General features: G+C 36.7%; 6 protein-coding genes across 11 annotated transcripts; 5 read left to right on the top strand and 1 right to left on the bottom strand.

Annotated features, from left to right (window-relative positions):
- Positions 1 to 8,580: 8,580 nt before the first annotated feature.
- Positions 8,581 to 9,684, top strand: Taf10 (TBP-associated factor 10). The gene is made up of 3 exons (XM_073966380.1): positions 8,581 to 8,797; positions 9,253 to 9,435; positions 9,493 to 9,684. Exons 1-3 carry the CDS (start codon positions 8,678 to 8,680, stop codon positions 9,598 to 9,600), a joined length of 411 nt encoding a protein of 136 aa, XP_073822481.1. The 5' UTR covers positions 8,581 to 8,677; the 3' UTR covers positions 9,601 to 9,684.
- A 2,272-nt stretch (positions 9,685 to 11,956) lies between these two features.
- LOC141395438 (uncharacterized) lies at positions 11,957 to 18,737 on the top strand. The gene is made up of 3 exons (XM_073971295.1): positions 11,957 to 11,975; positions 12,089 to 14,512; positions 14,592 to 18,737. The coding sequence occupies exons 2-3, from the start codon at positions 12,383 to 12,385 to the stop codon at positions 14,622 to 14,624; spliced, it is 2,163 nt and encodes a 720-aa protein (XP_073827396.1). The 5' UTR covers positions 11,957 to 11,975; positions 12,089 to 12,382; the 3' UTR covers positions 14,625 to 18,737.
- Positions 18,738 to 40,388: 21,651 nt separating this feature from the next.
- On the top strand, positions 40,389 to 124,251 carry LOC141395435 (protein peste-like). Of its 2 annotated transcripts, none has more exons than XM_073971289.1 (8): positions 40,389 to 40,598; positions 40,923 to 41,199; positions 107,348 to 107,542; positions 118,193 to 118,498; positions 118,566 to 118,784; positions 118,848 to 119,151; positions 122,874 to 123,150; positions 123,226 to 124,251. In XM_073971289.1, the coding sequence occupies exons 3-8, from the start codon at positions 107,399 to 107,401 to the stop codon at positions 123,602 to 123,604; spliced, it is 1,629 nt and encodes a 542-aa protein (XP_073827390.1). In that variant the 5' UTR covers positions 40,389 to 40,598; positions 40,923 to 41,199; positions 107,348 to 107,398; the 3' UTR covers positions 123,605 to 124,251. The 2 variants fall into 2 exon arrangements, with proteins under 2 accessions (XP_073827390.1, XP_073827389.1); XM_073971288.1 differs by having other exon boundaries at positions 40,510 to 40,598; positions 40,884 to 41,199.
- Positions 124,252 to 143,442: 19,191 nt separating this feature from the next.
- Positions 143,443 to 151,448, top strand: LOC141395436 (uncharacterized). Of its 3 annotated transcripts, none has more exons than XM_073971290.1 (4): positions 143,443 to 143,697; positions 143,783 to 143,831; positions 143,892 to 145,120; positions 151,143 to 151,448. In XM_073971290.1, exons 2-4 carry the CDS (start codon positions 143,816 to 143,818, stop codon positions 151,245 to 151,247), a joined length of 1,350 nt encoding a protein of 449 aa, XP_073827391.1. In that variant the 5' UTR covers positions 143,443 to 143,697; positions 143,783 to 143,815; the 3' UTR covers positions 151,248 to 151,448. The 3 variants fall into 3 exon arrangements, with proteins under 3 accessions (XP_073827391.1, XP_073827393.1, XP_073827392.1); XM_073971292.1 differs by having other exon boundaries at positions 143,459 to 143,697; positions 143,786 to 143,831; XM_073971291.1 differs by having other exon boundaries at positions 143,459 to 143,697; positions 143,763 to 143,831.
- On the bottom strand, positions 151,449 to 183,642 carry LOC141395437 (uncharacterized). Of its 2 annotated transcripts, XM_073971293.1 has the most exons (3): positions 183,556 to 183,642; positions 152,016 to 152,262; positions 151,449 to 151,948 (listed from the first exon to the last, which is right to left on the bottom strand). In XM_073971293.1, the coding sequence occupies exons 2-3, from the start codon at positions 152,086 to 152,088 to the stop codon at positions 151,449 to 151,451; spliced, it is 573 nt and encodes a 190-aa protein (XP_073827394.1). In that variant the 5' UTR covers positions 152,089 to 152,262; positions 183,556 to 183,642. The 2 variants fall into 2 exon arrangements, with proteins under 2 accessions (XP_073827394.1, XP_073827395.1); XM_073971294.1 differs by lacking the exon at positions 183,556 to 183,642 and having other exon boundaries at positions 152,016 to 152,272.
- Positions 183,643 to 184,489: 847 nt separating this feature from the next.
- Positions 184,490 to 271,460, top strand: LOC141395433 (protein peste-like). 2 transcript variants are annotated; one of them, XM_073971286.1, is made up of 6 exons: positions 184,490 to 185,058; positions 256,411 to 256,673; positions 256,763 to 257,068; positions 261,922 to 262,146; positions 262,211 to 262,791; positions 270,548 to 271,460. In XM_073971286.1, the coding sequence occupies exons 2-6, from the start codon at positions 256,527 to 256,529 to the stop codon at positions 271,038 to 271,040; spliced, it is 1,752 nt and encodes a 583-aa protein (XP_073827387.1). In that variant the 5' UTR covers positions 184,490 to 185,058; positions 256,411 to 256,526; the 3' UTR covers positions 271,041 to 271,460. The 2 variants fall into 2 exon arrangements, with proteins under 2 accessions (XP_073827387.1, XP_073827386.1); XM_073971285.1 differs by having other exon boundaries at positions 184,493 to 185,050.
- Positions 271,461 to 280,958: the final 9,498 nt, after the last annotated feature.

The following is a 280,958-nucleotide window of genomic DNA, read 5'->3' as shown; positions in this document are numbered from 1 at the left end:
TTATTTATTGATTTTCGTCCTTTACAGAATGGAAGTACCGACAACTTCAAAATTGGATTTATGCCTCATCAAAACTACTCTGAAAATGATTCATCTTTGATGGAAGACGGTTAGCAAAATCTCCACCAACCTTGTCGAACAATTCCAACTTCAAGAATGTTTTTGTATTGGATGGCGACATCAAAACCAAACCCATAGACATCACTACAAAATCTACCTAGAAGGGTATTTTAAACGCTAAATATTCAAATCCAAAATGCATTACTATAGTTGCTATTGACTTTTAGATGTTGTCCATAGGATTGAATTCAGAAACACCGGTATCCATCACGGAGGGGCCGGTATGTTTAATGTACGAAGACATTAAACCAATTGACTTTACAATAATATTGTAAGTCATAATAATTTGTGATCCTTTTGGCATTATTCAAATGCAATGGAATGACCCATATGCATAATATGACTTTTTCTTCAAAAAGAATATTCAATGTCATACGCATATGTTCATTGACCTATTTATTTTCTATTTCATTGCTTCACAACTCTCTTCATAATAAGCCAATAACAACAAACATTAAAATTCTCCTAGTTATGATCCACATAACTAACGGACCTTCCAATTGTTGTTATTGGTGTTTCTCTTCGTCGTTCCTTATTTATCTGAATAAACAACAACAACATAAACTACTCTGCTAGTGACAAACGAAATAGCGCACGACAAGCAGTGTTAGTTGTTGTTAATATTCCTCAAATAACTTGGAATGTAATCTTCACTGCAGTGAAGATTTAGTTACCTGACAAACATCGAAACGATCAACACATCATTGACCACAGAAGCAACAAGAACGAAAGCAGTAACAGAAAGAAGAGACCTCATAAACAAGTGAAACATAATTAGAACAAGACTTTAAGAAAACAAGAATTAGAAACAAAACCAACGAAAAATAAATTAAATCAAATGAAATTTAAATAAAACAAATTACACATTGAACTAAAATCGATAACTTGAAGTAAATACAATAAATAAAAAGTTTTTCATACAAAAAACAAAACTATAAAATCTTTCATTAAATAAAAGGAATAAAAAGGGTAAAAATTGATAACACTAAAACTAACATCGACTAAAACTACACCCCGCCCCTAAACAGTGTCCACGTACTTTTTTAATGGTAATGTTGGAAAAAAGAGCGAATTGTCAAAAATTGCTTCCCCATAAAAATTCCTAAAAAAAAATACTGGAACGGAAAAATGGCGGAAATTGCAAAAACTCCAGTAAAAATGTCAAAATCAACGTATCAGCTATCGTATTTAGATGATAATGAACATGATGCTAGTTTCTACTATGCCAAAATTGTATGGTAGAAAACAGGAGAATAGGGTGTTATTCGGCGCTTTTTTTGGTTTAAAGAGTAGTGCAAGTCTTGCTAGATTTCTTAGTACGGTAACGCATTTTTAGCACTAAACGGGAAAACTGCTGCAAGTATAATATTTTGCAAGTTCTGAACACAACTTTTATCTATCAAAATTTATTATTATGATGTCTCAACGATAAAATCATATTTTATATTTTCATTTGTTAGTGCTATACACAATTAATACGATATATAGATAATTTTACGATAATTTTCGAAATAAAGTTGTAAAGTTCTATATTGTCGTATATTTTTGATGACTAATTCAATTTACAACAACTTGTTTTGAAAATTCATGTTCGATCAGCTGCGCCTATGCATCTACCTCGATTAGTGTGATATGTTTGAAATCAACAAAAAAAATAAGTGTAAACACCGGGGTGTATTTCAGGATTTCGTGAAATCCAGTGGATTTTAGAGCGCAAGTGTAAACTTGGCATTAAATCGCAATATTTTGATATACAACACTGCTTTTTGCTCCTAAAAATGCAACTATTGCAGTCTGTACCAATATTGGCAACTATGTTCTTGTGTCGTTTATTTAATAGGGTTATGACATTTAGACCTTTTTTCTCAAAAATGATTTCCTGTAGCGAGAGTGAATGAACTTTTTGCTAAGTTTACATTTACGAAATCCACTCGATTTCAACTGTCAATTCCATAGCTCAAACGTCAAATGAAATCTCATCTGGATTCTACTGTTTTCTGTCATACAATTTTGGCATAGTAGACACTAGCAACATGTTCATTATTATCTACATACGATAGCTTATACCTTGATTTTGGCATTTCTGCTGTAGTTTTTGCGATTGCCGTCATTTTTTTCGTTCCCGTATTTTTTAAGAAATTTGTATGGGGAAGCAATTTTTGACAATTCGCTCTTTTTTCTGACATTACCATTAAAAAAGTACGAGAACACAATGAAAAATAGCATTGTAATAAAGTAATTTAATATTTTTTTTCACATTGTTTACAAATTTTGATACTAAATGTTTTTTGTTGCAGCAATTGACCATCTACCTTGTTTATTGTGATACGTGAAAAGTTTTGCAACTTTTGGTACTTTTTTAGGCAAAAACAGGGTTGTATATCATGTGTACTGTGATTTCGATGTTGATTTTGCTGAAATCACGAAATGAGATGATTTCATTTTTGTATGCGAAATCATGATAAATTTTGCATGATTCCGCACGAAATCACGAAACGCATTCGAAATCACGAAAAGAAGCCGAATGTAAACCAAACATTACAAATTTGCTCCAAAAATTTTTTCCTGTTGCACGAATAAGTGACATTTTAGCTGTGTTCCTTTACTTACCTGAGGTTACCATTTTAACCTGCAATGTGTTCCTTAACCAAGAAAAGTGGCAAAACTGGAAGTAATTGTTAAGAGAGTGAGAGTGGAGAGAGAGCGAAAATGGCTTTCTCTTCTACCACAGGTTACCAGCAAAATTTCTGCAGGTAAAAAATGGCAGAACTGATTTTTCGACTTTTGTTTGACGATTATTTCACAAGGAAAAAGAAAATGGGCGAAAAACAGAAGGAAAAGTCGAACGCTGACAAAACTAAATTAAAAACTGTGAAATAAAAGACGAAAATTGTTTTTTATGTTTCTTTTTGACATTGCTGCCAGATCTACAATTTTTCCGTTCCTTTACTTTTCTGCATGGTAGAACAAGAAAAGGTAGCAGCAATACCCAGCTGACTGAACTGGGTTGTAGTGTTAGTGTCAAATTCCATTCGACATTTTATGTATTTATTTCTATGTTCGATGTATATTAGGGATATATATTTTTGAAGAACAAATTTATTCATCAGAAAAAAAAACTATTTCCCATAAAGACGGCTTCATATCATTGACATGTAACCTCCTCCAGGTCCGAACGACATGCCGCACACTAAAACATCGCTTATAGAGGCGGTACAATATTTGTTAATATGTGTGGTATTTTGTTAAACTTGAAAAGAATAAAGCCCTAATAAACATGTGCTTTTTTGTTTTCAAAGGCAAATGATTGAAACATCTTCTCTTTTTTCAATGAATTACCAGCGACCCGAAACATTTTTGCAAGTATTCTACTTTCTTCGAGAAATTATGCATTTAGTGGAATGATATGGAAACATTCAAATTGAAAATCTAACGAGTTTTCATTCATGTTTTCCAAAATATTCAATCAAATGTGAAAAAATATTAGTTTTTTAAATTCCAATAATTTATAGACATTTCCTTGTTTTGTTTACATTTACGTTGACACTAAGGTTTACAAACAAAAACAAATTCCTTTGTGGTTGTTGTTCGAGTTGTATTTGTTGTAGTATTAACTTTACCTTGTATTTGTTCTACCATGACTTTTCTGGTAAAAATGTTCATGAGAGAGCAATTTTGACACTTTTCTCTTTTACCACCCTTACCATTAAAAAAGTAAAAGAACAAAGCTTTTGCCTATTAATGACTAAAATAATTTTTATTCCATTTAAATATTGAAAAAGGTCCCGCACAAGGCACTTTCAATTTATTTGATATATGGAATAAAGCTATTGGCCTGTTCCCGTACTTTATAAAGTGGAAAAAGTCGTAAAAGTCATGGTTTAATAAGAAAGGTTAGCCAAAGCTTTATGTCAATTTAAATTTTTTCATTCGAGTATGCCTAAAACTTCAAAACAATATAAACAAACTGTGTATGTGTGTGTGGTGTTTGAATAATATGCCAAACAATTTTAAAAACAATCGAATTCAATGATTTTTAAAATTGTTTTTAGACCATTTGTATGGAAGAAATTCGTGAGATTTGCATTGAAAAATCAGTTTATCATATTCACAACTCGATTATGTGGAGAAAACTTAACTCTTCATTCATTTTTCGCGTTTTTTATTAAAGGCTCAAAAAATGCAGTGTAAACAAACCCAATTGTTGTTTTTATTTTGAAGTTTTAAGAATTCAAGAAAAACAAGGGTTCTATAGATTTTTTTCATTTAAATCTACCTCTTTACTTATACCATGGTAAAAGTTGTAAAAGTCGTAAACGATTTCCATATAGATGTTGTGTACGGGAATGCAAAATGCGTAAAAGTGGTAAAAATTGTAAAAACTTTTTAGTTCTGGAAAAGAGCTTATATATGATATAAAATGATATATATGTAATAATATGAAAATAAAATTGGTGAGAAACAAAAGCTTATGTGGCTTTAACGATTGTTTTGAGTTATTTATGTGCTTAAAGTGACTCAAAAATTCTTCCAAAAAGCTCATCTGTAAAAACTTTAAAAGCTTTTTGTGCGTGAGTTTTTTTTCTATCGAATTACCTAGTAATTAAGATTTTATATAATCTTATGCAAAACCTCATCAAATATGACACAGGGATGTGAGGTTGCAAAAGGGCATAACCCTATTATTTACATTTTTCAAATAACTGTAAACACAAACACACAAAAACAAACAGAAGCGGAAAAATAGAAAAAATATTAAATAAAATGGATGTAGCTTTAATTTTATATACGTAAATTGTAAACAACATATTTAATAGCAATTTGTCAGATTATTTTTTGCAGTATTCCATTCCATTTTTAATTTTCAAGCAATTCTTTTTGCAAATTCGCGTATGTATACGTAAACAAAGATCAGCTGACTGGCATCTTATATCATTTTAGACTAGTCTAAAGAACTAGGATTTTAAAGTTGGATTTAGAAATCGAGTCGATTTAAAATGACTAGTCTAAACGGGCTATTAATTTGTGTTTATATAATAAAGTTCTTTGTGTTCTTGTTTTACACAAATAATAAATGCATTTTATTTATTTTGGGATATTTCGCAATGGCTTCCATTTTAATTGCATCTTTGGACTGATTAAACGGGTATGTTCTGAGACACACTTCACGTCTCACTTCACACCACAAGCGGTTTGTTCACCCCATTTACTCCTATTTTTTGCGAATTTCTGTGGGCTAAGATCCGTTAGGGTTTTGAAAAAGAAGAGAAATATTCGAAAAAATAGGAGTAAATGGAGTGAACAAAATGCTTGAGGCGTGAAGTGAGAGCTGAAGTGTGTCTCAGAACATACCCGAATAATGCAATCCGAAGAGTGCCTTTAAATTCAATCCAAAACACTACATCAAAAGCTGTGATTTGGATCGAAAACGGAGTACATCCTAGCTGCGCGCTCTCTGGTAAAATTCATAAGTGAATTCATAGGACGGCAAATGTACTGTACACTTGTAGTGATTCAACTGCATCCGCGGATCTTCCGCAAACTTTATGCTTGGTTTACATTTACGAAATCCACTCGATTTCAACTGTCAAATCCATTGGTTAAACGTCAAAGGAAATCTAAACTAGTATTCTCTGCCATCCCCAAAAGTAATCAAATTTAACTACATCCCACTTTAAAACTTGTTGTTTTTAAATTTGAAAAAAACAAATATGAGATTAAGCTTGACTACATACAAATAGTAAGTCAAATGAAATCCAGATGAGATTTCATTTGACGTTTGAGCCATGGTACAATAAAGGAGAGGTAGGCCAGGTATGAAAATCACTGAGAAATGCCACCCTGCAGCCATGGCTTAAAACGTCAAATGGCATGCTACAATAATAATGGTAGATGTACCTGCATAGCTATCCCGTATTAAAAAAACATATGGAACTTAAAGATTCACTTTTTATATGTTAAAAGTGCCATATAGTGTAAAAAATGTCTTTAGCTAGGCTCCAGAATATTCTTGTTGGAAAAGTGCTCCAAAAATAGCAAAAGTTCTTCACAAACTTATGACAGTGAAAAAATGTAATTCACTTATTTTCTACTTGGCAAGTTTGGCTAATCTGACATCGTGATTGCTGGTATCCGATTGCAGATAAATGTCAACGGAATTTTTACAAAAATTGTAATTTTTACATTCCCGTACATTTGGAACAAATTTAAATTAATATCAATATTTGATAAATTGTTCATTCGTAAGTTTTGCTAAAAAAATCAACAATTTTATTTTGCCACGCGAATACATATTTGTTGTCCTTGTTTTCAATTTTAAGATATAGTGTTACAGCAGAAGTTTTTTGTTGGAACAATTCAGCGATACATCTACCTTTATGATTGCATAATGTCAAAAACAATACAAAATGAGAAAGAAAAAAATTTTAATCAGCTGTTAGCTGTGGCCTACCTTTACTTTATTCTACCATGGTTTGAGCTATGGAATTGACAGTTGAAATCGAGTGGATTTCGTAAATGTAAAAAATTCCTTTGTGTATACGTCAAATGAAAACTAATCTGAAATCGATTGGATTTAATTTGACGTTTGAGCAATGGAATTGACAGTTGAAATCGAGTGGATTTCGTAAATGTAAACATAGTATTAGCATTGGTCGATTGAATTTAAAGGCACTCTTCAGATTGTGTTTTTAATCAATCTAAATATGCAGTAAAAATGCAAGCTATTGCGAAATATCCCAGATTAAATAAAATGCATTTATTATTTGTGTAAAACAAGAATACAAAGAACTTTATTATATAAACACAAATTAAAAAAAGTTTTCATTAAATTCAATCACAATTTAGTGTACTTCCTCCATTCTCCATTTAATCCAAGCACAATTGATTTTGCTTCGTCATCCTAAAGGTTTTTTATGTTACCTTTCCATCACTAGTTCAGCTTTCGACACTCCATTAAAAATTTCTGTCTTGTAAATTACAGCAAAAATGTTCGCAAATTTAATTGTATTTTTTATTTGTTTCTCGTTTCTCTTTTGAAGAAATGATATCGGCAGGCAAAGACGTATAGCAATTAAGACCCGAACAAATGCATTTTCCAAAAACATGTGATAATAGTTCCACATTTTGGTTACAGATGGCTACACAACACACTGGAATTGATAACAGCAATGTCAATCGTTTTTTATTCCCATTTCTCGCGGCAGAAAACATTAACGTCGTGTTTTGTGGCTGAAATTTATTTCTTTTCTTTTTTTATTGTTCATTCAATGAAAAAATCAAAAGCGAATGCCGTCAAACTTGAGTTTTAATGTTTTTCTTGTCAATATTCCAATGAATAACAGTTTTCGTTTAACAGAATGTTGCTATGACGTCGTAGCAACAGAGGTTAACTCCACCTACAGTTAATTTTTCACAATTGACTTTTCCTATCTTATAATATTGACATCTTTGCGGCAGGGGTGGGTAGGGATCAACCAACTGTTTTTGTTTTGTAGAGATTTCTAAAGCAACTGCTTATAAGAGCTTCGTTCCACAACTAAAAAGTTTTTACACATTTAACACATCTTGAACATTTTCCCCCGAAATGCGTTCCCGTACACCAAAAAAGTTGCAAAATGTTCACTTCTCCTTGTACAAATATGGCGCTGAATGGCTCCCTCTTTAGAAACTTTTTACACGACAAATTTGAGCGAGCAAAAATGTGCAACATGTTTGCCGTGTGTGTTGGACTCATTTTCAGCAGATTGCTCTTTTGACACTTTTATCATTAAAAAAGTACTGGAACGAAGCTAAAATGTATCCAACAGAGTTATTTTTCATAACTCTGTGTGGACTGCCTCTAAAGGCCTGCGTACATAAGCTGCCTTGCCTGCTTACCTTGCTTACTTCTGTGGCCTGTTCCCGTACTTTAAAAAGTGGTAAAAGTCGTAAAAGTTGTAAAAGTCGTAAACGATTTTCATATAAATTTTGTGTACGGGAACGCAAAATGTGTAAAAGTGGTAAAAATTGTAAAAACTTTTTAGTTCTGGAACAGAACTCTGATAAAAGAATAAAAAAGAAAAGGGCAACCCAGTTCGAAATTTTCTCGGCCTTCTTTATTCTTTTATTTTTATTATGTCAAAAATGAAGCAGGAAAGCAAGGCAATCAGGCAGAGAAGCTTATGTACGCAGGCCTTAAGGGTGTAGTGAAATCATAACTCCACATGAACAACTTCCAAATTTTTTTGGTGGGAATATTTGTGTTCAGGACAACGAGACCTACCTGTGGTAAAAGTTTAAAAAAAACGTCGGGTGCGCGCTTGTATTCCCGTATTGTTCCATATAATTTGTGTAATTCTTTGTATTCTTCGTATAATATGAAATGGACGTATCTGCAAAGTGTCATACGTTATCATTAAAGACTGAACTTTGTTTTAGTGAAGAAATACAACTCTACTCAATTGTTTTTTGTTTGGTGTCACCATTTCTCAGTGAATGCGGAATAAATAAACAGAACGAGGCATATACAAAAGATTAATTGGAAAATTTATAGAAAAATTGCAAAAATTGTGAAAAAATGGTAGTTAGCAATGAAGAAGAAGTCGAAACCACCGAATATGTTATTGACGATGTAGAACCAGCTCCAGGTGAAGCATTGGGGGAGTTGTTGATGCATTTGGAAGATTACACACCAACAGTAAGTGGACAGAAGATGTTTGGATCCAAGCTGTTGGATCGCTCAGCTTAAAGCATCCCTCGGGGGATCTATTCGACATGTTTACCGTCGATAACCCTTAAAGCCCTGTTTACAGTGATATATATTTATTGTTGTGGAAATCCATATATCGTTGGCATGTCAAGAGATCAACTGGACATAAGCCAACAGACTTTTACGACCAGCAAGCACTTGAATTCTGCAACTGACAGAAATCGGTAAAATTAAAACGCAAATTTATGAATGAAAAATATTAATAAAAGTTGACAACACTATTGCTATCGGTAGGACTTGGCGACAACTTTATTTTGGTTCCTAACTTACCGAAATTATAAGCATTTTAATTTTACCGACTTTTGTCGATAAGTCAAAAAATGAGTTACAGAATTCCATTACAGGTGTAATTCATTCTAACTGTTCTCTGTATATCTTTACAGGTACCCGATGCTGTAGCTGAACAATATTTGCACATGGCCGGATTTGAAGCCGTCGATCCACGAATTGTTCGCATAATATCAGTTACTGCACAGAAATTTATTTCCGACATTGCAAATGATGCTTTGCAACACTGCAAAACACGCAGCAATAGCCAACATTCTGGTAGCCATGGATCGAATAAGGTATTTTGTTATTGTTTATTGTTAAAAAATAATTAACATTTTATATTCAATTTTTAGGACAAGAAATCGAATAAAGATCGCAAATACACATTGGCTATTGAAGACTTGACACCAGCATTAGCTGATCATGGCATTACTATGCGTAAACCACAATATTTTGTTTAATTTAACAGAAATTATGAGATTTTATTTTTTAAATTTATATTAAGTTATTAAGAAGAGACAAGTAAAAAAACTTTCATTCATCTACTTATTATAGTGTGATTTACTTCAAAGAAAGGGTGCTTCTATAGACCCTTTCTGAAAGAAAGGGTGCTTTTATAGACCCTTTCTGAAAGAAAGGGTGCTTTTATAGACCCTTTCTGAAAGAAAGGGTGCTTTTATAGACCCTTTCTGAAAGAAAGGGTGCTTTTATAGACCCTTTCTGAAAGAAAGGGTGCTTTTATAGACCCTTTTTGAAAGAAAGGGTGCTTTTATAGACCCTTTCTGATAGAAAGGGTGCTTTTATAGACCCTTTCTGAAAGAAAGGGTGCTTTTATAGACCCTTTCTGAAAGAAAGGGTGCTTTTATAGACCCTTTCTGAAAGAAAGGGTGCTTTTATAGACCCTTTCTGAAAGAAAGGGTGCTTTTATAGACCCTTTCTGAAAGAAAGGGTGCTTTTATAGACCATTTCTGAAAGAAAGGGTGCTTTTATAGACCCTTTCTGAAAGAAAGGGTGCTTTTATAGACCCTTTCTGAAAGAAAGGGTGCTTTTATAGACCCTTTCTGAAAGAAAGGGTGCTTTTATAGACCCTTTCTGAAAGAAAGGGTGCTTTTATAGACCCTTTCTGAAAGAAAGGGTGCTTTTATAGACCCTTTCTGAAAGAAAGGGTGCTTTTATAGACCCTTTCTGAAAGAAAGGGTGCTTTTATAGACCCTTTCTGAAAGAAAGGGTGCTTTTATAGACCCTTTCTGAAAGAAAGGGTGCTTTTATAGACCCTTTCTGAAAGAAAGGGTGCTTTTATAGACCCTTTCTGAAAGAAAGGGTGCTTTTATAGACCCTTTCTGAAAGAAAGGGTGCTTTTATAGACCCTTTCTGAAAGAAAGGGTGCTTTTATAGACCCTTTCTGAAAGAAAGGGTGCTTTTATAGACCCTTTCTGAAAGAAAGGGTGCTTTTATAGACCCTTTCTGAAAGAAAGGGTGCATTTATAGACCCTTTCTGAAAGAAAGGTTGCTTTTATAGACCCTTTCTGAAAGAAAGGGTGCTTTTATAGACCTTTTCTGAAAGAAAGGGTGCTTTTATAGACCCTTTCTGAAAGAAAGGGTGCTTTTATAGACCCTTTCTGAAAGAAAGGGTGCTTTTATAGACCCTTTCTGAAAGAAAGGGTGCTTTTATAGACCCTTTCTGAAAGAAAGGGTGCTTTTATAGACCCTTTCTGAAAGAAAGGGTGCTTTTATAGACCCTTTCTGAAAGAAAGGGTGCTTTTATAGACCCTTTCTGAAAGAAAGCGTGCTTTTATAGACCCTTTCTTTCAGAAAGGGTGCTTTTATAGACCCTTTCTTTCAGAAAGGGTGCTTTTATAGACCCTTTCTTTCAGAAAGGGTGCTTTTATAGACCCTTTCTTTCAGAAAGGGTGCTTTTATAGACCCTTTCTTTCAGAAAGGGTGCTTTTATAGACCCTTTCTTTCAGAAAGGGTGCTTTTATAGACCCTTTCTTTCAGAAAGGGTGCTTTTATAGACCCTTTCTTTCAGAAAGGGTGCTTTTATAGACCCTTCCTGAAAGAAAGGGTGCTTTTATAGACCCTTTCTCAAAGAAAGGGTGCTTTTATAGACCCTTTCTGAAAGAAAGGGTGCTTTTATAGACCCTTTCTGAAAGAAAGGGTGCTTTTATAGACCCTTTCTGAAAGAAAGGGTGCTTTTATAGACCCTTTCTGAAAGAAAGGGTGCTTTTATAGACCCTTTCTCAAAGAAAGGGTGCTTTTATAGACCCTTTCTCAAAGAAAGGGTGCTTTTATAGACCCTTTCTGAAAGAAAGGGTGCTTTTATAGACCCTTTCTGAAAGAAAGGGTGCTTTTATAGACCCTTTCTGAAAGAAAGGGTGCTTTTATAGACCCTTTCTGAAAGAAAGGGTGCTTTTATAGACCCTTTCTGAAAGAAAGGGTGCTTTTATAGACCCTTTCTGAAAGAAAGGGTGCTTTTATAGACCCTTTCTGAAAGAAAGGGTGCTTTTATAGACCCTTTCTGAAAGAAAGGGTGTGTTATGAACTTAGAAGACCTTTTCCGTTAATTTGAAATTTAAATTTATTAACGTTCGCTTTTATGATTTTTATAAAATTTATGTTTTTTTGTATAACGTACAATTTGTTTTGTATGATCTATTTTATTAAGATCGATTTTATTTTAATAGTGTAAACGTTCTATAATATGTTTGTTATCGTTTTTAAAAGATGTGTTCAGTAATATCTTTGTAATAGATAAACGATATATTATCGTTTGGTATTTCTCACAATGGCTCCTTTAAGTCATTCCAGGAGAAACCGCCAAGAGAGAAAGAATTAAGTAAGATCAACCTTTGTACCTTATTTGATTACGCAATCATTTCATTTAATTTACTTTGTAATTTCATTTAATTTATTTAATTTACATTGTCATTTCAATTTCATTTATTTTAGATAATAAAACATCATCAAATACAATCAAACCGACAAACCAAATAACATGAAACAAACAGATGTACAAACTAACGTACAATCGAAATAAACAGACTTTGTAAAAGAACGAAAGGCCAAAGAGTTTGGTTTCATTTCAATCGAGGTCAAAGTTTGTGTTTTATTATAATCCTTCTGCCAAAAACAATAAGTTGGCCATTTGCCATAGTGGAAACTTATTCGAAAACGTTACAGCCGTAACATTATTTTTATTATTTAATTAATATTTGTATTAATTAATTCTCCTGGAACAAGTGTATGCTACGTCGTAGCCAACGACTGCAAAAGAAGATGTCTCAAGGTAATGAGAACACAAAAATGTCGCTGTCTGCGGAAGTCACTGCGTCAGCATCATCGTCTGAGAGTGAACTCGAAAAAACAATAGTGGAGCAACAACAAAATACCGCAGGCGAAAACGTAGAAAGCCTGAAAGAAGAAATTCGTGCTTTAAAATCATCATTGCAGATGTACATAAATGCCGCCAATACAACGACAAGTGTTGCTGTATCACAACCGCCAACTTTTCATCACAATGTAGTAGCTGCGCCGTCTACTACAATGTATTATAGTGTTGCGTCGATGCCCAGCAGAAGTATGGATATGCCGTATACGCCGACGGCACAAAAGTTAAGTATCGACCATCAGCATATGTTTAGTCAAAACATAAACTCTGCTCAATACATAACCCCTCTTTTTCCACAGCCGCTTGTACAACAACAAACATACTGTCCACCATCGTATGCACCAACACAACAACAATTGCATTACGTGCCGTTTTCCACACCACAGAGTGCTTCATATAATTTGCCGCCGTCACTTTTATCACAAGCGCCAATGGTATCTTACCCGTCATACGCCACGCATTTATTTAGTGGTGTACCTAATTCGATGTCAAACGATCAACCATCACAGAGATTGACAGTATCGCCGTCAACAATAATAAATACATCAACACAGCCGAATGTGGTGCTGCAATCACAACAACACATTTTCAATGAAAAAACAAATAATTATGTGCCGCTGTCACAACAATCACAGCAACAGAATACAACGATGCCGTCAACATACTCACAGCCACAAACGTCGACTTTCGCTGCAACTCAAAATGCCGGTAATGTCAACAATTGTTTATTGGAAGTGCCGCAACAAATTATGCAGACAAGTGTGCAAAATTCTATCCGAAAATTACACGACCTACCGGAATTTAATGGACAACCTGAACAGTGGCCCATGTTTGCCGTTTCATATAAAGAAACAACACGTATGTACAATTATACAAAGCTGGAAAATTTAACGCGGTTGCAAAAATCCCTAAAAGGAGAAGCCAAGGCCAAAGTGGAGGCTTATTTAATTCACCCTGAATGTGTTGATCAGGTGATGTCAACGTTGGAATTTCATTTTGGACGCCCGCAGATAATGATTCGATCCCAAATAGCCAAGGTACGATCATTTCCCACAATTTCTGGAAAGAAAATGTCGGAAATAATAAATTATAGTACGATGGTGTCGAATCTTACCGTTTTTTTGGAAAATGCAGGGGCAACGCCGCATTTGTGTAATTTAACGTTGCTTGAAGAATTGGTCAACAAGCTGCCTCTATCTAAACGCGAAGAATGGGCAAGATTTTCTTTGAATAATTTGGGGCAATACCCAACAATACGCCAGTTTAGTACATGGCTGCAAGAGGTTGCCACATACGTTTCTTTTGCCACGGAAGCTGATTCCACTAAAGCCGATTTTATGCAGAATAAAAATGCAAAAGTGAAACAGTCTTTTGCCATAACAACGGATGTCAACAGGAAGAATTTGTGCGTTGTTTGTGGAGAAAAACATTTAATCTATTATTGCAGCAAATTTAAGAATTTTTCAACAGCTGACAGGTGGAAAGTGGTAAAAGAAAAACGATTGTGTTTTACATGTTTGAAAGCTGATCACATTTCCCAAAAATGTAATAATCGCCAGCAGTGTTCAGTGGGTGGTTGCCAAAAATACCACAACCGTTTATTGCATGAAGCTGGCAAAAACAACAACAATATAAATGGAAATAGTGATATGGGTAATGGTGAAAAGCGAGCATCAGTGGGTGACAGTGAGAATACATCATCTGTAACAACAATAGTGGATGAATATACAAACAAGAAAACGCTATTTAAATACTTACCTGTGAGATTGAGAGGACCTAAAGGCTACATAAACATAATTGCATTTATTGACGATGGGTCAAAAATTTCTTTGCTGGAAGAAAAGGTTGCCAAGCAGATTGGATTGAGTGGACCTTATAGTAATTTGTCACTAGGCTGGATTGGTGGCAAAAAATCAAGTGAAATGTCTATGCGAATTGATGTGGAAATCGCGAGTAAGAATGGAGAGTATTTGCAGATGAGAAATGTTAGAACTACTAACCATTTAAAATAACCAAAACAATCTCTAAATATTGCCGATTTTAAAAAACGTTTTTCTATTTTAGAAAATATTATTATTGATGATTATTTTGATGTGACCCCTAAGCTGTTAATTGGATTACCCCACATAAGATTGGTTCGACCACAAAACGTAATGGATCTCGATGAAAACTTTTCTGTGCACCAAACACTTTTGGGCAACATTGTATTTGGCTCCAATGAAGAATCAGCTGATAATATGGTTTGTGTGATTGACGTCAGCGACTATAATGATATTCAGAAGCAAGTAGCTGAATATTTTTCAATTGAAGGTTTTGGTATGAAACCTGTTTTGCCCGTCGAGTCTGATGAAGACAAAAGAGCAGAAGCTATCCTTAAAAATACAACTGTGAAAATTGGTAACCAATATGAAACCGGTCTTTTATGGAGGAAAGACGATTATGCATTTAAGGATACGTATTCTGTGGCGCTCAGACGACTTCAAGGCATTGAAACAAAAATGAAAAAAGATGAATCACTAGCTAAATGGTATAATGAGAAAATTGATGAATATGTCTCGAAGGGATACGCCAGAAAATTGAATGCAGATGAAGCCTCTATTGTGAATGAACGCACCTGGTACCTGCCACATTTTGTAGTGACGAATGTAAACAAAAATAGTAAGCGCAGATTGGTTTTTGATGCTGCAGCAAACATCGATGGAGAGTCTTTCAACTCGAGACTAATGAAAGGTCCCTGTAAATATCAACCGAAGCCACTTCTTTCTATTTTGTTTAAATTTCGTCAAGGTAAAATTGGTATATGTGGAGATATACGTGAAATGTTCCATAGAGTTAAAATTCGAGATCAAGACCAAACAGCACAAAGGTTTTTATGGCGAGGAGGTGACAGTACGAGGGCACCGGATATTTATATTATGAGTGCAATGATTTTTGGATCAGCCTGTTCACCCTGTAGTGCACAATATGTCAAAAATTTGAACGCTGAAAATTATTTTGATTCTGAAGCAAGAGCATATAAGGCCATTGTGGACTGTCATTATGTCGATGATTTTGTTGACAGTTTTGACACAATGGCTGAAGCGTTATCTGTCACCAGAAGTGTTATTCGAATACATAAAGAAGCAAATTTTGAACTTCGAGGCTTTATATCAAATTCAGTGGATGTTTTGCACTCGCTTGAACCGGATGAAGATGAAGATAAAATGGAATTTAAAAATTTTTGTGTTGGCGAAAGTATGGGTGAGAAGGTTTTAGGACTGTTCTGGTTACCTAAAACTGATTCCTTTTATTTTAATTTAAAATTTTCAAAGCTTTCTTCTGCAGTTCGAGACGGTGAACGAATTCCAACGAAAAGCGAGGTGCTGAGTGTGACCATGTCCATTTTTGATCCATTTGGGATTATAGCCAACATTGTAATTCGATCAAAACTCATCTTACAAGAATTATGGAGATTTAATATAGATTGGAATGCGCCAATTCCAACTGAAATATATCGCAGATGGTATGAGTGGTTCACTGAGTTGCAGAATGTTAAGTATATTGAAATTCCAAGGTGTTATGCTGCAAATTTCACAAGTCCAGACACAAAAATTGATCTCCATGTATTCGTCGATGCTAGTGAAGTTGCTTTTTCTGCTGTTTGTTATTGGCGGATCACAGGTGGAGACCAGGTGGAAATTAAATTTGTAGCCGGAAAGGTAAAATGTGCACCATTAAGGCCCCTGTCAATACCCAGGCTTGAACTCCAGTCTGCTGTTTTGGGAGTGCGATTGAAGGAAGCCATAGTAGCCAGTCATGATATAAAGCCCAATAAAATAACATTCTGGTCAGACTCGAAGACTGTTGTCAGATGGATCCAATCTGACTGCAGAATTTATAAACAATTTGTTTCACATCGTGTTGCAGAAATTTTAGAATATTCAAAAGTGGAAGAATGGAGATGGATTCCAGGGTCACAAAATCCAGCTGACGATGCGACGAGACCGTGTCAATTTTCCGGTAAGGTATCGAGATGGTTAAAGGGACCAGATTTTTTAAAAATGGATCCAGTTAATTGGCCACTTCTTCCAGAGGATATTAAACAATTTGAAAAAGATCCTGAAATACGAACAAAATTCATAGCAACTACTACGGTGAGTGATTGTCTGTTTCCATATGATGAGAAAACCAAATATTACAGCTTGCTGCGCAAAACAGCTTGGTTATACAGAGCAATTAATAATTTTAAAAGGAGTATTTCTTTTGAAGGCGGAACTTCTTTAAACTTGAAGCCGTATTTAATTCCTCAGGAGATTAAAAATGCTGAAATATACTGGTGTAAACGGGCACAAGAAGAAGAATTTAAAAATGAAATCCTAGCTTTAAAAATGGGTCGTCGTATTTCCAAAAAGAGCCCAATATTTGAATTAAATCCGTGTTTAGGCGATGATGGTTTAATAAGAATTTCCGGACGCATTAATAATGCAACATGCGTTGGACCTTCCACTAGAAAGCCAATAATCATGCCAAAAAATAATTTGATCACAAAATTGATTGTCAAACAGTACCACGAAGATTTTCTTCACCAAAATCAGGAATCCATTTGTGCAGCTATTCGGACCAAATTTTGGATGCCTTCGTTAAGACAACTGGTAAGAAGTTCAAAGAAAAATTGTCAAATTTGTAAAAATCGTAGCGCTGTTCCAAGGCCTCCGTTAATGGGTCAACTTCCCGAAGATCGTGTTATACCATTTGTGAGAGCATTCTCGTATACCGGAGTTGATTTTATTGGCCCATATACAGTTTCATTGGGCAGACGTATTGAAAAGAGATGGGGCGCACTATTCACTTGCCTAACTACGAGAGCAATTCATCTCGAGCTTGCGAAAGATTTATCAACAGATGCTGTAATTCTTTGCCTAAGAAATTTCATAAATAGAAGAGGAGTTCCTGTGCGTATTAGGAGCGACAGAGGTACCAACTTTATTGGAGCGAGTAAGGAAAACTTCGTTTTTGATTCTTGTAAAATTGGCGACGAATGTACACGTCGTGGCATAGAGTGGGTATTTAATAATCCAGCGGACCCCTCAGCTGGCGGAGCATGGGAGCGGATGGTGCGTGCTGTAAAAAACGTTTTGGCTTTCACCCTGAAAGAAAAATCTCCTCAAGTGGAGACGTTAAATAGTTTACTCATCGAAGCAGAAAATTTAGTAAATTCTCGTCCATTGACGCATTTACCAATTGAGAGCGAAGACAGTGAGCCTCTTACCCCAAACCATTTTTTGGTGGGTGGTCCTAATTTTATTCAAACACCAACAGTAAATGAAAACATCTGTCTACGAAAGCAGTGGCACATATTACAACAAATGAAGCAAACGTTTTGGAAACGGTGGATACAGGAATATCTTCCAGATCTAGTAAGGCGGACAAAGTGGTTTCATCCTGTACCACCAATTAAAGTTGGAGATGTTGTTGTTGTATGTGATAGTAATGTGGCCCGTGGTGAATGGAAGCGAGGTGTGGTGGTGGAAGTATGTACAGCGGCTGATGGTCAAGTTCGTTCGGCAGTGGTGAAAACATCGGCAGGCAAGTTACGTCGTCCAGCATCAAAGTTAGCAGTCCTGGATGTTGGTGGTGAATCTCCCGATCGATTCACGGGCGGCGGGATGTTATGAACTTAGAAGACTTTTTCCGTTAATTTGAAATTTAAATTTATTAACGTTCGCTTTTATGATTTTTATAAAATTTATGTTTTTTTGTATAACGTACAATTTGTTTTGTATGATCTATTTTATTAAGATCGATTTTATTTTAATAGTGTAAACGTTCTATAATATGTTTGTTATCGTTTTTAAAAGATGTGTTCAGTAATATCTTTGTAATAGATAAACGATATATTATCGTTTGGTATTTCTCACAATGGCTCCTTTAAGTCATTCCAGGAGAAACCGCCAAGAGAGAAAGAATTAAGTAAGATCAACCTTTGTACCTTATTTGATTACGCAATCATTTCATTTAATTTACTTTGTAATTTCATTTAATTTATTTAATTTACATTGTCATTTCAATTTCATTTATTTTAGATAATAAAGCATCATCAAATACAATCAAACCGACAAACCAAATAACATGAAACAAACAGATGTACAAACTAACGTACAATCGAAATAAACAGACTTTGTAAAAGAACGAAAGGCCAAAGAGTTTGGTTTCATTTCAATCGAGGGCAAAGTTTGTGTTTTATTATAATTCTTCTGCCAAAAACAATAAGTTGGCCATTTGCCATAGTGGAAACTTATTCGAAAACGTTACAGCCGTAACAGGGTGCTTTTATAGACCCTTTCTGAAAGAAAGGGTGCTTTTATAGACCCTTTCTGAAAGAAAGGGTGCTTTTATAGACCCTTTCTGAAAGAAAGGGTGCTTTTATAGACCCTTTCTGAAAGAAAGGGTGCTTTTATAGACCCTTTCTGAAAGAAAGGGTGCTTTTATAGACCCTTTCTGAAAGAAAGGGTGCTTTTATAGACCCTTTCTGAAAGAAAGGGTGCTTTTATAGACCCTTTCTGAAAGAAAGGGTGTTTTTATAGACCCTTTCTGAAAGAAAGGGTGCTTTTATAGACCCTTTCTGAAAGAAAGGGTGCTTTTATAGACCCTTTCTGAAAGAAAGGGTGCTTTTATAGACCCTTTCTGAAAGAAAGGGTGCTTTTATAGACCCTTTCTGAAAGAAAGGGTGCTTTTATAGACCCTTTCTGAAAGAAAGGGTGCTTTTATAGACCCTTTCTGAAAGAAAGGGTGCTTTTATAGACCCTTTCTGAAAGAAAGGGTGCTTCTACAGGACAAGTCATTATGACTAACGGTTGCTGATTATAATCTTTGTTTGACAGCAATAAATTAAATTGGTTACACGTTTCTTTTGTTTATAGAAAGCACAAAGCTTTCTTGTTTTGCTTGGCTGTCTATTACCAATATCTCTGATAACCCACTTGCCACTTATGACCAATTTTGATTAACTTTCAAATACTTCTTTTTTATTAAATTATGTGACTTTACCTAATCTTTTCTTTCTATTTGAACTATTATTATTTGTTCACATTTGGATGTTAAGGTGGTGGTGTGAAAAATGCCTCCACCATTCTGTTGATTATTTTTTAACTAATCGCACAATTTTTTACTCGGAATGCACTTGGACTTATGCACATCGTGCCGTTACTGATGGCACTTTAGATGTGTGTTTTAAATTTGTGGATGGAAATTAGTTTAGATTGAAAAAGAAAATATGTACTGTCTTTTTATTTGTTGTTGTTCTCGGATTATAGAAAAAGAGATCTTTGTGTAAATTGAATTCATTTATCCACAAGTGAATCTAATGGATTTGGTCTATTTTTGATATACACCAAAGAAAGCGTCATTTACGAAAATGAACACAATCTAAACGACAGTTATACAATGAAATACACGTTAGCCGGGGAAGAAAAATAAAGAAACAAATAGAAATATTTTTGTTAATGTTTAGGTTCTCAAATAGCTTGTCGTGAGTCTAAAAATAAAATTGTATTATTTATTTTCTTTTAAAATATACTTACAGTGACTATCGAAAATATTCGGTTTTCAATTTTAGAAACCCCTGCACAATAACCAAATATGTCCATATTTAGATTAGGCAATTTTCCTTGCGGCAATTGTCAGTTTGATGGAGAGAGAGGTGAGGCATATGGTAACCCTTTGCCCCTCAACACCCTCTCTCACCGACAAACTGACAATTCGTCGGTGTCATGCTTAAGTGTTCCATACGCCATTTGCCTGTTTCGAGATAAACCCAAGTTAATGTTTAAGGCCACACAGGACAAAAATGGTGCAATAATCCAATACTTTAAGAGCTCAGGGTGTCTATTCTGTAACTTTTTAACAACTTTACTCATTGTTTATTTTACAACAATTTCATTTGTTTGTTTTGTAGTTGTTACAAAAACAAAAGAAATTTTAACAACTTTTGAATCGATAAAAGTTACAGAATTCCTATACAGTTCTACTTAAATAAACTCATAGAATATATCAGTAGTTTATTTTAGTCAGATATCTATCATAGTCTAGAAGTTATGGTCCATTTTTATAATTGCAAAAAGTTGCTGAATTGTTCCATGGAATCTTTTTTTCATGTTTTTGGCAGTTTGTGTCACATGGAACACGTTTTGTCACATTTCAACCAAACCCTTTTTATCAATCGTGTTCCACCTCCCTTATATGAAGTGCCACTGTTGATTTGAAAAATCGGGACTTTAAATGAAACATTTATTTTTCTCATATAAATACAATATGGACCATTATTAGAGGTTTCCTTAACATTTATTTAAGGGATTGCCTACACTTATCACTATTTTTTAGTGGTAAAATCGGAAAAAACGGATTGATATTTTGCATTTCTAAGGTAACATAAAACATTTAACGCGTTTTTCTTATAATACAATTTTTTTAGTCGGTGTCCACACTAGCTTCAAGTCGAATGAACGTTTTTGCGTATATTTTTGTGGACTTACATCAAAATTTTGTATTTAAAGAAGGGATTTTTTGTTTAAACGATTGATAAAATTTCGTTTTCATATAACAATGCAATATTCAAAAATATTTGGATTTAGAAACTATCATTCTTCTGTTTTTATACCACGTCCTTTAAAACAGTTTGTTCCATACGCCACATTATTCCGTAACTTCGCAAAAATTGTCAATTTTTTGTTCCAAACGCCATCATTTTTGGTGCGGAACAATTCGTTTTTGTCTCATTTTGTTCCATACGCCGAACGACATGGATATGGAACTAAAAAGTTCAAGGTTGTTTTGTTCCATACGTCAGGCTTTATGGATATGGAACAAAACGACAAGATTTTTTTGGTCACAAAGCGGATATGGAACATACTAGCATATGAATATCTCAGAAACTATAAGAGATAGAGAAAAACCGACCAGAAAATCTGAAAGAGCATGGTTCAAAACCTTGTAAGGTACTTTTATCTCAAAATGTCAAAAATGGCGTATGGAACACTTAAGCATGACACCGACGAATTGCCGCAAGGAAAATTGTCTAATCTAAGTCCCAATTTACATTGGGCGAGTTTACTTGCGGCAATTGTCATTTTGTAGGAGAGAGAGGTGAGGCATATGGTAACCCTTTGCCTCTCAGCACCCGCTCTCACCAACAAACTGACAATTGCCGCAAGTAAACTCGCCTAATGTAAGTTGGGACTTAGGCAAATTACTTAAAAAAATGTTGTTCCCGTGGAAATTAAAATTAAATTCCTTTACTTACCTGAGGTTACCATTTTTACCATTTGTTACCATTTTTAACCTGCAAAGCGTTCCTTAACCCCAAAATGGAATGTCTTTAGGGTCTTTTCAGAATTTTGTGGCCCTTTTTGGACATTTGAACTTGCCGATAAAAATGTGGATTAGGATTTAATATCAAAAGTGTTGCGATGGATGTACTTAAAGGAATGCACCGACATATTCCATTATGGAAGTGGATCTTATTTTTTCGATAGATATCGCGCCCGCTAGTCATTTCAGTGGGTCAGCGTAACATAATATCTAGAAAATCTGAAAGAGCATGGTTCAAAACCTTGTAAGGTACTTTTATCTCAAAATGTCAAAAATGGCGTATGGAACACTTAAGCATGACACCGACGAATTGCCGCAAGGAAAATTGTCTAATCTAAGTCCCAATTTACATTGGGCGAGTTTACTTGCGGCAATTGTCATTTTGTAGGAGAGAGAGGTGAGGCATATGGTAACCCTTTGCCTCTCAGCACCCGCTCTCACCAACAAACTGACAATTGCCGCAAGTAAACTCGCCTAATGTAAGTTGGGACTTAGGCAAATTACTTAAAAAAATGTTGTTCCCGTGGAAATTAAAATTAAATTCCTTTACTTACCTGAGGTTACCATTTTTACCATTTGTTACCATTTTTAACCTGCAAAGCGTTCCTTAACCCCAAAATGGAATGTCTTTAGGGTCTTTTCAGAATTTTGTGGCCCTTTTTGGACATTTGAACTTGCCGATAAAAATGTGGATTAGGATTTAATATCAAAAGTGTTGCGATGGATGTACTTAAAGGAATGCACCGACATATTCCATTATGGAAGTGGATCTTATTTTTTCGATAGATATCGCGCCCGCTAGTCATTTCAGTGGGTCAGCGTAACATAATATCGCTGTAAACAGGTCCACAACGAACCGCATCGGTATACATTTCCAAAGGAAACTGATTTTGATAGATCTTCATTTTCAGTAGAACCCGCAGTGACGAATTCATATGAAGCGTTCATATGTAACTCAGAGTTCGAAGATTGTTCCCTCAACGCAACTAACTTACAAATGAGCCACTTCACAACGCCGCTAACATCCGCTACACAAAATAAATGTATGATGAACGTTACGAAACCGATTCAAACGCGATAACGGTTCGTCAATTACGAAACTTTAAGGAAGAGCGAGTAAATGCGCGCCTACAAACAAAAGGTGTTAAAGCTACCAGTTTACCAAGACTATGCTATGCGACATAGGACACAGAGGACGCGAACTCAAATAAGCCTCTATTCGAAACTGTTTCTTAAACTTTTAACACCAACTCCAGAGTCCACCCATATGTGGAGCACCAGCTGGAATGAAAAGCCCTGAGCTGGGAATGTAGAGGAGACACAATTACTACTATCACGAATGAAATCACGAGAAGCACCCACAAAATTCGTACCATTGTCCGAAAATATCGATTTGGGACAACCACGACGTCCTTTGCTGAGTGACGAAACTTTTGCAGCACCTATTCTAACCCAGTCGAAAAGCATGAGAAGTGACAACGAACCGGGCGCATTTCAATTTTAGTCCCACGTGGAGCGAGATCACGAATAGACCAATCTGACTTGTCTAGACTGAATCATGTCGGCCCATGTCACCAAAAGGGAATCGACTCGCCACGAATCTAGTCCAAGAGAAGAAGTTTTCTCAGCCACGACAACACATTTGTAGAATCCTTTCAACAACGAAATTCCAAGTCGATTTCCTTAACTATGATTTCCAAAAGTTCAGACGCAAAACTGCGCCACAATGCTCTAGCCGGAAGGAGTGAAACTGACTTAAAGGAAGCGATAATACGATAACAAATGCACAAACACATGTGGAGACTCAATTCTTTTAAGAATCTACGAATTTTAGCGACTCTGAATAAGCAGTGGGCAAAAGGTATCGTCCCAACCAATTTGATCAATTTTGAGTTCTCGACGAGGGAATAGGTCCAGTGACTAGCCATCCAAACACACAATTTTGAGCCATTAAAGATCCCGATAGAATTGAACTTCAACCCTGTAACCAAAATTTTGGATACAAGTCTGCACCCAACAACAGATCCAGATAAATCAAAGAAATTAGCATCTGCCAGACGAATACTTGGCATTTGATCTCTTAAGTCAGAGGAAACAGTAAACGACGGTAAGTTTCCAGAAATTGAAGGCAATACCAAAGCAAGAGATTCTAATAACACCGAAGTATCAAAAGGGCTTCCAATTTTGATGGGACAAACTTTTCGTGAATTTGCCGAAATTGCACAATTCACACCCAAAATAACCGCAATCGTTGGACATATCGGGAGTTTCAACCTATTCTGCAAACGCTCTTTTAGAAAAGAGGATTCAGAGGCGAGGTCTATTAAAGTCCTAGCTGGATAGGAAATGCCACCATGCATTATGTTAACTATCGCTGTTCCCAACAGAACCGTCTTATTTTGTGAGGTATGAAAGACCTGACGAGCTACAGTTGCCGAGGATGTGGATGGACAAGTAGGATCGACGGGTGGAGTTTTGGAAGGAGTAGTGGTGTTCCGACTATTTGGAGAAGAATCGCTACGGTGCAATAATGTGTGATGACTTCGGTTACATTTCGAACACCGACGAAGACTACTGCATGTTTTTACTTCACGCCCCTTACGCAAACAATTCACACACAATCTACGATGTTTCACAGTGGAAAACCTAGCCGAGACAGACATATTTTTAAATGAAGAACATTCAAAAAGCAACTGGAACTGCTGGGGAAAATAATGCAATCATTTTTCTGCGAGGGTTTTGGAGAACGATAATTCGTATTAGTCATGTACGAGAGAAATTTTTTCGCGTTAGACTTTTTAGCCTGATCAGTACCCCTCATATCGTGAGGGGTATTATTTTAGGGAGGCTTTGTAGACAAGTAAAGACCAATTTTCCGTACTAACGTCGTAAATGGACATTGCAGACAAACAACCAAAAGTTTGTATTATTTTAGGGAGGCTTTGTAGACAAGTAAAGACCAATTTTCCGTACTAACGTCGTAAATGGACATTGCAGACAAACAACCATCAATACCACTCGGGATTTGTTTGAGGCCCGAACACGTCTCGGTTTCAAGTACCGGAAGCGAAAATAAAACTTTGAAATGACTATGAATCAACAAACGCGGATTATCATAAGTCGATTTCAAAGCATTCCAAGCTAGACTGAAGCTGAATCTAGACTGAAGCGGTGAGTCAAAGGGAATTTATAAACAATTTCACGAGCGGAATTTAGCGGATCAATAGCAAAACTCGAGCTATCCCTAGGATGTGCAATACCTGATTTTACAAATAACTTTTGTACATACTTTCGGCAGTAGCAGTAGAATTGAGGTGCCTGAAGGGTGAAATTAATCTTTAGTTGGCAGAGATAAGGAAGACAATAGCGTAAGGAGAATACATACGTGGAAAGTGAATACCTTCTAAGAGAATTATTGGACAAGTTGGATAACCAGATGTGGAGACTCGAGGACATCTATACCAAGCTTGTATTTAAATGAGGAGCGGATTATTTTTTGAAGGAAGAGTGGGATCGGGCGGACGATATTCATGTCCTAGAGCAGTGAAAAATTAGGAAGAAGTTGTATGAAATGAAGAATAAAGTATACGATCGGCCTAAATTTGATTTTTCAATTAAATCGAAGGAAAATACAACGAAATCGTTTAGTTACGGAAACAGCAGGAAACAAAGATACTCCTGGTCACCAGCAGCTGAAACATCAACAAAGAGCAATAATCAATCTAAAGAAAAATACAGGAGTCGTCAACAAAGAAAATACGAAAAATTTTATCAGAGAGCGAGAAGCCCCAGAACACCAGCATCACATTCGAAGAAAGATATTTGATACGCTTAATATCAGCAACAACAATGAACAAGAATATGCATTTCCATCATCACCAGCTGTAACATCTTCCATTACGAAGCCTAGAAAAAAATCAGAGAAACCAGAATTTCCTCGAAAAACAAATACAAAAGAAAGAATCTACTGCCGAAAACGAAATTAAACCGAGATTACAGGTGAGCGGATCATATTCTGTTGAAAAGTTGAAACAACCCACTGAGATGAACAAGAAGTCAGCGCACAATGACAGCCACGGAAGACGAGCGCGGAAGAAGAAGTCGCCAAGAATTTCGGTAAAATTAAGTCGGATGATGAAGGTGAAAAAATAACCAACATAGATTCCTTGGAGAAATGGTTGCGGCGTTTTACAGGTGCGATCACGTAAAGGCAGATTCGATGTATTGTAATCAGTCTACCTTAATTTATTAAGCCGGCCGCGAGAATGTACAGAATGTACATTGTGATTCCATATTTCGTGAACACATCAAATAGAAGATAGCATTTAAGATCCCTCGTGCAGCGGTAGCTGCTATCACCAGTGTTGTGTGTGCATTACGATCGGTCGCACTTAAGGTTTTATGACTCTTTTTATGACACACAGGATGTTAGAAAATTCTTCATTGATCAACGAGTTGTTTGGTTTGGTCAATGAAGAGTTTAGAGATAAGAATTATTGATTGCCTAGGTAAAGAAATATTTTGTAAAGTAGCAAGTTGTAAATATTTTGAATAAATCAGTGCCTTACAACCACTCAACTAAAGCAGACCGACTGCTTCATCCTATTTATTCATATAGAGACTAGCTGCGGCAGTCTGTTGGATGCACCGAACATCCCATCGAATTTAATATTGTACACTGATATTGGTGATCTAGAAGCCTGACTACCCACATTTCGAACAGTGTGATTAGACGAATTCTTGTTATTTAAACCGGGATCGTTTTTCTGGGCTTCCCTTGGAGTGGCAGACGAACCCTGCTCATCCTTAGAAATATCGGAGGGATCCTGGTTTAACGAAACCACTGAACAGCTGTAAGATCTCAAGGACGATTTTCGAGACCGCCGAAATTTATTCAAATATTTATTTATTATGGCCTGGCATTCCATAAAAAGTTCATAAACTACCGCGTATTTACCATCGACAACACCAATGTCTTCCGCAGTTGTATCCTCAGCCGATTTCAAATACTCAAGGCAACTATCAAACGAACATTCCACATTGGACCAATTTTCAAACAACTCGGTACTTTTAACTTCTAATACCCATAATTTCTACGCGTAGTTATGTATGAGTTCATAGATATGCCCCGTGTAAACAATATTTCATAATTTCAATCCATAGGTAACGTTACCGGGTCCAAAACGGCTGTGTTACTTACACCAAGGATTTTGCCTGGTTAATCGTTGCCAATGTGTTAAAAATTGTAAAGCACTTATATGTGGCAATGTTTTTACGAAATCATGAATGAAAATCACCAATGTTACCATATGTTTTCAAAATTTACACGCCTCGGTAAATGGCACGTAGAAATTACCAAACGCGTAGATAAAGATTACTAATAGGTAGCTACATACCCGGTTACCTAGAGCTAGAAATTACGGGCATAAGATAAAGAAATCTAAGTCACACAAAATTTTATCAAATTATCCGAAACTCGGGTAAAATCATTGAGAGGAGTGAAAGGCATCTTGCAAAGATTTTCTTTAAAACCACAAGAAAACTTCAAAAATTACTAAAACAATTCAAAACCCAAAAAAGCAGAAAATCGCCGAAAAGATATGATAATAAACGAAAACAAACTTTTTCACTTTAATCATTTCGAAAATTGTTAGAAAATTAAAGACTGTAGAGTGCACGATATACGAAAATGTCCAAAAATGTATTTATTTTTATATACACACACTGCAATTTAATATGCAAACAATATTCTCTTTTGTACCCAACGTGTAAACAAGCCCCAATCGACTGATCCGATATGTGTAGCGTACTCGCAAACAAAAGAGTAACGAAAAAAATATATTTTCAATAGGCTAGCGACGGCTGCCTGTACCAATGGTAAGTACAGTGAGTGTCAAAAATATTCGGTTTTCAATTTTACCAATAATAACACCTCAATATTTTAGATGCACATACCCAATAATAAAATACTTAGAAAAATGTTGGTCCGGTGGCAATTAAAAAATGTATATAAAATGGATCCATGGCAACCCTATAAGCGAAAATAACAAAGTAAAGTTTGTTAACCCTGTTTTCTATGCGTCAAAAATATTCTAGGGCAAGGCATACATAATGCTTGGTTTACATTTACGAAATCCACTCGATTTCAACTGTCAATTCCTTTGCGTATACGTCAAATGAAAACTCATCTGAAATCCATTGGATTTCATTTGACGTTTAAGCAATGGAATTGACAGCTGAAATAGAGTGGATTTCTTAAATGTACACTTACTATAAGCTGCTTTATTGAGGTTATTGGTAAAATTGAAATCCGAATATTTTTGACACTCACTGTATATTTATCTTATTGTGTATTATTGAACAGGGAATACTGCGAATATTAAAGGAATAGTTTTGTGTATTTTTCGGTGGTTTTTTTCCTTTTGTTAGTCACAACAAGACAGCGGTAACTCGATGGAAATATTTAAGTGATTAATTTCAGATAAATAAATGATTTATTTACGTTAATAAAATTATTAAAATTTAACACGATTGTTTATTTAAATTCTATTAATAATTACACCACCATTCACTAATGAAAAATACACAGTTTTTGACTAAAATTTTTACACTTTTTTAGCAATAATTTTTGCAACCAAAATTATTTTTTATTTGTTTTCACTGTTCAATAATGACACCGTAAAAATAAGAACCGACAAAAAGGAATACGCGACGTGTTGTAAAGCGGCCGTATGTATTGTTCTTGTAAATAAAACGAAAATAATTTTTGGACGATGTGTTTGTTTACACAATTTGTTGTTAATTTTTGCACAACGCGAGCTCACAAATGATAAAACACCTGTTGATTGTTTATATTTTGATGAGATGAGATGTTAATGAGGATGGTTGAGATGATTATGATGTTTTTGATGCTGCGAGGACAAGCAAAAGAAAACAACTCCAAAGGCTCGTACCGGCTCGGAGGACCAAAATGTAAAGGCACCGAAATTGCGTTTCGAAAAATAGAGAAATAAAAACACCAACGTTTTATTTTTCAAATAATAAAGAGCAGAAGTTTTATTGAGTAAAGTAATAATTATAATTAAAGTAAATATAGTAAATCGAAAACGATGTGTCCAAAATAATAAAAGGTCGCATAGGCGCAAAAACAACACTCGTTAGAAAACTCAGATCACTGTTGTAACAAAAAAGGAGTAGACCGTTTTGTAACGAGTATGCAAATTGAAAACAATGAATGTAAGGCGAAAAGCGAGCATTGCCAAACAATGCAAATTTATACCAACTATTAATTCTTACTTAACCCATTGGTTGTTTTGCGCTGAAATTTGATACACGTCGTCACATTATATCTCTATGTATAATGCTATGTTTACATTTACGAAATCCCCTCGATTTCATCTGTCAAATCCATAGGTTAAACGTCAAATGAAATCCAATGGATTTCAGTTGAGATTTCAATTGACGTTTGAGCTATGGAATTGACAGATGAAATCGAGTGGATTTCGTAAATGTAAACTTAGCATAAAACAGTAATTCTACATACATATTTTGATCTAAAACATAATTAAGATATATTTCTATAAATACAAACACACTTTGCTATAAAATTAGTTACTATAATAGAAAAACTTTCATTTCCTACTTCTTTCTCAGAGTACAACAAAGAGGAGGATGTCATTTGGCAACTTAAGTTGCCAATGGGCACTAATATAATCAAATAAATTACACTTTTATACATCAAATACATTCAAAAGATGTTACTAATTATGAAAAATATCAAATGTGATTGGGAAATTCTAAGGAGACAGTGCAATTGACTCCATTGTTCTATGGAACTGCAACTATCATGAATGTGTTTAATCAAATAATGTGTTTAATTGAAAAAAAAAAAAATTTTGAAATAAAACTATGTAATTGAAAATAGGCATTTATCCAGTGTTTTTTTCAACAATTGTTGGGCACAATTTTGTATGTTCAAAATTCTCTCATCCCATCGTTGATCGGTACAAAAAGTGGAGAGCGACTGAGTTTGCAAACTAATGTTATTTGGTAAAATTTGTTCAATTCTTAATACATTTCCAACCACAAGTTAAAGATTTCAGTATAAAATCCCAACAAAAGTGTTTTTGTAAACTCCCTTCAGTTAAGATTTTTTGTAAACTCCCTTCAGTTTTACAAGGAAGTTTTAGTTTTTGGAAAACACATGTTTGAGAGCGTTCATGATACCTACTTGTTCTCCATCGGGATTTTTTTTGTGATAGGAAAGAGGGAAATAGAGAGAACTTCCGCACGGAATTTTCATTCATGATTGGGCGTGAAAAAGGAAGATTCCCAGGCGATCATTTCAGAAACTATAGCTCTGTTCCTTTACGTGCAAGAATTCTTAAGTTTTACAACTTTTTACTCGAAAAGCGTTCCTTTACTTTAGACACCATACAATTCATATGGGAGCAGTTTACAACTTTTGCCGGTTTTACCAGTTTCAAAAGTAAAGGAACAGACCATTTATTGGTAACTAGTCGATGCATTTGCACAATTCCTCAATATTGCATCTTCTACTAAAAATTATTAGTGATGATTTTGTAGTCGTTTTACGTTGTCGGTTTCCTCGCAAAAGAAGTATTCGGAATATTGGTTTTCCAAAAGTTCATAAAGTCATATTAACCCCCCTCTTTTAACCGTTTTGAACGAATAGTAAAATTTTGTTAATCAATTTAGTCGCATCTTAGAAACTGTAGAGTAGGGGTGAGCACACCTATGTGCTAGCACACAGGCAAATTGTGAAAACGTACTCTTAGTTTTTTGTGAACCATAAACAATTAAATGTTAATGCAATTTTTTATTTATATTTTTTAATAATTTGCATTGTGGACGACTTTAGACAACATTAATGTTTAAAAAATGTTGAAATAAGTAATGAAACATCAAGAAAAATTAAATATTAATTCTCCCTTAAATTTGCCTCTCTCGATTTTGCTCAGCTTTGCTTTAGAGCATTGATTTTTAAACGAAGAATAACTAGTTTTTTGAGAAGAATGAAGCACCTACCTCATTCATTTCGGAGGTTTAACTATTACGAATTTTGACGGACGATCACAATAGGTCTGTTCGATAACTTCGCAAGTAAAAAGTATTTGCAAGTTCTTGCAACTCCTTGCAAGTACCTATCATTTCTCTTTTACTGAGCAAGTTTGTTATCGAACAGCATTTTGAAAAAGTTTGTACAAATTTGTAAAAACTTTTGAGTTATCGTACAGACCTAATTTCTTTACCAAAACAGGGGGAACTTTTACAATTTTTCCCACTTTTACCATATTACAAAGTAATGGGAGCATGCTTTAATAAGAAAGGTTAGCTAAAGCTTTGTGTCAATTCAATTTTGTTCTTTCAACTGTTCCTAAAACGTCAAAACAATATACACAATCTGTGTATGTGTGTGTGCTGTTTGAATAATATGCCAAACCATTTTAAAAACTATCGAATTCAATGATTTTTAAATTTGATTTTAGAACAATTGTATGGATGAAATTTGTCTGCTTTGCATTGAAACAATTATTTTATCAGATCCACAACTCGATTATGTGGAAAAACCTTGACACTTCATTCATTCATTTTTCGCGTTTTTTATAAAATGCTCAAAAATGATATTGTAAACAAACCCACTTGTTGCTTTCGTGTTTACTAATTTTGACGTTTTAGAAATTCAGGAAAAACAAGGGTTCTATAGATTGGTTTTCATTTAAATCTACCTCTTTACTTATACCATGAGTAGATCATTTTTATTAGTTTTTTCAACGCAGATCTAACATTTATCATGGTATTTTCAAGATCCTCCCCAATATAACGGATGTTACGCCCCAATATGGTTGGGGCTCCGACCTCCCTCTCCGAACTTCGGAACAACCTCCTCTGGACCTCCGACCACCCTCCTCCGAACTTCGGAACAACCTCCTCTGGACCTCCGACCACCCTCCTCCGAACTTCGGAAGAACCTCCTCTGGACCTACGACCACCCTCTCCGATCTTCGGAACATCCTCCTCTGGACCTCCGACGACCCTCTCCTAACTTCGGTACAACCTCCTCTGGACCTCCGAGCTTCGTAACAACCTCATCTGGACCTCCGACCACCCTCTCCGAACTTCGGAACAACCTCCTCTGGACCTCCGACCACCCTCCTCCGAACTTCAGAACAACCTCCTCTGGACCTCCGAACAACTTGCTATTTCCATATTCTGTCCACAGGAACATCAAAACCTGTTCGCTACTAAACCAAGAGTACTCGCGAGTACTCTTGGTTTAAAAAAAGTGTGCGAGTGAAAATACTCGAAATAAAGTACGAGTTTGCTCGAAGAGTAAAATCGAGTGAAAACAAGTAAAAAAGTGTCAGTCGGCTTTTCTGACAGAGATATACCCTCAGCCAATGTGAAGTGAGACTTTCATCTACGGGCAGATCGAATGTTTTTAGGGCGGTGATGCTCAAAATATTTTTAACGTATATGGGTGATCTTGGCTGATTTAGGGTCGCTTCAAAATTGTGTGGCCCTTTTTGAACATTTGAACTTGACGACAAAAATGTGGATTAGGAATTAACTGCACTTAGACACAAATGTTGAACTTTTGTTAGGGAGGACCGATATGGGCCATTTTAGAAGTTAAACTAAATTTTAAAAAAATATTAGGAGAACCAAAGTTTCTACCAAATTGGTTGACCAATTCAAGTGATATCGCCCTAGCATTTTAGTGACATTTTATTAGGGGAGAAGTACCGGAAGTTGTGGTCCGGTATTGCCCCATGAAACTAAGTATGGATAAAATATGACGAAGACCAAATGTTGGACCAAATCGGTTGAACAGTTAGAGAGTTATCGTGGCATAGGGGTTTTTACAACTTTCAGGCTGTTTTCCCAAGAAATATGGACTTGCCCCTGAAATAACTTTTACCGTCGTAATGGAGGTAGCGAATGCAAATCGCTTCAACAAAAATCAATGTGATTCTAGAGCAGGTCTTAAAGTGAACTTATCCGAAATTTTGCGTGGGAGGTACCAGAAGGAGTAGACAAATATAGTCCATATTTGAACCTGATCTATGTCTGGTAGATATAATAGGATGTGCAGAGTATGGATTACATCGGTCACTCCCTTCAAGAGTTATCGTGCGCACAATTTTTCCGAACATATTTGAACTTTTGTGAGGGAGGTACCTGAATGAGTGGACCGATATGGTTTATCTTCGAAGTTAGACTATGTTTGGACAAAATATTAGGAAGGCCAAATTTTGGACAGAATTGGCAGATCCGTTCGAGATTTATCTTGCGCTCCAACCACTACACACGGTGTCATAGGGTTTTGTTTGCACCTTTCAGGCTATTTGCTCAGGAAGTATGGACTTACCCCTGATGAAACTTGTACCGTTGTATGACGGACAGTGAATACAAGTTGTTACAACAAAATCAAAGCGATTCGAGAGCAGGTCCTAAACTAAACTTTTCCGAAAATTTGTGTGGGAGGTACCCGAAGGAGTAGACCGATTGAGTTCATATTGGAACCTCATTTAAGCCTTGTAGAAATTTCACGATGTACAAAGTATGGGCCAAATTGCTTACTCCCTTCAAGAGTAATCGTGCGCACAAATATTCCGAACATTTTCAAACTTTTGTGGGGGAGGTACCGGAAGGAGTGGACCGATATAACCCATCTTCGAACTTAACACCGAACATCTGAACAACCTCCTCTTGACCTCCAACCTATTGTGAATCTCCGAACAACTTGCTCTTTCCATATTCAGTCCGCTGGAACATCAAAACCTGTTCGCTACTACACACGCGACAACACACAAATGCCAAAAAAATATTTTTTTCACTCGATTTTACTCTTCGAGTAAACTCGTACTCTATTTCCAGCATTTTCACTCCCACTCGTTTTTTCTTCCAAAACACGTACTCTTCAAGCACTCGTACTGGCAAACACTTTTCACTCACGAGTAAAAACGAGCAAGTCTGAAATATGCTTCGCGAGTGACGAGTAAAAATAGAGTATACTCGATTTATTTTTTCTACTCGCGGGAGTACTCCCGCTCGAATTTCACTCACGAGTAGAATTTGAGCGAGTATTTCGGGTGCCTTCGTGGTGCAATGGTATGCACACCCGCCTTGCACGCTAAAGGTCGTGGGTTCGATTCCCAGGCCAGGCAACATCAAATTTTCAACGGTGGCAAAATACCCCTCAGTGATGTTGGCAACATTTCCTGAGTATTTCAGCCTTGTTAAACTTCTCTAGAAGTGGTGTCTTAAGACACGCAATTCGGACTCGGCAATAAAGAGTAGGTCCCATATCATTGAGCTAATATTAATCGGGGTGCACTCATTGATATAAGAGAAATCTCCCTTGTCCCATCTGGGATGTTTGTGGAACAATTATTATTATAAATTATTTCGGAGCTCTGGATGCTTTTCATAATTAGTAACATCTTCTGAATGTCTTTGATGTACAAAAGTGTAATTACACACTGCACCATAATACCATAATATGGAGGGTATAATTAAATTTGTCATTCCGTTTGTAACACATCGAAATATTCAACGGAGACCCTCTAAAGTATATATGGTAATATTCAAAAATGTTTTACAATCGTTGAAGTTGAGGTTCACCATTTAATAAGTCGCGAACTGTCAATATATTTTATACAATATGAATATATTTATATTAATTGAAGTGTTTTAGCCGGGGGCGCATAAAATGAACCATAACATATAATTTATGTGGAAGCTGTGTTGGTGGTAATATTAAACAAGTAAGAAAAGCGATAAGTTCGGTCGGGCCGAACTTTTTATACCCTCCACCAAAAAATTTCAGCCATTTCGGTGGATTAATGTGGCCACAACCTTCAAAATACCGAAATTCGGATGGTGCCGTTCTATGGGGGCTATATGATGGCGTAGACCTATACCTACAAATTTCTGGGGGAAAGTTTTATACGCCTAAAGAAGACTAAATACCAAATTTCAGCCATCTCGGTGTGATAATGAGGCTAAAACGTTCAAAATATCGAAAATCGGGGCTATATCAACACGTGGACCTATATAAACATTTTATGGTAGAAATGTTTCTTAGCCTCTGGAAACACAAAATACAAAGTTACAACCGATTCTTTGGTCAAATGGGTCTAATACATTCAAAATATATTAAAATGACGCGTACTTTATAAGGGGTCTTATGTTGGGACTATACCAAAACGTGGACCTATATAACCCAACTTTGATAGGAATGTTTTCTGGCCTCTGAAGACACAAAATACCAAATTACAACCAATTCTGTGGTCAAATGGGTTTAATACATTCAAAATATATTAAAATGACGCGTACTTTATATGGGGCCTTATATGGGGGCTATACCAAAACGTGGACCTATATAACCCAACTTTGGTAGGAATATTTTTTGGCCTCTGGAGACACAAAGTACCAAATTACAACCAATTCGGTGGTAAAATGGGCCAAATATCTTAAAAATTCCTTAAAACGACGACGCGTCACGCGTCATTTTGTATGGGGGCTATACGAAAGCGTGGACCTACATAGCCCGCTTTTAATACCAAAAGTCCTACGTAAATATAACATATTTTCCCAAAATTTCATCAACCTACGTCAATCCGTTCGGACGCTAGACTGATTTCCACAGACGGACAGACGGACAGACAGACAGACGGACAGACGGACGGACATGGCTATATCGATGTAGAATTGCACGCTGATCAAGAATATATATACTTTGTGGGGTCTACAATGATTATTTCGAGTAGTTACAAACGTAGTGAGAAACTTAATATACCCCCATCCTATGGTGGAGGGTATAAAAATGAGTAAAAATGTGTTGAAGTTTACAAGTTTTTTTGTGTTCTTTCTTGATTTCTGGTCAAACCACGGAAAATTCCGACCTGAGCTCAAAGAAAGAATTGAAGAATACCCCTTGGGCAACATGGTTCTAATGTATGACTTTTCGATATATACACTGCATCCCCCTAAAATCGATGCTGACATTTTGAAGTTTTGAAATCTGGGTTTTTTGAATTTTTCTTATAATTAGAGGGCGCAACCAGATAATTACCCAAACTGTTTATTGGATTGTAGAACTCGTGATTCCACGTCGTTTGATGTACAGTTAGGCAAGAAATGTATTGCAAAAACCAAAATTGTAGAAAATTTCATATTAATTGTTAGTTTATGGCAACAAATTATGTAAAAACTATACGGTTTTTTTGCAAATCTCTTGCTATAGGTCCTTACAACAATATTCCATCAAAAAATGCAAAGGTTATTTGCGATTTATAAAAAATACGCTCAAAAATAAGAATTAACTACTACTTGGGGGTGACAATAAAAGTATTGCAAAAATTACCAAATCGATGGTTTCTTCGAGAATTACGAAAGGTGTGTTCCTTAATGAGTTGTCTATCCACTTTGGACAGTCATTGGAGCATTAATGAGCTTAGTTAAACCAAAAATTAAGGCTCGGTATGTTCCACTCTAAGGATACTGGTTCCCCGATTTTTAGTAAATCTTGATCCTACGTTGGAGGATGTTTTTGGATTTTTTTGTTAAATTGGACCCAAACATTTTATGAGGGTTGATATCAGGATGTTGACCCGATGTATTTAAGAGTTCTGTGTTGTTATATTACATCAGCAATTTACACAAATAAGATTAACATGTCATTATCTCGTCTTTTGAATTGTGGTAGTTGACTTTGTTTGAGCTTTTGGGATCGATTTTTCTGACTTTCAGACTAATGACTATTAAATATTTCTTAATGATGTCAGTGGGGATGTCTTCCCAATCATTATTATATCCGTGAACCCAATTTCGCATACTATTTTCCATGGTAAAGAATATAGTACCAAAATATTCGTTATTCCAGCTTCTCCAGTAGCGGTTTAATTTCCATATTTGATGGGTTTTATTGGATTTGGCGCAATTTTTTGGATTTATATGATAGCAGAGGATAATATCTTTCCACTTAGTAAAAATTAAATCATATCAATACCATTGAGAGACGAAATGGTGCTCTGTCGTAGGTCGTTCCAAAATACTACACTGGTGTCAGTTTTTTCCATATACTTTCCAGAGGTATTTCGAAGTTCTCAAAGCCAAAATCGGACTGTTTTGCATTGTTCCATTTTCCTACAATACATATTGAGTCAAATATTCATTCTTTGCCTACTTGCCTGTGGCCTTTTCGTCATTGTTTATTGTTAATATGGTCCCATGCGTTTTTTACCTGTCTGAAGACCCTCCATGACGTCATTTTTTATCACTGAACTTTATTACATTCAATACTGTTAGTGTATTATTAGCCGCAAAAGTCATAAAAATACATAATGACCGCAAAAATTTGCAAAAATTTTATAGTTTTATAGTACTGATTTTCCCGTTGCAATACTTTTATTGTCACCCCCAAGTAGTAGTTAATTATTATTTTTGACCGTATTTGTTATAAATCGCAAATAACCTTTGCATATGTTGACGGAATATTGTTGGAAGGACCTATAGCAAGAGATTTGCACAAAAAACCGTATAGTTTTTACATAATTTGTTGCCATAAACGAACAATTAATATGAAATTTTCTACAATTTTGGTTTTTGCAATACATTTCTTGCCTAACTGTATATCTCATGAGTGTGCTTCATACAGCTTCCTAGTAATAGGAGTCCAAAGTCGAAATTTTGGTGCGTAAATTTTCTTAAAAAACCTATTTTTTGGCTTCAAAATTTACAACTGTGACTCAGGTACCCTTGAACCCCGCGTGATTTTAGTTTTTTTACGCGCCGGATCTAATGAACCCTTCCGCTTTCAAATCCATCCACTATAACGGCGGATATAGATACCTTGAAAGTAGGAAATTCTGCAAAATTATATTTTGATGATTCCGCGCATTGAACCGCGATTTTCTTTGGTTATTTTTACATAAATGGAATCCTTTATACGCGATTATATTATTTTCCAAAACCGTGTGGCATAAACTACCGAGATTCTGGAGTAATATTCATATTTCGTATAAAATAGAATTTGGTAGCACATCCGCGGTTCTTGACGTATTTGTTTAAAATTTGTTATAATGACGTATTTTTTATAGGCGGTCACTGAAATCGGATGCGCCTTATAATCGTATGTACATCGCGCAATTTTTACCCACATAAAGGTTTTTTGAACAGTAAGATGCAGCTGACGGCACACTTTGGCCGCTGGATGAAAAGTGGAAAAATCGCTACATATTGATAGAGATGCACTCGCTGTATCTGAAAAGCGCATGCGCCTTAACTGATTTTAATGAATTCGCGAATTATACGTTTTTTAACTTTTATGTTTTTTCTTTGGTTGTAATTTCAATATTACTTTCTATTTCATAATCCTATTTTTTATCAAAGTAAGCAAATACACCTTCGGGTTTGTCATCGCATTTTTCCTGAAGAAGTTTCAGCGAAGTCCGTCAGTCCTTGCACCGAAATTTAGCGAAATAGTAGAATAACTCCCAAAAATGTTTTTTCTATTTTTCGTATTAAACAAAAAAATATATTTTTGAAATAATATTCCAACAATAAGTTTTCGTCTTTTGTTATTGCTGTAATATGTCAGTTATAAATCCTATCGTTAAAATTTTGGTCTCATATTTTTCTACGCGTTGTCTAGAATCTGTACTTATTTTTAATTTATTTTTTTTCGAGATTTATTTGTACTCTAAATTAGAATAAATTAAATTTACTCCAAGATTTTTTCAGTATTTCTTGATTTTCCGCGAAAATAGAAATACATTTAGTAAATATTTAGGCATCTACGGATAGATATTAAATGCTGTTAACGCTTTATATATACATTTTCTTATTACAGCAAAAATTGAATTTTTAAATATTTGTTCTTTATAACGGAATAAAACCGCCCATAACTTTGGAGCGCAGCATCCAATTTTGTGAACGCGAACAGATTTAAGACCGCGATTTTTTTCTTAATCTATGTTCCAAAAATTGCGGATGTGCTCGCAAAATTTTTTTTAACATTTCCTCCAATGGAATTGCAAAAGAAATTTGAAATTTACCATATATTCTTGATCAGGGTAAAATTCTAAGACGACATAACCATGTCCGTTAGATAGAGCTTTGTAATTTGGTATAGAAGTTTATATTACTCGTAGGATGTTTGGTATTACAAATGGGCTATATCGGTCCACGTTTTGATATAGTCCCCATAGAACGGTACCACCCGATTTTCGGTATTTTGAAGGTTTTAGGCTCATTATCACACGGAAATGGCTGAAATTTGGTACTTAGTCTTCGTTGGGGGGTGCCAAACTTACCCCCAGAACTTTGTCGGTATAGGTCAAAGCCTTCATATAGCCCCCATAGAACGGTACCTCCCGATTTCCGGTATTTTGAAGGTTGTGGTCTCAATATTCCACCGAAATGGCTGAAATTTGGTACTTGGTCTTCATTTGGGGTATAAAACTTTTCATATGAAATTTGTTGGTATAGGTACCTCCCGATTTTCGGTATTTTGAAGTTTGCGACCTCAATATTCCTCCGAAATTGCTAAAATTTGGTACTTAGTCTTCGCTGGGGGTGCAAAACTTTCCCCCAAAACTTTGCCCGTACACAAAAAAGTTGTAAAATGTTCACTTCTCTTTAAACAAAAAAGGGCGCTGAATGACGCTCACTCTAGATGCCGGCGTCTGATTGGCTGGTACGCCGACTTTGACATTTGTTCCAGATTTTTTGACGTTTTTTCACTTTTGCGTTCCCGAACTTTTTGAAAAAACTTTTGTGCGAACACAATTTTTTACGGTTCTCTCTTTTACGAGTTGTACTATTAAAAAGTACGGGAACGAAGCTTGTATGTATATATTTAACAATTATTATTTGTTATCTAAATTTACCAGAATATTGCTAATTTTATTAATTTTAATTTAAGACACTAATCTAAAAATGTAAAAAAGAATCAAATAATTTTTATTAATTTACTCTTAGCAATCACAGTTTTAATGAAGGAAAGTGAAGTGGATACTTTCGACTGTGACTCACTGTATGTACAATGTACATATTTTTATGACGTTTAATGTAAGTGATATGATAATTAATCAATTAATACATGTCAAACATCTTGTTAATTTCTTCCCTTACCATTAAAGTGTCACATATTTAACAACAAAGTACTCGCACACATTCCCATATACACGCATAGATTATCACTCACTCTCCCTTTGTTGGAAGGGAGATGATAATTTGCGTGTTTAGTCATTTCAATTTGTTTGATATTGTTGGATTTTATTCTGCTCATTATCTCACCAATTAAAGGAAGAATGGCGAAAGAGACATTCATTTTCATTCAAAGCATCACATTGGATGACACCAAAAAATATATTCCAACTGCTTTTGTGCGCTAAAATTCTGAGAGTGAGTTGAGTGAGAGTGGTTTTGTTATTATTCTGTTGTCACTTGTTGCTGGCTGGCAAACAACAAATGGGGGATTGCATTTGTGTTTTGGGAATTGTAGCCGGTCGTCAAGTGGTTCGTGTTGTTCCATTAAATTTTGTTCATTCGTTTACATTTTTTCTTGATTCGATTCAACAACAATAATATTCAGTCAGCCAGAGCCAGCCAGTCGTCATTATCAAAACGTTTGGCAAAGGTCGTTCGTTCGCGGTGGTTCTTCCAAGTGTTCTGTTAGTTCTAATCTGGCATAAGGTGAGTGCTGGTCGTTGGGTAGTCGGCATTGTCGTCTTAAAACAAAAATTAGTTCGCGTTTAGCAGACGATTACAAAAGATTATTAAATACTTATTAAACTAAAACCGAGAAAACAATAACAAAGCGGGGATAATAAAACAACATAACGGTCATTTGGAACGAACGTGTCGTACGATAAATGGTATAAAGCTTATTTATTCTCGTCTCGGTTGCAAAAGCTCGGGTGGATGGTTGTTTTAATGAAACTAATGTATGAATAAAATAATAACACATAATTATTATAGCAACAACTATAACGGCAATAAATGTTTATTCAAAAACAGCACCATATGCAGATGACAGCAGCACCAACAACAAAAGAAACGTAGTACCAACAAATGCGTAGTTCATGTGGATTCCAATAAGGATAATAAAACGCAAATAGAAAAATCCAAACGTCGTGGTGTGTGTAGTGGCAAATTTTGAATGAAATTACCGAAAACTAAAGTGTGAAGAATTTGATTGTGAGTGCAGTTTATGATAAAAGTGCTTGTTGGAAAGAAAACATCTGTGATAGTTTTTGTTATTGCAGCAGCTGCAGCATTGTGATTTTAATATCAGGTAATAATAAAACCAGAAGAAAATTGTTTAAAATTTAATTTACACTGTCATTTTAAACAAGTATTAGGGGCAAATTGGTAATTTATTTGATAGATAGATATTCAATGAAAATGACAAAAAACTGACGCATTTTTATTAAAAAAAATTTGCGGAAATAATCCTTCATAATAAGTTCAACATAAACATTTCGCCACTTTCATACTACTTCAATATTATTTTGTTCTGTTCACAAAAAAAAAAAAAAAACATTTTCCCACCGTTTCTCAAAAGATTTGGCGATATGTTAGAATGGATAAAGTTTGGGGAATTCCAATTCATAAATTTGTATAACGCTTTTATCGGTATGTTGTTTTTCTGATTACGACGACAAATTTGGACCAAAACAGGTTAAAGTTGTCTTCATTGCTTTCATTGGCAGCCTCATATGGACCAATTAAGGTATGTAATAGGGCAAATACCGCCTTGGACCCCAAACACACAATTTCAAAAGTAAAGCACAGAGGAGACTGTTGTGGTATGGCGTTGTATGAGTGCTTCCGGTGTAGGAAATCGTGTCTTTATCGAAGGAATTAAGGATATGATGCATTATTTAAACATTCTGAAAGGATAATTTGAAATTTAGGGGCTGATAAAATGGGATTTCACAAATCACATATTTTTCCAAAATGGATGCTATGTAACTGTCCAAAAGTGATTCAAACACCTCCCCGATCCCCGGATTTGAATCATATAGATAATTTATGGAGTATTTTGGAGACATATATAAAAAATCGTAACATCTAAAGTATAGGAATCCTGAAATATGCCTTGCAAGAAGAATAGGGAAAAATTCCGATATCTTGCCCCGAAAACTTAGTTAAGGCTAAAAGCTGTAAAGGATAACAAAGGATGTCATACCAAGTGCTAAACTCCTACGAAATCCTTTTGGTTTCATGAAACTTTTAGAGTGCATACTTTTCACTGTGAGGCAGAAATCGATGATGTTTAACCATTTATATTTTTTTATCTAAATTTACCTGATTTTCGTTTGTTTTATTTTATTATATTTAAGTTAAGACACTAGTGTAAAAATATAAAAAGGAATGAAATCGCCATCATTAACCAATTCTTAGCAATCGCAGTTTTAATGAAAGAACCTGAAGTGGATACTTTTGACTGAGATTCACTGTATATTATATTTAGTTTTTGTCGACTTCGCACGAGCTTTTGACACCTTGTCAAGAGACACGCTATGGAATATCCTCGCTCTAAATGATATTCTCGATAAAATTGTCCAACTCATTCGGCTGCTCTACAGAAACTCTAGTAGCTGCATACGTTTTTATGGTGAAGAAAGTCCACCTTTTTCTGAAACGGCCGGTGCATACTTTCGCCAACTTTATTCCATATACCTAATGCTCGACTATGTGATACAAACAACAGATATAGAACCTCCTTGTGACATTAGGTGGAATCATTGACTGACGATATTTGCCTGATGACACACCGTTTCGTGGATAGTCAAGAAATGCTTAACAAAGCTGGTAACAGACGCAGCAAGCATACGTCTCCAGGTAAACATCAAGACAAAAAAATTATGAGGATTGACACAAATGTAACGACTCCTCTGACCGTAAACAGAACTGCTTTGAAAACGTCGAAAGCTTCTGCTCTCTCGAGAGCATAATATCAGCGAACGGCACATCTGAAAAAGATATATTGGCTCGCATCAACAAAATTTCCTAGTAGCCTTCCAAGCGCTCCACAAAATATGACAATCCAATAACATAAGCCGTAACTCTAAACGTAGGGGATGGAAGATACCAAGGAAAGGTCCTGACCGGTTTTAACATGCCAAAGCCCAGGATTTATCTTGGTCCCTCTTTCATCTCAAGTGGACACTAACCTCCCCGTGGTGTCACCTGGGGAACTGCCTTTAACACCCGTTAAAGGTAGTGAGCTAGCATGTGCCGCGCGTACACCCATAAGAACATTAAAAACTTGGGTTTGGGCGTCCCCTAGAAAAAACAGCCTACTAAAGTTGACGACCCCCGCAAACGTTTTAAGGACCATGATCTGCGAATCTGTACCTGGAATGTTATCACTCTTTATAGAGAAGGTGCAGTCTTCGCATTGGCGGACGTACTTGAAAAGTACAAGGCCGATATTACTGTTATACAGGAAATACGATGGATTGGGAAAGGCGTCACAACAACACCTAAAGGTGACGCACTGTATTATAGCTGCCATGACGTAAAGCATGAGTTTGGTTGCGGATTCGAATAAAAGCTAAATTCTTCAACATCAGCTTTATTTGCGCTCATGGTCCCACTGAAGAAAAGGACGTACAGACCAAAGATATATTTTACGAGCGCTTAGAAGAAATATATGACCGTTGCCCTGCCCATGACATTAAAATCATTCTAGGCGATTTTAATGCCAAAATTGGAATGGAGAATATCTTTGGCCCAACAGTCGGGAAATTCAGTCTCCGCCGTGAAACAATGGTATGAGGCTGATAGACTTTGCAGCTGCAAAAAACATGGTAGCTAGCAGTACCAGATTTAATCATCTCGATATTCATAAGGACACCTGACTGTCTCCAGATCAGAAAACAAGAAATCAAATTGATCATGTTGTGATACATGGAAGACATTCATCGAGCGTGTTGGATGTACGATCGTTCCGAGGCGCAAACATTCATTCGGACCACTACCTTGTTGCAGCAAAGAACGAACAGACACAACACGAAAGTTAGACATCGGTAAGCTGCAATCACAACAGATAGCCACAGTATATTCCACTCAACTAGCCCAATTGCTTAATCAAAGCACTCCTGATCCCGATAACATATCAGCGCAATGGTAAAGCATTGCCCACTCCATGCAAACAACCGCAAAATCCATACTTGGATACCAGAGACTTCCACCAAGGAATCCATGGTATGATCAGGAGTGTCGTGCTGCCACCGAAGAGAAAAATGCAGCATATAGGGCTACTTTACAATCCGTAGCAACACGTAGCGCACGTGAGAGATACAGGGAGAAAAGGAGAGAGGAGAAACGTCTTTTCCGCAGGAAAAAGAGAAATATGGAAAAGCGGGAGTGTGAACAAATCGAGATGTACAGCAGCCAGAAGGAAGTCCGAAAATTCTACCAAAGAGTCAAGCATCAAACTGATGGCTTTGGTACAGGCACATCCTCCTGTAGAGACCAGCAAGGTAATTTGGTAACTGATGCAGATAGTTTGCTCAGGATATGGAAAGAACATTTTTGTTGTATCCAATAGTAGCGAAGACGACGAAGATACCACAGTCCCAATCCCAGAAGATGGTATTGAATGTATACCGCCCAGCCAAGATGAGGTAAAGACAGTAATAAATCGGCTGAAGAATAATAAGGCAGCAGGAGCCGATGGCTTACCCGCCGAGCTGTTCAAAACCGTAGGTGATAAGGTGCATCAGCTAGCTAGCACCATCTGGCAGAAAGAACGCGTACCCGACGATTGGAACCTGAGCATCCTGTGCCCCGTCCACATGAAAGGAGATAAGACTGTATGCTCCAACTATAGGGGCATAAGTCTTCTCCCTATTGCCTATAAGATAGTGTCAGGGATATTGTGCGAACGACTAAAGCCAATGGTCAACGAAATAATTGGACCATACCAATGTGGCTTTAGACCTGGCAAGTCCACCATTAACCAGATATTTACCCTGCGGCGAATCCTGGAGAAGACCCAAGAGATGCAAATCGACACCTACCACCTTTTTGTCGATTACACTGTGACACAAAATGGAACTCAAAGTCTGGGGGGTGGAAAATTTCTTTTGGAGATGAAAGCCCTTGATGAGTATACTATGAACCCAAAAGGAAATTTTCGCTATAGGTCAAGTTTCTGAGATATCGCGCGATGAAGTTTTTGATTTTTTCCCTATAATACTTGGAAAAATAGCTCCATATCTCTGTTTGGCGTTGTTGTAGCTTCGTTTTGAGGTGACATGTCTTCAGTCAAATCGATTGGCGAATCTTTTTGTAGAACATTTCATTCTTCTAACTCAATGCCTTTCATGTCCTTTTCGTCCTTTATTTCTTGAACCGTAGTGAAAGTACCATAAGATGAGATTTTTCAGCATCCAAGTATTCAACAAACTTGTTGCTCAGAAGATTTCAGGTGCGGTTCTCTTTGACAACTAATCGATTTTGTCCCGTTTTCATTGCCATTTTTGACATTTATTCGGACTTGGTTCAGAATTAAACTATGTTTTGTTTTTCTGTATATTCGTTATTGGTTATGTATAGGTATTTAGACATAACAATCGATTATTGCTGATGTAGACATCTGGGGGTCTTCTGAAATTTTTACCACAAATAGCTCTTGAAATGACGAACACGTTAATAACAAATTTTCTTGGAGGATAGATCCGGTTATCTCAATTTTTGAACCGGATATTCCAACATTAAACCCGATTTTTGAACCGGTTTTAAGCAACCGATTAAACTTATATGTATACCATTAAAAAGCTTATAGAGTTGTCAATCAGATTAAATTAATTCGCTTATGAAAACTTTGTTAGTTGCAGTTCTACAACAAAAAAACCGTTTTCTTAAACCGTTTTTAAGGAAAAATATCAGTACGCGGAAATATGGAGATCAAAGGCTGGGGGGCGAGCAATTCATTTTGGCGATGAAAGTCGATGAAGATAATATTACGAACCCGGGAGGACAGTTTTGCCATAGGTCAAACTTCTGAGTTATGGCGTAATCAAATTTCGTTAGGGTTTTTGTCATGTAGGTATGTATAGTTTGCCAAGAAAGAATTCATTTCGCTATAACTCAGAAGTTTGACCTATGGCAAAACTGTCCTCCCGGGTTCGTAATATTATCTTCATCGACTTTCATCGCCAAAATGAATTGCTCGCCCCCCAGCCTTTGATCTCCATATTTCCGCGTACTGATATTTTTCCTTAAAAACGGTTTAAGAAAACGGTTTTTTTGTTGTAGAACTGCAACTAACAAAGTTTTCATAAGCGAATTAATTTAATCTGATTGACAACTCTATAAGCTTTTTAATGGTATACATATAAGTTTAATCGGTTGCTTAAAACCGGTTCAAAAATCGGGTTTAATGTTGGAATATCCGGTTCAAAAACTGAGATAACCGGATCTATCCTCCAAGAAAATTTGTTATTAACGTGTTCGTCATTTCAAGAGCTATTTGTGGTAAAAATTTCAGAAGCCCCCCAGATGTCTACATCAGCAATAATCGATTGTTATGTCTAAATACCTATACATAACCAATAACGAATATACAGAAAAACAAAACATAGTTTAATTCTGAACCAAGTCCGAATAAATGTCAAAAATGGCAATGAAAACGGGACAAAATCGATTAGTTGTCAAAGAGAACCGCACCTGAAATCTTCTGAGCAACAAGTTTGTAGAATACTTGGATGCTGAAAAATCTCATCTTGTGGTACTTTCACTACGGTTCAAGAAATAAAGGACGAAAAGGACATGAAAGGCATTGAGTTAGAAGAATGAAATGTTCTACAAAAAGATTCGCCAATCGATTTGACTGAAGACATGTCACCTCAAAACGAAGCTACAACAACGCCAAACAAAGATATGGAGCTATTTTCCCAAGTATTATAGGGAAAAAATCAAAAACTTCATCGCGCGATATCTCAGAAACTTGACCTATGGCGAAAATTTCCTTTTGGGTTCTTAGTATATTTATCAAGGGCTTTCATCTCCAAATGAAATTTTCCACCCCCCAAAAATGCTGCTGCACAGTGTTATAAAGCAGCCTTCGACAGCCCGCTGCGTTCAAAGGTATTCCAAGCCATGTCTGAATTTGGTATACCCGCAAAGCTCATCCGACTTTGTAAAATGTCTTTAACTGACACGAGGTCCTCAGTTAAAATAGGAAAGAACCTCTCTGAAGAGTTTGGTAAAAGGTTATACGAGAGGCAAACGTCAAAAGAAGTGGCACAATCTACACCAATAGTCACATGTTACTTGCTTATGCTGATGATATAGACATCAGTAAAAGAAGTAACTGATACCTTTATGAAGCTCGAAGGAGAATCTGCTAAAGTGGGTCTGGCGGTAAACGGTGAGAAGACCAAGTTGATGGTGTCGACGCGCAATGCGTCCATTGAGCTCGGACCGACTGTGGATGTTGGTTCCTATAATATTGAGGTAGTAAAAGACTTCGTCTACCTCGGCACCTCCGTAAACACAACAAACGACATCAGTTGTGAAATAAAAAGAAGATTTGTATTGGCCAACAGATGCTACTTTGGTTTAAGTAAGCACTTTAAAAACAAAGCCACATCTCGTCAAACAAAAATAACGCTCTACAAAACACAGAGACTACCCGTGCTGATGTATGGCTCCGAAGCCTGGGTACTTGCGTTAGCAGGCATGGCAGTGCTCGGTGTGTTTGAGAGAGAAATTCTTCGAAAGATCTACGGACCAATCTGCGTTGACGGTGAATATCGACTTCGAATGAACCACGAGCTGTATCTGCTATACAACGACATCAATATTGTTAAACGTATCGAGATGCAGCGATTGCGTTGGCTAAGCCATATCATAAGAATGAGCGATGATGAACCCCCTAAAAAGGCGTATAAATACGGATCTCTTGGCGGTGCACGCAGAATTGGCAGGCCAAGGAATAGATGGCGCAAACAAGTGGATGATGAGATGAAAAGGCGCGGTATTCCAGAGTGCGAAGCAACAAATAGAGAGAAATGGAGATCTTTTCTTAGTTCGGCCTATGGAACAAATGTTCTGTAATGGGCCAGCTAAGTAAGTAAGTAAGTAACTCTAAACTCCGAATTTTCGACAGCAGTGTGAAGTCGGTACTACTTTATGGCTCCACTACGTGGGTCTTCACACAATCCAATATTAAAAAATCTGCAAACATTCATAAATCGATGACTTAAAAGAATACTCCGCATACATTCGTATTCATGTTTGGCAGTTCTTATCATAGTCATTCGTGATCGTCGTTGGCCTTGAGGATACCAGTGTAATGCTGATTTTGTCACGTCATCGCCAGGCCTTCAGAGAATATGTTATTTCTCAATTTGCATGTTGTTGTTGAGTTCAAGCACTTCGTTTCAAGACATTGTATTGGACCAATATATGCGAAGTGCTTGAACTCGCCAACAACATGCCAATTGAGAAAGAACATATTCTCCGAAGGCCTGACGATGACGTGACAAAATCAGCATTACAACGGATATCAACTGACAAACACTGTTCTATCACACGGCTTGCTCTGATTGAGTCCTAGAATTATATGTGTGGAGATGGCGTGCAGAGCTGTTGTCCTGGTGTGCTGCTGATGATTGGCAACTGGATAGCTATTTCTGAAGCGCTGGGGAGGACTAAAGTCTCATGGGTTTTTGTTACGGGCGACAAAAGCGAAATCGATCTGTACGATTCACCTTTGCTGGCATCCTTTCCTGGCTTCGATAGCGTTACCGCCGTGTCCAGCGTACCTGATGACATTTGCAACATCAATCATTGTAAATTGTGGTGGTTCATCCTCTGCAGAATGAGATCTAATGCGACGTAGTACTCTTCTCTTCGCCCTGTTACTCCAGGGGTGCTAGACAAACTGTCGATTGAAATAACTTGAGGTGCGCAAGTTATTTCAATCGACAATAACTTCGCCAAATGTGACTGAGGTCCTATCTTGCTTCTTTCCAGGGTTTGGAAGTGACACAAACGTTGTCTTCAAATAATTTAAACACTTGTTCCGCTTATGCTCACAGGTTGGTGTTAACTTCCAGTGTCTGCTCCCTGACTCTAGGGTCACTGGGGTTGGTACGGCGAAGCTTAGCATTTGCTAATCACGTCGCCTCTGCTGGAAAGTGTGACCTCACTTTGGGAATTCGACCAGCAGGTATATGGCGCGTGGCTGCAGCAGTAATGATGTCTCCCAACGTCCTTTCTGCTACCCGAACATCAGAAGGGTTGGGCACATCTCTGAAGCTGTGATTAGTGAACTCGCTGAAACTCGGCCAATTAGCTTTCCTATGATTTATGAAAGTGCGGCTTTCAGAGGTGATGGAATCAGGCGGTCTGCTGAAGGAGAAAATTATGGGAAGATGGTCTGATCCAAGAGAAACAACGGGTTGCCAGGTGTCGTCATCATCATCAGACCAGCTGACACGATGGTTATGTTTGGCGAACTGTGACACTCACCCCAATTTCTGTGTAGGGGCATCCTCATTGACCGTGCGAAACGTAGAGCTATCTGTTCAGCCAGCACTAACCCCTCTGGTTCCGAGGACTGAAGACCACAACCTATGATAAGCATTAAAGTCCCCCCAAGACCAGACGGTTATGACCTTTCAAACGCGGTCTAATGTTGGGCCTATAACTTGGAGTACAGCTTTTTATCGGAGGGATGTATACGTTCAGCAGCTCCAACTCGGCAGTTCCTCAGCTGACGGCCACTTCCATACATTCCATATACGGGTCATTAGAGCCAGGCTCTAGTGAGATAGGTTTGTATTGTATAGACTGATGCAATGTGAAGGTTAACCTCCACCTTCACTTCTGGTGCGATTGTTCCTCAGTACGTTGTAATCATCACAACGCTGTAAGCTGCAGTTGTTGTTGTGATTGGTTTCCTGCACCGCCGCGGCCGTGACATTCTTCCGACTCATGAAATTCACTATTTCCTCGATCTTATCTCGGAGTCCATAGCAAAAAGGATGCACTTTCCGGGATTGAGACAACAACGAAGTTTGAGTGTGGTGGATGCGAATGTGACAAACTGAGTTCTGTGTTTTCCTCGGTTCAGAGACTGACCTTAAGAATTCGGAGCAGACATTTCGGGATATGCTGCTCCCAACACGGGTGGTGTGTGGGGGATTGAATGCTCATTGAAGATTGCCTTGGTGACCAAAGTTTCTTGTTGTTGGCCATCATAAAATATAATTATCTGCCAAATAGACCAAGATATCTACCAGCCTCTTTCGAATGTTCGGAGCCACGAATAGTGAGGTAGTTAGGAAGCGAGGGTTAATATCCACGAAGGGTTTTAGCTTATGGGTCGAGGACGGAAAAGATGACGAGGGTTACAAAGCCTAAGTATTAATGTGATCCACCATATTTAGGTGCTAACTTTCCTGCAAAATTTTTCACGAATTTTGAAAGCGATGTTGTTTAAAACCAAATTTCCCATGCTTGACTTCGAGGGTCATCTTTGCAGATTATAATACCTTCCTGGATCTTCTGCCAATCTACCTAAATAATGTCTAACCAACATGAACCAGCTCTTGCAGTTCTTTAGCCCTTTTCTCCGTGCCCCTTTTTGGAGACATCCCAATGTAGGCAATCAACATTTACAATTGATAAGTGCCTCGTGTGAGGAACTAAACGTTTGTTATCTTCTTGTTTTACTATTTCGAAATAATAAATCGTGTCCCGGAAGGCAAACCTTTTAATGATGAGCAAACACTCATTTTTCAAGTGCATATTTATACAGGTAGTATATAAAAAAGTTTGTAAATATTTAAACAAAATATTATAAGTTAGTTCTTAGTAAATATAACAAATATATTACTTCCGAATTTTATGAATTAACTGTATTCTGCTTTCTAATGATAAATTGCTTAAAATAATAAATGTTTAAATATTTTTTTGTATCTATGTATTTGATTTTGTTATTTATATCTTTGACTTGAAAATTTGTCTATACACTTAAAACAACAAAATATATATATTTTTTTTAAAAATAAACATTATTTTATAATTAATTGTATTTAAAAATTAAATTAATTGCATTATGTATTTGCTTAGATGAAAAAAATATTCAATTACAATATACTTTTATTAGGCACTTTATTTTTTACAATTCTGATTGCGTTTGAATATTTTAAGATGAACCTGATTTGGGCAAACTTGAATTTATTTCCCAGGCGATTCTTCTCACCTTACATTAACTTCACGACGAATTAAATCGCACATTGACTAGTGTCGACAAAAGCTGGGTACACATTTGGTCTGTTCCAGTACTGCAAGAATCTACTAATTTTTACTTTTTTTTTTCGATAACATAAAGGAAAAAATGTTATCGTAGTAAAAAATAGTAGCTTCTTGCAGGTTCTGGAACAGAGCAATTGTCAGTTTTGAATGTCGATATTTCGTAATTATCGATAACTGTCAAACCGTCCAGCAACCACAAAACATTCTTCAGTTGCATGATGAATGACAAAAATGAACGGCCACACTAGCAAGCAACAACAAAGCTGTCATTCAAAACTGACAATGTGTACCCAGCTAAATCCACGCATTGGATGCGGTAACACAGGGTTCGAAAAAGTCAAGGGAGACTTCTTGACCAAGTACAACAATGGTGAGCAAAATAGGAAAAGAGAATATTTAAGGGAGAATTATTATTTATTCTTTCTTGTTATGTCTTACATATTTCAACATTTTTAAGCATTAATGTTGTCTAAAATCATGCTACAAATGAATTATTAAAGAACAAAAAATACTTAAACGCACAAAAGTTGTAGAATTAATTAAATTAAGAGTATTTTACAGCATCCACCAGTGGATGGCCGTGTACACGGCTGAAGTACAATCAAAAATATACACAATAGCTCTGTTCCAGAACTAAAAAGTTTTTACAATTTTTACTACTTTTACACATTTTGCGTTCCCGTACACAAAATTTATATGAAAATCGTTTACGACTTTTACAATTTTTACGACTTTTACCACTTTTTAAAGTACGGGAACAGGACAATTGTTTTATAAATTCCAGTGTATAGCTTTGTTCCATGCTAATCGCTATACTACCTTACAAAGTTCAGATGCTATCAATAGCTTTTTGCAACAGCCATAGCTCAGACTTCAAAAGACCAGAGCGCATTCAAACAGACTCTGTTATATCTGCTGTTATTATCATATTTCCTACAGAGAATCAGGTTATTTGCCATCTCTCTAAATAAGTGTTTTTGGTATTCGATTTTCAATATTTTCTTTTGCCATTTTTTGTGTTTCTCCATGATTTGTATTTCATTCAAAATTTAATAATTTTAACACGGTCATTGACCTCAGCTTAAGTTTCAACGGTTACAGTTTTATAAGTCACCTGCACATTCCTATTCTCTACTAAATATTAGTTTTTTTTTGCAAACTGACTTGTGGTGAAAGTAAAATTATGTATATTTATGCATTTCTTTGTTATATTTCAAAATAGAGTTCATCATAAACGATTGGCACAGATATTTAATATGTCATATTTGATATATCAAATTTTTGTTTACGATTTAAATGCAACATAAAATGAATTCGAAGTTTAGTTTGACTAATAAAGGAACCACGTAGGGGATGGAAGATACCAAGGAACGGTCCTGACCGGTTTTAACATGGCAAAGCCCAGGATTTATCTTGGTCCCTCTTTCATCCCAAGTGGACACTGACCTCCCCGTGGTGTCACCTGGGGAACTGCCTTTAACACCCGTTAAAGGTAGTGAGCTAACATGTGCCGCGCGTTCACCCATAAGAACGTTAAAAACTTGGGTTTGGGCGTCGGGTTAGTAACCCTCCCCTAGAAAAAACAGCCTACTATGAAAAAACGAAAGAAAAGAAAAACAAACCCCTCTAAAGTTGACGAACCCCGCAAACGTTTTAAGGACCATGATCTGCGAATCTGCACCTGGAATGTTCGCACTCTTTATAGAGAAGGTGCAGTCTTCGCATTGGCAGACGTACTTGAAAAGTACAAGACCGATATTACTGCCATACAGGAAATACGATGGATTGGGAAAGGCGTCACAACAACACCTAAAGGTGACGCACTGTATTATAGCTGCCATGACGTAAAGCATGAGTTTGGTTGTGGATTCGTAGTTAGTCGGAGACTAAAACATCTTGTATCCAGCTTCACTCCAGTGAATGAAAGACTTGCTGCAATTCGAATAAAAGCTAAATTCTTCAACATCAGCTTTATTTGCGCTCATGCTCCCACTGAAGAAAAGGACGAACAGACCAAAGATATATTTTACGAGTGCTTAGAAGAAACATATGACCGTTGCCCTGCCCATGACATTAAAATCATTCTAGGCGATTTTAATGCCAAAATTGGAAAGGAGAATATCTTTGGCCCAACAGTCGGGAAATTCAGTCTCCACAGTGAAACATCTGACAATGGTATGAGACTGATAGACTTTGCAGCTGCAAAAAACATGGTAGTTAGCAGTACCAGATTTAATCATCTCGATATTCATAAGGGCACCTGGCTGTCTCCAGATCAGAAAACAAGAAACCAAATTGATCATGTTGTGATAGATGGAAGACATTCATCGAGCGTGTTGGATGTACGATCGTTCCGAGGCGCAAACATTGATTCGGACCACTACCTTGTTGCAGCAAAGGTACGCACCCGCTTAAACGTAGCAAACAAAGTACGAGCAGACACAACACGAAAGTTAGACATCGGTAAGCTGCAATCACAACAGATAGCCACAGCATATTCCACTCAACTAGCCCAATTGCTTAATCAAAGCCCTCCTCATCCCGATAACATATCAGCGCAATGGCAAAGCATTGCCCACTCCATGCAAACAGCCGCAAAATCCATACTTGGATACCAGAGACCTCCACCAAGGAATCCATGGTATGATGAGGAGTGTCGTGCTGCCACCGAAGAGAAAAATGCGGCATATAAGGCTACTTTACAATCCGTAGCAACGCGTAGCGCACGAGAGAGATACAGGGAGAAAAGGAGAGAGGAGAAACGTCTTTTCCGCAGGAAAAAGAGAGAGATGGAAAAGCGGGAGTGTGAAAAAATCGAGATGTACAGGAGCCAGAATGAAGTCCGAAAATTCTACCAAAGAGTCAAGCATCAAACTGATGGCTTTGGTACAGGCACATCCTCCTGTAGAGACCAGCAAGGTAATTTGGTAACTGATACAGATAGTATACTCAGGATATGGAAAGAACATTTTTCAAATCTGTTGGTATCCAATAGCAGCGAAGAAGACGAAGATACCACAGTCCCAATCCCAGAAGATGGTATTGAATGTATACTGCCCAGCCAAGATGAGGTAAAGACAGCAATAAATCGGCTGAAGAATAATAAGGCAGCAGGGGCCGATGGCTTACCAGCCGAGCTGTTCAAAACCGGAGGCGACACGCTGATAAGGTGTATTTATCAGCTAGTTAGCACCATCTGGCAGGAAGAACGAGTACCCGACGATTGGAACCTGAGTATCCTGTGCCCCGTCCACAAGAAGGGAGATAAGACTGTATGCTCTAACTATAGGGGCATAAGTCTACTCCCTATTGCCTACAAGATCGTGTCAGGGATATTGTGCGAACGACTAAAGCCAATGGTCAACGAGATTATTGGACCATACCAATGCGGCTTTAGACCTGGCAAGTCCACCATTGACCAGATATTTACCCTGCGGCAAATCCTGGAGAAGACCCAAGAGATGCAGATCGACACCTACCACCTTTTTGTCGATTATAAAGCAGCCTTCGACAGTCCGCTGCGCTCAAAGGTATTCCAAGCCATGTCTGAATTTGGTATTCCCGCAAAGCTCATCCGGCTTTGTAAAATGACTTTAACTGACACGAGGTCCTCAGTTAAAATAGGAAAGAACCTCTCCGAAGAGTTTGGTACCAAAAGAGGTTTCAGACAAGGAGACAGCCTTTCGTGTGACCTCTTCAACATCCTGCTAGAAAAGGTTATACGAGAGGCAAACGTCAAAAGAAGTGGCACAATCTACACCAATAGTCACATGTTACTTGCTTATGCTGATGATATAGACATCATGGGTCGATCAGTAAAAGAAGTAACTGATACCTTTATAAAGGTCGAAGGAGAATCTGCTAAAGTGGGTCTGGCGGTAAACGGTGAGAAGACCAAGTTGATGGTGTCGACGCGCAATGCGTCCATTGAGCTCGGACCGACTGTGGAAGTTGGTTCCTATAATATTGAGGTAGTAAAAGACTTCGTCTACCTCGGCACCTCCGTCAACACAACAAACGACATCAGTTGTGAAATAAAAAGAAGAATTGTATTGGCCAACAGATGCTACTTTGGATTAAGTAAGCAGTTTAAAAACAAAGCCACATCTCGTCAAACAAAAATAACGCTCTACAAAACACTGATACTACCCGTGCTGATGTATGGCTCCGAAGCCTGGGTACTTGCGCAAGCAGACATGGCAGTGCTTGGTGTGTTTGAGAGAAAAATTCTTCGAAAGATCTACGGACCAATCTGCGTTGACGGTGAATATCGACGTCGCATGAACCACGAGCTGTATCTGCTATACAACGACATGAATATTGTTAAACGTATCGAGATGCAGCGATTGCGTTGGCTAGGCCATATCATAAGAATGAGCGATGATGAACCCGCTAAAAAGGCGTATGAATACATGCCACATGGCGGTGCACGCAGAATTGGCAGGCCAAGGAATAGATGGCGCAAACAAGTGGATGTTGAGATGAAAAGGCGCGGTATTCCAGAGAGCAAAGCAACAAATAGAGAGGAATGGAGATCTCTTCTTAGTTCGGCCTATAGAACAAATGTTCTGTAATGGGCCAGCTAAGTAAGTAAGTAAGTAATAAAGGAACCAAGGGAGATATGTAATGCGGTTTACACTGTGTAACAAATTTCTTCTCACGGTCTGGGGTGTGGAAAATTCCAAGTGGAGATTATAGTTTTCGGTTAGTAGATACCAAATGTGTTTTGGGTTCTCACACTAAACTTTTTATTTATCTATATACATATACAATTAACTAAAGGAAATGGGTCACCAACATTTTATTTATTTCAAGATATATTTCGAGTCAATGGTACAGAAAATGGGTCTTGTCGGTCTATGGCGCCCATATATGTAGATACATATGTATACCTCGATTTCCAGTATTTTTACGTTTTACCCATATTTTCATAGGTAGAATGAGAAAAAAACTCATCACTGTAGAAAACAAATTGCATTTGAGAAATGAAAAGTCCGATGACAGAGAAGCCACTTCTACTAGTAAAGGAACAAAGCTTATATGTACCTGTTATGTTTTTTCTCCGTGCGGAGTTACAATACAACGCAAAACAAACGGCCCTCAGTCTCCGTCAATCAGAGGGTGCTAAGAATCCCCGGAGGTAAAACTAAACAAAAACTTGTAATTGGAACTTGGAATTTGAGAAGTCTATACGAAAGTGGAAAACTTCATAACACAATAAGCGAGATGAACCGACTCCAAATTGATATCTTAGGTGTCAGCGAAACATGGTGGACGGAATGTGGTGATTTCAGATCAGAAAATATGACGGTCTATCACTCAGGAAACCAGGAGGGTGCTCACAGAAGAGGAATGAAAACCAAATTGTGAGAAACCAAAAAGACTTCATAATAATAAATAAAAGGTATTTCTCCAGTGTTACAAAATGTTCGACCTACCCAGGAGCAGATGTGCCATCGGATCACAACTTACTCGTCGTAAATATACGAATTCAGCTCGCATCAAATCGGACAAAACAGCCTCAAAATAATATAAATATTGAAAAACTTAAAGGCTCGGCAATTAAACATGAGCTGCAAAACAATATAAATGGAGAACTACAACAGTTGAATATGAAGAAAATATGCACGCATTGTGGAACTAGGTGAAAGATGTTATAAACCCGACTGCAAAGAACACTCTGGGAAAGAAAACATCATCAAGAACAGAAGAATGTATTACCGACGAGATTCGAGAACTATGGAATGAGCGAAGCAAGTACAGAAAGAGATACGATCTGCGACCCGAACAGCCAAAAATGCGAATTTGAATGCCAAATGCCAGGAAATTGAATTTCAACAAAGTATACACGATGATTTTAACCTCCACAAGAAGCTAAAGGAAGCCCCCAGAGTATATGGAAAGAAAATAACCAATCCAGTTCTAATTAACAATAACAATGAAGCTGTCTTTGACTTGGAGGGAAGAAATCAGATATGGGAGGAATATATTACCAATCTTTTTACTGATAGCGAACAATCGTCTTATGAGGATGTTTCGGAAATTCGAAGAAGAGGGACGCCTATAACGCAGAGCGAAGTAGAACGCGCTATAAAATCATTGAAAGACAAAAAGGCTACAGGACCGGACGAAATCCCATCAGAATTACTGAAACGTATTGATTTCAACAATATACACCTTCTAGTCAACCTTTTTAACTGCGAATACAACACTGTAAACTATCCAGAAGAATGGCTAAAATCAACCTTCATCGCAATACTCAAGAAAAATAATGCAAAACAATGCAGTGACTTCAGACTCATTAGCTTAATGAGTCATGCCTTGAAGATATTTCTAAAGATTATTCATAGTAGAATATACAAAATATGTGAAGCACACATGGGGAATATCCAGTTTGGGTTTAAAGAAGGAATGGGTACAAGAGAGGCATTATAGGGATGCCCAGAAAGATGTATTCATGAGTTTTATTGACTACGAAAAAGCATTCGATACCGTCAAACACGATAAATTAATGGAAATATTACATGATATAGGAATGCAAGACAATGAACTTATGTGCATAAAAAGTCTCTATTGGAATCAGTCGGCAAGAATTGAAATAAGTGGAGAACCAACAAAAGAAATTGGCATCTCAAGGGGTGTTAGACAGGGTTGTCTTCAATCTCCCTTATTATTCAATGTATATTCACAGAAAATAGTCCAAGAAACGTTAGAAGAAGAAAACGTCGGAATAAAAATTCATGGGAAAATAGTCAATAACATAAGGTATGCGGACGATACCACGTTAATGGCTGGAAGCATATCCGGTCTCCAGAAACTTGTAGAGAAACTTGCACGTGTAAGTGAGAAATATGGCCTTAAAATCAACATGAAGAAGACGAAATATATGGCCATAAGCAGAAAAAACCCCCATGCAGATGTGACCTTAAAAGTAAAAGGTACAGAAATAGAAAGAGTGCGATCTTTTAAATATCTAGGGATACTAATAAACGACCAATGGGATCCCTCGAAAGAGATTAAAAGTCGTATAGAGATGGCGCGAGATGATTTTTGTAAATACAACAAACTTATGAAAAGCCATGACATAAACGTAACAACGAAAGTACGTTTTATAAAATGCTATGTTTGTTCGGTGCTGCTATATGGAACAGAAGTTTGGACGCTCAAATCCTCTGATGAAACAAAATTGGAAGCCTTCGAAGTGTGGATTTACCGGCGAGTACTGAAAATACCATGGACTGCGAAAATTTCTAATGACGAAGTACTAAGAAGGATGAATGTAAGCCGGCAGTTAATAACAATAAAAAGGCGCAAAATAGCATATCTTGGGCACGTATTAAGGAACAACAAATACAACATTTTACAAGCAATTTAAAAAGGAAAATTGATGGAAGGCGTGCTAGAGGAAGAAAAGAAACATCCTGGCTCAAAAACATCATGGACTGGACAGGTTATATCGATGAAACTGATCTGCTGAATGCTGCAAGTCACAGCATAATAACATAAATATAATGCGATAAATATTAAAAAAGAAAATGAATTGTACGATCACTTATATCCGTATAACGGATGAGTAAATAAAGAAGATGTTTTTTTCCAATGGCTGACTAAACCTGCGTTTACACATCACAGGACAGTAGAGTCAAAAACCAAAAAATTGCCTGTGTGACGTAGACGTCCAGACAACTGCAAAAAAAGTTGTTAAATTATGAATGAAAATCGTTGATTTCTTTTTGTTTTCCCTTCAAATATTTTGTTTTTGTTCATTTTTTTTCAACACATTTTAATTAATCACACATTTTTATAAAAAATTTGTTAACCCTACTGTCTATGAAAAAATCATGGACAGCTGGAAGACAGCCGACTAATGTATGTATGTTTTAGTAAATCAGAGTTGTATTCGAAGACAAACTGGTGTAAACGCCTAGTAATCGGAATTACCTGAAAATTTATGAAAAATCGTAATGTATTGAAGTTTCTATCTTGTAAAATGGCCAATATTTCTTACAATTAGATTTCTATTTTAAGGTTTCCGGATTTTTTGAAATCTTACTAAAAATATTATCTAATAGATTCGAGGCATGGAAGATCAATAAAATGTACACAGCTGACTGAACTGGGTTGTAACGTTAGTCTCAAATTCCATACGACATTTTACGACATGGATCCATGGCAACCCTATAAGCGAGAATAACAAAGAAAACGTTGTTAACCCTGTCAAAAATATTCGGTTTTTGTAACTTTTATTAAATATTTTGCCAAAAAACAGGTCATTATCGAACTTTTTCTGAAATATTAGTATACATTTTAATAACTGCGAACAGAATCTTTGTTCCTGTGTGCAAAAATATTATATTTTACAGCAAACTATTAAAATTTAGCGCTAAGGAAAAACGCTACCTCATAAAAGAGAAAACGGCAGAAATAAAAGGAAATGTTGCTTATTTTTGAATATTTAGTCGAATATAGTTGAAATAATGTGTAAAAGTCACGAAAATATAGAAATAATCGATTTCGTGAAGCACATAAGCCAGCCAAAGTCAAGAACTGGGTGGGAAGGTAGAGGAGTCTCCTGAAAAATTACGGCTAAACCGGCCTTAATTTTCTTGAAATTGGTCATTGAGACCTAAATGACTTTCAGAAGATAGAAAATATCCACTTACATTACAAAAATCGTCAGGTAAAGCCTTTCATGGCCTTGTAACATTTTTCTGCTGTTTTTATAATGAAATATGACCAGTTTTCTCTTTTCTGGGATAGCGTTTTTCCTTAGCGCTTAATTTTAATAATTTGCTATAAAATATAATATTTTTGCACACAGGAACAAAGATTCTGTTCGCAATTATTAAAATGTATACTAATATTGCAGAAAAGGTTCGATAAGGATCTGTTTTTTGGCAAAATATTTAACAAAAGTTACAAAAACCGAATATTTTTGACGCATAGAAAATAGGGTTGCCATGGATCCAAGTTACATACACTTTTTAATTGCCACAGGACCAACATTTTTTTAAGTATTTGGTTTTTTGGATACTGGTTATGGGCTTCTAAAATACTGAGGTGCTATTATTGGTGAAATTGAAAGCCGAATATTTTTGACACTCACTGTATAGATGGCCTTGAATTACCTTGTAATACAATCCTTGGGCATTATTTGAATCAGAAATGTACAATTATACGAAACGTTTCGCGCCTATAGTAACGGTAATGATCATAATACGAAAACGACGTTGTTCACAGTACAAATTTCATGCTTTTTTGGTAGTGCTTATATTTTATTGCTTTAGAAGATTTGGGAACAAGTTTGTAACAAAATATGTCACATCTGATTCAATTACTGCCCAAGAATTGTATCAGACCATAGTACAAGCCAATCTATATGTAATTTGCACTGTGTGCATATTTGTAGGGTGTATGTAAACTTTTCTGTGTCACTGTATACCTTTACTTTCATTAATATGAAGTACATGACGCACCTTTATTTTATAATAAATCATGAATATTTAACATTAATTTAAAAACAATTACTTAATTACGATTATGAAAAATGAAAGAATTTTTATAATACTAAAACTTCAAATTTTTATAAATAAACATTAAAAACACACAAAACAGCTTTATTTTCATTTAATTTTTGGTATTTTAACGAATAATGTCGCTTCCTCCCTGCTGCAAGTTTTCTAAGCGGTACCTGCATGAGTACCGCAATGGACACTCAAAGTGCCACGCTTCCGACACTCCAACTGAATCGCATAAGAAACATACAGCAGCGACGGAAGCGGCAAAACATCTTGAGCCGCATAAGTAGAACATTTCCTTTAGTCATTTTTATCTTTTCGAATAAAAATGCGGCTGCCGCAGCAGACACCACAATCGCTTCTAAGTGACTCTTGCGACAAGCAGGCGATAGAAAATGTTCGCATATTTGTTGTAGTATTTACTTTACCTTATATTTGTTCTACGATGGATTCGAGGATTTGGACGAAGTTTTGGATTTTGTCGACCATACGAGTATCTATATTAATATTCCATAATATTATCCGGTGTTTTGTGTTTTGAGGTAAATTATATTATCGTTTTTTAATCTGCTTATAGAAACTCTATCATTTTGTCATCCGTAAATAGGTTATTCATTCCAATAAATAGTTTTTAATTGTCATATATAATAATTTGGATCATTGGATAAAAATTCTGATCAATTCGTGACACAGAAGAACCACCAAACCATTTCGAATATATTCTCTCGTTACTTATGGCCTGTTCCCGTACTTTATAAAGTGGTAAAAGTCGTAAAAGTTGTAAAAGTCGTAAACGATTTTCATATAAATTTTGTGTACGGGAACGCAAAATGTGTAAAAGTGGTAAAAATTGTAAAAACTTTTTAGTTCTGGAACAGAGCTTTAGTTTTCAAACCGGTAATGTGATTAATTTCTAATAGCCCGCTCTTATTTAAATTAATTACCTCATTTAATTGAGTAGACACCAGCATTTACACAACTATGCTAGAGAAACAATTTAAAATAAGAAACGCCCTCTCATAAATAAATACTAAAGCCTCAGTCCGGTCTATTTGCCTTGTAATACATACGTACATACGTGTACATACTTTAGGTGTACAAGCGACAAAATTGACGTGCAAAGCAAGAAAAGCGTGTTTGAATAAATAATGCTAAGCGAAAGTCAAAGGTTAATGTTTCAATATCGAAATCACCTCTCTACCATTTGGAAAATTGTAATAACATATCGAACAAAGCTACAGACCAAATTGGTCTGTTCCAGAACTGCAAGAATCTACTAATTTTTACTATTTTCTTCGATAACATAAAGGGAAAATGGTTATCGTAGTAAAAATTAGTAGATTCTTGTAGGTTCTGGAACAGAGCAATTATCGAGGAATTGCCAGTGCAAAATAACGAGCATGGTCCAATAATCTAGAAGCATGATACAATAAGAAGGTAGCAGCAACTGCCGTTTTTGTAACATAAGCTGTCAAAATTTGACATAAATTCAATGAAATTGACACATTATAAGTCTGTCTGGTTACTTTCCCAGCAAGAATTGTCCAGCAAGAACTTTCTCAGAGAGTAAGGGGTTTTTATTCTCTTTTGCTAGAAAATTGTAAAAAGTAAACAGACACTTTCCCAGCAAAAACCAGCAAGCAATCATCTGACTTGCCAAAACAGAACAATTTGTCCGCCAACAAAGGAAGCAAACACGTTGTATTTTATTAAAAATAAAAAATAAAATGAAACAAAAAAGTATTTTTCCACTTTACAAATTTGTTCTCCATAAAACAATACAATTAGACTATGCTATTTCCACAATAAAATTGTTTTTAATGTTCACAAACATAAATCAACAAAAAACTAAAAACAGCTGATTGATTGTTTTCAGGAAGAAGAAGAGCTTGCAAGTGCTTGCTAGAAGAAATTTGTCCAGAAAGAATTTGCAAGCTCTCAGTGAAAGAACTGTCAAAATGTCTCTCTCGAATCGCTCTCTTTTGCTGGTTTTTTGTGTTAACAGACGACTTCCAGCAAAAATTGGTACAAGTTGTTACAAATTTTAGGGTAACCAGACACAGCTTATGTTACCATCAGCTGGGCTGATAATGCTACCTTCTTATTGTATCATGTCTAGAAGGTAGGTCAGGGGCTCAATTCTGTTTCTATGAAAATGTGAAATGAAAGCTTTTATAAAGGAGAAAACTGTCAAATGAAAAAAATTATAAAGGAAATATTTTTCATTTCAAATTTTCATAGAACAAGAATCCAGCCCCAGGTTCGAAGAAATTGTGAAAAACAAGGACTGAGTGTTTTCGTTTATTATGTCAGAATTACCATAACTGAATATGCAACAGGTTGTACTACTGTTTATTTGATATTTTGGATCATTAACTAAAAACGCGAAAAATTAATGGGAGACCAAGTTTTCTTTACACTCACCTTCTGTATATGTTCAAAAGTTCGTTTCAACACAATGTTGATGAATTTCAGTTCAATAAATGTTGTAACAACATTTCGACTGAATTTTAATATGTATAAAATATTTTGTCATATTCTTCAAAACAATACACATACATCAAGGCAAATTTATATAAGGTAAATGCATGAATTACAACAACTAACAAATTTACAAAAGCAACATTGTTGTTATTGAAAATTTAAAGTAAAAAAAAAAAATATTGAAAAATGGGGTCGTTCTAAATATTTTCTCAGGATAAAACATAAATACACTTTGAAAATCCTCTAAAATACAAAAAATTTTAATCAAATTTCAGCAAATTGCGAAGTTTCAAATTTCATGAGTAGACCCCATTACATTTTGAAAACCCAATTTACAAAAAAGTAAAAATACAGCTGATTGTCACCTTTACCTTATATAAATGTGGCTTGCACATACATATGTATACAATTTGTGTATACTGATTTGAAAGAATAAGCAAACCAATAGAAAAAATTGTAATCAGCTGTTTGCTATGCCCTACCTTGTAATGATTGTACCATGATAATTAGTATGTGAGGTCTGTGTCAGTGACCTGCAACCGGTGCCAATTTTATGAATTGCGGTAGACACAAGAAAAAGCGATACTAGTACGCACCATCACTCTCTTTTTGCGTTAGAATGTAATCAATATTCTGTTGAAAGTCAAGCACAAACATTGCTGATTCATATTTAACGCATTGTATGTAAAGACTATACTGCTTCGTACAAATGACTACCTCTTGCTTGAATTGTTCGTGTTGACTTCGTTTCGAGTATACTTTATGCATAAGAATAGCGAAAAGAAAAACAATCGAAAACACATAAAAAATCTAGACACATCAAATGAATCACAGTTATGTCCGCCTATGTACGTTGTCGTAACACCAAAACAAACGCACTCTCTGTTTAGCTAACACAGCCTTTGTATAACACAACAACACACCTCTGTCATAAATTCCCCATATTTGTAGACAGCTATGTTTAGTCAACTGTGTTGTTTTTGTTTTCAGTTCTCTCATACTTTATGCCTTGTAGGATTACTACTTTCTCGTCATGTGGTGTTTGTTTGTACATTAACGATCACAGATTAGTAGTTCGTAGATCACACACATTTATGAGTGAATCAAACCGATTGTTTGAGATAAGAAATGCATTCTTGTGGTAGTCATTGGCGTATGCTGATTTTTGGTAAAATTAATGATTTGTTTACGAAATGATGCGATACACTACATAGTTGCGTTGATTCAACGCAGGCCTCTGGTCTGTGTACAGTAATACGGAGATGAAAGAAGACAAGTTATTTCGAGTTCATATTGCTCGACAATGTATAACTGACCAAATATATAATGAGTCAAATATATAATGAGTCCTTAGAGATAATTCATAGGCATTTGAAGATATACCACTCCTGTTATTTTTTTAACCAAAGTGGGCGAGTATGTTTTACCTAATGTAATTATCTGCTAAATCCAGTTAAATCTGAATTATATTTGTATCTTGCTCATTATTCAACTTGTATTAAGAAAATACAATTATATTCGATATTAATGCAACACAATCCAATTAATGAATTGTAAATCTTTAGAATAATAATGAATTTAAAACGAATATATTTTATTCAAGCTCGTTAAATTCATAATTCATTTACAAATCAATTTACTCAATATGAGATAAGAGTAAAATCATTTTTGTCTGAAAATGTGATGATATATAAGGGAGAAAGCTCCGTCATCTTTAAGTGCTCCCATTGCAACACCTTTAAGGTTTTTTTTTTTTGAATTTTTATTTATTGTTTCATCAAATAATATGCCTGTCGGGGTACTCGATAATTTGTACTAATTATTACAAATGTTTCGAATTTTGACAGTTAGTAAATACAAATTTTGTTTTAAATATTTATAGCTCTGTTCCTTTACGTGCAAGAATCTTCAAGTTTTACCACTTTTTACTCGAAAAGCGTTCCTTTACTTCTGACGCCATACAATTCATATGAGAGCAGTTCACAACTTTTGCTACTTTTGCCGGTTTTACCATTTTTAAAAGTAAAGGAACAGACCATATGTTTGTATAATTTAAAATGATAACAAATATCGATTCATTATATATACGAGGGGCATTTGCTGGCTTAGGAAAGTTTGACAGTTTTTAGCCTAAAGCATAGTACACACGGTCCAACAAAACTGACAGTCATGGAGGTCTGTTTAGTTAATATCAAAGTCTAGCTGAATAATTACTTTCCTAATCACTAAATTATACCTTAAATGTTGTATTTCAATCATTTTTAGCTAACAAAAAAAATTTTTTATTTGCCAGAAAATTGCCGTAAAAGTACGTTGACTGTCAGTTTTGTTGGACCGTGTGTACTATGCTTAAAGGTAAGGTCACATTAGGCAAATATTTGCTCCAGCGAGGGACATGAAGTCGAGGGGGTTTTACATGGTTCTCGCCTTGACGGCTCTAACCATGGTGCACCATTGCACCCGGGGTCGCGATACAATGCGTCGGCCAGCGCCCCTTTGGAATTACCCAGAGTACTCTTAGAGAGTGGTAGCTCTCCACAGAGTCCCCAAGTCTATTCCGCAGGTACCAATTCGAAGATCCGCAATTATGGGCTTCACTTCCCTCTTGGTAAGGGGTTGAGGACTATCTTACACCTCTGCTGCTCTATGGGTCGCAGCACCCGGTTGATAATGCAACTCCACATCGAGCCGAAGCTCTACCCGCGATTTGGGTCCAAACCACAACCACCGCGTTGCAACCACTTGCTCTCAGTAAGCGCACACTACCGGTCGCTGGAGCAAATATTTGCCTAATGTGACCTTACCTTAAGCGTATTCAGGACAGTTTGATATACGATCATGTCTTGTGTCTTGGAATCGCCAACGAGAAGCTATTGGGCCATGAATACGGGAGACAGTGAGTTCAGTTGTAAATCTACTCGCGAACTAAGAACTTTAGTTAGTAAAGAAGTAAATCGTGAATTAATTAAAGTGAATAAGTGAAGTAGAGTAAATAAAGCATTGTAGAAACGTAATCTAAAACGAACCCTGTTTTATTTGGTACAAATCGTATTGGGGGAATAAAACCACGTCAGCACGGAGATTAGTTAAACCTGATTCCGTAACAATATAGTCGGCCCCGCCAGACTATAATCCTTTCATTACTGATAAGTAATCAGAATGGTAGATTAATTGGTTGCCTATCGCTCTCAGTAGTTTTGTCATCGATTCCGAGAGATAGAATGCTGTTACTGCACTTATTTTGACATAATCTTAATTAGTGGCCTTTGTAGGCAATTTGGCTAGGAATTTCTAGTTTTTGCACTTATTTTCCAAAGAAAGACTATGAAAAATCATTTGCGGTTGTGTCTGGTGTAACGTTCAAACAATTTAATGATATATGGAAAGTTGTATATTAGCCAGGCTTGCTTCACACTAGACTAGTATCAAAAGTGGTTGCCCACATGGAGGCAAAAATCAGATCATAGAACAACTGAAGGTTATTAGTCTTTAGTCGTATTCTTTTCCGAGCACACGGGTAGTGGTGTAGGCGGTCCCGTGCCTACTATAGCCTTTGCTATCTTGTTGCCACTTCTGTTGCTGACCTTGTTGCCACTTCTATTGTTGCGGCAGCTTTTGTACTATTAGGTTTTATGATTGGTTTTTTTTAGGTGTGGCATCGTTGTCATTCAGATTTACGAATTTAAGAAAAGCTTTATAAGGGATGTTATATTTTTCACTTGCTTGCAATGCGTGCATATCGGTCGTATAATACTCTCGTGCAGCTTTTAATAACTGCTCGTCAGTGAATTTTCGTCCGTATACCATTACAAAAGGATGAGTTTCGAAGTCTATTGCTGTGGCAGCTGCTGACGTTGTTGCCACTTCTGTTGCTGCGGCAGCTGCTGACGTTGCTGCCACTTCTGTTGCTGCGGCAGCTGCTGACATTGTTGCCACTTCTGAATATTCTTCTCTATCCATCTCTGTTTCATCATCAGGATTTTAATACTATTCATGAATTCTTCGAACTCCATATTTGAATTGACTAAGAAACAAAAAAAAAAAAAAAAAAACAAATCAAAAACTTGTTGTAAAAAAAAAATGGTCACTCGATGTTAATGGATTTCTGGTAAAAAAGTGGGGGCAAATGGATGTTAATAGGGGATAAAGTCATTTGCAAAAATGGAGGGTAAATCGATGTTAAACACTCGATGTTTCATTAGCAAAAATGGTGGGAAAAACAGCTCTATTCAACGAATTAGACGTTCTTTTTCTTCAGTGTGACCTAGCTCATTGGACTTTTTGTTAAATCCATAATAGCAAGGCTGTATATACTTGTCAAATACTATTTTTAAATTTAAACCAATTAATTATCAAGGTATGTTTAAATTAGAATATAGGGCCTGTTTCTCTAAGACGAAACGAATTCAGCAGTTTGTTCGAACTACCAAACTCTTGTTTTTTTATTGTAAACAAACATGAATTATATACAGTGAATCACAGTCAAAAGTATCCACTTCAGTTTCTTTCATTAAAACTGCGATTGCTAAGAATTGGTTAATGATAGCGATTTCATTCCTTATTATATTTTTACATTAGCGTCTTAACTTAAACATAATAAAATAAAATTAACGAAATTCAAGTAAATTTAGATAAAAAAAATAAAAATGGTTAAACAACATCGATTCCTCCTCACAGTGAAAAGTATGCACTCTAAAAGTTTCATGAAACAAAAAGGATTTTTTAGCGTTTCAACCCTTGGTATGACATCCTTTGTTATCCTTTACAGTTTTTAGCCTTTTTGGCAAAGATTTAAATAAGTTTTCGGGGCAAGATATCGGAATATTTTATACAGTCGTAACACCCAAAGACATTCGCTAAAACTATAAAATGTATAAAGTTTGCTGCTAATTCCATAAATTTTACGGTAAATAACATACATATTTCCTTGTGGTGTATGTTTGGTTTTTGTAAAATTTAATTGGTCCATATGACCAAAACAGGCTGCCAATGAAAGCAATGAAGACAACGTTAACCTGTTTTGGTCATATGGACCAATTAAGGTATGTCATAGGGCAAATACCGCCTTGGACCCCAAACACACAATTTCAAAAGTAAAGCACAGAGGAGACTCTGTTGTGGTATGGCGTTGTATGAGTGCTTCCGGTGTAGGAAATCGTGTCTTCATCGAAGGAATTAAGGATAAGATGTATTATTTAAACATTCTGAAAGGATAATTTGAAATTTAGGTGCTGATAAAATAGGATTTGGGACAACATTCCAATTTTATCAATATATGTATGAGCCCGAGCACAAATCACATATTTTTCCAAAATGGATGCTATGTAACTGTCCAAAAGTGATTCAAATACCTCCACGATCCCCGGATTTGAATCCTATAGATAATTTATGGAGTATTTTGGAGACAAATATAAAAAATTGTAACATCTAAAGTATAGGAACCCTGAAATATGCCTTGCAAGAAGAATGGGGAAAAAATTTCGATATCTTGCCCCGAAAACTTATGGGCCGATTCCGTACAGCGTGGCGAGTCGTGTCGCGTTGCCAAATGCAATTTTTCGATTCCGTATGGCAATATCGCCTGACGTCGTCAAATTTTGTCGCCGAAATGTTAATTTTCCGGCGACAACAAATTAGCTGTCGCCGTACATTTTTACTAACGAATAAAAATAAAATAAAAAAAAATAAAAATAACTTGTTATCGACGATTATTTTCTATCGCTGTACGTAGTGCATTTTTTAAATTTTGTCACAGAGACGATAGACGACGCGACATGACTCGCCTCGCTGTACGGAATCGGCCCATTAGTTAAATCTTTGCCAAAAAGGCTAAAAGCTGTAAAGGATAACAAAGGATGTAAAGGATAACAAAGACCAAGGACTGAAACCCTAAAAAATCCTATTTGTTTCATGAAACTTTTAGAGTGCATGCTTTTCACTGTGAGGTAGAAATCGATGTTGTTTAACCATTTTTATTTTTTTTATCTGAATTTACCAGAATTTCGTTAATTTTATTTTATTATATTTAAGTTAAGACACTAATGTAAAAATATAAAAAGGAATGAAATCGCTATCATTAACCAATTCTTAGCAATCGCAGTTTTAATGAAAGAAACTGAAGTGGATACTTTTGACTGTGATTCACTGTATGTATGTATGTTTTTTGTACCCTTTCATGTTTGTTTTGATAGTTGTGACGTCATTGCTGTCTTTTGATTCTCTTATGTTTGTCGCCCGTAAGTGTTTTGTTGTTGTTGTTCACTGTTTGTTGCACACTTGGTTTCCACATGTTGCCAGATTTTCTAGAGGAATCGGCAACGATAAGCTATTGGGCTATAAATAGGGCGGAATGTTGGTACGGTGAGTTCAGTTGTAAATCTACTTGCGAACTAAGAACACGCAGAAACGCAATCTAAAACGAACCCTGTTTTATTTAGCACAAATCGTATCGGGGAATAAAACAACGCCTGAACGCAGATCAGTTAAACCTACATAATTCTGTAACAATATAGTCGGCCCCGCCAGACTATAATCCTTTCACTACTGATAAGTAATCAGAATGGTAGATTAATTGGTTGCCTATCGCTCTCAGTAGTTTTGTCATTGATTCCGACAGATAGGATGCTGTTCCTGCCCTTACTTTGGCATAGTGCCAGGCTTGCTTCACACTAGACTAGTATCAAAAGTGGTTGCCCAGATGGAGGCAAAAATCAGATCATAGAACAACTAAAGGTTATTAGTCTTTAGTCATATTCTTTTCCGAGCACACGGGTAGTGGTGTAGGCGGTCCCGTGCCTACTATAGCCTTTGCTATCTTGTTGCTGACCTTGTTGCCACTTCTGTTGCTGCGGCAGCTTTTGTACTTTTAGGTTTTGTGATTGGTTTCTTTAGGTGTGGCATCGCTGTCATTCAGATTTACGAATTTACGAGATTTACGAATTTAAGAAAAGCTTTATAAGGGATGTTATATTTTTCGCTTGCTGGCAATGCGTGCATATCGGTCGTATAATACTCTTGTGCAGCTTCTAATAACTGCTCGTCAGTGAATTTTCGTCCGTATACCATTACAAAAGGACGAGTTTCGAAGTCTATAGCTGCGGCAGCTGCTGACGTTGTTGCCACTTCTGTTGCTGCGGCAGCTGCTGACATTGTTGCCACTTGTGAATATTCTTCTCTGTCCATCTCTGTTTCATCATCAGAGATATTCATAAATTCACCATCAGAGATATTCATGAATTCTTCGAAGTCCATATTTATATTGCCCAAAAAAAAAAAAACAAATCAAAAAAAATGGTCACACGATGTTAATGGATTTCTGGTAAAACAGTGGAGGCAAATAGATGTTAATGGAGGACAAAGTCCTTTGTCCCTCGTCAGGGACAAATGGATTCCCATGTTGCAGCAAGCATAAGGATATGAATCTGGATATAATTTTCGATACAAATATGTATGTTCTCAACACTTTGAACCTACATCTATATCCCCTCAGCATTATCTTCGTGATTGGGCTTTTCCAATATTGCCACCAAGAGAGGACATGGAAACCTCTGCATCTACTTCAGCAGTCGCAAGGATGCTTAATGCTGATGACAATTACGTGGAAACCAGTGGTTCACTGGCTGAGTATAATATGGAAGAGGATGACAATGACAATTCAGCCAATGCTTTACTGGCTGAGTGAGTATAATGTGGAAAGTGATGATAATGAGTATCAACGAAATGGCAAACGAAACGATCAACAAGTTTGGTCGGATATCATAGCGGGAAAATATAAGTACCTTACTGTCACGAAGGATATACTAAGGAGAACAAGATCTGGAGTTATTTGCTTTTATCATTGCTTTTGAATAGAAAACCAAAGCAGCCCTTAAGGAAATTTTCGAAGGCAAATCACCAAATGAAAGGATATGCGTTCTTTCATTCGATGCTATCCAAGTCAGCAATAATAGTCTTGGTGTGTATGTTTTCCTTTTGTCTGGCTTACTAAGTGACTGGAATGTCTTGACAGGCATTGCGGCACCAAAAAAACCAACGTGTTTGATTTAAAGCGTTGCGTTGGCTTTCAATTATATACACATCAGCAAGAGATATTAATGTTACGATAGCATTTACTGTATGCGATGCAGCTCCGACTCACCTTATGTTGTTGGAACCATTAAAGCAACAACAATTTTATATAGAAGCTTGCCCAGGATACAACTTGCTTGGGGCATTTATATTGCGCACGTAATATGCAACATGGTCTACACTTTTATAAGTAAAGGCATTTCATATCGGGAAAACAAAATAGATGTTAAGTTCGTTTCTAAAATTGTTAAGGTTAAGAATGTTATGAGACTGAACAAGACATATGCATTCGAAACTTTGTACATGGACGAATATTTTAACGTTTTCAATGATAGTGTTGTGGAAAATAACAATATGAAACAATGATAATGTTTTGCCAGAAAAAAGCTTCGGATTTCGATTTTTTTAAATTCCAATTCGAATTAAAACTAATTAAAAAAGCATGGTTGACCTATTTTGTTTTTAATATCAAAACAATGAATTAGAGAAAATTATGATATGTATGTATGAATGTCACAAATTCTACTATGAAATTTTTGTAAATCGTTATTACTTTTCCAGAATGATTAACCATTTTATGTTAGTAATTAAAGTGTTACCGGAAATATAAACAAAACACAATGTGGTATCGGTAGAATATCCAAAAAATCCAAAAATAGAAATAAAAGAATCAGAAAAAAAATAAAACAATAGGTGTCATTTTTTCACATAAAAGTAAGTGCAAGTTTCTTTTTTTGTTGGTCCTATAAATCATTATTTCGACAACGGAAAAAAAGTAAACAAAGCTTATCAATAGATTATTGGCAAAGCGAACGGCCGATTATACGTTGTTCGAACAGCTAATAAATGTTATCTTGATATAAGGCAATAAAACTGGGGCATAAGGCCATTGTGAGGGGCCTTTTGTCACCGAAAAAAAGAAATTAATCTTAAGGTCAAGAAGAAAAAATATAAAAAAAAAAAACAAAATAAGCTTTAGGCATAGAGCTTATGCCAATAATTGCAATACTGTTATCAAGCTGTGATACAGGTTTTTTAAGTCGTGTTTATTGTCTTATATGTATGTTTAATTAGAATAAAATTGAGTAAAAGGAATTTAAAAAAATATTACAGGGTCTTTTAAGAATCCGCCTAAAGAAGTGACGAAACTTAGGGACAAAAGACTTCAAATTTGTCAGAATCAATAATAACACTTTGACTTTTCCATGTTGAAATCCAAAAATAGTAAACAAATTTATGTTAGTCATACAAGTTCGCAAGAACACAGTCGGTTTTATCAAATGAATCTTTCGACCGGTGGGTACAAGTGCCAGTCGCTTGCTTATACACAACATTGCGGCAATTATCAATTGTGTACTTACTTTCCGTTAATTTTACATTATTCTATGGCATTTTTTTCGCTGCCGACCGATAAGAAGAACAACGATTTCCAACAACAACTACATGAACCCTCTCTATCAGTAGCGCTGTTTCATCGACAATCAATTTTATTTGCGATTATTTTAAAATGATTCAAAGTTAATTCAGTTAATTATGCCTTTCAACTGTTATTGATTGTGTAGTCGTCGGTCATAAACATAAGTTCCCATAATTTCCACGTGCATTAATTTTTTTCCATATTTCATAATTGATGTGAATGCAACTTATAACTTTTCCTACATTCTATTATTACGAAAGTCAATAATCTACATTTCGAAATAAATTATTTTTTGTTTGATGTTGTCGATATGTTAATGCAAAATACAAAGTAATTAACGTAAAATATAGCTCCCCCAAGAATAACAGGCGTGGTGTGGGTTTGTTTTATACTACCGGTCTACCGGAATGTGTCTGCTTCGATGGGATGTAACCACAAATCTACTGGAGTTAGTTGAGTAGGCAGGCAGTTGAAAAGGTGCAGTGTGACGTGCGGGCCTGTGGCGCATGCTGGACAGATGTTTTGCACGGTGTCATCGATCCTTTGTAACGTGACAATATGGTCGCGTACATGACACAACAACCCATAATACCGACTACTAACTAATACACTGAACAGCGCTTCGAAAACTCTCCACCACACACTAGCGGTATTCACTAATGGTGGTAAAGTGGCTTGTAGATCTTGTACATCTTGTTAATATTGTAGATCTACATCTGTTTACAATACCACAACAACAAAATACATGAAGGATTAATTTACCACAGGATTGTTAATTTACCTAAAAGTATTGTAAACATTTCACTGTACTTTACAAGGGTGTAGAGAACAGCTGATTGTTTTGCCGCCACTTTGTGGTGAGTTTTATTTTATGTTGGAGTTTTGTTTTGTGGTACAAAAATGGGGGAAAATAAAAAGAATACATCAATGGAGACCAAGAAAAAAAAAAAACAAATTATTAAGAAAAAAAGTGTAATAAAACTGAAACTAAAAGATAGACTGACGACGATGTTAAGATGTTTTGATTTGTTTACAATATTCACAAAAAAGTCGTTCACACTTCGTTGTAAAAATCTTAGTACTTATACAAGAATTGTACATCTACCACCATGAGTGAATACCGCTACTATTTTTACCTGGCACTAGTGGTATAGCAGGCCACACAATGGTAAATTTCACTACAGTGCATTTTTGCAAACATCGTTGTCAGTGCTTAGGGCGAATAATTCGCATTCGCTTCATACTTGGGATCCCTCAAGTATTGCAGAATTAGATGCTGAGGGCGAGTTGGCTACTGCAGGGAGTTAGATACACGAGTTGGGACTAAAGACTGTTCTAAATCCGCCAAGGTATGTACACCTCGGTGCTACAGAGTTGGAGATACTTTTTGAGAGCTACCCATTCAGTTGTGGTGTCTAATATATTCGGCACTGGACCTTCGGGTATACAGTTTTAAAGGACCTTCGGGTCAGGTGTTCCACTTGGCACTGGACCTTCGGGTATACAGTTTTACAGGACCTTCGGGTCAGCTGTTCCACACGGCACTGGACCTTCGGTTTTACAGGGCCTTCGGGTCAGCTGGTCCACTCGGCACTGGACCTTTAGGTCAGCTGTTTAATTCGGCACTGGACCTTCGGGATTACAGATCTACAGGGCCTAAAGGTGTGAACAGAATGAAATACGCCGTTTTTTCACGCTCAGTTTCATGTCAAAGATTAAAGGCCAAGTACTACCTAATTCAAATGCTGCCTAATTCATTTGAATTAAGTAGTACTTGGCCTTTAGTCTTTTACATGAAACTGAGCGTGATAAAGCGGCGTATTTCATTGTGTTTCTACCTTTAGGGTCAGCTGTTCCACTCTGCACTGGACTTTCGGGTTTACAGTTCTACAAGGCTTTCGGGTTAGTTGTTTAACTCGGCACTCGACATTCGGGTTTGCAGTTCTACAGGGCTCTCAGGTCAATTGTTTCACTGTTTGGGTAATAGTAGTACATGGTAGAAACTAGACCGTAGCCTTAGACTAACACCCGAGCGAAGAATACATCGTGCGGAGCACCACAGCCGAACGCCGAATCCATAGTTTTCCCGAAAATCAACACTTTGACAGCAAAGCCATCAGCTCCCCGAGCATCAGCAGTCGAACGCCGAATCCACCGTGTTCCCGAACCTTGTCACCCGGACGCCGGATCTACCTGTTTCCCGATTATCCGTCATCTCGATTATCTGCGAACCGTCGTCATTATAGCAGGTTCACGATCATCGAAGATCCCTCCTGACATTCATTGGTGGGTGGGAGGCCTTATACACCATTGTGTTGCTCTACTGGAAGAATCTTTGTCTCCTAATGTAGATGGTCCACTGAAGACGTGAGGAGTTTTCAGGGCATCATTCTGACAGGTTTGAATATTTTTCCATCGCGCTGCACTTATATTCGTGGACCGGACTGGTGCCGCATAGCTTATCACAGACCAAGCTATCGCATTATATGTTGCCAAAAAGGTTTCTTTTTCTGCACCCAAGTGCTTTTGGCTAAGCAAGTGAGGACCTTGTTCTTACTTTTCAATTTGTCGCAGATAGCTGTGGCATTCGCGGCACGACTTGAACGTAGTGTCGAATGTGACCCAAGGCATTTAGGGGCAGTTTGCTGTGGCATCCGCAGACGACATGAGCATGCTGTCGAGTTTGACCTCTAGAATTTTGGAGTTGTTTGTGGTCACGTTCTGCTACCATCGGCCGTCCATGTGGTAAGATGGTAAGATCCGTCAAATATGAGTTCAGCCTTTCACAAATGACCTCAGGGAAGGTACCTGACACCAAGATCGTATACATTACGATCACAATGCCGTCTGGAATACAGGAGGTAGAGATTAAACAGTTCCGAAGATATCATCCCACCTATGGGAACTTTCTGTTTCACTCTACGGTGCTTGGACTTCTTGTTCCTGAATTCCACGTACGACTGGCTTCCACACATATAATTGTAGAGGTTAAACAGTTCCGGAGATATCATCCCACCTTGGGGAACTTTCTGTTTCACTCTACGGTGTTTGGACTACTTGTTCCTGAATTCCACGTACGACTGGCTTCCACACATATAATTGATTATGCTCGATGCTTGATGTGCTCAAACAGCGTGGTGTGTTTGACAGTATCAAAGGTCCTTGATACGTCAAGAGCCACAATTACTATTCTATCACACGGTTTGGTCTGGATGAGCCTTCGACTAATATGTGTGGAGATGGCGTGCTGATGATCGGCAAACGGATAGTTATTTCTGACGCTAGGGAGGACTAAATCCTCAAGGGTCTGTGCTACGGCGCCAAAAGTGAAATCGGTCTGTACGATTCACCTTTGCTGTCATCTATGTCTGAGTTCAGTAGTGGGAACCCCCTGCCCATTTTCCAGACTTCGGGAACGATGCGGTTGGCTAGAGACAGGTGGAAAACTTTGGTGACATATTCAACTTCCTGTTTATTCAGCTGTTTCAGCAATACAATGGAGATTCCATTAGGGTCCAACGCTTTGGATGACAGCGTTCATCACCCATGACAATCACAACATCATCCATTGTAAATTGTGTTGGTTCATCCTCGACATAAAGAGATCTAATCCGACGTAGTAATCTGCTCTTCACCCTGTCACTCCCAAACGTCGCCAAACGTGACTGAGGTTCTATCATACTTCTTTCCAGGGTTTGAGAGTGTCATAACCGTTGCCCACAATTCACTTACTCCGGCTCCAATGTTGCAACTCCTCAGATGATTTAATCACTTGTTCCGATCAACCTGTTAACTTCCAGTGTCAGTTCCTTGGCTCTGGGGTCACTGTGGTTGGTAAGACGAAGTTCATCATGCTCATTTAAATCTTCTCGTCTCTGCTTGGACGTTTGGGATCACTTAGGGTATTCGACCAGCAGGTATATGGCGAGCGGTTACAGCATAGATGATGTCTTGGAACGTTCTTTCTGCTACCTGAACATCAGAAGGGATGGTGAGATCTCTGAAGCGGTGATTGGTGAACTCTCTGAAACCCTGCCAATTAACTGTCCCATGATTGATGAAAAGGGAGATGGTCAGATCCAAGAGAAACGACGGGTTGTCAAGTGATGGCATTTGTCAGACCAGGTGACACGATGGTTATGTCTGGCGAACTGTGACACTCTTCGCTAATTCTAGTAGGGGCGTCCTCTGTTCTGTCAGCTTTATACCCCTCTGGTCGTTTTCGAGGACCAAATGCCACTACACGAAAGTTAGACATCGGTAAGCTGCAATCGCAACAGATAGCCACAGCATATTCCACTCAACTGGCCCAATTGCTTATTCAAAGCGCTCCTCGATAACACATGAGCACAATGGCTAAGTATTGCCCATTCCATGCTAACAGCCTCAAAATCCATACTTGGATATCAGAGACCTCTAGCGAGGAATCCATGGGATGACCAGGAGTGTCGTGCTGGTACCGAAGAGCAAAATGCGGCATATAGGGCTACTCAGTAGCAACTCGTAGCGCAAGAGAGAGGTATCGGGAGAAATGGAGAGAGGAGAAACGTCTTTTCCACAGGAAAAAGAAAGAAATGGAAAAGCTAGAGTGTAAACAAATCGAGATGTACAGGAGCCAGAAAGAAGTCCGAAAGTTCTACCAAAGAGTACAACATCAAACTGTTGGCTTTGGTACAGGTACATCCTCCTGTAGAGACCAGCAAGTTAATTTGGTAACTGATATAAATAGTGTGCTCAGGGTATGGAATGAGCATTTTTCAAAAATGTTGGTGTCCAATAGTAGCGAAGACGACGAAGATACCACATATCCAATCCTAGAAGATGGTATTGAATGTATACCGCCCAGCCAAGATGAGGTAAAGTCAGCAATAGAAGCAGCAGAAGCCGATGGCTTACCAGCCGAGCTGTTCAAAACCGGATGCGAAACGCTGATAAGGTGTAAGCATCAGCACAGTTGGCAGGAAGAACGTGTACCCGACAATTGAAACCTGTGTATCCTGTTTCCCGTCCACAAGAAAGGAGACAAGACTGTATGCTCTAACTATAGAGGCATAAATCTTCTCCCTATTGCCTGTAAGATAGTGTCAGGGATATTATGCGAACGACTATGGTCAATAAAATAATTGGACCATACCAATGCGGCTTTGGACCTGGCAAGTCCATCATTGACCAGATGTTTACCCTGCGGCAAATCCTGGAGAAGACCCAAAAGGTATTCCAAGCCATGTCTGAATTTGGTATCCCCGCAAAGTTCATTCGGCTTTGTAAGATGACTTTAACTGATACTAGGTCCTCAGTTAAAATAGGAAATTACCTCTCCGAACAATTTAGTACCAAAAGAGATTTCAGACAAGGAGACAGCCTTTCGTGTGACCTGTTCAACATCCTGCTGGAAAAGCTTATACGAGATGCAAATGTCAAAAGAAATGAGACAATTTACACCAATAGCCACATGTTACTTGCTTATGCTGATGACATTGACATCATGGGACGATCAGTAAAGGAAGTAACTGATACCTTTAAGAAGGTCGAAGGAGAATCAGCAAAAATGGTTCTGGCAGTAAACGGCGAAAAGACAAAGTTGATAGTGTCGACGCGCAATGCGTCCATAGAGCTAGGACCAACAGTGGAAGTTGGTTCCTATAATTTTGAGGTAGTAAAAGACTTCGTCTGCCTTGGCACCGCCATAAACACAACAAACAACATCAGTTTATTTTAACTTTTGACACAACAGAAATAATTGCTTCATATTTGAAATTAGTCATAAACTCAAAATGATTGCATCAAATGTAACTTCTATGTAGTCGGGAACGAGCGTCATTCAATTACATAACCCACCGGTAGTTAGCATTTTGTGCATGCTTTGTATGTTTTGTATTTATTTTTTATTTTCGAATTTGCTTTAGTTGTGTTTTAACCGATAAGAAATCTGAATTGTTAACAATAAATCGTGACTACTATCAGTAGTTCAATCTTCAATTAATTCACACAATTTTTTTAGTCGATAACATATTTTTTCCAACTTAATTCTAATGCAATTATTTTAATTATTGCCCCATGTTATTGTATTGGAAAAAAAATTCCCATTTCTGGCATATGCATAATTTTTTTCACTGATTTCGTAGATGTAATTATTTATTCAAGTAATTTATTCAGTGCGTTATTAAAGGCAAGACGTGTTAATAAATAAAATATTTATGGTGTATTTATACTTTTCATATCTTCCATATATGTAGGTGTCTTAGAATATGGGTAAATAATTCAAGTCGTCTAGTTTAGACTCCATATTTAATTAAAGCAATCCCGCAAATGTTTGGATAACAACCAAAAAAAAAAAAGAATCTGTGGGCTTTGCCGACAGTTGAATACCCTCAGTCTATGGCTTTACAAAAGGCCCCTAATTTTAAAATTGAATAGAATTTTCGTAGGAGGCAAAAATAATTTTTTGAAGTTTCCGATGTAGTTTTTTATATTTTAAATTTTATATTTTATACATTATATAAAATATATTTTATTTCTAAAATATAAAATATAAAAGTGCTAAATAACTTAATTTGATTTACAATAAGCATTTAAAATACGACAAGCAACGTTTGGTTTCTATAGATTAAAATTATTAGGTTTGTACAATAACCCAAAATTCGTAAAAATTTTTACTGAATGCTGTTCGATAACAAAATTGTTCAGTAAAAGAGAGCGAGTTTGGAGAGATTATTGGAGAGTTGTGTGACTGAGAAATTGCAAATTTTTGCTGGGAAATTTGTCCCGTAAAAATTTGTAAGTTTGGTCAGCTGACTTTTAATCAATGCAATTTTAATTTGTATGTTTTTGTTTCATTTTGTTTAAAATATCAAAAAAAAAAAAATAAACAAAAACAATTTTCATACATTTGCGGAAACAGTTGACTTTCTTGCAAGTTCTTACAAAATGTTGTTCGATAACTTTCTGCAATTTTTCTTGCTTGAGAGAGTAAAATCCACAGAGAGAAGTTGCTGGAACTTGCTGAGTAATTATTGCTGGGAAAGTTATCGTACAGCCCTTTTGTTATTTTTTCAACGACACTCAATTTAAAAAGACAACAGTTTTTTACACGGAAGATGGTCGGCTATCGGTCTTAATTTATAATTAGACAGCGGAGTTCTATGCAAATTCATATGTATATGGTTAGGATGGTCGTAGAGAAAATCTGATTAGAAAGAAACTGGCATTTTGCATATCGTGCATATTTTGACATATTTTTACATACATATTTGCATATAATGAGCATATGCAAAACCATATGCAAAGATTTCTGGGCTGAATATCCCACCGAAATGGCTGAAATTTGGTATTAAGTCTTCGTTGGGGGTATGAATGACTTTACACCAGAAATTTGTCCACAAGGTCCACGTCTTCATATAGCCCCCATAGAACGGTACTTCCCAATTTCCGATATGTTGAAGGTTGTGGCTTCAACATCACACTGAAATTGCTGACATTTTGTGTTAAGACTTCGTTGGGGGTACAAAACTTTCCACCTGAAAATTTATCGGTATAGGTCCACGTCTTCATATAGCCCCCATAGAACGATTTTCGTTATTTTGAAGTTTGTGGCCTAAGTATCCCTCCGAAATGGCTGAAATTGGGTATTAAGTCTTCCATGGGGGTATAAAGCTTTCCACCTGAAATTTGTCGGTAAAGGTCCGCTTCTTCATATAGCCCCAATAGAACGGTACCTCCAGATTTCCGGTATTTTGAAGGTTGTGGCATAAATTTTGCATATGCACATATTAGTTTTTGCATATGCAAAGTTTATGCATTTTGCATATATTATATGTATGTTTCTATTGCAATTTAATCAGAAGCCAAAAATATGCCCAGTCACAAAATTTTACCTGGACCAAAAATAAGGGTTGCATAAAATTTCGCTGTCTATTTACATATAATAAGTCTGTCTGGTTACCCTAAAATTAAATGTACCAATTGTTGCTGAAAGTCGTCTGTTAACATAAAAGTCCAGCAAAAGATAGCGATTCGAGAGAGACATTTTGACAGTTCTTTTACTGAGAGTTTGCAAATTCTTGCTGGACAAATGTCTTCTAGCAACCACTTGCAACTCTTCTTCTTCCTGAAAACAATCAATCATCTGTTTTTAATTATGTGAAAATTAAAAACAATTTTATTGTAAAAATAGCAATTCTAATTGTATTGTACTGTTTTTTTTTTTTTTTTTTTTTTTTTTTTTTTTTTTTGGAGAATAAATTTGCAATGTGGAAATATTCCTTTTTTGTGCCATTTTGTTTTTTGTTTTTGGTTCCTTTAATGGCAGACAAATTGTTCTGTTTTGGCAAGTCAGCTGATTGCTTGCGGGTTTTTTCTGGGAAGGTGCCTGTTTACCTTTTACATTTTTCTTGCAAAAGAGAATTGGTCTGTTCCTTTATTTTTGAAAATGGTAAAAAGCCGGCAAAAGTAGTAACAGTTGTAAACTGCTCCCATATTAACCCAGATAAGGCCACTGGTCGTTTAAACGCCACAAAAAATGGTTGCAAAAATTGACGTAAAACTCTGGTTTTTTTCGAATATTTTTGTGGGGTTTTTTGCATTTTGTTATAGTATTGTCTGTTATCTGATAACGCTTTATTTGACCTGCGCATTTTCACGCAATTGGCCAAAAACCCAAGCTATTCAAAAAAATCGACTTTTTTGTAATTTTCGACTTTTGATGAAAAATTTAAATATGCGATAAAAATTTAATCAAAAATGTTAGAATCATATAAAGTCAGGGATTTGTTAGGAATATAGTAAGAGTATTTTCTCAATCAAAAACCAAGGGATTGGCATGTAAGGATACACCTATATTACCCTCCAAAGTTTTTGGAACTTTCAAAAGAAGGCCCGATTGCAGGAAAACTATACGTTTTAGAGAAAAAAGTTATTTTTTAAAAAATGCTTAAAAAATCTCAGAAATATAAATTTCATAAAAAATTTTAAGTTTTCTCGCAAAAAAAATTCTCGGCGCTAAACGGGTTAATTGAATGGTGTCAGAAGTCAAGGAACACTTTTCGAGTAAAAAGTGGCAAAACTTGAAGATTCTTGCACGCAAAGGAACAGAACTAATAAAAGCTCCTTACTCTCCGGTAAAGTTCTTGCTGGGAATGTAACCAGACATATCTAATATTAGCGACGCGTTTTTCCCACTTTATATTTGCATGCGCAACGATGATTTTTAACTACCGCGAGTCTGTCTGGCGCTGTCATTCTGTTATTACAGACAGTAATTAAACAAATATTATTGAATGAAATTTTTTGTATTTTATTAATCTTGCAAAACTTAGTTTATATTCAAGATATTTTTGTATTTATTTTTTTAAGAACAATAGTAATTTTATTATATCCTCAGCATTTATGCTAACGAGGGTGCATACACTTTCATACGGGCAAAATGTGCCTCATCGAAATAATGGTTTGGACGAAATCCGTTTCTGACAATTTGGAGTCGATTTAGCACTGTCCGTCCGTCTGTCTGGCTGGCTGGTGCGCACGATAACTCTCGAACGGATCAACCGATTCGAACTAAATTTTCCAATTCGCAATATTTTGCCCAAACTTAGTTTAAGTTCGAAGATGGGCCATATCGGTCCACTTCTCCGGTCCCTCCCCCACAAAAGTTCTAAAATGTTCGGAAAATTTGTGCGCATGATAACTCTTGAAGGGAGGAACTTTGCAAATCGTGAAATGTCTATCAGACTTAGATGAGGTTTCAATATGGACTCAATAGGTCCACTCCTTCGGGTACCTCCCACACAAAATTTCGGAAAAGTTCAGTTTAGGACCTGCTCTCGAATCGCTTTGATTTTTGTTGTAACAACTTGTATTCACTGCCCCCCATACGACGATACAAGTTTCATCAGCGGCAAGTCCACACTTCCTGAGAAAAAAGGCTGAAAGGTGCAAAACCCCCTATGACACGGTGTGTAGTGGTTAGAGTGCAAGATAACTCTCAACCGATTTGGTCCAAAATTTGGCCTTCGTAATAGTTTGTCCAAACATAGTTTAAGTTTGAAGATAAGCCATATCGGTCCACTCCACTATAGGTAATTTGCCCTGTTTTTGAGGCAAAAAGTCGATTTTGCAACTTTTAATAATAATAATTTTTTAGTTGGCATTGAAAAAAGAACATGTCAAAATTTATTAATATGAATGACATTTTTCAAAATAGCGTCATTATCGCGGTTTAAATTGCAGTCAAAGTGAGAATTTCGAAGAAGAACTAAAAAAATATATATTATAAGGCATATTTCAATGTATTTAAAACCACGGAAAAATAAACCAAATATAAATATATGTAAAATGGAATAGATTGGCAATTGCGAGAGGAATTTATTTAATATATAATATAGCTTAAACATTTTGGGTAGCGACCAAAAAACACAAAAAGTCAGAAATAAATATTTTATTTTTCTTAAACTCACTTCATATAGACTTATACTAAATTGGCCGTGTTTGGCCGTGATTTTGCCACTTAGAACACATTACTGAAAGTCTTCTGCATTGGTATTACTAGGTTTCAAAACCCGATTTTGCCCGTTTTTTGATATTTATGAGATTTTATTAGGTTACTTCTCAATAAAAAGTCTTAAAATTTCCACAATTTGGTTTGAGGAAATAAATAATAAATGTAAAAAATATTGTTGTTTACAATTTCATTGCAAGTAAAATATGTAATGGCGACAAATTGTTCGGTATATCCGTGGTTTTCTATAAACGGTGCGGCAGTAGTAAACTTTATTTTATCTCTCTATTACATATTAATCATTGATACGGTTTAACGGAGTACTAAACTCGTCTTTATTAACGTATGTTCAAAAAATACACAAAACTGTAGTAACAATTCGTTGGAAAATCTACTCGCGGGACAAAATTTGTGTTACTTACTACCGTGATCGTTTTCATCAGTTTGTTGTGTGTAAGAAAACTAATGAAAATGGCATTGGAAAAAATAGCTTTGTTCGTTATATACGTAGTTGCTTATAACCGTTGTTCTTTATATCCGAATTTATCTGTAAAAATCTTTGTTTTATCTCACTTTTACACATAAATAATTTAAAAAGTTACAAAATCCTTTAATTCCGCTGTTATTAATTTTTGTCTCAAAAACAGGGTAAATTACCTATAGTGCACTCCTTCAGGTACCTCCCCCACAAAAGTTCAAAAATGTTCGGAAAATTGTTCGCACGATAACTCTTGAAGGGAGTGACCGATTTGGTCCATACTTTACACATCCTAATATATCTACCAAATATATGTAGATCACGTTTGAATATGGACTATATTTGTCCACTTCTCCTTCGGGTACCTCCCACACAATATTTCGGATATGTTTACTTTAAGACCTGCTCTCGAATCACTTTGATTTTTGTTAAAGCAACTTGCATTCGCTGCCTCAATTACGACAGTAAAAGATTTTCTGGGGCAACTCCATACTTCTTGAGAAAACAGCCCGAAATATGTAAAAAACCCCTATGTATGGTACCATAGGGGTTTTTTACATAGTAGTGGCTGGAGAGCACAATAACTCTCGAACTGATCAACCGATTTGGTCAAAAATTTTCCTTCGTCATATTTTGTCCAGTTTGAAGATGGGCAATACCGGTCCACAACTACCGGTATTTCCCCCCAATATTTAAAAATTTCATTAAAATAGTATGCACGATATCTCTTGAACGGGGCAACCAATTTGTTCCAAACTTTGTTCTCCTTAGAGTACCTCCCCCACAAAAGTTCAACATTTGTGTCTAAGTGCAGTTTAGGGTCAGTTTGAAGATCCCTTGGAAATGTATACCGATATTGTTCGTTGTGGTCCTTTTTACAGCGATATTATGTTTTCCGTGGACAAGTCCATGCATCCTGGCATACTGGTCCAAAAGTTATACGATGACCCACTGAAATGACTAGTGGGCGAGATATGTATGTATCGAAATGATGCCCAAAATAAGATCCACTTTCTTAATGGACCAAAATACCATTCCTTCAAGTACCTCCTCCGCAACACTTTTGATCTTTAATCCTAAACGAAAAAATTTCAAATGTCCAAGAAGGACCACAAAAATATAGGAAAGTTTCAATTCACATAGTCTGAGGGTATTTCTCTGTCGGCAATGCCGACTGATACTTTTTTACTTGTTATATTTTATATTTATATTTTATATTTTATATTTATTTTTATAATTTATATTTTATATTTTACGTTTTTTAATTTATATTTTACATTTTATTTTTTATATTTTACATTTTATATTTTAAGTTTTATATTTTATATTTTACTAGCTGAACCTGGCGACCTTCGCTACCCCGAATAAGGTTAAATACATTTTGATACATATATTTGTAGGCCAATTTTCGTCACACATTCCAACTTTCATTAAAATCGGGTATATATAGCGTGTTTAGTGCATCAAATGAAATCGGCGGAAAATATATATATGGGAGCTATATAATATAATATAATTTGGCATATTTATTTCTAGACCAAATTCCTTCACACATCCAAAATTTGGAGACATTATCTGTTACCATTCTATAGATATTTGCATAAAAAATCTAAATTTTTTGAAGGTACATCCGTTTCTGATGCTACGGATCAACGCAGAATTTCAGAAATTTTAATAGCCTACGTTACTTTCAGGTCATGTAGTGATATACTCTGCAATTTTCAGGAAGATCGGTTTAGCGGTTTTTGAGTTCATAAGCTTCAAACAAACGTACAAAATTTTTCTACTTTATATATCGTAGATATTTTATATTTTAAATTTTATATTTTAAATTTTATAATTTATATTTTATTTTTTATATTTTATATTTAAACGTACTAAATGGTACAAAATTTGGTACAATTTGGATTTGGGTGATCGGATACATTTGGAATCCTGAAACTCGAAATTAAATAAATTTAATATTATCGAATTGTCCGGATTACAGAGTGGTTACTATTTTGTAAGTTAAATAATTAATAATGGACGTTTACTAGATAATAACCTGACATCTAAGGAAAATTAATTCAAATTAAGCATATACCACGGGTTGCGACTTTTCAGTCTGGGAGCAGCTTTACTGGCTACGAAATTTACTTCTTAATTTTACTCCTCCAGGGTAATTTGGGTGACATTTCTTGTGTATTTTTGCAGTCTAAAACTTCTTTACATTTGGGGTATATTTATTTATAGTTTTTTCAAGGATATAAACTTTGTAGCCCATGGATGCATAATTACGTGAATACAATAATTAGTAGTAACCGCTGATTTTGTATATTAAAGACTGAAAATAACTGGAGTCACACGACTTTTTTTAATAATTTATTGAAATTTCTATACAAGTAATGCAATTCTCTAACTCATTTTTTGCGTTACCGACAAAAATCGGTAAAAAATAGTCGTTAAGTTTTTCCTATAGCAAGAGTACTATCAACTCTTATTTAATTTTTTTCATTCATAATTTTTTGCGTTTTAATTTTACCAATTTCTGTCGGTAACTCATTTAAAAAAATCTAAATCTAAAAACTAATCTATTAATCCCAAAGCTTTAAATATTTCAAACAATTCTGGTATAATATTATTGGAATACATTACATGCTTCCAAGGGCGAAGTAGCGGGTACTTTGCTAGTATTATATATTTTATATTTTAAGTTTTATATATCATATTTTATGTTATGTATTTTGTATTTTATACATTATATTTTATATTTGTGTATGGTATCCTATGATCGACGTCGTTGGATTTTTGGCTTTCGTTCAGGATTCCAAAAATTCATTCAAATTCCCGTATTTTTACATATTACGTTTAAGGATTTAAAAAGGGTTATTTACTTTAAATCACGTCAAATTGATAAAAATCAAATGGTTTAATATTCATTAAATGTCAATCGGACAGGCTGGGGCCACTTGAGATAATGTTTAATTATAAAAAAAATATATTTTTATTTTCTATGAAAAAGTGCCAAATAATTTAATTTAATTTTCAGCACATTAATAAATAAAACAAACCAATCACAATCTAACACAAATTACATATTAAATTTTTAAAATCAAAAATTTCTACACAAAAAGTGATTTGTAATAATTTAATAGAGGGACTGTACCTTTACTTCTTAATTTATATTTTTACTAGCAAAGTGCCCGCTACTTCGTATGCGGAAAGGGTATAAAAACAAATAACAATATGAAAATGGCGAATTTTAATCAATATTTATTTTAGTACTGTTCGTTCCTTTTTAGTTCGATTTTCAAAAAGATCAGCCTTATCTCACCTTTACACATTAACAGCGAGGCAAACGTTGCAATACTCACTCTAACTCCAAAACATACAGATTCCAGCACAGTCCCTACACCCAAGAATTTGAGTACACTTATAGCACGTTTTTCGACGACATGTCTCAATCCTACACTAACTTGAATACAAAATAAAAACAGTAATCGTAATTCTAAATCTCAAGATTCCAGGTGTATCCGTTCATCCAACTCCATACTGTATCATTTCGTACTCTTCGTACCCATAAGTAAGGTTTTCGAAAACTACCTCAATTCTTCACTTAAACAGTAATCTTAATTCCACATTTCAGGATTTCAGCTCTATCCGTTCATACAAATCTAAATTGTACCAAATTTAGTACCATTTAGTACTTTTCGTACCCATAAGTACAAATTTTCAAAACTATCTCAGTGCTATGTTCACACAATAAATTTAATTCCAAATTTCAGGATTCCAGATATATCCGATCACTCAAATCCAAATTTGGTACCATTTAGTACTATTCGTATCCAAAGTACGAATTTCTAATCCTACCTCTATCAACACTCCAACATCAATTTTAATTCCCAATTTCACGATTCCAAATCTATCAATGAAATCCAAATTGTGCCATATTTAGTACCATTTAGTACTTATCCTACCCATAACTAAAAATTTCCACAACTTTATCAATGCTACACTCCAACAGTACTCCTTATTTCAAATCTCGGGATTTCAGCTATATCCGTTCACTAAAATCCAAATTGTACCAAATTTTGTACCTTCGTATCATTCGTACCGGTCCTACACGCCAACAGTAATCTTAATTCCAAATTTCAGGATTACAGCTGCATCCAATCACAGCAATCCAAATTGTACCAAATTTGGTACCATTTAGTAATTTTCGTTTCCAACGTACGAATTTCCAAACCTACACTCTAACAGTAATCGTAATTCCGAATTTCAAGATTCCAAATGTATCCGATCACACAAATGAAAATTTTACCAAATTTGGTACCATTTAGTACTTTTCGTACCCATATTTAAACATTTCAAAAACTTCATCAATTCTACACACCAACAGTAATCCTTATTCCGAATCTCGACATTCCAGCTATATCCGTTCACCCAAATCGAAATTGTACCAGCTTTGGTATCATTTAGTACTTTTCGTACTCATAAGTACAAATTTTCAAAACTACCTCAGTACTAAGTTCAAACAATAAGCTTAATTCCGAATTTCATGATTCCAGATACATCCGATAACTCAAATCCAAATTTGGTACCATTTAGTACTTTTCTTATCAAAGTACGAATTTCCAAACCTACCTCTATCAACACTTCAACATCAATTTAAATTTCGAATCTCATGATTCCAAATGTATCCTATCACTGATATCCAAATTGTACCAAATTTAGTACCATTTAGTACTTTTTGTTCCCATATGTCCGAATTTCCAAACCTACATCTATCCAACACTCCAACAGTAATCTTAATTTCCAATTTCAGGATTCCAAATGTATCCGATCACCCAAATCCAAATTGTACCAAATTTGGTACCATATAGTACTTTTCGTAGCCATAAGTACAAATTTTCACAAGTATCCCAATCCCACACTCGAATAGTAATCATAATTTCAAATTTCACTATTCCTGCTCTATCCGATCATTTAAATTCATATTGTACCAAATTTGGTACCATTTAGTACTTTTCGTACCCAAAAGTACGAATTTCCAAAATACCTCTATCCTACACTCCGACAGTAATCCTAATTCTAAATTTCAGGATTCCAGGTCCATCCGTTCCCCCAAATCCAAATTGTACCTTATTTGGTACTATTTAGTACCTTCCGTACCCATATGTACGAATTTCGAAAACTACCTCCATATCTCAAACCTACACTCCAACAGTAATAGTAATTCCAAATTTCAGATTTCCAACTTTATCGGTTCGCCCAAATTCACATTTTACCAAATTTAGTACTATTTAGTACTATTCGTACACATGAGTACACATTTTCAAAACCACCTCCTAATATCAACTTATCTTCTAAACCTTGATTTGCATTCCAAATTTCAAGATTTTAGCTCTGTCCGTTCACGTTATACCAAATGGTACTAAATTTAGTAACTTTTAGTACTTTTCGTACACTTATAGTTCGAATTTCCAAAAATCCTTTGGTACACCTTTCTAACACTCCATCAGTGAACCTCATTCCAAATTTCAGAATTCTAGCTCTTCGCGTTTGCCTAATACTAAGGGTACCATATTTAGTACCTTTTAGTACTTTTCGTACTGTTCTACTTCGAATTTCCAAAAACCGAGCCTTATCTGACCTATTCGGACCATGAGTGACCCTCACACAAAATTTCAAGATTCTAGCTCCAGCCGTTTAGCCTGGGCGTTGATTATCAGTCAGTCAGTCAGTCAGTGAGTCAGTGAGTCATCATTACTGAACTCTTTTATAAGTATAGATTTCCATATGCAACAGATTGTGTTTGTTAATTGTCATGTCGCCCTAACGACAGTCTCATTCAATTGTTACAGACATTAATTAAACAAATAATGCTGAATCAATTTTATTCTTTATGAACAGTGTTTTTGAAAAAAATCTGAAAGTTCTGAATAGCAAGTAAGCTACGAAACCAGAAAGTGATCATCTACCAGGAAACTTTGGGCCTAATTCTCTTATGACCTGTTTTTATGACGATTTGAAATCAAACGACATTAACAAAAGTAATGAGTAAATAATGAAGATGAATATCCAAATTATTTTTGTAGATAATTTGTCTTAGAATAACAGGATTTTAAGTCGTAATAAAGGCAACTCTAAACAAATAATAACAAGATATACACCCCACTGTAATAATTTAATTTTCTATAATTGCTATTGTTCTTAAAAAAATAAAAAAGATCTTGAACATAAATTAAGGTTTGTAAGATTAACAAAAAATTCATTCAACAATATTTGTTTAATTACTGTCTGTAAAAAATAGAATGACAATGCCCCAGACAGATTCGTGGTAGTTAAAAAATCGTCATTCCGCATGCAAATAAAAATGTAGGCAAAACGTGTCGCTAATATTATAAATTATGACAAATCACCTTCCGTGTAAAAAACTGTTGTCTTTTTAAATTGAGTGGCATTGAAAAAATAACAATAATTTAAATATATAGAAACAAAAATTGATAGTTGTATTTTAAATTATTATTGTATGTTTTAACTATTTAAAAAAGGTAAAACCCCAATAAACCAAACATAAAAATACAACAAATTAAAAAAAAATTGGAAATATTTTTTCTAATTTTTTTTTTTCAAAAAATTTAAAATTTTTCCAAAATTGAAAATATGCCCCTTGGGTTTTCATAAAACTCTTATAACTCTTAGGCCATGTTTATATTATAGCCCTTTGGCAGGGTTAACCTTCTTTATAAGGATTTATTTATATTTCAAATGGAATTGACATTTGAAACCCAGTGGGTTTGTTCAATCCGGTTATATATAAAGGTACTATTATTAAGACTCATATATTAAAAAAAAAATCCGTTTGTTTTTAAAAGCTATAATTTATTTGGAAAACGGTATGAAAAAACACACATTTTTACCCATGTAATTTCAAAAAAAAAAAAAAAATAAATAAATAAAAAAAGTGTTAAACGGAAGGAACGGTATCGGTCCAAAAGTATATATGAGCAAAAAGGGGACACTTTCGGGCGTCATTCTGTGAAAACGGAACTTTGTTCCAAGCTGTTCCCTAAATGTTCTAGTCCACTAAACTTGGAATTTCACAAAAATTTAGTACCTGAGGAAAAATAGCTCACTACGTGTAAACCCTACGGCAATTTATTAAAACAACTCTAATGCCTTGTTCAGACTGACGGTGTTTCGCTCTCTATTCGTTGTTCGACCCCAAATTACGATGTAATTACTTCATTTCCCACACAAAATATTGAGAACGAACAAAGATTTGTGTACATTGTTCAATTTAAATTACTCTCAGAACGACGATAAAATATTTCCCATCTCTAACAAATGAGAGAATTTATCGAAATAAATTAATTATGACAGGAAAAATACAAAATTTAAAAATTTATTAAAAACCCAAACATTTTTAGAAAAACTGCAAAATGTGAATGAAAAGTAAACGGTTTAACGACTAGTATACATTCAACTCATAGCAAATTTTCTCTTCTCTTTTACTACAGCTGCATTTCTTCTCCATCGTTTTAAATTCGCGTACAAATTTAGAAACAAAAATCAAATGCCTGCCAGATAGTCTGTATACCAGAAGTTACTTTGGCAGGTCTCTCTCTCTCGATAATTTTGAAAATAGAAAAATTAAAAAATGTGCTGAAAATACCAAAATTGTGAGAAAAAATAAAAAAAGATGAATGAAAATAATATCATTTAATATTAAATAGATATCTGAAAGAAGGACAAATATTTTTTCAGTTTATATCAATTAATTTTACTCGTCTTTTGGCTGAAACTTTCTTTAAATTCAGTAAATAAAAAATACGAAAATATGAATCATTTTGCTATGAATTATGTACCATGTCGTATGAACGGGTTAATTCGTGTACGTAATTATGAGAACGAACAACGTGATTCAAATGCTGGTATGAACATGACATAAAGGCCTGCGTACATAAGCTGCTCTGCCTGATTGCCTTGCTTTGCTGCTTCAATAAAAAAATAAAAGAACAAAGAAGGCCGACCCAATTTCCAACTGATGGCAACCCAGTTCGAAATTTCGTCTTTATTCTATTATTTTTATTACGTCAGAAATGAAGCAGGTAAGCAAGGCAATCAGGCAAAGCAGCTTATGTACGCAGGCCTTTAAAGGCAACAATCCTACCTAACTAATGCCTTGTTCAGACTGACGGTAATTCGTTCTCTATTCGTTGTTCGACCCCAAATTACGATATAATTACTTCATTTCCCATACAAAATTTTGAGAACGAACAACGATTTGTGTACTTTGTTCAATTTAAATTACTCTCAGAACGACGATAAAATATGTCCCATCTCTAACAAATGAGAGAATTTATCGAAATAAATTAATTATGACAGGAAAAATATAAAATTTAAAATTTATTAAAAACCCAAAATTTTTTAGTAAAACTGCAAAACCTGAATGAAAAGTAAACGGTTTAAGGGCTAATAAACATTCAAATCATAGCAAATTTTCTATTTTCGTTTATTGCAGTTGCATTTCTTGTCCATCGTTTCAAATTCGCGTACAAATGAGAACGAACTACGTGATTCAAATTCTAGTATGAACATGGCATAATAAAGAAACAACAAACACAAACTATCTGTTATAGTTTCTGAGAAATGCCTGTTTCTTTCTCCAGAAATTTGCAAAAAATTACATATTTTTCAAAACTGGGAAATATGTTTCGTCTTTAGGAGCACGCCATGACCACACCTTTCAATATATTGATTTAATTTTTTGCTTTTCTTAGTTTCAATATGTTTACTATGGAATCCCATATAGAAATTAACAATCGTTGACCACAAAAACAAGTAAAAAAGAGTCAGTCGGCTTTGCCGACAGATATATACCCTCAGCCAATGTGAAGTGAAACTTTCATGTATGTATTTAAGGTCTCTTCAGAATTTTGTGGCCCTTTTGCGACATTTGAACTTGCCGACAAAAATGTGGATTAGTAGTTAACTTCAATAAGACACAAATGTTGAACCTTTGTGGGGGAGGTACCTTTAGGGAGGACCGATATGGGCCATTTTAGAAGTTAAATTAAATTTTGACAAAATATTAGGAGATCCAAATTGTAGACCAAATTGATTGCCCCATTCAAATGATATCGTTCTAGAAGTTGTGGACTGGTATTGCCCCATGAAACTAAGTTTGGATATAATATGACGAAGACCAAATGTTGGACCAAATCGGTTGAACAGTTCGAGAGTTATAGGGTTTTTGTAACCTTTCGGGCTGTTTTCCTAAGAAATAATGGAACCTGATCTATATCTGGTAGATATATTAAGATGTGCAAAGTATGGATTACATCGGTCACTCCCCTTAAGAGTTATCTTGCGCACAATTTTTCCGAACATTTTTGAAATTTTGCGGGGGAGGTACCTGAAGGAGTGGACCGATATGGCTTATCTTCGAACTTAAACTATGTTTGGACACAATATTACGGAGGCCGAATCGGCACATCCGTTCGAGAGTTATCTTGCGCTCCATCCACTACACACGGTGTTATAGGGGCTTTTTGCATCTTTCAGGCTATTTTCTCAAGAAGAATGGACTTGCCCCTGATTAAACTTGTACCGCCGTATGGTGGGCAACGAATACAAGTTGTTGCAACAAAAATCAAAGCGATTCGAGAGCAGGTCCTAATCTGAACTTATCTGAAATTTTGTGTGGGAGGTACCCGAAGGAGTGGACCGATTGAGTCCATTTTAGAATTTCATCTAAGTTTAGTAGAAATTTCACGATGTGCAAAGTATGGATCAAATCGGTTACTTCCTTCAAGAGTTATCGTGCGCTCAAATTTTCCGAACATGTTCGAACTTTTGTGGGGGAGGTACAGGAAGGAGTGGATCGATATAGACCATCTTCGAACTTAAACTAAGTTTGGACAAAATATTACGAAAGCCAAATTTTGGACCGAATCGGCAGATCCGTTCGAGAATTATCTTGCACTCCAACCACTAACACGGTGTCATAGGGTTTTTTTGTAACTTTCAGGCCCATTTTCTCAGGAAGTATGGACTTGCCCCTAATGAAACTTACAGCGTCGTATAGAGGACAGCAAATACAACTTGCGTAAACAAAAATCAAAGCGATTCGAGACCAGGTACTAAACTGAACTTTTCCGAAAATTTGTGTGGGAGGTACCCGAAGTAGTGGACCGATTGAGTCCATATTGGAACCTCATCTAAGTTCGGTAGAAATTACACGATGAGCAAAGTATGGACCAAATCGGTTATTCCCTACAAGAGTTATCGTGCGCACAAGTTTTGCGACAATTTTTGAACATTTGTGGGGGAGGTACCTGAAGGAGTGGACCTATATGGGCCATCTTCGAACTTAAATCGAATCTGGACAAAATATTTCGATACCCAAAATTTGAACCGAATCGATTGATCCGTTCGCGAGTTATCGTGCGCACCAGCCAGCCAGACAGACAGACAGACGGACAGACAGACAGACGGACGGACATTGCTAGATCTACTCAAAATTGTCTGAAACGGATATCGTACAAACATACTTGGGGTCTAAAACCATTATTTCGATGAGGCACATTTTTGGTCGTATCAAAGTGTAAATACCCTCTTTAGCCTAAAGGCTGAGGGTATAAAAATGGGGATTTCTGACGCACAATGGTCGCTTGTTTTGTGTATTGTGCCACCGATATTTGCCAATAAACGGTTGAGTTGAGCAGTTATTTTCACCGCTTTTGTAGCAACATGTCATCTTGAAGTCCAACCTTATACCTATGTATATAATTTATACTATGATTCGAATTAAGTATCAGGTCGCCGATATTAAAACCGATCTCGATCGGTACATACTGTCTTGTGAGAAGAAGTATCTCCGTTTTGCGGGTAGATAAGCGGAGACCTGTGTGTCTAGCCACATTTTTATTCTGATCATGACCAACCTTAATTTGCGTTATGCTTCGGTCGTTTGTACACACGTTAGTTTGTATGACGTTACTCATACGTTTTTGAACTAGGACAACTCCAGCTATATTCTCAGCGTATGCCACAAGGAACGTGTTTTTTCGGACATTTCAATCTTCAGTATGTCGTCGTTACTTAAGTTCCATAGATCTGGGCCAATACTCAATACTCCTCCGTCCTTCTGTTATATTCTAAAGCAGTTCTCTGTTGTTTTAATAATCAGCTAGGATGAGTTTAAGATATGATGGTACTTTGAATTTCGATTCCAGTGCTTCTGGGGCGTCTCTCCATCTGAGGCTGTTAAATGCATTTTTAACATCGAGGGTGGCTAGTAATGTCAGTGGTCTGATATGATGATTTTTCTGTTGCCCATTTTGAAAAGCTAGTATGACCTCTCTCAATGCACCAACCGTGTATCTGCCAGGTCTAAACCTCTGCTGTCTGCTTGATAAGACTCCTCTATAATCAATGGCCTTTTCCAACCTCGGTTTTAGGAGTCTTTCAAGCAGGTTGCCTGCTGTATAGAGTATACAGAGCGGTCTATAAGCAGATGAGGATTCCGGGTGGTCTTTGTTCATGAGTACTAGTTCCTGAGTTTTCTACATTTTGGGGAATTTTCCTTGCGTTCTGGACGTTTAGAAGCTATTTCTTTCATCACTTTCCTTGGTATGTCGTCTGGGCCTGATGTCTTCCTGGCCTTTAGTTTTACTGCAGCTGCATTGCGTTCTTCCTTAGTGAAGAGTGGGCATTGCCCCTTCTTGCCGGTTATTGTGTGTGTGGGGAAGAGCGATCTTACTAGGAACGTAGTTTTGACTTCGTCCATTAGTGGTGTCGAATTTTTTGGGTTCAATTTTTCCATAAAAAGTTTATATTCCGTGCCATAAGGGTTAGAGTTGATGTCCTCCCATAGACCTTCCCACATTCGCCATTTGCTATCGAGTATTTATACCCTACACCACTATGTGGGGAGGGTATTATAAGTTGATTTTGGCCCAAAAGTTTGTAACACATCGTAATAATGGTCGTACACCTATACTTATATGTACCAAAATGAATGTCTCGACGATCTGAGTCGATTTGGCTATGTGTGTCCCTCCGTCTGTCCATCTAAACCATGTTGTCACGCTACAGGTCGCAATTTTGATCGTATCATCACCAAATTTTGGGTGTTGATGGGGGTCCGGAGGGGAAGAGGCCTCTTGATTTTGGTGATGGTCGAATAATATTTAGGGTTCGAAATGGGCAAAAAATTTATTCGGAGAAAAAGTATACTTTTTATTAAAAAACGAATACTTCCACTTCTATAAATGGGAATACAAAAAGCAAAACATGGCAAGGAAAGTAGAAAATATCACCTTTACAACGATGTAAACTAGGCTGTCGTAGGTGGTGAAACAACGGATATATTGCAATAGTCGCTAATCCAACCCAACTTTTTATTTTTGCGATTATAATTGTAATGACGAATACCACAGATTTTGCTGGGGACCTTCCAGAACCTGACTATGAAAGTAGAAAAATCCCAACTTTACAATGATGCCAACTAGGTTCGCATAGTTTTTTGTAATCACGTGGTGGGGGTCCCACAGAGGAAGAAGCCTATTAAGTTTGGTGATGTTCGGATAATATTCAAGGGTCGGAATAAGCAAAAAATTATGTGGAGAAAAGTCAGGAAAAGAAGAAAAGATCTCCTTTACATTGGCGTATGTGGTCAAACAACCGAGATATAGCAAAAGTCGGTAATGCATCCAATTTTTCCATGTTTTTGTAATTACGCTACAGGTTGGTATTGTGGTGGTTGTTGGGGTTTTATTATTATTATTACTTACTTAGCTGGCCCGTTACAGAACATTTGTTCCATAGACCGAACTAAGAAAAGATCTCCAATTCTCTCTGTTTAGTGCTTCGCTTTTTGGAATACAACGCCTTGTCATCTCTTCATCCACTTGTTTGCGCAATCTATTCTTTGGTCTGTCAATTCTGCTTGCACCGCCATGTGGCTCGCTTTATACGCCTTTTTAGCGGGTTCGATACGTTTAACTATATTGATGTCGTTGTATACCAGATACAGCTCGTGGTTCATACATCGTCGATATTCACTGTCAACGCAGATCGGTCCTTAGATCTTTCGAAGTACCCAGGCTTCGGAACCATACATCAGCACGGGTAGTATCAGTGTTTTGTACAGCGTTATTTTTGTTTGACGAGTTGTGGCTTCGTTTTTAAAGTGCTTACTTAAGCCAAAGTAGCATCTGTTGGCCAATACAATTCTCCTTTTTATTTCACAACTGATGTCGTTTGTTGTGTTTACGGCGGTCCGATCTCAATGGACGCATTGCGCGTCGACACCATCAAATTGGTCTTCTCACCGTTTACCGCCAGACCCACTTTAGCAGATTCTCCTTCTACCTTCACAAAGGTATCAGTTACTTCTTATACTGATCGCCCATGTCTATATCATCAGCATACGCAAGTAACATGTGGCTATTGGTGTAGATTGTGCCACTTCTTTTGACGTTTGCCTCTCGTATAACGTTTTCCAGCAGGATGTTGAAGAGATCACACGAAAGGCTGTCTCCTTGTCTGAAACCTCTGTTGGCAGAAAACTCTTCGGAGAGGTTCTTTCCTATTTCAATTGAAGATATTGCATCAGTTAAAGTTATCTTACAAAGCCGGATGAGTTTTGCGGGGATACCAAATTCAGACATTGCGTGGAATACCTTTGATCGGAGGGGACTGTCGAATGCTGCTTTATAATCGACAAAAAGGTGAAATGTGTCGATCTGCATCTCTTGGGTCTTCTCTAGGATTTGCCGCAGGGTGAATATCTGGTCAATGGTGGACTTGCCAGGCCTAAAGCCGCATTGGTATGGTCCAATTATTTCGTTGACCATGGGCTTTAGTCGTTCACACAATATCCCTGACACTACCTTGTAGGCGATAGGGAGAAGACTATTGCCCACATAGTTGGTGCATAAAGTCTTATCTCCTTTCTTATGGACGGGACACAGGATTCTCAGGTTCCAATCGTCGGGTACGCGTTCTTCCTGCTAGCTGATGAATACACCTTATCAGCGTGTCGCCTCCGGTTTTGAACAGCTCGGCTGGTAAGCCATCGGCTCCTGCTGCCTTATTATTCTTCAGCCGATTTATTGCTGTCTTTTGCTGTCATCTTGGCTGGGCGGAATACCTTCAATACCATCTTCTGGGATTGGGACTGTGGTATCTTCGTCGTCTTCGCTGCTATTGGATACCAACAGTTTTGAAAAATGCTCTTTCCATATCCTGAGTACACTATCTGTATCAGTTACCAGATTACCTTGCTGGTCTCTACAGGCGGATGTGCGTGTACCAAAGCCTTCAGTTTGATGCTTGACTCTTTGGTAGAATTTTCGGACTTCATTCTGGCTCCTGTACATCTCGATTTTTTCACATTCCCGCTTTTCCATCTCTCTCTTTTTCCTGCGGAAAAGACGTTTCTCCTCTCTCCTTTTCTCCCTGTATCTCTCTCGTGCGCTACGCGTTGCTACGGATTGTAAAGTAGCCGTATATGCCGCATTTTTCTCTTCGGTGGCAGCACGACACTCCTAATCATACCATGGATTCCTTGGTGGAGATATCTGGTATCCAAGTATGGATTTTGCGGCTGTTTGCATGGAGTGGGCAATATGTTGCCATTGTGTTGTTATGTTATCGGGACAAGGAGTGCTCGCATTAAACAATTGGGCTAGTTGAGTGGAATATGCTGTGGCTATCTGTTGTGATTGCAGCTTACCGATGTCTAACTTTCGTGTTGTGTCTGTTCGTACTTTGTTTGCTACGTTTAAGCGGGTGCGTACCTTTGCTGCAACAAGGTAGTGGTCCGAATCAATGTTTGCGCCTCGGAACGATCGTACATCCAACACGCTCGATGAATGTCTTCCATCTATCACAACATGATCAATTTGGTTTCTTGTTTTCTGATCTGGAGACAGCCAGGTGCCCTTATGAATATCGAGATGATTAAATCTGGTACTGCTAACTACCATGTTTTTTGCAGCTGCAAAGTCTATCAGCCTCATACCATTGTCAGATATTTCACTGTGGAGACTGAATTTCCCGACTGTTGGGCCAAATATATTCTCCTTTCCAATTTTGGCATTAAAATCGCCTAGAATGATTTTAATGTCATGGGCAGGGCAACGGTCATATATGGTATTACGATACCATATTTTTATACCCTACACCACACTATCGTAAACGGTCTTAATAACATAATAATCTGCTAAAAAAAAACTCGGCGTAAAACGGTCAAGTCTTAGTTTAGAACACTTGAAGTATTTTTTGATGGTTTTTCCAACTTTGTGACAATTTTACGACCTTTATGACGATTTTCGGCAAAAATCTGTTTGCATATTTTATGCATATGCAAAATAAATACAAAATATGACCCTGTTATTGAATTCAGTTTTCTTTGAAACGAATTTTGGTCCAATCAGAATCTTCGTATCTTTATTATTAAAAAAAAAAATATGCAAAATCCGATGTCTAATTATTATTATCATCATTGATATGCATATCAAACTGTCCATATTCAAGACCTCCATAAAGAACTCGATCATGCCTTGCACCGAATCAGTTTGGTTTTGGTGCACCATTAAAATTTTGATTTTACATTTCAAAGTGTAAGTTTATTTTTTCATTCCCAGCCAGCATTTTTTGAAAATTTTAGTCAAATTCGAGTCTTTTTTGATCCGATTGCACGATTAAAAAGCTGGAATATGAGCTCATTTTCTGATCATAAATGACTCCTTTGTCGGTAGGAAAACATAACCTCAGACGACTCGTCTAAGCAAATCACAAATGAGTCTTCCTCTGCATTAGTTTCGAGTCATTTTTGTCCATTTTCTGATGGTATATAAAGTCTTTTTCGAGTCATATTTCATTCATTTATTGGTGATTTGTTGATTAATGTCTGACTCTTTTTCGAGTCTTTTTTGGGTCATGTTAATAATCGTTTTTGAGTCTTTAGGGAGTCATTTATGAGTCTTTTTTAAACGAAATAAATTAAAAGAATTTTCTCTTTATTCTTTTTTGTTTATTTCCTATGTTTTGTTGTCTTTTCTTCTTTGTTATGTCTTTTAATTATCCTTTATGTTGCATGTGAGTGTACTGCTTCTTCATTTCACTTGGCAAAACCTGAACATGTGTTGTGTTTGTCTATAAACTTAATATTATATGTTACATTTATATCAAAGTTTAGTAGAAAGTGTATATGAGAATTATTTACAAACAAACAAAAATAAAACAAAATAATTGGTTTTTAATCACCTAACTGTTCAAAATATGATCAGAAGATACATAATTATAATCACTTTTCAAACAACTGCATGACCCATTTTTGATTAAGCATTTTTCAATCTTCCAGATGAACAAAATGTGACAATAAATAACAAAAAAAATGTCACATTTTAAACACCTCAATGATTTATTTGTGATTGCTACACATTTGTTGTTGTATTTTAAACTGAACTCTTTTTAATCATTACAGGGAGTCACTTTCGAGTCGCTTTCTGATCATACAAGCGACTTAATCAATTTTTGATCACCGAAAGGACTCTAAAAAGACTCCTTAAAGTGATTTTTGAACAAACAGTCTTCCAAATGCTAGCTGGGTTATTTCAATTCCAAGAAATCTAAATGAGGTTGTGTAAAAATGTTACCTTCAGAGTAATACTATAGTATATTGATATGATTTATACTTATTTGATTTGGTGTCAATAAACTTTTTGTGGCTTCCTTTGTTTTAGTAACGATTTTTTTAATTTATTCCAAAGAGCTAATCACCACAGGAATTTTGAGAAATGAATTTGTGTTACTTCATAATTTTCTGTTAAGTTCAATGAACGGAATATCAAGTAATGGATATCAATTCCTTGTAACACATCCGCAGAGTGGCGATAATTAAAATTGTGGTTAAAATATATGAAGATATTCCTTAAAAACATATTTTTAAACGTTTCAAAGCCCCGTAATAAATGTTGAACTTTTAGATTTTATAGTACCTCACTCCCCTTTCACAATCTAAAAATGTTCATGCAACAAATCTCCCATAAATGAATTCAATATCAATGTTCAAATATCAAATAACATCATACCCTCGATATTACACATTCCCGCCCAAGTGGTTATGTACTATGACACCACCGCGAATATTTTCATATGATTTCTTCTTCTTCCATCTATTATTGAATGTGCCATAATTTCCTTAAATGCTATTTAAAGACAGCAATGAAAATCAGTTGCTTCTTGCTGCTCGGAGTTGAAGAAAATTAAATTCAATGTAGAATTTGTATAATTGAATAAATCAATTGACCCTATGATCTCCTTGTTGTTGTATGCTGATGATTCTGATGGGTCTTTGACATTATTTCTTCTTTATGGGATGGTTGTCATCTTTTGCCTGCGATTGGCAAAAGATACAGAAAAGCGAGAAACGAGAGACAGATATTGGGACAGACAAACCGACAGCAATCATGCAACTCTGACAATCATCACCCAGCTCTAGATGAACACGAAATGAGTATATCATGGAATGATATCTCACTTTTGAAGAAAGATTATGCATGGTCATGCTCACATATGAATGTACTACATCTGTTCCATTGGACACTGGCCACACTTAAATATCACTTTTCGTGATCTTTACCTCCACCCCAAACACGTTGGGGAGCATTAACAGAACACTGATATTAAATGTCTGGTGCTGATGAATTAGGCGCGACAACGACAACACGAAACAATAGATCGCCAACAATCAAATTATATTGTCGGTCAAGCAATAAAAGAGAGACAAGGGAACCCCCCTTCCAATCCAACACATTGTCTATAACAAATATTAATTGTAAAACTAATTATTTTTTTTACTTTTTACTGCTGCTTTATTATGGGGGCTCCTCCATTAATTTGCTCGAAAATCATACGAAGTTAAAAGCTTCCGCCTATAAATTTGTCACACATGCCACCACCACCAAAGCACGCTTGACTGCGATAAAGAGTAGGTGGGTGTACTGGGGAAATGTAACTTCAATTTTTATTTTTTATTAAATTTGGTTAATTAAAATTTTTAATTGCATTATGGCCTAATTTCAAAATCTGTAGACAAAACAAGTGGGGAAGTTTAAGAATTTTTTTTGAAGGACAATCAGACCAAACAATTTGGGATTTTTACAATATTTTTTATTTTTTTTTTAATTTTTTTGAGGGACACCAGAGCAACAAGGTGTTGATTTTTAAGAATATTTTTTGAAGGACCATCAGAAAAAAATTTGAGGATTTTTAAGAATATTTTTTGAGGGACACCAGAGCAACAAAGAGAAGATTTTTAAGAATATTTTTTGAAGGACCATCAGAAAAAATGTTGATGATTTTTAAGATTATTTTTGAGGGACCACCAGACCAAAATAGTGGGGTGTTTTTAGAATATTTTTTGAAGGACAACGAAGCCAAACAAGTGGGGATTTTTAAGAATATTTTGCAGGCCGTAAGACCAAACATATGTGGATTTTTAAGAATATTTTTTGAGGGTCTATCAGACCAAACAATTTCGGATTTTTAAGAATATTTGTTGAGAGACTTTAGGCCAAACAAAAGGGGATTTTTTAAGAATATTTTTTGAAGTATCATCAGACCAACAAGTGGGAATTTTGAAACATTTTTTGAGGGACCATCAGAAAAAAAACGGGGATTTTAAGAATATTTTTAGAGGCACCATCAATCCAACTAAATGAGAATTTTGGAATATTTTTTAAGTGTCAATTAGACCAAACAAGGGGAAATTTTTAAGAACATTTTTTGAGGCACCACCAATAGCAAACTAGTGGTGATTTTTAAGAATATGTTTTAGGAGACCATCAGACCAAGGAAGTGGAAAAACTGCCAAAGTGAATCTAGACATTTTTAAGAATATTTTCTAGAATTTTTCTATCAGTCCAAAGAGGTTCGAATTTTTTAGGAATATTTTTTGAGCATCCATCAGACCAATAAAGTGAGAATTTTTATGAATATTTGTTGAGGGAGCGTCAGCCCAAACAACTGGGGATTTTAAAGAATATTTTCTGAAGGACCATCAGACCAAACAAGTGGGGATTTTTAAGAATATTTTTTGAGGCACCTTCAGGCCAAACAGGCGTGGATTTTTAAGAATATTTTTTGAGGCACCTTCAGGCCAAACAGGCGTGGATTTTTAAGAATATTTTTTGAGGGACCTTCAGGCCAAACAGGCGTGGATTTTTAAGAATATTTTTTGACGGACCTTCAGGCCAAACAGGCGTGGATTTTTAAGAATATTTTTTGACGGACCTTCAGGCCAAACAGGCGTGGATTTTTAAGAATATTTTTTGACGGACCTTCAGGCCAAACAGGCGTGGATTTTTAAGAATATTTTTTGAGGGACCTTCAGGCCAAACAGGCGTGGATTTTTAAGAATATTTTTTGACGGACCTTCAGGCCAAACAGGCGTGGATTTTTAAGAATATTTTTTGAGGGACCTTCAGGCCAAACAAGCGTGGATTTTTAAGAATATTTTTTGAGGGACCTTCAGGCCAAACAGGCGTGGATTTTTAAGAATATTTTTTGACGGACCTTCAGGCCAAACAGGCGTGGATTTTTAAGAATATTTTTTGACGGACCTTCAGGCCAAACAGGCGTGGATTTTTAAGAATATTTTTTGACGGACCTTCAGGCCAAACAGGCGTGGATTTTTAAGAATATTTTTTGACGGACCTTCAGGCCAAACAGGCGTGGATTTTTAAGAATATTTTTTGAGGGACCTTCAGGCCAAACAGGCGTGGATTTTTAAGAATATTTTTTGAGGGACCTTCAGGCCAAACAGGCGCTGATTTTTAATAACATTTTTGAAGGGACCATCGGACCAAACAAGTGGGATTTTTAGGAATATTTTTTGAGGGGCCATCCGACCAACCGAGTGGGGATTTTTAACAATAGTTTTTGAGGGACCATCATACGAAACAACTTGGGATTTCTACAATCCCGCGACGGCCGGTTCTATGCACCGGATTGACTGGGAGGAATCTTCGACAAGGGGTCGTCACCTCAACAATTAAGTGTTTGTGTTCGTGTATTTTTTTTACCATGGGAACGGCAATTTATCCCGGAAAGCCTGCTCCGAGCACTTCTGGTCCGTGCCGGGATAGAAATGAACCCCGGGCCAGTATGGATCTGTTCTGTCGTCGTCTGACTCCTCGTCGTCATCGGAATACGAGACGCCCCCGCAGTCTCCCCACACAACAACAACAACAACAGATGCAGCATCTAACACCACATGTTGTTCTTCAACGTCCCTGCAATTCAATTGCAACGGTCTCCGCAATAAGGTCTGTGAAATTGTGGACTTTATGATTCGGAAAAACATCATGAGCGCCGCGATCCAGAAAACAAAGCTCACCGCCACCTATAGCTTACGTTGTGATGGTTACAACGTTTTGCGGAAGGATCGCACAAGAAGCGGAGGAGGAGGACTTGCCTTCCTAATACACCAGTCTGTGAAATTGTGGACTTTATGATTCGGAAAAACATCATGGGCGCCGCGATCCAGGAAACAAAGCTCACCGCCACCTATAGCTTACGTTGTGATGGTTACAACGTTTTGCGGAAGGATCGCACAAGAAGCGGAGGAGGAGGACTTGCCTTCCTAATACACCAGTCTGTCCAGTACAGACCTATCTCGCTTGAGCTTGGCTCTAGTGACCCATACATGGAGTGTATGGGGGTAGCAGTAAAGTGTGGTACTGCCGAGGTAGAGCTGCTTAATGTGTACATACCGCCGATGAATAGCTGTGCCCGGCGTTATATGCCCAATATTAGTTTGTTTTTAGAGGGCGATAACCGTCTGGTGCTAGGGGACTTCAATGATCATCATGAGCTTTGGCCTGATAAATGACGTATCCTGGCATTCCGTCATTTCCCTTAGTTCGGACCACTTCCCCATCATCGTCTCCGTAAACAGACTACCCGACTTCATAACCTCTGAACGCCGTACTTTCCTGAACCATGGGAAAGCTGATTGGCAAGGTTTCAGAGAATTTACTAATGACCGCTTGCCCACTCCCTCAGATCCTCGGGTAGCTGAGAGAACTTTCCGAGACATCATCACTAAAGCAGCCGCTTGCTACATACCTGCTGGTCGAATACCCGAAATAAGACCAAATTTCCCAGCAGAGGCGACGGGACTAGCATATGATGAGCTACGTCGTACGAACCCCGAAGACCCAAGAGTTATTGAACTTACTCTTGAAGTCAACAGGCTAGCGGAAAAAGTGGCTAGACCATCTGAAGCAATGCAACATTCGTGCAGGAATAAGTAAATTGTGGGCAACGGTTAAATCACTCTCGAGTCCGGAAAAGAAGGATGACAGAACGGCTGTTACTTTCAACGGCGTGACAGTAACTGACCCAAAGAGGTGCGCGTGTTATTTTAACCGGCAGTTCATAGAGCACCCCGAAAGTGATAGGGCGAAGAGAAGTGTGCTACGCCGTATAAGAAGAGCTCTCTCAGCCGAGGAGGTACCACCACAATTTACGATGGGCGATGTTGCAGATGTCATCGGAAACGCTACCGCGACAATTTACGATGAGCGATGTTGCAGATGCCATCCGAAACGCTAAATCACTCAAAGCGTTGGGCCCGCACCGAATATCGATGGTAATGCTTAAGCAGCTGGATGAACCTGGAGCTGAGTATTCTCAACCTATCGTTAGCCACCCATGTTGTACCAGATGCCTGGAAAGTTGGCAGGGTGGTCCCGGTGGTTCACTCCTGTCACCAGTAGCAAAGATCCTAGAGGCGCTACTATTCCCGACGATGAGAAGGTGTTTTCCAGTTGCCCAACATCAACATGGATTTCGAAAAATGCATAGTACTACCAGAAAAGGCCGTGCGACCGAACAGTCATGGTGGCTCTTGACCTATCGAAGGCCTTCGATACCGTCAACCATGCCAAGCTGTTCGAGGATATAGAGAAAACTAATCTCCAGCCATGTTTGAGACGTTGGGTAATCAACTATATGTGTGGACGCCAGTCGTTTGTAGAATTCAGAAACAAGAAGTACAAAACCCGTAAAGTGAAACAGGGAGTACCCCAAGGAGGGGTGATATATCCGGAACTGTTTAACCTCTACCTTTCTGAAAATCCACACCCTCCAGACGGCATAGATATCGTGATGTATGCGGATGATTGTACGATCTTGGCGTCGGGTGCTATCGTCGATGACATATGTGATAGGTTAAATGTCTACATAGCTGACCTAGTGCAGTTCTTCCATCTGAGGAATATGAAAATATCCACCGCTAAATCCACAGCCACACTGTTCACCACATGGACGGCTGAGATGAGGCTCTCACTGAACATATTGGTCGATGGTGCACTGATTCCGACCACGTACTACCCTAAAATACTGGGTGTAACATTCGATAGCATGTTCAAGTCGTCCGCGCATGCCACAGCTATTTGCAATAAGATCAGAATAAGGTTCTCAAGTCGCTGGCCGGCAGCACTTGGGGTGCTGATAAAGAAACCTTTTTGACCACCTACAATGCGAAGATACAGTGTGAATGCCGTACTTGGAGTCCATCCCCCATCCATCGCAGCAGAAGAACGCCAGCTGCCAAGGCAGCAGTTAGGATCCGGACGATGCAGCCGCCTCAATTCGTATTGGGCCAGAATTGACAGCTAACCCCACTCACCTGTCTCCTCATATATTTGAGGGGCCATCAGTCAACACAATTGGGGATTTTTAAGAATATTTTTGTGAGGCCATCAGACCAAAAAAGTGGGGATTTTCAAAAATATTTTTTGAGGGACGATCAGACCAAATAATTTGGGATTTTTAAGAATATTTTTTTATGGATATCAGACCAAACAATTTGGGATTTTTAAGAACATTTTTTGAGGGACCAACAGTCCAAAGAAGTGCATATTTTTTTTAATATTTTTTGAGGGTCCATCGAATCTGTTTGAAATGTCTGTCGGCCATATTTAAATGTATTAAAAAAATATGTCACGCCCAAACCACAAAACCAAAAAAAAAAACTACATCTAAAGCATGACAATTATTTGTTAATTGATTACTTGCTGACAGATGTCAATTATCTAATTTCATAACAAAATTTTATGAGTTACTTATTGACAGCGTATTTAACAATTATTATTAATATGAGCCCGTCGTCGTCGTTGGCTTGAATCAAAAATGTTGCATTCAACGGTACTGTGTTTCGTGGAACTTAACAAAAGTCTACATTGCAGGCAGAGCTTCTCATCTTACATCAGATTCTATTACATTTGTTATTCAACAATTACTGACTGAAAGTAGTTATTCGAAGTTCTAGCAGTAATTATTCACCACATAGCTTAGCTATTGAGTAACAATGATGACGAGACATTTTTTGTTCTCGTTGGGCGCAAATATCAATTCAGATGTTAGAAAACACCCGGTCGATTCTGATGTTGGAGAAAATTGATTGTAGAGAGAAAAATTGATTTTCAACAATTAACGAGGGTGAATAAGATAATCACTTGCCAACCGGGTTTAAATAGTTAGCATAACCGCCTTGTACTGGATATATTTGAATCCCCGAGTTCCAGGCAAGACAGCAATAAATGTTTTCTCTGTATTATGGGCTTATACATACATATTTCTTTAATTTAAAATCTTTTTTTAACATTTTCATTTCTCTTCCTTTACTTTCAGTTATTTTATTTAACGCCATAATCCTGTAGCTCCAAATACAAAAAAAAAACAATGCCACAAAAATCCAAAAATATGAGAACGTATGGATCTGGAAATAGGCTGATATTCTGTAGCAGTTTGGGCTTTCTGCTGGGAATATGTGGTATTTTATGCGGAATGTTTTGGGAACAACTATTCGATTCCATGTTAAATAAGGTGAGTTTTGAAATATAACTGATCCACATTCACAATGTCCACAATACAATAAAAACAAAAGAAATCAAAGACAAGTAAAACCAGGGCCGAATTTTTATACCTTTCACCATAAATTATATTAAAAACAGACTTCAGCCATTTCGGTGGCTCGATAATGTGGCTAAAACTTGAAAAAAAACGTAAAATCGGGCGGTATCGCTCTATTGGAGAACTAGTACTTAATACCAATTTTCAGCTATTTCGGCAGGAAAATAAGGCTAAAACCTCCTACGGAGGTCTTCTATTCTATAGAAGTCTCCTACGGAGGTCTTCTATTCTATTCTATAGAAGTCTCCTACGAAGGTCTTCTATTCTATAGAAGTCTCCTACGGAGGTCTTCTATTCTATAGAAGTCTCCTACGGAGGTCTTCTATTCTATAGAAGTCTCCTACGGAGGTCTACTATTCTATAGAAGTCTCCTACGGAGGTCTTCTATTCTATAGAAGTCTCCTACGGAGGTCTTCTATTCTATAGAAGTCTCCTACGGAGGTCTTCTATTCTATAGAAGCCTCCTACGGAGATCTTCTATCCTGTAGAAGCCTCCTACGGCGGTCTTCTATTCTATAGAAGCCTCCTACGGCGGTCTTCTATTCTATAGAAGCCTCCTACGGCGGTCTTCTATTCTATAGAAGCCTCCTACGGAGGTCTTCTATTCTATAGAAGCCTCCTACGGCGGTCTTCTATTCGATAGAAGTCTCCTACGGAGTTCCTCTATTCTATAGAAGCCTCCTACGGAGGTCTTCTATTCTATAAAAGCTTCCTACGGAGGTCTTCTATTCTATAGAAGCCTCCTACGGAGGTCTTCTATTCTATAGAAGCCTCCTACGGAGGTCTTCTATTCTATAGAAGCCTCCTACGGAGGTCTTCTAATCTATAAAAGCTTCCTACGGAGGTCTTCTAATCTATAAAAGCTTCCTACGGAGGTCTTCTATTCTATAGAAGCCTCCTACGGAGGTCTTCTATTCTATAGAAGCCTCCTACGGGGGTCTCCTATTCTATAGAAACCTCCTATTCTATAGAAACCTCCTACGGAGGTCTTCTATTCTAAAGAAACCTCCTACGGAGGTCTTTTATTCTATAGAAGCCTCTTACGGAGGTCTTCTAGTCTAAAGAAGCCTCCTACGGAGGTTTTCTATTCTATAGAAACCTCCTACGGAGGTCTTCTATTCTATAGAAACCTCCTACGGAGGTCTTCTATTCTATAGAAACCTCCTACGGAGGTCTTCTATTCTATAGAAACCTCCTACGGAGGTCTTCTATTCTATAGAAACCTCCTACGGAGGTCTTCTATTCTATAGAAGCCTCCCACGGAGGTCTTCCATTCTATAGAAGCCTCTGTAGTATGTCACCAACACATTATGTTGCCATACATTTAGATGTTCGATATTTTGTTTTGTTATGCTGATCGAGCGCCACTACGAGTTCATTGCTTTGTTTTTCTTTTTGTTTCGCAGCGCCACAGCGAGTTCATTACTCACTCATATGTAGGACAATGGTTTAGAGTTCCAATTGGAATTCAAGACTATTGTAATGAGTCAGTTGGCCAATGGGATTGAAGAATATCCCAATAGTAGAATCATTGAGTAAAATTCTAAAATATGAATATGAGTGAAAGACTCAAATGTATGACAACATATGTGGGATATTACATATACACATACATATGTAATTGTAACGATATTGAACTCTTTTCCTATTGGTTGGGAGTTGTTCAATATCGAGTATTTTTGTGAATATTAGAAAATAAGAACTCAAATGTTAGATTTAAGAATTGTATATAAATAGCGAAAAGAAAATAAAGAAGGCAGACCTATTCTGAACTTGCACTTTGCTCTATTAGCAAAGTTAGAGCTAACCTCTGAGTTTCCTTTGTATAGTACATGGCGATCCTGCCAAATTAACTTCCAAATTAACTTCCAAGTATTCCTGCGTTCCATCCGCAGATGAAAATAGCTGATCCTGCGTCAAGCCGCAGAGAAGTTCCTTTGAAGACACTGCCATACTGTCCGGGCAGTCCGATCCAAGCCAGGATCGTGGATTAAAGAAGAAGGACCACCACCAACCACCAACCAGATGTCAGGCCCTCAACCTATTACGATAGAAGAATATAAGAGAAGGAGTCAACGGAGGTCTAGAGAGGAGGACCGGCTCACGGAGATTCCTTTGGTCGACACCCCTCGCCGTAGAGGAGGCTATACATGGAGACTTAAGAAGGAGAAGGCCCTTCTTCTACGTGAAATTAATTCAGATCCGCCACCTCCTTGGGACCGGGCGTCGAGGTTATGGTTACGCGTAGACGAGATTGAATTCCTCATAAGGAATTATCTCGAAAATAGGAAGTAAGAAAATTTTTTTTATTATTAAACGCTGCATCAATCTGCAGACGTTAGGGCCAGTAAGCGCTAGCCGCTCGTGGTCAAATTTTTTTTTTTTTTAAATAAAAAAAAGATTATGAAATGAAATAAAACGGTGTTCAAAATTTTGTAAACCATGGGAAGCACCCAGACAAAGATAAGCGAAGTAATTCAAGCAACTGCTAATGCTCCAACAGCAGTAAGTGTGAGCGTAGAGGTATTAATATTAATTTGTGTTATTATAACCATAGTAGCAATAATAAGATATTTAAGGAGATATGTAAAGAAACAAATACGCAAGCAACAAGCCAGGTTGAGTGCGTTGCAGTAGAAACCGAGACTAAAAATTTTAATACCATGATTAATTGAAGAAACATAACATTGTAGTTAAAAATTGTAATACTGTGATTGAATGAAGAAAAATAATATTGTAGTTAAGAATTGTAATAGACCATGGATAAGGTTTTACAGTCTTTAGGTATATTAATATCAAATGCGAGAAAGTCATTGAGCAAACCGTACACAAAGGAAACCATAGGAAAAAAGAAATTAGAGTTAGAAAACTTACAAACAGACTTTAAGAACATACTAGAAAAAGAAGAGCTCGTAGATCCAGTTAAGTTTCGGACGAGGTTTAACGAATTGAAAGCTGAAGCTTTAGGCTTATTATTAGAACACTCAGAATCAGCTCAACAGGTTAGAGATAAAAACACTGCAGAACAAGAAGGCAAGATGGAGACCAGTGATCTGAAGACTATTGTTACTTTAATACCGGTTTTTACAGGTAAAAAAGAAGATTTGGAGGGTTTCGTTGCTAATCTAGAGTTAGTATATGAGACGGTTCCTGAGGAAAAGAGAGAATTCTTCTTTAAATATGTCTTTTGTTCAAGATTAGATAGTCGGGTCCAGAATAGGATTAAACAGAAAGGGATACCTAAAAATATCACTGGGTTATTATCTGCTTTGAAGACAGCCTATAAGCCCGTAAAGTCGTCTAATGCCATTTTGAACGAATTGACTGGTTTAACTCAGAGAAATAACAACTTGCAAGGTTTCGCTAATAAAATAGAAAGTCTTGTTTCTGAGCTTAACGAGATTCAGATTTCTGATTTAGGTGAACAATGTAGAGAAGCAATAATAGCTACTAACAACCTGACAGCATTCAATACATTCTTGAATGGGCTTCAGGATCAACAAATTGTTTCAACTATTGAGGCTAGTCGTGTATCGACATTTGCCGATGCTTTGCGAATTGCAGAAAGATACGTATCTCGTACGAAACAGAAAGACGTGATGTACCATAATGCACAAACTAATAGGGATAATAAAAATGGTAAAAAGAAATATTACAATAACGGTAATAATAACAAACGATATAACAACAATAATGGTAACAATGACAGTAATAATAATAATGGCTACAACCGAAATAAAGGTAATAAAAACAACAAAAATAATAACAGGAATGGACGTAATAACAGCAATAATAATAACAGGAATAATAATGGAAATAGGAAAAACAATAACAACTGGAACAATAATAACCATAATAGTAACAATAACAGAAACAACAATAACTACAATAGTAGGGATTATAATGTTAACCAGGTACAAGATCAGGGAAACTTTCAGGTTCCGGAGACCCCAAGACCTTCGTCTTCGGAGAGCACACAGTAAAAAACAGAAACATTTTCAGTATATCATCTAACCTCAAGAATTATGTAAGATTAAACATAGTAGATGCAGACTATCCACTTACATTTTTAATTGATACGGGTGCAGATATTTCTTTGTGTAAGGAGAAATTTTTGTACCGTTATGAGGAAAATCCAGATGATTATTGCAATTTAACAGGCATTTCGAGGGAAATAATTAAATCTTTTGGGTCAACTAATATTAAAATAGATATAAATGGTATGGTTATTGAGCATAGTGTTCAGCTAGTATCAAATGATATTCCGCTTAGTACAGATGGAATTTTAGGCAGAGATTTTTTATCGAAATTTAAGTGTAACGTTGATTATGATAGGTATATCCTAACATTTAATTTAAATGGTGAAAGCATCACAATTCCTATACATGATAGTTCTTTCAAAATCAATCAGGTAGTTGTACCAAAAAGGAGTGAAATCATTCTACCTTTTACCATCAATTTGGTAGAAGATGCAGTAGTATTAAATCGGGAAATTACGAAAGGTGTGTTTTTGGCTAATTCTATAATTCCGAAAAATGGAAATAAGCATATCAAATTACTGAACGTTACTGACCAAGACATGACGATAGATCATATGAAATTAGAAACAGTTCCTTTAAGCAATTATGATATACTTACGGTTAACCATTCTTACTCACACAGTAGTTATACGGATGAACGTTTTGAGAGGTTAATAAGCAAAATTAATTTAGATGACTTAAGTGAAGGTCATAGGAAAGAAATTGTAGCTATATTAAGGAAATATCAGTCGACATTCCATCTTGAAGATGAGGATTTAACGACAAACAATTTTTATAAGCAGAAAATTAACCTTGAAGACAAAAATCCTGTTTATATAAAGAATTATAGACTACCACAAGCACATAAGGAAGAAATAAATGCTCAAGTACAAGATCTTTTGAAAAGTAGAGTAATTGAACCATCAGTTAGTCCTTATAATGCACCATTGCTTTTAGTTCCAAAGAAAGGACAGACGGATTTGAAGAAATGGAGATTAGTTGTAGATTTTAGGAAACTTAATGATAAGATTGTTAATGACAAGTTTCCATTAACTCGTTTGGACGATATTTTGGATAGATTGGGTAGAGCGAAATATTTTTCGACGTTAGATATGACTAGTTCTTTTCATCAGATTGAACTTGATCCTAAGTCAAGACCACTGACAGCATTTTCGACATCTAATGGGCATTATCAGTATACAAGGTTACCTTTTGGTCTTAAAATATCATCTAATAGTTTTCAACGTATGTTGACAATAGCCTTATCTGGTTTGGAGTCTGAAGCATTTCTTTATGTGGATGACATAATAGTTTTTGGATGTAGTTTCAAACACCACAATGAGAATCTCATTAAGGTACTAGATAGACTGAATAGGTACAATTTGAAACTCAACCCTAATAAATGTTGTTTCTTGAAACCAGAGGTAGTTTATTTAGGTCATTTAATAACTCCTAATGGAATTAAGCCAGATCCTTCAAAATACGATGCAATAACCAAGTATCCAGTTCCAAAAAACGCAGATGACGTTAGAAGATTCGTAGCATTTTGTAATTACTATAGACGATTCATTAAAAATTTTGCCGAAATAACTACATGTTTGAACTCATTATCTAAGAAGAACACTAAATTTGAATGGACGGAACAATGCCAAAAGTCATTTGAGACACTTAAAAATAAGTTAATAACACCACCAATTTTACAGTATCCAGATTTTGATAAACCTTTTATACTAACTACAGATGCTTCTGATTTTGCTCTAGGTGCAATACTATCGCAAGGAGGAATAGGAAATGATAGACCAATATCTTATGCAAGCCGCTCTTTGAATAAACATGAGAAGAATAAGCCAGTCATTGAAAAGGAATTATTGGGTATACATTGGGGAATTCAGTTTTTCCATCCTTATCTTTATGGTAGGAAATTTATAGTGGTTACGGATCATCGTCCACTAGTCTCATTGTTTTCTCATAAGAATCCAAGTTCCAAGTTGACAAGAATTAGATTAGAACTATCAGACTATGATTTTGAAATTGTGTATAAGAAAGGAATTAATAATACTAATGCTGATGCACTTTCACGTATTAAAATAGACTCCAATATATTAAAAACAATGATACCTCAGAATATTGACGAAAAAGTTAAGAAATCGCTGGTGATAACACGAGGAATGAAAAATAAATTGCGCAATAATATGGATAAAGATAATGAGATGACATATCCCGATGAGCCTGATCAACTCAAAGTAGTGGAATGTACATCCATTAAAGATATAAAGCTAGCTAAAAAATTAAAATTTATAATTGATGTGTCGACAAAAGAATTCACTTTTCTTGATAATCATTCTGTGAACGAATTGGCCATAAGATGTAGTGATAATCCTTATTATCTAGATAATATTTTGGAGAAGCTATCATCTGAGTTAAGCAGATTGAGTATTAAGAATATCGCACTTAGTAAAAGTGACGATATATTTGAAATAATAACCCATGGGAAATTTAAAGAAAAAGTAAATAAATACTTAAAAAATTGTGACGTCAGAATTCTTTTATACGAAAATCCTCGAAAAATATTTAATGAAAAAGAAAAATATGAATTGATAAAATTGTATCATGATACACCATGCGGAGGTCATTTTGGAGTAAGAAAAACATTATTAAAACTAAAACAGAAATATATATGGAAGAACATGTGCAAGATGGTAAAGAAATACGTATCTACATGTGATTTGTGCCAAAGAAATAAACAGATTAGACATACCAAAGAACCGTTAATGAAGACAGATACACCATTAAGTAGCTTTGATACAGTAGTAATTGACACGGTAGGACCCTTAAGACCCTCAGATAATTATAGATATATGCTAACTATGCAATGTGAATTAACTAAATACATAATAGCTGTACCAATGGAGACAAAGGAAGCCAAATCAATAGCTAGAAATTTAAATGAACATTTAATATTGAAGTATGGAATATTCAAGACTCTAAAATCCGACAGAGGTACTGAATTTGTAAATGAACTGATGGATGAAATGTGTAAACTCTTAGATATAGAACAAAAGTTCTCTACACCTTACCATCATGAGACAGTAGGTTCAGTTGAAAGAAATCATAGAGTTCTAAACGAATATTTTCTTTCTTTTGTGAATAATGATAATTGGAATGAATGGATACCATATTATGCTTTTGCATACAACATAACACCACATGTTGACACAGGGTATTCACCATTCGAGTTAATTTTTGGAAAATTACCGACAATGCCAGGCGAGAACGTAATGAATAGTGAAAAAGTGTATGATACAGAGAATTATGCTAAAGAATTAAGGCTTAGGTTAAAACTTTCATTAGAAAACGCTAGAAATATAATTGAACAGACTAAAATCAAGAGAAGTTTAAATTCATTAAATAATACGAATAGAATAGATATTAAAATAGGAGATTTAGTTTTAGTTAAAAAGGAGAATAGAAGAAAAAATGAATCACCTTATCATGGTCCATATGAAATAATCAATATTGAAAATTTAAATGTTACAGTAAGAATTAATAATAAAGAAAAAGTATTTCATAAGAATTTGTTAAAGAAATATCACAAGTAATCTTAAACCAAAAAAAAATTGTATTTTATTTTAAGATTCTTACTTTAAGTATGTATGTAAACAAAAAATTATTTTATTTCCGAATACAAAAAAAAAAACAAAATATACTTAGCCCACTTAAGATCATATGTCAAAAGAACAATTTTGTAATTTTAAGTTATTCACAAAGAAACAACTTGACACCAACGAAAAGAATTGTCATAAAATGCATACAATTTGTTTATGCACACAAAAAAAAAAGTTGTATACATTTCTTTTAAGGGTGAGGGTGTAGTATGTCACCAACACATTATGTTGCCATACATTTAGATGTTCGATATTTTGTTTTGTTATGCTGATCGAGCGCCACTACGAGTTCATTGCTTTGTTTTTCTTTTTGTTTCGCAGCGCCACAGCGAGTTCATTACTCACTCATATGTAGGACAATGGTTTAGAGTTCCAATTGGAATTCAAGACTATTGTAATGAGTCAGTTGGCCAATGGGATTGAAGAATATCCCAATAGTAGAATCATTGAGTAAAATTCTAAAATATGAATATGAGTGAAAGACTCAAATGTATGACAACATATGTGGGATATTACATATACACATACATATGTAATTGTAACGATATTGAACTCTTTTCCTATTGGTTGGGAGTTGTTCAATATCGAGTATTTTTGTGAATATTAGAAAATAAGAACTCAAATGTTAGATTTAAGAATTGTATATAAATAGCGAAAAGAAAATAAAGAAGGCAGACCTATTCTGAACTTGCACTTTGCTCTATTAGCAAAGTTAGAGCTAACCTCTGAGTTTCCTTTGTATAGTACACCTCCTACGGAGGTCTTCTATTCTATAGAAGCCTCCTACGGAGGTCTTCTATTCTATAGAAGCCTCCTACGGAGGTCTTCTATTCTATAGAAGCCTCCTACGGAGGTCTTCTATTCTATAGAAGCCTCCTACGGAGGTCTTCTATTCTATAGAAGCCTCCTACGGAGGTCTTCTATTCTATAGAAGCCTCCTACGGAGGTCTTCTATTCTATAGAAGCCTCCTACGGAGGTCTTCTATTCTATAGAAGCCTCCTACGGAGGTCTTCTATTCTATAGAAGCCTCCTACGGAGGTCTTCTATTCTATAGAAGCCTCCTACGGAGGTCTTCTATTCTATAGAAGCCTCCTAAGGAGGTCTTCTATTGTATAGAAGCTTCCTAAGGAGGTCTTCTATTGTATAGAAGCCTCCTACGGAGGTCTTCTATTCTATAGAAGTTTCCTAGGGGAGAGGTCTTCTATTCTATAGAAGCCTCATACTGAGGTCATTTGTTCTATAGACGCTTTCTGCGTAGGTCTTTTATTCTAAAGATGAGGAGGTACTATTCCATAGAAGCCTCCTACGGAGGTCTTCCATTCTATAGAAGCCTCCTACGGAGGTTCTCTATTCTATAAAAGCCTCCTACGAAAGTCTTCTATTCTATAGAATCCTCCTACCGAGGTCTTCTATTCTATAGAAGCATCCTACCGAGGTCTTCTATTCTATAGAAGCATCCTACGGAGGTCTTCTATTCTATAGAAGCCTCCTACGGAGGTTCTCTATTCTATAAAAGCCTCCTACGAAAGTCTTCTATTCTATAGAATCCTCCTACCGAGGTCTTCTATTCTATAGAAGCATCCTACCGAGGTCTTCTATTCTATAGAAGCATCCTACGGAGGTCTTCTATTCTATAGAAGTTTCCTAGGGGAGAGGTCTTCTATTCTATAGAAGCCTCATACTGAGGTCATTTGTTCTATAGACGCTTTCTGCGTAGGTCTTTTATTCTAAAGATGAGGAGGTACTATTCCATAGAAGCCTCCTACGGAGGTCTTCCATTCTATAGAAGCCTCCTACCTAGGTCTTCTATTCTGTAGAACCCTCCTACAGAGGTCTTTCATTCTATAGAAGCCTCCTACGGAGGTCTTCTATTCTATAGAAGCCTCCTACGGAGGTCTTCTATTCTATAGAAGCATCATACCGAGGTCTTCTATTCTATAGAAGCCTCCTACGGAGGTCTTCTATTCTATAGAAGCCTCCTACGGAGGTCTTCTATTCTATAGAAGCCTCCTACGGAGGTCTTCTATTCTATAGAAGCCTCCTACGGAGGTCTTTTATTCTATAGAAGCCTCCTACGCGGAGGTCTTTTATTCTATAGAAGCCTCCTACGGAAGTCTTCTATTATATAGAAGCCTCATACGGGGTCTTCTATTCTTTAGAAGCCTCATACGTAGGTTATTTGTTCTATAGACGCTTTCTGCGTAGGTCTTCTATTCTAAAAATGAGGAGGTACCACCACAATTTACGATGAGTGAAGTTGCAGATGTCCCAACATGGAATCTCAATGGGAATGCTTAAGCAACTGGATGAACCCGAGGCTGAGTATTTAATAAGTGTCCTCAATTGTACCAAAGGTCTATAAACGGGAGTTCTCCAAGGCGCGAAATTATATCCGAAACGTTATTCGCTATTCTACAGTTTTTGCGATAAGATCAGAAGAAGTCGCTGGGCGGTAGTACTTGGGGTGCTGACAAAGAAACCTTGTTGTCCTGTTACAAAGCAATATGCCGGTCTGTGGTAAGCTATGTTGCGCAGGGTGGTATGTAAATGTTAGCTCTACGCATTGGAAAAGTATTCAAACCTGGCAGAATGCAAAAGGGTGTCTCCTAATAACTCCGTTGGACCATGTACATAAGGATGCGAACATTTCAACAACAAGATGTTGTTAATGCAGTCAGTACCTGTCGTGAGCATCCCTGTCACAATCTTGTGGACATTATCTAGAGGAATTACAAACCGAAGCCTCTAGATCAACGAGCCGACTGATCCTTTTTTACTTGTCTCCCTTCATTTTCATCTCGACATTGTGAAGAAGGTCTTTTTTCGAATCCCCTATTATGTTTTAAAACATTAACCTTGTATTTTCATATTATTCCAGGAAATGGTCCTTCGACCGGACTCAGTGATATACAGTCGATGGAAAAACCCGCCGTTAGAATTGAATTTAGATATCTATTTATATAATTGGACAAATCCGGAAGATTTTGGTAACTCTTCAGTTAAGCCAATATTGGAACAATGTGGACCATATCGTTTTAGGGAGAAACCGGATAAAGTCGATATAAATTGGCATCCGGAAAATGCCTCTGTGACATATCGTAGGAAAAGTTTATACTACTTTGATGCTGCTGGCAGCAATGGTAGTTTGGATGATATGATTGTTACGCTAAATGCTGTGGCTTTGGTGAGTAGAAGATAACACACAAACATACATATCTCCAGGTGTTCTAAGGTAGCATTTTTCTTTTCAGGCTGCTGCCGCAAAAACCAAATCTTGGGATATGATGAACACCAGAATGGTGAATATGGGCTTGTCGGTGTATCAACAAGAAGTTGCGGTAACGAAGACAGTCGATGAGCTATTATTTACCGGTTATAGTGATGACATGATGACCACGGCTCGTACCATGACAAATATTTTTGGTAAAAAGGTGGAAGTCCCCTTTGATAGATTCGGTTGGTTTTATACGGTAAGACTGACTTTGAAGAATGCTTTGATTCAGTTGCTAATTTTCTGTTTTTTTTTTTTGCAGCGCAATGGCAGCGCTGAGTTGACAGGTGTTTTCAATGCCTACACCGGTGCCGATGATATCTCTCGTGCCGGTCAAATGCACACATGGAATTATAAAACCCACAGCGGCTTCTTCGAGTCCCATTGTGGTGATATTAATGGTTCTGCTGGTGAATTTTATCCCAAAAATTTAACACCCGACAGTATTGTGGGTCTGTTTACACCCGACATGTGCCGCACGGTGCCTTTGGAATACACGGAAACTGTTGAAATTGAGGGAATTAAAGGTTACAAGTACTCTGGTGGTCCAAGAGCTGTGGATAATGGTAAGGGGATTTGTATTACATTTAATAACAAAGAGAGAGAGGGAGAGGGAGAGGGAGAGGAAGAGATATATGGAGAAAGAAATATGTGTAGCGAAAAAGAGGGGAAGATAGAGGAGCTTTATGAGGTGTTCTATCTGTGGAAGACCTTGAGGATACCTTCTATATTTTACTTTCTGTAGAGGATCTCTATGATTTTAGAAGGTCTTCTTTCTATAGAAAACCTTAGGATGTCTTCTTCCCATAGATGGCCTTTGCTATGTTGTTGTTGTTGTTGTAGCAGCATCTAATGCTGGGTTGGCAGCCGCTGGCCGAAACACTTTTGGTTTCGGGTCAATCCGGTACCTAAGAACCCGCTAGGTCTCCTCTTTTCATGGAAGATCTTAATGAAGACCTTTATCCCTTTCTATAGAATATCTTTTGGAAGTTTTCTTTTCATCGAAGACCTTTAGGAGGCCCTCTTTCCATAGAAAGTCTTTAGGAGGTATTCTTTCCATAGAAGGCCTTTAGGAGGGCTTCTTTTCATAGAATACCTTAAGGCGGTATTCTTTCCATAGAAGACCTTTAGGTGGTCATCTTTCTGTAGAAGACTCTTAGAAGGTGTTCTTTCTGTTGAAGACCCTTAGAGGGTCTACTTTCTGTTGGCGACCCTTAGAGGGTCTTCTTTCCGTAGAAGACCTTAGGAGGCCTTTTTTCTGTAAAAGACCCTTAGGAGGTCTTCTTTCTATAGAAAACCTTAGGATGTCATCTTCCCATAGAAGGCCTTTACTAGGTCTCCTTTTACAAGAAGGACGTCTTCTTTCCATCGAATATCTCATGAAGACCTTTAGGAGGTTCCTTTTCTATAGAAGATCTTTTGGAAGTTTTCTTTCCATTGAAAACCTTTAGGAGGCCCTATTCACATGCCTCTTATGGAGGTCTTCTTTTTATAGAAGGCCTTTAGGTGGTCATCTTTTCCTAGAATACCTTCAGGAGGAATTATTTCCATAGAAGGTCTTTAGTAGGCGTTCCTTCTATAGATGACCCTAGGGAGTTATCCTTTCCAGATGACTTCCTTCCTTAAGGATGTTTTCTTTCCATAGAAGACCTGTACGAGGTCTATTTTCCATCGAAGACTTAAAGAGCTCTTCTTTACATAGAAGACCCTTAGGAGGTGTATTTTCTATAGAAGATATAGAAGACTTTGTGGGGGTTTTCTTTTCATAGAAGACCTTTAGGAAGTCTTCTTTCCCTAGAAGACCTTTACAGGTCTTAAGTTGGTCTTCTTTCCATAGAAGACTTTAAGGAGAAGGTCTTCTTTCCTTAGAAGACCTTAATGAGATCTTCTTTCCCTAGAAGATCTTTAGGAAGCCTTTTATACATGGAAGACTTTATGGAGGTCTTCCTCCCACAGAAGACCTAACAGAGGTCTTCTTTCTGCAGAAGATCTTAAGGAAGTATTTTTTAATGGAAGTCCTTTTGGAGGTCTTCTTCCCACAGAATACCTCTAGGCGGTCTTCTTTCCATAGAAGTCCTTTGGGAGGTCTTCTTTCCATCAAAAACTTTAAAGACGTCTTCTTTACATAGAAACCCCTTAGGAGGTCTTCTTTACATAAACGACTTTAGGGTGGACTTTTTCCATAGAAGACCTTAATGAGGTCTTCCTTCCATAGAAGACCTTAAGGAGTTCTTCTTTCTATAGAAAATCCTAAGGAGGGCTTCTTTCCATAGAAGATCTTTAAAATAATACCTTTTGGAGTTTTACTTTCTATAGAAGTTATTTCCATAGAAGGCCTTAGGGAGGTCTTCTTTCCATAGAAGTCCTCTAGTAGATCTTCTTTCCACCGAAGACCTAAAAGAAGTCCTCTTTCCGTTGAAGACCTTAAGGAGATCTTCTTTCCATAGACATAAATGAACACCTCAACGGGGTCTTCTTTCCATAGAAGACCTTAGGGAGGTCTCATTTCCATAGAAGACCTTAAGGAGGCCTTCTTTCCACTGAAGTCCTTAAGGAGGTATCTTTCCACTGAAGTCCTTAAGGAGGTATCTTTCCATAGTAGACCTTAAAGTGGTCTTCTTTCTTTAGAAGACCTTAAAAAGGTCTTCTTTCCATAGAATATCTTTAGGAAGTCTTTCCCTAGAAGACCTTTAAAGGTCTTAAGTAGGTCTTCTTTCCACAGAAGACCTTACGGAGGTCTTCTTTCTGCAGAGGACCTTCAGGAGGTCATCTTTCTGTAGAAGACCTTCAGGACGTTTTCTTTTCATAGAAGACCTTCAGGAGGTTTTCTTTTCATAGAAGACCTTTAGGAAGACTTCTTTTACTAGAAGACTTTTAAGGGTCTTAAGTATGTCTTCTTTCCATAGAAGACTTTAAGGAGAAGGTCTTCTTTCCATCGAATACCCTTAGGAGGCCTTCTTTCCATAGAAGACCTTCAGGAGGTTTTCTTTTCATAGAAGATCTTTAGGAAGTCTTCTTTCCCTAGAATACCTTAAAAGGTCTTAAGTAGGTCTTCTTTCCATAGAAGACTTTAAGGAGAAGGTCTTCTTTCCTTAGAAGACCTTAAGGAGATCTTCTTTCCCTAGAAGATCTTTAGGAAGCCTTTTATACATGGAAGACTTTATGGAGGTCTTCCTCCCACAGAAGACTTAACAGAGGTCTTCTTTCTGCAGAAGATCTTAAGGAGGTCTTCTTTCTGTAGAAGACCTTTAGGAGGTCTTCTTTCCATAGAAGACCTTAAGGAGGTCTTCTTTCCATAGAATACCTTAAGGAGGTTTTCCTTCCATTGAAGACTTTTAAGAGGTCATCATTCCCTAGAAGATCTTCAGGAGGTCGTCTTTCTACAGAATACCTTAAGAAGGTCGTCTGTCCATAGAATACCTCAAAGAGGTCGTCTCCGTACAGAAGACCTTACGGAGGTCTTCTTTTTGTAGAAGACCTTAAGGAGGTGTTCTTTCCTTAGAAGATCTTTAAAAGAATACTTTTTGGAGTCGTCTTTCCATGGAAGACCTTAAGGAGATTTTCCTTCCATTGAAGACCTTTAAGGTCATCTTTCCCTAGAAGGTCTTCAGGAGGTCCTCTTTCCATAGAAGACCTTAAGGAGGCCATCTTTCCATTGAAGTCCTTAATGAGCTATGTTTCCATAGAAGACCTTACGGAGATCTTCCTTTTGTAGAAGACCTTAAAGAGGTGTTCTTTCCTTAGAAGACCTTTAGGAGGTCTTCTTTCCCTAGAAGGCCTTTAGGAGGTCTTCTTTCCCTAGAAGACCATTAAATGTCTTAAGTAGGTCGTATTTCGTTAGAAGACTTTTAAGATGTCTTCTTTCTTTCGAAAACTAAGGAGGTCTTTTTTCCTTAGAAGACCTTTAAGAGGTCTTCTTTCCCTAGAATGCCTTTAGGGCGTTTTCTTTCCATAGAAGACCTTTTGGAGGTTTTCTTTCCTTAGAAGAACTTTAAAAGAATACCATTTGGAGTATTCTTTCCATGGAAGACCTTAAGGAGGTATTCTTTCCATAGACGACTTTAAGGAAGACCATAGAAGACCATTAATATGTCTGCCTTTTAAAGAAGTCCTTTTAAAGGAGGTCTTTTTTAATGGGGGACCTTTAGGAGGCCTTCTTTCCTTAGAAGTCCTTTAAATTAGCTTTAGGGATCATCTCTCTGAATAAGGGCTTTATTAGGTATTCTGAGTCTGACTACTTGAAGTCATTTGCCGACCATTATATTCATTCATTTCTTTCCATTTCTAGGAACTTTATATCCCGAAAACCTATGCTATTGTGGAGGTGAATGTACACCCTCTGGACTTATGAATGTTTCCGCCTGTCGTTATGGTACTCCTGCATTTATGTCTTTTCCCCACTTCTATCAAGCCGACCCTTATCTTGTTGATCAAGTAGAGGGTTTGGAACCCAACAAAGAGAAACATGAATTCTATATGATTTTGGAACCAAAAACAGGACTAACTTTGGAGGTGGCTGCTCGTTTTCAAGTGAATATGTTGGTGGAACCCATAAGGGGTGTGAGGTAAATATTCAAAGATTTCTTTTTAATTTAATTTTTAAAACATAACCCCCCCCCCCACTTTGATGCTACTTTCAGCTTATATGAAGATGTTCCACGCATATACTTCCCCCTAATATGGTTTGAACAAAAGGTGCGCATTACACCAGAACTGGCTGCAGAATGGAAAGTGATTCCACGAGTGCTGTTGGGTGGTCAAATATTTGCTGGCCTACTATTTGCCATTGGTGTTATTATGCTAGCCTGGTATCCAATGCAACATTTGTGTTTTATGCGTAAGAGTCGGCGTCGTGTTAATTCTACAAATAAAATCCATGGTGTAACAGAGAATGGTGCGGTGGGTGGGGAAATGAAATCATTACAAAATCACAAAGAAAATGTACCTGAACAGTCGCCCTTATTGGAAAAATCCACAAAACCTGTGACAATACGGGAATCGAATGGTAAACTGGAATGAAAGCAAAAGCCAAGTGGACAGCAACTAACTTTGCCAAAGATGCCCTCAAGCTCAGTTGTGTATAACCTCAAATAAATTAAAAAACTATCACTTAGGCTAGCTAGCTATTCAAGGCTACCTTTTTATAAAGTTATATAAAAAAACTAGTACAGAAATAGGGACCCAAAGTGTATGCTAGCTTTCAATGTGATAAACAAGTGCCAATGAATTTTTTATATGCCCGTTTTTTTTTCTACTACAACTATCTACCATCAATCTGCCTTCCATCCTATCTTCCTATTTGTAATGAACTCTTTTGATACAACAACAAAAATATCATAATTTGTTTTTATTTATACATATATATTAAATACTCTATTGCATAATAAGTAAAAAATGAAATTGTTATATAAATATAATGAAAAAAGAACTATTGCCCTTGCTATAGGTTTTTATAGCAACTATATTTTTTAAGTTATATACGATATACACATACACGTATAAAATATTTTATAGGAAATCTTCTTGTGAGATGCATAGTTTTAAGTATCATATTTTGCTAATTTGTTTTCTTTTTATTACATTCCCCCTTTTTTATTTAAGTTTTACAGTATTTTTTATAAATTATAATATTAAACGCAAATAATTTTATATAGATTTGTTGTAAATTTTTAATTGTAGTTTTTTTTAAATAAAATTTTATAAGATGATAAAATCGGACATGAAAATAAAAAACGTCTACAAATTATATATGTACATGTTTAGAAACACAAGAACTTATGGGTCGATTCCGTATTGCGACGCGAGTCGTGTCGCGTTGCCAGTTGCAATTTTTTCCATTACGTATGGCAAAAGTCGCCCGACGACGTCAAATTCTGTCGCCATAAAGTTCATTTTAAGTGAATTTATTTAATATTAAATACGTTTTTTGGGTTTTCAGTACTTACGCTGCAGTTACACATGCCAGTAAATAGGTGCCAATTGGGTACATTTATTATACTCGAAAATGCCGAAGAAGTGTTCGACTGGCATGCAGTTTTCTTGTGTGTTTACACATGCCAGTGCAAGTTCAATTTCAAAATTATTTTAACACGCATTTAACACACAAAATTGCATTATATTTCAGATTTAAAACACAATCCACATCATATTCTATTATTTTTATTTTATTTCGTTTCAAAAAGATTGTTTTCAATCATAAACAAAATGAATCTGGTATTGCCGTCTTTTCAATATTGGATAATCCCAGAGGGGAAATTATTTGTCAACCTATATTTTCAGGAAAAATATCAAAATTATGTCTTCATTCACCACTAATATGTATATTGCAGCTACCGAGATGTATTATTTGTGTTTCATAACCTTTTTGAAAATATGCGTTAAATCTTTGCATTCTTAAAAGAAACAAAAATGTACATGGATTGAAAAATAGTGTAGGCAACTCTTTTTTATTTTCGACATATTTTCGACTGGCAGCCAGTTCAAAATTATACTGGTATGAAAAAATGTAGTGCCAGTGGAGTCGACAATTCAAAAAATGTATAATTGTGATAGTATTGAATTTTTCAAACTGTCACTAGCATGTGTAACGGTTGGGTTATATTCATGGTAGAGCAAATAAAGGGTGTTTTTTTAAGCCCGATAGAACTTGAAATTGTAAAAAATAACACAAAAAATTAAATTGTAATCAATTTTTTTTTTTATTCGAAAGACCAATACCTGACATTGACATTTGAAAATTATTTCGGGCATATGGGCACCGCGGCTGTTGACGAAGTGCATTCTGGACGTCCAATTTTTGGCCACTTTTTCGAGCACTGCTGGCCGTATGTCACGAATAACACGAACAATGCTGGCCTCCAAGGCATCAATTGTTGCTGGTTTATCAGCATAAACCAGTGACTTCACGTAGCCCCACAGGAAATAATCGAGAGGTGTCAAATCGCACGACCTTGGAGGCCAATTGACAGGTCCACTTCTCGAAATGAACTTATCGCCAAATTTTGATTTCAATAAGTCGATGGTTGCGTTCGCCGTATGGCACGTAGCGCCATCCTGTTGAAACCACATCTCCTCCGGATCAATGTCATCCATATTTTCAAACAAAAAATCATTGATCATGGTGCGGTAACGATCTCCATTGACCGTAACGGGAGCTCCGGCCTCATTTTTGCAGAAATAAGGTCCGATGATGCCACCAGCGTAAAAACCGCACCATACGGTGCATTTTTCTGGATGTAATGGAGTCTGTGGGGTCTCTTGTGGATTGGTCTCACTCCATATGCGGCAATTTTGCTTATTAACAAACCCGTTAAGCCAAAAATGCGCCTCATCGCTGAACACAATTTTGCGATAAAACAACGGGTCGAATCGACGACTGATTTTCAAAGTAAATTTGGATAATTTCGTGGCGTTGTTCAAGCGTGAGTCTATTCATGATGATTTGTCAGAGTATACTGAAACAAATAAAAAAAGTTTCATCAAAATTTAATTTTTTGTGTTACTTTTTACAATTTAAAGTTCTATCTAGCTTAAAAAACACCCTTTATAAGGTAAAGTAAATACTACAACAAATACAACTCAACAACAACCACATGGAAATTTGTTTTTGTTTGTAATGTTAGTGTCAACGGAATATGTAAACAAAACAAGGAAATGTCTATAAATTATTGGAATTTAAAAAACTAATAATTTTTCACATTTGATTGAATATTTTGAAAAACATGAATGAAAACTCGTTAGATTTTCAATTTGAATGTTTCCATATCATTCCACTAAATGTATAATTTCTCGCAGAAAGTAGAATACTTGCAAAAATATTTCGGGTCGCTGGTAATTCATTGAAAAAAGAGAAGCTGTTTCAATCGTTTGCTTTTGAAAACAAAAAATCACATGTTTATTAGGGCTTTATTCTTTTCAAGTTTAACAAAATACCACACATATTAATAAATATTGTACCGCCTCTATAAGCGGTGTTTTAGTGTGCGGCATGTCGTTCGGACCTGGAGGAGGTTACATGTCAATGATATGAAGCCGTCTTTATGGGAAATAGTTTTTTTCTGATGAATAAATTTGTTCTTCAAAAATATATATCCCTAATATACATCGAACATAGAAATAAATATTTACATAAAATGTCGTATGGAATTTGACACTACCACTACAACCTAGTTCAGTCAGATGGGTATTGCTGCTACCTTTTCTTGTTCTACCATGGTTGTGTGCGTACACCAGATGAATGGAACAGAGTATGGACTCATTTTTTATCCAAACAAAAGAAACAAATTTCTTAAAATTAGAACATTACAACTACAGGAGGTGGACCATCACAAGAAATATGTGCAGACTTACTGCAAATTAATATGGTATCAAATCCTGCAGGTACGATCTACGGAATTGAAGAGACATGGGATGATAATAACAGTGAAATTGGACAATCCGCTGAGGTAGAAAATGAAAAACCTCAAGATGAAGTAGAAATTGACAACGTACTTGCCAACTAAACGTTCAAACTAAAAACTTTTCTATTCAGATATAAATGGCGAACATCATCCTTTGGTCGCATTAAATGTATGTACGTGTGTTCCGTCAATGCATCCGACAATGCCCGGGATATTTGTTTTTGAATAAAAATAATTTTTATTTTGACGCTTTTCCTCTTCCATTAATTTGGAAACAATCCCAATTGTACACAGTTTTTCCTATATTAACTCCAGAACTTCGCTTAATACCTTTGACAATGTGGGTTGAGCCATCCCGAGGTTAAAGTCATTGCCATTAGATTTTTAAAAGCTTCCTTCTGCGAAAAACCCTTAAAGCAGCACACACTTTAAGTATTTTGATGAATGTTGGAAACCAAACAAACTCACAATACTGATGGCAATTCTAAAGGATTAGATTTATCTCTTAAGTGTCGTCTGATAGATGCTACGTTAACTATATCTTCTTCACTATCATCAAAAAATAGTTCCACTGAGCTTATCATTTTAGAAAACTATAACTTTTGTGTACATTTCTTCGGATATTTTTTTCGGATTTATTGAAATCAAAACAAAAAACGCTCCGCTACATCACCGATAACTTGTTATCGACGATTATTTTCTATCGCTTTACGTAGTGCATTTTTTAAATTTTGTCACAGAGACGATAGACGACGCGACATGACTCGCCTCGCAATACGGAATCGACCCATTAGACACCTTGTTGCCTAGGTAGCATAATTATGGCGCCCAATCTTCATATAATCATATAAAAAGGTAGAGTAAAACTTTGACAGCTCGGAGGTATTTCACTTACAATTGGTTTGTCTTTTTACGTACTGAACTTTACTGAACATTTTTTCTTCAGTAAAGTTTTGACAATTGTATAATTGAAATGTTGCTAAACATTACTGAAGAAACAATGTTCAGTAAAGTTCAGTACGTAAAAGGACAAACCTAATAATAATGTTGTTTTAGTCTTCTGTTTCTAAAAGGCCAAAAAGGTCTGTTAACTATAGAAAACCTTTGGAAGGTTTTCCATCTAAACAAGATGTTTAGGAAGTTTTCGGTCTAAAACTTTGAGATCTCTTCTAAATAAAGATGATCTTTGGGAGGTCTATCTAAAAGGTAAATCTAAAAAGGATGGAAGATTTTTGGGGGTAATTTTTCTATAGAACATCTCAATTAAGTCTTCTATATAAACAATGCGTTTTGTTCTTTCATGTATAGATGACCCTTAGAAGGTCATTCAGATCTTTATGGGGTAATCTATCTATGGAAGACCTTTAGAAGGTAGGTTCTATAGAAGATATTATAGTTCTATCTTTAGACAACCCAGGTTATGATTCGTATAGAGATCACTACTGGGAGGTCGCAAAAAGACTAGTTTTTGGTTTTTTTAACTTGGATTTTCAGGAATTACACCAAACCCTTATCTTTTCACATTTCAGTGTTCTGGGTAAATGAGAGGAGATACAGAAAAATAGATTGGGGCTATTTCAAAGCCTTGACGGTCTTGGAAATCGGCAGCCAGCAATATCTGTTGTCAATTGTTGATGTTCTAATCATACTTACTTACTTAGCTGGCCCATTACAGAACATTTGTTCCATAGGCCGATCTAAGAAAAGATATCGATTCCTCTCTATTTGTTGCTTCGCACTCTGGAATACCGCGCCTTTTCATCTCATCATCCACTTGTTTGCGCCATCTATTCTTTGGCCTGCCAATTCTGCGTGCACCGCCAAGCGGTCCGTATTTATACACCTTTTTAGCGGGTTCATCATCGCTCATTCTTATGATATGGCCTAGCCAACGCAATCGCTGCATCTCGATACGTTTTACAATATTGATGTCGTTGTATAGCAGATACAGCTCGTGGTTCATGCGACGTCGATATTCGCCGTCAACGCAGATTGGTCCGTAGATCTTTCGGAGAATTTTTCTCCCAAACACACCAAGCACTGCCATGTCTGCTTGCGCAAATACCCAGGCTTCGGATCCATACATCATCACGGGTAGTATCAGTGTTCTGTAAAGCGTTATTTTTGTTTGACGATATGTGGCTTTGTTTTTAAACTGCTTACTTAAACCAAAGTAGCATCTGTTGGCCAATACAATTCTTCTTTTTATTTCACAACTGATGTCGTTTGTTGTGTTTACGGAGGTGCCGAGGTAGACGAAGTCTTTTACTACCTCAATATTATAGGAACCAACTTCCACAGTCGGTCCGAGCTCAATGGACGCATTGCGCGTCGACACCATCAACTTGGTCTTCTCACCGTTTACCACCAGACCAACTTTCGCAGATTCTGCTTCGACCTTCCTAAAGGTGTCAGTTACTTTCTTTACTGATCGTCCCATGATGTCTATGTCATCAGCATAGGCAAATAACATGTGGCTATTCGTGTAAATTGTGCCATTTCTTTTGACATTTGCATCTCGTATTACCACACGAAAGGCTGTCTCCATGTCTGAAACCTCTTTTGGTACCAAACTCTTCGGAGAGGTTCTTTCCTATTTTAACTGAGGACCTCGTGTCAGTTAAAGTCATCTTACAAAGCCGGATGAGCTTTGCGGGGATACCAAATTCAGACATTACATGGAATACCTTTGATCGGAGGGGACTGTCGAATGCTGCTTTATAATCGACAAAAGTTGAAATGTGTCGATCTGCATCTCTTGGGTCTTCTCTAGGATTTGCCGCAGGGCAAATATCTGGTCAATGGTGGACTTGCCAGGTCTAAAGCCACATTGGTATGGTCCAATTATTTCGTTGACCATTGGCTTTAGTCGTTCGCACAATATCCCTGACACTATATTATAGGCAATAGTTAGAGCATATGGTCTTATCTCCTTTCTTGTGGACGGGACATAGGATGCTCAGGTTCCAATCGTCGGGTACGCGTTCTTCCTGCCAGATGGTGCTAACTAGCTGATGCATACACCTTATCAGCGCATCGTCTCCGGTTTTAAGCAGCTCGGCTGGTAAGCCATCGGCTCCTGCTGCTTTATTATTCTTCAGCCGGTTGATTGCTGTTTTCATCTTGGCTGGGCGGTATACATTCTATACCATCTTCTGGGATTGGATCTGTGGCATCATCGTCTTCGCTACTATTGGATACCAGCAGATTGGAGAAATGTTCCTTCCATATCCTGAGCACGCTATCTGTTGTTACCAGATTACCTTGCTGGTCTCTACAGGAGGATGTGCCTGTACCAAAGCCATCTGTTTGATGTTTCACTCTTTGGTAGAATTTTCGGACTTCATTCTGGCTCCTGTACATCTCGATTTTTTTCACACTCCCGCTTTTCCATTTCTCTCTTTTTCCTGCGGAAATGACGTTTCTCTTCTCTCCTTTTCTCCCGATATATCTCTCGTGCGCTACGCGTTGCTACTGATTGTAAAGTAGCTCTATATGCCGCATTTTTCTCTTCGATAGCAGCACGACACTCCTAATCATACCATGGAATGCTTGGTGGAGGCCTCTGGTATCCAAGTATGGATTTTGCGGCTGTTTGCATGGAGTGGGCAATGCTTTGCCATTGCGCTGATATGTTATCGGGATGAGGAGTGCTTTGATTAAGCAATTGGGCTAGTTGAGTGGAATATGCTGTGGCTATCTGTTGTGATTGCAGCTTACCGATGTCTAACTTTCGTGTTGTGTCTGTTCGTACTTTGTTTGCTACGTTTAAGCGGGTGCGTACCTTTGCTGCAACAAGGTAGTGGTCCGAATCAATGTTTGCGCCTCGGAACGATCGTACATCCAACACGCTGGATGAATGTCTTCCATCTATCACATCATGATCAATTTCATTACTTGTTCTTTGATCTGGAGACAGCCAGGTGCCCTTATGAATATCGAGATGATTAAATCTGGTACTGCTAACTACCATGTTTTTTACAGCTGCAAAGTCTATCAGCCTCATACCATTGTCAGATGTTTCACTGTGGACACTGAATTCCGCGACTGTTGCGCCAAAGATATTCTCCTTTCCAATTTTGGCATTAAAATCGCCTAGAATGATTTTAATGTCATGGGCAGGGCAACGGTCATATGTTTCTTCTAAGCGCTCGTAAAATATATCTTTGGTCTCTTTGTCCTTTTCTTCAGTGGGAGCATGAGCGCAAATAAAGCTGATGTTGAAGAATATAGCTTTTATTCGAATTGCAGCAAGTCTTTCATTCACTGGGGTGAAGCTGGATACCAGATGTTTTAGTCTCCGACTAACTACGAATCCGCAACCAAACTCATGCTTTACGTCATGGCAGCTATAATACAGTGCGTCACCTTTAGGTGTTATTGTGACGCCTTTCCCAATCCATCGTATTTCCTGTATGGCAGTAATATCGGCCTTGTACTTTTCAAGTACGTCTGCCAATGCGAAGACTGCACCTTCTCTATAAAGAGTGCGAACATTCCAGGCGCAGATTCGCAGATCATGGTCCTTAAAACGTTTGCGGGGTTCGTCAACTTTAGAGGGGTTTGTTTTTCTTTTCTTTCGTTTTTTCATAGTAGGCTGTTTTTTCTAGAGGAGGGTTACTAACCCGACGCCCAAACCCAAGTTTTTAACGTTCTTATGGGTGAACGCGCGGCACATGTTAGCTCACTACCTGTAACGGGTGTTAAAGGCAGTTCCCCAGGTGACACCACGGGGAGGTAAGTGTCCACTTGAGATGAAAGAGGGACCAAGATAAATTCTGGGCTTTGCCATGTTAAAGCCGGTCAGGACCGTTCCTTGGTATCTTCCATCCCTTTGATATCTTCCACTTTGAACCTCCTATTAGCAACTACTTACTCGGTTGTATGGATATTGCGAGTTCTACATGACATGGCGGTCTCAACACTAGACGAGCATGGCAGAAAGGACGTTCCGAGATATCATCACTGCTGAAGCCGCTCGCCATTTACCTGCTGGTTGAATACCGGAAGTAATTTCCCATCGATGGGATTAGCAAATGAGCGTGTTCAGCTTCGTCGTTCCAACCCCAGTGACAGGGAGCTGACAGTGAGCATAAAATCATCTGAAGAGTTGCAACATGTTAGCCGGAATAAGTGAATTGTGGACAACGGTTAAGTCACTCTCGAACCCAGGAATAAAGGAAGATAGGATCTCAGTTACATTTGGCGACGTTACGTTGACTGATCTGAAGAGGTGTGCAAGTTATTTCAATCGACGGTTTGTTGAGCACGTGACAGGCGAAGAGAAAAGCACTACGTCTCATTAGATCTCTTTCTGTCAAGGATGAACCACCACAATTTACAATGGATGATCTTGCGAATGTCATCAGGATCGCTAAATCATCCAAAGCGATTGACTCTGATGGAATCTCCATGGTAATACTGAAACAGCTGGATGTGCCGGGAGTTCGGGAGTATCTCACTAAAGTTCTAAACCTGTCGCTAGCCACCCACATCGTTCCCGAAGTCTGGAAAAAGAACAGGGTGCTCCCACTACTGAAGCCAGGCATGGATGCCAGCAAAATTGGATCGTACAGACCGATTTCGCTTTTCTCGCCCGTAGCAATGACCTACAAACCGATTTCGCTTTTCTCGCCCGTATCAATGACCTCCCCAGCGTCAGAAATAGCTATCCAGTTGCCGATCTTCAGCATTGGTTCCGTAAGCAGCACAGCACGACAACAGCGCTACACGCCATCTCCACATATATTAGTCGAGAACTCAACCATACCAAGCCGTATGATAGAACAGTGATGATGACGCTTGACTTATCAAAAGCCGTTGATATTGCCAAGCACTCCACGCTGTTTGAGGGCATCGAGTAGACAACCCTCCGGCCATGTCTGAAACGTTGGATAATCAATTATATGTTTGGACGCCAGTCGTACGTGGAATTCAGGGACAAGAAACCTGTCAGAATGCCACCCTGAGAACTGCAACAGGGTGCCTCCTTATGTCTTCAGTGGACCATCTACATGAGAAGACAAAGATTCTTCCAGTACAGTACACAACGACATGCTTTCGTTGTAGTATTTGCTCGGGTGTTACCGTGAGAGTCAGCCTAATCACCATATGGTGGATAGGACCCCCACCCAGGCATATTAGTAGGGATGTTCATGATCTAGAAAGAGAGGTCCAACGTTACAAGAGAGAACCCCTAGATCAACAAGTCTATCGCAGATGCCATAAACAACAATCGTGTAAAGGCGATCCTCGGAAAACATTCCCCATCTATTGCAGAGCGTTAGCTGCCACGACAAACCAGAGTAGTTTTGGCTCAACTATGCTCGGGATGGTGCAGCCGTCTAAATTCCTACAGGGCAAGGATCGATGACACCGTGCAAAATATCTGCCAAACCTACTCAACTCAACTCCAGTAGATTGATGGTTACATCCTATGAAAGCAGCCATATGAAGCAGAAAAACGAGCATACAAACATATCAAATACTGTTGCAACAAAAACAACCCCCTTTAAGGCACACGGAACCAGCGATACTAGATAAAAACTTCTAGTAGGGTTCCCTAACCACACTAGCGCCTTCCAGTTGACCCAATTGCGACTGGAGGCTCTAGCGGAACTATCACATACAACACCGTACTAAAGAGGACGATAGGATTTATAAGGTCAGTTAATATCTTTCAGCCTTATAAATCTCCGGGCTCAGATTACATAATACCAGCAGTGTCACAAAATATAAGGGCCCTGCTTTAAGAATTCTCAAGCAGAACTGTGTGACCTAGTTGTGGCTTTCATTCGTAAAAGATGTAAAGGTGACATAAATATGAATGGGAGTATATTCACGAAGCTCGGAAACCAAGTCAAAGAAAGCCAGCACGCTTATATCAAGAATTGTTGTTGTTGTTCCCTCATCGGGAATAACAATCTTGGAGCGATATGAGGGCTTAAGTATATAGTTTCTCTCTTTGTCCAGGCTATGCCATGATTGTTCTCAGATCCCCCATTACACTTCTCTCTTATGGATGATAATTTGAAAACTTTTAAAAACCCCAACCCTAATACACTCTCGATACCGACCACTGCTATGAAAAAGTACAACGAGGCACCTTGTGTGAGAACGACCCAATGGGCGAGGACGACAGCTCATTGACATTGGACGGAGTAAGTGACGCCATCCACCAACAGAGCAGGGTATTGCTCGATCTCCTGGAGGACAGTGATATCCTTCGACTCAGCCAGGAGAGCCCTCCTCCAGGGGACTGGGAGAACTGGGAGGAAGATGAGATGGAAATTACAATTATTCCATTCTTCCAAAGAGGCTCGCCCTAGTGCCCTGGAGAACTCCAACCTCGCGGTTGAGTATACCACTCCCTAAGGGGATGAAGCGTCGGTCGAATCCGACATGCCCTCTTTGTACAGGCAAGATGCCTTGGCGGAAGAGGCCGTGGAGGAGGAAATGACCACCACCCCCATGTCCCCGTCATCCAAGTTAAATAGAGCCAGGCAGAAGAAGGATAGGTACAATTACCGTAGAGCCATCTTCTACTGCCAAAGATTTATTGGCAAATACCCTCACATTGAGAATATCTTCCTTCCAATCTACCAAATTCCGACCCCTGTAAAGGTTGCAGTTGCCAGCCCAGCGGCTGTGACAAAGGCAACCTCTACAGGGAAACTAATAAATCCAATGTTGTCGAACTGCTCGAGTCCTTTGCGGACATCTTTGATGACCGCGGTAGGATCGGCCAGCTCGGCTCCATTGGCCCCAAAGACGACGGAACGTAAGGGAAACACTGGTGTGATACCTCCCGTTTCGAAGTTGGCGCAGGGAAAGTTGCAGCCACAAGCGAGACAGCCGCTAAAGGTACCGCATATATCGACTGTCTCGTCGGTGGCTGCTACCGGACCTGCCGGGGTAAAGAAGGGTGAAGATCGATCAGGGGCGACGATTGTGCAACAGACCACTGTAAAGTCGTCTGCACCTGAGGGACCTCACTCTTCTGGAGTTAAGAGCAGTGCTGACACTGTGAAGAGACATGGGCAGTGGTTGGAAATGGACCATCGACCTCAAAACAGGACGGACATTCGAAGACATCTGCGCAGGAATGCGTTAAGAGGGTTACGTCTTCTGAAGATTCGCATCCTGTTGCTAAGCGGGTGGTGGATCGTCGACCGAGCAACCACATGGACTCGTGCGCACAGGGGACCGGTCAAAAGAAGGCAGAAAGGGCTCAACCGGGGAAGGCCAGCAAAGCCGACCTAGGTCTGATACCCCCACAGCCATCTAGTGAACTCTGGGACGACTGCAGGCTGGCCGCGGTTTCTGCGGATGAGATACCCAGGAGGATTGTAGCCACAACAGGGGTGCCTCCTCCTGAGTTTGATGCGGAGGAGGTGATGAAGATGATAAAGAAGCAGAATAGAGGTCTCTTCATCGAAAGTTGGAGGCTGCTCAACTTCTTTAAAGAAGGAGACGGCATGGTAATGCGATTTACCATTGATAGCGAGAGTGCGGAATATATTAGAGACTGTGAGGGAGTGCTGTTCTTCGGATCTGTTGGACTTCGGTTCCGGATCTCGAAGTCGCAGTAAAGTAGTTCGGCAGCATGGCCTGCGAGTGGTGCAAATTAATCTGCATCACTGTAAGGCCGCGGCTGCCGAACTCCTTCTCTCCCTCACAGACTCTGAAATAGATATCGCTTTGGTCCAGGAACCCTATTTATATAAAAATAGGGTTTCTGGACTAAACTATAAGCATTTCTCCCTATTTTCTACGAATAATGGGGAAAAGGTAAGAACCTGTATTGTAGCTAAGAAAAATCTTATTCAACTCTACAATTACAGTGATGGCGATACGACTGTAGTGAGACTAGACGAAGATACCGGTAGGGCTGTAGTACTAGCCTCGGTCTACATGCGGAGATGACAGGCAATTGCAGATTAGTAAAGCGCTGTGATGCAAATACTCACCATTTCCACTGGGGAGGCAGAGACACCAATGCGAGAGGTCAGCCCATATTCGATTTTATTTTAGCTAATAATCTACGAGTATGTAATAGGGGTAACACTGCCACCTTCCAAAATAGGGTAAGGGAAGAGGTCATAGACTTAACCCTTGCAAATATGGAATATACAACCATAGTGGACTGGAGGGTATCGGAGGAGTGTTCATTTTCAGATCACAGAGCGATACACTTTCAAGTACGTTATGGAGATAAAGCAACTGCATCATAGAAATCCAGGGAGGGAAAACTGGGAAAACTACAACTCCCTTGTTTCCTCGAAGTTGTGCGAATTCTCTGAACCACGTACAACGGGGGAAATCAATGGCCAAGTTGAATACCTTTCGCGTGTCCTCCAGGGCAGCTATGAAAAGTCTTGCCCATTACCTTATCCTGGTAGGAGAACTCAAGTTTGGTGGAGCAAAGAGCTATCCAAACATAGGTAAAACAGCAGGAAAGCATATAATAAAGCTAACAGCACCAAAGCTGATACCGATTGGAATCTATACAGATAAATAATCAGGAAAGCTAAGAGAAATTCGTGAAACAGTTTTAGTGAATCTATAGAGGGGGTTAATGCAGCAGCGAGGTTCCGTAAGGTGATCTCGTAGGACCCAAAACCCTTTGGAAGCATCAAACGGGATAATGGTACCTGGACTAATTCCGCTCTAGAGACTCTAGACCTGTTGACAGGAACACATATCCCTGGAAGTTGGGATGCTAGCTCGAGTACACCTGGCGTGGACACAAGAAGGACCCGCACTACAGGGGAGGTGGCTTTTGTTGACAGATTAGTAAGCTACCACAAAATCTCATGGGCGATAAGTTCTTTTCAGCCATATATGTCTCCTGGACCTGATGGTATCATACCAGCGATGCTTCAGAACGCACCGACTGTCCTGACAACCGTTCTTCAGAAGATTTTTAGGGCTTGTCTACTACTATCGCACATACTGGCGCTGTGGAAAGAGGTAACAGTGACCTACATTCCCAAAGCTGGGAAACCAAGTCACTCGCTACCGAAAGACTACAGGCCGATTAGTCTTTCCTACTTTCTCTTAAAGACTTTGGAAAGGTTGTTAGATTCAGAAATTAGAACTTTCTTCAGCCAAGACCTTATAAGCAACTCACAACATGCATATATTTAAGGGAAATCAACAGAAACAGCGCTACATAGAGTCGTAGGGTATATAGAGAAAAATCTGGATGAATCGAATTTCACCCTGGCTGTCTTTCTGGATATAGAGCGGGCCTTTCACAACATGAAGCTCCATTCATTCTCCTCTAGAATTACCTCTATCCGAATAGACTGGATTGATAGCATGCTTATCAATTATAATATTGGCGAGAGCTCTATTAGGAGATATGTCACTAGAGGCACTTCTCAGGGGGGAGTCCTATCCCACCTACTTTGGCTACTGGTGATAAATGGGATACTCATGGAATTCAACAGACTGGGAACTAAGGTAGTCGCTTATGCGGATGACGTAGTTATCCTGATTAGCGGGAAATGTCTGTCTACGTTGTCTGAACTGATGCAAGGGGCACTTGTCAAACTCTCTAGATGGGCTCATACCAATGGCCTGGGTGTGAATCCGTTAAAAACTGAGTTGGTACTATTCACTAGGAAAAGAAAAACCGTTGAGTTCGTACCCCCAACACTGGATGGTGTGCAACTAAATCTCTCCACTGAGGCGAAGTACCTGTGAGTGATCCTTGACCATCGGCTTAGATGGAAAAGGAACACAGAGGAACGTACCAAGAGACGTCTAATTGCACTCTACTCATGTAAGAACTCCATAGGAAAAAGTTGGGATCTGACAACTCATGTGGTAAACTGGCTGTATAAGACAGTTGTCTGCCCCATTCTGACCTATCGATGTCTTGTTTGGTGGCAGGCCCTGAGCAATAGGTCCAATTTTTCCAGGTTAGTTTCTGTGCAGAGATCTGCTTCAATTCTTATCACTGGAGCAGTAAAGAGCACCCCACAGGCAACACTGAATGCGGTATTGAACATTCAACCCCTTGATATCTCAGATCAATATCTAGCATCCCGTAGTGCCCTGAGGCTCAAGGAGCTCAACCTGTGGCGTTCTTCGGGGTCTGGACATGCTAGCATTTTACAACAGTTAAGCAGTCAGATCGAATTAAGCAACGGGAGGAATGAAACTGACTACATTTCGCCTTCACTGGAATCTGATGTAGCGAATGTAATAATCCCTGACAGGAGTAAATTGGAGCAGGGCAGGCCACTACCCGATAGCCTTCCCATCTTTACTGATGGATGAAGGTACTGGAGCGGGGGTGTACTGCGAAGAGCTAAATATCAAACGCTCGTTTAAGCTTAGTACAAATTGCAGTGTTTTTCAGGCGGAGGTCTGTGCAGTAATGAAAGCCCTAGAATTAGTGGTAGGAATGACGGACAACGCAAGCAGGACAGTCACAGTCTATGTGGATAGTCAGGCTGCTCTTAAGGCGCTAGGGTCTTATACTTAAAAACCATCTTAAAAACATGCCACCTACGCGTCAACCTTTGTTGGGTACCAGGACACTGCAATGTTGAGGGGAATGAGATTGTTGATAAACTAGCAAGGCGAGGCTCTCAGTCTTCGAACCTCATGGTAGAGGACTATGTCAAGCCACCGCTTTGCTTCTTCCTCAGCAAACTCAGCCAGTTCTACGCAGAGAAAACCGTAAGAAATTGGCAGGAAGTACCTGGTTGTAAGGTATCGTAGTTAATCTGGCGGCAATTTCAGGGCGTAGAACGGCATAACTTCTCTCACTGCGTAAGCCAGAAATCAGAGTTGCCACTGTAGCATAAGATCCATGACTTGTAAGTGGGATGAAAACAACATTGATAATTGTAGGTTATGTGAGGATGAAGAGGAAACGGAGACATTCGAGCACCTTCTTTGTCGATGCCCTAGACTGGCATAGACTATTTGGTGTATATGTGATTGACTCTCTTTCTTCTCTACATATTGTAAGAGCCTTAAATGGCTATGGGCGGGTCAGTACAGACTTGAATAATCTAGAAATCTTTTTCTAGACTAACTTTCTCTTTCCTATAAACTACCTAATACTTTCTCTTTTCTTATTTGTTCTCTCCATCCTTCCCTCTTGTTTTTCACTATCTCTCACTCACTCTCCTCTCCTAACTATTCAAACATCTCATCCCTCAATAGCCAACCTAACCTAACCTTCAAGAATTGTTTTACAATAACGAAGATCCCGCAAGTCAAATGCGGAAACGTCTTTCATAGCAACAAGTGCTCGATTCTAAATATAGCTCGATTCATTTTTTAGGATTTTTCCCCTAGAAAAAACAGCCTACTATGAAAAAACGAAAGAAAGGAAAAGCAAACCCCTCTAAAGTTGACGAACCCCGCAAACGTTTTAAGGACCATGATCTGCGAATCTGCACCTGGAATGTTCGCACTCTTTATAGAGAAGGTGCAGTCTTCGCATTGGCAGACGTACTTGAAAGGTACAAGGCCGATATTACTGCCATACAGGAAATACGATGGATTGGGAAAGGCGTCACAACAACACCTAAAGGTGGCGCACTGTATTATAGCTGCCATGACGTAAAGCATGGGTTTGGTTGCGGATTCGTAGTTAGTCGGAGACTAAAACATCTGGTATCCAGCTTCACCCCAGTGAATGAAAGACTTGCTGCTATTCGAATAAAAGCTAAATTCTTCAACATCAGATTAATTTGCGCTCATGCTCCCACTGAAGAAAAGGACGAACAGACCAAAGATATATTTTACGAGCGCTTAGCAGAAACATATGACCGTTGCCCTGCCCATGACATTAAAATCATTATAGGCTATTTTAATGCCAAAATTGGAAAGGAGAATATCTTTGGCCCAACAGTCGGGAAATTCAGTCCCCACAGTGAAACATCTGACAATGGTATGAGGCTGATAGACTTTGCAGCTGCAAAAAACATGGTAGTTAGCAGTACCAGATTTAATCATCTCGGTATTCATAAGGGCACCTGGCTGTCTCCAGATCAGAAAACAAGAAACCAAATTGATCATGTTGTAATAGATGGAAGACATTCATCCAGCGTGTTGGATGTACGATCGTTCCGAGGCGCAAACATTGATTCAGACCACTACCTCGTTGCAGCAAAGGTACGTATCCGTCTAAACGTTGCAAATAAAGCACGAACAGACACAACGCGGAAGTTGGACATCGATAGGCTGCAAACACAACAGATAGCCACAGCATATTCCACTCAACTAGCCCAATTGCTTAATGAGAACACTCCTTGTCCCGATAACATAACAACACAATGGCAAAATATTGCCCAATCCATGCAAACAGCCGCAAAATACATACTTGGATTCCAGAGACCTCCACAAAGGAATTTATGGTATGACCAGGAGTGTCGTGCTACTACCGAAGAGCAAAATGCGGCATATAGAGCTACTTTACAATCAGTAGCAACACGTAGCGCACGAGAGAGATATCGGGAGAAAAGGAGAGAAGAGAAACGTCTTTTCCGCAAGAAAAAGAGAGAAATGGAAAAGCGGGAGTGTGAAAAAATCGTGATGTGCAGGAGCCAAAATGAAGTCCGAAATTCTACCAAAGAGTGAAACATCAAACAGATGGCTTTGGTACAGACACATCCTCCTGTAGAGACCAGCAAGGTAATTTGGTAACTGATACAGATAGTGTGCTCAGGATATGGAAGGAACATTTCTCCAATCTGCTGGTATCCAATAGTAGCGAAGACGATGATACCACAGATCCAATCCCAGAAGATGGTATAGAATGTATACCGCCCGGCCAAGATGAGGTAAAAATAGCAATCAACCGGCTGAAGAATAATAAAGCAGCAGGAGCCGATGGCTTACCAGCCGAGCTGTTTAAAACCGGAGGCGACGCGCTGATAAGGCGTATGCATCAGCTAGTTAGCACCATCTGGCAGGAAGAACGCGTACCCGACGATTGGAACCTGAGCATCCTATGTCCCGTCCACAAGAAAGGAGATAAGACTGTATGCTCCAACTATAGGGGCATAAGTCTTCTCCCTATTGCCTACAAGATCGTGTCAGGGATATTGTGCGATATTTACCCTGCGGCAAATCCTGGAGAAGACCCAAGAGATGCAGATCGACACCTACCACCTTTTTGTCGATTATAAAGCAGCCTTCGACAGCCCACTACGTTCAAAGGTATTCCAGGCCATGTCTGAATTTGGTATCGCCGCAAAGCTCATTCGGCTTAGTAAAATGACTTTAACTGACACGAGATCCTCAGTTAAAATAGGAAAGATCCTCTCCGAAGAATTTTGTACCAAAAGAGGTTTCAGGCAAGGAGACAGCCTCTTGTGTGATCTCTTCAAAATCCTGCTGGAAAAGGTTATTCGAGAGGCAAACGTCAAAAGAAGTGGCACAATCTACACCAATGGCCACATGTTATTTGCTTATGCTGATGATATAGACATCATGGGACGATCAGTAAAGGAAGTAACTGATACCTTTAGGAAGTTCGAAGCAGAATCTGCGAAAGTGGGTCTGGCGGTAAACGGCGAAAAGACCAAATTGAAGGTGTCGACGCGCAAAGCGTCCATAGAGCTCGGACCAACTGTGGAAGTTGGTACCTACAATTTTGAGGTAGTTAAAGACTTCGTCTACCACGGCACTGCCATAAACACAACAAACAACATCAGTTGTGAAATAAGAAGAAGAATTGTATTGGCCAACAGATGCTACTTTGGTTTAAGTAAGCAGTTTAAAAACAAAGCCACATCTCGTCAAACAAAAATAACACTATACAAAACGCTGATACTACTCGTGCTAATGTATGGCTCCGAAGCATGGGTACTTGCGCAAGCAGATAAGGCAGTGTTTGGTGTGTTTGAGTGGAAATTTTTTCGAAAGATCTACGGGCCGATATGCGTTGACGGTGAATATCGACGTCGTATGAACCACGAGCTATATAAGCTATACAAAGACATGAATATAGTTAAACGTATCGAGATGCAACGATTGCGTTGGCTAGGCCATATCATAAGAATGAGCGATGATGAACCCGCTAAAAAGGCGTATGAATACATGCCACATGACGGTGCACGCAGAATCGGCAGGCCTAAGCTTCGATGGAGCATACAAGTGGATGAAGAAATGAAAAGGCGCGGTATTCCAAAAAGTCAAGCGAAAAATAGAGAGGAATGGAGATCTTTCTTAGTTCGGTCTATGGACCAACTAAGTTAGTAAGTAAGTAAGTCAGTGAATTATGTGCATCGACCATAGTGATACCACTTTTAAATACGTTTCACACGGCCTAAATACTCAGGTAATGTAGGACATCACTACAATGAGGTGTGTTTAACAATCCTATAGAAATTTCATTTGATGTTTTCTTAACTGGAATTCGATTTGAGAATTTAGTGTACACTACAGGCATGTTAGCAATTTCAATATGTGATCTTCAATCCATAAATCCTATATCAAATTGTTGCAATAATCGAATGGAATATGATTAACCTGTAGTGTTTAGTTTAGAAAAACAATTAAAAGTTCCAGAATTAGTTTGAGGTTAATCTTGTTGCTTACCTTCATGTTTGATTTCTGTAATATAACATCTCTGATTAAAACGGAAGGTTGAATAGACTTTCCAAGCAACTTGGTTTACCTCGCTACTCTCAACTGCGGCCAAGCTGCGATTTGAATACTATAATTTAAGCTTTCCATCGAGGTTCTGGCCTTCCCCTTCTGACATAGAGTTCCAATTGAAACAGCGATAAGCAATGAATAGCTAAGCCCCGCTGTGTTTATACATTTCATACCAAAGAACTGGAGAATAAGTCCGCGATGTACAACTCTCTTTAGTACGTACCAACCCGGGGGCCACCATTACCTCGATTTTGGATTATTTTGATCCCAATTCATTTTAATAATTAAATTTTATTTTTAAACAACTGCAAAACAGAAATATTCAAAATAAAGCTTTTACCTTATTAACTGCGCGTTGCGCGTGCGTTCAAAAATACAAAAACAAAATACATGTATTTTAAATTGAAAACAACAACAAATACATGTATTTTGTTTTTGTACTTTTGAACGCACACGCAACACGCAGTTAATTAGGTAAAGGCTTTAAAGAAAAACGATTCAAATTTGAAAGATGTTTACCATTCATTTCAAATCAATTTAAAACTACATCGTACTTTTTATTCCTCTTCAATCTGATGAAATTACAAACTTCGCCATGCTCGCCACTTCTTAAAATGTTATGCCATTAAAAGAACTCTGTTAAATTTCCCTGCACAAAAACATTCGAATTTAAAAAGTTCTTTCAAAATTAACGGATTATTACCAGGGTTCTCACATTCCCAAAACAATTCAAGATACACCTTTTGTTTAGGTAGTACTTCTGTTTCACGTTTTCTCCTTTGTGCTTATTTTTCTTCTTTGTTTATGTTTAATTTATTGTGTTTTGTTCTAATATTTTGAATATTTGGGGTGGATACGCGTTTCATTTTGTGATCTGGAAACCAACTAGTAGCGTGTATTTTATCTTTAAAATAAATTTTAATTTCAAATAGTCCTTAAAACGAAGAAAAGGACACACAAATAAAAGTTACCCCCTCAAAAATTACTTTACTACGGTATCAGTCGTCGATTTGGGATTGTTTTGAAGAGAGAGAGAGAGAGAGAGAGAGAGTAGTTATCATCAAAGAGAAAATAATTCAGGTAAATAAAATAATAACGAGCAAAACAATAACAAAATTACGGACAACAAAGGAAGAAATAATTAGAAATCCTCTTTTGAAATTAGAAGACAAACGACGTAAATATTCACCTATAAAAAATGGTGACGTCCAAAGGTAAGTGAGAATCAATTGCGTTTTTAATGTAATGTAAATTAAAGTATCATTCTCATGCAGATATTTGTCAAGTTGGAGCAGGAAAACCTCACATACTGGATTTAAATGATGACTGTCTGGGCATGATAGTGAGACGCCTCAATATAATGCAACAGTATCAAATATCCAAATTACACACACGCTTCAAACAAATTGTTCAGTCCCAATGGCGTTGCAAACTAAATCATGTAGCCATATATCCTGAACTATTGGAGAATATTGATGAGTCGACATTTGTCGGTTTTATGCAAGAAGTTGGACCACATATGCAAAGTTTATTTATGCGCCATTGTGATATCAAATATTTACGTCTACTCAATGACCAGATATTCAATAACACCGAATCCTTTAGTTGGATGGGTGAAGGAGGAGGAGCAGCAGGCGATAGTGCTGGCGAAGAATTGGCCGAGTTTCAAGGAGATCGCCAACAACAACAGTTTTTGGATGAGGATCTTAATCTATTGACCAGAATATTTCCCAAATTAAAAGTACTAAAACTGAGAAGCTGTCAAATAACAGGCAAATATCTATCTCAATTGGCAACGTTAAAACACCTCTCCCTGGATGATTGCCAGTGTCTGGAATCGGATAATTTCCAAGAAGTTTTCCAGGAGCTCAAACTACGTAAATTCGACATAATGGAGGACTGTGATGAAATTAATTGTTGCGATCTAATTGAGCTAAAGAAATGTCCCACTTTGGAACACATTAAAATTGCCGATTATCATTTGTGCTTCGACACGGATATTATTAATGATATTTTGCGTATGCCTCACCTAAAGAAACTTTCAATTTATTCCAAAAATTTCGTCTTTGATGTCTTGGAAAGGATATCAAGGACAAATCTTAAACAAATTGAGGCATTCAAATTTAATGGCCTTTTACACAATTTTGAGCGTTTCTTTCGTGAGCTAAATCACATGAGATTTTTGAAAAAATTATCCTTTTATGAATGTCATGGATTTGATATTGAAGGTATACGCGACCATATGCTGGTGCAGATAAGTAAGCAGTTTGCCGATTTGGAGGAGATCCACTTGTGCTCATGTGATTTGGAAAGTGATCGTGGTGTCTTGAGTTTTGTCCAGAATTGCCGTAAATTGAAGTTAATAAATTTAACAGGTTGTGGCAAAGGAATTGGCGAATCGGTGATATGGCGTTGCATGGAAATGATGAAGAAACAGAAATGGCGAACCCAAACTCTGGAAATGTGGCTCAAGGATACCGTTATTGATAAGTCAATATTGGAGGTAAGTAATGGGATTTTAGTAATGTCGATTTTGTAGTTGTAGAAATTTTCAAGAATTGTTCAAAGCCTCGCTAACTTATGTGTACTAATGTAGTGCCGAGTAGAGCTCCAAGCAGGTCTGTTTACTACATCATCCTTTATTAAGGCCTAACTTTAATTTGACTACTTTCACTTGAGTTGATGGAAAGCTCTAGTGGGGATTTTTAAAAATGTTTTTGAGGGTCCATCAGACTTAAGAAATGGGAATTTTTAGGAACGTTTTGTGAGCGGCCATCAAATGGGGATTTTTAAGTACCATCAGACGGAATATTTGGCCATTTTTAAGAATATTTATTAAGGGACATATGTGGGGATTTGAAGAAAATTGCTTGATGGACATCGACCAAAGCAGGGGGTATTTTAAGGTTTTTTTGTGCCTCCATAGGACCAACTAAGTGGGGATTTTTAAAAATATTTTTTGAGCCTCAATCAGACCAAACAATTGGGGATTTTTAACAATATTATTTGAGGGACCATCAGACCAAAACATTGGGGATTTTAAGAGACCTAGCAAATGAGGATTTTTAAGAGTCTTTTTGAGGGACCAGCTGGCCAAACAACTGGGAATTTTTAAGAATATTTTTGGAGGGACCATCAGACCACACACGAGAGGAAATTAAGAATGTTTTTTAGGGGAGCATCCGACAAAACAAGTGGGGATTTATAAGCATGTTTTTTAAGGGAGCATCAGACAAAACAAATGGGAATTTTTAAGAATATATTTTTAGGGACCATCAGACTAAACATGTGGGCTTTTTTAAGAATATTTGTTGAGAAACCATCAGACCAAACAAGTGAGGATTTTTTAGAAAATTTGTTGAGGGATCATCAGACTAGTCAAGGGGGATTTTTAATAATGTTTTTTCTTGAGCGACCATCAGATTAAACAATCGGGTTTTTAAGACTTTTTTTCAGGGAGCATCAGACCATACCTGTGGGGATTTTTAAGAATCTTTTTTTAGGGACCACCAGATCAAACAAGAGTGGATATTTAAAAAATAGTTTACGGAGGCCATCTATCAAAAATATTGGGGATTTTGAAGAATATTTCAAGGGACCATCAGACAGAAATCATCAGAAATTTTTTGGGAGACATTCCAACAGGTTGGAATTTTTATTAATTTTTTTGAGCCTTCCTCAAACCAAACAACTGGGGTTTTTAAGAATACGGAGGAACCGTCAGACCAAATAGTTGGGGATTTTAAAAATGTTTTTTGAGGGGCCATCAGACTTAACAAGTGATGATTTGTACGAATATTTTTTTGAGGCAAATAACGAGTGGGGATTTTTAAGAATTTTTTAAGCGAGCGAGCGAATATTTTATGGAGGCCATCAAACAAAACTACATATTGGGGATTTTTAAGAATATTTTTAAGGGGCGATTTTTAAAAATATTTTTTGTGGAACCATAAGCGTAGATTTGAAGAAAATCTTTTGATGGGCATTCAACCAAACCAGTGGGGGTTATTAAGATTTTTTTTGGGCCTCCAGAAGACCAAAGTAGTGGGGATTTTTAAAAATATTTTTTGAGCCTCAATCAGACCAAACATTTGGTGAGTTTTAACAATATTGTTTGAGGGAGCATCAGACCAAAAAGTGAAGATTTTTAAGGGGCCATCACACCAAAAATTTGGGGATTTTTAGGAATATTTTTTGAGGGGACCACCACAGCAAACAAGTGGGGATTTTATAGAATAGTTTCTGAGCCTCCAGCAGACCAAATAAGTGGGGAATTTTAAGAATAATTTGTGAGGGACTATCAGACCTAAGAAATGGGAATTTTTAAGAACGTTTTGTGAGGGACCATCAGACCTAGCAAATGGTCTTATAGGCCATCAGACCAAACAAGGGGGGATTTTTAGGAAAATTTTTGAGGTACTATCAGACCAACTAAGTAGGGATTTTTAGGAATGTTTTTTGAGGGTCTATCAGACCAAAGAATTTGTGACTTCTAAGAATATTTTTTGAAGGAACATCAGACTTAACAATTGGGGATTTTTAAGAATATTTTTGTGGGACCATCTAACCATACAAGTGGGGATTTTTAAGAATATTTTTGGGAAACCATTGGACCAAAGAGGTGGGTATTTTTAGGAACATTTTTTGATGGACAATTAGAACAAACATGTGGGGATTTTTAAGAACATTTTTGGCAGGCCATCAGACGAACCATGTGTGAATTTCTAAGAATATTTTTTGAGGGGACTATCAGACCAAGCAAGTGGGGATTTTTAAGAATATCTATGAAGGGATGGATCAGCATACCAAACAAGTGGGAATTTTTAAGAATATCTATGAAAGCATCATCAGACCAAACAAGTGGGCATTAATAAGAATATTTCTGAGGGACTATCAGACCATTAAATGGGGATTTTGAAACATTGTTTGAGCCTCCATCGGAAAAAACATGTGGAGATTTTTTTAAATATTTTTTGAGGGACCAAACAAGTGGTGATTTTTAAGAATATTTTTTCATGGATTATCAAACCAAACAAGTACTTACTTACTTAGTTGGCCCATTACAGAACATTTGTTTCATAGACCGAACTAAGAAAAGATCTCCATTCCTCTCTGTTTTTCGATTGACTTTTTGGAATACCGCGCCTTTTCATTTCATCATTCACTTGTATGCTCCATCGAAGCTTAGGCCTGCCGAATCTACGTGCACTGCCATGTGGCATGTATTCATACGCCTTTTTAGCGGGTTCATCATCGCTCATTCTTATGATATGGCCTAGCCAACGCAATCGTTGCATCTCGATACGTTTAACTATATTCATGCCTTTGTATAGCTCATATAGCTCGTGGTTCATACGACGTCGATATTCACCGTCAACGCAAATCGGCCCGTAGATCTTTCGAAGAATTTTCCTCTCTAACACACCAAACACTGCCTAATCTGCTTGCACAAGTACCCATGCTTCGGAGCCATACATTAGCACGGGTAGTATCAGCGTTTTGTATAGTGTTATTTTTGTTTGACGAGATGTGGCTTTGTTTTTAAACTGCTTACTTAAACCATAGTAGCATCTGTTGGCCAATACAATTCTTCTTCTTATTTCACAACTTATGTTGTTTGTTGTGTTTATGGCTGTGCCGAGGTAGACGAAGGCTTTAACTACTTCAAAATTGCAGGTACCAACTTCCACAGTTGGACCATCAATTTGGTCTTTTCGCCGTTTACCGCCAGACCCACTTTCGCAAATTCTGCTTCCTAAAGGTATCAGTTACTTCCTTTACTGATCGTCCCATGATGTCTATGTCATCAGCATAAGCAAGCAATATGTGGCTATTGGTGTAAATTGTGCCATTTCTTTTGACGTTTGCCTCTCGTATAACCTTTTCCAGCAAAATGTTGAATAGGTCACACGAAAGGCTGTCTCCTTGTCTGAAACCTCTTTTGGTACAAAATTCTTCGGAGAGGTTCTTTCCAATTTTAACTGAGGACCTAGTATCAGTTAAAGTCATCTTACAAAGCCGGATGAGCTTTGCGGGGATACCGAATTCAGACATTGCATGGAATACCTTTGATCGGAGGGGGGGACTGTCGAATGCTGCTTTATAATCGACAAAAAGGTGATATGTGTCGATCTGCATATCTTGGGTCTTCTCTAGGATTTGCCGCAGAGTAAATATCTGGTCAATGGTGGACTTGCCAGGTCTAAAGCCACATTGGTATGGTCCAATTATTTCGTTGACCATTGGCTTTAGTCGTTCGCACAATATCCCTGACACTATCTTATAGGCAATAGGGAGAAGACGTATGTCCCTATAGTTGGAGCATACAGTCTTATCTCCTTTCTTGTGGACGGGACATAGGATGCTCAGGTTCCAATCGTCGGGTACGCGTTCTTCCTGCCAGATGGTGCTAACTAGATGATGCATACACCTTATCAGCGCGTCGCCTCCGGTTTTAAACAGCTCGGCTGATAAGCCATCGGCTCCTGCTGCTTTATTATTCTTCAGCCGGTTGATTGCTGTTTTTACCTCATCTTCGCCGGGCGGTATACATTCTATACCATCTTCTGGGATTGGATCTGTGGTATCATCGTTTTCGCTACTATTGGATACCAGCAGATTGGAGAAATGTTCCTTCCATATCCTAAGCACGCTATCTGCATCTGTTACCAGATTACCTTGCTGGTCTCTACAGGAGGATGTGCCTGTACCAAAGCCATCTGTTTGATGTTTCACCCTTTGGTAGAATTTTCGGACTTCATTCTGGCTCCTGTACATCTCGATTTTTTCACACTCCCGCTTTTCCATTTCTCTCTTTTTCTTGCGGAAAAGACGTTTCTCTTCTCTCCTTTTCTCCCGATATCTCTCCCGTGCGCTACGTGTTCCTACTGATTGTAAAGTAGCTCTATATGCCGCCTTTTTTTTCTTCGGTAGCAGCACGACACTCCTGGTCATACCATGAATTCCTTTGTGGAGGTCTCTGGAATCCAAGTATGGATTTTGCGGCTGTTTGCATGGAGTGGGCAATAGTTTGCCATTGTGTTGTTATGTTATCGGGACGAGGAGTGCTTTGATTAAGCAGTTGGGCCAGTTGAGTGGAATATGCTGTGACTATCTGTTGTGATTGCAGCTTACCGATGTCCAACTTCCGTGTTGTGTCTGTTCGCACTTCGTTTGCAACGCTTAACCGGGTGAGTACCTTTGCTGCAACAAGGTAGTGGTCCGAGTATATGTTTGCATCTCGGAACGATCGTACATCCAACACGCTCGATGAATGTCTTCCATCTATCACAACATGATCAATTTGGTTTCTTGTTTTCTGATCTGGAGACAGCCAGGTGCCCTTATGAATATCGAGATGATTAAATCTGGTACTGCTAACTACCATGTTTTTTGCAGCTGCAAAGTCTATCAGTCTCATACCATTGTCAGATGTTTCACTGTGGAGACTGAATTTCCCGACTGTTGGGCCAAAGATATTCTCCTTTCCAATTTTGGCATTAAAATCGCCTAGAATGATTTTAATGTCATGGGCAGGGCAACGGTCATATGTTTCTTCTAAGCGCTCGTAAAATATATCTTTGGTCTGTTCGTCCTTTTCTTCAGTGGGAGCATGAGCGCAAATAAAGCTGATGTTGAAGAATTTAGCTTTTATTCGAATAGCAGCAAGTCTTTCATTCACTGGAGTGAAGCTGGATACAAGATGTTTTAGTCTCCGACTAACTACGAATCCACAACCAAACTCATGCTTTACGTCATGGCAGCTATAATACAGTGCGTCACCTTTAGGTGTTGTTGTGACGCCTTTCCCAATCCATCGTATTTCCTGTATGGCAGTAATATCGGTCTTGTACTTTTCAAGTACGTCTGCCAATGCGAAGACTGCATCTTCTCTATAAAGAGTGCGAACATTCCAGGTGCAGATTCGCAGATCATGGTCCTTAAAACGTTTGCGGGGTTCGTCAACTTTAGAGGGGTTTGTTTTTCTTTTCTTTCGTTTTTTCATAGTAGGCTGTTTTTTCTAGGGGAGGGTTACTAACCCGACGCCCAAACCCAAGTTTTTAACGTTCTTATGGGTGAACGCGCGGCACATGTTAGCTCACTACCTTTAACGGGTGTTAAAGGCAGTTCCCCAGGTGACACCACGGGGAGGTCAGTGTCCACTTGGGATGAAAGAGGGACCAAGATAAATCCTGGGCTTTGCCATGTTAAAACCGGTCAGGACCGTTCCTTGGTATCTTCCATCCCCTACGTCACCTACGCCAAACAAAGTAGTCTATGAATCACATAAAGTGAAAAATATGTCAAAGCTGAAATCTTCTTATCTACCAGATTATTATCTAACAATTTAGTCCTCGGTAAACCATAAATCCCACATTTGACTGACAAATTATTCGATTTCAAGATTATAGTCAGTCTACGATTTTTCATAGATAATGAATTATAACCTTAATTCCCGTTGAAAGTTTGGAGCAATAAGTTTCATTCTCAACACTAATATGTATTTGCTTTTTTTCCTTTTTTAGGATCCACGTTATATGTACAACAATCGTTTCCTTAATCTGGACTTTAAACAATCTCTACAAGACTCAAATCCACATGGAGTACTGAAATTTACCTTTACAACTTAGTAGATAGTACAACATATATTTATTAAATAAAATAACCACATGTAAATACCAAATAATTAATGCCTACATACATACATTACATACTAAAACAACGCCTAAAGACAATTATCTCCTATAAATTTAATTACTTTACAGAAAAGAAAGAAGAATATAATTTAATAATAAAAAATCTTAATCTATAAATTTTTTCTCAACACTTAATTAAAGAATTTTCAATTCCAAACGTTTTAAATTACCGCCACCAATGGCAAAAATATCGCGACAATAGCGCACATGATAACCTTTCAATTCCAATTCTTGAATGTTGGGAAAACAATTCTGTAGCACTTGTAACGCCTCATGACCATAACGTTCCGACTGATTACGATGCTGTTCGAATGGATCGATACACTTTAGGATGGTGACTTTTGGAAAGCACAAAGTGATTAATTGTTCAAATCGTGACTTCCTTAAGTAATGCAGTGATAAGTTCACCGTATGTTCACTTATGATATGCATGAATTCCATGAACTCTTTATCACTTAAATGGGCAACCTGTTGATCTTCCACCTGGACAGTGTGCAACAAACTCCCCGTAGACCATAAATGTTCAATAATTAGTTCGAGGCGTAAGTGAAGTTTCCACATAATAAACTGTTCTACGGTGTTTAAACGTTTGCATATCAATTCGAGGCAATCATCGTTTAATTGTAGCAGGGAATCTAAATGGAAATTAATTGTTTATAATAAATCTGGTGATTGTTTTTTTGTTTGTGTCATAAAAATAACCTTTTATTTTTGTCGTTGATGGTGCTGCTGTAGTTGTTGTTATGTCCTCATTTAATGTCGTTAAAGATGACATACCGGTCGCCGCGCCTATTGTTTATTTTATGTTGGTCTTGTTAGCTAAATGGTGGTTTGGTTGATAACAGCACCCAGCAGCAAGCTTTCGTTTTGTTTTGTTCCCTGTTTCGCATCCTCCTCTCAATGGAATATGTAGGTATATATGTATGTACAGTGTCCTCATTTGTTCTTGCTTGTGTCAAACGAACGGAAAAAGGTAAAACACAATGAAATTATAATAAATGGCAACTCTTGTTATTTTGCCTGGATGAGTTGGAGATAAACATAACAAATGATTGGAACAAGTCAGATTTTGTGTTTTAATCTTAATCCTTTTTATTCCCCCTGTCTTTAGGCTCAAGAGGGTATATACACTTTGATACGATGAAAATTGTCCTTATCGAAGTAATGGTATGTTTGAAAAAATCCGTTTCACATAATTTGGAGCTGATTTAGCCATGTCCGTCCGATCAACATCAACTCTAAAAACCCGCAAAGTACTAATGGGCTTGAGTCAGTTGATGAACAAAGGGAAATCATCCGACTTAGGTGCAAACGCGAGCAGACGGATCAATGATGGTTCTGCAACAGCGTCCGCTACTTTAAAGGTCGCTAATACTCAGTTGACTAATCGAAAATCACAAACAGTGTTTGTGAAAGAAGATGAGATCATCCGAGGAACAGCCTCATGCCGCGAAGAACTTAACACTGTCACATTCGCTCCGTTCGCCTGCGTCGTATGCCTCTGTGACGAAGAACATTATTGAGAACATCACTAGTGAAGAGACCAAAACTTCTTCAGTCAGTGCATAAGCGTCGAAACCTTGTACGTCTGAGGAGGCGAGCAAGGATAACGCGAAGCACAGCTCTTCGCAGAAACCCTGCTCTTCTAATCCAAAGCATGTTGCCAATACAGCGTGACGAATTGTCCCAACTGATACCTGGCTAGCAGTCGGCGACAAGGCTGAACCCAATGGGCACATCAGCAATTCTCATTGGTTGCTGGCTGAAAGTCATCTAAGGAAAATTCTCGAACGTTGTGGACAGAGTTAGGGCCTGGCAGCCAAAGTCATTCGTTATAAAATAGAGGAATTGCTAGATTTTCTTATTCAGGCAGTAGAGGGCAATGGCTGGCTTTGGGAAGGCAGCAAACTGACAGTTGTACCTGTTGCTAAAATCCCAAGTGGAATGATAACATCCTTCCATGAAGTTGGAAAGAAGATCAGTCTTCAGATGTGAAAGTGGGGAATTATAAACTCCTTTCGGAAGAACGACTTGCTCATCATTAAGTTTTTCACTTGTAAGACTGGAGAAAATTACCTCAGAAGTTGAGGTAAGTGTGCAAAGTGTTGCGTCAATTCTAATTACCGAATCAATCAAAATCACGCCTCAGGCCTGGTCCAGTTTCAGTCTGCGAGGGCGGTTTTTAGATTCGTAGAGTCAGGATCGTGGCGTACTTCATACTTCCGACATGCGAAGGTCGTGAACTTAATTAAAACAAGTAAAAAAATATCAGTCGGCTTTGCCGACATAGATATACCCTTCGCCTATGTGAATTGAAACTTTTATCTACGGACAAATCGAATGTATTTATTGTCTTTTCAGAATTGTGTGGCCCTTTTTGGACATTTTAACCTGCCGACAAAAATGTGGATTCGGATTAAAGTTCAAAAGTGTTGCGAAGGAGACACTTAAAAGAATGGGCTGACATAGACAATTATGGAAGTGGATCTTATTTTGAGAGTCATATCTTTTCGATAGATATCGCGCTCACTAGTCATTTCATAATATGGCTGTAAACAGGACGACAACCAACAGCATCGGCAAACATTTCCAAAGGATCTTCGATCAGACCCAACACACAAATGTTGAACTTTTGTGGGGGAATTAATCTAAGGAGAGAACCGATATGGGCCATTTAGAAGTTAAACTAAATTTGGACAGAATATTTGGAGATCCAAAGTTTGGACCAAATTGTTTGCCCCGCTCAAGATATATCGTGTATAACATTTTAGTGAATTTTTTAAATGTTGGAGGGGAATTCTGGATCTTCGAACTGAAATTATGTTTGGAAAAAATATGACGAAATTTTTTTTTAATGTTGGAGGGAAGTATCGGAAGTTGTGGATCTTCGAACTGAAACAAAGTTTGGAAAAAATACGACGAAGGCAAAATTTTGGATCAAATCGGTTGATCAGTTCGAGGGTTATAGTGCTCTCCAGCCATTATAGAAGAAAGCAGAAATGGACTTTCCCCTGAAAAAAATTCTACCGTCGTAATTGAGGCAGCGAGTGCAAGTTGTTTCAACAGAAATCAAAGTGATTCGAGAGCAGGTCTTAAAGTGCACTTATCCGGAATTTTGTGTGAAAGGTACCCGAAGGGAATGGACAAATATAGTCCATATTTGATGTGTAAAGTATGGACCAAATCGGTAACTCCCTTTAAGAGTTATCGTGCGCAGAATTTTTCCGAAATTTTTTTAACTTTTGTGAGGGAGGTACCTAAAGGAGTGGACCGAAATGACTTATCTTCGAACTTAAACTATGTTTGGACAAAATATTACTAAGGCCAAATTTTGGACCGAATAGGCAGATCCGTTCGAGAGTTATCTTTCGCTCCAACCACCTCCCACGGTGTCATAGGGGGTTTTTTGCACATTTCAGGTCAGGTGATGGTTACAACGTACTTAGGAAGGATCGCAACAGAAGTGGAGGTGGGGGATTAGTTTTCCTATTGTGCCAGTCTATTCAAAATAAGCCTATTTCGCTTGTGCTTCACCCTAATGACACGGAATGTATGTGGGTAGCCATAGGTGAGGAACTGCCGAGGTAGAGTTGCTGATCGTATACATCCCGCCGGTAAGTAGCTGTATTTTAGGTTACAAGCCTAGCATTAAACCGTTTTTGGTAGGTCATCATAACCGTCTGGTCTTGATGGATGTGGAGATGTGGCAGCGCTGGTTGTGAAGATTGATAGCTCTACGTTTTGCTCGGTCAATGCGGACCGAGAAGAGTACGAAGGGCGAAGAGAAGAGTACTACGTCACATTAGATATTTTTCTGCCAATGGTTGATGTTGCGAATGCCATCAGGAACGCTAACTCATACAAAGCGTTGGGTCCTTATGGCATCTCCATGGTTATGCAGAAACAGCTGGATGAGCCGGGAATGGAAAATGGGTAGGGTGGTCCGGCTACTGAAGCCAAGCAGGGATGCCAGCAAAAGTGAATTGTACAGGCCGATTTCGCTTTTGTCACCCGTAGAAAAGACCCTTGAAGCCTTAGTGCTCCCCAACGTCAGAAATAGCTATCCAGTTGCCGATCATCAGCATGGAATCCGTAAGCAGCACATCGACATTGACTTATCAAAAGTCTTTGATACTGTCAGCCATTCCACGATGTTTGAGGACATTGAGCAGACAACCCTCCGGCCACGTCTGAAACGTAGGATAATCAATTATATGTTCAGGAACATGAAGTCCAATCCCCGTAGATTGAAACAGGGTGTTCCCTAAGGTGTGGTGATATCTCCGGAACTGTTTAACCTCTACATCTCATGTATTCAGCCCACAGATGGCATCGAGACCGTAACGTATGCAGATCTTGGCGTCAGAGACCTTCCCTGATGACATCTGTGAGATGTCAACTGCCCCAAAATTCTAGGGGTCACATTCGACGCTACGTTTACGTCGTCCGCGTACATAGGAACAAGGCCCTCTAGTCCCAAGACGGCAGTATTTGGGGTGCAGATAAAGAAACCTAGTTGAACACATATAACACGATAGGTCTGTGGTAAGCTAGCTAGGTAAGCTATGCGGCGACATTATGGTCCCCGTGTTTATATGATGCGCAATGGAAAAAGATTTAAACGTGTCAGAATGCCGCCCTGAGAACTGCGACAGGGTGCCTCCTCATGTCTTCAGTGGACCATCTACATGAGGAGACGCAGATTCTTCCGGTTCAGCAATACAATAGCATGCTCTCGTTGCAGTACTTCCGTTACCGTGAGAGGCATTCCATTCACCATCAGGTGGGTAGACCCGCACATGCAGGCACACCAAGAAGGATCTTCACGTTCTACAGACCGAGGTCCAACCATACATTAGAGAACCCCTAAATCAACAAGCATATTAAGCAGGTTTGAACAGCATTCACACGGACGCAGTTGCTAAAGCCATAACAAAAAAGTTCTCGGAGTACATCCCCCATCTATCGCAGCTGAAGAGAGTCAGTTATCACGACAAACTAGAGTGCTTTTGGCTCAACTACGCTCGGAATATTGCAGTCGCCTAAATTCTTATAGGGCAAAGATCGATCGCACCGTGCAAAACATCTGTCCATCATGCGGCATGGGCCCGCACGACACACTGCGCCCTTTCAACTACCCTGCCAAACCTACTCACCATTTAGAGCAGCCACTTTCCTGGAACTGGAGATAGACCCAGAGCCAGATTGGGCAGAAGAACGAACACACAAACATACAACAATAAACACTGTTACAATAACAACAAAATTCCTCCATAAAACATGTATCTATCTAATAAAGCATTTGCATATAAACCACTGGGTTTCAAATGTCAATTCCATTGCGAATACGTCAAAATAAATATCCATGAAGAAGGTTAAAACGGCAAAAAGTTCTAATTTATAAGATTTTTTCTTGTTGTTTAGGCTTTCACTGAATAAATAAATATATTTATTATATAATATCTATATATATAAAAGAGTAGTGAGGTGAGTGACTGACTGACTGACTGATTGACTGACTGATTCATCAGCGCCCAGACGAAACCGCTGAAGCTAGAAAGTTGAAATTTTGGGTGTAGGTTGCTGTTGGGGTGTAGGGGTGAGATAAGGCTGGGTTTTTGGAAATTCGACCTAGAAGTGTACGAAAAGTACTAAAAGGTACTAAATATGGTACCCTTTGTATTAGGCAAACGGTAAGAGCTAGAATTCTGAAATTTGGAATGAGGGTAACTGATGGAGAGCTAGAAAGATGTACCAAAGGGTTTTTGGGAATTCGAACTATAAGTGTACGAAAAGTACAAAAGCGTACTAAATTTAGTACAATTGAGATTTGGGTGAACAGATAGAGCAGGAATCCTGAAATTTGGAATGAAGGTCACTGATGAAGATTAATGATGAAAGGTTTTTGGAAATTCGAACTATAAGGGTACGAAAAGTACTAAATGGTACTAAATTTAGTACAATTTGGACTTGGGTGAACGGATAGAGCTGGAATCCTGAAATTTGAAATGGAGTTACTAATGGAGAGTAACAAAGAAAGGTTTTTGGAAATTCTACCTATTAGTGTACGAAAAGTACTAAATGGTACTCAATTTAGTACTATTTGGATTTAGGTGAACGGATAGAGCTAGAATCTTGAAATTTGGAATGAGGGTCACTGATGGAGAGAAGCGATGAAAGGTTTTTGGAAATTCGAACTATAAGGGTACGCAAAGTACTAAATGGTACTAAATTTTGTACAATTTGGATTTCGGTGAACGGATTGAGCTGGAATCCTGAAATTTTGAATGAGGGCCACTGATGGAGATTAACAAAAGTACTAAATGGTACTAAATTTAGTACAATTTGGATTTAAGTGAACGGATTGAGCTGGAATCCTGAAATTTTGAATGAGGGTCACTGGTGGAGAGCAACAAAGAAAAGGTTTTGGAAATTCGAACTGTATGTGCACGAAAAGTACTAAATTTAGTACAATTTGGATTTGGGTGAATGGATAGAGGTGGAATCCTTAAATTTGAAATGAGAGTCGCTGATGAAGAATAACGATGAAAGGTTTTTGGAAATTCGAACTAGAAGGGCACGAAAAGTACTAAATAGTACTAAATTTAGTACAATTTGGATTTCGGTAAACGGATAGAGATGGAATCCTGAAATTTGAAATGAGAGTCGATGATGAAGAATAACGTTGAAAGGTTTTTGGAAATTCGAACTATAAGGGTACGAAAAGTACTAAATGGTACCAAATTTAGTACAATTTGGATTTGGGTGAACGGATTGAGCTGGAATCCTAAAATTTGGAATGAGGGTCACTGGTGGAGAGTAACAAAGAAAAGTTTTTGGAAATTCGAACTGTGAGTGCACGAAAAGTACTAAATTTAGTAAAATTTGGATTTGGGTGAACGGATAGAGCTGGAATACTGAAATTTGGAATGAAGGTAAAAATGAAAGGTTTTTGGAAAGTCGACCTATTAGTGTACGAAAAGTACTAAATGGTACTAAATTTAGTACAATTTGGATTAAAGTGAACGGATTGAGCTGGAATCCTGAAATTTGGAATGAAGGGTCACTGATGGAGAGTAACAAAGAAAGGTTTTTGGAAATTCGAACTATAAGCGTACGAAAAGTACTAAATGGTACTAAATTTAGTACAATTTCGATTTGGGTGAACGGATAGGACAGGAATCTTGGAATTTTAAATAAGGGTGACTGATGGAGAGTAACAAAGACAGCTTTTTGGAAATTCGAACTAAAAGTGTACGAAAAGTACTAAATATAGTACAATTTGGATTTGAATTAACGAATAGTGCTGAAATTTGGAATAAGGGTCACTGATAAAGAGTTAGAAAGGTGCACCAAAGGTCGAAAAGTCCTAAATGGTAGTGAGTGAAATTTGGAATTAAGATTACTGTTAGAATTAGAATTGAGATATGGAGGTAACTTTAGAAAATCATACTAATGTGCACGAAGCAGTACTAAATGGTACTAAATTCGATACAATTTGTATTTGCGTGAACAGATTACTGTTGGAGTGCAGGATTGCGGTTACTTTGGAAATTCGTACTTATGAAAAAGTGCTAAATGAAAGTACATAGGCTATAATTTGGATTTAGGTGAACGAAAGAAGTGAGTTATGCAAGTTGTTTTTGGAAAGCCGTGTACGATAAGTGGCAAATGGTACAAAATTTGGTACCTTTTGGTATTTGCTATATGGTACAGAATTTTGTACAATTTGTGATTTTGTAAAGGGGTGGAGTTTTTAAATTTGAAATTCGGTATTAGATTAGGAATTGTTGTTTAGAGTGGAGGTAGGGATGATGTTTTAAAAATTCGCACTTATTTATACAAAAAGTACTAAATAGTAATATAATTGCTTTCAGCGGAACATATAAAGCTGGAAAAGTGAATTGCGGTCGGGATATATGTTGAGTATAAGGAAGTAAGCTTTGAAACCTTTAATTATGTGTACGAAAAGTTTGGTAACATGTTGGTACCAAAACCATTTTGGTATTGTGTAAACGGTTAAAGTGAGAAATACCTACTATAGGTAAACGAAAAGCACTAAATGGTACTAAATTTGGTGTTGGGTGTAGGAACAAAGCTTGGATTATATAATTTGGACAAAAAATACGAAATGGAAAAATATTTGTTATGAAGATCACTCTGAACTTGGAGATAAAGTTCGGAGTTCGGTTGGAAAATGTGCATAAAATCTTCAAAATGCTCTAAGTCTTCAAAATACCTCTTCTAATAAAAGTGGATTGAAGTAGAAATTTTTTAAATAAAGCTTTTATATCCTCTGAGTATTCAAGGTCCAAATGTAAAGAAAATTGGACAGTATAGATTTGTTCTATTTTAAAAAACACTAAGTCATGGGGTACCGTTATATGGGGATATATTTCGAAAATTTTACGAACCTATTCAGGTTCTTGGCGAACCGCTGAAGCTAGAACCTTGAATTGTGAATGTGCGTTATTGTTGTTGTGAAGGGGTGAGAGAAAGTTTAGTGTTTGGAAATTCGTATTGGGAGGGAATGCTGTGTAAGTGAAGGAGTAAAACCGGAAGTCAAGTCTGAAATTTGCTATATGAGTCACGGTTGGTGTATGTCTGTGATATGAGGTCGTAGTTTTGGAAATCCGAAATAAAAAATATGGTAGCTGTGTAGGGGTGCGATACGGCAGATATGTTTTTTTGGAATTAAATCGATTAAATGTTGGTATTTAAAATAGGTTTTAATACAACAGAACAGAGTTCATATATATTTTATGCCCTTTCCGCATACGAAGTAGCGGGTATTTGCTAGTTTATTTATAAATAAATAACACATTATTATTCTGATAAATTGTCAGCAATAAGCAAAAATTCATTCATATCTGCTACAGGAATACAATTTGGAGAACAAAAATTCGAAAAGTCGTCACGTTTGGTTACCATATTACGTAGATGGATGGATGCGTTGACCCCAATAACATTAGTTTTAAATTAAATAACAAAAAATATCCAAAAAAACATTTTTAAAAATAAATTCCATGAAAATGTTTTCAAAGTTGAATCAATTTTTTTTACATTTCAATACTACTTGTTTTAATACACTGACCTTTATATTTAAATGTTGTTATTTTTCAATTTAAGTGTAATTAATTTTATAAAAAAAAACTGGAATTTTGAAAATTTGGATAAAAATAACAGAAACTTCAAATGTCATTCACATTATTTGGTATGAGTTAATAACCTCCCTCGATCAGAATGTTATAATCGAGTTGACATATAAAAATCATGGTGCAATGAACAAGGTGACAAATTAAGACCAGTAGTGGAATTCTGTAACTCATTTTTTGAGTTACCGACCACAATCGGTAACATTAAAACGCAAAATTCCCTGTTCGGAATATTGTCGAATATTCGCCCCAAAAGTATAAAAACGATATATTTTCTTCCGCATTCTTTTCTTGACCACTAGGTAGGTCGGTGAGACTGCATCCAGACTGCTTGGGTTTTATTGTATCCAAAAAATTTGCAAACATTACAGGCAATGAGTCAAATCTGAAGGAGTTGGGCATATAATCGATTACGCGTTTGTTGTCGTTTGATTCAAGCTGACGGTCAACTAAGGTTAAGACCATCGCATGTCCGAAATATGAAGTACGCCAAGATCTTGACTCTAGAAGCCTAAAAGCCGTCCTCGCAACCTGAAACTAGACCAGGCCGGAGGAGGCAATGATTTTGATTGATCCGGTAATCAGAAGTGACGCAGTTAATAATAATTTATTCCCCAGTGCTTGCCACTTCTGACATTTGTGTTACTGCTTCCACAGTTGAAGTGGTGAGAATTTGCGTTGCACTTAAAGATTAAAGGATCCTCGTACGGCATTTAGGTTACTGCTTCCCCAGCTCGACCAAAAGCTCATATGTGGCCATGTCAGGTGGGTCCTCCTTCCATCCGTGCCGTTGTGATGTCACCTCTACTGTAATTAAACAGAAGCAATACATTAAGGTTATTTTTGACAACTATACATGCTCTCACATTATCCCCATTCGAGGTGGAGAACACGGTATATGTCTTGCCGCTTAGTCCGCTCACCTTATTAGTATAAAAACAAGTAGAAAAAGCGTTAAGTTCGGTCGGGCCGAACTTTTTATACCCTCCACCACAAATTTCAGCCATTTCGGTGGATTAATGTGGCCACAACCTTCAAAATACCGAAAATCGGAAGGTACCGTTCTATGGGGGCTATATGATGGCGTGGACCTATACCTACACATTTCTGGGGAAAGTTTTATACCCCAAACGAAGACTTAATATCAAATTTCAGCCATCTCGGTGTGATAATGAGGCCAAAACCTTCAAAATACCGAAAATCGGGAGATATCGTCCTATGGGAGCTATATCAAAACGTGGACCTAAATAAATGTTTCTTAGCCTCCGGAAACACAAAATACACCGATTCTGTTGCCAACCGATTCTGTTGCCAAATGGGACTTATACATTCAAAATATATTAAAATGACGCATACTTTATATGGGGAGTTATATTGGGGGCTATACCAAAACGTGGACCTATATAAACCAACTTTGGTAGGAATGTTTTTTGGCCTCTTGAGACACAAAATACCAAATTACAACCAATTCGGTAGTAAAGTGGGACAAATATGTTAAAAATCCTTAAAACGACGACGCGTCACGCGTCATTTTGTATGTGTGCTATAGGAAAGCGTGGACCTACATAACCCGCTTTCAATACCAAAAGTCCTACGTACATATAATAGATTTTCCCAAAATTTCATCCACCTACGTCAATCCGTTCGGACGCTAGAGTGATTTCCACAGACGGACGGACATGGCTATATCGATGTAGAATTGCACGCTGATCAAGAATATATATAGTTTGTGGGGTCTACAATGATTATTTCGAGTAGTTACAAACGGAATGACAATCTTAATATACCCCCATCCTATGGTGGAGGGTATAATAACGATCCTAGAGTAGGGCTATATCGATTTCTAAGGACGAGAGAGTTTGTAGGATTTCAGCAGCAATGATTAATCCATAGATAGCTAAGCGCATGCTGCTTCCGCCCTAATGGTGTTTCATAACCCGATTCTTCCCAACTCCATAGAAGGATGTTATTTATCATTCCGCTTGTGGTTTTAGTAACAGGCAATGTCCTTAACTGTCTGAATAAGAAGATCTATAAAAGCCGAAATGGGAATGTTATCCAAACTTAGTTTAAGTTCGAAGATGGGCCATATCGGTCTACTCCTTCAGGTACCTCCCCCACAAAAGTTCGACAATGTTCGGAAAATTTGTGCGCACGATAATTCTTGAAGGGAGTAACCGATTTGGTCTATACTTTGCTCATCGTGAAATGTGTACCAGACTTAGATAAGATTTCAATAGGGACTCCTTCGGGTACCTCCCACACAACATTTCGGAAAAGTTCAGTTTAGGGCCTGCTCTCGAATCGTTTTGATTTTTATTGTAGCAACTTGTGTTCACTGCCCCCGATACGACGGTACAAGTTTCATTTGGGGCAATTCCATACTTCCTGAGAAAATAGCCTGAAAGGTGCAAAAAACCCCTATGACACCGTGTGTAGTGGTTGGAGCGTAAAATAACTCTCGAACGGATCTGCCGTTTCGGTCCAAATGTGGCCTTCGTAATTTTTTGTGCAAACTTAGTTTAAGTTCGAAGATAAGCCATATCGGTCCACTCCTTCAGGTACCTCCCCCACAAAAGTTCAAAAATGTTCGGAAAAATTGTGCGTAGGATAACTCTTGGTGGGAGTGACAGATTTGGTCCATACTTTACCCATCCTAATATATCTACCGTGGTGCAATGGTATGCACACCCGCCTTGCACGCTGAAGGTCGTGGGTGCTATTCCTCGGCCAAGCAACATCAAACAATTTTCAACGGTTGCAAAATACCCCTCAGTATTGTTGCCGACATTTCCTGAGTATTTCAGCCATGTAAAACTTCTCTACAAGTGGTGTCTTAAGACACGCCGTTCGGACTCGGCGATAAACTGTAGGTTCCACCCATATCATTGGGCTAATATGAATCGGGGTGCACTCATTGATATGAGAGATGTCCCCATTGTCCCATCTGGGATGTTTGTGGAACAATTATATATATAATATATCTACCAGGTATAGGTCAGGTTCGAATATGGACTATATTTGTGCACTCCGTCGGGTATCTCCCACACACATTTTTGGATAAATTCACTTTAAGACCTGCTCGCGGATCACTTTGATTTTTGTTGAAGCAACTTGCATTCGCTGCCTCAATTACGACAGTAAAAGTTTTTTCAAGGGCAAGTCCATAATTCTTGAGAAAAAAAAACCCGAACGTTGTAAAAAACCCCTATGGCTACTCTAAATATTGTCGAAACTCAGTTTAAAAAAATCCCTATCTACCGATATCCCCGCAAATGTTTGCGCTTTAATCCTATCCATATTGTTTTGAAAACCCCCCTAAATACGTAAGCTTTTTTGAAAAAAAAAAGTATTTCAATCCACACAGGCTGGGGTATATCTCTGTCGGCAATGTCGACTGATACTTTTTTACTTGTTATTCATCAACTGACTCAACCTCACTACCCTTTTGCGGGTTTTTAGAGTTGAGGAGTAAAGGCCTGCGTACATAAGCTGCCTTGCCTGCTTACCTTGCTTACTTCTGATAAAAGAATAAAAAAGAAAAGGGCAACCCAGTTCGAAATTTCCTCGGCCTTCTTTATTCTTTTATTTTTATTATGTCAAAAATGAAGCAGGAAAACAAGGCAATCAGGCAGAGCAGCTTATGTACGCAGGCCTTCAAACCGCCTCGGAAGATTTTGATGTCTTCTTCCTTTTTTTTTACTTCCTCTCAGTCTGTTTTGAAGGATGTCACGGCGTTTGCATTAGAGCTTTTTGCCGGGTTAACCTTCTTTATGTGGATTTATTTGACGTTTGCTTATTAAATCCGGTTAAATGTAAGATGTATATGAACAAGAGGTTCCCTCGGTCGTTACCTCCATAGGGGCCTCGATGGGGGTTCCTCCATTGCAGTGAGAATTTTGTTGATAAGAAGTTCCTCTGTGAGGGCACTTCCTCCCAAACTTCCTCACTAACATAAAGTTAAACCTTATCAGCTAAAATTCCCTTATCAGCTAAAATTCCCTTTCACTGATAGTATTCGAATCTTTATTTGCGTATCGATTGCAGTATTTATTTAGTTACGCTTTCTAATCCATTGCTTTTTTGGCTTTGCGATTTTTGGAGGTCTGTAATATCAGTACATCATCCGTCTTATGCTAAGTTTACATTTACGAAATCCACTCGATTTCAACTGTCAATTCCATAGCTCAAACGTCAAATGAAATCTCATCTGAAATCCATTGGATTTCATTTGACGTTTAACCTATGGATTTGACAGTTGAAATCGAGTGGATTTCGTAAATGTTAACCAAGCATTATTGAGGGGTGATTTTCCCTTACTACATTTCCTTCTCCAATGCTTCAATATCTCAAAATGGTAAAACTAGGAATAAATCATAACGGTCAATCTTCTAGAAAATGTTCACAGCTACGACGTTTTCTTTAGCCCCATTTCGATAGAACTTGCGGTTTCCAAGCAAAATACCGAAAACCTAAAATAAACCTAAAAATTTGAACATTGACCACGATTTATTTAAAAATCCCTACAGCGATTTTTTTTCCTGGTTTTGGGTTTTTCCCATCTGTGAACATTGCTGTTTCAGAATCCTCAAAAACTTTCCAGGTGTAAGCGGTTTTTTATGTGGCGGAAACACATTTGGCGGAAAATTCTTTGCATTTTCTATATTCCGTGACTTAGATCTCGGGAACCGTAGCTCCGTTGTCAATCATATAAACACCGATTTCGTACAAAATTTTCCGAAAACTCTTATTGTTTTCGTAATATGAACAAAAAATCAAAAAAAGACCCAAAATTTGACCTTTGCCCCGAATAACTTTTTTTTGCACACGAAACTAGTTAAGGAAGGCGATACAGTCTGTGCATTGTCCCAATTTGAACTTCTATATCTCAAAAATGGTAAAACCTACGAAAATATCATAAAGGTCAACCTTGTAGAAAATTTTCACCGCTACAATATTTATTCTAATCCCATGTCGAAAGGACTTGCGGTTACCAAGCAAAATCGTGAAAACCTAAAAAATCCTAAAAATGTGAACTTTGACCGCGATTCATTTAAAAAGCGCTTCAAAATCCGCAAAAACTTCCCAGGTGTAAGCTCCTTTCATTTAAAGTTGGTTCAAGAGCACCGTGTACTAAGACGTCGTTCGTGTTGTCAAATTAGTACTGGAACTGTTGGCTCCCCTCGGTGTTAAGGGATGTATTTTAACTTAATGGTCATTACCGAGTAGGTACTAAAAGACGTGCCTCGATGGTTGGATTTTTTGAGATTTCGGTCCATAATGTAAGGAAGAATGGATTTGCCCACGAAAAACATTATTTCGTTGCAAACAGGACCACAAGGAAGATCTTCGACAAAATAGGGTAACAGGCTGTATTGAAAGAAATATTTCCAATGTTTAAGGTGACATGTGACATACTGCAAGTGGTACTGTTCGGCAGGGGCAATTATTTTCTTATTTCAATATAAAACAATTATGCACATGTTGTGTGTGTGTTTTCTTTTTCTTCAAGTTGAATAACCATTATAATTTTGATAATAAAATAATGCAATGTGAATCAATCGTTAATATGGTGGGGTGATTCCTTCACACGAACCTCAAGTCTTGTTCTGATCTAGACATTTGTGATAAGTGAGAAGCTGTCTGCTTTGTACAAGGCATGCATATCTCCGGTTATTGTTGTAAAGTATTGCCGTTAGAAATTTATTTTATATTTTTGCTACCAAATCTCAATGAACCGACGTTCACATACATAGATAGAAGACCCCATAATTAGTCCAGTCAAAATAGACATTGACAAAGCAAAAATTCCCACAAAAAAAATTCCCACAAAGCTGAATTTTGGTGGCAAGCTAGGTTTAGCCATTAAAAGTAACATCCTACAAGTCCCCATCGATCCCACGTGTCGAAAAAAGTTATTCGGGGTCAAAGGTCAAATTTTTGGACTTTTTTCGGTTTTTTCTTCATATCGCAAAAACAATTAGATTTTTCAGAACTATGCTAAAGAGAAAATTATATATAATAAAATTTTGTACGAAATCGGTTTTTATATGATTGACATCGGAGCTACGGTTACCGAGATATAAGTCACGGAATATAGAAAATGCAAACAATTTTCCGCCACATATGCGTTAGTTTGCATGTCGCGATTCTTTTACGCTCATTTCAAAAACCATCGTTTCTTTTAAGAAATGCCTAAGGAGAAAAAAAAAGGTTACAAAATTTTCAATAAGACCACTTTTTAGAATAAACGCCTATCAGGTACCGTTCTTACGATACGAGTCAAGTAATAAACTGTATGCACTTATAACCACGCCACCTAAGAGGAAATTAACATTACGTGATTATTTTACACTTGTTTCGAAAATCCTAGGTTGTGGTAAAAAGTGATTAAAGAAAAGGTTTTAGACTATAAAATTTTGTAAAAGAATGGTCTTTACAGTCTCTCCCTAGGACTTACCATTCTTGAGATATGAGTCAAACAATACAAAATATTTTCACGCCACCTCTGAGGAAGTTGACATTGCGCGATTATTTTCAACTTATTTCGAAAACTGGAGGTTTTATCAAAAAGTGATTAGAGTAAGGCTTTTTGATTGCAAAATTTTATACAAAAGTACTCCTCACGATTTCTGAATAAGACCAACTAATAAGACCAACTTCTTAAGATACGAGTCCAACAATAGATAATATGCACATTTTCCCATACCTCTTCTGTATCCCCTCTCCACTAACATTTTTGATTAGTTTCGGAAAAACTGTTATACTCTATAACCTTTTCTTTAATCAGTTATTACCAGAACCTAGGGTTTTCGAAACAAGTGTAAAACAATCGCGTAATGTTAATTTCCTCTTAGGTGCATACCGTGTATTACTTGACACGTATCGTAAGAACGGTACCTCATTGGCGTTTCTTCTAAAGAGTAGTCTTATTGAAAATTTTGTAACCTAAATTTTTCTCCTTGGGCATATCTTGATAGAAACTATGGTTTTTGAAATCAGTGTAAAAGAATCGCGACATGCAAACTAACGCACATGTGGCGGAAAATTGTTTACATTTTCTATATTGTGTGAATTATTTCTCGGGAACCGTAGCTCCGATGTAAATTATATAAACACCGATTTCGTACAAAATTTTATAATCTATAATTTTCTCTTTAGCATAGTTCTGAAAAATCTTATTGTTTTCCTGATATGAACAAAAAACCGAAAAAAGTCCCAAAATTTGACCTTTGACCCCGAATAACTTCTTTTTTGCACACGTGGGATCGATGGGGCTTTTAGGATGTTACTTTTCAAGGCCTGGGTACATAAGCTGCCTCGCCTGGTTGCCTTGCTTTCCTGCTTCACTACTGACATAACAAAAATAAAAGAATAAAGAAGAAAAGGGCAGCCTAGTTCGAAATTGGCTCGGCCTTCTTTATTATTTTATTTTATGTTATGTCAGAAAGGAAGCAGGAAATCAAGGCAACCAGGCGAGGCAGCTTATGTACCCAGGCATTTAAGGCCAGAACAGAATCAATAGTCGCTTGCTTCCCCAAATGTCAAATTATAAAGGAATGTCAGACCCTCTTTGCAAATCTGCCTGCGTTCCCCTTTAGGAGGCTCTGGCATGCCTTTACAATTTGACATTTGGGAAGTAAGCAAAGCAAGCGACTATTGATTCTGTTCTGGCCTTTAGTGTCAAAAGTGCGCTTTCTTTTTTAAGAAAGTTCTTGAAAGAACATCAAGTAATGTGGAACCGGTATCGGAAGAACTCAAGGCCTGGGTACATAAGCTGCCTTGTCTGGTTGCCTTGCTTTTCTGCTTCATTTCTGACATAATAAAAATAAAAGAATAAAGAAGACCGAGAAAATTTCGAACGGGGTTGCCCTTTTCTTTTTTATTCTTTTATCAGAAGCAAGCAAGGTAAGCAGGCAAGGCAGCTTATGTACTCAGCCCTTCACTTCTTGTATCAATATGTTGAAGTTTAGTGTGGCAAAATACCTTCTTGAATGAGAAAGCAATTCATATTGGAATCGGACAACAAATGCGACCTATACCTTGCGAACCGTGGGTCTATCTCTTTTCCTTATGCATGTTACATACAAATGCACTAACAGATAATACCCCTTACCACAGTGTGGTACAGGGTATAAAAATCATACACGAGTTTAGTTGTTTTTGTTCGTTTTCATTTTCGTTGGACATAGTTGTTGTAACAGTGTTTGTTATTATGTTTGTATGTTCGTTCTTCTGTTCAATCTGGCTCTGGGTCTATCTCCAGTTCCAGGAAAGTGGCTGATTCGATGGGATGTAACCACAGATCCACTGGAGTTAGATGAGTAGGTTTGGCTGGCAGTTGAAAAGGTATTTTGTGTCGTGCAGGCCCATTCCGCATACTGTGAAGATGTCTTGCACGGATCGGTCGATTTCCGCCCAATAAGAATTTAGGCGACTGCAATATCCCGAGCGTAGTTGAGCCAAGACTACTATAGTTTGTCGTGGCAGCTGACGCTCCTCAGCTGTAATATATAGGGGATGTATTTCGAGGACTTTATTCACACTATAATTGCTTAAGGCCTTGGCAACTGCATCCGTGTGAATACTATTTAAACCTGCTTGATACGCTTGTTGATCTAGGGGTTCTCTCCTGTATCATTGGACCTCTCCCTCTAGAGCATGGATATCCTTCCCGAATTCTGCTACCGACGACCACGACCTTCAATTATCTTCCAAAATGCGCTGTCCATGTGGTGATCAGCATATTCCTCGAATGGAAAAAGGTGGTAAGATCGGTTAAATAGTTGTCCATTCTCTCACAGATGTCATCAGGATAGGTACCCGACGCCAGGATCGTGTAATCATCCGCATACGTTACGATCTCGATGCCGTCTGGAGGGGGCGGAATACAGGAGAGGTAGAGGTTAAACAGTTCCGGAGATATCACCCCACCTTGGGGAACTCCTTGTTTCACTGTACGGGGTTTGGACTTCTTGTTTCTGAATTCCACGTACGACTGGAGTCCACACATATAATTGACTATCCAACGTTTCAAGTTTGGACGGAGGGTTGTCTGCTCAATGTCCTCAAACAGCGTGGAGTGCCTGACTGTATCAAAGGCTTTTGATAAGTCAAGCGCCACCATCACTATTCTATCGCACGGCCGTCTCTGGTTGAGTCCTTGACAAATATGTGTGGTAATGGCGTGCAGCGTAGTTGTCGTGCTGTGATGCTTACGGAATGCATGCTGATGATCGGCAACATGATAGCTATTTCTGATACTGGGGAGGACTAAAGGCCTGCGTACATAAGCTGCTTTGCCTGATTGCCTTGCTTTGCTGCTTCAATAAAAAATAAAAGAACAAAGAAGGCCGACCCAATTTCCAACTGATGGCAACCCAGTTCGAAATTTCGTCTTTATTCTATTATTTTTATTATGTCAAAAATGAAGCAGGAAAGCAAGGCAATCAGGCAAAGCAGCTTATGTACGCAGGCCTTTAAGGCTTACCTGCTTCATTTCTGACGTAATAAAAATAATAGAATAAAGACGAAATTTCAACTAAGAAATCATCGATTTCTGTTAAGTTGAAATAACATCAACACAGTTACCTGTGAGTATGTCGTTGGAATTTTATTTACAAAATTCCGTTTTGAGAATACTCGATGCTTAAAGAGTTCAGGTTTTCACTAAAAAATCATCATTTCAAAAACTGAAAAGCCAATTGATAATTCCCTTCGCCGGGATGAAATCATGATATTGGTAGCGATCAGTTAAAATTTTGCAAGCTGTCAGTGCGTTTTGTAAACATTTTTCTCTGCAAAGAGGAAAGTGATGAAGTTAAGCCAATGGGGGAAACTCCAGACTTAGACAATCATATGATTGAATCTTCAACTAAAACAAAACAAACAAAAAACAGCGAAGGCTCACGCAAAACGGAATTTTGTAAATAAAATTCCAACGACATACTCACAGGTAACTGTGTTGATGTTATTTCAACTTAACAGAAATCGATGATTTCTTAGTTGAATCGTGCTGTCAGCTTGCAAATATTTTGTTCTGGGGTTTTTTTGGGAAAGCCGAAAAGTGAGCATCATTCTCATTAACATGAGAATACTCGATGCTTAAAGAGTTCAGGTTTTCACTAAAAAAATCATCATTTCAAAAACTGAAAAGCCAATTGATAATTCCCTTCGCCGGGATGAAATCATGATATTGGTAGCGATCAGTTAAAATTTTGCAAGCTGTCAGTGCGTTTTGTAAACATTTTTCTCTGCAAAGAGGAAAGTGATGAAGTTAAGCCAATGGGGGAAACTCCAGACTTAGACAATCATATGATTGAATCTTCAACTAAAACAAAACAAAAAAAAAATAAGTTTTAATTTGAAATTGCAAAAACAAAAATTATTTTAGAGAAAATATCGTAATAATTTTTTGAAGTAGCTTCAACAATTCTGTCGGACCAAACAATTTCGGGGGGGCCCGGGCCCCCTGTGCCCCCCCCTGCGTACGTCCCTGGCTTATACATCTACCTTAATAGTTCTCTCTCAAACTAAATGAGAGAGAATTTTGAGATTCTGAGAGAATGTTTTCTTTGGTAAACAAGGGCGGATATATTCTATTAAATGTTGTTCACCTATAAAAAAGGCTATTTTTTCGCGAAAATGCTTTCTTTTTTCACATTATTTTGAAAAACTGCAAACATTCAATTTTGGCTAATGAATGCATAAATTTGTATATTTATCTTAATTCTAATTTTATTATTATTTCCTAAACGAATGCAAAGCACTTTTCCATGGCACAATTACCCAGGTAGTGGCATCGTAAAATTTTGAATATGTTATGTCAAAACTTTCTTTATGTTGTTGGGGAAATTACAACAAAAATAATTTTTTTATAAAGGGATTTGACTTTTCATATTCGATCAGCTGGTGTGATACCACTACCTGGTAGTTCTGCCATGCACTTTTCCCAATTTTTCTTCTTATTTTGTGTAAAAAAATGCTGAAATTTATTTTCTAATTTTAGTCTAAAAATTTTTAGAGGTTTTAGACTTTCAAAATGTATTTATGCTTTTCTAAAACAATTTTTGGATCGACCCTATTATTCAATATTTTCTTTGACAATTAATTTTCAATACCAACAATGTTGTTTTTGTAAGTTTGTTAGTTGTTGTAATTCATGCATTTACCTTATATAAATTTGCCTTGGTTTACTAACATTCCCTGTTATGGGTACTTTACACGATATGTATTTTACATATGGGTTGTCACTTTGCGTATACATTTTGTATATAAAAAGTGACAACCCATATGTAAAATACATATCGTGTAAAGTACCCATTAGTATTCTTAGTTAACAGCATGGTTATCTAACATTATGTTATTTTTAAAAGTTTTATTTGTATTTTTACAAATTTTAGCCATCCAATGAGCATGAAATTGTTCATAAATAGATCCTATTATTTGTGCACTTCATTCCAGGTATTATTTTTTTCTAATTTTCTGCTTTTAATAGCGATTTTCGATTAACACACATATGTATATCTTCTGTTATGTTCTGTTTTGTCTTTGCTATACACAAAATAATAAAACTGCATATGTACTTTGTCAGTTCTCAATAGTTTGACGTCTTCGTCTAAAAAATCAAGTCACTTCGAGATATATTTTTAGTGACATTTGCGCGTGCTTAAATAATTAGCATTTTTATAATAAATTAATCTTAAAAGCAGAAATAAAACAGCCATATCTTTTGTCCCCAACAAACAAAAATTTGCTTGCGAGCGGATTCGAACTGGGAGGGAATATTCTTCTTAACGTATGTACCAAAAATATTTGATGTAGCGCGAAAAAAATTAATTCTTTTGATATGGAATATGAAATAAATGACAACATTTTCCATATACCACTGTTGGGTAGAAATGCTCGGCTTCATACACAAAAGTGTAAAAAATACATGAGTCTCTCGCAATTTGCCCTCCATTGCCATATATCCTCTTTAGCCTAACCCTGCGTTTACAAATGACAGGACAGTTGACTTCATGTATTGATTGTCAAAATCCCAAAACTTGCCTTTGTGACGTAAGTGTCCCGACAACTGCAAAAACAGTTGTAAAATTATGAATGAAAATCATCGATTTCCTTTTGTTTTCCGTTCACATATTTTGTTTTTTGTTCATGTTCGTTTGTTTTCAACACATTTCAATTATTATCTCACACATTTTTACAAAAAATGTCAAAAAATGGACAGCTGGGAGACAGCCGACAAATGTATGTATGTGTTAGTTAATTAGACTTGTATTTGAAGACAAATTGTCTGGTGTAAACGCCTAGTAAAGGCTGAGGGTATAACAAGAGAGACATTTATGAGACAGGTATCATAAACTATTTTGCCTCCACGCCTACTTCGATAGGAGTTATGTTGCAGCTTACAGCGTTAGAACATCTCCCAGCGTGTCTTCAAGTTCATCGTCGATATACGAAATACCCCTGCAGTCTGCCCAACAACAACAAACATTGGAACCGGAATAAATGATTTGTTAGCAACAGTTCTGTAGCTCTCGAACCCTGAGAAGAATGATTGGGTCCCAATAGAATCTCCATAGTAATGCTGAAACAGCTGGATGAGCCGGGAGTTGAGTGTCATACCAAAGTTATCAACCTGTATCCAAAGTAGAGAAAAAGGGTAGGATGGGCCCGCAACGGAAGTCTGGTAAGAATGTCAGCAAAAATCATTCACATCCGACAGTATGTTGACGGCTGAGATGTAGGAACAAGGTCCTAGACGGCAGCACTCGAGGTGCAGGCAAAGAAACCTTATTTACTACGTATAATGCGATAAGTCGGTCTGTGGTAAACTTTGGGCCAAAGGAAAATGTTGGTTTGTGCATCCCTGATCTAGAGAGAGGTCCAACGATATGATAGAAAACCCCAAGTTCAACAAGCTTATCAAGCAGGTTTGAATAACATTCACACAGATACAGTCGCAGATGCTATAAATAACTACACTGTGCAACATTTTTAAGGTGATCTTGTGCAAACAATTCGAACTGAGGATTTTTTGAAAATACGGACCCAAACGACTGGTCTTGTAAAAGATATAATGCAAAATACCGCTGAAACAACATGAAGTAAGCATTTTAGAGTTTCAAAATGTTCTAAAGAATTGTTGAGAACTTTATTTGGAATATTTTTGCGAAAAGTTACTTGGTTCAACTCCCAATAGTTTAGCCGATACTGACCAGAATTTCAGCAATTATGTACAATTTTCTATATTTTATAGATTTTGATGCCCTAGATGGAGTTTTTCTTATGTGGTTTTTTCAAAAGATAAGTTCTACTAGATTAGGGCTACAATATTGCTAAAGACAGCAAGGCCAAATTCCTATTCGTTTCTGAGATAAAGGCCTGATAAATGCAAAAAAGTGTAAATTTAGCCCGGTTTAGATGAGGCCATAAAATCCGAACTGGATCTGACAGGACAAAACCCTACTAGGGTTTTTGTAGTCTAAATATGTACTTTCAAAAAATGCATACTAGAAGTTGTTTGCATTTTCAGTGATGCATAGTGCTATCGGAGTACATCCCCCTCTAACATACTTAGCAAGAAGTTACTGAGCAAAAAAGAGCAATTTGACTCTCACAAGGGAAACTGTTACAAAAAGTAAACGAACAGCACATTGCAAAACATTTGTAAGATAACAGCTGATTAATAAAAATAAAAAAATGGCGCAAATAAACAAAATCGTCATTTTGAGCACTGAAAAATAATACAAATAATTGAACAATAATAAAAAATGAATAAATAAAAAATTAATAAAAATGAATGAATTTTTCCATACATATTGCTTCCAATCTGTTAAAAAACTAATCTGAATTTATATTTTGAAAACTCTTGTTTCTTTTTGTTTACAACAAAACAACTCAAAACAACTGATTAATCAACAGCTGATCGATCTTACGAATTCTTAGTCACACAACTGTCAAAAGTGCGAACTGACGAATTATCGCGTAAACGAACACACCTACAGCTGATTAGACAGATTGATTACACCATACAAAACATCTGCCCAGAATGCGACACAGGTGCGCACGACACACTGCACCCTTTCAACTGCCCTACCAAACCTACACAACAACTACACAGCTTTGCTGATGCAACCCTTCGAAGCGGCCACTTTCCTAGAACTGGATATAGACCCAGACCATATTAAGCAGGAAATCGAACTTACAAACATAGCATATTCTGTTACAATAGCATCAACCTTCAACTTTGTATGATACAAAGGACAAAGGATGCCTTTGCCATGAAACTATAAACAATAGGGTTATGATTGTTTTACAACCTCATATCCCTGTATCATAGCGTGATGAGTTTTGCCATAAGATTACATAAAATCTTAATTATAAGGTGCAGGGACGTACGCAGGGGGGGGGGGCACAGGGGGCCCGGGCCCCCCCCCCGAAATGGTTATTATATTTTATCTCATAAAAATGTTTCTATATTTGCAGATTTCAAATTAAAACTTATATTTTCTTAAGTTTATGAACAGAAGATGTACATCATTAACAAGTTTTGTAAGAAAATATTTTAAAAATGTTTGTTTGAATGCTGTTTTTGAGAGAAATTTCCAATGAAATCTGAATTACTTCTTCATGTCATATCATTTATGTCATATTCGAACTATATAGAGCTCTCGAGGCTTAAAACTCATCCTGTAACAACAAAAATAACGAGTTCAGTATTGTGTGAACGGAAGTATATGAAAAAATGTCTATTGGATACAATGTAAGAAGGGTCGGTCCTTCGTGGACTACACTACTACTGCCATCGTCAAAATTTTGTTATTCTATTTTAGACAAATTTGCTGCTAAACGGTATGAGAAAATAATGAAGACAAATGAATTTTTGTGCGTCACTTGATTTTTTATACCCTCCACCATAGTATGGAGGGTATATTAAGTTTGTTTTTCCGTTTGTAACGCATTGAAATACTCATTTGCGACCCTATAAAGTATATATATTAGGGTTATGACATTTTGACATTTTTCCTCAAAAATGATTTCCTGTAGCAAGGATGAATGAACTTTTGCCTATTAATCACTATGCTATCGTCTATTCCATTGAAATATAAAAAAAGTTCACGCACAAATCGATTTTAAAAAAATAATTTTTTGAAAAAATATATGAAATGAAAAAAATTTTTTTTTTTCAAAAAATTATTTTTTATTGCACGAATGAGTAAATATAAGCCTACTAATAACTATAATAACGTTTATTTCATTCAAATATTAAAAAAGACGTGAAAAAAGTCACTTTGAAAAATTTTAAATTTTTCGTTTTTTTTAATTATATTTTTGAATAAAAGCGTTTACGACATTTTTACGATTCTCAGAATTGAAGAAAAATAGTGAGAAATAAATTTTATGTCATTTTAATTATCTCATGTGGCTCTAAAGTTTATTTTCAATTATATATCTGTTTTCAGTGACTTCAAAAAATTGTCCATAATTTTGATAAATTCAAATTTTAAAATCATTTTGTGCGTGAGGTTTTTTCACCGAATCAACTTATAATTAAGATTTTATGTAATCTTATGGCAAAACTCATCACGCTATGATAAAGGGATATGAGGTTGTAAAAAAAGTCATAACCCTAATATATATTCTTGATCAGGGTAAAATTCTGAGTCGATCTGTGCATGTCCGTCCGTCCGTCTGTGGTAATCACTCTAGCATCCACAAAAATGGAGATAGGACGCTGAAATTTTGGGAAAATGCGTCTTTTGTCTGCAGGCAGGTCAAGTTCGATGATGGGCTATATCGGTCCACGTTTTGGTATAGCCCCCATATAACGGTACCCCCCGATTTACGGTATTTTGACGTTTTTAGCTACATTTTCAGACCGATGTAGCTATAATTTGACATTTAGGGTTCTTAAGTGTCAGTAAACTTATATAACAAAAGTTGTGGACACAGGTCCACGTTTTGGTATAGCCCCCATATAGCGGTACCCCCCAATTTACGGTATTTTGACGTTTTTAGCTACATTTTCAGACCGATGTAGCTATAATTTGACATTTAGGGTTCTTAAGTGTCAGTAAACTTATACAACAAAAGTAGTGGACATAGGCCCACGTTTTGGTATAGCCCCCATATAACGTTATGTACCGATTTTCGGTATTTTGAGGATTCTACCTACAATTTTTAACCCAATTAGGAGTTATTTGACATTAAAGGCTCCCATCAAAAACTGTCAACATAGGTCCATGTTATATTATAAACATGTCAACATACATAGTTCGATATAGGCACCATAAAAAAGGGCCTACCGAATGAAACATTTTATGTACATTATCAGACATTTTAACGTACCCACTTAAAGTTGGGGACAGGAATGAAAACTAATTATTCCATTTTAGTTTAGAATATTTTATGGTGGAGGGTATGAAAAGTTCGGCCCGGCCGAACTTAACGCTTTTTTACTTGTTTTCCTTATCATTACGAAGTATAATTGTAGGCGTAGACTTTAAGGTTACGAGATTATATACACTAGGATACGATACAAATAGGTCTCATCAAAATAATGATTTTAGACTCCACACAGATATGTTTGGACGATATTCATTTCAGACATGATGGAAGTACTTACCACCGTCCATCCGTCTGTATCTCTGTTTGTCTGGGAGGTTGGAACTCATGATAACTCTCGAACGGATCAACTGATTTGGTCCAAGTTTTGGATCTCGTAATGTTTTGTCCAAATTAAATTTAAGTCATATTGAACCTATTATGGACTATCTTCGTCCACTCGCAAACTTATTTCCAAAAGTACATCAAGTTCCAAGAGAATATGTTTGGACAACATCTTCAGGTCACTCATACAAGTCTAACATAACTGCAGTTTAAAAACTGTTCGAGGATCCTTTGGACATTTTGTAGCCTTGTTTACAGCGATATCCTATTTTTCGTGAACAAGTTCATGCTTTCTGACAAAGCTTTAAATGCTACGGTGACCAACTAAAATAGCTTATGGGCGCGGTAACTATCGATAGTGGTGCCTCTCAAAATAAGATTCATTTCGAAAATTAATTAGCTTATTATTAGCGAATATTTAAGTGGGGTTCAATAAGGATCGATTGTTATTTGTCAAAACTATATAGAACTAAGTCCATCAAAGTGTCGAGTCCAAAAACTTCTAATCGTACAGTTACAAAAAAATTGATTGCTTGAGTGGAGTATTCCCCCATTGGCTCAACTTCATTTAATATCCTCTATTACAGAGAGCAATGTTTTTCAAAACGAATTGACAGTGTTGCAAAATTTTATTGATCGCTACCAATATCATGATTTCATCCCGGCGAAGGGAATTATCAATTGGCTTCTCAGTTTTTGAAATGATGCCTTTTTAGTAAAATTTTGCAACACTGTCACTTCGGTTTGAAAAACATTACTCTCTGTAATAGAGGATATTAAATGAAGTTGAGCCAATGGGGGAATACTCCACTCAAGCAATCAAAATGAGATTGAATCTTAAACAATAAACAAAACAAATAAAAAAAAAATTATAATGCTTATTTTTTACTATTATATTAAAAGTAAAAAATAATCCTGAATCAGACTCTATCTCTTCCGGTAAATAACACTGTGCAGCATTTTTAAGGTAATCTTGTGCAAACAATTTGAAGTGAGGTTTTTTGAAAGTACAGGCCCAAAGTACAAAAGCGTTTTGTTGAGTCAGATCCAGCTTAGAATTTATGGCCCCCTCCAAACATTGTTAGTTATCGACTTTTTAAAGCAGCTCGGGGCTATATCTCTGAAACCAATGAAAATCTTCTTCTGACCTCTGAAGCAAATTTGTAGATAAGGGTCAGAATAAAATATTTGGACAAATATTGAAGTTTATTACCTCAAATTTTATAATATATGTATCTAAAAATTCCATAATTTGTATAGATTTCGCACCATATCCCCAAAACTGTTAAATTTTTCTTATATTTTCATTTGGAAACACATCAACGACAACGGCAGCCTATATTCTTAAAAATTAGGCTAAGATCATCCAAATAGTAAAAATCTTGCTATAGCAAAGACAACGGCAATTTTTTGTGGTTGTAAAATTCTGCGATAAACTTTAACGTGGTCCTGTATTTTTTATTATTTTTATTATTAAAAACTTCAATATACTGAAAACGGGGTTTAAATTTTACATGGCGACTTTACCGAATGTGGCCCGATATTTTCTATTTTCAATTCTAAATATCTTACTCTTAAATATCCTTAAAATTGTATTCTAAATATTATGAATTTTTTCTATTGAATTTATATACTTTGTACCAATATCTCATATAAAATTCGAAAAATTAATTTTTTTTGTGCCAAAATTTTCAGTCCATCGGACAAAAATTTACCTAGATATTAGCTTTCGAAAGGAAACATTTGTTGTGTTCTGTATGTAGCATAAAATCTAAAAACGTCTTTTCCTCGAAGTGGCACTTTTGAAAGTGGGCACCACTGTTGCTCGACAACGGATGCTCCGGTCTTTATATTTTTTTTGGGACTATTATACACATAAATCATATGCTTACCGAGAGTCTTTAAAAAACTGCTGACGGAGTCCGAAAAAATATCAATTTTTTACAGTGTGTTTTTTTTTTAAATTTTGATTTTAACTGTTCGCAATTTTTAAAAATTTATTTTTTTAATTCCGTTCCGATAATGGACAAAATTATTAGGTTCGTAATGATCCCACAAAAATATATGGTGATTGGTTTATTCTTTTTCAAACAACAGTGGGTACCGCAAACTGCTTTAGTAAAAACAGTGCTTTATAGGCGGGCATTTGTCAGAAAGATTATTCAAAAAAAATTAGAAGCTAACTCAAGGTTTAACAGATTTCTTATAAAAATGCATGAAAATGGCTTTTCTGATACTTATCAGTGGACATAACCCCTTAAAATAGCTTTACGTAACGCTACACAACATTTGAAAATGCCAAATAAGAGGTTATGTGGGTGAAAATTCTGGGATACACCAAAACGTAATTTTAAATGGGTAATATTCATTTGAAATATTTTTTAGTTATTGCTTCAATTCTGTTGGAGAATTTGGTTAAGCACTTTTGTATGGGGACTATACCGAACGTGGTCTGATACGGTTCATTTTCAATTCTATACATCCTAGGACTAATATTCCAAATTTCAATCTTGTTTCTAAAATATTGTTCTCTCTCTCTATTGAGTGTATATACTTTGTGGCAATATTGCATATACATAAAATCAACTAAAAACGTTTAAAATAGCTTTATTTAACGATACACAACATTTTTTAATTTTCATGATTTATGGTCAAGTTGGGCCCCCCCCGAAATGAAATCCTGCGTACGTCCCTGGTCGTCAAGGCCGACTAATACTTTTTTACTTGTTTTAACATAAATACAGCCACAGCTTCTACGCAAATTAACTGTGAGGGCCAATATTTTTTACCAAGTCTAAAAACATTTAATTTTATCCAAAAGTATTTAACTTGTATAATATACAACCAAAATTCGCGATTTATAAAGGGTAAACCTTGGCTTCAACTATGTTAAATATTACCCATATACACTTCGATGCGACCAAAAATGTGCCTCATCGAAATAATTGGTTTAGCCTTCAAGTATATTTGGATGAAATCTGTTTCGGACAATTTGGTGTCGATTAGGCAATTTCCGTCTGTCTGTCTGGCTGGTGCGCATGATAATTCTCGAACGAAACAGCCGATCGGGTCGAAAATTTGGTATTTGTAATATATTGTCCAAACTTAGTTTAAGTTCGAAGATAGGTCATATCGGTCAACTCCTTCCGGTACCCCCCCCCACAATATTTAAAAAAATTTCGATAGAATGGTGCGCACGATAACTGTAGAATTGGTCATATCTTTACTTCAAGGTATAGGTCGGATTCGAATATGGGCTATATCAGTCCACTCCTTCCGGTACACCCCACACAAAATTCGGAAAAGTGAAGTTTAAGAGCTTCTCTCGGATAGTTTTGATATTTATTTTCAGCGGGTTTTCCTTGCGGGCCCCCTTTACGACGGTAAAATTTCTTTCTATGATAATAGCTTAAGGTCCAAGAAACCTTGACGGCACCAACTAATATGGCAAATCCTCAAGATAACTCTAGCAGGGAGTTCTTTATTGGTCCAAACTTACACAGAAAAAACAAAAGTATGATTTTATTTACTAATTCCGTTCATAATTTTTGTTGTCCATAATTTGAACGTATCTCTTTTAAAGTGAATGGACAATTTTTTTTACTCATGCACACAATACTATTTTTGCAAAAGTATGAATGCTTTTCTAAAATACAAAAATAAATTTCATAGTTTCTCCTACGTTAACCACTATTTTCTGGCAAAACCGGTTTTTGTGCTTTGCCTACAAAGATATGGTGGATTTGCTTCTATTGTTTTTGTCTTTCCTCCCCTCCATCGTATCTACACGCACATTGACTGCGTGTCAACAAAGCACAACAGCCTAAACAACCACCACTACTCACCGCTACCACACTAACTAACCACCATAGATTTCGTTTGTTTTCGGAAGACACCCCCATATCAATAGCATTAATTCGCAAATACAATTTTTGAATTACTTTAATATAAATGCAACATCTATAAATTGAAGCTAGTGCTGATGGGCTCAGTATGTATGTACGTATGGTTCACATTGTTCTGATTTACAAGATACATAATTAATTAGGAAAATCAATTAGAAGAGAATCCTTTAAAAGAAACAGGAATTACAAAATTAAATAAAAAACAACTAATCTGAAAATAAAATAAAAAAATGCTTTCAAAATAAAATAAAAAAAAAACAAAAATTTGTATAGAAAAAATAAATTTTTGAAAAATATAAAAAGAGTTTTGGAATATAAGCAATTTGTTTTTCTTTAAAGAAGATTATTTTGAAATAAATGAATTTGTTCATATTTTGCAAAATAGAATACATATATTACATGTTTATGATTCATTCAAAAAAGAAACCGGTATTTATTGCTTTATGAACTAGGTTCATAAAATACAAAAATCTGAACATTGGAAAATTTTTTTGAACACTATTCATATATTGAATGAATTTTTTTTCTGTGTACATCATTTGTATACCCTCAGCATTTATGCTAACTAGGGTATATACACTTTTATACGGGCAAAATGTGCCTCATCAAAATAATGGTTTTAGACCCCAAGTTTGTTTGGACGAAATGTGTTTCAGATAATTTGGAGCTGATTTAGCCATGTCCGTCGGTCTGTCTGTCTGGCTGGAGCGCACGATAACTCTCGAACGGATTAACCGTTTAGTTTAAAAATTTGGCTTTCTTAATATTTTGCCCAACTTAGTTAAAGTTCGAAGATGGGTTATATCGGTCCACTCCTTCCGGTACCTCCCCCACAGAAGTTGGGAAAATTTGTGCGCACCATAACTCTTGAAGGAATTAACCGATTTGGTCCATACTTTGCACATCGTGAAATTTTTACCAGACTTAGATGATGTTTCAATATGGACTTACTCGGTCCACTCCTTCGGGTACCTCCCACACAAAATGTTGTAAAAGTTCAGTTTAGGACCTGCTCTCGTATCGCTTTGATTTTTGTTGTAAGAACTTGTATTCACTGCCCCACATACGACGGTACAAGTTTTATCAGGGGCAAGTCCATACTTCCTGAGAAAATAGCCTGAAAGATGCAAATAGCCCCTATGACACCGTGTGTAGTGGATGGAGCGCAAGATAAATCTCGAACGGATCTGCCGATGCGATCCAAAATTTGGCCTGCGAAATATTTTATCCAAACATAGTTTAAATTCGAAGATATCTGTCCATTCCTTCAGGTACCTCCCCCACAAAAGTTCAAAAATGTTCGGAAAAATGGTGCGCACGATAACTCTTGAAGGGAGCGACCGATGTAATCCATACTTTGCACATCCTAATATATCTATCAGATATAGATCAGGTTCGAATGTGGACTATATTTGTCTACTCCTCCTGTACCTCTCACACAAAATTTCGGATAAGTTCAATATAAGGTCTGCTCTCGAATCACTTTGATATTTGTTGAAGCGATTTGTATTCGTAAAAGCTTTTTCAGGGGCAAGTCCATATTTCTTAGGAAAACAGCCCGAAACGTGTAAAAAAATCCCTATGTCACCATATGTGGCGGTAGGAGAGCACGATAACTATCGAACTGTTCAACCGATTTGGTCCAACATTTGGTCTTCGTCATATTATATCCAAATTTAATTTCATGGGGCAATACCGGTCCACAACTTCCGGTACTTTTCCCAATATTTAAAAAAGGCACTTAATTGCTAGGACTTTGGATCTCCTAATATTTTGTCAAAATTTAGTTTAACTTCTAAAATGGCCCATATCGGTCCTCCTTAAGGGTACCTCCCCCCCAAAGGTTCAACATTTGTGTCTTAGTGCAGTTAATTCCTAACCCAAATTTTTGTCGACAAGTTCAAATGTCCAAAAAGGGCCACAAAATTCTGAAGAGACCTTAAATACATTCGATCTGTCCGTAGGTGAAAGTTTCACTTCACATTGGCTGAGGGTATATATCTGTCGGCAAAGCCGACTGACACTTTTTTACTTGTTTTAGACGTCAGAAGTATTGTGTATATTTATGTATGTCGGTATATCTGTCTTGTTAAGGGGTGAGTACGTAAGCTGCCTTGCTTGCTTAGTCCCAATTTACATTAGGCGAGTTTACTTGCGGCAATTGTCAGTTTGTTGGTGAGAGAGGGAGCTGAGAGGCAAAGGGTTACCATATGCCTCACCTCTCTCTCCATCAAATTGACAATTGCCGCAAGTAAACTCGCCTAATGTAAATTGGGACTAACCTTGCTTGCTTCTGATAAAATAATAAAAAAGAAAAGGGCAACCCAGTTCGAAATTTGCTCGGCCTTCTTTATTTTTATTATGTCAGAAATGAAGCAGGAAAGCAAGGCAAACAGGCAAGGCAGCTTATGTATGGTCTTTACTTGTTTAGGCTATGTTAGACGGAGCAGGTTGAACCTTTGAACCGCCTACTTTCGTCGGAATCAACGTTTTTATATACATACATACCTATAGCCGGACATCGGCTGGGGATTTATGACCTCCTCCTATGGACAGGAGTTGAGTTTGGGTACGCAAACGGAATCCATAACTCAAGAAGTATGAATTTCCACCCAATGATATCACAAGGCCTACCTGCGGCATTGCATTTCCGATCGATTCGAATCCAGTCCAAAAATTCAACTTATTCCACTTGTTGGATGGTAGTTGTTAATTTGCCAACCGACCAATTTCCCATAATTGTTTAGTAGTTTTTGTCGACTTAGTTTGCAAAAAAACAGCAACTTTGATGTTTGAGCTTCCATTTGAATGATAAAAAGTTGTTTCTGGGGAGCAAATGGAAATGAAACAGAATCGAACAGTGACGTACTGTTATCATAAAATAATTATGTAGGAAGAGAGGCTGTATGTGAGTAGCGATAAACAGAGAGTGTAAAGAAACGAAGTAATAAAAAAACCGCTGAGGTAAACCAGCATCCAATGCAATTGTTGACAGCCTACAACAGATAGAATCATTCGCAGCCGCTGCATTTTCAACCGTCAACTGTTGTTGTAGTCGTTGTCGCCGTCGTCGTCGTCTGTATTAAGAAAATCATTTTTCAATAACAAATAATAATATTTAAGCAATGCTAAAGCAAACGATTAAAAAATAAATCGAAAGTTCAGTTAACAACAACATCGTTAAACACACACGAGTACCGCTGCCGGCCACCGGTCACCGTGTGTTAGGTGAGCAAACAAATGACGACAAGAAGTGAGAGTGAGTGGTTTGTTTGTTGAGAACAATGGGAAAAGGAAATTTGCAGTGAACGAAGTGCATTTGAAATGTTTGATGGGTAAAAGTGCAAATGCTGCAGCAGGTCCATTCGGACTTCTTAGTCTCCCAACACAATTACGTTTTACACTCTTTCTTTAAGCTTCTGCTGCTTGTTCTTCCTTGCTTTTTCTTAAAGCGTTAGTTTACAGCCTGCAATCGCATTTCAAACGTTTCAAGCGTGCGTTCTATAAATGCAACAGCTTGTAAAGGAACACATTTCAGTCGATATTAATCAATAGCTCAAGCCGAATATCTTCCTCAAGTCGGACTTGCATGAGTTCTATATGTGTCGCCGAGTTTTCTATTGTGGAATATAAACAGCAAGAAATGGTTCCGGATTTTTTTTTTTTGAAACGAAATGAAAGAAACGCAATTTAAAGGAATATAAAAAATATAGAATTTGAAACAAGTGAAAAAATAGCAACAAAGAAAAACAAAATTTAAAAGTGAAATAGTAAAAAATATAAAGATAACAGAATATGATCAAAACAAAAGAATAAAACTATTATTCTGTTAGTTGTCAAAAAATACGAACTTTTTGCAAAAGGATTAAAAGTGTCAGAGAAAGAAAAATTATTTTATAATTTTTAAAAAAAACTGCCTGAGTGATTTTTTTATAAAATTTAAATACGTCTTAAATTACTTGGCTATTAAATTCTGGGATATTACATCAACTTTACATTAGAGGTAAGTAGGTAGGTAGTGAAAATATTCAAATAAAATTGTATAATTCAAAACTGAAAGTTATACCCAAAATCATAGTATTACCGAGCTATACAAAATAATAAATATGAATGCAACCATTTTTAGTATCCAGAAAATAATTAAGTGTAGGCATCTTTAGCTTCATTATAATATCATTGTAAAAATTTACGAAACTGTCTGTAATTTTTATGAAAAACTAAAGATGAAATACATACCTACATTAAAAATTCGTGCAAGTTCTTCAAAATGACCCAAAATTATTCTCTAGTAAAAATTAAAAAAAAATGCGCATCCTTTATGTAACCTGAACAGTGCAAACAAAAGCGCTTCGATGGAATGAGTAAAAACAATATTTATTAAATCCTCGATTATCCGGGAACCTCCATTAATGTTGGTATTTTTATACGTCACTTTAGCTTCGGTCCCGTACTTTTTAATAGTAAAACTCGTAAAAGAGAGAACTGTAAAAAATTGTTCTCACACAAAAGTTTTTTGAAATAGTTCGGGAACGGAAAAATGGAAAACACGTCAAAAAAAAACTAGAACAAATTTTTTTAAACGCTCAAATTGGTCGAGTAAAAAGTTTTTAAAGAGAGCGTAAATCAGCGCCATTTTTGTTTAAAGAGAAGTGAACATTTTACAACTTTTTTGTTTACGGGAACGGTTTTTCGGGTAAAATGTGGAAAAGTCGTAAAAATTGTAGAAACTTTTCAGTTATGGAACAAAGCTTTTGATACGACCATTGATTTAGCCATGTTCGTCCGTCTATCTGTCTGATTAGTTGCTGCGCACGATAACTCTCGAACGGATTAACCGATTTGGATGAACATTTGGCATTCGTAATATTTTGTCCAAACTTAGTTTAAGTTCGAATATGCGCCACATCGGTCCACTTCTTCGGGTACCTCTCCCACTCTCCCACCAAAGTTCTAAATTTTTCGCTAAAATTGTGCACACGAATTGGTCATTACTTTGCATATGGTAATAGTAGTATATATCGGGTTCGAATATAGACTATATCGATCCACTACTTCGGGTACCTCCCACACAAAATTCGGAAAATGTTAAGTTTAACCCACTTAGAGCAGAGATTTTTTTTGCGAGAAAACTTAAAATTTTTTATGAAAATTATATATTTTTCAGACTTTTTAAGCATTTTTTAATAAATAACTTTTTTCTCTAAAACGTATAGTTTTCCTGCAATCGGGCCTTATTTTAAAAGTGCACAAAAACTTTGGAGGGTAATATAGGTGTATCCTTACATGTCAATCCCTTTTTATTGAGAAAATACTCTTACTATATTCCTAACAAATCCCTGACTTTATATGATTCTAACATTTATAGCTCTGTTCCTTTACGTGCAAGAATCTTCAAGTTTTACCACTTTTTACTCGGAAAGCGTTCCTTTACTTCAGACACCATACAATTCAGATGGGAGCAGTTTACAACTTTTACTACTTTTGCCGGTTTTACCACTTTTAAAAGTAAAGCTGTGTTCCTTTACTTACCTGAGGTTACCATTTTTACCGTTTGTTACCATTTTTAACCTGCAAAGCGTTCCTTAACCCCGAAAAGTGGCAAAACTGGAAGCAATTTTTAAGAGAGTGAGAGTGGAGAGAGAGCGATACTGGCTTTCTCTTCTACCACAGGCTACCAGCAAAATTTTTGCAGGTAAAAAATTACTGATTTTTCGACTTTTGTTTGACGATTATTTCAAGAAACGATTATTTCAAGACGAAAAACAGAAGAAAAATTCGAACGCTGACACAACTAAATTAAAAACTTGAAATAAAAGACGAAAATTGATCTTTTTTATGTTTCTTTTTGACATTGCTGCCATATCTACCATTTTTCCGTTCCTTTACTTTTCTGGTAAAAATGTTCATGAGAGAGCAATTTTGAGCAATTTTGACACTTTTCTCTTTTACCACCCTTACCATTAAAAAAGTAAAGGAACAAAGCTTAAAGGAACAGACCATATGATTACATTTTTATCGCATATTTAAATTTTTCATCAAAAGTCGAAAATTACAAAAAAGTCGATTTTTTTGAATAGGCCAATTGAGGGGAAATGCCTTGTTCAAATGAAGCGTTATAACTGGTTTACACACAGACAGTATTGGCAAGACAATAGCAAAGTTACAAACCATTTTCACCAATACAATCATAATTTTCTCTATACACCCAGCCAGCATTTTTTGAAAATTTTAATCAAATTCGAGTCTTTTTTGATCCGACTGCACGATTAAAATGCTGGAATATGAGCTCATTTTCTGATCATAAATGACTCCTTTGTCGGGAGGAGAACGTAACCTCAGGCGACTCTTCTAAACAAATCACAAATGAGTCTTCCTCTGTATTAGTCTCGAGTCATTTTTGCCTATTTTCTGATGGTATATAAAGTCTTTTTCGAGTCGCATTTCAATCATTTATTGGTGATTTGTTGATTAATTTTCTTTGAGTCATGTTTATAATCGTTTATGAGTCTTTAGGGAGTCATTTATAAGTCTTTTTAATAGACGAAATAAATTAAAAGAATTTTCTATTTATTCTTTTTTGTTTCCTTCTTTTGTTTTATTGTCTTTTCTGCTTTGTTATGTCTTTTAATTATCCTTTATGCTGCGCGCTGGTTAGTATACTGCTTCTTAATTTCACTTGGCAAAGCCTGAACATGTGTTTTGTTTGTATATACACTCAATATTATACGTTACATTTATATTAAAGTTTTATAGAAAGTGTATATGAGAATTATTTACAACAAAACAATCAGTTTTAAGTCACCTATCTGTTCAAAATATGATCAGAAGATACATAATTATAATCACTTTTCAAACACCTGCATGACCCTTTTTTGATTAAGCATTTTTCAATATTCATGAAGATCAAAATGTGACAATAAATAATGAAATAATAATGATTGTTACACATTTGTTGTTGAATTTTAAATTGAACTATTTTTAATCATTACAGGGAGTCACTTTCGAGTCCCTTTCTGATCATACAAGTGACTTAATCAATTTTTTGCAACATTTTTAAGGTGATCTTGTGCAAACAATTCGAACTGAGAATTTTGTGAAAGTACAGACACAAACTACAAGAAACCCTAGTTGGGTGTCAGATCCAGCTCGGATATTATGGCCCCATCTAAACATGGTTAAATATTGAGTTTTTAAAGAAATTCGGGGCTATATCTCTGAAACCACAAGAATAAAATACTTGGAGAAATAATGAACTCGAAAAACTACATTTATTGCCTCAAATTTCAAAATATATGCAAAAATTCCACAATTTTTATACATTTCGCACCGTATCTCCAAAACCGTTAATTTTTTCTGAATATTTTCTTTTGGAAAAATATTCCCTGGAATGTAATACACAAATCTTCGTTGTACATGTCATCGTTGTAAAATGCCCCTATGCTGTTGTTTTCAGTACATTTTCAACGACGATTTAATAAAAATGTCAATAATGCAGTGAAATCCGAAATGCGAGAACAAACTGTTGGTGTGAACTGTGTTTGAAATACGTATTGTAAAAGATATGATGCAAAATACCACTGAAACAACATGAACTAAGCATTTTAGAGTTTTAGAATGTTCAGAAGAATTGCTGAGAACCTTACTTGGAAGATTTTTGCAATAGGTTACTTGGTTCAACTCCCAATAGTTTAGCCGATACTGAACAAAATTTCAACAATTATGTAAAATGTTGTATATTTTATCGATTTTGATGCCCTAGATGGAGTTTTTCTTATGTGGTCTGTTCAAAAGATAATAGATAGATTCTACTAGTTTAGGGCTACAATATTGCCAAAGACAAATTCCTAATCGTTTCTGAGATAAAGGCCCGATAAATCCACAAAACTGTAGTTTTAGCCCGGTTTAGACGAGGCCATAAAATCCGAACTGGATCTGACAGGACAAAACCCTACTAGGGTTTTTGTAGTCTCAATATGTACTTTCAAAAAATGCATATTAGAAGTTGTTTGCATTTTCAGTTTTGCATATCCTCAGCTTATGTGAATTGAAACTTTCATCTACGGACAGGTGTAATGTATTTAAGGTCTTTGCAGAATTTTTTTCGGACCTTTTTGGACATTTGACCTTGCCTACAAAAATGTGGATTAGGATTAAAGTTCAAAAGTGTTGCGGAGGATGTACTTAAAGGAATGAACCGACATAGAGCATTTTGGAACTGGATCTTATTTTGGGAGTTTGGACCAAATTGGTTGCCCCATTCAAGAGATATCGTGTGTACAATTTTAGTGACATTTTTTAAATATGGGGGGGGGGGGAGTACCGGAAGATGTGGACCGGTATTGCAAATCTTCGAACTGAAACTAAGTTTGGACAAAATACGACGAAGGCCCAAATCGGTTGATCAGTGCGAGAGTTATCGTGCTCTCCAGCCACTACATATGGTGTCATACACCTTTCAGGCTGTTTTTCAAGAAGTATGGACTTGCCCCTGAAAAAAACTTTTACCATCGTAATTGAGTCAGCGAATGCAAGTTGCTTCAATAAAAATCAAAGTATTTCGAGAGCAGGTCTTAAAGTGAACTTATCCGACATTTTGTGTGAGAGTTACCCGAAGCAGTGCACAAATATAGTCCATATTCTAACCTGATTTATATATGGTAGAAATATGACGATGTGCAAAGTATGGACCAAATCGGTTAAGGCCTGGGTACATAACCCGCTCGGCTTTCTTGCTTAATTCATTTCTGGTAAAAGACTAAAGACCAAGTTCGACCTAATTGAAATGTGGTTCTGACATTTCTTTATTCCTTTACCAGAAATGAATTAAGTAAGAAAGCCGAGCGGCTTATGTATCCAGGACTTTACTCCCTTCTAGAGTTATCGTGCGCACAGTTTTTCCGAACATTTTTGAACTTTTGTGGGGGAGGTACCTGAAGGAGTGGACCAATATGGCTAATTTTCGAACTGAAACTAATTTTGGACAAATATACGAAGTTCCAATTTTGGACCTAATCGGCATATCCGTTCGAAAGTTATCTTGCACTCCAACCATTACACACGGTGTCATAGGCGTTTTTTGCACCTGTCAGGCTATTTTCTCAGGAAGTATGGACTTGCCCCTGATGAAACTTGTACCGTCGTATAAATGGCAGTGAATACAAGTTGCTACAGCAAAAATCAAAACGATTCGAGAGGAGGTCTTAAACTGCACTTTTGCGAAATTTTGTGTGGGGGGTACCCGAAGGAGTGGACCGATATAGTCCATATTCGAACTTGATCTATGTCTGGTAGAAATATTGCGATGTGCAAAGTATGGTTACTCCCTTCAAGAGTTATCATGCGCACAAATTTTCCGAACATTTTCGAACTTTTCTGGTGGAGGTACCGGAAGGAGTGGACCGATATGGCTTATCCTCGAACTTTAACTAAGTTTGGACAAAGTATTACAGGCCAAATTTTGGACCGACAAGTTCGACAAGTTGTTACAAAAAAAAAAAAAAACAGTAAGGAAAGGATAAATCGGGCGGGGCCAACTATATGATACCCTACACCACTGTGAATAGGTAAAATATATATGGTAAATTTCAAATTTCCTTTACAATTCCATCGAAAAAAAATTAAAATTTTTTTTTACAAGCACATTCACGATTTTTGGTACATGGGTTAAGAAAAAAATCGTGGTTTCAAATCTGTTCGCGTTCACAAAATTGGATGCTGCGCCCAAAAGTTATGGGGGGTTTTATTCCCTTATAAAGAAAAAAGATTTAAAAATTCCCCTTGTGTTGTAATACCAAAATGTATATATAAATCGGTAACAACATTTAATATCTATCCGTATACGCCTAAGTATTTGTTAAATTCATTTTCATTTTCGCGGAAAATCAAAAAATAATGAAGGAATCTTGGAGTAAATTTTATTTATTCTAACTCAGAGTCCATACAAATCTCTAAAAAATAAATTAAAAATACGTACAGAATATAGACAATGTCCAGAAGAATGTGAGACCAACATTTTATAGATTAGGATTTTAAATTGCATGTTCCAGCTACAACAAAAGACAAAAGTTTATTGTTGGAATATTATTTCAAAAATATATTTTTTGGTTTAATACGAAAAATTTGAGAACATTTTTTGGGAGTTATTCTACTATTTCGCTAAATTTCCAAACAAAACCTGAATTATTTTGCTAAAACCTCTTCAAGGAAAATAGTTTATCATCGTGAAAGTATATTTGCTTAGTGTGATAAGCAATAGAATTAGGAAATAAAGAGTGATATTGATATTACAATCAAAGAAAAAACATAAAAGTTAAAAACCGCATAACGCGCGAAATAGTTAAAATCAGTTGAGGCGCATGTGGTTTTCGCATAGAGCTAGTGCATCTCTGTCAATATGTTTGCATTTTTCCATGTTTCATTCAGCGACCAAAGTGTGCCATCAGTTGCATCTTACTACACCAAAATGCTTTATGTGGGTAAAAATAACGCGATGTTCATATGATTATAAGGCGCATCCGATTTCAGTGACCCCCTGCTAAAAATACGTCAATAAGACAAATTTTATACAGATTCGTCAAGAACCGCGGATGTGCTACCTGATTCTATTTTTTGTTAAATACGAATACTACTCCCGAGTCTCTGTAATTATGACACACCTTTTTGGCAAATATCATAATCGCGTATAAAGGATTCCATTTATCTAAAAAATTTTAAGGGAAATCGCGGTTTAGTATGCGGATTAGTCAAAATAAAATTTAGCTTATTTTCCTATTTTCAGGGTATCTATATCAGCGGTTTTAGTGGATGGATTTGAAAGCGGAAGGGTTCATTAGATCCGGCGCGTAAAAAAACTAAAATCACGCGGGGTTCAAGGGTACCTGAGTCACAGTTGTAAATTTTGAAGCCAAAAAATAGGTTTTTAAAGAAAATTTACGCACAAAAATTTCGACTTTGGACTCCTATTACTAGGGAGCTGTATGAAGCACACTCATGAGATATACATCAAACGACGTGGAATCACGAGTTCTACATTCCAATAAATAGTTTGGGTAATTATCTGGTTGCGCCCTCCAATTATAAGAAAAATTCGAAAAACCCAGATTTCAAAACTTCAAAATGTCAGCATCGATTTTAGGGGGATGCAGTGTGTATATCGAAAAGTCATACATTAGAATCATGTTGCCCAAGGGGTATTCTTCAGTTCTTTCTTTGGGCTCAGGTCTGAAATTTTCGTGGTTTGACCAGAAATCAAGAAATAACACAAAAAAACTTGTAAACTTCAACACATTTTTACCCATTTTTTAATATTACCACCAACGCAGCTTCCACGAAAATTATTTGTTATGGTCCATATTATGAGATCGTGGCTAAAACACTTCAATTAATATAAATATATTCATATTTTATAAAATATATTAACAGTTCGCGACTTATTAAATGGTGAACCTCAACTTCAACGATTGTAAAACATTTTTGAATATTACCATATGGGAGCTAAATCCAAATGTGAACACATTACGATATAATTTGGCACATATATTTCTAGACCACACACCGTCAATCATTCCAAACTTCATCAAAATTAGACATACATTGCGTCTTTGGTGCATCAAATACCTTAAATCGGCCGAAAATATATATGGGAGCTATGTATATCCAAATCTAAACCGATTTTGATATTATTTGGCACACTTATTTCTAGACCAAATTCCGTCACACATTCCATATTTCATTGAGATCGGACATATATAACGTCTTTCGTGCACCAAATACCTTAAATCGGGCGAAAATATATATGGAAGCTATATCCAAATCCGAACCGATTTTGATATAATTTGGCACATTTATCTATAGACCTAATTCCGTAACACATTTCAAATTTCATCAAAATTAGACATACAATACCTTAAATTTGGTGCATCAAATACCTTAAATCGGGCGAAAATACATATGGGTGCTATATCGAAATCCGAACCGATTTCGATAAAACTTGGCACACTTATTTCTAGACCAAATTCCGTCACACATTCCAAATTTCATTGAGATCGGACATATATAACGTGTTTCGTGCACAAAATACCAAAAATCGGCCGAAAATGTATATGGGAGCTATATCCAAATCTGAACCGATTTTAATATAATATGGCACATTTATCTATAGACCTAATTCCATAACACATTCCAAATTTCATCAAAATTGGACAGATACAGCGTGTTTGGTGCATCAAATACTTCAAATCGGCCGAAAATATATATGGGAGCTATATCCAAATCTGAACCGATTTTATATTTTTTGGCACACTTATTTCTAGACCAAATTCCGTCACTCATTCCATATTTCATTGAGATCGGACATATATAACGTATTTCGTGCACAAAATACCAAAAATCGGCCGAAAATTTATATGGGAGCTATATCCAAATCTGAACCGATTTTGATATAATTTGGCACATTTATCTATAGACCTAATTCCGTAACACATTCCAAATTTCATCAAAATTGGACAGATACAGCGTGTTTGGTACATCAAATACTTCAAATCGGCCGAAAATATATATGGGAGCTATATCCAAATCTGTACCGATTTTCACCAAAAGCAATAGCGTTCTTCATTAGGCTAAAAAAATGATCTTCCCCAATTTTCAGCCAAATCGAACAATAAATGCGACCTGTACGTTGCGAACGGACGGACGGACATGCATAAATCGACTCAGAAAGTGATTCTCTGCATATCCCTAGAAGGAACTATGGGTCTTTCTCTTTTCCTTAGGCATGTTACATACAAATGCACTAACACATAATATCCTTACAACAGGATGGTGTATGGTATAATCAAAGCGATACGAGTGCAGGTCCTAAACTGAACTATTCCGAAATTTTGTGTGGGAGCTACCCGAAGGAGTGGATCGATTGAGTGCATATTGGAACCTCATCTAAGTCTGGTAGAAATTTTACTATGTGCAAAGTTTCGACCAAATCAATTACTCCCTTCGAGAGTTATCGTTCACAACATTTTACAGAAAAAATTTGAACTTTGGTGTGGAGTGGACCGATATGGCCCATTTTCGAACTTAAACTAAGTTTGGACAAAATATTTTTTTTATTCCTTTATTTGAAATTATTTGATTTAATGTCTTATACTACGAACAATAGTTTAAAACAAGAAAAAAGAATAATTCAAAAGTTCATACTGAACATAGGGCGTCTGGACAAAATATTAAGATACCCAAAATTTGGTTCGAATCTGTTGATCCATTCGAGAGTTATTGTGCGCACCAGACGGACGGACATGGCTAAATCGACTCCAAATTGTCTGAAACATATTTCGTCCAAACATACTTGGGGTCTAAAGCCATTATTTCGATGAGGCACATTTTTGGTCGTATCAAAATGTCGTTAGCCTAAAGGTTGAGGGTATAAAAAATACTTATTAGGGGACAGTACAAAAGTATATATGGACTGAAAGAGAACACTCTCAGGCATCATTCTGAGAAAACGAAACTTTGTTCCATGCTGTTCCCAAAAAGTTCCACTCCACTAAAGTTGGAATTTCACTAAAATTTAGTACCTGAGGAAAATAAAACAGCTCACTCCGTGTTAATGCTATGATTGTCCATCAGTACCTCTAGTCCTCTATAAAATGTTGTCCAAACTTAGTTCCAAGATGGGACATATCAGTTACCTGTCGGTCAACTCTTGAAGATTGTGTCACTGGTGTCATGAGGAAGCATCCGGTTGCAGTCCTCCGGGCGGCATTCGGGAATGTTTTAATATTCTTCCACTAAGTAGCGCTAACATGTGCATATCACATTGGCGCCACATAGCTTACCACAGACCGGTATATTGCTTTCTAAGAGGTCAACAAAGTTTCTTTGTCAGCACATCAAGTGCTGCCGGCCAGAGACTTGAGGACCTCGTTTCTACTTCTGATCTTATCGCAAATAGGTGTGGCTTGCGCGGACTTCTTAAACATGCTATCAAAGCTTACACCCAATATTTTGGGGTAGTTAGTGGTCGGAATCAGGGCACCATCGACCTATATGCCTGAGGAGCCTGATTTCAGCCGTCCAGATGGTGAACAATGGGGCATTGAATTTAGCAGCGGGTATTTTTATATTCCGGGGATGAAGGAACTGCACTAAGTCAGACCTAGACCTAACGCCAAGATCGTACAATCGTCCTCATACATTACCATCTCTATGCCGTCCGGAGGTATTTCAGAAAGTTAGAGGTTTAACAGTTGCGGAGATATGACCCGGCATCGCCTGCTTGCCTTGTTATCCTGCTTCATTTCTGACATTATAAAAGTAAATGAATAAAGAAGAAAAGGGCAATCTAGTTCGAAATTAGCTCGGCCTTATTTATTCCTTTATCAGATGCAAGCAAGGCAAGCAGGCGAGGCAGCTTATGTACCCAGGCCTTTACTCTGCGTGTTTGTATTTCTTATTTCCGATTTTTAGAAACGACTGGCGTCCACACATATATCCACAGTTTCAAACACAGCTGGAGGGAATCATGCTTTGCATGGTTGACGGTATCGAAAGCTTTCGATAGGTCAAGAGCCACAATGTCTTATATTTGTAGATATGGGGTGTAATGCTGTTGTGGCGTAGTGTATTTTTTGGAATCCATGCTGATGTTGGGCAACTGAAAAGCTGCATCTCAACATAGGAAGCAGTAGTGCCCCTAGAATCTTTAGCTTCAGAGGCCTAGGTTGGCTTCTGGTGCGATATAGATGGCTAACGATTGAGGAACTTGTTAAATACTCAACTCCGGGTTCATCCAGTGGCTTAAGCATTATCATTGAAAATCTGTGTAGGCTCAACGTTTTCGAAGATTCCGCGTTTCGGATGACGCCTGCAACATCTCCCATCGCAAATTGTGGTGGTACCTACTCAGCTGGGTAGGCTCTTATACGGCGTATCACACTCCTCTTCGCCCTATCACTCTATAAACTGCCGGTTGAAATAACACTCACCCACCTCTTCAGATCAGTTACTGTCAAGCCTTTGAAAGTAACAGGCGTTCTATTATCCTTCTATCCCGGATTTAAAAGTGATTTAAGTGTTGCCCATAATTTACTTAATCCTGTACCAGGTGGTAAGCCACTGTTGCCCACATATGTTGGTATACTCGCCTGTTGACTTCAAGAATAAGTTCTCCAATTTTGGATCGAATACCCGAAATCAGACCAAATTCCCCAGCAGAGGTGACGGTACTAGCAAATGAGCGTGATTTGCTTCATCATACGAACCCTGTAGCGAACGGTTGCAGCAGTAATGATGTCCTGGAAAATTCTCCCAGCTACCAGAGGATCTGAGAGAATGGGCATGTGTCTGAAGCGGTTATTGGTAAAGTCTCTTAAACTTTAGCCAATAATTTCTTCAGATTTCAGAAAAGTACGACAGTCAGAGGTTATGAAGTTGGATCGTGTGTTTATGCAGACGATGATCGGAAGATGGTCTGAGCCAAAGGAAATGACGGGTTGTCATGGTATGTCATTTATCAGAACGGGTGCTGGCTATGGCAATCTCCTTTTATCCTCGTAGGAGTGTCTTTTTTTCACCGTACAAAATGTGGAGCTATTAATTTGAACGGCCACCGGGCAGACTGTTGTATAAGGAAGGCAAGTCCTCCTTCGCTTTTTGTACGATCCTTCCGCAAAACGTTGTAACCATCGGAACGTTGCAAGCTACATGTGACGGTGAGCTTTGTTTCCTGCATCCTGGCGGCCATGACTTTTCTCCGACTCACTGCGGGTTCTTTCGTATTCCGACGACGACGAAGTTAGAGACACGCAGGGAGATGCTCTGGCGCAGCAAGCAGCAATATAACTCTTATCGTAGTAGTCCTGGTGGCGATTAAGACTTGAGCAGCCTCTGAATTGCGCTCATTTCCTACATCCATTACATTTGGCCGAACTAAGGGCAGATTTTACACTATTCCTGATTTCTTACCATATCTTTTCAATGTGGCTGAGAGTATTACGATCTTCGATGCGATCATTCACCTTTTCTTTCCATCGCCATGATATTCTTATGACATGACTAAGCATTTTACTATGCCAAACCAGAGCACAGATTTACTCATGAGTGAAAGGGTGGGGGGAGGTGGTAAGTTTTTGTGTTTGCGATTTTATTGTTGGGGGTGCTCGCATTCCAGAAGATGTTCTCTCGCGTGTGGAATTCGAGCTAGTATTCGGAGCTCTCTGCCATGCTTCGGAACCATACTTTAGCATGGGTAGTATCCGTGTTTTGTAAAGTGTCATTTTTCATTGACGAGACATGGCTTTGTTTTTCTATAAATTGAGAAAAGATCAATTTCAGATAACCTCCCACAAGCGGCAATCCCACCCAGAGATATTTTATTAGATTAAGGTTTGATAGATGGATTGTAGGTACAAAGATGAAATATCACATACATACATACATACATACATATATAATACGGTGATTAATATTGGAGGAAAATAGAGAACATGCTTAATAGGTTGACAAGATCCGAACGAAAACTGTTTCATTAAAACGATTCGATTCAAATTCGTCAAAATGCTCAACGCACTGTGATTGTCTCAACAACAACTGCAAATCTTGGGAATCACCAACGACCGACCAAAAAAAACATTCCACTTTTGGCCGGTAAAACAACAAACAGAAACGTCATCAACTGAATATAATTCAATTTGGAAAGAGGTAGTCAACTTTTTGTTTTTGTTTGAACAGCCAATGTCAACTAAATATTTGCACGTCAAATAGTATTTTTTTACAAAATAAATAAAATTGTTTCCTCAATTTGAAAAAAAAAAATATTTATTGAGGCTTCTTTATCGTTTAAAATAAATGGAATAAATAATGCATTTTAATATGAATTAAAAATTGTTGTTCTACTGACCTACTTACATACATACTTACCGAGCAAAAGTTTGGCAGCAACATTAGCCGAATAACCCCTTTACATGGTTAACCCATTACAAGCCAATTTTCGGCATTACCAGTAAGCTAAAAAATAATGGGTTATTTCTTAAAAATATTACAGTGCAAAACAACTTACTTTACTCATTATTAAGTAATGTGTTGGGTTGCACAGAACGTGTGTGTGCTACTACAAAACCGAGTGATGTGGTTTTTGTGTTCAAACGCGTTGCACAGTGCGTAGAAGCAGCAGAAAGGAGCAAAATGAAACTAAATAAAATGTGGAGTGTGTTGAAATTGAAATTTGATGTGAATTTACATCAACTTCAGCTCTACAACTTTTTATACCCTCAGCCTTTAGGCTAAGGAGGGTATATGGCGAATAACAAAATTCCTTTACAATTCCATTTGAAAAAAATTAAAAATTTTTTTTACGAGCACATCTACGATTTTTGGTACAGAGGTAAAGGAAAAAAATTCGGTTTCAAATCTGCTCGCGTTCACGAAATTGGCCAATGCGCGCAAAAGTTATAGCGGTTTTTATTCTCTTATATAGAAAAAATATTTAAAAATATCTTTTTTGTTGTTATGAGAAAATGTATGCATAAATCGTTAACAGCAGTCCATATCTATTCGTAGATGTTTAAATAGTTATTAAATTTATTATTATTTTCGCGGAAAGTCAACAAATAATAAAAAAATTTTGAAGTAAATCCAAATTATCCTGTCCCAGAATCCGTACAAACCCTCAAAAAATAAATTAATGAATATATGCGGAATCTAGACAATGCGTAGAAAAATATGATACCAAATTTATAGAGATTGGGTACATAAATTGCATATTATAGCAACAACAAAAGAGAAAAACTTATTGTTGGAAAATATTGTTGCAAATATTTTTTTGGTTTGATTCTAAAAATTAGAAAAAAATATTTGGGAGTTCTCCAACTATTTTGCTAAAATCCCATAAAATAATGAATGTATACAGTTAAAACTTCATCAAAACATATGGTTTACCATCGCGAGAGTTTAACTGATTGCTGTGATAACTTATAAGGGTGGGAAATTAAGAGTAATATTGAAATTACAATCAATTAATTAATATTATAATTAAAAAGCCTGTTATTCGCGAATTAGTTAAAGTCGGTTGATGCGCATCCGTTTTTGGATACAGCGAATCAATCTCTGTCAAAAGTTATGCATATTTCGATGTTTCACTCAGGGGCCATTGTGTGCCACCAGTTGCATCATACACTCCAAAAACCTTAATGTTGGTAAAAGTCGTGCAATGTGCATACGATTTTGATGCGCATCCGGTTTCGTCAGCGCCTATCAAAAATACGTCCAAATATACCAATTTTAATTAGATTCTTCAAGAACCGCGGATGTGCCTCCACATTCTATTTTTGGTGAAAAACCCATATTACACGCGAATCTCTGTAATTTATGACACGCGTTTTCGCAAATATTATAATCGCGTATAAAGGATTCCATTTACGTAAAAAAATTTCAAGAAAATCGCGGTTTAGTACGCGGATTTGTCGAAATAATTTTTTGCTGCTTTTCCTATTTTCAGGGTATCTATATCCGCGGTTTTAGTGGATGGATTCGATCGCGGAAGGTCTCATTAGATCCGTCGCGTAAAAAAACTAAATTCACGCGGGGTACAAATAAAATTGAATGGCACTTGTAAATTTTAAACGCAAAAAATAGGTTTTTTAAAAAAAATCACGCATCAAATATTGGCCTTTAGACTCCAATTACTAGGATGCTGTAAGGAGCACACTCATGAGATATGCATTAAACGAGGTAGAATCACGAGTTTTATAATCCTAATGTGAGTTTTGAATATTATCTTGTTGCGCGTCCGAATTATTAAAACAATTCAAAAAACCCCCAAATTTCGGCTTCAAAATGTCAGCATCAATTTTAGGTGGATGCAGTGGATGTATCGAAAAATGATACACTACTATCATATTGCCCATGAAGTATTCTTTGAGTCTTTCTTTGGGCATATGTCTATAAAATGTAAGGTTAAGCCTAAAATCGGAAGGGAGCATAAAAAAACTTGTTGGCTTCAACCCATTTTTACCTATTTTTCTACGTTGATGCCAACACAGCTTCCACGTAAATTAATTTTAATGGTCGACCTTATGGGATTCCTCCTAAAACACTTCAGTTTAAAGAATGTATATCATACTATATAGAATATGTTAACAGTTCGCGAATTCTGAAAGGGTGAAACTAGGATTCATCGATTGTAAAAAATTTTTGTTTTTCGCCATATATACTTTGATACAATGAAAATGTGCCTCATCGAAATAATGGTTTTAGACCCCAAGTATGTTTGGACGAAATGTGTTTCAGACAATTTGGAGTCGATCTAGCCATGTCCGTCCGTCTGTCTGTCTGTCCTGCTGGCTGGAGCGCACGATAACTCTCGAACGGATGAACCGATTCGGTTCAAATTTTGGCTTTCGTAATATTTTGCCCAAACTTAGTTTAAGTTCGAAGATGAGCTACATCGGTCCACTCCTTCCGGTACCTCCCCCACAAAAGTTCGAAAATGTTCGGAAAGTTTGTGCGCACGATAACTCTTGAAGGGAGTGACCGATTTGGTCCATACTTTGTATAGCATAAACTTTCTACCAGAGTAGTATGAGGTTCTAATACGGTCTCAATAGGTCCACTCCTTCGGGTACCTCCCACACAAAATTTGGGAAAAGTTCAGTTTAGGGCCATCTCTCGAATCGCTTTGATTTTTATTTTAGCAACTTGTATTCACTGCCCTCCATACGACGGTACAAGTTTCATCAGGTGCAAGTCCATACTTCCTGAGAAAATAGCCTGAAAGTTGCAAAAAAACCCTATGACACCGTGTGAGGTGGTTGGAGCGCAAGATAACTCTCGAACGGATCTGCCGATTCGGTCCAAAATTTGGCCTTAGTAATATTTTGTCCAGACATAGTTTAAGTTTGATGATAAGTCATATCGGTCCACTCCTTCAGGTACCTCCCCCACAAAAGTTCAAAAATTGTCGGAAAATTTGTGCGCACGATACCTCTTGATGGGAGTGACCGATTTGGTCCATACTTTACACATCCTAATATATCTACCAGCTATAGGTCAGGTTCGAAAATGTACTATATTTGTTCACTCCTTCCGGTACCTCCCACACACAATTTTGGATAAGTTCACTTTAAGACCTGCAATCGAAGCACTTTGATTTTTGTTGAAGCAACTTGCATACGCTGCCTCAATTGCGATGGTAAAAGTTTTTTTAGGGGCAAGTCTATACTTCTTGAGCACACAGCCCTAAGAGTGTAAAACCCCCCTATGACACCATATATTGTGGCTGGAGATCCACTTCCATAACGGTCAATGTCGATCCATTCCTTTCAGTATCTCCTCCGCAAAACTTTTGATCTTTAATCCTAATCAACATTTTTGTCGGTTCAGACGCCCAACATTTTTAAAACCCCCTAAATACATACAGTGTTGGTCACACAATTAGCACACCCCACTACCAAAATTTATTTTGCCTAAAAAGACCTTCAAAAGTAGTTGTATTTAATAAAGTATTTGTACTAATATATTCTCAGTAGTATGCTTAAAGAATACAACGCAATACAGAAACTGAAACATAACTGCCAATTTGAATAACCTCCAAAGATGTAAAAAATGTCCTAAATTTACAGGACACGTAATTAGCACACCTTTAAAGAATCACTAATATTGTGAATAATTTCAATATTTTCGTCCATATTCAGTTTTAAATCCCCTTTCTTATGGGAATAAGTTCCAGTCTGCTAGTTATACTCTCCAGCAGTCTCCGAAATTTCAGTGTCAGAAGGGAATTATATGGGGTTCACCTTGGGTCCCAAGGACTGATGAAAATTTCAGTTTTTGTAGTGTTTTTATCGATTTTTTCACATGTAAACAAATTCATTGAGGCAAGTAGTTCATAGAAACATCATATAAAACATCATATTCTTGTTCATCTTTGTAAATTTGCGAATAGTGGGATGTACCCACCAGCAGTGTGCATCTGCAAAGTCCGTTTGACACAAAAATTTTCATTAAAAAACTGTAATATGATGCTTTGAGCTATTGATTTTATAAATACTTATCCATCTGGACTGAATTTTACCGATATGTCGTGATGAATGCCACAATAAACCTATGTTCATCTCTATGGGACCTACGCAAATTTCAATAATTTTCTAAACATAAGGCAAATGGGAGACAGTCTAGTGAGACCGCAAGATAAAATGTTTCCCGGAGCTTAAAACGATTAAATTTAAAATCAATAATCCAGAAAACATTTATCTTTAATAGTATATGCATAGTTTCATGGATTTTAACCAACTTCAGCACACCTCAAAATCCTTTATTGTTAGAAAGGGGTTATACCTTTAAACATTCTCATGTGCTACGTGTTCACCTAGTGCTTTGTTGACAGTTTTGTAGTGATAGGTCTTTGGTGTTATTCTGACGTGTAATTTTGAATAACAAATGGTGTTATAAGTTGATCCTTCTTCACATAAGGGTGCATTTTATTGATCTTCTTTCTATAAACCCCTTCCAAATCGAAAATTTTCTTGAATGAATCATCGACCTTAAACACGTTTTGAAAAGTTTTTGCACTTTATATTTAAATTTTGGTAATCGGTTAACAATTCCAATAATTTCAGATCCAATTGTACATTTGTTTTTAAAGTTTTGGTGACTTTCTGACGTTTAAGTGTACATTACGAAAAATGATCCGCTAGTGGGATATATTTTGAGATTCCGGGGTGATAAATTATTTTTTCTTTCAAAAAATGATTTGTTCAATACGTTTTGAATATGAATTAACTTCAATATGAATTCATTTTTGTATATTAATTGAATTAAATTAAAAAATCTTAGGGTGTGCTAATTATATGTCCCCTTGATAATTTTGGTGTCTTCACAAAACGTTTATTTTCAAAAAACCACTGATAATAATATTCACTTATATCATCAAATCTGTTAAATACTTTATAGAAAAGGATTTTGTTTACGAAAATATTTCAATTTGCCCTATCAAAACTTTTAGCTGGCTGAAATCATTTTGCCCCAAAGGGGTGTGCTAATTCTGTGACCAACACTGTACGTATTTTGGGAAAAAATTGTTTCAATATACACAGGCTGAGGGTATATCTCTGTCGGCAAAGCCGACTGATACGTTTTTACTTGTTAAGATGTAATTCGAAACATTTCAGTTTCGCAGGGAGCTTTTGATTGGTCATGTAGCAGGTTGGAATATGGACTATACCGGTCCAGCCCTTCGTGTACCTCCCACAAATTTTTTTTCGGGGGCAAGTGCATGCTTCCTGAGATAATGACACGAAGTCTCCAAAAAGCCTGCGAGCACCAACTAAACTGGGTAGTTCGTAAAATAACCCTCGAAGGGAGAAACCAAAAGTTGTACATCGTATTATTTCTTACAGCTTCGAGTTATGTCCGAATATTGACTATATCGCACCTCTCTTTCGGGTACTTTACTTGTTTACTTCCAATCAAAACTATCAATCGATTACAAGGGAATCCCTTAAACACGTGGAAATGTCACACTTCTGTTTATATTGGCTGTTGTCAGCATCAGCAGCACCACACGATGTCTATCTCGGCGGCATCTAAAAAACGTTATTTTTAAATAAACTAATTAATTAAAAATGAATAGCATTGATAATAAAAGTTTATTTTAATTTCTATAAATAAATTCTAAACAAAAACACATGCATACATATGAATATACCTATGTATGTATGTGTGCATTCCAAATTTGCGTATTGCAATACGCTTTCGTTGCTCTGATTTTGTTCAGATTCTCAAGCATTTCTTTGCAGACATTTCAATTATTTTTGACTGTCAACAAACTGGTCAACCTGTCATTAGGAAACATACGACTGACTGGTTTCAAAAAAAAAAAAAAAATCAACAACAAAACAATAAACAATAAAACAAAAAAAGTGTTAAATTTTTTTTTTTATTTAAACCTGCAATGGAAGTTTATTCATCCAGGGTGAAGCGGCTAATCTAATCAAGTTCAAAATTAATTATAAACGTCATATGTTCTACAGGTTGTAATTGCTGCGGACAAGCTCACACAACACGCCTTCCACACACACACACACAGACATGTGTGTCTCGCTGGAATCATAATTGCATTGCACTTGAATTCGTAGATGTTTTAATTGATTAAAATATGTATGTGGGGCCCTGTCAGTAGGATAGCCTAGTCATTGTTACTAAAATTTAAACTGGACTTGTTTTGTGATTTCCACACATGTATCTATCTGGGCTAATATTTAATGGGTACATTTTTGATTTGTAGTTGTTGTTGTTGTTTTTATTCATTACCGGTTGGTTTTTGTTTGTTAGTTTTGGTGTGTATGTTTGAGAGTTTAGCCGCCGGTCGTTTGACTTCCCAGCAAGCATTTATTATCGCCCATTACCCGAAGCAGTCACTCCCAGGCGATAGAAATACACATCCGCGATCTCGCATTCTAATTGAAGTAGGCACACCGTTCGGGAAGAAATGAACCACGTCCACGACACTACTTGTGAATGCCGCTTTCGAGACTTCCTAGAAGTACTTTTAGCGATAAAATTGGTTGTGACGAAAAAAAACATTTTTTTTTTTCGTTTTTCATTTTATCTGTTGTTATTCTTTTAATTTTAATTTTTTTACTATTCTAATTAATGTTTCAAATTACATACGTTTTTAAAGAACACTATCCTTAGATGAAATTGCCATCTTCATTAATTTTTGTACTTTTAAAAATGTTATGTTGCCTGGCCTGGGAATCAAACCCCTGACCTTAAGAATGCAAAGCGAACATGCTTACCACTGCACCACCGTACCTTATAAACACCAGATAGGCTAAAGTCTTATATTAGTTTAAGGTTGTACACACCTCAAATGAACGTAAAGAATCGAAGTGTCTGCATTGACCAGAGAAAGTGTCTGCCCATGCGATAGTCGTAAGTAGTAGCATTGTTAGTGTAAAAAAGCAATAATAGAATTTCGATCTCCTTTTCTGACACTAGGTAGTTATTCAAGAAGTTAAAAAAGGGACAGCAATGCAATTGTTATTGTAAAATGATAAAGGATCGCTATTTTCTAGAATAGAAGTTCAGAAAGCGATTACTTTTTATAGAGGAAGTGACTCACTCACTCCCAATTGCTGGCTGGGTTCATACAAATGTACATTATTTATTTAGCGCTCGTGTATTTTAGCATTAGCGGTCATTGCCATTTTAAAATTCAATATTTTAATATTGAAATTTTTCAATTGATTTTAAAACATTTATTTTTATTATTATGAATGGAAATGAACATTAAAATTCTCAAAATAATAATAGTTTAAATTTAAAACATTTTTATTATGAATGAAAATGAGTGTTAAAATTCTCAAAATAATAATAAAAAAAGTTAATTATTAAAACAAATATTTATTATTCTGGGAAATGATATTTTATGGTCTCTAGATGAATCTATTTTACTTAAGTTGTAAATGACATCAATATAAGCTATTTAATATTGATGTCATTTACAACTTAAATAAAATAGATTCCATCGGCTTCACCGACAGCTAAATAGGATCCAGTCAACACGAATATAGTCCGTAAGCTTCTCTCTTTCCCAAAGGGTATTCTAAAGCACCCTTGCCCACTGAAAGATTCTTTATAGGCACCCTTTACCATGGAAAGGGTCTTTATAGGCACCCTTTACCATGGAAAGGGTCTTTAGAAGCATCTTTCCCATGGAAAGGGTCTTTAGAAGCACTCCTTCTCATGGAAAGGTTCTTTAGAAGCACCCTTTTCGATAAAAAGGTTCTTTAGAAGCACCCTTTTCCATAAAAAGGTTCTTTAGAAGCACCCTTTTCCATAAAAAGGTTCTTTGGAAGCACCCTTTTCCATAAAAAGGTTCTTTAGAAGCACCCTTTTCCATAAAAAAGGGTCTTTAGAAGCACCCTTTCCCATGCAACGGGTCTTTAGAAGCACCCTTTCCCATGCAAAGCGTCTTTATAAGCACCCTTTCCCATGCAAAGGGTCTTTAGAAGCAACCTTTCTCATGGAAAGGGTCTTTAGAAGCACCCTTTCCCATGCAAATGGTCTTTAGAAGCACCCTTTCTCATGGAAAGGGTCTTTAGAAGCACCCTTTTCCATAAAAAGGGTCTTTAGAAGCACCCTTTTCCATAAAAAGGGTCTTTAGAAGCACCCCTTCCCATGCAAAGTGTCTTTAGAAGCACCCTTTCCCATGCAAAGGGTCTTTAGAAGCACCCTTTCTCATGGAAAGGTTCTTTAGAAGCACCCTTTCTCATGGAAAGGTTCTTTAGAAGCACCCTTTTTCATAAAAAGGTTCTTTAGAAACACCCTTTTCCATAAAAAGCTTCTTTAGAAGCACCCTTTTCCATAAAAAGCTTCTTTAAAAGCACCCTTTTTCATAAAAAGGTTCTTTAGAAGCACCCTTTTCCATAAAAAGGGTCTTTAGAAGCACCCTTTCTCATGGAAAGGTTCTTTAGAAGCACCCTTTTCCATAAAAAGGGTCTTTAGAAGCACCCTTTCCCATGCAACGGGTCTTTAGAATCACCATTTCTCATGGAAAGAGTCTTTAGAAGCACCCTTTCTCATGGAAAGAGTCTTTAGAAGCACCATTTCCCATGCAAAGGGTCTTTAGAAGCACCCTTTCTCATGGAAAGGGTCTTTAGAAGCACCCTTTCTCATGGAAAGGGTCTTTAGAAGCACCCTTTCCCATGCAAATGGTCTTTAGAAGCACCCTTCCTCATGGAAAGGGTCTTTAGAAGCACCCTTTCTCATGGAAATGGTCTTTAGAAGCACCCTTTCCCATGCAACGGGTCTTTAGAAGCACCATTTCTCATGGAAAGGGTCTTTAGAAGCACCCTTTCTCATGGAAAGGGTCTTTAGAAGCACCCTTTCCCATGCAAATGGTCTTTAGAAGCACCCTTCCTCATGGAAAGGGTCTTTAGAAGCACCCTTTCTCATGGAAAAGGTCTTTAGAAGCACCCTTTCCCATGCAACGGGTCTTTAGAAGCACCCTTTCTCATGGAAAGAGTCTTTAGAAGCACCCTTTCCCATGCAAAGGGTCTTTAGAAGCACCCTTTCCCATGCAAATGGTCTTTAGAAGCACCCTTTCCCATGCAAATGGTCTTTAGAAACACCCTTTCTCATGGAAAGCACCCTTTCCCATTGAAAGTTTGTTTGGAAGCACCTTTCCCATGGAAAGTTTGTTTGGAAGCCCCCTTTCCGATGGAAAGTGTCATTGGAGGCACCCTTTCCCATGGAATGTGTCATTGGAAGCACCCTTTCCCATGGAAAGTGTCATTGGAAGCACCCGTTCCCATAAAAAGTGTCATTGGAAGCACCCTTTCCCATGGAAAGTGTCATTGGAAGCACCCTTTCCCATGGAAAGTGTCATTGGAAGCACCCTTTCCCACGGAAAGTGTCAGTGGAAGCACTCTTTCCCATGGCAAGGGGTTTTTGAAGCACCCTTTCCCATGACAAGGGTCTTTTGAAGCACCCTTTCCCATGACAAGGGTCTTTTGAAGCACCCTAGCCCATGGAAAGGGTATTTAGAAGCACCCTTTCCCATAAAAAGGGAAAGGAAGGTTCTTTATCGGCACCCCTCTCTATGGAAAGCACCCTTTTCCACTGAAATGGTCTTTAGAATCAACTTTTTCCATGGAAAGGGTCTTTAGGAGCACCCTTTTCCATGGAAGGGGTATTTAGAAGCGCCCTTTTCAACGGATAGGGTCTTAAGAACCACCCTTTCCATGGAAAGGGTCTTTAGAAACACCCTTTCCCATGGACAGTTTGTTTAGAAGCACCCTTTTCCATAAAAAGGTTCTTTAGAAGCACCCTTTTCCATAAAAAGGTTCTTTAGAAGCACCCTTTTCCATAAAAAGGTTCTTTAGAAGCACCCTTTTACATAAAAAGGTTCTTTAGAAGCACCCTTTTCCATAAAAAGGTTCTTTAGAAGCACCCTTTTCCATAAAAAGGTTCTTTAGAAGCACCCTTTTACATAAAAAGGTTCTTTAGAAGCACCCTTTTCCATAAAAAGGTTCTTTAGAAGCACCCTTTTCCATAAAAAGGTTCTTTAGAAGCACCCTTTTCCATAAAAAGGTTCTTTAGAAGCACCCTTTTACATAAAAAGGTTCTTTAGAAGCACCCTTTTCCATAAAAAGGTTCTTTAGAAGCACCCTTTTCCATAAAAAGGTTCTTTAGAAGCACCCTTTTCCATAAAAAGGTTCTTTAGAAGCACCCTTTTCCATAAAAAGGTTCTTTAGAAGCACCCTTTTACATAAAAAGGTTCTTTAGAAGCACCCTTTTCCATAAAAAGGTTCTTTAGAAGCACCCTTTTCCATAAAAATGGTCTTTACAAGCACCCTTTTCCATAAAAAGGGTCTTTAGAAGCATCCTTTTCCATAAAAAGGGTCTTTAGAAGCAACCTTTCCCATTGAATGCGTCTTTAGAAGCACCCTTTCTCATGGAAAGGGTCTTTAGAAACACCCTTTTCTATAAAAAGGGTCTTTAGAAGCACCCTTTTCTATAAAAAGGGTCTTTAGAAGCACCCTTTTCCATAAAAAGGGTCTTTAGAAGCACCCTTTCTCATGGAAAGTGTCATTGGAAGCACCCTTTCCCATGAAAAGTGCAACCTTTCCCATGGAAAGTGTCATTTCCCATCATTTCCCATGGAAAGTGTCATTGGAAGCATCCTTTCCCATGGAAAGTGTCATTGGAAGCACCCTTTCCCATGGAAAGTGTCATTGGAAGCACTCTTTCCCATGGAAAGTGTCATTGGAAGCACCCTTTCCCATGGAAAGTGTCATTGAAAGCACCCTTTCCCATGGAAAGTGTCATTGGAAGCACCCTTTCCCATGGAAAGTGTCATTGGAAGCACCCTTTCCCATGGAAAGTGTCATTGGAAGCACCCTTTCCCATGGAAAGTGTCATTGGAAGCACCCCTTCCCATGGAAAGTGTCATTGGAAGCACCCTTTCCCATGGAAAGTGTCATTGGAAGCACCCTTTCCCATGAAAAGTGTCATTGGAAGCACCCTTTCCCATGGAAAGTGTCATTGGAAGCACCCTTTCCCATGGAAAGTGTCATTGGAAGCACCCTTTCACATGGAAAGTGTCATTGGAAGCACCCTTTCCCATGGAAAGTGTCATTGGAAGCACCCTTTCTCATGGAAAGTGTCATTGGAAGCAGCATTTCCCATGGAAAGTGTCATTGGAAGCACCCTTTCCCATGGAAAGTATCATTGGAAGCACCCTTTCCCATGGAAAGTGTCATTGGATTCACCCTTTCCCATGGCAAGGGGTTTTTAGAAGCACCCTTTCCCATGGCAAGGGGTGAATCCAATGACACTTTCCATGGGAAATGGTGCATCCAATGACACTTTCCATGGGAAAGGGTGCTTCCCATGGAAAAGGTCTTATGAAGCACCCTTGCCCATGGAAAAGGTCTTTTGAAGCACCCTTGCCCATGGAAAGGGTCTTTAAAAGCACCCTTGCCAATGGAAAGGGTCTTTAGAAGCACCCTTTTCCATAGAAAGGGTCTTTAGAAGCACCCTTTTTCATAGAAAGGGTCTTTAGAAGCACCCTTTCCCATGAAAAGTGTTTTGAAGCCCCTTTGCCCATTAAAAGGTTCTTTAGAGGCACCCTTGCTCATTGAAGGTTTCTTTAGAAGCACCCTTTCCCATAGAAAGGGTCTTAAGAAGCCCCTTTCACATGGCAAGGGTCTTTAGAAACACCCTCTCCCATGGAAATGGTCTTTAGAAGCACCCGGGTGTTTAGAAACACCCATGACAAGGGGTCTTTAGAAACACACTTTCCCATGGAAAGGGTCTTTAGAAACACACTTTCCCATGGAAAGGGTATTTAGAAACACACTTTCCCATGGAAAGGGTCTTTAGAAACACACTTTCCCATGGAAAGGGTCTTTAGAAGCACCCTTTCCCACAGAAAGTGTTTTTAGAAGCACCCTTTCCCACAGAAAGTGTTTTTAGAAGCACCCTTTCCCATGGAAAGGGTTTTTTGAAGCACCCTTGCCCATTGAAAGGTTCTTTAGAGGCGCCCTTGCTCATTGAAATGTTCTTTAGAAGCACCCTTTCCCATAGAAATGGTCTTCAGAAGCACCTTCTCCCATGGAAAGGGTCTTTAGAAGCACCCTTTCCCATGGCAAGGGGTCTATAGTAGAACCCCTCTCCCATGGCAAGGGGTCTTTAGAAACACCCTCTCCCATGGAATAGGGTCCTTAGAAGCACCTTCTGCCATGGAAAGGGTGTTTAGAAGCACCCTTTTCCATAGAAAGGGTCTTTAGAAGCACCCTTTTCCATAGAAATGGTCTGTAGAAGCACCCTTTCCCATAGAAAGGGTCTTTAGGAGCACCTTTTCGCACGGAAAGGGTCTTTGGAAGCACTATCTCCCATGGAAAGGGTATTTAGAAGCACCCTTTCCTATGGCAAGGGTTCTATAGTAGCGCCCTTTCCCATGGCAAGGGGTATAGAAGCATCCTTTCCCATGGCATGGTGTCTTTAGAAGCACCCTTGCCCATGGCATGGTGTCTTTAGAAGCACCCTTTCACATGGAAAGGGGTCTATAGAAGCACCCTTTCCCATGGCAATTGGTCTTTAGAAGCACCCTTTCCCATGGAAAGGGTCTTTGGAAGCACCCGTTTATCTCTGTCCTTCTAATTTAAAAACGCGCGTCAATTTCATGCTCGTGCGTTATCCACCATAAACTTCGTTAAATACAAAATGTAAATCCCACTTATTGTATAGTCTAAGATTCAAAGGGCAGCCTTTTAAAAATGTAAATACCTGATTTCGTTATCTATAACTATTACTATGTGTGTGATTCACACGAAACAAACAGCAACAAACTCATTTAAATAATATTTATTTTATTGTTGTTCCGATGGGCCGAGATATCTGCTACAACTCCAACATGGCAAATGTTATGATCCCAATAGGCAGATCAGTCAGTCAGTGCTAAAATCATTAATAATGAATACAAATCGGTAAAGGCAATTGTTGTAAAATTGATTTATTGGCTCTTATGCAGTCATTATTAATGACTTTTGCGTTTTATACCACCATCCGGCCGGCGGGTAAATGGTTCATAGAAAATCTACATAATATATTAACAACTATTACGACAGGGGTGACAACAAAACAACAACATTTAACGTAACGTATTTAAAATGAGATTTTTTTTATTGTTTTATTTGCCAACAATCACATCCAAAATTTTAGTTACAGGTTCTCTGGGCTGATAATAGTTTTTGTAAAAATTCTAAATTATGACATTTACTACCATCGGTATTGTCAATGATTTTTACAATATTGTGGAATTTCGCAAGTTGTTTTTTTTTTGTTTGGAGCAAAATATTATATTTTTGGACTTACAATTATCAGCTTGAACAAAACAAATAAATTTTTGGAACCAAAATAGTTATTTTTGCCTTATTAAGGCGAAGGCCATTTATAGTGATATTTAATTAATTCTCTTTCGAGTTGAGCTGTTAGGCCTTTAGAGATACATTGAAAAATTAGGAGTCTACCGAAGTCCCACGCATCCAACCATTACACTACGTTTCACGGGTGGTAAAGCCGATCTTCAGGTGTATTAGGATGTTGTTTTTGTGGCAGACGAAGGCAAAGCTTGGAAACTAGTATATATATCGCACTTCATTAGATAAATGTATATGCGAAATTATGTCAGTTAATTGAAACTCCAAACTTTTCCTATAGTCCTGCTTGGTAATCCCATTTTTCAATGTTCACAAATACTAGTTATTGTTGTTCCAAATTGCGGACATTCCATGTTCCATGCACCCTCAAGTTACTGGAGATAGAGAGCCATCAGTGGTTGCCTTCTGATGTGTATTTAGTTTTCTTTCTGTTCTTTGTAGTCGCCCAATATGGGAACAGACACTACTTTGCAATCAGTTTTCTTTAATATGTGAGGCTGATTAGGCAACATCCGATCCTAGCGTTGAGATTTTCCAACGAAACCATCTAGGCCGGGTCGCATTCTCACTCTAGTTATCGATAAACGGTTGTCTGTAGGATATTACCAGGGAATACTTGATTTAAAATCGGTAGTAGTGAGCTGCTTGGAAAAGTTCTGCATGTAGTCTTAAATATCTTTTACGGCCTTTAGGATTTGTGTGTCATTACGAACAAACTCAATTTGAAATTTTCTAATCATTAAAATTAATTTACAATATAAATTATTGTGGCTTTTGGGTTTATTTAATGTAAGTGACTATTTCGACAACACCCAGCAACAACTTTTGGACTTAGAAAAAATAATTTTATGCTTATTGGACTGACGTCCACAAAAGACCCCCGGTAGTTTAATAAGGCTACCGTTTAAAGTTATTTTAACTTAAATATAGTTATTAGAAGACGGCAACGATTCACACTCAGTTGACGTCTTTATGTCCGCCAACAATTATTGTTGATTTTATTAACCAGAATGGTAACACGTGATGCAACTATTTATTGAGATTGGTAATTACTTATTAATAGATGTACAAATACATTGATTTAAAAAAAATAAATGTACAAAATGCAAGCTTACAATATAAGCTGTGTCTTATTACTTTTTCAGTAAGATTTACTCAGTAACTTGTTTTCAGAGAGTAAGAACAATTATACGGAAAAAGAGAGAAAAGTAAAAAGACAGTAAAATTAGTAAAATTTAGCAAGATAACAGTCGATTACCAAAACAAAAACATTGACGCCAATGTATGAAAAAAATACTAAAGCTAAAGCAGTAAAAACGTATTCAATTTTAAGTAATATAAATAAGAAATAGTTAAAATATTAATAAAATAATCAATAAATATATCTGAATCGTATATAAGCATTGAACATCTTACATCTGACAAATCAGCTGATCGACCCTGCTAAATGTTGCTGGGAAAATTTCTTCTAGCAACGTTTAGCAAGTTCTCAGCAAACAACTATCAAAATTGTTCTCTCATTTCGCTCTCTTTTACTGAACTTTTGTGTAAAAAGACAGCATTTAGTAACACATTTCGTAATAATTATTACAAATTATCACGTAAAAAGACACACCTATAACACTATGCAACACTGAAAATGCAAACAACTTCTAGTATTAATTTTTTGAAAGTACATATTTAGACTACAAAAACCCTAGTATGGTTTTGTCCTGTCAGATCCAGTTCGGATTTTATGGCCTCATCTAAATCGGGCTAAAACTACAGTTTTTTGCATTTATCGGACCTGTATCTCAGAAACGATTAGCAATTTGGCCTTGCTTTCTTTAGCAATATTGTAGCCCTAGGTTAGGTTAGGTTTACGATGCGTAACTGCCGTGACGGCAGCCACTCGACTCGGAGACCTTGAGCTCCATTGTGATCATCCAGACTATATGTTGTTGTGATGTGATGGTGTGTACATTGGGTTGTTTGTAGATGAAGAATGTGGCTATGTGTGTTGTTTAAAAGTGGTGTTCCGGTTGTTGATTTGGCAATGGTATGAGAGAGATGTAAGATGTGATGTTAGTTATGCATGTGGTGATTGTAGTGCGGCTACAGGGACGTACGCAGGGGGGGCACGGGGGGCCCGGGCCCCCCCCGAAATGGTTTGGTCGAACAAAATTTTTTAAGCTACTGTAACTAGTTATTATATTTTTTCTCATAAAAATGTTTGTATATTTGAAGATTTCAAATTAAAATTTATATTTTCTTAAGTTTCTGAACGGAAAATGTACATCATTAATAAGTTTTGTAAGAAAATATTTTAAAAATTTTTGTTTGTAAGCTGTTTTTGAGAGAAACTTCCAATGAAATCTGAATTACTTCTTTATGTCATATCATACCACTATCAAATGCTAATTCCTTAATGAATATACCCCATGTCTATTATTTATTTGAACTGTATAGAGCTCTCGAGGCTTAAAACTCTTCCGGTTATAACAAAAATAACGAGTTCATTATTGTGGGAATGGAAATATATAAAAAAATCTATTGAATAAAATGTATGAAGGGTCGGTCCTTCGTGGACTACATATTGAAAGCCAATTAGAAATTTGTTTTACTGCCATCGCCAAAATTTTGTTATTCTGTTTTAGACAAATTTGCTGCTAAACAGTATGAGAAAATAATGAAGACAAATGAATTTTTGTGCGTCACTTGGTTTTTAGTTACCATCACCGAAGTATAATTGTAACCTCAGACTTTAGATTACGATATTATATACACTAGGATTGAATCGTATAGATTTCATCAAAATAATGATTTAAGACTTCACATATGTTTGGACGATATTCGTTTCAGCCAAGATGGAAGTACTTACTACCGTCCGTCCCTCTGTATCTCTGTTTGTCTGGTCTCGGTCCAAGTTTGTCCAAATTAAATTTAAGTCATATCGGTACCTCCGCCATAAAAGTTCAAAAATGTTCACTAAAATGGTCGAAGGGACTAACCGATTCGGTCTAATATCGAATCTAATATGGTTCGCATTACGCATTACTTCCAAAAGTACATCAAGAGAATATGTTTGGACAACATCTTCAGGTCTCTTATACAAGTCTAACATAACTGCAGTTTAAAGACTGTTCGATGATTCTTTGACCATTTTGTAGTCTTGTTTATAGCGATATCCTACTTTTTGTGGACAAGTTTATGCTTCCTGACAAAGCTCTAAATACTACGGTGGCCAACTAAAAAGCTTATGGGCGCGGTAACTATCGAGAGGAGTGTCTCTCAAATAATTATTAGTGAATAATTATGTGGAGTTCAATAAGTCCATCAAAGTGTTTGTCATCGAGTCCAAAAACTTCTAATCGTACAATTAAGAAAACAAATTATAACGCTTCTTTTCTAACAAAATATTAAAAGTAAAAATAATCCTGGTATCAGAATCTATCTCTTTCGGTAAATAAAACTGTGCAACATTTTTAAGGTAATCTTGTGCAAATAATTTGAAGTGAGGATTTTTTGAAAGTACAGACCCAAAGTACAAAAGCCCTAGTTCCGTTTTGTTGAGTCAGATACAACTTGGATTTTATGGCCCCATATAAACATTGTTAAATATCGACTTTTTAAACAACTCGGGGCTATATCTCTGAAACCAATGCAAATCTTCTTCTAACCTTTGCAGCAAATTTGTAGATAAGGGTCAAAATAAAATATTTGGAGAAATGAAAAAAAAATAATTTTATAATATATCTAAAAATTCCATAATTTGTATACATTTCGCACCATATCTCCAAAACTGTTAAATTTTTCTTAATGTTTTCATTTGGAAACATATCAACGACAGCCGATATTCTTAAAAATTAGGCTAAGATCATCGAAATAGTGAAAATCTTGCTATAGCAAAGACAACGGCAATTCTTTGTGGTTGTAAAATTCTGCGATAAACCATAACGTGGACCTGTATGATTAAAAACATCAGTATACTTCAATAAATTTTACATGGCGACATTACGGAACGTGGCTCGATATTGTCTATTTTCAATTCTAAATATCCTACTCTGTAAATATTTAAAATTGTATCCTTAGTCCCGATTTACATTAAACGATTTTTCTTGCGACAATTTTTCTCGTTCTCTTTTAAACTTGCCTCTTGCGTTTATAGGGGCAATTCTGTTTAGGCAAGATTTGTTTTCAAAACAATGAAAAAATTGTCAAAAACGAAAAATAAAAAAGGAATTGCCTGAAAATTGCCGGAACGAGCAATTTTTTTCCACTTCCATACCCCTTACGTGTCTCTCCTCAAAGACGTCAATATTATAAGATAGGAAAAGTCAATTGTGAAAAATTAACTGTAGAGGGAGTTAACCTCTGTTGCTACGATATCATAGCAACATTCTGTTAAACGAAAACTGTTACTCATTGGAATATTGACAAGAAAAACATTAAAACTCAAGTTTGACGGCATTCACTTTTGATTTTTTCATTGAATGAACAATAAAAAATAGTGAAGAAATAAATTTCAGCCACAAAACACGACGTTATACCCCGGTTACACTATTGAAGGTTAACCCACTGGGTTTAATAGATCCAGTGGGTTAATCTTTGCTGGTTACACTTAAGGCCTGCGTACATAAGCTGCCTTGCCTGCTTACCTTGCTTACTTCTGATAAAAGAATAAAAAAGAAAAGGGCAACCCAGTTCGAAATTTCGTCGCCCTTCTTTATTCTTTTATTTTTATTATGTCAAAAATGAAGCAGGAAAGTAAGGCAATCAGGCTGAGCAGCTTATGTACGCAGGCCTTTAGCTTTTCGTACATACAAAATAACATACAAAATAACTAATAAAGTCGTGTTTTACACTTTTACAATTTCTCGTATGACAATTTCTCATATTGGTATATTTTACACACAGGGATACATTTTTGTATCATGGTATCAAGCGTACTTTTTGTTTAAAAAAGTGTCTAAAGTAAAAAAATAAATAATTTTATGATTTTCAAATAACTTTAGATTTATTAACTCCATAAAATCTCATGCGACCAATCGTAAACGTGTAAAACACGACTAACTCTGTTGCAAAAACAGTTGCAACTTTTGGTACTTTTTGAGTAGAGTTGGATTTTTTTGCACAAATACCGAATACAACATTGTATTTTTGGTGGATTTGTGCCGGATTTAAAATAAACCCAGTCGTGAGTGGATTTAATTTTTGTATGGCAAATCTGGTCAGATTTGACCAGATTAAGCAATAAATCATCATGAAGTGGGTTAACCCGGCAAAAAGCTGTAGTGTAACCGTGCTATTAATGTTTTCTGCCGCGAGAAATTGGAATCAAAAACGATTGACATTGCTGTTATCATTTCCAGTGAGTTGTGTAGCCATCTGAAACCAAAATGTGGAACTCTTATCATATGTTTTTGGAAAATGCATTTGTTCGAGTCTTTATTGCTATACGTCTTTGCTCTCCTACAAACTCAGACTTGCCGCACGTAAACTCGCCTAATGTAAATTGGGACTAAATATTATGAATTCTTTCTATTGAATTTATATACTTTGTACCATTATTTCATATAAAATATAGAATAGAATATGTGCCAAAATTTCCAGTCCATCGGACAAAAATTTACCGAGATATGAGCTTTCGAAGGGAAACATTTATTGTGTTTTGTATGTAGCATAGAAACTAAAAACGTCTTTTCCTCGAAGTGGCACTTTATATGTTTTTGTGGGACTATTGTACACATAAATCATGTGCTTAACCGAGAGAGTCTTACAAAAAAACTGCTGACGGAGTCAGAAAAAATATCAATTTTGTACAGTGTTTTGTTTTTGTTAAAATCGAAATTTTGATTTTAGCTGTTCAAAATTTTTAAAAATTGATTTTTTAATTCCTTTCGATAATGGACAAGATTATTACCCAGCAAAATGTTCGATGCCAAAGATGCCATTCAATCATGGGTGCAAGTAAGCTGGCATGTCATCTTTTTAGCATCTTCATCGATGAATTTTATATGAGCGTGGACCCCAAAAGATGCTTTTCACTTTTGGATCCAAAGTATGTCATTTCCACCAATGCTTTGGCATGTCATTTTCACCAACCCTTTGCAATGACATTATCATTACGACGAGAGTTTTAACAACGATGGTTGTGATTTCGAGTCTCCGACAACATCAAGCCTATTGTAAATAATTAATCTTATATATTAAGAAAAAATTGTATAAATAAAAACACAAAATTCACCTCTATTGGATCGATCGAATGGGTTCAAATGCTGATGAAAAGATCGGATCTTTCACGACTTCCTTTGCATGGGTTCAAATGCTAATGAAAAGATCGGATCTTTCACGACTTCGTTTGAACCAATGCAAAACATGCCATGAAATCACGTCATCGCATGGAACACGTTCCTTCAAATTTTGCTGGGTTAGGTTCTTAATGATCCACAAAAATATATGCTGATCGGTTTATTATTTTTCAAACTACAGTGGGTACCGCAAACTGCTTTAGTAAAAACAGTGCTTTATAAGCGGGCATTTGAATGTAAGATTTTTCAAAAAAAAAAAAAAATAGAAGGTAACTTAAGGTTTAATAGATTTTTTATAAAAATGCATGAAAATTGCTTTTCTCATGCTTATAAGTGGCCATAACCCCTTAAAATAGCTTTACGTAACGCTACACAACATTTGAATTTTTCATGATTTTTGGTCAAGTTGTGCCCCCCCCGAAATGAAATCCTGCGTACGTCCCTGTGCGGCTATATGGTGATTTGTGCATGCAGATGGTGATGGTGTGTGACTGATGGTTATATAGTGATGTGTGCATACAGATGATGATGGTGTGAAATGATTTGTGCATACTGATGATGATGGTGTGGAAGAGACGAACGGTGATGATGTGTGGCTGTTGATGATGATGTGCTATGTGGGAGGAGATGGTGGATTAAGTTGGAAAGGTAGGAAAGGAGGGAAATTGGTAAGACAAGAGAGAAGAATAGTTAGTGACTGTAGAGGAGAGATCAGATTGTTTTAAGAAGAAAAGATTTAGTAGCTAACTAAGATTTATTTACTAACGGTTCTAAGTCTGTACTGACCTGCCCCAGATCCACTTAAGGCTCTTGCAGTAAACTACCTGGACTGTAGGGTCAATAGAGGAGAAGTAAGAGAGAGATTCAATCACGTGTACACCAAATAGTCTATGTCTTTTGACCATCAGTCTAGAACATCTACATAGAAGGTGCTCGATTGTCTCCGTTTCCTCCTCATCCTCACACAACCTACAGTACTCAATGTTGTTGTCATCCCACTTGCATGTCATAGATCTTATTCCGCAGTGGCCAGTTATGACCCCAACAGCGGTTCTGATTTCCGATTTGCATAATGAGAGGAGGGACGCAGTTCTACGCCCTGAGATTACCGGCCAGATTGACTTAGATACCTTACAGCCAGGCACGTTTTACCAAACTTTAACGGTTTTCTCTGCGTAGAGCTTGCTGAGCTTGTCGAGGAAAAAGCAGAGAGGTGGCTTGACACCACCATGAGGTCCGAGGATTGGGAGCCTCTTCTTGCCAATTCATCAACTATCTCGTTTCCCTTAACATTGCAGTGACCTGGAACCCAACAAAACTTAACAACTATGTTACATGTTTTTAGGGTAGACCTGCATCTTTGAACTGTCCTAGATTTAATACTGTATGACCTTAACGCTTTTAGAGCAGCCTGGCTGTCCACGTAAACTGGCTTATCTACAAGGTCCGTCATTCCCACTATTAGCTCCAAGGCTTTCCAAACCGCAAAAACTTCTGCCTGAAAAACACTACAGTTGTCATTAAGCTTATAGGAGTTCCTGATTTAGTTCTTCACAAAACACACCAGATCCCGTGCCTTCTTCCTTTTCCATCCTTTTCCTTTTCCATCCTTTTCCTTTTCCATCTTAGCCGATGGTGCAGGACCACTCCCAGGTATTTCGCCTCCGTAGTGAGATCCAACCGCACACCATCCAGCATTGGCGGCACAAATTCGGCAATATTTCTTTTTCTGGTGAATAGTACCAGCTCAGTCTTCGCAGGGTTCACCCCAAGACCATTGTTGTGAGCCCAGCGAGAGAGCTTAACCAGCGCACCTTGCACCAGTTCCGACAGCGTCGACAAGAATTTTCCACTGATTAAAAGGACAACGTCGTCAGCATATGCTAAAACTTTTGTCCCCAGTCTATCGAACTCTTTGAGTATCCCATTCACCACTAGAAGCCACAGCAGTGGAGATAAAACTCCACCCTGTGGGGTGCCCCTAGTGACTGACTTCCTTACGGAACTCTCCCCAATACTGGAATTGATCAGTCTGCTTTCCAGCATTCTGTCAATCCAGTTGATTAGGATAGAGGGGACACTCAATAGCTCTAGAGAAGAATGAATGGATTCAAGTTTCACATTATTGAACGCTCCTTCTATGTCTAGAAAAGCGGCCATTGTGTGATCCAAGTTATCAATGTTCTTCTCTATATGACCCACTACCTCATGTAGTGCTGTTTCTGTAGATTTCCCTTTTATATAAGCATGCTGAGAGCTGCTTATAAGGTCACGATTTATATAAGATCTAATCTTCAAGTCGAGCAGCCTTTCTAGAGTTTTTAATAGAAAAGTCTAATCGGTCTGTAGTCCTTCGGCAACGCGTGGCTTGGTTTCCCAGCCTTGGGAATATAAGTCACTGTTACCTCTTTCCACAGTGCCGGTATGTGCGACAGCAATAGACAGGCCCTAAAAATAACCTTCAGTATAGTAATCAATATCGGCGGTTGCAGATTTTGACAGTTGTACAAAGGAAAAGTTGCTGGAAAAATGTTTTAGCAACATTTAGTAAGTAAAAAGACACACCTAATAATATCGGCACTACGTTTGGTGCGCACTACGAGGGAAGCCACCATCCTTGCTTTTATTGTGGACGTTTCTATAGGGAGCCGCTTGATGCAAGACAGACGATATTGTGTTCATCCTCGCAGTTCATTTGCCGCATTGTTCAGTATTTGCAACACGCCTCCAGTTTATTGTGGATGCCGCTGTTCCGATCCACCTGATCTCTACCTTTATACACTACGTAGTCAGCTGCTGCCCAGGGTCTTTATTTAGTATTTCTCTTTAATTTCCCCTTATTATCAATTGCACAGTTTTTGTTTTTACAGTGTTTTATTTAACTTGCTTTGGTGGCCGTTTACTTCAAATCTTAACACAGTTGACCAATCGAACTGAAACTTTGCACACTTTTCAGATTTGTATGACAATACATGAATATGAAACCGAAACCATTATGGGCCCATTTTTTCTTATAACCCCCATATAGCGGTACCACCCGATTTAAAGTATTTTAAGGATTCTTTTTTCATTTTTAGGCTGCATTGCTTGCATTAAAAATTCTGACAATATTAAACGGCAAGCGTTTTATTTGAGAGATTCCGTCATGAAAAATTATTTTCTAGTTTTAAGTGCATTTATAAATAAAACATTGTAACTTTGTAATTTTTTTTAATTATTTTTTATTTCCCAAATTAAAATTCCAATTTATTTTGTCTATGTCATAATAAAATTCAATTCCATTTTTTGTAGCCAAGCGATTTGGTTTTATGTGTTTTTTACGACAACAAATCGCCATAATTTATTTAAGGTCATAAAAGGTATTTGCTGGCAGCTATTAAGAAGCGATTAATATTCCTAATAACCAATCGACCGGCACTAACTGTCTGTCTGATTAGTCGGCTAATAATAGGGGGGCCATAAACAAGAGCAGTTACAGAATGAAACTTAAAAACGTGTGTACGTACGTACATTGATTGTCACAGGTCAACTGGGTGAAAATGGCTTTCACGTTTCTAATAACCATGTTTAAGCTTAGCTGCCTGATTGGCTTTTAAGTTAACTAACTAAATTACCGGGGGCATTATTAAGGAAAAGTCGATTTTGTTGTTGTTGCAAAAATAACAACATAGAATTATTGGAAAGTTTTTTCTTGTCATCACGTGGCCTTACTGGACAATGTATTTATTAACCATAAATAATCAATTAAATCTCAATCATTTAGATGGATTAACAAAGAAGTTAGTCGGTGGCAGAAAATAACTTAATTTCTAAAGGCAACCACAAATTACATACATTGCATATATATTACATACAATTTGTCGCATGCCAGCAAAATCACATTTTCAACAATGGCATGGCACAATTATCAGGTAGATGAATCAGCCAACAACTACAACAAAAACCATTTCGGGGGCTGGATTCTTGTTCTATGAAAATTTGAAATAAAAAATATTTCCTTTGTAATTTTTTTTCATTTGACAAATTTTTCCTTTATAAAAGTTTTCATTTCATATTTTCAAAATTCACAATTTTTCATTATACCCTACACCAATATTCTTCGGAGACCCCCAATGTGGTATACCAATCTTCATATCTCGACGAGATAAAGCAATTTTGAGATGTGTGTCCGTCCGTCCGTCCCTTTGTCCATTATAAATTGTAATCAAACTCCAGGCCGCAATTATGGACCGATCGTCACGAATTTTTGCATGGAGGTCGGGCTTAGACCGGAATAGACACCTATTGTTATTGGTGATGATCATGAAATATTTAGCGGGTGAAATGGACCAAAAACATAACTTTTATCCAATTTTATAGCGGCTCTGTAGGTCGCAATATTAGTATGATCAACGCCAAATTTTAAATAAGGTAAGTGTATATGACAAAGAAACAGCTTGCAATATGAGATGGCGATCAGATAATATTTAGAGGGTTAAATGGACAAAAACTTTTGTGTGAAATTTTTGGAAATTTTTAATATACTGCTTATGTCTTTATTCCTAGAAGAGACATTACGGGCAAGTAAGCTACACTTGGAAGACGATCTCTTGGCCTTTACATTGATGCCAATTGTGTCGATTTACGTGCTCATATTACAGAGTTACAGCCTAATATATCCAGTTATTTGTTTGTAGTGTATTCAGCAGCACGCTAGAGGTCGCAATTATAGCTCAATAGTCACGAAATTTTGCACGATGTAGGAGTTTAGGTCGAAGACCATGCCTACAATTTTGAATGATGCTCTCATATTATCTAGTGGGTTAAATGGACCATTACTTTTGTATGAAAAATATAAAAAATTTATTTTTTTTTGAAATTTTACCTTTTTTATACCCTCAGCCTTTAGACTAAAGAGGGTATTTACACTTTGATACGACCAAAAATGTGCCTCATCGAAATAATGGTTTTAGACCCCAAGTATGTTTGTACGATATCCGTTTCAGACAATTTTGAGTAGATCTAGCAATGTCCGTCCGTCTGTCTGTCTGTCTGTCTGTCTGTCTGGCTGGCTGGTGCGCACGATAACTCTCGAACGGATCAATCGATTCGGTTCAAATTTTGGGTATCGAAATATTTTGTCCAGATTCGATTTAAGTTCGAAGATGGGCCATATAGGTCCACTCCTTCAGGTACCTCCCCCACAAAAGTTCAAAAATTGTCACAAAACTTGTGCGCACGATAACTCTTGTAGGGAACAACCGATTTGGTCCATACTTTGCACATCGTGTAATTTCTACTAAACTTAGATGAGGTTCCAATATGGACTCAATCGGTCCACTCCTTCGGGTACCTCCCACACAAAATTTCGGAAAAGCTCAGTTTAGGACCTGGTCTCGAATCGCTTTGATTTTTGTTTACGCAAGTTGTATTCGCTGTCCTCTATACGACGCTGTAAGTCTCATTAGGGGCAAGTCCATACTTCCTGAAAAAATAGCCTGAAAGTTACAAAAAAAACCCTATAACACCGTGTGTAGTGGTTGGAGCGCAAGATAACTTTTGAACGGATCTGCCGATTCGGTCCAAAATTTGGCTTTCGTAATATTTTGTCCAAACTTAGTTCAAGTTCAAAGATGGATTATATCGGTCCACTCCTTCCGGTACTTCCCCCACAAAAGTTCGAAAATGTTCGGAAAATTTGTGCGTACGATAACTCTTGAAGGGAGCAACCGATTTGGTCCATCCTTTGCACATTATGAAATTTCTACCAGATTAAGATGAGGTTCCAATATGGACTCAATCGGTAAACTCCTCGAGTACCTCCCACACAAAATTTCGGAAAAGTTCAGTTTAGGACCTGCTCTCGAATTGCCTTGGTTTTTGTTGCTACATCTTGTATTCACTGTTCCCTATACGAAGGTACAAGTTTCATCAGGGGCAAGTCCATACTTCCCGAGAAAATGGCCGGAAAGTTGCAAAAAGCCCCTATGACACCTTGTGTAGTGGTAGGAGCGCAAGATAACTCTCGAACGGATCTGTCGATTCGGTCCAAAATTTGGCCTTCGTAATATTTTACCAAAACATAGTTCAAATTCGAATATGGGCTATATCGGTCCACTCCTTCAGGTACCTCCCCACAGAACTTCATAAATGTTCGGAAAAATTTTGCGCACGATAACTCTTGAAGGGAGTGACCGATGTAATCCATACTTTGCACATCCTAATATATCTACCAGATATAGATCAGGTTCGAATAAGGACTAAATTTGTCTACTCCTTCTGGTACCTCTCAAACAAAATTTCGGATAAGTTTACTTTAAGACCTGCTATCGAATCACTTGGATTTTTGTTGAAGCTATTTGCATACGCTACCACCATTACGACGGTAAAAGTTTTTTCAGGGGTAAGTCCATATTTCTTGCGAAAACAGCCCGAAAGTTGTAAAAAACCCCTATGTCACCATATGTGGCGGTCGAAGAACACGATAACTCTTGAACTGTTCAACCGATTTGGTCCAACATTAGGTCTTCGTCATATTATATTCAAACTTAGTCACATGGGCAATACCGGTCCACAACTTTCGGTACTTCTCCCCAATATTTAAAATATATCACTTTGGATCTCCTAATATTTTATTAAAATTTAGTTAAACTTCTAAAATGGCCAATATAGGTCCTCCCTAAGAGTACCTGCCCTACAAAAGTTCAACATTTGTGTCTTAGCGCAGTTAATTCCTATTCCACATTATTGTCTGCAAGTTTAAATGTCCAAAAAGGGCCAAGTTCTGAAGAGACCTGAAATACATTCGATCTGTCCGGAGGTAAAAGTTTCGCTTCACTTTGGCTGAGGGTATATATCTGTCGGCAAAGCCGACTGACACTTTTTTACTTGTTTTATTAGGGCGAAGATCATTTTTAATGATTTTTGTTAATTTTCTCGTTTAGAGTTAAGCTTGATGTTCTGAAATTATTTGCAAGTGAAAAAGGAAAGCCAAGGACTCGAACCCACATAGTCACCAAATTACGTTACCTGGTTTCATTGGTGGTAAAGCAAATCTTCGGACGTATCGACTATGTAATGGCTTCTCTGTCCTAGAACTTATCGTTTTTCAAATGCAAATGTGTTTTTGTACATTAACGCGGATACTTGGCCACATCATCAAGCTTAACTCTAAACGAGAAAATTAACAAAAATAAAAAAATTATTTTTGGTCCATATTTTAATTCCTGGATGGCATACACCGGCAAAGTAGCCCACATATAGAACAAGTAAAAAAGTGTCAGTCGGCTTTGCCGACAGAGGTATACCCTCAGCCAATGTGAATTGAAACTTTCATCTACGGACAGATAGAATTTATTTAGCGTCTCTTCAGAATTTTGTGGCCCTTTTTCAACATTTGAACTTGCCGACAAAAATGTGGATTAGGAAATAACTGCACTTAGACACAAATCTTAAGCTTTTGTGTGGGAGGCACCCTTAGGGAGGACCGATATGGGCCATTTTATAAGTTAAACTAAATTTTGATAAAATATTAGGAGATCCAAAGTTTGGACCAAATTGGTTGTCCCACTTAAGTGATATCGTCCTAGCATTTTAGTGACATTTGTTAAACATTGGGGAGAAGTACCGAAAATTGTGGACCGGTATTGTCCATCAAACTAAGTTTGGATATAATATGACGTAGGCCAAATTTTGGACCAAATCGATTGATCAGTTCGAGTGTTATCGTGCTCTCCGACCACCACATACGGTGACAAAGGGGTTTTTTTACAACTTTCGGGCTGTTCCCCAAGAAATATGGACTTACCGTCGTAATGGAGGTAGCGAATCGCTTCAACAAAAATTAAAGTGATTCGAGAGCAGGTCTTAAAGTGAACTTATCTGAAATTTTGTGTGAGAGGTACCAGAAGGAGTAGACATATATAATCCATATTCGAACCTGATCTATAACTGGTAGATATATTTGGATGTGCAAAGTATAGATTACATCGGTCACTCCCTTCAATAGTTATCGTGTCCAAGATTTTTCCGAACATTTTTGAAGTTTTGCGGGGGAGGTACCTGAAGGAGTGGACCGATATAGCCCATCTTCGAATTTAAACTATGTTTTGATAAAATATTACTAAGGCCAAATTTTGGACCGAATCGGCAGATCCATTCGAGAGTTATCTTGCGCTTCAACCACCTCACACGGTCCCATAGGGGTTTTTTTTGCCACTTTGGTGCTATTTTCTCAGGACGTGTGGACTTGCCCCTGCTGAAGCTTGTACCGTCGTATAGGGGACAGTGAATACAAGTTGCTAAAACAAAAATTAAAGCGATTCGAAAGCAGGTCCTAAACTGAACTTATCCCAAATTTTGTGTGGGAGGTAACCGAAGAAGTGGGCCGATTGAGTCCATATTGGAGTATAAATTTCACGATGTGCAAAGTATGGACAAAATCAGTTGCTCCTTTCAAGAGTAATCGTGCGCACAAATTTTCCGAACATTTCCGAAGTTTTGTGGGGGAGCTACCGGAAGAAGTGGACCGATATAACCCATCTTCGAACTCATTAGCATAAATACTGAGGGTATAATAATTAGTTTCCTTTCGTGTATGAAGTAGACTTAATATTAAATTTCAGCAATTTCGGTAAAACAATGTGAGGCACCATTCTATGGGGGCTATTTCAAAACGTCAATCTATACCCACAAATTTCTGACGGTAAGTTTTTAAGCTCAAATAAGGCTAAATACCAAATTTCCTATATTTCGGTAAGAGAATGTGGCTAAAACTTAAAAATACCGAAAATCAAGAAGTACGCTTCTATGGGGATATAGGAAGACGTGGACCTATACTGATAATACTCTTCTGGAATATTTTATAACTCTTGGAAGACGAAATAACGAATTTCAACCATTTCGGTGGGATATTGACGTCACAATCTTCAGTATTACGAAGTCGGGAGGTACCGTTCTATCGAAACGTGGACCTATACCGACGAATTTTAGTCGGAAATGGGGCAATATGAAAGCGTGGACCTGTACAGACAAATTTTTGGCGAACTGTTTTATATCACATTGAAGACTAAATACCAAATTTCAGGCATTTTGGCGGAATATTGAAGCCACAACCTTCAAAATACGTAAAATCGGGAGGTACCTTTCCATGGGGGCTATATGAAGGCGTGGACCTATACCGACAAATTTAAAGGGGAAGTTTGAGTACCCCAACGAAGTCTAAATGCCAAATTTCAGCCATTTCGGTGGAATATTGAGCCACAACGTTCAAAATAGCGAAAATCGGGAGGTACCGTTCTATGGGGGCTAAATGAAGGCATGGACCGATACCGACAAAGTTCTGGGGGAAATTTTTATACCACCAACGTTGACTAAGTACCAAATTTCAGCCATTTCGGTGTTATAATGAAGCTAAAACCTTCAAAATACCGAAAATCGGGAGGTACCTTTCTATGGGGGCTATATGAAAGCGTGGATCGATACCGACAAAACTGGGGGAAAGTTTTATACCCCTAAACAAGACTACGTACCAAGTTTCAGCCATTTTGGTAGGATAATGAAGCTAAAACCTTAACAAGTAAAAAAGTATCAGTCGGCTTTGCCGACAGAGATATACCTGTGTGAATTAAAATAATTTTTTCCCGAAAAAACGTATGTATTTATGGGGGTTTCAAAATGTTGGGCGTATGAACTTCCCTACAAAAATATGGACTAGGATAAAAGCTCAAAGCTTCGAGAGTTGCCATGCGCTCCAGCCACTACATATGGTGCCATAGGGATTTTTTACACTTTTCGGGCTGTTTTCTCAAGAAGTAGGAAGAAGGACTTGCCCCTGATAAAGATTTTACCGCCGTAATGGAGACAACGAATGCAAGTTGCTTCAATAAAAATCAAAGTGATTCGAGAGCAGTTATTAAAGTAAATTTATCCGAAATTTTGTGTGGGAGTACCCGACGACAAATACAGACCATATTTGAACCTGATCTATATCTGGTAGATATATTACGATGTGTAAAGTATGGACCAAATCGGTCACTCCCTTCAGGAGTTTTAATGCGCACAATTTTTCCGAACATTTTTGAAATTTTGTAGTTGAGGTACCTGAAGGAGTGGACCGATATGGCTTATCTTTGAACTTAAACTATATTTTCACAAAATATTATTACGAAGGCCAAACTATGGACCGAATCGGCTGATCCTTTCTAGAATTTTGTTGAGCTTCAAAACTACACACAGTGTCACAGGGGTTTTTTGTACCTTTCAGGCTATTTTCTCAGGAAGAATGGACCTGCCCCTGATGAAACTTGTACCGTCGTATGGGGGGAAGTGAATATAAGTTTGCTACAACAAAAAACGAAGCGCTTCAAGAACTGGTCCTAAACTGAACTTCTCCGAAATTTTGTGTGGGTGGTACCCGAAGGAGTGAACCGATTGAGTCCATATTGGAACCTCTTCTAAGTCTGGTAGAAATTTCACAATGTGCAAAGTATGGACCAAATCGGTTACTCCCTTCAAGTGTTATCGGGTGCACAAATTTTCTGAACATTTCCGAAGTTTTGTGGGGGAGCTACCGGAAGAAGTGGACCGATATAACCCATCTTCGAACATAAACTAAATTTAGACAAAATATGAAGAAAGCCAACATTTGGACCGAATCGGTTGATCCGTTCGAGAGTTATCGTGCGCTCCAGCCAGCCAGACGGACGGACATGGCCAAATTAACTCCAAATTGTCTGAAACACATTTCGTCCAAACATACTTGGGGTCTAAAACCATTATTTCGGTGGGGCACATTTTGCCCGTATGAATGCTGAGGGTATAAAATTCGCGCAATTTTTTACAAAAATATTTTCACAATTTAAGAAGATAAAATTTTTTTGTAAAAATATTCAAATACTTTCTGAAAAGCGACTAGCGCAGCAGGCGAATTTTTCTTTTTGATTTTTTTTAACAAATATTTTCACAATTAAAGAAAATATAATTTTTTTGTAAAAATATGCAAATACTTTGAAAATCGCTCGAATACCGTAGTATGGTAAAACTTCTCCGAACTGCTACTGACATAATTACGGGCATAATTTCATCATGAGGATTTTGTGGATACTTCGGCATTGCGTGGCACTTAAGGTCTGGGTACATTGCAGCTTCGCGTCCTTGCCTTGCTTGCTTCTGATAAAAGAATAAAAAAGAATAGGTTGCCCTTTTCTTTTCTTTCGAAATTGGCTCGGCCTTCTTTGTTCTTTTATTTTTATTATGTCAGGAATGAAGCAGGAAAGCAAGGCAAGCAGGCGAGGCTGCTTATGTACCCAGGCCTTTAGGCCTTCTCAAATGTATGTATAATTCCGCTTACATTCTAATTACTACTTTAAAATTTATAAGAATTTTTATAATTCTATTTTTCAAAATTATGCAAAGAAAAAATTTTGAAATTAAGGAAAAATCGTTGGGAGCTATGTCCGCGAAGCAAATCGGACATTTTTGGAGTTATGTAAGCAAAGATCGACTCCAAATTATGTGAAACGAATTTCGTCCATACATACTTGGGGTCTAAAACCACTATTTCGACGAGGCACATTTTTATACCCCCAGCATTTATGCTAACGAAGATATATACACTAGGGTGAAACCCCCCACCCAAATTTTATTTTTTTGGATTTCCTACCCCCTAATTTTTTCCATTTGATCCAAAAACCTTATATATGAAATTATGTACCCAGGCCTTTAGGCACATTTCAATACCCCCAGCATTTATGCTAACGAGGATATATACACTAGGGTGACCCCCCCCCCAAAAAAAAAACTGATTTCTTTAATTTTTTCCATTTTATCCAAAAACCTTATATATAAAATTTTATGGCGATCGTTTAAAGTTAACCCGTGTCAACCTAACGTTCTTTGTTTCCATATTCTCTAAAGGACAATATTATGGTCCGATCGATGAAAAAACTTTACCAGTTCATTATTGTACAAATTTAAAATCGGATCGGATTTTAATATTGCTCCGATATGCATATTTGGCCGATTTTGGGTATTTTGGGGCCTATATAGCTATATCAAAATCCGATGTGATTTTTAAAATTTTTGTAGGATTCGTTTTTTAACCACAACAATGTTTTTTCATCGATTGGACCATAAATGCGGCTTTTAGAGAATTTTCGTGAAAATGCGCCTTTGGCCCCATACAAATTACTATGGAAACAAAGATCACTAGGGTGGCACTGGCACTCAACGTTAACCGATCGCCATAAAATTTCATATATAAGGTTTTTGGATCCAATGGAATACAATTTAGGGGACAGGAGTTCCAAATTTTTTTTGGTTCGCCCTAATGTTGTTGTTGTTGCTGTAACAGTGTTTCTTATTATGTTTGTATGTTCGTTCTTCTGTTCAATCTGGCTCTGGGTATATCTCCAGTTCCAGGAAAGTGGGTGCTTCGATGGGATGTAACCACAGATCCACTGGAGTTAGATGAGTAGGGTTCGCTGGGAAGTTGAAAAAGTGTTTTGAGTCGTGCGGGCCCATGCCACCTACTGGGCAGATGTCTTGCACGGCGCGGTCGATTTCCGCCCAATAAGAATTTAGGCGACTGGATTATCCCGAGCGTAGTTGAGCCAAAACTACTCTGGTTGGTCGTGGCAGCTGACGCTCCTCAGCTGCAATAGATGAGGGATGTATTTCGACGACTTTATTTATACTATAATTGCTTAAGGCCTTTGTAACTGCATCCGTGTGAATACTATTTAAACCTGCTTGATATGCTTGTTGATCTAGGGGTTCTCTCCTGTATCGTTGGATCTCTCCCTCTAGAGCATGGATATCCTTCCTGATCTGCCTGAATGTGTCGGGCCTACCCACAAGATGGTGATTGGGATGGCTCACACGGTAACATCCAATGAGGTACTGCACCGAAAGCATCTCATTGTGTCGCTTTACTGGGAGAATCTTTGCCTCCTCATGTAGATGGTCCACTGAAGATTTGAGGAGGCACCCTGTTGCTGTTCTCAGGGCGGCATTCTGGCAAGTTTGAATCTTTTCCCAATTCGTATCACATAATCCCGGGGACCAGACTGGCGCCACATAGCTTACCACAGACCGACCTATCGCGTTATATGAGGTCAACAAGGTTTCTTTATCTGCACCCCAAGTGCTGCCGGCTAGGGACTTAGGACCTTGTTCCTGCTTTTCAGTTTGTCGCAGATAGCTGTGGCGTGCGCGCATGACGTGAAAGTAGTGTCGAATGTGACCCCTAAAATTTTGGGGCAGTTTGTGGTCGGAATTCTGCTACCGTCGACCACGACATTCAATTCTCTTCCAAACTGCGCTGTCCATGTGGTGAACAGAGTGGCTGTTGATTTTGTGGCGGAAATCTGCATATACCTCGAATGGAAAAAGGTGGTAAGATCGGTTAAATAGTTTTTCAGTCTCTCACAGATGTCATCAGGATAGGTACCCGACGCCAGGATCGTGCAATCATCCGCATACGTTACGACCTCGATGCCGTCTGGAGGGGGCGGAATACAGGAGAGGTAAAGGTTAAACAGTTCCGGAGATATTACCCCACCTTGGGGAACTCCCTGTTTCACTCTACGGGGTTTGGACTTCTTGTTCCTGAATTCCAAGTATGACTGGCGTGCACACATATAATTGACTATCCAACGTTTCAAGCTTGGCCGGAGGGTTGTCTGCTCAATGTCCTCAAACAGGGTGGAGTGTCTGACTGTATCAAAGGCTTTTGATAAGTCAAGCGCCACCATCACTGTTCTATCGCACGGCCGTCTCTGGTTGAGTCCTTGACAAATATGTGTGGTAATGGCGTGCAGCGCAGTTGTCGTGCTGTGCTGCTTACGGAATCCATGCTGATGATCGGCAACTTGATAGCTATTTCTGATACTGGGGAGGACTAAGGCCTCAAGGGTCTTTGCTACGGGCGACAAAAGCGAAATCGGCCTGTACGACTCATTTGTGCAGGCATCCTTGCCGGACTTCCGTAGTGGGACCACCCTGTCCATTTTCCAGAATTCGGGAACAATGACGGTGGATAGCGACAAGTTGAGAACTTTAGTGAGATACTCCACTCCCGGCTCATCTAGCTGCTTCAGCATTACCATGGAGATTACATCAGGGCATTGTAAACATCATCCTTTGTAAACTGTGGTGGTTCCTCTTCGGCAGGAAGAGATCTGATGCGACGTAATACTCTTCTCTTCGCCCTGTCACTCTCGGGTTGCTCGACAAACTGTCGATTGAAATAACTTGCGCACCTCTTCGGGTCAGTCAACGTAACGTCGCCAAACGTGACTGAGGTCCTATCTTCCCTTCTTCCAGGGTTCGGGAGTGACTTAACCGTTGCCCACAATTTACCTATACCGTCTCCAATGTTGCAACTCTTCAGATGATTTATCCACTTGTTCCGCTTATGCTCGCTGACCAGCCTGTTAACTTCCAGTGTCAGCTCCCTGACTCTGGGGTCATTGGGGTTGGTTCGGTGAAGCTCGTCACGCTCATTTGCTAATCCCGTCGCTTCTGCTGGGAAGTTTGCTCTTACTTCGGGTATTCGACCAGCAGGGATATGGCGAGCGGCTGCAGCAGTTATGATGTCTCGTCCTTTCCGCTACCCGACCATAGAAGGATTGGGCAGTTCTCTGAAGCGGTGATTGGTGAACTCTCTGAAACCCGGCCAATCAGTTTCTTATGATTGACGAATGTGCGGCGTTCAGAGGTAATGAAATCGGGTGGTCTGCTAATGGAGACAATTATGGGGAGATCAGAAGGATTGGGCAGTTCTCTGAAGCGGTGATTGGTGAACTCTCTGAAACCCGGCCGATCAGCTTTCTTATGATTGACGAATGTGCGGCGTTCAGAGGTAATGAAATCGGGTGGTCTGCTAATGGAGACAATTATGGGGAGATGGTCAGATCCAAGGGAAATGACGGGTTGCCAGGTAGCGTCATTTGTCAGACCAGGTGACACGATGGTTATGTCTGGCGAGCTGTGACACTCTCTTCTAATTCTGGTAGGGGCGTCCTCATTGACCGTGCAAAACGTAGAGCTCTGGTCGTTTCCAAGGGCCGAATGCCACATCTCATGATGCGCATTAAAGTTCCCCAAGACCAGACGATTATGACCATCCAAAAACGGTCTAAAGGCCTGCGTACATAAGCTGCCTCGCCTGCTTGCCTTGCTTTCCTGCTTCATTTTTGACATAATAAAAATAAAAGAATAAAAAAGGCCGAGCAGATTTTGAACTGGGTTGCCCTTTTCTTTCTTATTCTTTTATCAGAAGTAAGTAAGGTAAGCAGGCACGGCAGCTTATGTACTCAGCTCTTAATATTAGGCATGTAACATGAGATACAGCTATTTCTCGGCGGGATGTATACGTTCAGCAACTCTATCTCGGCAGATCCACACCTGACAGCTACCACCATACATTCCATGTACGGGTCATTAGAGACAGGCTCAAGCGAGATAGGTCTGTATTGGACAGACTGGTGCAATAGGAAAGCTAATCCCCCACCTCCACTTCTGGTGCGATCCTTCCTTAGCACGTTGTAACCATCGCAACGTTGTAAGCTACAGTTATTGTTGAGCTTGGTTTCTTGCTCCGCAGCGACCTCGATATTCCTCCGACTCATGAAATCTACTATTTCCTCGATCTTACCTCGGAGTCCATTGCAATTAAATTGCAAAGAGGATGCATTTTCCGGGATTGGGACAACAACGGCTGGTGTTAAAGGCTGCATGTGCGGTTGTTGTAGAGGGGACTGCGTGTGAGTTTCGTAGTCAGACGACGAGGGAGTTTCGTAATCCGACGATGATTCACTGGGGACTGTGTTCACGCAGCATGCAGCAACATAGTCCCTGTCGTAGTCCCTCACGTGGACAAGTCCAGAGAAACCCCTTAGATGCACCCACTCCTGACATCTATTGCATCTCACCGAAGGCTGGATGTGTGTGAAGATGCGGATGTGACAAACCGAGCACAAATATATTGGTCCTGGGTTTTCCTCCGTCCCGGCACAGACCAAAAGGATTCGGAGCAGGCATTCCGGGATATGCTGCTCCCAACACAGAAAAGCGAAACAAATACAAACATATGTACACTGAGGTGACAGCCGCTGGCCGGAACAATGATGTTGTGTAGTTCCGGGTCAATCCGGTACAAAGAACCCGCTGCCGTGGGATTGCGCCCTAATGTGGACTCATTTACTTTCATTGTCCTCTACCTGTATTGGCATCAACAGGTTTGGCGCTTTATTTTAATCAATAATAAGCAAAAGTTCATTTATTACTGCTACAGGAAAAAAAGAATAAAAAAGTCAAAAAATGATAACCCTAGTGGGTGATCGATCTTCATCTTCTCAGTAAAGAGTAGGTTTTGGTGGGTCTATATTTCCAGATATTGGCTGTTGCCAGGGGTTTTATTGGAGATGATTGATTTGACGATTTGAAATGCTTTGTAATACTATGTTTACATTTACGAAATCCACTCGATTTCATCTGTCAATTCCTTTGTGTATACGCCAAATGAAAACTAGTCTGAAATCGATTGGATTTCATTTGACGTTTGAGCAATGGAATTGACAGTTGAAATCGAGTGGATTTCGTAAATGTAGACATAGTATTACAAAGCATTTCAAATCGTCAAATCAATCATCTCCAATAAAACCCCTAGCAACAGCCAATATCTGGAAATATAGACCCACCAAAACCTACTCTTTATGAGAAGATGAAGATCGATCACCCACTAGGGTTATGTGATTAAATGTTTATTTGATCCCACATATTTTGGTGTGATGTGCTTTTTATAGCACAGAGTGAACTTGTCATTCAAACAAGCTGTCAAATTAAAAATAAAAAATAAACATATTAGCTATGAGCAAATCATATAACACAAAATATCTCTCATTATTGATAATGAGGATCATTATCAATAATAATGGCAAACAAAGCCTGTCATAATCAAATCAAACAGAAAAAATAGTCGGAAAATGCCACAATTAACACAAAATTAATAATTGATTGATGGGAAGATTTATGAAACTTTCTAGAAATTGCCGGGTAAGTGGAAAGAAAAAAGAAGAAGAAGATATTTTTTAAAGCTAATATTATTTTCGATCCATGAATGAATCTACAGCAGATTAAAAATAAATGTTTGACAATAAAATAAAAGGGGGAGGGCTTCCGTAAAGAATTACTTGTTAATTTATTACGGAAGCTGAATAAGAAGGTGTTACATCATATCATGGTGGAATAATAAGGAGTAACGCCAAAAACAGCTGATCTTCATACCAGTTGTCAAAATGCGTTATTGTGAATAAAATCACATACAAAATGTAAACAAGCAATTCACAGTAATGCATTATTGTGAGCAAATTTGACGTTTGACATGATTTGATGTAACACCTTCTTATACTATGTTTACATTTACGAAATCCACTTGATTTCAACTGTCAATTCCATTGCTCAAACGTCAAATGAAATCCAATCGATTTCAGATGAGTTTTCATATGACGTATACACAATGGAATTGACAGATGAAATCGAGTGGATTTCGTAAATGCAAACATAGTATTATTCAACCAAACGTTATATTTGGTCACAATAATTTATTATTGTGAATTGCTTGTTTACTTTTTGTATGTGTTTTTATTCACAATAATGCATTTTGACAACTAGTGTGATAACCAGCTGTTTTAGCCGCTGTACTTGTATGTATTATTGTGCCATGGTTCCATTCAACGCACTAAGTTGATTGTCTTATGCTAGGTTTACATTTACGAAATCCAATTCAACTGTCAATTCCATTGCTTAAACGTCAATTGAAATGATGAGTTTTCATTTGACGCATACGCAAAGGAATTGAAAGATGAAACCGAGTGGATTTTGTAAATAATAAAAAGCATTAGACTTTCACTTAAGGTGGATGTCGATTAAGTGAATATAGTTCAAGTTGCATTTCCAAGAAAAGACCTAAAATCAAAGATTGATTTGTTATTTATCTTTAATTGACTTTACTAATGAGACAGACAGAAAATTAATGTCAAAAATACTTTTAAACATCATTAATTGTATGGAGAGGGGGATAATTAGTTGCCGTTCCATAGGTAAACAAACAATGCGTTGTGTGTCTGATCTCCAAGAGGGGCTGAGTCGCAAGGGTTTACTAAAAGCCTGCACGGGCTAATCAAACTTTTTTATTACTTTTTTAATTGTCCGATCTGCGTAACACTTATTGTTATTATTATTTGTTTAAAGGAAATCAACAATTTGAATATAGATTAGGGTCGTACGGAAAAGAAAGAAATACATAGATCAGCGTGACTGTTCTTTCAGCGGTCGGTCGTTCGTTCTGCTGGCTGCTGACTTGGCAAATTAATTTATGCAGCAATGATAATAGAAAATGTGATCGATATTTTAAGACACAATGTAAAAAAGTGTCATAGACTTTGTAGTGTGGTGTTTGACGCAATTGTTATTTCTTCTGGAAATTACTTCTATTTTTTTCATAGAAGTTATCAACTAGTGAATCATGATATGATTCTTTGTGAGACTTTCATCCCCAACTACATTTCAAAACCCTTGGCCACTGTATACTTTCATATGGGCAAAATCTGCCTCATCGAAATAATGATGTTTGACCCCAAGTATGTTTGGACTACATCTGTTTCATACAATTTGGAAACGATTTAGCCAGGTCCGTCCATTTGTCTGTCTGGCTGGGTGGAGCACCCGATAAATCTCGAACGGATCAACCGATTGGGTCCAAGATTTGGTCGAAACTTACTTTAAGTTCGAAGATGGGTAATATCGGTCCTCTCCTTTGGGTACCACTCCCACAAAAGTTCAAAAATTTCGCCAAAAATGATGCGCACGATAACTCTCGAAGGCGGTAACCTCGTAATATTTCTACGAGACATATACTTATATCAGAGCTCCGATTTGCTCGTTTTTACTCGCGAGTGGGAGTACTCGAAGAGTGCGAGCAAAAAGTCCGATTTGCTCGTTTTACTCGCGAGTGAAAAGTACCTGCGAGTGAAAAGTACCCCCCAACTTGCCCCACCCTCCACATGGCCCCCATCCTCAAGTTCCCCACCCTCAACTTGTCCTCCCCCCCTCTACTTCCCCTCCCCCACTCAACTCGCAAACATTTTTCCTCGCGAGTAAAAACGAGCAAATCTGAAATATGCTTCGCGTGTGACAAGTAAAAATAGAGTATACTCGTTTTATTTTTTCTACTCGCGCGAGTACTCCCGCTCGAACTCGCTCGAATTTCACTCGCGAGTATTTCGGAGCTCTGATTTATATATATATTTATTCCTTTATTTTGTCCAAACTTAGTTTAAGTTCGGTCCTTCCGGTACCTCCCCCACAAAAGCTCAATAATTTTGATGTGCATTTTAGGATCTGATCGATGATCCTTTTTGGAAAACTATACCGATGCTACTCCTTGTGGTCCTGTTTAAAGCGATATCATGTTTTTCGTAGGCAAGTCCTTACTTTCTCACATAGTGGTCCAAAAGCTCCAAATTATACCATGACCAACTGAAATGACTGGAGTGTGCGAATATCTGCCGAAAAGGAAGGACTCCCAAAATAAGATAAAATGCATAATTGTATTAATTTTGTAGGAATACCAAATTTCGTCAGAGCTTGGAAAACCTTTGAAAATTTGGTCTAGTGTAGATTTCCCAGGCTTAAAACCGCATTGGAATGATCCGATTATCCCGTTTGCCAATGGGTTTTAACCGTTCAATCATTACGGCAGACATCATTTAATATACAATGCGTAGTAGACGTATGCATCAACCGTTGGCAATATCCGTCTTGTCAGCTTTCTTGTGCAAGGGGCTCACTAAGGTTCCAATCATACCAGCATACATCATGCCCAGCATACCCACCATTTCTAAAGCCACGTTTTGTTAATCAACTGATGCATACTCCTTAGAAGTACGTCGCCACCGGTCTTGAACAGTTCGACAGGCATACCATAACATATTTCAATTTTATTTGTTTGGGTACCAACATATTTTTTATGTTAGAACATATTTTTTATGGGTGGAGAGAGGATTTTTGGCAAAGAGAGTAACAACAGGGCTCTCGCGGCTGCGGAATGCTGTTTTATAATAAAGAGCTGTGTGTATGGTGTAATAGGAGACGCAATAACCAACGTGGCAAGTGAAGAAGAGAAGAAAAAAATTGGATTAATTTGTTGTTCTTTTATCTTCAGTTCTCTAAATACAATAGTTGAGTAAAGACGGTAAAGTGAGTGAATAAATCAGTGATTTGACTTTTCTTAATGAAATTGTATTTTTTAGTAAATTAAATGCCCAATACATTTTATAATTGAATCAAAAAGGTGACTAGAAATGTTTTATTGGACAAGGAAGAAATCGCGTTTAATATTGGTAATTACATCAATACGTTTTTCAAATATGGATGAACCTATTTATTACATTATGTAATCATTTGATTCCAGATTCCGATTTCCCGCTGATGATTTCAACTTTGAGGAAGATGTGTTTTATTCCACAACTAAGGAGAAGCGATCAACGATGTTTCTATATAATTTTTTATTTCATTCAGTTTTTCTTTTATTAAAGTCTGTTATGTATTTCTTTGGAATTTGTTATGTACCTATGTGTCTGTTGTTGCTTTTGCTTTTTTTCTATGCCTTTCAATAAACCACCACCATTTATAAACGTGTGTATATGTTTGAGATAGCCAGTGAGCGCTTACTGAGAGTAAGTGAGCAGACATTTCAATGTGATTCACATTAAAATTTACGCTACCTTGCTAAAGGCAGCTCCCCCGGTCACATCAGCTTCCCCGGTGACATCACGGTAAGGCCAGTGTCCACTTGAGATGAAAGAGGGACCAAGATAAGTCCTGGGATCTGCCATATTAAAGCTGGTCAGATCCGTTGCTTGGTATCTTGCATCCCCTACATCACAGTCTCAAAAATATATTTTCTTTTATTTGTCATAGCATTTTTGTCCTGTTACTCCTCTTGGGAGCATGGGGCTTCCACAAAACATCACCATCTTACTCGATTAGTTGACGTTGTTTTTGCATCTTGCCATTCAAAGTTATTTTGTCGAATATCTTGGGCTGTTGTTTGTCGCCAGGAGATTTCGTGATCCTTGGGGATTCCATTCAAGCGCCATTCTGGTTATGCTATGAACATTTTTCTAAAGGTGTGGCCAATTTATTTTCTACGTTTAATCTGCCTTTGTATGAGTTCCTGGTTCATTAAGTTCCACAGCTCTATGCTACTTATGATTTTGGGCTAGAATATCCTGCATATGATCCAGAGACATGTGTTTCTTTCTCAGAGAGTAAGGGGTTTTTATTCTCTTTTTTTAGAAAATTGTAAGCAGAAAAAAGTAAGCAGACACCTTCCCAGCAAAAACCAGCAAGCAATCAGCTGACTTGCCAAAACAGAACAATTTGTCCGGCAATGAAGGAACCAAATGAAGCAAAGATGTATTTTATTAAAAATAAAAAAGAAAATGACCCAAAAAAGTATTTTTCCACTTTGCAACTTTGTTCTCCAAAAAAGCAATACAATTAGGCTTGCCATTTCCACAATAAAATTGTTTTTAATTTTCACAAACATAAATCAAAGAAAAAATAAAAACAGATGTTTGATTGTTTTTAAGAAGAAGTGCTTGCTAGAAGAAATTTGTCCAGCAAGAATTTGCAAACTCTAAGTGAAAGAACTGTCAAAATGTCTCTCTCGAATCGCTCTCTTTTGCTGGTTTTTTGTGTTAACAGACGACTTCCAGCAACAATTGGTACAAGATGTTACAAATTTTAGGGTAACCAGACAGACCTTTTTTTAACATATTTAACAAATTATTTAACAAATTTGATTTTTCGCGAATTCATTGAGACTTTTCGAATTTTTTGCATCATCGCAAATGGTACGAATTCAGTTAACGATAATAGGATATAACAGCTTACTGTATTGAGCCGCGATTTTTTTAGAATTTTGTCTAATTATCATAATTAACGCGGTCATATGTTTTGCGCGCTACGATCAAATTTGGTAACGAAAACAGATTTGGAATGAAGATTTTTTTCTTAACCTATGTACCAAAAATCATTGATGTAGAATCATTTTTTTTTTCAGATTTTTTTGAAATGGAAAAGACGATTTTAGAAAATGTTTTCTGTTGTTGTTTATTTTGCCTTGTGCTAGTTTCGTTAATCCGCTAAGTAGATAGATTGGTTCCATGTAGGCTGTCTTAGGTGATGATGCTGTCATCTATCGTTGCCTAGACGTGGTTGACGTCCTTGCTTTTTCACTGGCGCTATCTCCTGTCATTCATATTTTGGGCTATACTCTTGTGATGACGTTGATGCCGAGGTTGGGTTTGAAATATCCTCAGTTTTCGATACCGAACTAGTTCATCTTGCTAGCGGGTAGCTAAGAATATTAAAAATAAATTCTGGTTTTATCATATTTGAATTCTGGCTGAGTTTTGTTAATCAGCCGTTTTTATTTCTATTTCAATCTTTGTGCTGTGCTGAAAGAAAGAAGAATTAAGCTGTTACTTCATATTACTAAAAATACGCAATCAATAAATAAGTTTAAATAAAAAAAAATATTACAAAAAACCAATAGATAATATGAAGTGAATTTGTGAAGAATAAAAAAAAACTGTGAAAAGTGAGGTTCATAATTAAAAAAGTACCATGTTGCCAAAGCGAGTGGGTGGAAAACCAAACTAAATACTAATATGTCACGATCTGGAGTTCTATTTAAATCGTTATGCTTTACGGACGTACTTTGAGTGTCGGCGGTGATAAATTGGAATATTTTTCGTATTGTCAGAACCCGCGACGTATTTCAGTCATAGTAAAGTTCTATAATTTGTTAAAAATACCTTTGTACTATTTGTGAAATTTGCTCTTGTCTCATAATTATTAAGTACATATAAGAAACATCATGTAAAGAGGTTAATCAAAGAAGAACAAGCGATAATAGAGGGTAAAGCAATAAGTAACACTTAAGTAACGTTTCAATGTGACGCTGAATCACTATCCAAATTTGAACAACATGTGTTGAGCAACAACATAACCTTCACAACGATGTTGTACGAAATTTGAAAATGTGAAATGCAATCAGTTGATTTAAGCGGACGTGACAACCTTTATTGCAATATCTGCAAAAATTACGGCCACCCTGCGTCGTATAATGGTTTGAAATCTACAAACAACTGAAGCAAAAACTAATTGATACAAAATCAACGAAATATCAAAATAGACAGTAATTTCTTTTTCAAATGTTATTTATGCAAATGTATTTAATATTATCGGCTAAAACGAAATTGCTCCTCTACTAGGTTTAGTATAAGACTGGTCTTTCTCTGTGCTTTTTCGATTTGTTTCACCATTTCACCAACCATTACACTATGCAACACTAAAACTGCAAACAACTTCTAGTATGCATTTTTTGAAAGTACATATTGAGACTACAAAAACCCTACTAGGGTTTTGTCCTGTCAGGTTCAATTCGGATTTTATGGCCTCATCTAAATCATGCATTTAGCTGACCTTTATCTCAGAAACGATTAGGGAATTGACCTTGCTGTTTTTGGCAGTATCAGTATCAGCTAAACTATTGGGACTTGAACCAAGTAACCTTTTTCAAAAAAATCCACTATCATGGAAAAAATTATTTAAAAAATTCCCGATTATGGAAAAAATTATTTAAAAAATTCCCGATTATGGAAAAAATATTTAAAAAATCCACGATTATAAAAAATAATTATTTAAAAAATTCCCGATTATGGAAAAAGTTATTTAAAAAATTCCCGATTATGGAAAAAATTATTTAAAAAATTCCCGATTATGGAAAAAGTTATTTAAAAAATTCCCGATTATGGAAAAAATTATTTAAAAAATTCCCGATTATGGAAAAAGTTATTTAAAAAATTCCCGATTATAGAAAAAATTATTTAAAAAATCTACGATTATGGAAAAAAATATTTAAAAAATCCACGATTATGGAAAAAATTATTTAAAAAATCCACGATTATGGAAAAAATTATTTAAAAAATCCACGATTATGGAAAAAAAAAATATTTAAAAAATCCACGATTATGGGAAAAAAAATATTTAAAAAATCCACGATTATGGAAAAAAAATATTTAAAAAATCCACGATTATGGAAAAAATTATTTAAAAAATCCACGATTATGGAAAAACTTATTTAAAAAATCCACGATCATGGAAAAAATTATTTAAAAAATCCACGATTATCGAAAAAATTATTTAAAAAATCCACGATTATGGAAAAAATTATTTAAAAAATCCACGATTATGGAAAAAAATTATTTAAAAAAACCACGATTATAAACAAAAATTATTTAAAAAACCCACGATTATAAAAACAAATTATTTAAAAAACCCACGATTATAAAAACAAATTACTTAAAAAATCCACTATTATAAAAAATCCACGATTATAAAAAAAAATTATTTAAAAAATCCACGATTATAAAAAAAATGATTTAAAAAAATCCACGATTATAAAAAAAATTATTTAAAAAATCCACGATTTAAAAAAAAATTATTTAAAAAATCCACGATTTAAAAAAAATTATTTAAAAAATCCACGATTATAAAAAAAATTATTTAAAAAATCCACGATTATAAAAAAAAATTATTTAAAAAATCCACGATTATAAAAAAAATATTAAAAAATCCACGATTATAAAAAAAAATTATTTAAAAAATTTACGATTATAAAAAAAAAATTATTTAAAAAATCCACGATTATAAAAAAAAATTATTTAAAAAATCCACGATTATAAAAAAAAATTATTTAAAAAATCCACGATTATAAAAAAAAAATTATTTAAAAAATCCACTATTATAAAAAAAATTATTTAAAAAATCCACGATTATAAAAAAAAATTATTTAAAAAATCCACTATTATAAAAATTCCACGATTATAAAAAAAAATTATTTAAAAAATCCACGATTATAAAAAAAAAATTATTTAAAAAATCCACGATTATAAAAAAAAATTATTTAAAAAATCCACTATTATAAAAATTCCACGATTATAAAAAAAAATTATTTAAAAAATCCACGATTATAAAAACAAATTATTTAAAAAATCCACGATTATAAAAAAAATTATTTAAAAAATCCACGATTATGGAAAATATTATTTAAAAAATCCACGATTATAAAAAAAAATATTTAAAAAATCCACGGTTATAAAAAAAATTATTTAAAAAATCCACGATTATAAAAAAAATATTTAAAAAATCCACGATTATGGAAAAAATTATTTAAAAAATCCACGATTATAAAAATATTTAAAAAATCCACGATTATAAAAAAAATTATTTAAAAAATCTACGATTATAAAAAAAATTAATTAAAAAATCCACGATTATAAAAAAATTATTTAAAAAATCCACGATTATGGAAAAAATTATTTAAAAACTCCACGATTATGGAAAAAATTATTTAAAAAATCCACGATTATGGAAAAAATTATTTAAAAATTCCACGATTATAGAAAAAATTATTTAAAAAATCCACGATTATGGAAAAAAATATTTAAAAAATCCACCATTATCGAAAAACATTATTAAAAAATTCCACGATTATAAAAAAATTATTTAAAAAAATCCACGATTATGGAAAAAAATATTTAAAAAATCCACGATTATGAAAAAAATTATTTAAAAAATTCACGATTATGAAAAAAATTATTTAAAAAATCCACTATTATGGAAAAAATTATTAAAAAAATCCACGATTATGGAAAAAATTATTTACTTATGGGTATGAAAAGTACTAACTGATACTAAATTTTGTACAATTTGGATTTGGGCGGATAGCACTGTAATCCTGAAATTTGGGATTAAGATTTCTGTTGGAGTATCACGGTGAGTCTTAACTAATTTTAAATGGAAGGTGCTTACACCTCGGAAGTTTTTGCGGATTCTGGAACTACAATGCTCATAGATGAGAAATATCATGAAACAAAAAAAAATCGCCGGAGGGATTTTCAAATAAATCGCGATTTAAGTTCGCATTTTTAGGGGTTCTTTAGGTTTTGCTTAGAAACCGCGAGTCCTATGTAAATGGGCCTAAAGAAAACGTTGTAGCTGTAAGAATTCTCCACAAGATTGGCTTTTATGATAATTTCGTAGGTTTTACCGTTTTTGAGATATAGAAGTTCAAATTGAGACAAGGCACTGACTGTATCGTCTCCTTATAAAACAATGTAATTACTGCGATTTTGTCTCTTTTTTATTTTTCTCATCTATGAACATTGCTGTTTCAGAATCCGCAAAAACATCCCATGTGTAAGCCGTTTTCATTAAAAGTTAGTTAAGGGACACTGTGCATGATATTGTTTTATAAGGGGGCGATACAGTCAGTGCATTGTCCCAATTTGAACTTCCATATCTTAAAAACAGTAAAATATACGAAAATATCATAAAGGCCAATCTTGTGGAGAATTTTCTCTGCTACAACATTTGCTTTAGTGCCATTTACATAGAACTCGCGGTTTCCAAGCAAAATCGTGAAAACCTAAAGAGCTGCTAAAAATGTGAACTTAAATCGCGATTTATTTTAAAATCCCTCCGGCGATTTTTTTTTGTTTCATGATATTTCTCATCTATGAGCATTGTAGTTTCAGAATCAGCAAAAACTTCCGAGGTGTAAGCACCTTCCATTTAAAATTTGTTAAGGCTCACCGTGGTATGGGATTGAAGTAGTTTTGGAAATTCGTACTTATATATACTAAAAATACTAAATGGTACTAAATTTAGTACTAGGTAGTAGTTTTGGAAATTCGTACTTATGTGTATGAAAAGTACTAAATTTGGTATAATTTGGATTTGGGAAAATTGGTGGAATCCTGAAATTTGGAGCAAAGTGTAGGGTTAAGGTAGTTACGCAAATTCGTACATGTGTGTACAAAAACTGATAAATAGGACTAAATTCGAATCCATTTGGTATTTGCTAAAATATGGAACTGAAATTTGAAATTTTGGTATTAGGATCACTGCTGTGGTTTAGAATAAAAATAAGAAAGAGATGTACGAAAAGTTCTAAATGGTATTGAATTTAATATTGGGTTTAGGATTGTAGTTGGAATTCGAAAATTTTGTATTAAATTAGCTGTTTATGTGTAGGTTTGAGATATAGATGTGGTGGTGCAACTACGTACCAAAAGTATACCAAAAGTTCTAAGTGGTAGTCAAATTGTTGTTCGGATTTATGGATAGAGCTGGAGTGTAGCGCACAGTGCAAAGAAAAAATACCGATTTAGCGCAGCAAAAATGAAAAAAATCACACGCGCCGATTTAAAATTTATTAGTGCAGTATAAAATTTATTAGTACAGTATTGATCTAATTTGTTTTGCATCAGCCAGAGTGGAACAACGTTTTTAACATTTTTTATTGACATATAGAGTGGTTTCGTTAGTATATTTTAGTGCTAAAGCTATTTTTAAACTTTATTGCATTTAACATTTGGCGACAGCAGGTAAGTTAAAGAATATTTTCTTATAGAAAATTATTTATTGCAATTCGGATTTTGCAAACAAAATTTTTTAAAATCTGATTTTTATTTAACTTGTGTACTTTGTTAAAGGTATTTAGTAGAAAGTGCCGCGGGATAGATTTTTTATTATACCCTACACCACTATGTGGTAAGGGGTATTATGTGTTAGTGCATTTGTAGGTAACATACAAAAGGAAGCGAGATAGACCCATAGTTCCTTCTAGGGATATACATAGAATCACTTTCTGAGTCGATTTATGCATGTCCGTCCGTCCGTTCGCAACATACAGGTCGCATTTGTTGACCGTTTCGCTGAAAATTGGGGAATACCATTTTTTTAGCCGTCGGAAGATCAAGTTCGAAGATGGGCTATATCGGTCCAAGTTTTGGTATAGCCCCCATATAACGGTACCTCCCGATTTAAGGTATTTTAAGGATCTTAGCCGCATTTGTTGCCCAAACCAGCTGAAATTTTACATTTGAGGTTCCCAATGGCCGCGAAATTGCTCCACTAAAAATTGTCAAGATAGGTCCACGGTTCGGTATAGTCCCCATATAACGATACCTCCCGATTTAAGGTATTTTAGGGATCTTAGCCACATTTTTTGCTTGAACTAGCTGAAATTTTACATATGTGGTTCCCAGTGGCCACGAAATTTCGCCACTTAAAATTGTTAAGATAGGTCCATGTTTTTTTGTAGCCCCCATATAACGGTACCTCCCGATTTTAGGTATTTTAACGATTTTCCCCAAATATGGCTCCAATTTGCGTATTGGGATGTATACTAATTATTCCATTTTTAAATATTTCGACTGGTGTAGGGTATTACATAGTCGGCCCCGCCCGACTTTGGTCTTTTCCTACTGGTTTTATTTGTCGTATACATTGTCCTTAATAAATTTGTGAAAATTGTACTGCAACTTCAGCAATTTCGGTTGGATAATGTGGTTAAAGCCTTCAAAATTACCGAATTCGGGTATACCGTTCTATGAATACGTGGACCGAAAATTCTTATAGTAATATATGTATAACCTTAACGTAGACTAAATACCAAATCTTAACCATTTCGGTTGGATTATGCGGTAGAAATCATTAAATTACCGAAAATCGGGAGGTACCATTCTATGGGTAAAAATACAAATTTACCAAATATATTATAAATTATGGTCAAACATACAATAAAATATCGACTTTTAGTTTTGGCACACTAAATCTTCACCTTTTTCCACTGTACGGTAAATTTAAATTCTATAAATTATGTTTGAGTACATATATTTATATATATTTATTCCTTTAAACTCCTATGAGGAACATAGGGCCACAACAAAGTTATTAAATCTATTTCTATCTAATGCTCTTTTTTTGATTTCATTCCATGTAATACCGATTCTTTCTTTTCAATTTGTCGCCTCCAGAGGTGTGCTGGGCGTCCTCTTCTTCGGCTTCCCTGCGGATTCCATTCAATGGTTTGTCTCGTTATATCACTGGGATCCTTCCGCAGTGTATGCCCTATCCACTTCTATTTCCGTTCCATGATATTCATATAGATTGGTGTTTGATTCGTCAGCTCCCATAGCCTGTTATTTGATATTGTGTTGGGCCAGTAAATTCTTAACAAGCGTCTTAGGCAGCGATTGCTGAAGCTTTGTAGTCGCTGTATGAGATGAGGGGCCGCGTTCCATGTTTCGCATCCATATAGAAGGACTGAGGTTACGTTTGAGTTAAACATGCATACCTTGGCTCGAATTGAAATAGATGAAGATGTCCAAATGTTCTTTAGTTGACCAAAAGCTTGCTGTGCCTTCTTTATACGGCTCTCGATATCGTCTGCGCTTTCACCGTTGTTTGTGATAGTGCTACCTAGGTATGTAAAGGATTGCACATCTTGCAGCGTTTTCCCATTTATACTGCTCGCATTGCTTCTGTTTTTTCGATGTTAATAAATAATCTGGCATTTGGGGCAACTTTAGGTATGGAGTTGAGTTTACGCTCCATATCATCGTACGTGGGAGCGAGTAGACAGATGACGTCAGCATAGTCAAGGTCTTGCAGAAATCCATGCATGCCCCACCTAATCCCCCTTTGGTTTTGGAGTGCTTCTTTCATGACAACATCTAGGACTATGTTGAATAGCGTTGGGGATGATATGCAGCCTTGTCTTACTCCTACTTTGATAAATACCTCATCACTAAGAACTCCCTCGTGCAGTATACGGCAGCTTGCTTGGTTGTATAGGCATTTGATAAGCTCAATTATTTTCTCGGGGAACCCTTTGCACCTCATTGCAGTCCATATTGCCTCATTCCGTAATTTATCAAAAGCTTTCTGAAAGTCGATAAATACATATAAGATATAGTGGAGAACGACATTCGACACTTTGTTTGACTATTACGCGAAGGCTGTTGATGTCAACCACACATGATTTGTGGGGACGAAATCTAGCTTGCTCTGCTCGACACAGCTCAGGGTATGCTTTGTTGATCCTATGGTTTATAATGTAGCTTATAACCTTATTGATGGTGCATCTAGACAAATCTCCCTTATTTGGGACCTTTATTATAACGCTTTCTTTTATTTCCCCGTCTAGAGTACCGTTTTCCCAGAAGTTTGCGATGATGGAGTATAGGAGATTTGCGCTGACTAGAGGGTCAGCTGTCATCAGCTCTGCAGCTATATTATCCACTACAGCTGCTTTGTTGTTTTTTAATGCATTTATAGGGTGAACTACCTCGTTTATGGAGGGGATGTCGGTTTCCATGTTTTGGTTTTCACTGTGTGATTCGCAGTTACATTGGAGTTCGGTATCATTGGCCATATCGTTTGATAACAGTTCACTGTAGAAGCTTTTTCAGACAGCGATTTGTTTGTTTTTTGTCGTGATCAGGGTACCATCATCATCCCTGTTAGGTTTGACAGCTGTGAAAGGTCGGTTTGATAACAGCTTTGTGGCTTTGTATAAGTCACGGCTGCGATTTGTTTCACTTGCTCGCTGGGCTTCCGTTGCAATAGAATCGATGCGTTTCCGTTTATCTGTGCGGGCACTTTTCTTTACCTCGCGGTTTAATCTATTGTATTCATTTGTTTTCTCAATCTTTGCATTCCTCGTTTTTGCAAAATTTATTGCTTTTTTAGGAAGTTTTCTGTCTTCTATTCTAGTCCAATTTTCATCTGAAATCCAGGGCTTCCTTTTACTGTTGGCATATCCAATGTTGTTCTTGGCTGATGTTAGATATAGACCTCTGACAGTACTCCATGACGTTCGGTGTTCAGCGGCGATGTTGTTGAGGGCGTCTCTTAATGGGTTTGCAAATGCGATGCAACTTCCCTCATTTTTAGACGTTCAATATCGAATTTCCGTAAATGCTTGTCGTCGTTCTTTATTGAAGCTATTTTTAAACGGACGGTTGCAATAAGAAGATGATGATCACTTCCTAAATTCGCTCCCCTTTTGGTTCGTACGTCGAGTAAAGAGCCTCTCCATTTCCTGCTTATCAAAATATGATCGATTTGGTTTTCCGTGTGGTAGTCCGGTGATATCCAAGTTACTGTAGGTATTCTTTTATGCGGAACGAGCGTACTTCCAATCAGAAGATTGTGCGTAGAACCTGTTTCTGCAAGAAGTTTACCATTCTCAGTTAAACGTCCGACTCCATGGGTACCCATTACATTTTGGAGATTGCTGTCGTCTACGCCAACTTGGGCATCAAAATCTCCCATAAGCATAACTATATCGCCTCGCCGTATATTTGTCAGTACTGAATTAAAGCTATTATAAAATTCTTCTTTGACCGCAAGTTCGGCTGCTTCTGTAGGCGCATAGCATTGTATTATAGTCATGTTTCTGGCCTTCGTCCTGAACCGAGCTTCAATAATGCGATCTGTATGAAGCTTCCAATCCAACATCGCTTTTTGTGGATACCTGGATAGTGAGAGGACAACACCACTGGCTCTAGCTTGGCCTTTCGGTCTTCCGGAGAATAAAAGTGTGAATTTGTTGTTAGTTGGGAATTCACCTTGCTCTGGCCAACGTGTTTCTGCTAGGCCCAAAATTTCTATTTTGTATAATGAACATTCCATGTTCCAATTTGTATCCATGATTTCATGCCAAAAGTCGTCATCTGATTGATCAATTGATTTATGTTTCTTGTTGTGGTTTCATTAATCATAGTGGTTTAAGATGAGCAACAGATTAGGCTGCCGCATCCGATTCTGCTGGGCTGCTGACTAAACCATACAGACATGCTGTGTATGCAGTGACTTACTACCGTAAGCCATGATGCACGCCGTTGACTAATATTGGCTCCTCCGCCGTCTGCAACTCGACGTACGCCTGCCCATACACGTAGCAGTTACATTAACCTTTATACCACAGATTATGATGTGATAAGCCTAATGAAGTGGTTTGTTACGAAGTATTCTCTCCGGTCTGTTTGGTACGCGGGAGGTATTTGATTTCCCTCCTACCACCCATGACTGAGAGCCGTTGGCCTTCCGCCACCTGCGACGCGTTCTCTAGGGGTTACAGCCTCCCCCGAGAGGTTATACTGAATGTTTAACATGCTGTATAGATGTTTGAGTTTGATTTCGGAGCATAGTTTACTTACTTAAAGATGTTACTTTGGACAAAATCCGTTTCAGAGTCACTTGTTTTTTTTTCGTGAGCAAGTCCATGCTTTCTCACACAATTTCTACGGTGACCAACAAAAATGGCTGGTTAGCACCATAATACTCTAGTTACACTTAACCGGATTAACCCAGTGGTTTTGGGTTTCAAATGTCAATTCCATAGCTCAAACGTCAAATAAATCCTCATGAAGTGAGTTAACCAGGCAAAAAACTTTAATGTAAGACCCATTCCTTCAGTTACTCAGTTCAACACTGTGGTGCATTCATCCAAATCAAATTTATTATTCATTATTCATAACGTCAACAATCGTTAAGATAAATTCCTCAAAAGTTTTGATATTTTTGTCGACATGTTCCTATTAAATAAAAGAAAAATCTATGAGGAAAAATGTGGAGAACAATCCAATTATGGCATTTTTATACAAAAAAAAACACTATTTACCTTCAATTATCTTCTTTATGACAATTCAGAAGTCATTAATATACAATTAAACTAAATCGAATTCAACTTTTTCTTGCACTATTTTCTTATGCGGCGGACTATTTGAGTGACACTACTGTCGATTACTGTTAACGCAGAAATTAATTACGTCAATATTAAATAACATATATTCTTTTCTACAAAAAAAAAAGAAGTAAAGAACAGCGCCACTCTATTTTTTAATAAATTCATGTCGTTGACATTAAACAATTAAAATTTAAATTAAAGGTTAAAAGTGTTGATTTATCTTTTCACCCTCTTCGTGTGAAGTGTGAGGTGCTTAGAATTATTTTAAATGGGTGTAAATGGACCGTCATCATAATTTGTGTTTTTATTACCGCTATAATGGACTGCTGCTGTTGGTTGATATTGATGTTGGTGTTATGTGTGGCTATTGTTGTAGATATTTAAGTAATTAATAATAAATTAAAAAAAAAAACACAATTTTAAATGAAGTTCAAGCCCAACTAAGAAAACGAAGAAAAAACACACATGAACAGCAGCAGCCGGCGCAAAAACCCAGACCGTCAAAGAGTAGTGACAGTGATTATTTAATGGAGTCGCATTTAACGCAATTCAATTGAAAAATATTCTATTCTACACATGCATATGAATGGAAAAACTATTTACGCATAAATGTACCACAAAAGAGATAAAAACGGCATATGGACAATGCTTTGATAGGAACAGGAAAAAATTTTAAATCGAACTTTATCATTGAATGTTGACTTAATCTATATGTGACCCTTGGACAACTTTTTTCTTAGGACGACAAAATAAAGAATAACAAGTAAAACAGAATACATAAATGTGTAGGGTAAATGCAGGTTATAATCACTAGATCTGTTCCTTTACTTTTGAAAATGGTAAAACCGGTAAAAGTAGTAAAAGTTGAAACTGCTCCCATATGAATTGTATTGTGTCTGAAGTAAAGGAACGCTTTTCGAGTAAAAAGAAATAAAACGTAAAAGAACAGAGCTACTTTCTCGGCAGTGTAGGACGCTTATCAGTCAATAATAAGATGCCCTACTACAACATATTCTAATTATCTTCGATATGAATTATTTAAAACTATTGGTCGCGATTAGCTTTGAGAAAACTCTTAACTTATGTTGGGGGTAGGCGGAAAAGTTTCAGGTGAACAATTAAACTTCCTAAAGATTCTCATATTATTTTTATACGATTGAAATTTCTTGGAAAAGGAAAAAGACACCAGAAGAAGCGGGCCTACATAAATGTCCCATGAAAAAAATCCGACGACGACACACACTGTCACGACCGTGGCCAAAAAATGGTAAAAACCAAGTATTTCGGAATACAAATTTATTGATGGTAATTGATAGAAAAACTTTTATTTATTATTTATGAAAGTTTTTATACCCTCAGCATTTATGCTAACGAGGGTATATACACTTTCATACGGGCAAAATGTGCCTCATCGAAATAATGGTTTTAGACCCCAAGTATGTTTGGACGAAATGTGTTTCAGACAATTTGGAGTCGATTGAGCAATGTCCGTCCGTCTGTCTGTCTGGCTGGAGCGCACGATAACTCTCGAACGGATAAACCGATTCGGTTCAAATTTTGGCTTTCGTAATATTTTGCCCAAACTTAGTTTAAGTTAGAAGATGGGCTATATCGGTCGACTCCTTCCGGTACCTCCCCCACAAATGTTCGGAAAATTTGTGCGAACGATAGCTCTTGAAGGGAGTAACCGATTTGGTCCAAACTTTGCCTATTGTGAAATGTGTACCAGACTTAAATAAGGTTTTAATATGAACTCAATCGATTCACTCCTTCGGGTACCTCCCACACAAAATTTCGGAAAAGTTCAGTTTAGGACCTGCTCTCGAATCGCTTTGATTTTTGTTGTAACATCTTGTATTCACTGCCCCCCATACGACGGTACAAGTTTCATTAGGGGCAAGTCCATACTTCCTGAGAAAATAGCCTGAAAAATACAAAAAAAAACTATAACACCGTGTGTAGTGGTTAGAGCGCTAGATAACTCTCGAACGGATCTGCCGATTCGGTCCAAAATTTGACCTTCGTCATATTTGGTCCAAACTTAACCTAAGTTCGAAGATAAGCCATATCGGTACACTCCTTCAGGTACCTCCCCCACAAAAGTTCAAAATGTTCGGAAAAAATGTGCGCACGATAAGTCTTGAAGAGAGTGACCGATGTGGTCCATACATTACGCACCCTAATATGTCTACCAGATGTATATCAGTTTTGAATATGGATTATATTTGTCCACTCCTTTGCGTACCTCCCACACAAAATTTCGGATAAGTTCACTTTAAGACCTGCTCTCGAATCACTTTTATTTCTGTTGAAGCAACATGCTTTCGCTGCCTCAATTACGACGGTAAAAGTTTTTTCAGGGGCAAGTCCATTCTTCTTGATAAAACTTCCTGAAAGGTGTAAAAACCATAGCACCATATGTAGTCGCTGGAGAGCACCATAACTCTCGAACTGATCAACCGATTTGGTCCAAAATTTGGCTTTCGTCATATTTTGTCCGAACTTAGTCTCACTTCGAATATGGGCAACAACTTCCGGTACTTCCCCCTCAATATTTAAAAAATTTCACTAAAAATGCAAAATGGAATACACGATGTCTCTCGAATGGGGCAACCAATTTGTTCAAAACTTTGGGTCTCCTAATATATTGTCCAAATTTAGTTTAACTTCCAAGTGACCGATATCGCTTTTCTGGTCCAAAATTTATGCGATGACCCACTGAAATGACTAGTGGGCGCGATATCTATCAAAAATAAGATCAACTTTCGTAATGACTATGTCGGTTCATTCCTTTAAGTACCTCCCCGCAACACTTTTGAATTTTAATCCTAATCCACATTTTTGTCGGCAAGTTCAAATGTCCAAATAGGGCCACAAAATTTTGAAAAGACTCTAAATACATTCGATCTGTCCGTAGATGATAGTTTAAATTCAGATAGGCCTACTTGTTTTGACGTATTTTCCATTTTTCCGTTCCCGAACTATCTCAAAAAACTTTTGTGTGAGAAACATTTTTTTACAGTTCTCTCTTTTACGAGTTTTACTATTAAAAAGTACGGGAACGAAGTTAGAGTATACTCAGCGATCCCACAGAATTGTCTCTGCATTTGCTTTTCTCCCTCACGTACACTGTGGAAGACCTCCTTAGGCATCTTCTACACTATAAAAGACTTCTTAAGGCATTCTATATTCGATAGAAGACCTCTTAAGGTGTATTCTATTCTATAGAAGACCTCCTAAAACGTCTTGTATATTGTAGAAGACCTTTCAAGGCAGTCTCAATACTATAGTATACCTCTTGCGACGTCTTCTATAATACAGAAAACCTCTAAAGGGGTATTCAGTACTATATACGATTTTGAAGGTGACTTTTATTTGATAGAAGACCTCTTAAGGCGTCTTCTATTCGAGAGAAGACCCGTTAAGTTGTCTTCTATTAGATATAAGATCTCCTATGGTTTATTCTATTCGATATAAGACCTATTCGATATTAGACTTAAGGAGTCTTCTATATTATAGAAGAGCTCTTAAAGTCTGTTCTATACTACAGAAGACCTCTTAAAGCGACATCTATACTGTAGAAGATATCTTAAGACGGCTTCTATACTATAGAACAATGCTCCAAAGGCATATTTTATGCTATAAAATACCTCTTAAGGCGTCTTCTATTCCATACTAGACCTCCTAGGTCTGCTTCTATTCTATCGAAGACTTCTTCTTCGTCTTCTATTCTACAGAAAACCTCTTAAAGTATCTTCTATTCTAAGAACCTCTCTTAAGGCGTCTTCTATACCATGGAAGACATGTTAAGGCGTCTTCTATACGATGCCTTTTAATAAGAAGGCCTCTTAAGGTGTATTCTATACCACAGAAGACCTTTTAAGGCGTCTTCCATACCATAGGAAACCTCTTATAGCGTCTTCTATGCTACAGACGACCTCTAAATGTGCCTTCTATTCGATAGAAAACCTCCTTTCACCATGTAGGACCCCTTAAGACTTCTTCTATACCATGGAAAACCTGTAAAAGCGTCTTCTATATCATAGAAGTCCAGTTAAGGCGTCTTCTATACCAAAGAAGACCTAATAAGGCGTCTTATATGCCATGGAAAGCCTGCTAAGGCGTCTTCTTCATAGAAGACCTGCGAAGGCATCGTCTATACCGTAGAAGTGCTGTTAAGGCGTCTTCTATATCATACAAGATCTCTTAAATAGCCAACCATACTGCAGAAGACGTTCTTCTACACCATAAAAACATCTTAGGGCGTCTTCTATACCGTGGAAGACCTGTTAAGGTGTCTTCTATACAAAATAAGTCCTCTTAAGGCGTATTGAATAGTATAGAAGACCTCTTAGGACGGCTTCTATACCATTAAGGATCCATTCTATACCGTGGAAGACCTGCTATGGCGTCTTCTATACAATAGAAGACCTCGTAGGGCGTCTCCTATACCATAGAGGGCATCTTAAAGCGTCTTCTAAACCATAGAGGACCTGCTAAGGTGTCTTTTATACCATAGAAGTCCTGTAAAGTTGTCTTCTATACCATAAGGTACGTCTTAAGGCGTCTTCTATAACAAGGAAGACACGTTAAGACGTCTTCTATACCGTAGAAGTGTTGTTAGGGCGTAATCTATACCATAGAAGACCTCTTAAATAGCTTACCATACTGCAAAATACCTTTCATGGCTTCTTCTATACCATAAAATCCGTCTTAAGGCGTCTTCTTTACCGTGGAAGACCTATTAAGGTGTCTTCTATACAATAGAAGGCCTCTTAGGACGTCTTCTAAACCATAGATGGCTTAAAGTGACTTCTATGCCATGGAGGACCTGTTAAGGTGTCTTTTATACCATAGAAGTCCTGTTAAGGCGTCTTCTATACCATAAGATACCTCTTAATACGTCTTCTATACCATAGAGGACCCGTTAAGGCGTCTTCTATACCGTAGAAGTCCTGTTAAGGGGCTTTTATACAACAGAGGTCCTCTTAAGGCTTATTGTATAGCGTAGAATACCTCTTCTAAGGGATAATTTAGGGGGACTTCTAAAATATAAAAAACATCTTAAGGGGTCTCCAATAATATAGAATACATTTAAGGGCGTTTTTTTTACCTTGGAAGACCTGTTACATACATACGTTAAGAAGAACCTCATCAGCGTGATAAGCGAAAATTGGGCTAAAACGCATTTTTTACTCGAAAGTATCCGACCTTTTTGAACTATTCCTTTATATCCCCAATTAAAAACACAAAAATAAAAATTTTATCTGATGTCGTGCAATACCACAAATCTACGTAGTTAATTCAATAAACATAAAAAATGCACAATGGGTTCTATAAATATATACAACAAATGATTGTTTTGCAACAATTGCATTGGAAGTAATGTTTTATTCATAAAATAAACTTGATTTTATTGCACTTTTCGGAGCTAAAGTAAATTGTGTGTAAACACTGGTTGGCTAATTCAATGAACAGTGACTTCAAATTTTAGTGTACGTCACTAAAAAATACTAATCAAACCACTGTTTTGCAAAAATATTTACACTTTATTTGTTTATTCCATTTTCTTGTTATTGTTGAATTTTGACTATTGACCCCATCCAACTTGGCCCCATCCATAATAAACATCTATATTTTTATGGTAGCTCTCAAGTAAGTCACCTATCAAAAGTGTGTGTGTGTGTTTCATTATGAGTGTATGCGTCAGTCTGTATTGAAGTACTAAGTAATTTTGCTTCAATTAAAAAAAAAAACAACCAACAATCTGACTTCTAGGGCCGCATAGAACGAGCCGATGTCAGATTACTTTTAAATCTGTCATAAAGACTGCTAATTGCTGTCTTCGTCGTCATCTGGACGATGACGGTGACGACGACGACGTCTTACGTCTCCCTCCTCCTCTTTGCAAATGTCATTAGAATGTATAAAGATTTAAAACAATTTCTCCATTGACAATTTTTTATTTGCTTTGCAGATCCATTAACAGACTAACTGGCGGAAAAGCAGATACAGCTGCGCACAATTACACCAATCACCATCACCTACCAAAAAAGGAACAACAACAACACCACCACCAGTAGCAGCATTAAAATGCCACACCGTTCTTCGACAATGATTTTGAAAAGTACCCGCAAATATGTGAAATACATTTATTTTGTCCTTGGCATTGTGCTGATAATTTTGGGCAGCTTTTGCCTGATATATTCAAAGCCCTTTACGGAGAGGTTTATAGATAGTGTAAGTATGAAACAACAACAACATCTATAATTTAATAAAGCAATTTAAATATTTTTATTAATTGTTTGTTTCTCCTTCTTCCCATTTAGCAAATGGTCTTACGTCCCGGTGGCGAATTAACCAAATTTTGGGCCACTCCCGATGTCAATGTTTCAGTGGATTTTTATTTTTTCAACTGGACAAATTCCCAGCAATTCTACGATATGTCCAAGAAACCAAAAGTGAATCAAGTGGGTCCATTTAGTTACATTGAAGTGCCGTACAAGAAAGTCTTCAGATGGCATGAGAAGAATCACACCATGGATTATGCCAAAATCCATTATTATCATCTGGATGCGTCGCGTTCGAAGTTGGCATTGAACGATACATTGGTGTCGATAAATGCCCTATTGGCGGTAAGTTCACATCCATTAAAAGAATTTTTATAAGTTTTGCGAAAAAACCCAAGCAAAAAAGGACCGATAGTCGTATCCTCAGCCTTTGACGACAAAAAATATAAAATAGCCGGAATGGTGGAGCTAACTAAATGTCCTATGAACAGATCCCAAAATTAAAAAAATTAAATTTTCGTAGATGGCTTTTACACTATAGAAGACCTATTAAAGCGTTTTCTATACCATAAAATACCTCTTAAAGCGTCTTCTATACCATTGAGGACCTCCTAAGGCGCCTTCTATACCATAGAAGACCTCTTAAAATGTCTTCAATAACATTGAGGAACTCTAAAAGCATGTTCCATGCCATAGAAGATCTCTTACGGCGCCGTCTATTAAAACCTCTTATGGCGTACTCTATGCTGTAGAATACCCCCTAAAGCACCTTCTGTACCATAGAAGACCTCTTAAGGAGTCTTCTATACCATAGTAGACGTTTTAAGACATCTTCTATACTGTAGAAGACCTCTTTAGGCGTCTTCTATACTGCAGAATACCTCATAAGGAGTCTTCTATAAGGTTTTTTCTTTACCTTTGAGGACCTTTTAAGCCGTCTTCTATACCATTGGGGACCTTTTAAGGCGTCTTCTTTACAATAAAGACCTCTTAAGTCATCTTAAGGCGACTTCTATACCATTGAGGACCTCTTCTATACTATAGAAGACCTCTTAAAGCGTCCTCTATACCTAGAAGACCTCTTAAGGAGTCTTCTATACCTAGAAGACCTCTTAAGGAGTCTTCTATACCTAGAAGACCTCATAAGGTGTCTTCTATACCTAGAATACCTCTTAAGGAGTCTTCTATACCTAGAAGACCTCTTAAGGTGTCTTCTATACTATAGAAGACCTCTTAAGGTGTTTTCTATACCATAGAAGACCTCTTCAAACGTCTTCTACACCATAGAAGACTTCTTAAGGTGTCCTCTATACCATAGAAGACCTCTTAAGGTGTCTTCTATGCCATCGAAGACCTCTTAAGGTGTCTTCTATACCATAGAAGACCCCTTAAGGAGTCTTCTATACCACAGCAGACTTTTTAAGGCGTCTTCTATACTGTAGGAGACCTCTTAAGGTGTCTTTTATGTCATCCTTACCATTGAGGACCTTTTAAGGCGTCTTCTTCACAATAAAGACCTCTTAAGTCGTCTTCTATACCATAGAGGACGTCTTAAGGCAACTTCTATACCATTGAGGACCTCTTCTATACCACAGAAGACCGTTTAAGGCGTCTTCTATACCATTGAGGACCTCTAACGGCGTCCCCTATACCACAGAAGACCTCTTAAGGTGTCTTCTATACCCTAGAATATCTGTTAAGGTGTCTTCTATATCATAGAAGATCTCTTAAGGCGCCTTCTACACCACAGAAGACTTCTTAAGGCCTCTCCTATACCATAGAAGATCTTTTAAGGTGTCTCCTATGCCATAGAAGATCTTTTAAGGTGTCTTCTATAACATAGAAGACCTTCTAAGGCGTCTAGAAGCTCTCTTCTTTCGAAAGGGTCTATAGAAGCTCCCTTCTTTCGAAAGGGTCTATAGAAGCTCCCTTCTTTCGAAAGGGTCTATAGAAGCTCCCTTCTTTCGAAAGGGTCTATAGAAGCACCCTTTCTTTTCGAAAGGGTCTTTAGAAGCACCCTTTCTTTTCGCAAGGGTCTTTAGAAGCACCCTTTCTTTTCGAAAGGGTCTTTAGAAGCACCCTTTCTTTCATAAAGGGTCTTTAGAAGCACCCTTTCTTTTCGCAAGGGTCTTTAGAAGCACCCTTTCTTTTCGAAAGGGTCTTTAGAAGCACCCTTTCTTTTCGAGAGGGTCTTTAGAAGCACCCTTTCTTTTCGAGAGGGTCTTTAGAAGCACCCTTTCTTTCATAAAGGGTCTTTAGAAGCACCCTCTCTTTTCGAAAGGGTCTATAGAAGCACCCTTTCTTTTCGAAAGGGTCTTTAGAAGCACCCTTTCTTTTCGAAATGGTCTTTAGAAGCACCCTTTCTTTTCGAAAGGGTCTTTAGAAGCACCCTTTCTTTTCGAAAGGGTCTTTAGAAGAACCCTTTCTTTTCGAAAAGGTCTTTAGAAGCACCCTTTCTTTTCGAAAGGGTCTTTAGAAGCATCCTTTCTTTTCGAAAGGGTCTTAAGAAGCACCTTTTCTTTTCGAAAGGGTCTTTAGAAGCACCCTTTCTTTTCGAAAGGGTCTTTAGAAGCACCCTTTCTTTTCGAAAGGGTCTTTAGAAACACCCTTTCTTTTCGAAAGGGTCTTTAGAAGCACCCTTTCTTTTCAAAAGGGTCTTTAGAAGCACCCTTTCTTTTCGAAAGGGTCTTTAGAAGCACCCTTTCTTTTCGAAAGGGTCTTTAGAAACACCCTTTCTTTTCGAAAGGGTCTTTAGAAGCACCCTTTCTTTTCGAAAGGGTCTTTAGAAGCACCCTTTCTTTTCGAAAGGGTCTTTAGAAGCACCCTTTCTTTTCGAAAGGGTCTTTAGAAGCACCCTTTCTTTTCGAAAGGGTCTTTAGAAGCACCCTTTCTTTTCGAAAGGGTCTTTAGAAGCACCCTTTCTTTTCGAAAGGGTCTTTAGAAGCACCCTTTCTTTTCGAAAGGGTCTTTAGAAGCACCCTTTCTTTTCGAAAGGGTCTTTAGAAGCACCCTTTCTTTTCGAAAGGGTCTTTAGAAGCACCCTTTCTTTTCGAAAGGGTCTTTAGAAGCACCCTTTCTTTTCGAAAGGGTCTTTAGAAGCACCCTTTCTTTTCGAAAGGGTCTTTAGAAGCACCCTTTCTTTTCGAAAGGTTCTTTAGAAGCACCCTTTCTTTTCGAAAGGGTCTTTAGAAACACCCTTTCTTTTCGAAAGGGTCTTTAGAAGCACCCTTTCTTTTCGAAAGGGTCTTTAGAAGCACCCTTTAGAAGCACCCTTTCTTTTCGAAAGGGTCTTTAGAAGCACCCTTTCTTTTCGAAAGGGTCTTTAGAAGCACCCTTTCTTTTCGAAAGGGTCTTTAGAAGCACCCTTTCTTTTCGAAAGGGTCTTTAGAAGCACCCTTTCTTTTCGAAAGGGTCTTTAGAAGCACCCTTTAGAAGCACCCTTTCTTTTCGAAAGGGTCTTTAGAAGCACCCTTTCTTTTCGAAAGGGTCTTTAGAAGCACCCTTTCTTTTCGAAAGGGTCTTTAGAAGCACCCTTTCTCTTCGAAAGGGTCTTTAGAAGCACCCTTTCTTTTCGAAAGGGTCTTTAGAAGCACCCTTTCTTTTCGAAAGGGTCTTTAGAAGCACCCTTTCTTTTCGAAAGAGTCTTTAGAAGCACTCTTTCTTTTCGAAAGGGTCTTTAGAAGCACCCTTTCTTTTCGAAAGGGTCTTTAGAAGCACCCTTTCTTTTCGAAAGGGTCTTTAGAAGCACCCTTTCTTTTCGAAAGGGTCTTTAGAAGCACCCTTTCTTTTCGAAAGGGTCTTTAGAAGCACCCTTTCTTCTCGAAAGGGTCTTTAGAAGCACCCTTTCTTCTCGAAAGGGTCTTTAGAAGCACCCTTTCTTTTCGAAAGGGTCTTTAGAAGCACCCTTTCTTTTCGAAAGGGTCTTTAGAAGCACCCTTTCATTCCGAAAGGGTCTATAGGAGCACCCTTTCTTTTCGAAAGGGTCTTTAGAAGCACCCTTTCTTTTCGAAAGGGTCTTTAGAAGCACCCTTTCTTTTCGAAAGGGTCTTTAGAAGCACCCTTTCTTTTCGAAAGGGTCTTTAGAAGCACCCTTTCTTTTCGAAAGGGTCTTTAGAAGCACCCTTTCTCTTCGAAAGGGTCTTTAGAAGCACCCTTTCTTTTCGAAAGGGTCTTTAGAAGCACCCTTTCTTTTCGAAAGGGTCTTTAGAAGCACCCTTTCTTTTCGAAAGAGTCTTTAGAAGCACTCTTTCTTTTCGAAAGGGTCTTTAGAAGCACCCTTTCTTTTCGAAAGGGTCTTTAGAAGCACCCTTTCTTTTCGAAAGGGTCTTTAGAAGCACCCTTTCTTTTCGAAAGGGTCTTTAGAAGCACCCTTTCTTTTCGAAAGGATCTTTAGAAGCACCCTTTCTTTTCGAAAGGGTCTTTAGAAGCACTCTTTCTTTTCGAAAGGATCTTTAGAAGCACCCTTTCTTTTCGAAAGGGTCTTTAGAAGCACTCTTTCTTTTCGAAAGGGTCTTTAGAAGCACCCTTTCTTTTCGAAAGGGTCTTTAGAAGCACCCTTTCTTTTCGAAAGGGTCTTTAGAAGCACCCTTTCTTTTCGAAAGGGTCTTTAGAAGCACCCTTTCTTTTCGAAAGGGTCTTTAGAAGCACCCTTTCTTTTCGAAAGGGTCTTTAGAAGCACCCTTTCTTTTCGAAAGGGTCTTTAGAAGCACCCTTTCTCTGCGAAAGGGTCTTTAGAAGCACCCATTCTCTTCGAAAGGGTCTTTAGATGCACCCATTCTTTTCGAAAGGGTCTTTAGAAGCACTCTTTCTTTTCGAAGGGGTCTTTAGAAGCACCCTTTCTTTTCGAAAGGGTCTATAGAAGCACCCTTTCTTTTCGAAAGGGTCTTTAGAAGCACCCTTTCTTTCAGAAAGGGTCTATAAAAGCCACCTTTCTTTCAGGAATGGTCTATAGAAGCACCCTTTCTTTCAGGAATGGTCTATAGAAGCACCCTTTCTTCCATAAAGGGTCTATAGAAACACCCTTAAGGAGTTCTTAATTAGAAGACATTCTTTAGAGTTTCTCAATACATAGAAGACCTCCTATTAAGTTCTCCATATTTCCAATGGTTCAAAACACTACGGTGGTCAGAGTTCAACATGATTTGTCGATCATAACAAGTTTTTCAATACTTTTATTGTTTTTTCATTAAATTTTTTAGGGTGCTGCTGCAAAATCCAGACATTGGCCTTATCTGATGCGCACAGTTATCGATATGGCCTTGAAATTCTACAAGAATGGTGCTGTTTGGACGCGGACTGCTGATGAATTCTTTTTTAAAGGTTTTAATGATGATATTGTCAATCTCTTGGCCGTACTGCCAGCATCTTTGCGGTCCAATTTGGGTTTGTTTATGCCATGGGATCGGATTGGCTATGCCTATGCTGTAAGTAAAAGAAAAACTAAAGATTTTCAAAACTTCTCTAATTTTTTTCTATTTTCTTTTTCAGCGCAATGGTTCCACCGACTTTTTGGGTGAGCACAGCATGTACACCGGTGTGGATGATAAGTCCAAAATGGGACAACTTGTCCAGTGGAAGGGTAAAAATTATACTGACGCCTTTCGTCAAGGTTGCAATGGTATCCACGGATCACCGGGTGAATTTCAACGGACCAGTTTGAAAAAATACGAATCAATTGAATATTTCTTTACCGACTTTTGTCGACCGGTCACGGCAGATTATGATAGCGAAGTATATTTTAAAGGTGTTAAGGGTTATCGTTACAAAATTTCCCCCAGTGTCTTTGATAATGGCACCATGTATCCCGAATCGAAATGTTATTGTGATGGTGAATGTATGCCCTATGGTGTTTTCAATATTAGCAGCTGTTATTATGGCCTACCGTTGCTGATATCGAAACCACATTTTCTCGATGCTGATCCGTTTTATGCTGAGCAGGTGGAGGGTATGGCACCAAATAGAACGGCCCATGAAACATATATTATATTGGAACCGAGGACGGGTCTCATGTTGAATTTGATTGGCCGCTTGCAGTTGAATGTTTATATAAGGCCAACAACACATATAAGGTGAGTTGTTCATGCATTTTTTGAGATATATGTATTAGCGTGGATTATTTAACAATAATTTTGACATATATTAGCATGGATTTTTTACTAATATTTTTGAGACATATTAGCGTGGATTTTTTATTTGACTAATATTTTTTGAGGCATATTAGCGTGGATTTTTAGGAATATTTTTTGAGGCATATTGGCGTGGATTTTTAAGAATATTTTTTGAGGCATATTAGCGTGGATTTTTTACTACTATTTTTTGAGGCATATTAGCGTGGATTTTTTACTACTATTTTTGGAGGCATATTAGCGTGGATTTTTTACTAATATTTTTTGAGGCATATTAGCGTGGATTTTTTACTAATATTTTTTGAGGTATATAAACGTGGATTTTTAAGAATATTTTTTGAGGCATATTAGCGTGGATTTTTACTAATTTTTTTGAGGCATATTAGCGTGTATTTTTTACTAATATTTTTTGAGGCATATTAGCGTGGATTTTTTACTACTATTTTTTGAGGCATATTAGCGTGGATTTTTTACTAATATTTTTGAGGCATATTAGCATGGATTTTTTTACTAATATTTTTTGAGGCATATTAGCGTGGATTTTTTACTACTATTTTTTGAGGCATATTAGCGTGGATTTTTAAGAATATTTTTGAGGCATATTAGCGTGGATTTTTTAACAATATTTTTGAGATATATTAGCGTCGATTTTTACTAATATTTTTGAGGCATATTAGCGTGGATTTTTCACTAATATTTTTAAGACATATTAGCGTGGATTTTTTACTAATATTTTTGAGACATATTAGCGTGGATTTTTTACTAATATTGTTAGAGCGTAAATTTATTAGTAATAATTTATGAGGCATATTAGCGTGGATTTTTTACTAATATTATTTGGGGCATATTAGGGTGGATTTTTCACTAATATTTTTTGAGACATATTAGCGTAGATTTTTTACTAATATTTTTGAGACATATTAGCGTGGATTTTTTACTAATATTTTTGAGACATATTAGCGCGGATTTTTTACTAATATTTTTGAGACATATTAGCGCGGATTTTTTACTAATATTTTTGAGACATATTAGCGTGGATTTTTTACTAATATTTTTGAGACAAATTATAGTGGATTTTTTACTAATATTTTTGAGACATATTAGCGCGGATTTTTTACTAATATTTTTGAGACATAATAGCGTGGATTTTTATTTTACTAATATTTTTTGAGGCATATTAGCGTGGATTTTTTGCTAATATTTTTGAGGCATATTAGCGTGGATTTTTTACTAATATTTTTGAGACATATTAGCGTGGATTTTTTACTAATATTTTTTGAGGCATATTAGCGTGGATTTTTTAACAATATTTTTCAGACATATTAGCGTGGATTTTTTACTAATATTTTTGAGACATATTAGCGCGGATTTTTTACTAATATTTTTGAGACATATTAGCGCGGATTTTTTACTAATATTTTTGAGACATATTAGCGTGGATTTTTTACTAATATTTTTGAGACAAATTATAGTGGATTTTTTACTAATATTTTTTGAGACATATTAGCGCGGATTTTTTACTAATATTTTTGAGACATATTAGCGAGGATTTTTTACTAATATTTTTGAGACATATTAGCGAGGATTTTTTACTAATATTATTTGGGGCATATTAGCGTGGATTTTTCACTAATATTTTTGAGATATATTAGCGTGGATATTTTACTAATATTTTTGAGATATATTAGCGTGGATATTTTACTAATATTTTTGAGATATATTAGCGTGGATTTTTTACTAATATTTTTGAGAAATATTAGCGTGAATTTTTTACTAATATTTTTGAGACATATTAGCGTGGATTTTTTGCTAATATTTTTGAGACACATTAGCGTGGATTTTTTACTAATATTTTTGAGACATATTAGCGCGGATTTTTTACTAATATTTTTGAGACATATTAGCGTGGATTTTTTACTAATATTTTTGAGATATATTAGCGTGGATATTTTACTAATATTTTTGAGATATATTAGCGTGGATATTTTACTAATATTTTTGAGACATATTAGCGTGGATTTTTTACTAATATTTTTGAGACATATTAGCGTGGATTTTTTACTAATATTTTTGAGACATATTAGCGTGGATATTTTACTAATATTTTTGAGACATATTAGCGTGGATTTTTTACTAATATTTTTGAGACATATTAGCGTGGATTTTTTACTAATATTTTTGAGAAATATTAGCGTGAATTTTTTACTAATATTTTTGAGACATATTAGCGTGGATTTTTTACTAATATTTTTGAGACACATTAGCGTGGATTTTTTACTAATATTTTTGAGACATATTAGCGCGGATTTTTTACTAATATTTTTGAGACATATTAGCGTTGATTTTTTACTAATGTTATTTGGGGCATATTAGCGTGGATTTTTCACTAATATTTTTGAGATATATTAGCGTGGATATTTTACTAATATTTTTGAGATATATTAGCGTGAATATTTTACTAATATTTTTGAGATATATTAGCGTGGATATTTTACTAATATTTTTGAGACATATTAGCGTGGATTTTTTACTAATATTGTTAGAGCGTAAATTTATTAGTAATAATTTATGAGGCATATTAGCGTGGATTTTTTACTAATATTATTTGGGGCATATTAGGGTGGATTTTTCACTAATATTTTTTGAGACATATTAGCGTAGATTTTTTACTAATATTTTTGAGACATATTAGCGTGGATTTTATACTAATATTTTTGAGACATATTAGCGTGGATTTTTTACTAATATTATTTGGGGCATATTAGGGTGGATTTTTCACTAATATTTTTTGAGACATATTAGCGTAGATTTTTTACTAATATTTTTGAGACATATTAGCGTGGATTTTATACTAATATTTTTGAGACATATTAGCGTGGATTTTTTACTAATATTTTTGAGACATATTAGCGTGGATTTTTTACTAATATTGTTAGAGCGTAAATTTATTAGTAATAATTTATGAGGCATATTAGCGTGGATTTTTTACTAATATTATTTGGGGCATATTAGGGTGGATTTTTCACTAATATTTTTTGAGACATATTAGCGTAGATTTTTTACTAATATTTTTGAGACATATTAGCGTGGATTTTTTACTAATATTTTTGAGACATATTAGCGCGGATTTTTTACTAATATTTTTGAGACATATTAGCGCGGATTTTTTACTAATATTTTTGAGACATATTAGCGTGGATTTTTTACTAATATTTTTGAGACAAATTATAGTGGATTTTTTACTAATATTTTTGAGACATATTAGCGCGGATTTTTTACTAATATTTTTGAGACATAATAGCGTGGATTTTTATTTTACTAATATTTTTTGAGGCATATTAGCGTGGATTTTTTGCTAATATTTTTGAGGCATATTAGCGTGGATTTTTTACTAATATTTTTGAGACATATTAGCGTGGATTTTTTACTAATATTTTTTGAGGCATATTAGCGTGGATTTTTTAACAATATTTTTCAGACATATTAGCGTGGATTTTTTACTAATATTTCTGAGGCACATTAGCGTGGATTTTTTACTAATATTTTTGAGACATATTAGCGCGGATTTTTTACTAATATTTTTGAGACATATTAGCGAGGATTTTTTACTAATATTATTTGGGGCATATTAGCGTGGATTTTTCACTAATATTTTTGAGATATATTAGCGTGGATATTTTACTAATATTTTTGAGATATATTAGCGTGGATATTTTACTAATATTTTTGAGATATATTAGCGTGGATTTTTTACTAATATTTTTGAGAAATATTAGCGTGAATTTTTTACTAATATTTTTGAGACATATTAGCGTGGATTTTTTACTAATATTTTTGAGACACATTAGCGTGGATTTTTTACTAATATTTTTGAGACATATTAGCGCGGATTTTTTACTAATATTTTTGAGACATATTAGCGTGGATTTTTTACTAATATTTTTGAGATATATTAGCGTGGATATTTTACTAATATTTTTGAGATATATTAGCGTGGATATTTTACTAATATTTTTGAGATATATTAGCGTGGATATTTTACTAATATTTTTGAGACATATTAGCGTGGATTTTTTACTAATATTTTTGAGACATATTAGCGTGGATTTTTTACTAATATTTTTGAGACATATTAGCGTGGATATTTTACTAATATTTTTGAGACATATTAGCGTGGATTTTTTACTAATATTTTTGAGAAATATTAGCGTGAATTTTTTACTAATATTTTTGAGACATATTAGCGTGGATTTTTTACTAATATTTTTGAGACACATTAGCGTGGATTTTTTACTAATATTTTTGAGACATATTAGCGCGGATTTTTTACTAATATTTTTGAGACATATTAGCGTTGATTTTTTACTAATGTTATTTGGGGCATATTAGCGTGGATTTTTCACTAATATTTTTGAGATATATTAGCGTGGATATTTTACTAATATTTTTGAGATATATTAGCGTGAATATTTTACTAATATTTTTGAGATATATTAGCGTGGATATTTTACTAATATTTTTGAGACATAATAAGATAATATTAGCGTGGATTTTTTAACAATATTTCTAAGATGTATTAGCGTGGATTTTTTAAAATATTTTTGAGATAAATTAGCGCGAATTTTTAAAAAATATTTTTTAAGACATATTAGCGTCGATTTTTTACTAATATTTTTTGAGCCATATTAGCGAGGATTTTTTACTAATATTTTTAAGGGATATTAGCGTGGATTTTTTACCAATATTTTTGAGGCATATTAGCGTAGATTTTTTTTAAATATTTTTGAGGCATATTAGCGTAGATTTTTTACTAATATTATTGAGGCATATTAGTGTGGATTTTTTAACAATATTTTTGAGATATATTAGCGTCGATTTTTTACTAATATTTTTGAGGCATATTAGAGTGAATTTTTTACTAATATTTTTTGAGGCATATTAGCGTGGATTTTTTACTAATATTTTTGAGACATATTAGCGTGGATTTTTTACTAATATTTTTGAGACATATTAGCGTGGATTTTTTACTAATATTTTTGAGACATATTAGCGTGGATTTTTTACTAATATTTTTGAGACATATTAGCGTGGATTTTTTACTAATATTTTTGAGTTATATTAGCGTGGATTTTTTACAAATATTTTTTGAGTTATATTAGCGTGGATTTTTTACAAATAGTTTTTAGTTATATTAGCGTGGATTTTTTACAAATATTTTTTGAGTTGTATTAGCGTGGATTTTTTACAAATATTTTTTGAATTATATTAGCGTTGATTTTTTACAAATATTTTTTGAATTATATTAGCGTGGATTTTTTACAAGTATTTTTTGAGTTATATTACCGTGGCTTTTTTACAAATATTTTTTGAGTTATATTAGCGTGGATTTTTTACAAATATTTTTTGAGTTATATTAGCGTGGATTTTTTACAAATATTTTTTAAGTTATATTAGCGTGGATTTTTTACAAATATTTTTTGAGTTATATTAGCGTGGATTTTTTACAAATATTTTTTGAGTTATATTAGCGTGGATTTTTTACAAATATTTTTTGAGTTATATTAGCGTGGATTTTTTACAAATATTTTTTGAGTTATATTAGCGTGGATTTTTTACAAATATTTTTTGAGTTATATTAGCGTGGATTTTTTACAAATATTTTTTGAGTTATATTAGCGTGGATTTTTTGCTAATATTGTTAGAGCGTAAATTTTTTAGAAATACTTTATGAGGCATATTAGCGTGGATTTTGTACTAATATTATTTGGGGCATATTAGCGTGGATTTTTCACTAATATTTTTTGAGGCATATTACTAATATTTTTGAGACATATTAGCGTGGATTTGTACTAATATTTTTTGAGCCATTTTAGCGTGGATTTTTACTAATATTTTTTGAGGCATATTAGCGTGGATTTCTTACTAATATTTTTGAGACATATTAGCGTGGATTTTTTTACTAATATTTTTGAGACATATTAGCGTGGATTTTTTACTAACATTTTTGGGACATATTAGCGTGGATTTTTTACTAATCTTTTTGAGACATATTAGCGTGGATTTTTTACTAACATTTTTGAGACATATTAGCGTGGATTTTTTACTAATATTTTTGAGACATATTAGCGTGGATTTTTTACTAATATTTTTGAGACATATTAGCGTGGATTTTTTACAAATATTTTTTGAGTTATATTAGCGTGGATTTTTTACAAATATTTTTTGAGATATATTAGCGTGGATTTTTTACAGATATTTTTTGAGTTATATTAGCGTGGATTTTTTACAAATATTTTTTGAGTTATATTAGCGTGGATTTTTTACAAATATTTTTTGAGTTATATTAGCGTGGATTTTTTGCTAATATTGTTAGAGCGTAAATTTTTTAGAAATACTTTATGAGGCATATTAGCGTGGATTTTGTACTAATATTATTTGGGGCATATTAGCGTGGATTTTTCACTAATATTTTTTGAGGCATATTACTAATATTTTTGAGACATATTAGCGTGGATTTGTACTAATATTTTTTGAGCCATTTTAGCGTGGATTTTTACTAATATTTTTTGAGGCATATTAGCGTGGATTTCTTACTAATATTTTTGAGACATATTAGCGTGGATTTTTTTACTAATATTTTTGAGACATATTAGCGTGGATTTTTTACTAACATTTTTGGGACATATTAGCGTGGATTTTTTACTAATCTTTTTGAGACATATTAGCGTGGATTTTTTACTAACATTTTTGAGACATATTAGCGTGGATTTTTTACTAATATTTTTGAGACATATTAGCGTGGATTTTTTACTAATATTTTTGAGACATATTAGCGTGGATTTTTTACAAATATTTTTTGAGTTATATTAGCGTGGATTTTTTACAAATATTTTTTGAGTTATATTAGCGTGGATTTTTTACTAATATTTTTTGAGTTATATTAGCGTGGATTTTTTACAAATATTTTTTGAGTTATATTAGCGTGGATTTTTTAGAAATATTTTTTGAGTTATATTAGCGTGGATTTTTTACAAATATTTTTTGAGTTATATTAGCGTGGATTTTTTACAAATATTTATTGACTTATATTAGCGTGGATTTTTCTAAAATATTTTTTGACTTATATTAGCGTGGATTTTTTACAAATATTTTTTGAGTTATATTAGCGTGGATTTTTTACAAATATTTTTTGAGTTATATTAGCGTTGATTTTTCTAAAATATTTTTTGAGTTATATTAGCGTGGATTTTTTACAAATATTTTTTGAGTTATATTAGCCTGGATTTTTTACAAATATTTTTTGAGTTATATTAGCGTGGACTTTTTACAAATATTTTTTGAGTTATATTAGCGTGGATTTTTACAAATATTTTTTGAGTTATATTAGCGTGGATTTTTTACAAATATTTTTTTAATATATATTCGCGTGGATTTTTTACAAATATTTTTTGAGTTATATTAGCGTGGATTTTTTTACAAATATTTTTTGAGTTATATTAGCGTGGATTTTTTACAAATATTTTTTGAGTTATATTAGCGTGGATTTTTTACAAATATTTTTTGAGTTATATTAGCGTGGATTTTTTACAAATATTTTTTGATTAGTGTGGTTTTTTAATAATATTTTTTTGGAGGCATATTAGTGTGATTTTTTAATATTATTATAATTCCTTATCCTTTTTATCTCCTCTTTTTACAGATCTCTCCCAACCAAACGCAACTTTGCCTTCCCCGTGGTATGGTTCGATATGCAAATGGAAATATCCGATTTTGGTGCTATGGTATTGCGTCAGATTAACAATTTCCCACTGTATGGCAATATCTTGGGAATTATTTTAATTGCAGTGGGCTTCATTGTGGCTCTGTGGCGACCATGTCGTGAACATTGGAATAAACGCTACATGCAGCATATGGAAATTAATACACTACCCAATGATGCTGATGAAAAGACAAATCCCGTTGATTTGGAATCCAAAGATATTAGCAGTACCAAAGATTTATTCGGACTGCGTTCGAATTTATCCTCCCTAATGTATATAACACATCCACGGCGTAGTTTACCTATTGTCATCTCACCTTTAGATGATGATGATGAGGCATGGCGTTCTTGTTTGGATAATGAACAACGTGCCTCCAGTGAGACAACATCAAGTGAAGAATGTGATACCAGTGTAGTTGATACGGATAGTTGATAAATCGAAGGCATATTTTTTCTGCGTAGTTATAAGACTTTCACAAAACATTCTCTCTCGCTCTCTTTCCTTTTCTTCCTTTTTTTTTGTAGTTTTAGTGATATGTGTTCGTGTTTCCTTCCCGCCCTTTAATGGAACATATCTCCCTCATTTTTTAGGTTAAGGGTAGATTATAGTTTCGTAATGCGAAAGAAAAAAACCAAATTACCAAATGTATATTTTAATCTAAGTCCTAAGATCCATATATCATTTATAGTAGAATCATTGCAATCATTATCATTATGTACCATTTATTTTAGTTGTAGTTTATTGAGGTTTTTGTTACATATTATACGCATTTCAAATGTGATAAAACAAATCGAATATATATTGAGATACAAAATATATGTTAAATTAAAATATAAAACAAAATTAAAAAAATGTGTTTTGATTGCTACAATATAAAATTTTGAAGAAGTTCTTCCATAAAACCTATTATACACAGGTACATAAAATTGTATATAATTTATACCGAAAATATCAGATTTATCGATGTAAATGCCCTTTAATTTACATCAAATACGATAAATCTCATATTTTCGGTATTAATTAAACATTTTAGGTAGTTCACACATTATTGAACAAATTGTGATTTTGCAAAAACATTTACCTAAAACAACAAATTGCACATTTGCTGTTCCTATTGGAAATTCGTAGAAGTTTTTATAACCTTAAGTTTTGCCATTAGAACCACAATAAATGTACCCCCCGTTGAGTGTTGTGACTTATTTACACAAAATTCAATTTGCACGGACCTTAGAAAGAACCTACTAACGACATCGGTTGACATGTAAACAATGTAACGTTGAAAAACTACCTCAGTACGTTGAGGTAATAAATATACACACCTGTTGATGAACATTTTGTTTAACAAAGTCCAATATTTGCCCAGTTATGCCTCATCGACCAAAATCACTTGTTATGCACAATTAGCAACATTTTATAAAGAAAAACAATAACAACAAATATTGAAAAAAAATCGGAAATAAAGTTAGAAATGCTATAAATACTTTTTTAATAATAAATATATTTAGTGGAACCATCCCGCAAGAAGTTAGGAGAAACATGAGACGAACATTTCATTAGTAAGTAGTGTAAAAAACGACATTCGGCATTACAAATAGGTTAGAAAATAATGGATTATTTCCTTAAATTTTTACAAGGCAAACGCACTTATTTTGTTATTACTAAGTAATTAGCTCATCACACACACCAATTCTGATATCAGTGACAATTCTCAAAAAAATCTTTATTCTCACAACCCTATATCGGATATTCGTTTTCGGCAAGAAGAAAAAAAATATCATAAAAGTCAGTAGTTAGACGAAATGGCTTCCTCCTCTGGGGGAAACTTCTATAGTTGCCTGGATCCTAGGGAACTTAGCCCCTCTCCTAAGCGCAAAAAACAAAAAAACTAATACATCGTACTCACTTGGAAACTCTTTACAATACCCCGCTCTTATAAACCCAACTTCAAGAAAACAACCTTGTCCAAAATACATAATAATTAAAAGCACAATTGAGGGTAAACCTTTAAGTTCATTTAATATATTCCTCGTCTCCAAAGCCATCCAAGGGATATCAAGTGAACCAACTCTGAAAAGATTCTTTACTCGAGAAGGACACCTGTTAATATTAACAAAAAATGAGTTACAGGCGAATCGTTTTACCAGAGCAAAAAGCCACCCTACCTTAAATACAGTGAAAGGTTTTGTATATTGTGACCTACTAACAAACCTAACTGAAGCTGAAATTGTGGACGGATTAAAAGCCCAAGGTGTAACCGGCTGTAAAAAGATTACATCTTTTAAGAATGGCTCTGTTTTCAACACACCGATGCACATAATTGATTTTAATCTATACGATGTCCCAGAATCTATAGATATCGGCATAATCAATTGCAAAGTAAAGGAATATATTCCCAACCCGTTGCAATGCAAAAATTGTTATAAATTGGGACATACAAAAAAGTTTGCAGAAGAAGTTTCCACTTGTTTGATTTGTTCTACAACAACTCATGATCCCATTCCCTGCACTAAAGTCGAATGCGTTAATTGCAAACATCAACACCGCTCCAACAACAAAGACTGCCCTATAATAAAACAGAGGAAAGCTGTGCTTCAATATAAAATTAAAAACAAATGCTCATTTAAAGAAGCAGTACAAAATACACCAAACATAGCAACCTCTGATATTCCCATTGAAACTCTTGAAGAAATAACTGAAGAGCGAAACAGAAGAAACAATGCACCAAATACAAATAACAACAATACAGCTACCGTTACAAATATCACTAAAGCGCTCGGCACATAAGGTGCGTTGAGCGTTCCGCTACAACAACCACATGAAAAATATGTAAGTGATGCCAAGTTTTTTGAAAAACAACAACATGGCTGGCGCATTAAAGTTAAACATAATTTAACTGTTTTGGGACAACGCATGTCCCAACGTGTCACTAAACGGACCGTATGTGCCGAGCGCTTAACCCCAATCCAAAGGAAACCTCAACTAATAAAGAAATAACACCAGAACATAGACTAATAAAAAGATAGACGAAGGAATGCTCTCACCGAGTATGTTCGAATTGAGTATGCTTACAGAGGTACTCAAAATAAAATGCCAAAAAATACAAGTTAATAAATATTTTGTTCTGGCAAAAGGCAACTTGGGGTTAGTTTTTGATGGGGACAATATCCTCAGACAAAAATATCCATGAAAATATTGCCATTTTCCCCAAAAAACGTCTTCGAACTTTTTTGAGTTTTCGTGTTTGAGTAGGTTTACGGCGTAAAATTGAGTATTCCTTCGTCTATCTTTTTATTAGTCTATGGCATCAACATCAAATGCAATCAGCTCAAAACAAAACATAACAAACTCAAATTCTAACAAATCTACACTCAATAAATCATCCACACTCTCTCACTCAAAAGAAACATTAGCTGTAAAAGATAACATCACTCAGTCAGTAAACCCACCAAAAATCACATCTAGAAGATCCGAGATAGACAGCACTAATGATATAGATATGAGTAATTAATCTATTAGTGCGTTTGAAATTGTGTATCCGCCCGATTTCGAGTGTAGGTTCCGTTGCGTATGCGTCGAATTAAATCTACTGGTTTTTGTTTGTCGTATGCGCTGCGGAATCGGTATTCGAGGTCGGGCGGATTTCATAGTTCTAAGCGTACTAAGCGAGTTACTTCTATCTAAAATTATTTTCCTATGGATTGTTTTAGGATAATTCAATGGAATTTAAAAGGTTTAATCAATAATTACCTTGATCTTCAACTTTTGTTGAAAGACCACAATCCCCACATTATATCACTACAAGAAACTCACATATCAACCAACTCACAACCAATTGCCCCCCGAAATTTCACGTCCTACTCTGCCAATAAGCCGGAGAACATCTCGGCGAAAGGCGGCATAGCAGTATTTATAAAAAATAATATACCACATAAACAAATACTAAATAACTCGAAAATATTAAACATTGCCATAGAGGTCTCCCTCAATATAAAATTCACCATAGTTTCGATTTATATCCATCCCAACGAACCATTCACAGTTTCCGATGTATTGGACCTCTTCAATAACATTCAAACTCCAATAATTCTCGTCGGCGATGTCAACAGCTGGAACATCATCTGGGGATCCAACAAAAACAATCCTCGTGGTCTAATTTTGGAAAATGCTTTCAATGCTCAAAACCTTTGCATATTGAACGATGGGAAACCAACACATCTTTCTACGTTTGGTACATATACCAACATTGATATATCATGTTGCTCGTCTTCGCTTCTTGCCATGACAAGCAGTTGTACCCTTGATGACCTGTATGGCAGTGACCATTTTCCCATAATCACCAATATTAATCTTGGTACGCCAGTTACAAAGGTTAAGCCATCTTTTAAATACAATTTAAAAAAAGCCAATTGGGACTTGTTCAGGACGGATATTGACGCTTCACTTGATACCAAAACCTTGTCTGGTAACCCAAACAAAATAAATGCAATTTTTACGAAAACAATTAGAAAATCGGCACACAAAAACATCCCAATTACTAGACATACTTCCAAAACTTCCGTACCGTGGTGGAATAAGGAATTAAATATTCTGCGAAGAAATAAGGTAAAGCTCTATCGTATTTCTAGAAAAGCTCCTTCGCCAGAGAACATATTATTGTACAAAAAAACCAACGCCAAATTTAGATTTGAATCTAAAAAAGCAAAAGCCGTATGTTTCTACAATTTCACAAAAACTATCAGTCGTGATTCACCCCTAAACTTTGTGTGGCAGAAAATCAATAAAATGACAAAAAAAAGCAACCACAGTTTATTTACTTCTATGAAATCAAATGATATATGCATCAATGAGCCCATCGATATTGCAAACCACTTTGGCAATAAATGGTCCTACGAATCTTCAAATGAAAGCTTTGCCCCAGAGTTCTGTTCTGCTAAATCTAACATACCAACTTCCTTTTCCAATGCTCCATCTAATAAACAAGCGGCAATTATTGAGAAGGTACTTACATTCTCTGAACTACAATTGGCTTTTGACAAGGTGAAAGGAACCACGCCAGGACGAGATAATATCCCATATTCGATGCTTAAGAATATATCCAGCAAGAGCAAATATAAATTGCTCCACCTCTACAACACAATATTTGACACTGGTATAATTCCTCACTCGTGGAAATCAGCAGTTATCGTTCCGCTTCCTAAGCAAAATAAGAACCGATCAGAGTTTTCTTCATATCGGCCAATATCTTTATTATCCTGCCTCTCAAAACTGTTGGAGCGCATAATTTCGAACCGCTTATCATGGTTTATGAAAACTCGTAACCTGATTTCAATCAACCAAGTTGCATATAAAGCTAACCAAGGATGCACCGATGTGCTTCTGCACATTGATTACTATGCATCCAAAGCTATTTCGACAAGGAATCACACATCAGTCCTCTCAATCGACTTCGAAAAAGCATTCGATCGTATAGGAATACATATAATTTTAGATGCTTTAAAATCATGGGGTGTAGGTCATAAAATCTTGAACTTTGTTAAGGCTTTTTTGACTGGTCGCACTTTCGTGGTTCGAATTAACAACTTTTATTCAAACCAATTTGCAATGGAAAATGGCATACCGCAGGGATCTCCGCTGTCAGTTGTACTATTCCAAATAGCTTTTAATCAAATCAGCAAAATCATAAACAAACATCCAAGAATTTATCATTGCCTTTACGCTGACGACCTTTATGTTCTGAGCTCCAATAAAGACAACAATGTTACTAATAATCAATTCGGCAATATTATAAATGATATCAGTACTTGGGCAAAGACATCTGGAGCCAAAATATCACCGTCAAAATCGTCAATTTTACATATATGTCGGAAGCACAATTGTAAACCTACCGATATTTCTACCAATGGTGTGAGCATTCCCTACGTAAACAAACAAAAAATTTTAGGAATTATTTTCGAAAAGAACTATCGATGGAAGGAGCACATATTCAAATTGAAAAAGGACCTCATACCTCGATCAAATATTATAAAATATCTTTCGTCCAGGAGTTTTGTACATATCAATACCCTCACCTACTTAGTAAAAACTCTTGTACTTAGTAAAATTGACTACGGATTGTTCCTTTTCGGCGATAGCCCCATTTCCACTTTGAAACAAATAAAAGCAGTATACCATGACAGCCTTAGATCCAGTATTTATGCATACAGAACAACACCAATCAAAACACTACTTATTGAAACTGGGTTACCATCTCTTGAACAAAGGATTTTAGAGTCAAGAAATATGTTGTTACCAAAAATTCTATCGGCTAAGTCATCCGTTATTTACTCCGATGTCACTAAAGTTATGTCAGCGAAAAGTAAACCCAAATTTAAATTTTAAGGACCAGGTGACATGCTTCAAAACCAAGTTCCCAACATGGATGTTTTCAGCTAATGCATGTGACACATCTCTCAGTACTCTAGAAAAAAGTAAAACTCCCAATGAAGTTTACGAACAACATTTTCAACTTTTTTCATCCAAACACTCTACTTGCCAGTTCCTATTCACAGATGCTTCAAAAAATAGCAACACTACCTCATATGCTGTTGTAAATTCTAAAGGAGAAATTCTTTCTGTTAAAACTCTGGTAGATTTTGCATCAATTTTTACTGCCGAAGCCGCTGGGATTTTAGAAGCCATTAACATAGCAGATTCCTCCAAACTTGAAACTATAATCTTCTCTGACAGCTTATCCGTCCTCAAAGCAGTGTCCAGTATAACAAACAACAAATGGGCTTCAATAAACAAAATTCGTGACCTGCTTACCGATAACAATAATATAAAGCTTTACTGGATACCGGGTCACGTCGGTATTAAAGGAAACGAATTTGCCGACAAAGCTGCTAAATATGCATGCTCAGCGCCTGTGGTGGTCGATAACATAATCGAAAAAATCGATTTGAAAACATATATAAAATATGAACTTAAGGAAAAAGCTAAACACGAGCATTTGTTATTTAATCACACCCACTACAACCAAGTCAATCCCAACAATATAAAACCTTTATACCCTACCAATGTCCATAAAAATCAAATTCGGCTATTTTCACGTCTTCGGATGGGACATACCTTCGCCACCCATCAACACCTGTTAAACAAGGAAGTGGACAATAAATGTCCAAAATGTAAAAATATCTTCACAGTTCAACATATTTTGGAATCATGTACCTGTTTCAACAATGCCCGCCTCGTATACCTCAACAACGATGGACTAAATATCCTGAAATGTCCCTCAGCTGCAGACATCAATAAGATATATAACTACATAAAGCAAATTAAAATAACTTTATAACATAATTTTAAGTTTGAATATTGTTACCAGTTTTAGCTGATGGCCATTGTAGCCAATGCTATTTCCTTTCTTATTAACATTGTATTTCTACAGTGTTATTATTATAATAAATAAATAAATAAGTAATTAGTAACGGTGGCAAGGGTGTGTGTCCGACTACATAGTCGAGAGTTGGGAGTTCAACGTTCATTATTAGCGAGAATATGAAGAGATGTGGATGTACATGTAAACAATCCCTCAGGTTTGTAAGCGTGAACTCGAGGATTCGATGTTAGGATGTAACGTTTTTGAGATTATGTTGTTGTTGGTGTTGTAACAGTGTTTTATTATTATGTTTGTATGTTCGTTCTCCTTTTCAATCTGGCTCTGGGTCTATCTCCAGTTCCAGGAAGTTGGCTACTTCGATGGGATGTAACCACAGATCCACTGGAGTCAGATGAGTAGGCTTGGCGGCGCAGTTGAATAGGTGCTTAGAATCGTGCGGGCCCATGCAGATGTCTTGCACGGTGCGATCGATTCCCGCCCAATAGGAATTTAGGCGACTGCAATATCCCGAGCGTAATTGAGCCAAAACTACTCTGGTTTGTCGTGTCAGCTGACGCTCTTCAGCTGCGATAGATGGGGGATGTGTTCCGATGAGTGCATTCACACAATAATTGCTTATGGTATTAGCAACTGTGTACATGTGAATGCTATTCAAACCTGTCTGATATGCCTGTTGATCTAGAGGTTCTCTCCTATATTGTTGGACCGTAGTCTCTAGAGCATGAATATCCTTCTTCTGGAGAAGACAATCCATGAAGTCGAGGGAACTAATCGGCAAGACCTATACTGTGTTCAATTCAATTATTCTTTATTTTCATATAACGTTACGTTTGTTATATTAATTACAATGGTTTGTATTTTGGCTAATAAAGAAATTTACAGCATGGTTATTTTAACCGTCTGCTGGAAGTTGAGTGGATAATTTGGAATAACAATAATTTTACTAATAGTTGAATTCGTTGATCAACATATTTTTGTAGTGCAGTGTTTCTTTTAAGAATTTGAATAACTGAAGCCAGCAAAAGGCTTCACCACCATTTAATATCACAACTAACAATATCAGTATTGGATAATATGATTTTATTGAAATATTTGACGCGAAAATTTTGCAAACTGGGCAGCGGCCTATAAAATGCGATATTGATTCCACCGCTCCCAAATTACATAATGAGCATTGTTGCTGATCTGGCGTTCTAAATGATTTAAAATGCAGTTGAAGTAAGTCTCCTCTTGCTTTCAGTATCAATGATATTTGTTCTTGATTATAATTATCATTACAATAAAAGATACCCATATTATAGTCGAGAACCCCGTAAATAAGGGGCCTAATTACGTGATTCGTTATCGAGTTGTTTCGTCCCGAGTACTAAAAGTTGGGATGACAACATTCGTTATCGAGTAAAATTATCGAGAAATTGAGCATAAATTTGCGAGTAATTTCTCGTAGCCAAATGACCTATCGTAAACAAACGAAATGAAAGATTTCTTATTGTATTTTTGTTTAAAATGTAAAAAATTGTTGTTTATTGACGGTTTATAGAGGAAAAATGATATTAGTAAATAATTGTGAGCATTCTTTACACAAAATAACAAGAGAAATTGGGAAAATTAAATTAGAATTAAAATAAATACATATGCATGCTATCATTAACCAAAAATTAGTGTTTGCAGTCGTTCAAATACAAGTTGAAAAAATATGAATTTCTGCAAAACAAAAAATTATTTATGGCCTGTTTCACTAAGACGATTCGAACAGAAATTCGTTCGAACTACTACCAAACTTCTGTTTTTTTGAAAAATATTTGATTTATGTTTGTTTTCAATCAAACAAAAATATTGTACAACAATAGGAGCTTGGTCGTAGTTCGAACGAATTTGAATTCGAATCGTCTTAGAGAAACAGGCCATTAATATTAATAGCCTTCACTTTATAGGTGAACAACTTTTAATAAAGTGCATTTTAAACAGTTCATCCCCCGTTGTTTACCAAAGGAAATACTCTCTCAGAGAGGCTAAGTCAAAACACCCACCAAATTCTCTCATTTATTTTGAGAGAGAATTATTAAGGTAGATGTATTAGCAAACTGTAACAAGAATGTCAAAACAATTTTGCAAACATTACTAATTTTCATATTTTCTTAGCACATCTTCATTCCGAAATTATTATTCAATGTATTGTTCAAAAAATTCCACAAATATTTATATTTTTCATCCATAATTTTGTTTTTTAGTTTTTGCTTTGAAATAAACACATTTTTTTGACATCTACCTTCATAAAATTCCCTGAAGAACACATAGTCGATTACCGGTTACTCTCGAAACATTCGATCAACGATTTCGATCGAGTCTTACCATGCCGTTTTTTTCTCGTGTCGAAAACTTATTCACGAGTAAATTCACGATCGAATCGACTCACATAATTAGGCCCAAGGTTCTCACTTCTCTCTGCCATTTGTATGTGTGAGTTAGTACATCTCATTTTCATTTCAGTAATCAATTTTCGTGCTGCATCCATCCAAAAGGATCTATTTATCAATATATTGCTGCTATCTATGTTGTTTTCCGCGAGCATTTGTTTATAGTCCTTGAACCACGCAAGGTTCTTGTTGGCCAGTTTTGTACTAAGTAATGCGGTAGCCAATGACCTTCGAGATTATATAAAATTTTAGCCAGGTATTGAATGTGCAAGGAATATGTGTAAATATATCCAGGTTCATATCCTGTTTCCAAAGAGATGACGTAGTTGGGAATTGAGTCCGGAAGACGCAGTATTTTCTTTATGAAAAATCGATAAAGTTTTTCCACTTCTTCGAAATATGAGTTACTTCATATTTGTGCTCCGTAGCTATGTATTGAGCGGCATACAGATAAAAACATTTTCCATTTTGCTTTTAGATTGACCGAAGGTTTTGATATAAAATTTTTTCCACGTAGATGTTTAGTGAATGATAATTTTGGTGTTAATATCATTCCCA

Source organism: Musca autumnalis, unplaced genomic scaffold (assembly GCF_047663935.1).
Source record: "Musca autumnalis isolate F117 unplaced genomic scaffold, ASM4766393v1 scaffold_2, whole genome shotgun sequence".
Taxonomy (NCBI): Eukaryota; Metazoa; Arthropoda; class Insecta; order Diptera; family Muscidae; genus Musca; species Musca autumnalis.
The sequence above is the reverse complement of the archived record's forward strand: the minus strand, read 5'-3'. Positions and strand labels throughout refer to the sequence as shown.

Bases quoted from the DNA above. Each gene is read 5' to 3' on its own strand.
- Taf10 (XM_073966380.1), top strand. From the start codon at position 8,678: ATGGTAGTTAGCAATGAAGAAGAAGTCGAAACCACCGAATATGTTATT. The intron at 8,798-9,252 runs GTAAGTGGACAG...ATATCTTTACAG, and splicing joins TGGAAGATTACACACCAACA to GTACCCGATGCTGTAGCTGA. The intron at 9,436-9,492 runs GTATTTTGTTAT...TTCAATTTTTAG, and splicing joins GTAGCCATGGATCGAATAAG to GACAAGAAATCGAATAAAGA.
- LOC141395438 (XM_073971295.1), top strand. From the start codon at position 12,383: ATGCTACGTCGTAGCCAACGACTGCAAAAGAAGATGTCTCAAGGTAAT. The intron at 14,513-14,591 runs GTTAGAACTACT...TTTCTATTTTAG, and splicing joins AGTATTTGCAGATGAGAAAT to AAAATATTATTATTGATGAT.
- LOC141395435 (XM_073971289.1), top strand. From the start codon at position 107,399: ATGCCACAAAAATCCAAAAATATGAGAACGTATGGATCTGGAAATAGG. The intron at 118,499-118,565 runs GTGAGTAGAAGA...TTTTCTTTTCAG, and splicing joins CGCTAAATGCTGTGGCTTTG to GCTGCTGCCGCAAAAACCAA. The intron at 118,785-118,847 runs GTAAGACTGACT...TTTTTTTTGCAG, and splicing joins GATTCGGTTGGTTTTATACG to CGCAATGGCAGCGCTGAGTT.
- LOC141395436 (XM_073971290.1), top strand. The intron at 145,121-151,142 runs GTAAGTAATGGG...TTCCTTTTTTAG, and splicing joins TTGATAAGTCAATATTGGAG to GATCCACGTTATATGTACAA.
- LOC141395437 (XM_073971293.1), bottom strand. From the start codon at position 152,088: ATGTCATCTTTAACGACATTAAATGAGGACATAACAACAACTACAGCA. The intron at 151,949-152,015 runs GTTATTTTTATG...ATTTCCATTTAG, and splicing joins ATCAACGACAAAAATAAAAG to ATTCCCTGCTACAATTAAAC.
- LOC141395433 (XM_073971286.1), top strand. From the start codon at position 256,527: ATGCCACACCGTTCTTCGACAATGATTTTGAAAAGTACCCGCAAATAT. The intron at 256,674-256,762 runs GTAAGTATGAAA...CTTCCCATTTAG, and splicing joins CGGAGAGGTTTATAGATAGT to CAAATGGTCTTACGTCCCGG. The intron at 262,792-270,547 runs GTGAGTTGTTCA...CTCTTTTTACAG, and splicing joins AGGCCAACAACACATATAAG to ATCTCTCCCAACCAAACGCA.